This window comes from Bos javanicus, chromosome 7 (genome assembly GCF_032452875.1).
Source record: "Bos javanicus breed banteng chromosome 7, ARS-OSU_banteng_1.0, whole genome shotgun sequence".
NCBI classification, from domain to species: Eukaryota; Metazoa; Chordata; class Mammalia; order Artiodactyla; family Bovidae; genus Bos; species Bos javanicus.
In genome coordinates, this window is record NC_083874.1 from 1,461,732 (window position 1) to 1,709,532 (window position 247,801).

At 44.1% G+C, this 247,801-nt stretch overlaps 7 protein-coding genes and 3 pseudogenes across 17 annotated transcripts; 6 read left to right on the forward strand and 4 right to left on the reverse strand.

Annotated features, from left to right (window-relative positions):
• The first annotated feature begins 28,486 nt into the window (after nucleotides 1-28,486).
• LOC133250279 (small integral membrane protein 15-like) lies at nucleotides 28,487-29,373 on the forward strand. The gene has a single exon (XM_061421291.1). It carries the CDS (start codon nucleotides 28,950-28,952, stop codon nucleotides 29,289-29,291), a length of 342 nt encoding a protein of 113 aa, XP_061277275.1. The 5' UTR covers nucleotides 28,487-28,949; the 3' UTR covers nucleotides 29,292-29,373.
• A 30-nt stretch (nucleotides 29,374-29,403) lies between these two features.
• LOC133250278 (large ribosomal subunit protein eL31-like) lies at nucleotides 29,404-39,643 on the reverse strand (annotated as a pseudogene).
• Nucleotides 39,644-54,026: 14,383 nt separating this feature from the next.
• MGAT4B (alpha-1,3-mannosyl-glycoprotein 4-beta-N-acetylglucosaminyltransferase B) lies at nucleotides 54,027-64,443 on the forward strand. 2 transcript variants are annotated; one of them, XM_061421280.1, is made up of 15 exons: nucleotides 54,027-54,224; nucleotides 59,120-59,305; nucleotides 59,391-59,531; nucleotides 59,614-59,747; nucleotides 60,119-60,165; nucleotides 60,456-60,569; nucleotides 60,805-60,880; nucleotides 61,001-61,115; nucleotides 61,470-61,600; nucleotides 61,748-61,855; nucleotides 61,970-62,163; nucleotides 63,299-63,512; nucleotides 63,595-63,682; nucleotides 63,770-63,882; nucleotides 63,975-64,443. In XM_061421280.1, the coding sequence occupies exons 1-15, from the start codon at nucleotides 54,128-54,130 to the stop codon at nucleotides 63,996-63,998; spliced, it is 1,782 nt and encodes a 593-aa protein (XP_061277264.1). In that variant the 5' UTR covers nucleotides 54,027-54,127; the 3' UTR covers nucleotides 63,999-64,443. The 2 variants fall into 2 exon arrangements, with proteins under 2 accessions (XP_061277264.1, XP_061277265.1); XM_061421281.1 differs by having other exon boundaries at nucleotides 63,434-63,512.
• Nucleotides 64,444-65,719: 1,276 nt separating this feature from the next.
• LTC4S (leukotriene C4 synthase) lies at nucleotides 65,720-68,993 on the reverse strand. Of its 5 annotated transcripts, none has more exons than XM_061421286.1 (5): nucleotides 68,552-68,993; nucleotides 66,529-66,628; nucleotides 66,351-66,421; nucleotides 66,171-66,252; nucleotides 65,720-65,825 (listed from the first exon to the last, which is right to left on the reverse strand). In XM_061421286.1, exons 1-5 carry the CDS (start codon nucleotides 68,766-68,768, stop codon nucleotides 65,807-65,809), a joined length of 489 nt encoding a protein of 162 aa, XP_061277270.1. In that variant the 5' UTR covers nucleotides 68,769-68,993; the 3' UTR covers nucleotides 65,720-65,806. The 5 variants fall into 5 exon arrangements, with proteins under 5 accessions (XP_061277270.1, XP_061277269.1, XP_061277273.1 ...); XM_061421285.1 differs by having other exon boundaries at nucleotides 65,720-65,940; nucleotides 68,552-68,988; XM_061421289.1 differs by having other exon boundaries at nucleotides 65,720-65,940; nucleotides 66,529-66,611; nucleotides 68,552-68,649.
• Nucleotides 68,994-90,746: 21,753 nt separating this feature from the next.
• MAML1 (mastermind like transcriptional coactivator 1) lies at nucleotides 90,747-148,817 on the reverse strand. The gene is made up of 5 exons (XM_061421293.1): nucleotides 147,699-148,817; nucleotides 100,067-101,473; nucleotides 96,709-96,948; nucleotides 95,541-95,637; nucleotides 90,747-93,964 (listed from the first exon to the last, which is right to left on the reverse strand). The coding sequence occupies exons 1-5, from the start codon at nucleotides 148,017-148,019 to the stop codon at nucleotides 92,985-92,987; spliced, it is 3,045 nt and encodes a 1,014-aa protein (XP_061277277.1). The 5' UTR covers nucleotides 148,020-148,817; the 3' UTR covers nucleotides 90,747-92,984.
• A 774-nt stretch (nucleotides 148,818-149,591) lies between these two features.
• Nucleotides 149,592-182,603, reverse strand: CANX (calnexin). Its single transcript, XM_061421294.1, has 15 exons — nucleotides 182,391-182,603; nucleotides 166,411-166,587; nucleotides 166,076-166,149; nucleotides 165,588-165,646; nucleotides 164,969-165,110; nucleotides 163,524-163,605; nucleotides 162,870-163,062; nucleotides 161,046-161,235; nucleotides 158,511-158,624; nucleotides 157,828-157,984; nucleotides 156,521-156,736; nucleotides 155,496-155,615; nucleotides 154,491-154,617; nucleotides 154,229-154,308; nucleotides 149,592-152,334 (listed from the first exon to the last, which is right to left on the reverse strand). The coding sequence occupies exons 2-15, from the start codon at nucleotides 166,582-166,584 to the stop codon at nucleotides 152,281-152,283; spliced, it is 1,782 nt and encodes a 593-aa protein (XP_061277278.1). The 5' UTR covers nucleotides 166,585-166,587; nucleotides 182,391-182,603; the 3' UTR covers nucleotides 149,592-152,280.
• On the forward strand, nucleotides 172,733-172,823 carry LOC133252190 (U6 spliceosomal RNA; annotated as a pseudogene).
• A 21,243-nt stretch (nucleotides 182,604-203,846) lies between the features above and the next one.
• On the forward strand, nucleotides 203,847-211,617 carry CBY3 (chibby family member 3). 2 transcript variants are annotated; one of them, XM_061421296.1, is made up of 2 exons: nucleotides 203,847-203,921; nucleotides 205,138-211,617. In XM_061421296.1, the coding sequence occupies exons 1-2, from the start codon at nucleotides 203,872-203,874 to the stop codon at nucleotides 205,823-205,825; spliced, it is 738 nt and encodes a 245-aa protein (XP_061277280.1). In that variant the 5' UTR covers nucleotides 203,847-203,871; the 3' UTR covers nucleotides 205,826-211,617. The 2 variants fall into 2 exon arrangements, with proteins under 2 accessions (XP_061277280.1, XP_061277281.1); XM_061421297.1 differs by having other exon boundaries at nucleotides 205,141-211,617.
• A 22,366-nt stretch (nucleotides 211,618-233,983) lies between these two features.
• LOC133250288 (tubulin alpha-1B chain-like) lies at nucleotides 233,984-236,480 on the forward strand (annotated as a pseudogene).
• Nucleotides 236,481-236,705: 225 nt separating this feature from the next.
• On the forward strand, nucleotides 236,706-245,778 carry HNRNPH1 (heterogeneous nuclear ribonucleoprotein H1). Of its 5 annotated transcripts, XM_061421302.1 has the most exons (14): nucleotides 236,706-236,810; nucleotides 237,270-237,425; nucleotides 238,708-238,863; nucleotides 239,073-239,216; nucleotides 240,641-240,779; nucleotides 241,729-241,907; nucleotides 241,987-242,058; nucleotides 242,115-242,248; nucleotides 242,395-242,530; nucleotides 242,926-242,985; nucleotides 243,078-243,167; nucleotides 243,837-243,929; nucleotides 244,380-244,429; nucleotides 245,022-245,186. In XM_061421302.1, exons 2-13 carry the CDS (start codon nucleotides 237,329-237,331, stop codon nucleotides 244,427-244,429), a joined length of 1,350 nt encoding a protein of 449 aa, XP_061277286.1. In that variant the 5' UTR covers nucleotides 236,706-236,810; nucleotides 237,270-237,328; the 3' UTR covers nucleotides 245,022-245,186. The 5 variants fall into 5 exon arrangements, with proteins under 5 accessions (XP_061277286.1, XP_061277284.1, XP_061277287.1 ...); XM_061421300.1 differs by lacking the exon at nucleotides 244,380-244,429 and having other exon boundaries at nucleotides 245,022-245,778; XM_061421303.1 differs by lacking the exon at nucleotides 243,078-243,167 and having other exon boundaries at nucleotides 242,926-243,015.
• Nucleotides 245,779-247,801: the final 2,023 nt, after the last annotated feature.

The window sequence follows — 247,801 nt, forward strand, 5'->3', positions numbered from 1 at the left end:
CTTATGGGTGACTTCAGGTTTTCTTTTTGGTTCAGTGTTGAAGAATCTACCTGCCAAGCAGGAGCCACAGGTTTAATCCCTGGGTCAGGAAGATCCGCTAGAGAAGGAAATGGCAACCCACTCCCGTATTCTTGCCTTAAATCCCATGGACAGGGGAACCTGGTAGGCTACAGTCCTTGGGGTCACAAAGAGTTGGGCACGACTCAATGACTAAATGACATTGGGTTGGCCTGCACTTGCTCCATGGGAGTCTGCTGCCTGCTCCCAGCTTGAGCTGTAACTAGTTTGTCCTTACAAATACTGCCAGCTTAATAAAATGCTGTTTCAGCTACACTTGGTCCACCATTCCGAATCTCTGATAGAAGGAGACAAGAGCCAAAGGAGAGTACACCCACCCGACACTTAACATGGGATGAGGGTAGGAGAGGGTTGGTGGCTCCACCCTGGAAGGGTGGCTTAGCTGTCTGCCTACTCTGCTGCTCTCATGTGCAGGGATCATGTGATACCCAACTTTTGCTCCAGGCACCTCAGAAGCAACAGCTGGGTTTTGGCTTTTTTGTCTCCTGTTGCTCATAATTTGCCCCAATTGTGCATGCATGCAGTTACTTCCAGTCCCTTATCATTTCTTTGTAGTCTGTTGCTGAAGGAGATGTTGTAAAGGGTCCCAGGTCTCAGCCTATTTCACCCTCACCTGTTCAATTTCTGTCCCTTTTCTGGATGGAAATTTTCCTTTGAAGATTCATTTCTCCCCTATCATTGTGGATAGGGTGGAATATACATATTACCCAAGCTTAGCCAGATAGCGTCTGTAGCCCCCTGGGTCAGAGGTGGGCATGGAAATGCACACTGGCGTTCCCTGAAAGCAGGAGCCTGCCTGAAAGCTTCTGGGTCCCCGCAGGCCTAATGCTGGCTCAGGAAATGGCTTATACCAGTTGACGCTGGTCTTTTTTCTTCTCTTTAATTTTTGTCTGTGCTGGGACGTCCTTGCTTTGCGCGAGCTTTCTCTAGTGCAGTGCTCAGGTGTCTCGTTGCAGTGGCGTCTCTTGTCTCAGAGCACAGGCTCTCGGCAGGCAAACCGGTTGTTGCAGTGGTTGTAGCACATAGGTGCAGCAGCTGTGGCTCACAGGCTCTAGAGCACGGGCTCAGTAGTTGTGTGTGGGCTCAGTCACGCCTCAGCATTTAGCATCTTCCTGGGGAGCAAACCCGTGTCCCCTGCATCAGCAGGCAGATTCTTGCCCACGGTACCACCAGGTAAGTCCTGACTTCGGTCTTGGTCAGTGTATCCAAAAGTACAGAACCACCAACTCCCACTCCGTGCCTGTCGCAGGGTTCCCAGTGGCCGTGACGGTCCCCGCAGAGCAGACCAGAGGCGTGGAGGGTCGGCTGTGGCCGTGAGGGCGTGGCCACGTCCTGCTGACTGTGCTCCCGGAAAATAAAAGTAACAACACCCTCATAGTGCTCCTCTTACGCCAAGAAGCATTCTGAAGTGTTGTTTTTTTTTTTTGCCAGTTCTTTGCTTTCATGCTTTACTGAAAGTAAAATGAATCGAAGACTGGTTTTGGTAAGCAGATTATGTCTCTAAAAGAATTACTTTCCGTTCAGAGTAGAATGTTGGCCCATCCACTGTGATACAAATCCTGTTTGGACCAGTGCATTCAATATAAAACTCAGGCAAGGAAACAGAACTTTATTCTCTCCATGACTATAAATCTCATATGAAAACATGATTTACTGATACTGCTACTAAACTTTTTCAGTCTTTACTTGCCCCTTCTCTCCCACCACCCCCCTTAAATATAAAATTTGCAACATTTCCTTCAAGTCTAACGGCCTTCAGTACAATCTGCTTTATTTGACATCAGAATCATTTTGGGTCACTTTTGAATGGTTTTCTGCTTTTTGGAAGAGTCATGTAATGGTTTAATTCTTAAATCCACCTTTTCTTTAATGTCCTAACATGTCAAACTCCTCTTCTCTTCTGGCCATTTCTTAGTAGTCAGCAAGTGTTCAAAAATTTAATGTCCAAATAGACCAATACCTTTAGACCCTTCTTCTGGCATACACACTTGCATGACATCATCCCTTGCAACATAATCTGCAATTGGTCATCAGCCTTTCACAAAATGACAGCTGAATATTTTATATAGATTAACTCACCTGCTCCCTTGAGGTCAGACCTTGTGATTAGCTCTGGTCAAGAATCTGAGACAGAAGAGCCATGTACCTTACAGGCCAGAGCATTTCTTTATTTGCCAAAGCCAGAGTTTCTAAAACGCATTCCCTTTTCCAGAAAGCCTGCAGTGTTCAGGTGGTTATTCTTGGAGCCTCAGCAGGAACTACCACAAGCAGGTCAGACCATCAGGCTTTGAAAAATGTACCATTATTAAATCATAGAGTCTTGCAGTTATTGAGCAACATAGTGCACAGAAAGCATAAAGTAACTTGCCCAAGGTAAGACAGTTTGAGCCACGGTAGTAGAGCCAAGATTATGAACCCAGGCAGGCTGTCTCTCTAGGTTACGTTCTTGACCTCAATGATTAAAAATCTTCTAAAGAATGTCCTGAACCCATTTTACTTTTCATTGCCAGGACAGTCCCTCTCCTAGCTGCATATGTCAGGGCAGAAAACCTTTTTCTCTACCGTCTTAGATTCAGTACTTGGGGCCTGAATTAAACCAACAAGAGACAGATTAGCAAGAAAACGTTTTTATTCATGTACTAGACAGAATTTGAGGCTTATATACCAATTTAGTGGGGGAGCAAAGGAGAGACAGGGAGAAAGGTACTTACATGGAAAACACGTGACTTTTAAGAAAGATAAATGGATCTGATCTCAGAGGGAGAGCAGTGAACAGTCCTAAAGAGAGATCTTAAGTTTCCTGTCCAGGAATTAAACTTAAGTAGCCTGGATATTCATTGGAAGGACTAATGCTGAAGCTGAAGCTCCAATACTTTGGCCACCTGATGTAAAGAGCTGACTCATTGGAAAAGACCCTGATGCTGGGAAAGATTGAGGACAGGAGGAGAAGGGGACGACAGAGGATGAGATGGTTGGATGGCATCACTGACTCAATGGACATGGGTTGGGGTAAACTCCGGGAGTTGGTAATGGACAGGGAGGCCTGGCGTGCTGCAGTCCATGGGATCACAAAGAGTCAGACACGACTGAGCAACTGAACAACGACAACAAAGCCTGGATGAAAACTAGGAATCTTAGTCACTGGACCACCAGGGGACAGAGGCTAGAAGGAAAGTTCCCTGGCTCTTCCCTCTCATCTGAAAGCAAGGTTTCAAGGAGGCAAAAACTGTAAAAACAGATACAAAGTTTATTAGAGACACAGCACAATGTAGGAGACAGCACACAGAGAGACAGTTTAGTTACGAGAAGCAGGGCAGAAATACGCACCCAGAGAGACAGGATGTGGGTGTCCTCTCTAAGGGCCACAGTGTCAGCAGCTGGGCCGAGATAATGTATCCGGTGAAGAGGGTGGATGTCCTAAATGAGGAGCGCAGCAAAAAGGTGCTTCACTTAAACATAGGACAGTCCTTCCAGGCCTCTGTTTACCTTTGACCTTTATCATTTCTTTCTTCACACCTGACTGCCCTAAGACCTTCCCCCAAATATGTGCGCACTTTTTTCTAAGATGGATCCCACCACAGAGGCCGATGGGTGCATGCCTGTCCACACTTACTATGGAGTGAGGCCCCCTCCCTCTTTGACCCTCAAGAAGCCTTCCTGTGCGTGTGCGGACAGGGAAGTCTTCCTTGACCTCATGGCACCCCACTCCAGTACTCTTGCTTGGAAAATCCCATGGACGGCAGAGCCTGGTGGGTTGCAGTCCATGGCGTCGCTAAGAGTCGGACACGACTGAGCGACTTCACTTTCACTTTTCACTTTCATACATTGGAGAAGGAAATGGCAACCCACTCCAGTGTTCTTGCCTGGAGAATCCCAGGGACGGGGGAGCCTGATGGGCTGTGTCTATGGGGTCGCACAGAGTCGGACCCGACTGAAGTGACTTTACCTTTTTACTTTAGCAGAGCTCAGCTTTTGCCACTAGCTTTGTCCTTGGAGTGTCTGGGTGAGAACAAAGTGTCAGTTTTACTCCACTTGACAAACACCACCTGTCTGGCCCAGGGGCCCATCTGTCTTGGATCCTTAGGAGACTATTTGGAAGTTTTGTGACAATCTGTCTTTGGGTTATCAGGTGAAAAGAGTCAACCTGTTACTGAAGAGCAAGTTTGTGAGCCTGATGCAGTGAGGCCACACAAGCCAAAACATCGGAGTTTGCAGCCAGGAAAGGTTTATTGCAGCGTCACGTGAGGATAAAGGGCGGCTCATGCCCCTCAAACCTGGGACTCCCCAAAGGGTTGCAGCAAAGCATTTTTAAAGGCAAGATGAGGGAGGGGCATGGTTGGTTGTTGCAAACTTCTTGGTCCACATAAGCCAGATCACAGTGTTCCTGTAAAGCTCCAACAAGACAAATGTTACTCTGTTTGCGACTTTTTATATGAATGGAAAAGTGTTATATCCTTAAAGGTCAGAGCCTTGATAATGGGCTAGCCTGTATACAGGCTGTATTCAGGCTATCTGCAATATTTTAAACTCAAATAGAATACAAAGGTATTATTAATAGAATACCTTTGTATTCTATTTGAGTTATTAATAAAAAGATATTCTAAAAATATTCTAAAGGTAAAAGAAACAGATCTAATATGAAGTCAGATATGTTCTTCCCTATTACAAATCTTTCTCTCATTGATCCTAGGGAGGGGATTTAGGACACTGGAATTCTTTTGGGAGGCTCTGCTTTTAGACAAGGAGAAGGCAATGGCAACCCACTCCAGTACTCTTGCCTGGAAAATCCCATGGATGGAGGAGCCTGGTAGGCTGCAGTCCATGGGGTCGCACAGAGTCGGACATGACTGAAGCGACTTAGCAGCAACAGCTTTTAGACAGGTGAGGGAATTCCAGGGCAGGGGCCGGGGGGAAGCTTATTCTCCAATGTCTTCAGTTCAAAATTCTTGTGTGTCGCAGTGTCTCCCTGTACCAGTGCCTGGCTGGCCTTCCCACTTCCTCTCTTAGTCTCTTCAGTCCCTTCTCCATGTGCACCAAAGTGGTCATTTCAGAATGCAAATAAGACTGTCACTCCCACCACAGGCCCCATTCCGTTTCCCGCTTTGGACAGATCCCACAGTTTCAAGGGTACAAACACAAATCCCTGACAAACTGTGCTATATCCCAGTGTTGTGCCCTGCCCCCATCCGTCCCAGACTGCTGGGGACCAGCCCCAGCTGATCCAGGGTATTAGAAGGAGAGACGGCCTAGGCGACTATTTATATGCTAATTAGAGATATAAAGAATAATAGAATGAGGATAGCTCAGTAGGAAAATTCAGTGGAGAAAAGAAGCTGAGTAGCTTGGTTTACGCGGGAGACCAATAAAACTTCAAGACAAGAAGTTTGCACCACTTACGTAGGCCGCAGGCGCCCTCTCGAATAGCGGAAGGTGCCTCACCCTAGACACCTTCTCGAGTGGGTCTTAGAAGCCCAGGCATAATTAGTAAGCGTGGTAGGTTCCGCGCTCCAGATGGAGACTCAGCTGGAAGTTAAAGGGAAGAATGACATGGGGAAACCAAGCGCTGGTGAGCAAGGCCCGTAGCTTTATTTTCAACAGGGGCTTTTATACCTTAAGTTATACATAGAGGATAATAGGGGATGCAAAGTCAGCAGTTTTTGATCCTTATCAAAAACCAGGGTTTCTTTCCTGCAAATTTATCGTATACAAATGGTTTAGGTGATTTACATCATCTTCTGGCCAGAAGGCCTACTAACATTTTATGACTCTTGACAAGGACTTATCAACAAAGACTTATTTTCTCTAAGAGTAATTATTTTAAGGTTTGGCACCATCTTCCAAAGATAAAATTTCATTCCTATAGGGTGGATGTGTAATGGGTTTACAACAAAGGAAAGAATGTATTACCTTAAGGGTCTAAAGTTACTAACACCAAGGCCACTACTTATTTTTTCTACATACCAACTATTAATTAATACACATTCAAGGATACAATTCAGGGGATGTGAAAACTTGGCAACAAGCATTGACTCATCAATGAAATCCTTTACTAGTTTATTCTGACAGTTTTTAACTCTCTGAGAGGCTCTAAGCTATTTGAATATCTTAAGCTTCCCGTGCCTCTCGAGGCTGGGAGACTGTAAACAATCGTATGCATAGCTGTAGGAGTCCGGGTAAACTTGTCAGGCGAGTTAGAGAGCCATCTGAGGGGTTTGGATTTAAACACTCCTAATTGCCCAGGAACTTTATTAATTGGAGCTGTAAGTTAACTCCTTGACAGAGAGAGCGAGATGGTGGTAGGGGACAGCCCCCAGTAGAGTCAGAGGTGAGAGCACAAAGCAATAAAGTAGGCAGACTCTGGTTTTTGGGGGGAAAATGCTTGAGAATATCTGGGTGGACTCCTGAGGCTCGATCCCGCCTTTGCGTATGCCGAGCCTCCTTCCTCATGACCTTTGTCACGAGTGGAATGCCTCACCGGCTCCCGGCACCAGACCTCTCTCACTGAGCTCCACCAGACTGGCATTGATTGCTTACACTGATCAATCCTTTCCCAAGAACTCCTCCTCTCCCCTGGGTCATACGGTTAATCTCACTTTCCCAGGGAGGCGCTCTATCCTTCTGTGATCATTCCCCACATGATCAGCTCTCTGAGCCCCACAGGCCTTCCCCTCCCAGCACTGTGGCTGGGCAGGACTAGGTTGAAGCCAGTGCACAGCGCGTCTGTGTCGCCAGAAACTCGAGCAAGATCTGGCACGGGGTGGACGCTTAGAACATTTGCTATGAATGAATAAGGAAACGAGGTTGAGACAGGCTGGGACCTGAAACCAGGGACCCTTTGCTTCAGTGCTTGCCCCTGGACAGAGCAACAAAATACAAAGGAAACTATAAGAGACTAAAAGCAACCCAGCATGCATGGATAATTGGGCAAATCATGAACAAGATATAAAAAGACCAAAAACCCAACTGCCTCTTCTGAGGAGGCAGGAGCAAAAGCAGGGCACTGTGCATGCACCCTGCACATGGCACCATCAGGACGCTGGGCAGACCACCTGAGCCGCCCTTCAGGCCTGAGCCTTCACCCGCCCTACCCCCACCCCATAGAAGGATCCCGCTTATCCCTCTCTATCAGGGACCCAGCAGGGGAACCTCTTCCTTGTGTTTTCACCCTCCTGCTGCAACAGGAGTCCCAGCCTCGCCAACCTTTCTTGTCTGGCCTCTTACCAATTTCTATTAATTAAGGAGCCCAGGAACCTTTATCAGTAACATACTCTGCAAAGAGACACAGTCCCCTTCCTGGGAGAGGATCTGGGCCCCTCTGGGACCACCGAATGCAGCATCCTTTTGTGTGACAAGCAGCCTCCTGAACCTCTAGTTTCAGCATCACCACACTTGGTAAGTCAGCCTTCCCAGCCCCTGAGGGCCTCAGTACCCTCATTCAAGCAAACCTTTCTTCTGCCCTTTATCCCTTTACTCTCACTGCTTTCCCCTCCCCTTTGCCCCTTTTCTCCCCTGACATCTACTCCTCTCTCCATCCTCTCTGTCTTCTCCTGATTCTGCCCTACCCTTCTGAGGGAGTGGGCATCACACAGCCACAGTGTCGCTCCTCTCGGTTTGTAAGACCTGCTCCCTCTGGCCAGCAATGGCTCACCTTGATGGAAGACTGAGACGGGAGAGGCTTGCCTCACACCTTGCAGATCTTGGTCTAGCAGGCTGTCGTTGACCGGAGATTTATGAGAGCAACAGAGGTTCAAACCTCATATCCTGTAGTGGCCAGAAGTCTGATCATCCTAATATTCTCACCTTTATTTTCCTGATGCCAAGAAGTCTGGTTGGGATGGAACAGGCTAAATCAGCAGATTTCTCCTTTGCGACCCCATGGGCTTCAGCACGCCAGGCTTCCCTGTCCATCACCAACTCCTGGAGCTTACTCAAACTCATGTCCATCGAGTTGGTGATATCATCCAACTATTTCATCCTCTGTCGTCCCCTTCTCCTCCTGCCTTCAATCTTTCCCAGCGTCAGGGTCTTTTCCAATGAGTCAGTTCTTCACATTAGGTGGCTAAAGTATTGGAGTTTCACTTTCAGCATCAGTCCTTCCAGTAAATATTCAGGACTGATTTCCTTTAGGATTGACTGACTGGATCTCCTTGAGTCCAAGGGACTCTCAAGAGTCTTCTCCAATTAAGTTCAAAAGCATTCACAAAAGCATCAGTTCTTCCACACTCAGCTTTCTCTATAAGTCCAACTCTCACATCCATACATGCCTACTAGAAAAAGCATAGCTTTGACTAGACAGACCTTTGTTGGTAAAGTAATGTCTCTGTTTTTTAATATGCTATCTAGGTTGGTCATAACTTTCCTTCCAAGGAGCAAGTGTCTTTAATTTCATGGCTTCAGTCACCATCTGCAGTGATTCTGGAGCCCAAAAATAAAGTCTGTCACTGTTTCCATTGTTTCAGCATCTATTTGCCATGAAGTGATGGGACCAAATGCCAGTTCAGTTCAGTTCAGTTGCTCAATCATGTCCGACTGTTTGCAACCCCATGAACCGCAGAACGCCAGGCCTCCCCGTCCATCACCAACTCCTGGAGTTTACCCAAACTCATGTCCATTGAGTTGGTGAAGCCATCCAATCATCTCATCCTATGTCGTTCCCTTCTTCTCCTGCCCTCAATCCCTCCCAGCATCAGGGTCTTTTCAAATGAGTCAGCTCTTCACATCAGGTGGCCAAAGTATTGGAGTTTCAGCTTCAACATCAGTCCTTCCAATGAACACCCAGGGCTGATCTCCTTTAGGATGGACTGGTTGGATCTCCTTGCAATCCAAGAGACTCTCAAGAGTCTTCTCCAACACCACAATTCAAAAGCATCAATCCTTCAGTGCTCAGCTTTCTTTACAGTCCAACACTCACATCCATACATGACTACTGGAAAAACAATAGCCTTGACTAGATGGACCTTTGTTGGCAAAGTAATTTCTCTGCTTTTTAATATGCTGTCTAGGTTGTTCATAACTTTCCTTCCAAGGAGTAAGTGTCTTTTAATTTCATGGCTGCAGTCACCATCTGCAGTGATTTTGGAGCCCCCAAAAATAAAGTCAGCCACTGTTTTCAGTGTTTCCCCATCTATTTGCCATGAAGTGATGGGAATGATGCCATGATCTTAGTTTTCTGAATGTTGAACATTAAGCCAACTTTTTCACTCTCCTCTTTCACTTTCATCAAGAGGCTCTTTAGTTCTTCTTCATTTTCTGCCATAAGGGTGGTATCTGCATATCTGAGGTTATTGATATTTCTCCTGGCAATCTTGATTCCAACTTGTGCTCCATCTCATGATGTACTCTGCATATAAGTTAAATAAGCAGGGTGACAATATACAGCCTTGACATACTCCTTTTCCTATTTGGAACCAGTGTGTTGTTCCATGTCCAGTTCTAACTGTTGCTTCCTGACCTGCAAACAGATTTCTCAAGAGGCAGGCCAGGTGGCCTGATATTCCCATCTGTTTCAGAATTTTCCACAGTTTATTGTGATCCACACAGTCAAAGGCTTTGACATAGTCAATAAAGCAGAAATAGATGTTTTTCTGAAACTCTCTTGCTTTTTCGATGATCCAGCGGGTATTGGCAATTTGATCTCTGGTTCCTCTGCCTTTTCTAAAACCAGCTTGAACATCTGAAGTTCACCGTTCACATATTGCTGAAGCCTGGCTTGGAGAATTTTGAGCATTACTTCACTAGCGTGTGAGATGTGTGCAATTGTGTGGTAGTTTGAGCATTCTTTGGCATTGCCTTTCTTTGGGATTGGAATGAAAACTGACCTTTTCAGTCTCATGGCCACTGCTGAGTTTTACAAATTTGCTGGCATATTGAGTGCAGCACTTTCACAGCATCATCTTTTAGGATTTGAAATAGCTCAACTGGAATTCCATCCCCTTCACTAGCTTTGTTTGTAGTGATGCTTCCTAAGGCCTGCTTTACTTCACATTCCAGGATGTCTGGCTCTAGGTGAGTGACCACACCATCATGATTATCTGGGTCATGAAGATCTTTTTTGTACAGTTCTGTGTATTCTTGCCACCTCTTCTTAATATCTTCTGCTTCTGTTAGGTCCATACCATTTCTGTCCTTTATTGAGCTCATCTTTGCATGAAATATTCCCTTGGTATCTCTAATGTTCTTGAAGAGATATCTAGTCTTTCCCATTCTGTTGTTTTCCTCTATTTTTTTGCATTGATCACTGAGGAAGGCTTTCTTATCTCTCTTTGCTATTCTTTGGAACTCTGCATTCAAATGGGTATATCCTTCCTTTTCTCATTTGCATTTCACATCTTTTCTTTTCTCGGCTTTTTGTAAGGCCTCGTTGGACAGCATTTTTGCATTTATTTTTCTTGGGGATGGTCTTGATCTCTGCCTCCTATACAGTGTCACGAACCTCCGTCCATAGTTCTTCAGGCACTGTTTATCAGATCTAATTCCTTGAATCTATTTGTCACTTCCAGTGTATAATCATAAGGGATTTTATCTCTATATACTGATATATGTGCAGGTGAAGGTCCCATCTGGGTGTTGGAGTCCCACAGATGACTTACAATTGGCTGGTTTCAGGCCTGATGACCCTGGTGGGCAGTGGACAGGCTGTTAGCTCCTTCACTGGCCCATTCTGGAAGCACCAAGTCTGGTGCCTGAATAGACATCCACAGGAGGTGGGTTAGAACAGCAATCTCTTTCTCTTTTTCAGTCTTTTCAGCCCCGCCTCCCTTTACCTTTCCTTTGGTTCTCTTACCTACACTCCCATCATTTTCATCTTGGAGACTCCTTGTTGGCTCACCTTTTTCATGAGCCCCCATATACCGGGGTCCAGCCCTGGTTGGATCCAGGGATTCCCTCAGGATGATGGCATTGGCGATAAGGAAAGTACAAGGGGAGAGAAAGAGGCTTGATCTTCCTTGGTTTACACAGAAAGCCAATAAAGTTCCTGACACAGAACTTGCTCTGTTCACGGAGGCCACAGGCGCCCTCTCGGCTGGGTGAGGACGCAGGACACCCTTTCCCTGGTGAAGACACAGGGCGCCTTCCCGATCGGGTCTTAGAAGCCCAGGCAAAAAAGTGAACAGAGAGCCTTTGTGCTTCAAGTAGTCATCCTGAAAGAAGAACAGACAGATAAAAGGAGAGAAAGGAAAAAAAAGAATGACACGGGGAGACCAAGCTCTGATAAAGCCGGGTCTGTAGCTTTATTTTCAAAAGGAGCTTTTATACCCTGAGTTACACATTTCCAGAAGTGAAAGATACAGAGTCATGCAGAGTCAGCTCAACATTACATCAGTTTCACCTTTATCAAAACCAGGACATTTTCTGCATAGCTTTTCATAAACAAGGGTCTTATGTTGTGTACATCATCTTCTGACCCTGTGGCCTGTTAACATTTTGTAGCTCTTTCTTGATAAAGGTTGGTCACCCACAAAACCTGCTTTCCCTTTATCTTTCCAGTCTGCAGTCCCCCTCAGGAAACAGAGCTATATTCTTATGGAGCAAAGGTGCAGTGAGTTATAACAAAGAAAGAACTTACTGACTCAAGGGTTTTATGTTGCTAATGCCAAGGCTACTGCTTGTTTTTCTTGCATACCAACTATACTTGCTAATGCACTCCCAGGCGCACCTTGGGTAAAGGACAAGGAAACTCGGTAGCAAACATTGGCTCAACAATGCAGTATTATTCTAATAAAGCTTTTTTATCACTCGAAGGTTATGCTTGGGGTGTTGTGAACAATCATGTGCATTGGTTGCAGGAGTGTGGATAAACCTGCCAAGCAAGCTAAAATAGTAACAGAGGGGGTAAAGTAAAAATGCTCCTTTCAAGCCCAGGAAACTTATTAACTAGAGCCCTAAGTTGATTTTCTTCAGAGAAAGGTGGTCAGGGATAGCCCCCTGTAAATGTCAGAAGAGTTGGTGAAAGGCATAATATAATAAACAGTAGACAGACAGATTTTAGTTTTGGGGTAGATGCTCGAGCAGGTCCAGGGAATCCCTCGAGTCCTGTTCCGCCTTTGCCTGTCAGGTCCTCTCTGCATGACCTTTGTCATGGGTGGGATCTCCCGTGGTGGCTCCCGGCACCCATACTTTTCTGTTTTGTGTTCCAGCTGGCAGAAGGGCTAGTTGAGAAAGGAGCTGGACTGGACAATGTCCTCCAGAGGCCACCTTGCAATAATACCATGGCTTTGTTTCTTGTTTGTGCTTTTAAGTTTCTGTCATTGATACATGTTGACTCTCAGTCAGTGAATGTATCAGGATCTTTGTTTTATGTGCTTTTGTCTGTCCCATCACTCCTGCAAGTCTCCACCTCATTGTGTGTATGGGTTGAGCACTTTAAGCCTTAAAATACAAACACAGCCCATATTGCCTGAGACTCCAGCCTTAGGTTACTTCAGTTCAGTTCAGTTCAGTCGTTCAGTTGTGTCCAACTCTCTGCGATCCCATGAATCGCAGCACGCCAGGCCTCCCTGTCCATCACCAACTCCCAGAGTTCCCTCAGACTCACGTCCATCGAGTCAGTGATGCCATCCAGCCATCTCATCCTCTGTCGTCCCCTTCTCCTCCTGCCCCCAATCCCTCCCAGCATCAGAGTCTTTTCCAATGAGTCAACTCTTTGCATGAGGTGGCCAAAGTACTGGAGTTTCAGCTTTAGCATCATTCCTTCCAAAGAAATCCCAGGGCTCATCTCCTTCAGAATGGACTGGTTGGATCTCCTTGCAGTCCAAGGGACTCTCAAGAGTCTTCTCCAACACCACAGTTCAAAAGCATCAATTCTTCGGCATTCAGCTTTCTTCAAGGTCCAACTCTCACATCCATACATGACTACTGGGAAAACCATAGCCTTGACTAGACGGACCTTTGTTGGCAAAGTAATGTCTCTGCTTTTCAATATGCTATCTAGGTTGGTCATAACTTTCCTTCCAAGGAGTAAGCGTCTTTTAATTTCATCGCTGCAGTCACCATCTGCAGTGATTTTGGAGCCCCCAAAATAAAGTCTGACACTGTTTCCACTGTTTACCCATCTATTTCCCATGAAGTGATGGGACCAGATGCCATGATCTTCGTTTTCTGAATGTTGAGCCTTAAGCCAACTTTTTCACTCTCCACTTTCACTTGGACTTTAAAGAACAGGGAGCAGGGGGAAGGAGCTTGCATCTCTCTCTCCAGTCTTTAAAATGTAACTGTTCTGCCTGGGCTTTCAGGAACTATCTGATTCAAAATCTGTAGCCCCCAGACTGAGGAGGAAAAGAAAGAAGGCTTTTAAAACTCAAGCCAGAAAACTATATGGTCTTCAGTGCTGTGTCTCATTATGTAAAAATTAACTTGTAAACGTAAACACTGACTTGTAAATTTTTAAGTTAGAAATTAACTTGTAACTTTTACAAGTTAACTTTTTACAAGTTAACCTGTAAAAAATTAATTTATATTTATTTAACATGTTAGAAAATTAACATGTAAATGAGTATTTAATTAGCTTAAAGTAAATTAAGCATTTATATAGATTCTAAGCAATACAAAAGAAATTCACCAGAAATCATGTGACCTGGGAAACAGTCAATATTGAGTAAATATCTAGAATAAAGTTAGCTTAAGCTTGTAGGTTTAACTAATACAGACCTGTCTTTCGAGTCATCAACATTAAGTAAAATACTTTTATTGTTCCTAGAGTTACTGAAAGTAAGTGCACATTGTTTCTGTTATAAAAGCTGTCAATGAGGAAAATAACCTGATATAATTAAACTTTTAAGTAAATGTAACAGCGATAACAGCTTTTTGGTAAACTCTATAGGAATAACTGGGGCTTCCCAGGTGGTGCTAATGGTAAAGAACCCACCTGCCAATGCAGGAGATGCAAGAGACACAAGTTCGATCCAAGGGTCAGGAAGATCCCCTGGAGAAGGAAATGGCAACCCACTCCAGTATTCTTGCCTGGAGAATGGACAGAGGAGCCCGGCAGGCTACAGTCCATGGTGTCACAGAGAGTCAGACACAACTGAGCACAAACACACACGTAGGAATAATAAGTTTTGAAAATGTCCATCTAAAATAGTTTCTCTAAATCTTGGTAACTTGACACTGAATTAAGTTAAATGATAGGAACTCATTGAATATTCAGGGCATTTCAAATAAGATAAAATATTGGAATATTAATTGCTAAACAGGTCTAAATTTACCTATTTTTCTCTTACATGAGGGAAAGTACAGATGTTGTGTTTATTAGACACATATCTTGTACCATGTTGAGGAAAGAAATAATGCTTTGGGAAGATGCATGTTTCTAGAGGTTATGAGATACTCTGATCAGAAAATGCTGATATGAAAGTTTACAATTACTTGCTTCTTAGTTTTTGCTAGAGATTAATGCTCTAAGATTAAGAATTATGAGGAAAACATTTCAGTATGCAAGGAAAATAGGAAACATGTTTTTAGTAAATGAAGGTATAAGGATGGAAGTGCATTTTATTAAAAGATAAGAAGTGGTTTTGTCCTAGAGCTGGTTGTTTCTAAATGAAAAAGAAAATTAGGGACAGAATAATATAGGATACAGAAAGTTGGAGAAGTTTCTAGAAAAGGAACATTGGGAAAAGAGTTTTGCACATGGTCAGGATTTTCTTAAGATTGGATTCAATTTTAACTAGGTAAATGGATTAAGAGTAGATGGCATAGGACTGGATTTTGTTTCTTTCTCTAAGAGAACAAAGTTTTCTTGGAATCCTGCTTTTACTAACAGATTGTGCAGACTTCTTTGCTTTTAAATTTTAAGCTGTTACTTATTTGCCCTTTGAAATCTTTTATTGTCACTTTGGTTAAATGAATAAGTATTGTTTCACAGGGACTTGTGAGCCTATTTGACCAAGTGTGTTAAAATTTTTAGTATTTTTTTTACACCTTTCAAATATCAAATGCTAATTAAAGTTATTTTGACCTCCAGCTGAAGCATCCCAATGAGAGATCCTAAACTAACTGGGTTTATTTGGTATATTAAATTACATGGGAAGCATTGTCAAATGAGTAATAAACATTCTTAGGTTGCATAATATGGATAAATGTTATTGATATAGATACTCTAGAAATTATATGAAATTCTTAAAAATCTGGTATGTCCTGATAAAAATATCAGTCACAATTTCTAGTTACTATAACCAAATTTTTTTGTCAATTACATTGTTATTAGATGTTCAACTGTGCTTTTTAAATGTTTTGTCATTCATAGACAGTTAAGCTGATGCTTTGTAAAACTGCTTCATCTTCAAGAAGATTCACAGAAACAGCATTTTGACAAGTACAGGTTTCTTATAACTTTCATATCATACCACTAAATTGGGTAAACTTGATGACCTTATAAAACTGCTAAATAAGTGAACTGAAGGATACGGTTATAATATTTCAGTTTTGTCTGAGACATTACTGGCTTTTATTCAGTGTTTTCCAGATATAAGGAAACTCTTCCCATCAAGCTAATTATAATTTACAGCAATTTGGTAAGTTACACCCCTAAGTAGAACTGAAACATTCCCTCTACCTGATCCCTCCAGAAACTGGAAACTAAGGTTTCCAGCAGCTTTATCAGGTAAATAAGAAATGCCACTTCCTAACAGGTTAAGAATCTCAAGGTATTTTGAGGAGACTTCAAAAAGGGAGGGATTCACCCAAATCTGTACAGCAAAATCTGTGATAAGCCCTTGTCATCACTTTCCATAAGAGGGTACAGAAAAACCAAACAAACTTTTTGGCCAACCCAATAAAATAACCTATATAACCGTACATAAGTAACCAGGTCAATTTCTTGAAATCAGACTTAGTTTGCAATCAAATAAATTATAATTTGGCTATATTTAGTAAAAACGAGGGTAATTTTAGAGAGAAAAAGATTGTTTCAGTGTACATCAAATTCTGATTCTGTTTTGAGGTCTGTACTTACTAAGACTACTTCCCAGATAGTTCTTTGTTGTAAAGTTTAATTGTGTTATTAATAAAATGCTCTAAGCTTGTTTCTGAAGCCTATCACTGTCATCTGTCTTTAGGTGAGAATCAAATGCCCCATTGCCGGGAACCACCATGGGAGATCCCACCCATGACAAGGTCATGTGGAAGAGCCATGACAAGCAAGGCGGATCATGGCTCATACCCTCATACCCTCAGGATGACGGCTTAGGCGAAAGGATAGCAAAGCAAAGAGAGAGGCTTGATCTTCCTTGATTAACACAGAAAGCCAATAAAGCTCCTGTGTTCCAAGGAGTCATCCTGAGAGAAGAACAGAGAGAGAAAAGGAGAGAAAAGGAAAAAAAGAATGACACGGGGAGACCAAGCTTTGGTGAGCGAGGCCCATAACTTTATTTTCAGAAGGAACTTTTATACCTTGACTTGTACATAGAGGGAAATGAAAGATGCAAAGTCATACAGAGTCAGCCCAAACATTACACCTGTTTTGTCTTTATCGAAACCAGGATTTTTTCTGCATATCTTTCCCATAAACAATGTTGTGTACATTATCTTCTGGCCTTGGAGGCCATTTTATGACCCTTTTTTGATAAAGGCTGCTCAACCAGAAAACTTATTTTCCCTTGGAGTGTTTTTTCTTTATACTTCTAATCTATATCAGCCTCAGAAAGTGCTAAACAGAGTTACATTCTCACGGAGCAAAGGTGCAGTGAGTTACAACAAAGGAAGAACCAAGCAGCTCAAAGGTCTGATGTGGGTAATTCCAAGGCTGCTACTTGTTTTTTTTTTACATTCCAACCATGTTAACCAATGCACTCCCAGGTGCACAATGGATAAGAGATATGGGCACTTGGCAGCAAGCATTGGCCCAATAATGAAGCCCTTTACCAGTACTATCTATTCTAATAATTTTTCATCCCTCAAAGGGCTCTATGCTCATTAGGACTTTTAGAATGTTTTGGCTTCCCGTGCCTTTCAACGTTGGGGAGTTGTGAACAATCATGTGTGTTAATTGCAAGAGTATGAATAAACCTGTCAGGCAAGCTAGAATGCCAACAGAGGGGTTAAAATAGAAATATTCCTTTCATGCCCAGGAGACTTATTAACTAAAGCCCTAAGTTGACTTTTTCCAGAGAAAGGTGGTTGGGGATAGCCCCCTGTTAATGTCAGAAGAGTTGGTGAAAGGCACAAAATAGTAAAACAGACAGATTCTGGTTTGGGGTAGATCCTCTAGCAGATTCAGGGTGTCCCTCGAGCCATGATCCGCCTTGCTTGTCATGGCTCTTCCACATGACCTTGTCATGGGTGGGATCTCCCATGGTGGCTCCCAGCACCCCATGACCTGTGACCAGGCTCTGTCAAAAACTGGGAGCTGCTGTGTTAACTGTACAGTGGCCTTAGTACTTAGGAGAGCTGGAGAAATGTTACCTGCTAGAGATTCTTTCATAAAACATAAACACTTAGTTCTGACTCTTTCAATAATCTACTGTAGGAGCCATCAGAGGGATGGATCTTCTGTGAGCCATGGGGACAGCAAAGCGGGCAGAACTGCAAAGTGGGCAACTCGACTAAAGAGCCTGAGCAAGTTAGGCCCCTGGCATCTGTGCCCCTGGACTCCCTAGCTGTCCCTAGTATTCTCCACAGGAACAAGGAAAAGCTGAGAAATGGAGCTGTGAGAAAGCAAGCATAAACAGGGGAACAATGTTCCAATCTCTGAAGCCCAACAATAGAAACTTGCTAAGAGTTTACATGATGCCACCCACTATGGGAGGGATGCACTACAGGAGTTGACTGAAAGAGTTTTTCAGGGAAGGGACTCAAAAAACACAGTAAAACAAGTAACCCTTGCCTACGATTGGCCTAACCCGCAGGCCCATTCAATTCCTCCTTCATTATTCAGGCCAGTTCAACACACCTGGGGGAAGACTGGCAGTTAGGTATCACCCAAATGCCCCCACGGTCAGGATATAATATTTTCTTATGTTCATTGATACTTTCACAGTATGGGTTGATGCTTCCCCTACCCAGTCTGAAAAGGCTACTGAACTCTATAAATCCCTTTTAAAAGAAATAATTCCTGGGAATTCCCTGGTTGTCCAGCGGTTAGAACTCTCTATTTCCACTGCATGGGGCTTGGGTTCAATCCCTGTTCAGGGAACTAAGATCCCTCAAGTTGTATGGCATGGCAAAAATAAAAGACATAATTCCTCAGTGTGGACTTCCAAAGTCTCCCTGAGTGATTGTTATCCCTCTTTTATACCCAAAATCACACAGGGGCTCACAGCAGCCCTAGGGATAAACTACAAGTTACACTTATTGGCACCCCCAAGCTATGGGAGATGGTGAAGGACAGGAAAGCCTGGAGTGCTGCAGTCCTTGGGATCACAAAGAGTCAAGCACGACTGAGCAGCCGAACAACAATCTTCAGGGAAGGTAGAGAAAATGAACCATACTTTAAAGAAAACCTTAGGAAAAAAAAAACTGCCAAGAGACTCACATTGCACTCCTTAGGGTTCATGTACCCTCAGGAGTAATTTGAAATGACCCATGGGAAGGCTTTTCTTACTATTGACATTCTGCTAGATGAAGAAGTGAACAGACCCTGAAATATTATGAATCTAGGACAAGTTCAGAAGGCAATCCAGGACTATGACGACAAGGCACTGCCACCTCCACCAGAAATACAGTGGAAGGGGTAGTCCTTCACAAGGAAACTTAAAATCTGGAAAGAGGGGTTCCCTGAAGACCAATTATTACCAAAGTAGAAAGGCCCCTATAACAATTTTACCCACCCCCACTGCTGTCAAATTGTAAGGGATATCTAACTGGGTACATTTGTCCAGACTAAAGCTTTTACCTCCAAAAATCTCACAGGTCACAACAGAAGAACAATACACCTGTGAGCCAGTGGAAAACCTGAGATACCTATTCAGAAGACAGGCACCATTGACAGATAAGTAAAATGATGTGGTGAATTGGACTCCTACGTGCTGTTGTAACTCTTGTTTGCGTTCTACCAGTTGGCTTAGCCACCCCCGCCCAGGAAGTGGCTCTTTTGTCTGTGCTGGGTTTAAGGGAAACACTCCACCCCAGAAATGCTTCCCCTACTGACTCTGTCTGCTTTACCAGTCCCTGTAACTAAAGGACAATGGCAAGAAAACTCACTTATCAACATTTCCAGAATCATATCCAAAGGAGAACGTTTAAAAGATGCTGGATGTGCCATCAACACCCCCAGCTGGCCACTGGGCCTCCTCTTGCATTCTCGTGAAACTGCCAATTCCAATGGTAATTAACAATCTAAACCAGGGACAATTACCACCCACCCCAAACCTCTGCTGGGCACATGTGCACCTTCCAGGCTATTCCAGTTCTTTAACCCGAGTCCCCCATATGGACACACTATGTCAAAAATTGCACAAATGGCATTTCTTTCACATGTCTCAAGAACCCTCCAAGATATAAAGGCACCAGATATCCTGCCTCTGTTTTTTTTTTTTTTAATTTTTGGCTGGATCTTCATTGCTGTGCAGGCTTTTCTTTGGTTGCATCAAGCAGGGGTTATTCTGTAGTTGTGGTGTGCAGGCTTCTAATTGCTGTGGCTTCTCTTGTTGCAGAGCACAGGCTCTGGGGCACACAGGCTTCAGCAGTTGCGGCCCAAGGGCTCAATAGTTGCAGTTCTTGGGCTCTAAAGTACATGCTCAGTAGTTGTGATGCATGGGTTTAATTGCTCTGCAGCATGTGGGACCTTCTTGGACCATGGATTGAACTGTGTCTCCTGCTTTGGCGGGTGGGTTCTTTTTTATTTAAATTATTTTAATTAGAAGCTAATTACTTTACAATATTGTGGTGGGTTTTGCCATACCTCAACATGAATCAGCCACAGGTGCACATGCATCCCCCCATCCTGAACCCCCTACAACTTCCCTCCTTACCCCATCCCTCTGGGTTGTCCCAGAGCACCAGCTTTGAGTGCCCTGTTTCATGAATCAACCTGCACTGGTTATCTATTTCACATATGATAATATACATGTTTCTGTGCTATTCTCTCAAATCATCCCACCCTCACCTTCTCCCACAGAGTCCAAAAGTCTGTTCTTTACATCTGTGTCTCTTTTGCTGTCTTGCATATAAGGTCATCATTACTGACTTTCCAAACTCCATATATATGCATTAATATACTGTATTAGTGTTTCTCTTTCTGACTTACTTCACTCTGTATAATAGGCTCCAGTTTCATCCACCTCATTAGAATTGACTCAAATATGTTCTTTTTTTATAGCTGAGGAATATTCCACTGTGTATATGTACCACAGCTTTCTTATCCATTCATCTGCCGATGGACATCTAGGTGGCTTTCATGTCCTAGCTATTGTAAACAGTACTGCATTGGGGTACATGTGTCTCTTTCAATTCTGGTTTCCTCAGCGTGTATGCCCAGCAGTGGGATTTCCAGTTTTTTAGGGAATCTCCACACTGTTATCCATGCTGGCTGTACTAGTTTGCATTCCCACCAACAGTGTAAGAGGGTTCCCTTTTTCTCCATACCATCTCAAGCATTTATTGTTTGTAGACTTTTTGATAGCAGCCATTCTGACCAGTGTGAGATGGTACCTCATTGTGGTTTTGATTTGCACTTCTCTGATAATGAATGATATTGAGCATCTTTCCTTGTGTCTGTTAGCCATCTATAAGTCTTCTCTGGAGAAATGCCTGTTTAGTTCTTGGCCCACTTTTTGATTGGGTTGTTCATTTTTCTGGTATTGAGCTGCATGAGCTGCTTGTATATTTGGGGGATTAATTCTATGTCAGTTGTTTCATTTGCTATTATTTTCTCCTATCCTGAAGACTGCCTTTTCACCTTGCTTATAGTTTCCTTCATTGTGCAAAAGCTTTTAAGTTTAATCAGATCCCATTTGTTTATTTTTGCTTTTATTTCCATTAATCTGGGAGGTGGGTCATAGAGAATCTTGCTGTTATTTATGTCAGAGAATGTTCTGCCTATGTTTTCCTCTAAGAGTTTTATAGTTTCTGGTCTTACGTTTATATCTTTAATCCATTTTGAGTTTACTTTTGTGTATGGTGTTAGACAGTGTTCTAATTTCATTCTTTTACAGGTGGTTGACCAGTTTTCCCAGCACCACTTGTTAAAGAGATTGTCTTTTCTCCATTGTATATTTTTGTCTCCTTTGTCAAAGATAAGGTGTCCATAGGTGTGTGGATTTATCTCTGGGCTTTCTGTTTTGTTCCATTGATCTATATTTCTGTCTTTGTGTCAATACCATACTGTCTTGATGACCGTAGCTTTGTAGTATAGTCTCAAGTCAGGAAGGTTGATTCCTCCAGTTCCAGTCTTCTTTCTCAAGATTGCTTTGGCTATTTGAGGTTTTTTGTGTTTCCATACAAATTGTGAAATTATTTGTTCTAGTTCTGTGAAAAATACTCTTGGTAGCTTGATAGGGATTACGTTAAATCTACAGATTGCTTTGGGTAGTATACTCATTTTCACTATATTGATTCTTCCAATCCATGAACATGGTATATTTCTCCATCTATTTTTGTCATCTTTGATTTCTTTCACCAGTGTTTTCTAGTTTTCTATATTTAGGTCTTTTGTTTCTTTAGGTAAATTTATTCCTAAGTATTTTATTCTTTGTGTTGCAATGGTGAATGAGATTGTGTCCTTAATTTCTCTGTTTTTTCATTGTTAGTGTATAGGAATTCAAGGGATTTCTGTATGTTAATTTTATATCCTGCAACTTTACTATATTCATTGATTAGCTCTAGTAATTTTCTGGTGGAGTCTTTAGGGTTTTCTATATAGAGGATCATATCATCTGCAAACAGTGAGAGCTTTACTTCTTTTCCTATTGGGATTCCTTTTATTTCTTTTTCTTCTCTGATTGCTGTGGCTAAGACTTCCAAAACTACTTTGAATAGTGGTGAGAGTGGGCACCCTTGTCTTGTTCCTGACTTTAGAAGAAATGCTTTCAATTTTCACCCTTGAGGATGTTTGCTGTGGGTTTGTCATATATGGGTTTTATTATGTTGAGGTGTATTTCTTCTATGCCTGTTTTCTGGAGAGGTTTTATCATAAATGCGTGTTGAATGTTGTCAAGGCTTTCTCTGAATCTATTGAGATAATCATATGGTTTTTATCTTTCAATTTCAATTTTATCTTTCAATTTGTTAATACGGTGATTTGTGAATATTGAACAATCCTTCATCCCTGAGATAAAGCCTACTTGGTCATGATGTTAAAAAGATAACAATATCTTTTTAATATATTGTTGGATTCTGATTGCTAGACTTTTGTTAAGGATTTTTGCATCTATGTTCATCAGTGATACTTGCCTGTAGTTTTCTTTTTTTTTTTTTTTTGTGGCATCTTTGTCTGGTTTTGGGATTAGGGTGATGATGGCCTCTTAGACTCTGTTTGGGAGTTTACCTTCCTCTGCAATTTTCTGGAAGAGTTTGAATAGGACAGGTGTTAACTCTTTTCTAAATTTTTGGTAGAATTCACCTTTGAAGCCATCTGGTCCTGGGCTTTTGTTTTTTGAAAGATTTTTGATTACAGTTTTGATTTCCATGCTTGTGATGCATCTGTTAAGATTTTCTATTTCTTCCTGGTTCCGTCTTGGAAGGTCATATTTTTCTAAGAATGTGTCCATTTCTCCCAAGTTGTCCATTTTATTGGCATATAATTGCTCATAGTCTCTTATGATCCTTTGTATTTCTGTGTTGTCTGTTGTGATTTCTTCATTTTCATTTCTAATATTATTGATTTGATCCTTCTCCCTTTTTTTCTTAATGAATCTAACGGTTTGTCTATTTTATCTTCTCGAAGAACTAGCTTTTAGTTTTGTTGATCTTTGCTATAGTCTTTTTCATTTCTTTTTCATTTTTCTGCTCTGATTTTTACTTCTTTCTCACTTTCGACTAACTTTGTGGTTCTTCTGTTCTTATTTTTCTAGTTGCTTTAGGTGTAAAGTTAGGTTTTTTATTCGATGTCTGTCTTGTTTCTTGAGGTAGGCTTGTATTGCTATGAACCTCCCTCTTAGCACTGCTTTAACAGAATCCCACAGGTTTTGCGTTGTTGTGTCTTCATTTTCATTTGTTTCTGCATATTTTGATTTCCTTTTTTATTTCTTCTGTGATCTGTTGGTTATTCAGAAGCATGTTGTTTAGCCTTCATATGTTTGTGTTTTTAGTAGTTTTTTTCCCCTGTAGCTGACATCTAATCTTACTGCACTGTCATCAGAAAAGATGCTTGAAATGATTTCAATTTTTTTTTTTAATGTACCAAGACTAGATTTATGGCCCAGGATGTGATCTATCCTGGATAATGTTGTGTGTGCACTTGAGAAAAAGGTGAAATCCATTATTTTGGGGTGAAATGCTGTGTAGATTTCAATTAAGTCTAACCAGTCTATTGTAGCATTTAAAGCTTGTGTTTCCTTGCTAATTTTCTGTTTGGTTGTTCTATCCATAGGTGTCAGTAGGGTATGAAAGTCCCCCACTATTATTGTGTTACTGTTAATTTCCCCTTTCATACTTGTTAGCATTTGCCTTATGTATTGATGCATGTTGGTTGCATATATGTTTATAATTGTTATATCTTCTTCTAGGATTGATCCTTTGATCATTATGTAGTGTCCCTTGTCTCTTATCATGGTCTTTATTTCAAAGTCTATTTTATCTGATATGAGTATTGTATATTGCTACTCCTGTTTCTTTTGGTCTCCATTTGCATGAAATATCTTTTTCCAGCCCCTCACTTTCAGTCTCTATGTGTCCCTAGGTTTGAGGTGGGTCTCTTGTAGACAGCATATATATGGGTCTTGTTTTGTATCTATTTGGCCAGTCTTTGTCTTATGGTTGGAGCATTTAACCCACTTACATTTAAGGTAATTATTGATAAGTATGATCCCATTACTATTTACTTTGTTGTTTTGGGTTCATTTTTATAAACCTTTTCTGTGTTTCCTGTCTAAAGAAGATCCTTTAGCATTTGTTGAAGAGCTTGGTTGTTGAAGTTCAGTTTGGTGGTGCTGAATTTTCTCAGCTTTTGCTTGTCTGTAAAGCTTTTGATTTTTCCTTTATATCTAAATGAAATCCTTGCTGGGTAATCTCAGTTGTAGATTTTTCTCTTTCATCATTTCCCTTCTGGCCTGAAGAATTTCTATTGAAAAATCAGCTGTTATCCTAATAGGGATCCCCTTGTGTGTTATTTGTTGCTTTTCCCTTGCTGCTTTTAATACTTGCTCTTTGTGTTTAATTTTTGTTACTTTGATTAATATGTATGTTTGGGTGTTTCACCTTGGGTTTATCCTGTTTGGGACTCTCTGGGTTTCTTGGACTTGGGTGGCTATTTCCTTCCCCATTTTAGGGAAGTTTTCAACTGTTATCTCCTCAAGTATTTTCTCACACCCTTTCCTTTTGTCTTCTTTCGGGGAGTTTAACATTGTCCCAGAGGTCTCTGAGGTTGTCCTCATTTCTTTTAATTATTTTTTCCTCTCTGCTTCATTTATTCCATGATTCTATCTTCCACTTCACTTATCCTCTCTTCTGGCAGGTGGATTCTTTACCACTGGGCCACAGGGAAGCCCAGCCTCTTCCATAGGGATAAACTATAAGGATAAACAACCTTACCCACAAGTGCCCTGTTTCAAACTATGGCCCACACCCCTAAACAAAACAGAAGGGGAATATAAGTGGTGTGAACAAAATGTCCCATCCACCTGGTCAATCCAGTTCAACCCAACTGTGCAATCCTGGCCTATCAAGTGCCACCCTCTGATGGTATCAGCAGGATCGTACATGAACATCTTGTTTAAAATATCATAGAGCTTTATATGCTTAATTATCAACATAATGGTCCACTGTCCCCTAACTGTTCAAATACTAACAACAGTTATGTCCTTCAAGATTGTCCACTCTTAACAGTCATGAGACAGAAATTCAAGTTTGCCTCATTGCGGGTTTGTTTTCCTCTGTGGACACTCAAATCATTGTATTTTACAGAATTATGGCCAGGCCCTGTCCTTTTTCAACCAAGCTATGACCTATATATGCACTGATATGTCCATTTCAAAGGAGAGTGCACTATAGGGACTACAGAGGTAAAAGATTTTTTTAAATCTTTAACAGGACACTCTGGCTCACCACCAAACCCAGAGAGCACTAGGAATGATCTTAGCAAGGGCAGGGCTGACCATAGGATTGGTAGCTCCATGGGGAGGCTTTCCCCATCATAAAACAACTCTGAGAAATCTCACCAGACAGCTTGATTATATGATGAAACAGACAGGGCAAGGCTTAACAAGACTTAAAGCCTCTCTTGTTTCTTTGGCTAACTGTCTCTTTTTCTTTCCCTCTCTCTTTTTTGTTTAACTCTTGATTACCTTCTGGCAAAACAAGATGGATGGAGCTTGTATGATAACGAATACTTTCTGCTGCACCAGGATCAATGCAACAGTACAGGTAGAAGTTAATATTAAGGAAGTATACACTCAAGCAGAATGGCTTCACAGTTTTGTCAGGAGCAATATTGCCTCCACTGTCTGGTCAACAGTTAAGGAAGTCCTCCTAAATTTAACCTGGTTCCTTCCCTTTCAAGGCCCTTTAATGGCTATTGGTGTTCTTTTCCTTTTTGGCCCCCATTGGTATAACTTTTGGTTAAGTTTTTGTCTTCTGTGCTGTGCTAAGTCACTTCAGTCGTGTCCAACTCCATGTAACCCTATGGACTGTAGCCCAGCAGGCTCCTCTGTCCATGGGATTCTCCAGGCAAGAATACTGGAATGGGTTGCCATTTCCTTCTCCAGGGGATTTTCCCGACCCAGGGATTGAACTGGCATCTCTTACATCTAACTTGCATTAGTGGGCTGGTTCTTTCACTAGCGCCACCTGGGAAGCCCATTTTTGTCTTCTAGGCTTAACAATTTCAAGTAAAGCTCATGATGGCTCAAGGAATTCAACCCATTCCAGCAGAGGCCAGCCCAGACCCCAACAGGTCCTTGGAGAAAAGTCAGTGAGGGACTTATGCACCTCTAGGCTGGGCTAGGGTCTGTGGTCCCTGTACAGCAGGAAGAAGTTTTACAAGAGATCTTTGCCCTTAAAAGTAAGAAGTAGATGGGCCCCAGGCCAAGCAGCTGGTGCTTGTCAGGCTGAGCAAATAAGAGCGTGTCTCTTGCTGACAGATCAAGAAAAAGTTAACAGCAAGAGCAGAGAGAGACTAAGCTCTGCTGGTGTAAAAACAAAGATGACCACATCTTTCATTCTTGAAGCCAGGGAGACCTCCCCACCTGCACGTGCAGAGAAGTTCAGAGAAGAGAGAAGTTCCTCGAGAGCCAAAAAGGGAAGGGGGTACCACCCTGCAATATGTGTCACCAGCCTCCCAGAGGCCCTCATGCTGGGATCCATCTTGGTTAGAAGGCATCTGTGCACACTAGGGAGAGCCTTGAGTCAGACCAGTTATGGGCAATGAGCCAGGTGGCTGGCCAAAGGGTACAAAGAAAACTGACCCTATATAAATGATTAAACCACCCCTTTGGTGCACTCCTCATTAGCAAGGACATCCACACTCTTCTCTGAGTATGTAGCTCTGCTTTGTTCTGTCCTAAACAAACTGCTTCTTGTATGCTCTCTCATGCATATGAGGTGCTAATAAACTCAGTGCTTGTTTTATAACCTCAGTCTCTTTGCAAAATTCTTTTTTCAAAGGAGACAAGAACCAGGGCTCTACTTCTACCCACTAGTCCCTGGTGTCCTAGCAGTTAGGAGTCCTGGTTTTCACCCAGGTGGCCCAGGATTGAGTCTCCGATAGAGAACTATCTCACTTCAAGCCATCACACACTGTTGTCACCCCAATATCACCTTAACCTGTATAAATAAAGGGTGAAAAATTCCTCGGGGGAAATGACACAGGCTGGTACTTGAAACCTGAGACCTTTTGCTTCAGTGTTTGCACCTGGACAAACCTCCTCGGAACAATAAAATACAAAGAAACTGTAAGGGACTAAAAATAATTGCGTGTGCATGCAGAGTTGGAACAAATTATAAACAAGAACCCAACTGCCAATCCTGAGGAGCCAGGAGCAAAAACACAATATTGCACATGCACCCTGCACATGGCACCACCAAGATGGTAGGCAGATGACCCAAGACACCTCCACTCTCACGTCTTACAAGGAGCCCGCACGCTCCCCCACTCAGGGAACAAGGGAAACAAACTGTTACTCGTTTTTGCTCCCTCCTGCTGCAGCAGGATTCCCAATAAAGCCTCGCCTGACTCATTGGAAAAGACTCTGATGCTGGGAGGGATTGGGGGCAGGAGGAGAAGGGGACGACAGAGGAGGAGATGGCTGGATGGCATCACTGACTCGATGGACGTGAGTCTGAGTGAACTCCGGGAGTTGGTGATGGACAGGGAGGCCTGGCGTGCTGCGATTCATGGGGTCGCAAAGAGTCGGACACGGCTGAGTGACTGAACTGAACTGAAACAATATGCTAGTTAACAACTAATAGGTCCCTGAAGAAATCATAGAGGAAATAAAAAAATACCTAGAGACAAGCAAAAATGAAAGCACAATGATCCAAAATCTATGGGATGAATTTCCACATGTCACATGACATGGCCAGAAACAAACTAAAAAAAAAACCACACACAGAAAACCAATCAAACAAAACCTATGGGGTACAGAAAAGCAGTTGTAAGAGGGAAGCTTATAGCAATGCAATCTTCAGAAAACAAAAAAAATCTCAAATAGACAACCTAAGCTTATATCTAAAGCAACTAGAGAGATAACAAATAAAACCTAAAGTTAGTAGAAGGAAGAAATCATAGATTGGAGCAGAAAAAATGAAATAGAGATGAAATAAACAACAGAAAAGATCAATGAAATAACAGCTAGTTCTTCAAAAAAATAAAATTGATAAACCTTTAGCCAGATTCATTAAGAAAAAAGAGAGAGGGCTTCAAACAATAAAATTAGAAATGAAAAAAGAGAAGTTACAACTGACTCTACAGGGACAACCTGGAACAAATTGACACAATTTTTAGAAAGGTACAGTCTCCCAAGACTGAACCAGGAAGAAATAGAAAATATGAACAAACCAATCACAAGCACTGAAATTGAAACTATGATTAAAAACTCTCAACAAACCAGGGCCCGATGGCTTCACAGGCAAAGTCTATCAAACATTTTAGAGGAGAGCTAACACCTATCCTTCTACAACTGTTCCAAAAAACTGCAGAGGAAAGAAAACTCCTAAACTTATCCTATGAGGCCACCATTACCCTTATACCAAAACTAGACCAAGCAGTAAGCCGGGGTGGGGGTCCAAACCCACCAGGCCCGTGAGATGTAGTGGGGTGGGTGGAGGCCCTTGCGGCTGTTTAGCCCGGGTGCTCATCGGAGGTGGCCGCGGCGCAGCACCAGCAGCCCAGGGTGTGGTGGGGACGACCCCTGATCTCCGGGGATCGCTGGCTGTTCGAGCTCCGCCGGTGCTCGCCAGTGTGCAGGGTCAGGGCAGCGAGGCCACAGCGGTGCGGGTGAGGAAGGAAGAGTGAGCGAGGGGAAAATACAAGGAATGGAAAGTGCGGGTGGCTGCGAGGCGCCCTCAGCTTCAGGCGCCGTGCAAGTCTGGTCCGAAGATCAAGTCTGGTCAATTCTTTTCGGAAGGAAGAAGAATAATATTTATTCCTTGGTGTGGAGGGCGCTTGCACTTGGGGTCCAAAATTGAGGTGCATGGGAATATATAGAATTTAAGCCTTCTCTCAGAACTGTATTGGTAGAGTTGAAAAAGACAGCCAACCAAAGGTCATCTGAAATTGTGACTGGCTGCTAATCCCAGGACAAAATTAGAGATCACTACTCAAGCATAAGGCCTCCACAAAGATGTTTCATTTAAAGGCTTGGGCTGAGTATGTTGTGGAATGGGCTGCAAAGGACCCATATGGCTTCCTTACAACAGTTATTTTGGCTGTAACTCCACTGTTTCTAGCAAGTGCTGTGCGGTCTTGGAAATTGGCCAGGATGATTAAGGCCAGGGAAAAGGAGCAAAAGAAGAAACAAAAACGTCAAGAAAACATTGCAAAAGCTAAACGACTAAAAAAAGGATTGAATGAATGTACAGGCTGTGTGTCCAGAGGAAAATTGTTTGGAAAATTATGCATCTTTGAAAGGACCCATCAAGGTTTGTTTTTGGATCTTATGATGGTATTACTAAACGAAGTCTGAGTATATGGAGGAATCATGTTAGTTCTCACCTGTACTGTAGCAACTTTTTGGCTTCGGTATAGAAGTCTGTTGACAGTTACTGTAATTGGTATTTATTATGCTACAAATTCTTATAACTGATTTTCATTTGCCTTTTTGCAGCTTTTGTATACATACTAAAATGAAAATATCCTGTGGAGAAAAGGGGCTTTAGATTATGAACTCTATTCAAATAATGACTTCAAATGGGTCCTGTTCTAGACAAAGGAGATTAAGAATGTAAAAATCAAAATTGTTCTGAGCAGAAAAGCATGGTTTGGCTTAAAAGATATATGGTGTGTTACATCTCATCATTATTACTTATTTCTTGGAATAGAATCATTTCTGGTTTCCTCAAAGTGAAATATTATTCAATGAGTACTTCTATTTTCTGTATTTTTCTCATTTTTGCTTTTGAGATACTGGTAATTATCAGATATTCTGCATTTAAAAAAATCTAATTTTATAAAGACTTCTCTTGTTATCTTGACTATGTAGAATACCACCTACTGGATATAATAATTTTTGTACTTAAGAACACTGCCATTTTCTTAGAGATTACTTAAGTAGAGTAACACTATGATTTAAAGCTTAAGAGGAAAAATGCCAAACCTTGTAGTACCTTGGAACCAGTTTATTCTCACTTGTGCTAAGCACAAATGTGAAGCAGTTAAAATGTCTTATCAGATAATTTGCTGATTATATAGATACCACTTTTGTTTTTTATTCCATTATTTGTTTTAATTCATGTGGTAGTGATGTCCTTTACTTTTTGATTAGACAGGTTCACAGTGAAAATTAAAATTTCAAATTTCTTTTAAAGAACTTTTAAAGAGTTACAATTATGTCATATGTCATATATTGTAAAGTCTTAACATTTGGAAAAATTTTGTTTACACTGTATTAATTGGGTGAAAAAGGTGTAATTATGTCAAAATGAGAATGTTATAATTAGAAATAAAGAGGTAAAGGAGATTTCCTTTGGTTAAATAGTATAATTGGAACTTTTTACTCTTTAACATGGCTTTTTTAAATGCATGGTTGATAATTTTATTTGTTTTCAATAACTAATGGCTTATTAATGTTTTCCTCACCTGTAATAATGAATTTTAAATTGCAAAAAATTGTCCAATAATTTTAATTTTAAAATGAAACTAAATATTGAAATAGTTCTATACTTAAAACAAACCTAGACCAAGATACCACCAAAAAAAAGAAAGTTACAGGCCAATATCACTGATGAACATAGATACAAAAATCCTCAACAAAATACTAGCAACCTGAATCCAAAAATTCATTAAAAAGGATCATACACCATGATCATGTGGGATTTATCCTAGGGATGTATGGATTTCTCAGTATCCACAAATCAATCAGTGTGATACACCAAATCAACAAACTGAAGAGTTAAAAACCATAATAATCTCAATTGAGGCAGAAAAGGTTTTGACAAAATTCAACACCTATTTATAAGGAAAACTCTCCAGAAAGAGGGCATAGAGGGAACATATCTCAATATAATACAGGCCATATATGACAAACCTACAGCTAACATCATCCTCAACAGTGAAAAGCTGAAAGCATTTCCTTTAAGATCAGGAACAAGACAAAGATTTCCACTCTCACCACTTTTATTCAATATAGGTTTGGAAGCCCTGGCTATGGCAATCAGAAAAGAAAAAGAAATAAAATGAATCCAAATTGGAAAGGAAGTTAAACTGTCACTATTTGCAGATGACATGATACTTATACATAGAAAATCCTAAAGATACTATCAGAAAACTACTAGAACTCATCAATGAATTTGGCAAAGTTATAGATTACAAAATTAATACACAGAAGTCTATTGTTTTTCTATATCTATCAATGAAAGTTTAGAAAGAGAAATTAAAGAAACAATCCCATTTACCAACACATCACAAAGAATAAAATACCTAGGAATAAACCTACTGAAGGAGACAGAAGACCTGTACTTTGAAAACTATAAGACACTAATGAGACAAACTGAAGGAGACACAAATAGACAGGGAGATACACCATGTTCTTGGACTGGAAGAATCAACACTGTCGAAATGCCCGTACTCCCAAGGCAATCTATGATTCAATGCAATTCCTTTCAAATTACCAACAGCATTTTTCACAGAACTAGAATAACAAAAAAAAAAAAATTCTTAAAATTGGTATGGAGACACAAAAGACCCTGAAGAACCAAAGCAACCTCAGAAGAAGAACAGAGCTGGAGGAATCAGGCTCCCTGACTTCAGACTATACTACAAAGCTATAGTCATCAAAACAGAATGATACTGGCACCAAAACAGAAATATAGATCAATGGAACAAGATAGAAGACCCAGAAATAAACCCACACACCTATGGTCAAGCTGTGACACAGGGGACAAGACTCTACAATTGTGGAAAAACAGCTTCTTCAATAACTGGTACTCGGAAACTGGACAGCTACATGTAAAAAAAAAATAAATTACAATATTCTAAGTTCAAAATGAGATTAAAGACCTAAATGTGAGACCAGACCCTATAAAACTCTTAGAGGAAAACATAGGCAGAACACTCTCTGACATAAATTGCAGCAATATCTTTTTTGATCTGTCTCCCAGAGTAATGGAAATAAAAAAATAACAATAAACACATGGGACATAAACTCAAAAGCTTTTTCACACCAAAGGAAACCATAAACAAAATGAAAAGACAACCCACAGAATGAGAGAAAACGTTTGAAAGTTATGTGGCTGACAAAGAATTAGTCTCCAAAATTTACAAACAGCTCATGCAGCTCAATATCATCAAAACAAACAACTCAATCAAAAAATAGGCAGAAGATACAATACACATTTCTCCAGAGAAGACATACAGATGGCCAGGAAGAATATGAAAAGATGTTCAACATCACTAATTATTATAGAAATGTAGAAAAAAAACTACATTGAGATATTACCTCACACCAGTGAATATGGTTATTGTCAAAAAAATCCACAAATAAATGCTGGAGAGGGTGTGGACGGAAGGGAAAATTCTCCTACACCACTGATGGGAATGTAACTGGTACAGCCACTATGGAGAAAAGTATGGAGGTTCCTTAAAAAACTAAACACAGAGCTACCATATCATCCTGCAGTCCCATTCCTGGGCATATATCCAGCAACAAAAACCCAGCACAGCAAAAATAAAAATAAATACACAAATATTTTAAAAGAATGAAATGATGCTATTTGCAGCAACATGGATTGACCTAAAGCCTATCATACTGAGTGAAGTAAGTTAGAAAAGTGAAGTATCATATGATATTGCTTATATGTGGAATCTAAAAAAAAAAAATTATAAAAAAAAATTATACAAATGAACTTATTTACAAAACAGACTCATAGACTTAGAGAAGAAACTAGGGTGGGGGAAGAGGGGGAGAAGGGATAGTTAGGGAGTTTAGGAATGACATGTACACACTGCTACATTTTAAATGGTTCACCAACAAGGACCTACTGTATAGCACATAGAACTCTGCTCAATATTATACAACAACCTAAATGGGAAAGAATTTGAAAAGAAACAGATATGTGTATAATTGAATTACTTTGCTATACACCTGAAACTAACACATCATTATTAATTACCTATACTCCAATATAAAATGAAAGGTTAAGTAAACAAATAAAGGGAGGCCCAGAATAAGAGCTCAGGTGAGGGCCTGTTTGATATTACTAAAAGCCTCTTCTTGTTCCACAGTCCAAAGTAATGGCTCTGTATCTGGGCATTTAGTGGCTTCATATAGAGGCTTAGCCATTGGACCAAATCCTGGAATTTAAATTCCACAAAATTCTACCATGCCTAAGAAGGTACAAATATGTTTATCTTTGGGATGTTTAGGCCTAATATAGCTTGTTTTCTATCTGGAAATAACTATTTCCAGGGTTTATAACATATCCCAGATATTTAAACTGTTGCTTTGAGATTTGTGCCTTTATGTGGGAGACCCTTTAATCCCAGGCCTCAAGGAAACCAAGGACTTCAAGGGTATTCTGATCTGAGGTCTCCATTGTGGGCTACATATTAACATACCATCCACACTGTAGAATCATCCTTCTTTTAGGTGTATTTCCTTCCGTTCCTTTCCTAGGGCCTGGGAGAACAAGCGTGGGCTGTCCTGAAACCCCTGAGGCAATACTGTCCAGGTATATTCTTGCATTTGGCCTGAGTAAGGGTTAGTCCACTCAAAGGCAAAGAGACTGTGATGAGCAATGAACTGGGGTGAAAAAAGAAGGCGTTCTGAAGGTCAACCACAGTAAACCATTAGGCATCTCTAGGAATCTTGACTAATACAAGGATTGGCCAAGAGGTGATGTACAGGGACCACTACATCACTTCTTGCTCTAAAGTCTTGTTCCAGTTGATATTCCCCATTTGACTTAACAGCTGGCAGAATAGGGGTATTGCTGGGAGACGGACAGGGCACTAAGAGGCCATGTGTTAAGAATTTATCTATGAAGGCTGCAAATCCTTTTTGCTTCCAACTTTATGGAATACTGTCTCTTGTCAGAATAAGCGACTTCTGCCTTAAAGCTAATTTTTAAAGGTTGGGCATTTATAGCCTTCCCAGGGATTCCTTTGTCTCAAACTGTGGGGTTTACTGTGTGTAGAATACGGCTGGGAAAAAGCCCTTGTTCCTCTAGCTGATTTAGAGTCGAGAAAAGGGGCTGCCTGGTGCCTCCTAATCATAACATGGCTCTGAAGGAGCCCAGATGGTCTCTCCCCAGCAGTGGGGCAGGACTGCTGCTGTGTAGCCACTCAGTTGTGTCCAACTCTTCGTGACCTCATGGACTTTAGCCCACCAGGCTCCTCTGTCCATGGGATTCTCCACGCAAGAATACGGGAGTGGACTGCCATTTCCTTCTCCAAGGGGTAGGACACTTAGGCACAGCTAAAAAGGCATGTGAAGCCACTGTTCAAATTGGCAAGTGAAAAGGCCCAGTGAAGTAACGGGTGCAAGGCTTTCCACTGACATCACTCAGTGTATAGCTTTTAGAGGAGAGGCCCATTATGAGAGATTAGGACAGAGTGAGTAGCTTCTGTATCACGTAAAAAAAAAAAAAAAAGGATTTTCTCACCTGCTACATCAAAAACCACCCAGGGCTCCTCAGTGGAGATAGATATCTTATGTGGGAGGAAGGTACCAGGCTTCCTCGGTCACCCAGCATGGCCACCTCAGGAATGGGCATCCTCTTCCCCTTTGAACCAGGAAAGGTCCCACTTGCAATGACCTTGGAAGTGTGTCTGAAGACTGGGCATGGACCAGTCTGAGCATGGACCAGGGGACTCCTTTCCAGTATGTACAGGCCCAGTGGCCAGCTGACTTGCATTTGAAGCCCTTGCTGGGTTTTGTTTTTGTTTTACGGTTTAATAACTTTACTAGACAATAAGCCGGAGAAGGCAGTGGCACCCCACTCCAGTACTCTTGCCTGGAAAATCCCGTGGACAGAGGAGCCTAGTAGGCTGCAGTCCATGGGGTCACTAAGAGTCAGACACGACTGAGCGACTTCACTTTCACTTTTCACTTTCATGCATTGGAGAAGGAAATGGAAACCCACTCCAGCGTTCTTGCCTGGAGAATCCCAGGGACAGAGGAGCCTGGTGGGCTGCCGTCTCTGGGGTCACACAGAGTTGGACACGAATGAAGTGACGCAGCAGCAGCAGACAATGAGCAGTTAGTTCTCATCCACATTAACTGTAGATTTTTAAAGTGGTGACAGGCACATGGGTAACCAACATATAGAGCTTCTCTGGTGAATCTTCATTATATTTTCAGGACAACCACACACAGATACGATATGGGACACTTCTTATTCCTTTGGCCCAGGCAACTTTGTTGAACTTGGTGTCAATGCATACATCTGGGGTTCCCATCTCCTTCATGGCAACTTTCTGGATTTCTTTGAGTGCCTATGGGGCATGCTTTCAGAAACCCACTCCATGGATATGCTTGTGAATGTCAATAGTGTATTCTCTGGTCACTACCTTATTGATGGCAGACCAGCCCTTCTTGCTGTCCTTCTTTGCTAGTGCCATCCTGCCAAGCCAGGGTTGGAAAGGAAACCCCTTGCTGGTTTATCTCCAAATGAATGTTTAAACTTCCTTCGCTCCCTTGGGTAGCCCTGAGGTTGCAAGGTATGACTGACAGCAACGGCCATCAGTTAAGCATGAACCCTGGTCTGCCTATTTTCACACTGGTTCTTTCTTCCTCCTCAACTTGATCTTGATTATTAAATACCACAAAGGCTACCTACCTCTAGGGGTTTTGTGGGCATAATACCAGGGTTGGACTGGCTGATAAAATGTTGTAGAAGCAGGGGGTTGACACTCAGGAGTAGGAGAATCAATATTACTACATTTTCTAAAAGGTTCATAAGCTGTCCCTGAAAAAAAGCTGAATTTTCTTTTTCTTCTTGGTTCACTTCTTTAAACTTTTTATAATTAACTGGCCTTTTTTATATACTTTCTCATCTGTTCTAATACACATTGGGTCATGTGGTTCCTTGGCTTTTGCTCCCTCCAAGGAATTATATTCTCAAATGGGCTCCTAGCTTAGAAGAGGATCCTCCCATGTTGAGTAGACTGCAACTGGTAAAGAGCATTCCTAGAAATGAATTCGAGCATCCCAGAGACATTCACGGCGAGGCTTTTGCCAGAAGTGGGTTGGAGTGTCCTCCAAATTCCCTTCTTACCCAATGGGATTTTGAGCATCCTCTACTTTCCCAACTGGAGAGTCTCTGATTAACTGGACATCTAACTAGACACCACTGGTTGACTTGGCCTCTTTCACAAGGGTCATGGGCAGGGGGAGGTTTGTACTGGGGCACTGCCAGGACTCTCCCTGAGGGGCTCTGTGTATTTAGAGCTTATGTCCTATAGTAAGTTTCCTTATGCTGGGGTGTATTCCTCGAGACTGAGCATCTATAAAGTTTATAATGTGGGCTTCTGGGCAGCATCCACCTAAAAGGCTGTCCAGAGCAGTGTGTGGGCTGCCAAGGCCTGAAGTGAAGGAAGTGAAGTGAAGTCGCTCAGTCGTGTCCGACTCTTTGCGACCCCATAGACTGTAGCCCACCAGGCTCCTCCATCTGTGGGATTCTCCAGGCAAGAATACTGGAGTGGGTTGCCATTTCCTTCTCCAGGGGATCTTCCCGACCCAGGGATCGAACCCAGGTCTCCCGCATTGCAGGCAGACACTTTAACCTCTGAGCCACCAGGAGTGACTTGAAGTGAAGGGGGTCCTAGCAAAAAGGAGCAAAGGAAAATGCCACGGGGGTCAAGAACTGAATTCCTAGAGGTGGGAGTATCCCTACAGGGGATTTTTGGACAAAGAGTAAGGTAAGACATTAGACAGCAGAAGAACCCCAAACCCTCTCCCCTATTTCTTTGGTGGCTATCATAAAATTGAGAAGAGTCTGATGATTCCATCTAACATAGGCAACAATGAGTCTGGACAGTGTTTCCCATGTACTTTAACATACTAAATGAACCCAATTAGTTTAGGATCTCTCTTTGGGATGCTCTTGGGTCCCTTTGAAGCACCCCAAAGTCAGCTGAAGATCAAAAGAACTTTAATTGGAATTTCACATTTGGGAAGTCTGTCAAAAACTTCAAAAAGTTTTTATGGCTGCGCTGTGCAGTTTGTGAGATCTTACTTCTCTGATCAGGGATCAAATCCATGTCCCCTGCAGCACAAGCACAGAGCCCTCACCATGGGACTGTGAGGAACTTCCTTCAAAAAGTTTTAAAACACTTGGTTATATAGGATTAAAAGTTGTGAAACAATGAGGTAAGGTGAAAAAAATATTTCAAGAATAAAATAGAGATCATGTAAAGGCACCCACTCCAGTATTCTTGGGCTTTCCTGATGGCTCAGCTGGTAAAGAATCCGCCTGTAATGCAGGAGACCTGGATTCAATCCCCAGGTTGGGAAGATTCCCTAGAGAAGGGAAAGGCCACCCACTCCAGTATTCTGGCCTGGAGAATTCAAAGGACTCCGTCCATGGGGTCACAAAGGGTTGGACACGACTGAGCGACTTTCACTTCAGTTTAAAGGCACAGAAACTCACACGTTTTATCAAAAGCAGCATTCCAGGAAAACTGTTCTCTTGTGAGACAGAGAAGCAAATCCAGTTCTGCATCAGCCTACTATTAATAAAATCCATTTCCCTGATCAAATTTAATCCAACCTTAGAAAATCCTGACCAAATCCAAGAATTTTCAGAATGTTCCTTTTTCTGCAAACTTTTTGCAACTTTCTGTAGCCATGTTATTTTGTCACATTCTTTTTTTAAATTTATTTATTTTAGTTGAAAGATAATTGCTTTACAATATTGTGTTGGTTTCTGCCATACATCAACATGAATCAGCCATAGGTGTACGTATGTTTCCTCACTCCTGAATCTCCCTCCCACCTCCCACACCCTCTAGGTTGTCACAGATCCCCAGTTTGAGTTCCCTGAATCATAGAACAAATTCCCATTGGCTATCCACTGTAAGGAGATCCAGCCAGTCAATCCTAAAGGAAATCAGTCCTGAATATTCATTGGAAGGACTGATGCTGAAGCTGAAACTCCAAAACTCTGGCCACCTGATGCGAAGAACTGACTCATTGGAAAAGACCCTGATGCCGGGTAAGACTGAAGGCAGGAGAAGGGGACAACTGAGGATGAGATGGTTGCTTGGCATCACTGACTCGATGGACATGAGTTTGAGCAAGCTCTGGGAGTTGGTGATGGACAGGGAAGCCTGGCGTGCTGCAGTCCATGGTGTTGCAAAGAGTCGGACACGACTGAGCGACTGAACTGAATGGATCCACTTTACATACGGTAGTGTAATGCATTTCTGTGCTACTGTGTACATGTGTCCCACCCTCTCCGTCCCCTCTTCCCATGTCCATAAGTCTGTTCTCTATGTCCGCATCTCCACTGCTGACCTGTAAGGAGGTTCATCAGTACCATATTTCTAGATTGCATATATATGCATTAAAATGTTATCTTTTTCTCTTTCTGATTTACTTCACTCTGTATAATAGGCTCTAGGTTCATCCACCGTATTTTCACTGACTCAAATGTGTTCTTTTTTATGGCTGGGTAATATGGCTGGTACATATAATATTGTATATACATACACCACAGCTTCTTTATTCATTCGTCTGTCAGTGGACATCTAGGGTGCTTCCATGCGCTAGCTATGGTAAACAGTGCTGTAATGAACATTGGCATCCATGTTTTATTCAGTTATGGTTTTCTTAGGGTGTATGTCCAGTAATAGGACTGTTGGACCAAATGGCAGGGTTATTCCGTTTTTTAAGGAATCTCCACAGTGTCTTCCATAGTGGCTGTATCAATATACATTCCCACCAACAGTGCAAGAGGGCTCCCTTTTCTCCACACCCTCTCCAGCATTTACTGTTTGTAGACTTTTTGATGATGGACATTCTGATCAGTGTGAGAGGTAGTTCATTGTAGTTTTGATTTGCGTTTCTCTAATAATGACTGATGCTGAGCATATTTTCATGTGTTTATTAGCCATCTGTATGTCTTCTTTGGAGAAATGTCTGTTTAGATTTTTGCCCACTTTCTGATTGGGCTGTTTGATTTCTGGTATTGAGTTGCATGAGCTGCTTGTACATTTTAGAAATCAATCCTGTCAGTTGTTTCATTTTCTATTATTTTCCACTATTCTGAGGGTCGTCTTTTCACCTGACTTATAGTTTCTTTTGCTCTGCAAAGCCTCTGACTTTAATTAGGTCTCACTTGTTTATTTCCACCACTCTAGGGGGTGGGTCATAGAGAAGCTTGCTATGAGGTATGTCATAGTGTTCTGCCTATGTTTTCCTCCAAGAGTTTTATAGTCTTTGGCCTTACATTTAGGTCTTTAATCCATTTTTAGTTTATTTCTGTTTATGGTGTTAGGAAGTGTTCCAATTTCATTATTTGACATGTAGCTGTCCAGTTCTCCCTGCACCACTTATTGAAGAGGCTATCTTTGCCTCATTGTATATTCCTGCCTCCTTTGTAAAAAACAAAGTACCCATAGGTGTGTGGGTTCATCTCTGGGCTCCCTATCTTGTTCCATTGGGCTATATTTCTGTTTTTGTACCAGTACCATACTGTCATGATGACTATAGCTCTGTAGTATAGTCTGAAGTCAGGAAGGTTGATTCTTCAGCTCTGTTCTTTTTTTTCTTTTTTTTTAATTGGAGGCGAATTAATTTACAGTATTGTGGTGATTTGGGCCATACATTGACATGAATCAGCCATGGGTGCACATGTGTCCCCCCATCCTGAACCCCCTCCCACCTCCCTCCCCACCCAATCCCTTGGGTTGTCCCTGAGCACCGGCTTTGAGTGCCCTGCTTCATGCATCAAGCTTGCACTTGTCATCTATTTTACATATGATAATATACATGTTTCAATGCTATTCTCTCAAATCACCCCACCCTTGCCTTCTCCCACAGCATCCAAAAGTCTGTTCTTTACATCTGTGTCTCTTTTCTCCAGCTCCATTCTTCTTTCTCAAGATTACTTTGGCTATTCAGGGTCTCTTCTGTTTCCATATAAATTGTGAAATTTTTCTTTCTAGTTCTTTGAAAAATGCCACTGGTAATTTGATAGGGATTGCAGTGAATCTGTAGATTGCATTTGATAGTATAATCACAATACTGATTCTTCCAACTCAGGAACATGGAATATCTCTCCATCTGTTTATGTCTTCTTGATTTCTTTATCAATGTTTTATAGTTTTCTGCATACAGCTCTTTTGTTCCTTCAGTCAGTTCAGTTTAGTTCAGTCAGTCAGTCGTGTCCGACTCTTTGCAACCCCATGAATCTCAGCACACCAGGCCTCCCTGTCCATCACCAACACCCGGAGTTCACTCAGACTCAAGTCCATTGAGTCAGTGATGCCATCCAGCCATCTCATCCTCTGTCGTCCCCTTCTCCTCCTGCCCCTAATCCCTCCCAGCATCAGAGTCTTTTCCAATGAGTCAACTCTTCACATGAGGTGACCAAAGTACTGGAGTTTCAGCTTCAGTATCAGTCCTTCCAATGAACACCCAGGACTGATTGCCTTTACAACTGACTGGCTGATCTCCTTGCAGTCCAAGGGACTCTCAAGAGAGTTCTCCAACACCACAGTTCAAAAGCATCAATTCTTCGACACTCAGCTTTCCTCACAGTCCAACTCTCATATCCATACATGACCACTGGAAAAACCATAGCCTTGACTAGATGGACCTTTGTTGCAAAGTAATGTCTCTACTTTTGAATATGCTATCTAGGTTGGTCATAACTTTCCTTCCAAGGAGTAAGCGTCTTTTAATTTCATGGCTGCAGTCACTATCTGCAGTGATTTTGGAGCCCAAGAAAATAAAGTCTGACACTGTTTCCACTGTTTCCCCAACTATTTCCCATGAAGTGATGGGACCAGATGTCTTAGGTAGGTTTATTTCTAGATATTTTATTCTTTTTGTTGCAATGGTAAATGGGATTGGTTCCTTTATTTCTTTTTCTGAGTTTTCATTTTTAGTGTATAGGAACACAAGTGATCTATGTATTGATTTTGTATCCTGTGACTTTACTAAACTCACTGATTAGCTCTAGTAATTTTCTGATAATATCGTTAGGGTTTTCTATGTATAGTATCTTATCAACAAACAGTGAGAGTTTTACTTCTTTTCTGTTAAGTTTTACTTGTTCTCTTTTCTTTAATCCTGTTCTGGATTCCTTTTACTTCTTTTTCTTCTCTGATTGCCATAGTTAGGACTTGCAGAACTCTGTTGAGTAACAGTGGCAAGAGTGGGCACCCTTGTCTTGTTCCTGATCTTAGAAAGAATGCTTTCAGTTTCACACCACTGAGAATAATGTTTGCTGTAGGTTTATCATATATGGGTTTTATTATGTTGAGGTTGCTTCCTTTTTGCCCATTTTTGAAGTTTTTATCATAAATGGGTACTGAATTTTGTCAAAATCTTTTTCTGCACCTATTGAGATTATCATATGATTTTTATCTTTCAATTTGTAATATGGTGTATATCACATTGATTAATTTATGTATACGGAGGAATCCTTGCATCCCTGAGATAAACCGGACTTGACCATGGTGTATGATCTTTTTAATGTGCTGTTGAATTCTGTTTGCTAGAATTCTGTTACGGATTTTTGCATCTATGTTCATCAGTGATACTGGCCTGTATTTTCTTTTTTTGTGCTGTCTTTAATCTGGTTTTAGGATCAGGGTGATGGTGGCCTCATAGAATGTGAGTTTGGAAGTGTTCCTTCCTCTCTAATGTTTTGAAAGAGTTTAAGAAGGATAGGCCTTATCTCTTCTCTAAATATTTGATAGAATTCACCTGGGAAGTGATCCGGCCCTGTGCTTCTGTTTTGGGGGAGATTTTTTAATCACAGTTTTTATTTTTATGCTTCTAACTGACTTGTTCATAATTTCTATTTCTTCCTAATTCAGTCTTTGAAGCTTGAACTTTTCTAAAAATCTGTCCATTTCTTCCAAGTTGCCCATTTTGTTGGCATATAGTTGCTTGTAATAGTCCCTTATGTCTGTCATAACCTCTCCTTTTTCACTTCTGATTTTATTGATTTGATTCTTCTCTTTTTTTCTTGATGAGTCTGGCTAATGGTTTGTCAATTTTGTTCATCTTCTCGAAGAACCAGCTTTTCGTTTTATTAATCCTTACTACTGTTTCATTCATTTCTTTTTCATTTATCTCTGCTCTGATCTTTATGATTTCTTTCCTTCTACTAAGTTTGGGGAGGTTTTGTTCTTCTTTTTCCAGTTGTTTTAGATGTAAAGTTAGGCAGTCTATTTAATGTTTTTCTTGAGATAAGATTATATTGCTATGAACTTCCCTCTTAGAACTGCTCTTCCTGCATCCCATAGGTTTTGGGTCATCATGTTTCATCATTTGTTTCTAAGAATTTTTTTATTTCCCTTTTATTTCTTTAGTAACTTGTTCATTATTTAGAAACATATTATTTAGCCTCCATGTGTTTGGTTTTTTTACATTTTTTCCCCCTGTAATTGATATGAGTCTCACAGCATTGTGGTCAGAAAAGATGTTCGATACAATTTCAATTTTCTTAAATTTTCTGAGGCTTGACTTGTGACCCAAGATGTGGTCTATCCTGGAGAATGTTCCATGTGCATTTGAAAAGAAGGTGTATTCTTCAGCATTTGGATGGAATGTCCTGAAGATATCAACTATATCCATCTGGTCTAATGTGTCATTTAAGGCTTCTGTTTCTTTGTTAATTCTCTGTTTTGATGGTCTGTCCATTGGTGTGAGTGGGATGTTAAAGTCTCCTACTATTATTGTGTTACTGTCAGTTTTTCCTTTTATGTCTGTTAGTGTTTGTCTTATGTATTGAGATACTCCTATGTTGGGTGCATAAATATTTACAATTGTTATGTCTTCTTCATGGATTGACCCCTTGATCGTTATGTAGTGTCCTTCCATCTCTTGTAATGGTCTTTATTTTAAAGTCTATTTTATCTGATATAATTATTGCTACTCCCGCTTTCTTTTGATTTCTATTTGCATGGAATATCTTTTTTCATCCTCTCACTTTCAGTCTGTATGTGTCTCTAGGTCTAAAGTGGGTTTCTTATAGACAGCAATGTATGTGGGTCTTGTTTTTGTGTCCCTTCAGCCAGTCTGCATTTTTTGGCTAGTGCATTTAATCCACTTACATTTAAAGTAATCATTGATATATATCTGACAAGAATGCAGGAGACCAGGATTTAATCCCTAGGTTGGGAAGATCCCCAGGAGAAAAGAATGCCAATCCATTCCAGTATTCTTGCCTGGAAAATTCCATGGACAGAGGAGCCTGGTGGACTACAGTCCATGGGGTTGCAAAGAATCAGACACGACTGAGTGGCTAACACTTTCACTTTTCACTTACATTCCTAGGAGGGCCGACAGGAGCTACTCCACGTTCAAGGTCAGGAGGGGTGGCAGTGAGGAGATACCCCTCGTCCAAGGTAAGAGAAACCCAAGTAAGATGGTAGGTGTTGCGAGAGGGTATCAGAGGGCAGACACACCGAAACCATAATCACAGAAAACTAGTCAATCTGATCACACAGACCACAGCCTTGTCTAACTCAATGAAACTAAGCCATGCCCTGTGGGGCCACCCAAGACAGATGGGTCATGGTGGAGAGGTCTGATAGAATGTGGTCCACTGGAGAAGGGAATGGCAAACCACTTCAGTATTCTTGCCTTGAGAAACCCATGAACAGTATGAAAAGGCAAAATGATAGGATACTGAAAGAGGAACTCCCCAGGTCGGTAGGTGCCAATATGCTACTGGAGATCAGTGGAGAAATAACTCCAGAAAGGACGAAGGGATGGAGCCAAAGCAAAAACAATACCCAGTTGTGGATGTGACTGGTGATAGAAGCAAGGTCTAATATTATAAAGAACAATATTGCATAGAAATCTGGAATGTTAGGTCCATGAATCAAGGCAAATTGGAAGTGGTCAAACAGGAGATGGCAAGAGTGAACATCGACATTCTAGGAATCAGAGAACTAAAATGGACTGGAATGGGTGAATTTAACTCAGATGACCATTATATCTATTACTGTGGGCAGGAATCCCTTAGAAGAAAAGGAGTAGCCATAATGGTCAACAAAAGAGTCCGAAATGCAGTACTTGGATGCAATCTCAAAAACGACAGACAGTATGATACTGGTACTGTTCGTTTCCAAGGCAAACCATTCAATATCACAGTAATCCAAGCCTATGCCCCAACCAGTAACACTGAAGAAGCTGAAGTTGAACGGTTCTATGAAGACTTACAAGACCTTTTAGAACTAACACCCAAAAAAGAGGTCCTTTTCATTATAGGGGACTGGAATGCAAAAGTAGGAAGTCAAGAAACACCTGGAGTAACAGGCAAATTTGGCCTTGGAATATGGAATGAAGCAGGGCAAAGGCTAATAGAGTTTTGCCAAGAGAACGCACTGGTCATAGCAAACACTCTCTTCCAACAACACAAGAGAAGACTCTACGCATGGACATCACCAGATGGTCAACACTGAAATCAGACTGATTATATTCTTTGCAGCCAAAGATGGAGAAGCTCTATATAGTCAGCAAAAACAAGACTGGGAGCTGACTGTGGCTCAGATCATGAACTCCTTATTGCCAAATTCAGACTTAAATTGAAGAAAGTAGGGAAAACCACTAGACCATTCAGGTATGACCTAAATCAAATCCCTTATGATTATACAGTGGAAGTGAGAAATAGATTTAAGGGACTAGATCTGATAGATAGAGTGCCTGATGAACTATGGACGGAGGTTCGTGACATTGTACAGGAGACAGGAATCAAGACCATCCCCATAGAAAAGAAATGCAAAAAAGCAAAACAGCTATCTGAGGAGGCCTTACAAATAGCTGTGAAAAGAAGAGATGCAAAAGCAAAGGAGAAAAGGAAAGATATAAGCATCTGAATGCAGAGTTCCAAAGAATAGCAAGGAGAGATAAGACAGCCTTCCTCAGCAATGCAAAGAAATAGAGGAAAACAACAGAATGGGAAAGACTAGAGATCTCTTCAAGAAAATTAAAGATACCAAGGGAACATTTCATGCAAAAATGGGCTCAATAAAGGACAGAAATGGTATGGACCTAACAGAAGCAGAAGATATTAAGAAGAGGTGGCAAGAATACACAGAAGAACTATACAAAAAAGATTTTCATGACCAAAATAATCATGATGTTATGATCACTCACCTAGAGCCAGATATCCTGGAATGTGAAGTCACCTAGAACCAGACATCCTGGAATGTGAAGTCAATGCTTAGAAAGCATCAGTATGAACAAAGCTAGTGGAAGTAATGGAATTCCAGTGGAGCTATTTCAAATCCTGAAAGATGATGCTGTGAAAGTGCTGCACTCAATATGCCAGCAAATTTGGAAAACTCAGCAGTGGCCACAGGACTGGAAAAGGTCCGTTTTCATTCCAATCCCAAAGAAAGGCAATGCCAAAGAATGCTCAAACTACCACACAATTGCACTCATCTCACACGCTAGTAAAGTAATGCTCAAAATTCTCCAAACCAGGCTTCAGCAATACGTGAACCGTGAACTTCCAGATGTTCAAGCTAGTTTTAGAAAAGGCAGAGGAACCAGAGATCAAATTGCCAACATCCGCTGGATCATGGAAAAAGCAAGAGAGTCCCAGAAAAACATCTATTTCTGCTTTATTGACTATGCCAAAGCCTTTGACTGTGTGGATCACAATAAACTGTGGAAAATTCTGAAAGAGATGGGAATACCAGACCACCTGACCTGCCTCTTGAGAAACCTATATGCAGGTCAGAAGCAACAGTTAGAACTGGACATGGAACAACAGACTGGTTCCAAATAGGAAAAGGAGGATGTCAAGGCTGTATATTGTCACCCTGCTTATTTAACTTATATGCAGAGTACATCATGAGAAACGCTGGGCTGGAGGAAGCACAAGCTGGAATCAAGATTGCCAGGAGAAATATCAATAACCTCAGATATGCAGATGACACCACCCTTATGGCAGAAAGTGAAGAGGAACTAAAAAGCCTCTTGATGAAAGTCAAAGAGGAGAGTGAAAAAGTTGTCTTAAAGCTCAACATTCAGAAAACGAAGATCATGGCATCTGGTCCCATCACTTCATGGGAAATAGATGGGGAAACAGTGGAAGCAGTGTCAGACTTAATTTTGGGGGGCTCCAAAAATCACTGCAGATGGTGACTGCAGCCATGAAATTAAAAGACGCTTACTCCTTGGAAGGAAAGTTATGACCAACCCAGACAGCATATTCAAAAGTAGAGACATTACTTTGACAACAAAGGTCCATCTAGTTAAGGCTATGGTTTTTCCAGTGGTCATGTATGGATGTGAGAGTTGGACTGTGAAGAAAGCTGAGTGCCAAAGAACTGATGCTTTTGAACTGTGGTGTTGGAGAAGACTCCTGAGAGTCCCTTGGACTGCAAGGGGATCCAACGAGTCCATTCTAAAGGAGATCAGTCCTTAGTGTTCATTGGAAGGACTGATGCTGAAGCTGAATCTCCAGTACTTTGACCACCTCATGAGAAGAGTTGACCCATTGGAAAAGACTCTGATGCTGGGAGGGATTGAGGGCAGGAGGAGAAGGGGACGGCAGAGGATAAGATGGCTGGATGGCATTACCAACTCGATGGACATGAGTTTAGTGAATTCCGGGAGTTGGTGATGGACAGGGAGGCCTGGCGTGCTGCAATTCATGGGGTCGCAAAGAGTCTGATGTGACTGAGTGACTGAACTGAACTGACTAGAACAAATAAAGAATAAACAAACAGATGAACACAATCACTGAAATAAATACTATAAAAGGAATCTATAGTGGAATAACTGAGGCAGAAGAATGGATAAGTGAGTTGGAAGATAGAATTGTGGAAATAACTGCTGAAGAGCAGAATAAATAAAAAATAATGAAAAGAATTCAGGATAGTCTTAGAGACCTCTGGGACAATATTAAACACACCAACATTTGACTTAAAGGGGTCCCAGAAGAAGAAGAGAAAAAGAAAGTGTCTGAGAAAATTTTTGAAGAGAGTATAGTCAAAAACTTCACTTATGTGGGAAAGGAAATAGTCAATTAAGTCTAAGAAGTGAAGGGAGTCCTAAACAGGATAAACCGAAGGAGAAACATGCCAAGATACATACCAATCTATTCTTTGGAACTCTGTATTTAGATGCTTATATCTTTCCTTTTCTCCTTTGCTTTTCACTTCTCTTCTTTTCACAGCTATTTGTAAGGCTATATTTTATTTCTGTAAGGCTTTATTTCTTCTAAGTCCTTGTTAAATGTGTTAATTGATTCTTGCATTTTCTCTATTCTATTTTCAAGGTTTTAGATCATTTTTACTATTACTACTCTGAATTCTTTTTCAAGTAGTTTGCCTTATTTCCTCTCTGTTTATTTGGTCTTGTTAATTTCCACCTTGTTCCTTCATTTGTGCAATACTTCTGTCTTTTCATTTTTTTCCTAATTTACCGTGCTTGAGGCCTCCTTTGCCCAGGCTTTAGGGTCGTATCCTTCTTCCTTTTGGTGTCTGCCCTCAGTGGGTAAGCCTGGTCCACTGGTTTGTGTAGACTTTGTGTTGGGAGGGACTTGTGTCTGCATTCTTGTTGGAGGAGGTGAGTTTCTTTTCCCTCTGCTGGGCAGGGTTGTGCTAAGTGATATATATGTTTTGGGGTGTCTGTGGGAATCCTGTCTGTTGATGATTGAATTTGTGCTTTTGTCTTGCTTGTTGTTTGCATCTTGCACTGGGTGCTGCCAGCAGTTGGGTGATGCTGGGTCTTGTGTACAGGTGAAGACCTTTGTTTGAGTTTTCACTAATTAATACTTTCTGGGGTTAGGAGTTCTCTGGCAGTCCTGGATTCAGCACTTCCACTCCAAAGGCTCAGGCCCAAGACCGGTCAGGGAACTGAGATTCCACAAGTCGCTGTTATGGCATTAAAGGGAATTAAAACAAACACACGAAAACTAAAAACAAAACAAGAAACAAAAGACAAATCCCATATAAATGGTACAAAGTCAGACAAATAATAACAAAAACAATGGACCACGCACACACAAACAAAACCAAAAGAGTCCAAAGAAAAGAAAATACAAGAAAGTGACCCAGCAAGTAAAGGAAACCAAAAGTGTTATTTACCAAATAAAAACAAAACTAACTAAAAAAACTAACCAGGAAACAAAACCAAAGCAGAATGCCAACTGGGGGATAAAGCAAAAAAATAAAAAAATAAAACTAATAACTTGATGAAAAAAAGGAAAAAAAAGAAGAAAAAAAATAGAAAAGCAAAGTTAAATAGAAGTATGTAAAAAAGATTTATGTATATTAAAGAATAACTATAGCAGGATAAGAACAATAAGAAAAACATACAAAATAAAAAATTAATTAAAAAAAAATTTTTAAAGAAGAAAAAAGAAAACAAAAAAGCCCACAGACCTGCAAAAGGCGAATGTAGAGGTAGAAGTATATAAAGGAAATAAAAAGTGTGATTTAAAAAAAAAAATTCTCAAAAGCTTAAATCGAGTTAATAGTAATAATAAAATCAACAACCACAGTAACAGAGGGGGTAAAAAAAAGGAAGAAAAAAAAAAGTCCAGAACCAATCACAGAACCAATCAAAACATGAGTAATAATAAATGTTTTTCTCAGATCTCAGCTGTCAGCGTCCTTTCCCTTGTGAGTCACAGTCCACCTCCACTTCCCTAGGATGCTCTAACACTGGGCTGGTCTCCGGACCTGCTGTGGGGACAGCTCAGACTCTAATCTGGCGCTACTCCTGTGTATTCTTTTCTCCAGTGTCCACAGTTGCCAGAGCTACTGCGTTTACTTTTATGGGAACTCTCATTGTCCTTTTATATATTCCATAGATACAGAGTCCGCCTCGTTAACCATGTGGGTTTAATCTGCAGCTTGTACAGCTGGTAGGAAGATTTTTCATCCTCTTTCTTAGTCACACTGCCCCTGGGGTTCAATTGTGATATTACCTTCACCTCTGCATGTGGGTTGTCCACAGTAGTTTGCTCCAGAGGCTTCCCTGGAGGACTTGGGTGTGTCCCAGTGAGGACCAGATACAGAGATGGCGCAGCTGCTTGGATTGCAGGGACCCCCGCAGTGCCAGGGACGCAGGAGAGCTGGCAGCCAGGGGAGCAGGAAATATAAGCACTTAGGGCCTTCTGTAGCCTCTAGCAGCTCTACCTCAGAAGGGATAGAGCACGAAAATAGTGCAGCTGCTTGGATCAGGGGGTTTGTCCCTTATTCTTTCCCCATTCAGAAATAACAAGCTTAGAGAAGGAAATGGCAACCAACTCCAGTATTCTCGCTTGGAAAAGCCCACGAACAGAGGAACCTTGTGAGCTACAGTCCATGGGGTCGCAAAGAGTTGGACACAACTTAGCGACTAAACAACAACCACCTCAGATCATCAGGCATTAGATCCTGGCGGTTGGGTTTCCCTGCTATAGAGTACTGTTTTTGTGAAATCTCTGACTGCTTGCCTCTATCAAAATACTTAATAGGCATTACTATTTATAAAATAGATAATCAATAAGGACCTACTGTACAGCACAAGGAACTCTAAACTAAATACTCTAATGGCCTCTATGGGAAAAAAAATCTGAGAGTGGACACGTGTATGTGTATAACTGATTCACTTTTCTGCACACCTGGAACTAACACAGCATTGTACATCAACTATATTCCAATAAAATTAATTTAAAAAAGAAGAAATAACAAACTCCAGGACAAAATATTGGAGAAGGCAATGTCAACCCATTCCAGTACTCTTGCCTGGAAAATCCCATGGACAGAGGAGCCTGGTAGGCTGCAGTCCATGGGGTCGCTAAGAGTCGGACACGACTGAGTGACTTCACTTTCACTTTTCACTTTCATGCATTGGAGAAGGAGATGGCAACCCACTCCAGTGTTCTTGCCTGGAGAATCCCAGGGATGGGGGGCCCTGGTGGGCTGCCGTCTATGGGGTCGCACAGAGTCAGACACAACTGAAGCGACTTAGCAGCAGCAGCAGCAGGACAAAACATATTTCCATTCCACATACCTTCTTTTACGGAAAGCACACATCCTACTTTCCTTAAGCAACCATGACCGATCTTTTACATTAGCATTCCCTGATTGGACTATCCCATAACCTCTAGAAACATGCATCTTCCGAAAGAAAAACTTCTTTCCTTAATGTGGTCTGTGGTAAAAGATATGTGTCTGAGGGCACTCAGGGCTGTGCACTGGGACGACCCTGAGGGATGGGATAGGGAAGGAGGTGGGAGGGGGATTCAGGATGGGGGACACATGTACACCCAATGGCTGATTCATGTCAGTGTATGGCAAAACCACTACAATATTGTGAAGTAATGAGCCTCCAATTAAAATAAATTAATTTTTTTAAATAAGAAAAAAGCTATGTGTCTGATATACTCAAACATCTTTAGTTTCCCCCTCATAAGAAGACAGAAGTAGCAAAGGAGTAAATTTGGATCTGCTTAGCAATTAATGTTCCAATATTTCATCTTATTTGAAATGGCCTGGATCCTCAATGAATTCCTATTAACTTAATTTTGTTTCAAGTTATCAAAATGTGGAGAGACTATTTTAGATGGATATTTCCAAAACATGTAGCTCAGCTGGTAAAGAATTATTCCTATAGAGTTTACCAAAAAGCTCTTACCTCAGTAACCTTTACTTAAAAATGTAATCATATCAGGTTATTTTCCCTGTTGACAGATTTTATAACAATATGCACTTATTAACAATAATATGCACTTATTAACTTCCAGTAGGGTGTTCTTTGGAAGGAATGATGCTAAAGCTGAAACTCCAGTACTTAGGCCACCTCATGCAAAGAGTTGACTCATTGGAAAAGACTCTGATGCTGGGAGGGATTGGGCGCAGGAGAAGGGGACAATAGAGGATGAGATGGCTGGATGGCATCACTGACTTGATGGACGTGAGTTTGAGTGAACTCTGGGAGTTGGTGATGGACAGGGAGGCCTGGCGTGCTGCAATTCATGGGGTCGCAAAGAGTTGGACAGGACTGAGCGACTGAACTGAACTGAACCCTAAGTACAATAAAAGTATTACATTTAAAAAATATATATATTACATTTAATGTTCATGATTCTAAAGATAGGTCTATATTAATTAAGCCTACAAGCTTAAAACCAAGCTCTAATACCAAATATTAATTTAATATTATCTCCCAGATCATATGTATCTGGAATGTATTCTGGTGAGTTTTATATTTCTGAGTATGTATATAAGGACTCAGTTTCCTTTAAGCCAATTAAATACAGTTCATTTACAAGTTAATTTTTACATAAAGACAGACAACAGAATCAGAGATCTTTTAGTTTTCCTGCTTGAATTTTAAAAGGTCTCTTTTAATACAAAAATACTTATTCAAAAAGATAAATGCACCCCAAAGTTCATTACAGCATTATTTACAACAGTCAAGATATGGAAGTAAACTAAGTGTGCATCCATGGATAAATGGATAAAGAGATGTTCATCTTCTTCTCAGAAGATAAAAAAGAATGAAATCTTGCAATTTGTAACAACATGGATGGAACTTGAGGGTCTTAAGTGAAATAAGTAAGGAGAAAGACACATACTCTATGATTTCAATCATGTGGAATAAAAACAAACACAACAAACAAATAATATAATAGCAACAAACTCAGATTTGTTGAGACAAATCAGTTTGTTAACTCAGCAGAGAACTCATCAGTGGTTACCAGAGGGCAAGGGACTGGGTGAGGGGGGAGCTACATGGTGATGGATGCTGACTAAACTTACAGGGGTGCTCACTCTGTAGTATATACAGATGTGATTTTATAATGCTGTACACTTGCAGCTTACATCATCATGATCATCTTCACCATCATCCTAAATAAAAAAGAGGTGTAATTCTCCCAAAATAAAATGTCTCTTTTTCTTTTCCTCAGTCTGGGGGACTACAGATGGATCAGAAAGTTCCTGAGAGCCCAGGCAAAATAGTTACATTGCAGAGGCAGAGGTAGAGGAGGGGAAAATGCAAGTTCATCTCCCCCCTTTTTTTTCTCTTTAATGTCTAAGTAACCCAAGGCTGGAGTCTCAGGCAATGTGGGCTGTGTTTGAATTTCAAGGCTTAGTGTTCCATCATGCCCACAATTTTAGCAGAGACTTGCAAAACTGCATAAGATGAAGATCCTTATTTAACATGTACCAGTGACAGAGCTTGACACAAACAAGTTTTCAGGATAACAGGGATGCGAGCGCAGATATAAGGATCAAGGGAGAGGTACAGGGTGAAAGAGCAGAAAGACTGGGGAAAAAAAACAGCAGGAAAATAAAGGTGAGAATACTGGGAGGATAGGCCTTCCAGCCCCTACATGATACGTTTAAACCTCACTCACTATCCTAAATCTCCCGTCAGGGAGAGCCCACTGGACCGAGGTTTGCCGGGTGTTAGGCCACCTCTCCCACCTCTGCTTGTCACCTGTCAAGGTGAGCTGTTGCCAGCCACAGGCTGAGAGCAGTGGTTAGCTGCAGGAGGTCCACTCTCCCGGGAGGATACAACAGAGGAGTAGAACAGGAGAAAGAAGTAGAGAGATAACAAGGTGAAAGAGACAAAGAGGAAGGGTTAAGCTTTGCCTGAATGAGGCCCCCAGGTGGGACGAAGTGAGGTTCAGGTGATCACTTGTCACCAATGGTGATCCCTCAGGTGCCCAGATCTTCTCCTGGGAAGGGGACAACTGTCCCAAGCTGGGTGCCAAAAATCTGCTACTGATCTGGGTTCTTGGCCTTCCTTAATCAACAGAAATTGACGAGAGGGGAGACAAGAAATTCAGGTAAGGCTTTATTGCGGTCCTTGCTGCCGCAGCAGTGAGGGAGAGTAACCGGGTCCCTTGCTGGCTCCTGAGGGTTGTGGGGGGCGGGCAACCTGGTTCCTTACATGGGGTGAAGGTAGGGGTGTGTCTAGGGGTTAGTCAGGAGGGGTGGCTTAGACCGTTTGCCCATGCTTCAGGCCAAGTGCAAGGGGCATGCACAGTACTCTGTTTCTGCTCGTGGCTCTTCAGAAGTGGCAGTTGTGGTTTTGGGTCTTTCTATATCTTGTTCATAATTTGCCCCCACTGCCCACTCACACAGTAACTTTTAGTCCCTTGTAGCGTCTTTGTCAGAGAAGGCAATGGCACCCCACTCCAGTACTCTTGTCTGGAAAAATCCCATGGACAGAGGAGCCTGGTAGGCTGCAGTCCATGGGGTCGCTAAGAGTCGGGCACGACTGAGCGACTTCACTTTCACTTTTCACTTTTATGCATTGGAGAAGGAAATGGCAACCCACTCTAGTAACTTGCCTGGAGATTCCCAGGGACAGAGGAGCCTAGTGGGCTGCCGTCTATGGGGTCGCACAGAGTCGGACACGACTGAAGTTACTTAGCAGCAGCAGCAGCGTCTTTGTATTCTGTTGCTGGATAAGACCTTTGTGCAGGTGCAAGCACCGCAGCTAAGGGCTCCAGATCCCGGCCTGTCTCACTTCTGCCTAAACCCCTCAGACCTGGGACAGGGGCCTGAGGGTCGTCAGTTAACCCGACTGAGGTCCAAATATGGGTTGGAGAAGTTCATAAGGAAAACGTTATTGAGAAGGGGTTGGGGACTGACGCACGCCGCCACCACAGCGGACCGCACAGTCTGGCAGGTCCTTGCTTCGACCTACCTGAGCGCAGAGCCCAGGGCCAGCCACCCGCACCCCGCGAAGTCCAGGACGTCTAAGCCCGCACGCGGGGCCGGGGCCGCGGCCGCGAAGCGGACCGGCGCGATCCCGGGCGTTCGTCCCCCACCCCGCCCCTCGCGTACCGGTGTCGGCAGCGGGTGATGCGGCCCCTTTAAGTCCCGGCCGCCCCGCCCTTCGCAGTCAACTCCGCGGCGGCCCGGGATCCAGGCCGGGCCGCGGCTCTCGCCGCCCAGCCTAACCCAGCCCGGCCCGGCCCGGCCCGAGCGCCGAGCCTAGGCCGTCCGTTTCCCACAGCCTGGAGGAGCCGGCGGTGCGGCGCCCGGCCCGGTCCGCAGCCCGGCAGGCCGGCCCGCACCTCCGCCCGGCCCCGGGCTCGCAGCCCCTCCCCGCCCCGGGGCCGGGGCCCCTGCAGCCTCCCGGTCCCGGCGCTCCGGCCCCGGCCCCCCGGGCCATGCGGCCTCGGCCCCGCCGGCGCCCACCGCGTACCTGAGGAGATGAGGCTCCGCAATGGCGCCTTCCTGACGCTGCTGCTCTTCTGCCTGTGCGCCTTCTTCTCGCTCTCCTGGTACGCGGCGCTCAGCGGCCAGAAAGGTGAGCCCCTCCCCGCCGGCGCTGCCCCGCTCCCCTCCCGCCCCGGGCGCCGGCCTAGGCAGCGGGGCTCGGGCGCCCGCCGCGGAAGGCGGCCGGAAGCCGGCGCCGGCGCCCCCTCCCCGCCGGCCGGCGCGGGGGGACGCCCCTCCCTGCGCGCCCCCACTTGTTTGCTGCCGGAGAAACGAAATTCTCCGCGGCCCGGGGCTGGGCCTCGAGGCGGGGGCCGGGCGGGCGCTCGGGACTGGCCTCCGCGAGTTTTGCCCGCGCTGGGGCGGGTCGCCCCCTCTGGCGAGCGGGGGACCTCAGAGTTCTCAGAGAGGGGAGGGAGACACAGGGGCAGAGGCGGCTTCGCCGGCTCTGGGCACATGGATGCCCCGTTCCGGAGCGCCGCGTGAAGTGGCAACCGGCCGCGCAGGCGGCACTGTCACTTCCCACCACCGCTCCGCCCCGGCTCCTCCGGAGCCTCTGGCCCCAGGACTCCTCCACGGGGAAGCGGGCGCTGCGGAAGCCCTCCTCAGGCTGCTGGCCTGCGGGGTGCCTTGGGGGCCTCAGGAGCAGCCCACCTGGCTACCGGTTAACTTGCTTTATGTGGCCTCACGTGAAGTTTGCTCCAGCTAGCCAGTCCACCGCCGAGGACCCCCGAGTCTACTAGCACACTTCGGGCTGAGGGGGCAGACCGTAGCACTGGCTCCATGTTGGTTGGGATGGATGGGGCTGAGTGGAGCGTTTGCTGAGGGCACAAAGCTGAGGAGGCCCTCGCAGGCCTCTGTCGACCCAGCTTGCAGCACCAGAGGCAGCAGGAAAAGCTGCTTCCTTCCTGCCTTTAGCTTTCCCTGCAGGAGGCCTAGGCAGGCTCGGGCTGAGGCTGCTGACCTCAGCCTCGCCCCCACCTCCTGCTTCCCTGTCCCCAGCGGAGGCCTCAGGAGGAGCCTTTCTGACCCTCGACGTCCCCGTGTCCCCACCTGGCTCCTGCCCGCCCAGCTCAGCCCAGCCCTGTTTGGGTGGAGGCTTGGGCTGTCCTTGGGGCACCAGAAGGCCTGGAAGGAGAACCCTAGGACTTGGTACGTGGAGGCCACGGCTGGAGCAGAGTTCTCTGTAGGTCTCTGTATGTGGAGTGTTCGACCCAGGGAAGGGCATGGCTGGGGCAGAGTTCTGTGTAGGTGAGGTGTGTCACCTAGGGGAGGACACTTTGGACCCTCAGCAGAGTGGCCACGTAGGCAGACTGGCTTGGAGGCCAAGGTGGGGCCGTACCTCATGGGCTGGGGCACATTTGTTCAGTTGTGAGTGAAGTAATGAGCCCTTGCACCCTGCCCTGGGCGAAGCCACATTTCCTAGGTGCCTCTTGCAGCAGCCGCATGCTCTCAGCTGGATGTCAGGAATTGCAATGTCAGACCCCCACCTGTGCCAGGACTCCAGACTGTGAGTCTGACTAGCCACAGTGTCCAGGAGCGTGGGAGTGAGGGGGATACCCGTGGCTCCATTTAGGCCTACTCTCTCTAGGGGCTTCCCAGGTGGCCCTAGTGGTAAAGAACCTGCCTGCCAATGCAGGAGACTTAAGAGATGCGGGTTCGATCCCTGGGTCGGGAAGATCTCTTGGCATGGCAATCCACTCCAGTATTCTTGCCTGGAGAATCCCATGGACAGAGGAGCCTGGCAGACTACAGCCCATGGGGTTGCAAAGAGTCCGACACAACTGAAGCTTCTTAGCAGCAGCAGTAGCAGCTCCCTAAGGGAAGCATCCAGGAGCCTGGTCAAAGAAGTGGGGTTCAGATGCAGGGTCCTTGTCCCTGGGGCCTGAAAGCCCAGAATCCTGTGACATGTGACAAGAGGGTCACCTGGGCCTTCCCTACTGAGGGCTGCTACTCTTTTGGGGGGCCCAGTAGGATCTGGTCTTTGAAGGCCTGAAGGGAAGCCTGAGTCTGGGCTCTTACATGAACCTTTCTCATTTTTACATTCAGATGACTGTATTAAGCCTGTAGGGAAGCCAGACTAAGTCTGAGACCAGACTGGACCTTGGCTTCCAGTTTGTAGTGAATACAGAACTCAGGAGAGGGCTGGCCCCAGCAGGGATGCTTAGAGGAAAAGCAGAGGAACCCAGATCTGTAGGGAAGGGAAGAGGTGGGCAGGGAGCCAGAGAGAAAGGAAAGTAGGAGCAGGTGGCATCCTGGAAGCCAAGGGCCAGGAAGGACACATAAGCCTTGGCAAGACCCTGGATGCAGGTTTCAGGCTCACTTTCACATCCAGCCTTGACAAAATTTGTGCATCAGCTCCACTAATGCTCCGGTTATAGCCCTGCGAAAGGTCCCCAGGGAAGACAGCAGACTCTCCAGGGGGTTAGCCTGAGCCACACAGCCCTCCCCCTGTCTAGGCTGTCCCCTCTCTTAGACTTCAGCAATGATGGATGCCCGTCTTGACCTCTGGGAGAGTGGAAGCAAATCCTGGAGAGGAGGTGGCCACCTGCCCCCTTCTCCATGCTTCTGCCCCACTGCAGGTTAAGAGCAGACCTTCACTGGGCCCGGCACCTGTCTGTGCTTCTCTGAGCCTATTTTTCCATCCCTCAGTACAGGGCACAAGGTCTGTGCCCCTGCTTCAACCTTGAAATCTGTTTCTTTAATGAAGAGGGACCCAAAGGGAAGCTTGTGGTCTGTGGGCCTCAGATATCTTGATTATTTTGCCTTCTGGTAGAGGGAGGCGCAGGAAAGCCTCCAGTAGTGTGACCACAGCTGCCCCCAGGACTTGGAAAGAGGAAAGCTTCTGGCAAGAGGACCAGGGTAGGGAGCAGGCTATGCCCAGGCCTCAGTGGTCAGGGTGATTCAGGTCAGCAGAGCCCACCTCTGGGTCCACCTAGGACAGGCTAAGGTTGGACAGAGCTCAGCCTGCTTAAAAATCAGAGAAGGCCATGCGTGGGGGAGCAGGGGCAGCAGGCAGAGAGAGTGAGGCCTCCTTACACTCCCTCCACCTCACAGAGGGCCCCGCTGCAGGGGGCTTCCTTGGGTATAGCCAGTATCATTGGGGTGGGCATCAGGGACGGTAGGTAGGTAGGTGGAGACTGCAGGAGGGAGGCCACCTACCTGCTTGGGCAGCTCTGAACCACATCCTACTGGGCCTCAGCACTCCCCAGTTAAACTTCCTGTTGGCCGCTGGGCAGGGGAGTGATGGGGGTGGCCAGCTCCCTGTTTAAAGGGTCAGGTTTCTGGGGTAACCTGGCCTCAGAACCCAGAGCAGAGCCTCAAAGATCTGGTAACCTGACTCCTAACTCCCTCCCTAGTGGGGCTGTTCTGAGCACAGAAGCTTGAAGTGGCCTGGCCTTTGGCCCCAGGGGCAGCGTGTGGGGAGGGAGACTGGGGCAAGCTTCTGACTTTGGAGTGCCTTATCAAGGACCTGCTTGGCTCCCCTGCTCTCCCCCTCTCCCCCTCCCCGCTCAGGCCTCTCTGTCCTTCCTAGGAGCTGCTCCTTTCTCTTTTTCCAGAACTTAGCACTTAGGCCTCTGCCCTAGCTACAGAAGGGGGTGTCCTGGGATGACCGAATTTTGCCTTGGTCATGACCTTTGGAGTATCTGGTTGTGGCGAAGTGACACCATCCCAGGGCATTCTGGGGGTTGTGATCCCCCTGAGAGATCAAGGAATATAAGAGCTGCCTGAGGATGAGAGGGGAGAAATCTGGAAGGCTTCCAAGACTTGGAGAGTTTTGCACTGAAGCCTTGAAGGCTCCACGGGCTTTCATTAGGCCCAGAAGAGAAAAGGGAATCCCAGGCAGATGAAACAAGCATGTGTGAGAGCATAGACGTCAGACGAGGAAAAGGCAGTGTGTGTGATAGCAAAAAAGGAGGGCAAAAGCCAGATTCGAAGGGCCTTGAGAGTGAACAGCCTGGCAGGACCTGGCTGCCTCAGCAGCAGCAGCAGATAGCACTGTTGTTTTTGTCTCGTGCTTGATGGCTCGGCCCTGCCAGGCCAGTGGAGCCAGGTACTTGACACCCTAGGGCTCCCTGTCCACTGTCAGGCAGCCCCACCTCTGTGCTGCTTCAGGCCCATGTCCACCTCGGAGCCTGCAGATGGGACCCTGCTGGAGGTTCTGATTCAGGTCCCTCTGGGTGGCATGGTTCAGGCCTGGGACAGCTCTTCAGAGAAGCAGGCCTCAGGGCATTCAGAGCTTGTGTTCCCTCTCTGCTGTTGCCTTGCTGAGGGACCTGTGACTCGTTTTTCAACTTCTTTGGTTCCTCTGAGCACTGGGAGCTGTAACTGCAGTGGTCTCCCCACCCCCCCACTATGTGCGATTATGAATCCAGAGCTGGTGTCTAGTGTAGAATGACCGCCATGGGGACAGTGGTGAATGCGTATCCGGGGCTCCGTGCTACTTGGTGGATAGGAGGGGATGTTCAGGGAGGTTTTCTGTCCCCTAGGAGCCTTGGGGATGGGGCTGCCTGTGATCTCTGTGAAGTAGGGTGGGAAGCGAAGTGCAGAGGCTGAAAGAAGGAACAGGGGAAGGCTGGCCTCAACATAAGAACTGCTGGAGGAAGGCGGGTCTTGAATGGGTCCTTGGATGTCCTGCCTCCTGGAAGGAGGAGATGCTGCAAGGAGAAGCAGGAAGGGGCTGTGAGAGCTACTGGGAGGAGAGAATTCAGTCCTAGGCTTTTCCACCTCCAGCTTAGTTTGTCCCACCTGGGCCTGGAAGTGATCTTGCAGCCTGCACTAGAGAGGACTAATTCCCCCTGTGGAGGCTTTTCTTCTGCAGGTGTGAGTGTCACTGTGACTGCAGAGTGACTTTTATGTAAGCCCATGGGACTCACATGTAGCAGGCATGAGAACAGATGTGAACAGATGTGTGTGCTGACACACTCGGGGGGCAGCGGGTCAGCTCTAGGCTGCCCCCTGGTGACAGCGTGCACACCACTCAAGGTGATGTGGTGGACGTCTACCAGCGGGAGTTCCTGGCCCTGCGTGACCGCTTGCATGCAGCAGAGCAGGAGAGCCTCAAGCGCTCCAAGGAGCTCAACCTGGTGCTGGATGAGATCAAGAGGGCCATGTCCGAGAGACAGGCGCTGCGAGATGGAGACAGCAATCGCACCTGGGGCCGCCTACCTGGTGAGGCGCGGGAGCGGGACGCAGTGGGGGCGTGAAGCTGGTGGTTAAGCTCTTTGTCTGACCTGCCCCTTCCCGACCCACCCAGAGGATCCGCGCCTGAAGCCGTGGAACGTCTCGCACAAGCACGTGCTGCACCTGCCCACTGTCTTCCACCACCTGCCACACCTGCTGGCCAAGGAAAGCAGCCTGCAGCCGGCCGTGCGCGTGGGCCAGGGCCGCACCGGAGGTAGGGGGCCTGGGAGAGGCGAGAGGCGGGCGGCGGGGCGATCCCCACGTGTGCCCGGGGCTGACCCTCCGCGTCCCCACAGTGTCGGTGGTGATGGGCATCCCCAGCGTGCGGCGCGAGGTGCACTCCTACCTGACTGACACGCTGCACTCACTCATCTCGGAGCTGAGCCCGCAGGAGAAGGAGGACTCCGTCATCGTGGTGCTGATTGCAGAGGCGAGTGGGCGGGGCCAGGCCCGGGCGCTCAGTGCAGGGCGCGGCCTAAAGGAGCGGGGAGAGGAAAACTGCAGGGTTTCAGAGGAGGAGACTCAAAGTTCAGTTGGTTTCATTCACAAACTTGCCAAGGTAAAAAATTGAAAGAGACAGTTTACGTTCTCCTCCTGGGGATGTGAAGTTACCTAGTCCGCCCCACCCCTTGGCCCCACGTATCGAGAAGGGCTTTCTCTGAGGCACCTATGGCCCCTAGGCCCAGCCTTACTTAGCCTTTAGGATGGTGGGAGAAAGAGCTTTGTCCTTCCCCCAGCCTTTTCTTCCAGGCCATTTGGGGTGACAGCCTGACTCAGGGAGGGCACTTGGTCTTCCCACAGACTGACCCACAGTATACCTCGCTGGTGACAGAGAATATCAAGGCCTTGTGAGTACTGGCAGCCCAGCAAGGCTGGTGAAGGGAGGACTCTTTGTGAGGTGCTGGGCAGGCAGGAGCCTTCCATCTGTGGGAAAGGGTGCTTCCCTTCTTGGCTGTGGGGGTGGGTATGTAGAGATGACCCAACCCCTCTGAAGCCTCTGTGTGTCAGCAGGATGGGTGTGATATCGGGGGATGTCTGCCTGGTGGGCTTTAGGTAAAGGACGGGGTCTAGCTAGCTCAGCTCTGCCCCTGCTCTGGTCCTTGGAGTCTGCAAACTCACTGGGCCTTCCTGTCCCCAGGTTCCCTACGGAGATCCATTCTGGGCTCCTGGAAGTCATCTCCCCTTCCCCCCACTTCTACCCTGACTTCTCCCGCCTCCGAGAGTCCTTTGGGGACCCCAAGGAGAGAGTCAGGTACTAGTCCTATCCCTCTCCCTGTGCCCCCAGCCACCTGCCCCCCTGTGCCAAGGAACCTAGCCTGTGGGTGTCTTGAGTCCCGAGTCCTTTTCTGCACTGCCTCCATCATTCCATTGGAGGACCGCTGCATGGGGGGGGGGGGGGTGCCTGCTACCCACTCAGTGGCCTCTGTGGTGGCCACACTGGAGGTGGAGGGGTCTGAGCTCTTGAGGCCCCTTCCCCTGGTCCGCAGGTGGAGGACCAAACAGAACCTTGATTACTGCTTCCTCATGATGTATGCACAGTCCAAAGGCATCTACTACGTGCAGGTGAGCACTGATTCCCTGCTCTGGCCCCCTTTCCCCCTGCCCGGGCCTGAGTGGTGAGCCCTGCCCTCCCTGTGCCCATCCTGAGTCCTGGCCCCCTTCTACCTTCCCACCACTGTGCAGCTGGAAGACGACATCATAGCCAAGCCCAACTACCTGAGCACCATGAAGAACTTTGCACTCCAGCAGCCCTCGGAAGACTGGATGATCCTGGAGTTCTCCCAGCTGGGTTTCATTGGTGTGCCAGCCCCCTCCCTGCCCAACTGGCCTGACCAGAATATCTCTCTCCAGCCCACTTCTATCTCTGTCATCAGCTCTCAGCCCCCTGCCCTGTTCCCAAGCCCAGGTCAGGCTCTGAGTCTTTTCCTAGAGTGCCCGCTGTAGCCCCTCCTGGCCTATTCCTGCCTGCCCCTCTGCATCAAGATGTTTGGGCTCACCAGCCCATCCGCCCTCTTCTTACCCACACCTGCCTGCAGCCAGCCAGAGGTTTTGCTGTGGGACCCTCCCCAGAGTCCCCCACAGGGATTAAGAGGAAGAAGGTCAGGGCAGAGCTGCCTTCTCAGCACCCTTTTCCCCCTACTCCTACCCTCAGGGAAGATGTTCAAGTCGCTGGACCTGAGCGTCATTGTGGAGTTCATCCTTATGTTCTACCGGGACAAGCCCATTGACTGGCTCCTGGACCACATTCTTTGGGTGAAGGTCTGCAACCCTGAGAAGGATGCGGTGAGCAGGGCCTGCACAGAGGCGGGCGGGGCGATGGAGCCAGCAGCCTCCTTCAGGGACTGTTTGGTGATCGTGCGCCCGACAGGAGGAGACTGTTGCTGGCTGGAGGAGTTTGTCTTCAGCCCATGTGTCACCCTCCCTCCACAGAAGCACTGCGACCGGCAGAAGGCCAACCTGCGGATCCGCTTCAAGCCTTCCCTCTTCCAGCACGTGGGCACTCACTCCTCACTGGCGGGCAAGATTCAGAAACTGAAGGTGGGCGGTGCCGCCCTGGGGCGGGTCGAGCACAGCAGAGCCTGGGCCGAGCTCAGGCAAGGAGGCGGCGGGCAGCCCAGGGCCCACCGAGCACCTGTGTCCCTCCGCCACCAGGACAAGGACTTTGGGAAGCATGCGCTGCGGATGGAGCACGTGAACCCACCAGCAGAGGTGAGCACGAGCCTCAAGACGTACCAGCACTTCACCCTGGAGAAGGCCTACCTGCACGAGGATTTCTTCTGGGCCTTCACGCCCTCTGCAGGGGACTTCATCCGCTTCCGCTTCTTCCAGCCGCTGCGACTGGAGCGGTCAGTGCCAGCGCCCACAGACCCACTTTGGGGGAGGGGGAGGGTGGCTACCGCGGTTCAAGCCTCACCGCAACTTTCTGACCCTACAGATTCCCCTCTGTGACCCCCCAGCAGATTATTTAATGTTGTTAGGTTTTCTTATCTGAAAAGTGTAGCTCAGAACAGTAGCGACAGAATTCCCTGGTGGTCCAGTGGAAAGACTCAGGCTTTCACTGCTGTGGAACCGGGTTCAGGCCCTGGTTGGCGAAATAAGATCCATAAGCTGCATGTGGTGAGGACAAAACAAAAAGGAACAGTAGCTACTTCATAAAGGCAAGTCCAGCATCGCCCGCAGGAGCTTGGTGACATTGCCCGTCACCATCGGCCTTATGAGTAAGTTGCCTTGTACAGTCCAACAACTGCTTTGGGTGGTGCCCAACTTGGCCCAGTACCACAGGGCCCACTGAAAGGCTGTTGCTGAGCCGTGAAAGACTCCGGCATTCTTGGCCTCCAAAGGAGAGGATTTCAATCTGGGGCCAGAGATAAGGCTTGATCGCTCAGAGCTTTTGTATGATAAAGTTTTATTAAAGTATAAAAGAGATAAAGCTTCTGACATAGGCATCAGAAGAGGGCAGAAAGAGTTGCCCCCCTGCTAGCTTTTAGCAGTATGTTATATACCTATCAGCAGGTTGCTAAGAGAAAGGAGATGTCTCAAAACTCAGAGTGGCACCAGGCCCCTCACCCACAACATGCGTTTTGAGATAACATTGGCATCAGGTGAGTCATCCCTGGCCATAAAACGATTGACATGAATCATGAAGAAAGGCAGGTTTCCGAGTAAATACGTAGCTTCATTAACATAGATTAGGAGAACAATGTATGAGTAAAATATTCCGGTTTGTTGAGCCCCTACTGGTCTGAGTCTTAAGCAGAATCAACTTGAAGAAAGACACAGTCTAGGGTAAATACATAGTTCATTAACATGGCTTAAGAAAACCACTTCCATAAGAAAAACATTGATTAGCTCAAGGTTTGAGAAAAGTTAGGTTTGGGTGGAACCAGGTGGTGTCATGGCAACACAGAATTTTACCTCCTTTTAATTTTGTATAGAGAAGGAAAAAAATGTCTAACACTTGCCTGTTTCCTCCATTTGGAGAACCCTGGCCTTCCTTTCTGTTCCCCTCTCACCACCGACTGCCGTCCTGGCCCAGGCCTGGCCTTTTCTCTGCTGGGTGTCATGCCTAGGCAGTGCCCCACCCCTGCAGCAGCTCACAGGCCTGTCTGGCCGCAGGTTCTTCTTCCGTAGTGGCAACATCGAGCACCCAGAGGACAAGCTGTTCAACACGTCTGTGGAGGTGTTGCCCTTTGATGTGAGTGTGGTGGGGGGTGGGTGTGCACTGAGGCCTGCCCCTCCCACAGCCACTGGCTTCAGCCCCTTGATTTTGCCCCCAGAACCCCCAGTCAGACAAGGAGGCCCTGCAGGAGGGCCATTCGGTCACTCTGCAGTACCCTCGGAGCCCTGATGGCTACCTCCAGATAGGTGAGTGAGGGGCTACGGAGCAGAGGTGGGGGCGAGGCTCGATGAGCAGGGCTCTTGGGGCCACCTCTCACTGCTGCGCTCCCCCAGGCTCCTTCTACAAGGGCGTGGCACAGGGTGAAGTGGACCCTGCTTTCGGCCCCCTGGAAGCACTGCGCCTCTCCATCCAGACAGACTCACCTGTGTGGGTCATTCTGAGCGAGGTGACATGGGGCAGGGGATGGGGAGCTGTACCCAGCAGCTAAACCCCAGCGCTCCCTGAAACCCCAGCTGACACTGAGCCTGGTTCTTCCAGATTTTCCTGAAAAAGGCTGACTAAGCTGAGACTTATGAAGGTGCATTTCAGCTGGTCCTGAAGCCCGGGAGACCTGAGATGTCGCCGCTGCCCCCGGAGGGCCAGGCATGGCTGCCCCAGTCTGCTGGGTTGTGCCTGGGACCGCGCTCCGCAGGCCTGGGGTGGCCGCTGGCCCGGAGGCCCCAGGAACTGGTGCTGCCCCGCCCGCCGGCCGCGGGGAAGAGGCAGGCGGCGCCTACACTGTGCCTGAGGCCGGCGCGCCACCCGGAGCCGCTCCCTCCTGGCCCCCTTGGGCCAGGCCGTTTTAGAAGAGCCTTTTCCTGGACACCCACTGTCTCTGGCGCGAACACTGGAATGCATATACTACTTTATGTGCTGTGTTTTTTATTCTTGGATACATTTGATTTTTTCACGTTAAGTCCACATATACTTCTATAAGAGCGTTCCTTGTAATAAAGGGTTAATGACGTGTTCGCCTCTACTCTGGCTGTATCATCAGGCGCCCCTGCCTTGCAGCATGGCCCAGCACGACCTAGCCTCCATTTCCTGGGAGTGGCGGCTTGGTAACTAGGTAACTGATGGAGCTAGTGTGGAATCTGGGTCGACCCCCCGCCAACTTCCAAAATGACCTTCCTCAGAGCCCTCCCCCTAGCACCCATCATAGCTATGGAAGTGCCTGCACCCGCCTCTCAAACAAAGGCACACCCCTGTCTCCTCTCCCCACGCATTCGTGGGTCTCGCCCTGCTTTGACCCCCGTTTCCAAGGCCCTGCTCCAGTCCCTGGTCTCTGACCCATCTTAGGGTCTCTCAGCCAGCTCAGGGCCTTTGCTGTTACCTGGTTCCTCTCCTCTCCATTCTCGTTAAAAGCCACCTCTTTAGGGACTATTCCTGGTGGGCATTCCTTCGAGATCTGGGCCCCAAGACTCCCAAACGTTCATCGGAGAGCGCCTGTGCGTGCGTGCTAAGCTGCTTCAGTCCTGTCCGAGTTTTTGCAAACCCTTAAACTGTGGCCCACCAGGCTCCTCTGTCCTTGGGATTCTCCAGGCAAGAATATTGGAGCACGCCAATCAACCAAATTGGTTACATTCATCGTCTTTCCCAGCTCTACCGGCTGCAGCAGGTTGCCCGGAACACTTGTGCTCAGTCGCGCCCGACTCTGGTGACCCCATCCCACCACGCTCCTCTGTCCATGGAATTTTCAAGGCAAGAATAGTGGAGTGGATTGCCATTTCCTCCTCCAGGGAATCTTCCCTACCCAGGGATGGAACCCATGTTTACTGTGTCTCCTGCATCAGCAAGTGAATTCTTTACCACTGTGGCACCTAGGCATCTAGATGCTGGTAACCCAGTACCGATCCCAAAAAGTCCCTTGTGTTGGCTGTGAAGGCCAGGGTACACGGAATAGGGCGGCTGAGGGTCAGCGGAGAGGCAGGATTCATAGGAGAGGGACAGGCGAGGAAAGCACTGACCGCAGTGAGAAGCCCTGGGTGAGCATCGGCGGGAAGGGGCGCCTGCGCCCCGAGCGTGTGCCTCGGGGGTCTGGGAACTGGACAGGACCCAGGACCTGACTGAGCTCCCCCGGGGCGGGGCGAGGGGAAGGGGAGGGCGGTGGAGAGGGGCGGCCTCGTTCCTTTCGCAGCCCCGCTTCCGCCAGGCAGCCCACTCATCTGCTACGGGCTGAAGTTAGGCCCCTGCACGCTCTACAACCCGCATTGCGCGACACATTTCGACCGAGAGACTCGGGGTCCTGTCATGGACGCTTTAATGAGAAACTGGAGGAGGCTCCGGCTCAACTGCAGATCCGTCGTCCAGGGGTCCTCCGTCTCAGGACCTCAGCAGCAGTTTCCGGAGCTGTCCAAGGAGCGCGGCGCGCAGCTCGGCCGGGAGGAAGTGGGCGAGCAGGCCAAGGGCCGCCAGGGCCACGAGAAGCCAGAGCGCGCGCGCGCTCGCGTACAGCGGGGCCAGCCTGCGAGTGGGACTCAGCGGCGGCGGGGCAGGACGCCGAGCCCAGCCCGACCCCACCAGCCCGTCTCCACCGGGAGCCCGCCCACTGGACCCCAGAAGGGACCCGCCTCCAACCAGCTGCCCGGTCCCGCCCGCACTCCGCTGGCGGCCTCAGCCGCCACCGTCCTGCCCATCTACCACCTTTCCCCGCCCCGGCGGACCTCCGGGGAGCCGCCCCGCCCCGCTTCTCACCTCTGCTGCGCAGAGCGCGCGTAGCCCTGGAAGTAGCGTAGGCGTGCGAACAGGTAGACCAGACCACACAGTGCTGCTGCACCTGGGGCAGGGGAGGGGACGGCAGGGCAGGCTGAGGTGAGCCCGATGCTGCGGGGACCCCCAGGCTCCAGTGCACGCGCCCCTAGCCCGTGTCCAAACCTTCGTGAAAGAAGATGCCGGCCACCCAGAGCATGGCGAGGAACAGCGGGAAGTACTCGCTGCAGTTCACTCTGCGGTGCGGGCGGGGTTAGCATGAAGGCGCCGGCCTGCTTCCTCAGAGCCTGCCCGCCCGGGGGCTGCCTCGCTGCCCACCCCGCGCCCTCCCGCCGCGGCTCACTGGGCTCGGTAGATGCGCTCGAACTCCGGCGGGCCGGTGGTGAGCGGCGGCGACACGCGGAAGGCCCTGCGCGCCGAGATCACCTGCAGAGAGAAGTAGGCTGGGGACGGAGGTGTTGCAGGAGTCAGACTCCGCATCCTGACTCCCGGCCTGGCTGCGCATCTTCCCTGATCCCTGCTCCATGCCCTGCTCGTGGAGACTCCCCGTTAAAGCCCAACATAAGAGGACCACAGAACCCCGCTCGTCTCCGGTGTCCGTGACACTCAATAGGGAGGGCAGGGTGTGGGCCTGGGGCTCTGAGAGGTCCTGCCCAGCCCAATGAGTGTAGGAGGAAGGGATGACACCTCACAGGACACCTGCCCTCGAAAGGACTTTGCTCCTGAGTTAGTTTGACTTGCAAAATGCAAGCAGATACCCAATTCCCACCCTCTAGGCAGGGACTGTGGCCGACAGCCAAAGTGTTCGTTGCTCAGTCCTGTCTGACTCTTTGAGACCCCATGGACTGTAGCCCACCAAGCTCCTTTGTCCAAGGGATTTTCCAGGCAAGAATACTGGAGTGGGTTGCCGTTTGCTTCTCCAGGGGATCTTCCCGACCCAGGGGTCGAACCTGGGTCTCCTGTCTTGCAGGCAGGTTCTTTACCAACTGAGCCACAGTTGGCTGCATCCTTCCAGATTCAAGGGAGCACACACCTTGTGGCCATCGTCCCTGCTCCCCCACCCACAGAGTTCACCAGGAGGGGCCTCCTGGATTGCTGTGCCTGCAAACTGTGGCGTCCGGTCCTGCCTCGGTTTCTCTGTTCAGGCTCTCTGGACCCTGCCTCAGTCGGGGTCTAGATACCCTCTCCTCTGCCCCCAGGTGGTTAACAGCTGGGACTGTTCTAGTCCAACTCCAAACCACCGGCCTCTGCCCCTCTGCCTTCCGACACCCATGGGTACAGAGAGAGTGGGGGCTGACTCTTGAGAGCCTGAGTGCACAGGAACCCTTCTACTTGGTCGCAGGCCAGGTGCCCACCACACACACAGTTGCAGTACTGGGTGTCTCCAACTATCTTCCTGCAAGTTCTGTGGCTCTGATGCCCTTGGTGCCAGGCTTCATGTAGGGCTCAACCTGAGTGCCCTGTGAATACCAAGGGTGACCTTGCCAGCACCATGCAGGGCCACCTGATGGGTGGAGCTCACTGGTATGGCTGGAGATCAACTCAGTCTGTGTGCTCAGCGGCTCCAGGGCCCCTCCCTCAGGCTGTGTCTTGTCCTAGGGCATGTCTGTCCCAGGAATGTGTCATCTACGGCCAATCTGAAAAGAGCACTCAGCAGGCACCTTTGGGGGTTTCAACCCTGTCCAGCTTCCAGGATAAAAAGAGTGCCTTTGAAGGCAGGGCCAGGGGATGGGGTCCTCCCACTGGGACACCCAGAGAAGAGACAGTTGGAGAGGGCAGCGGGCATCTGGAGTAGGGCTGCCTCAGGCCCATGGCTGTCCCACTTCTATACCCAACACCAGAACATCCCTTCATACTGGCACCCTGCCCTCCTGCTCAGTCCAACATGGCTGGATGCCCCACTTTCTCACTGAAAGCCCTGCCCTCCTCCAGGGCTCTTTATGCTGCTCAGGGGACCACCCCCAGCCCCAAGCCAGGCATCCCGCATGCCTACCTCCCTCATCCCTCAGGAGCCTTTTCCATTTCCCTGCCCATCCCCTAGGTCAGGCACCTCTCAGCCGTGGTCCCTGCCCAGAGTTTCACAGTTTGCCCTGCAGACACCCCTCCAGGGCCTCTCCCCTTCCCACTTGGGGAAAGTGCCAGGCCTTCAGCCCTGGAGCATCCCTTCCTCTGGGGCCAGCAGAGCTCGAGTACTGGGAGTCTGGGCTGTCCCTCACCTAGGCCTGGCCTTTCCAGCACCCCTCCCCCCCGACCCTGCCCAGAGCCTGGAGGGAGGAAGGAGTCCGAGGCCCACCCACCTCCCGAGCAGGAGCCAGCCCACCTTGCAGCAGGACGCCCAGGAGGGTGACAGAGGCCAGAAGAGCTACCTCGTCCTTCATGGTGGTGACGGCTCTGGTGGGCCAGGCTGGCCTGTGAGCGGGTTATCTGCGGGGCTTTATCACCCTGTCTGCTGCTCCGAGGCTGGCCAGGGAGAGGAAGAGTGGCCCGCTCTCCCCGCCCCTCCTCAGTGGCCGAGGGTGGGAAGGGGCGTGGCCACAGCCTGGGACAGCCTGGGCAGCTGAGCAGGCGGAAACAGGACCACATGGAGCCTGGGCAGGAGAGAGTGTTTGCCTGGGGACAGCCCAGCCTCCTCCTCCCAGTCCTTTTGGCCCTTCTTGGCCTAGCCTTGCGCTGGCAGAACTCAAACTGTCCACCCTAGGCTTGCTTCAGCTGCCAGATCACCCGAGTGTCCCCAAAGGCCCCACAATAGCAGCAGATCCCACCTGGCCCTCCAGACCTTCTCTTGTCCAGGATCGGATCTCAGGAATTGAGATGCTCCTACTCGAACCACCCATCGCCACCATTTCCCAAGTCCCATTCATTCTCAAATCCACCCCCTGTGCCGCTTTCCAAGGCACCCTGCCCCAGTCACCTCTTGCTTGGCCACGGCACGGGCCCCTCATGCACTCCTGGCCCTGGCCCCCTATCAACCCACTCCTGTATCTCCCACTCCCCAGCTGGGGTTGTTTTATAACATGCAACTCCGACTACAAGGTACTCCAAGCACCCAACCCACACGGGCACAGCCAAGTCCTCGCTCCCTTCCAGAAAACCTGATGTCCACCAGTTCTACAGCTGCCTGGGCTCCATGCACGTGGGCCATCCCAAAGGCCACTGGGCTGGCCTGGTCAGCCCCCTTGGGATGTCTGAAGCTGTCCTCTCTGGGCCTCTGGCCCTGGTACCCACAGTCACCTGCCATTTCTGCCTGCCCAGCATCCCTCTTCGTGAAGCCTCAGCTCTGCCCACACTCAGCTTCTGAGCCCTGGACAGCCGCCTCCCACCCCCAGGCCTGCGGGACGGACACGTGGGCCAAAACTGCCTGTGGGGCCCAGGGCTGACCCAAGATGGTGAGCCGGAGTCCTGGCAACTTCCTTAGAACTTTGGGGAGGGGAACTCGGAATGGGAGGGAGATTCCTGAGGGCAACTTCCAGCCTCTCGTCATCCTGAGGAAGACAGAGCCAACCCAGGGGTAGGCTGTGAGAAGAGAGGCAGCTTACGTCCTGAAGCCCTGGGGCCACCTTGCCTGAGACAACCCCCTGACTGTTCAACTTTTCCATTTTGTAAAACGGTCACTTCTCCTTTTTGCTCAAGTTGGTTTGAAGTGGGTTTTGGTCAGTGGCAACAGAGTCCAGACTGGCAAGCGAGCACGAGCCATGCTGTGGGAGGGACAGAGCAGCTGGATTCTGGGGCCGCCTTTGCTGCACTGGCTGGTGGGCTGCCAGGACGCCCTGGCACCCCTTTGCCTGGTCCCACTGGAGAGTCTCCGTGTATCATGGTGCTGTGACCTGGGGACCTCCGCCCTCGCCACCCAAGCCTGGGTTCCAGCCTGAGGGCTTTGTTGCCTGTTAGGCTCCCCAAGAATTCCCTTTGGCCTCTCATCACCTGCTCAACACCCAGCGAATGCTCTTTGTCCATCATTGTCCCCTGAGAACCAGCTGCACACCAGCTGGGGTTGCTGGGAGCTCCTCAGGAGCAGGGGTGGGTCTCCGAGTCTGGGCTTGCTTTGGACAAGTCTTCCCGTAGCAGTTAGTAGGTGGTCTGTGATGTGGAAATGACTGAAACAGAGAGAGGAGTACCAGGGAGCAGATGCAGGATGCGTCCTCCAGCTCTCTCCACCAGTTCAGCCCCTACTAGGACCCCTGCTCTGATCTTTCCTCCAGCCCTAGACAGGCTCCCTGAAGGGTGGGACACATGCGCCACGGGTGGGCTGTGTGCCAGTGTTCACAGGAACCTGTGTGTCTCCATGCTGTGATCCCATGGGTCAAGGTGTTTACGATTATTTTGAAGCTCGTTCATGGGCCTCTGTGTGTCCATGCATCTCTGCACATGTTCACGCTGTCTTCTCTGACAAGCTCTCATTTCCTCTGAACCGAGACAGACTCTGTTCTGAGCTGGCAGCAGGAAGCTGAGGCCTAATTATCAGCAGCTTCTGAGGAAGTCCCTGGGCAGATGTCCAGGCAACAGCTGTGGGCTCAGCCCCTGAAACCCTCTCCAGATCTCTTGATCCACACCTCCCTCTCTCTGAGCTTCCGCAGTCTCTCAGGGTTGGACCTTGCTCAGGCTGACAGAGGTTGAGCCTAAGGCCTTCAATGCAGAAGCCACCCACTCACCCTCCTTAGCAGCCAGCCCTGGAAGTGCCAACATTGAAGGGCAGTGAAAAAGCCCCTCCCTAAACCCCTGAAGAAACCCTAAGATCATGGCATCTAGTCCCATCACTTCATGGCAAATAGATGGGGAATCAATGGAAACTGACAGACTATTTTCTTGGGCTTCATAATCACTGCATGTGGTGACTGCAGCCATGAAATGAAAAGACACTTGCTCCTTGGAAGAAAAGCTATGACCAACCTAGATAACATATATAAAGCAGGGACATTACTTTGCCAACAAAGGTCCGTCTAGTCAAGGCTATGGTTTTTCCAGTAGTCATATATGGATGTGAGAGTTGGACCATAAAGAAAGCTGAGCGCTGAAGAATTGATGCTTTTGAACTGTGGTGTTGGAGAAGACTCTTGACAGTCCCTTGGACTGCAAGATCAAACCAGTCCATTCTAAAGGAAATCAGTCCTGAATATTCGTTGGAAGGACTGATGCTGAGGCTGAAGCTTCAAGAGTTTGGCCACCTGATGCAAAGAAACAACTCATTAGAAAAGACCCTGTTGCTGGAAAAGATTGAAGGCAAGAGGAAAAGGAGATGACAGAGGATGAGATGGTTGGATGGCATCACCGATTCAATGGACATGAGATTGAGCAAGCTCCAGGAGTTGGTGATGGACAGGGAAGCCTGGCATGCTGCAGTCCATGCGGTTGCAAAGAATCAGACACGACTGAGCGATTTAACTGAACTGAAACCCCTGCAGGCCATGCCTCAGTAACTCAGGCCTATGCCCCTGTACTGCTGCTGCTGCAGCTAAGTCGCTTCAGTCGTGTCCAACTCTGTGTGACACCATAGACGGCAGCCCACCAGGCTCCCCCGTCCATGGGATTTTCCAGGCAAGAGTACTGGAGTGGGGTGCCATTGCCCCTGTACTAGCCCCTACTTTTCCCTGAAGAACATCCTGGAAACTGAGCTCACCAAGGATCTCTGGAAATGGAAAGGCCAGCCAAACCATTCTGTTGAAAAGAAACCACAGTCTCAGTACCATAGACAAGCATAAGCAGTGCACAGCTCAGACCCCAAGCTTAAGTTATAAAAAGATTTACTTTGAAATTATTTTACTTACCAAAAAAAGCACACATTTCCTATCACCCAGCTTCCTCTAATGTAAAAATCTTATATAATTATAATTCAATTATGTAAACTCAGAAATTAACATTGATACAATACTATCAGCCATTTACAAATCTTATTCAAGTTCCACCCAGTGTCCCACTAAAATATTAATAGTACAAAGACCTCTAAAACATGCAAAATTGTGGCAGACTCAAAACACACATCATTCAATTCTCTTTATATAAAATGTCCAGAAAAGGGAAATCAATGGAAACAGAAAACAGATCACTGGTGGCCTAGGGCTGGGACCATGACTGGGATGGTGGTGTTCAGTCTCTAAGTCCTCTCTGACTCTTTGCAACCCCATGGACTGCAGCATGTCAGGCTTCCCTGTCCTTCACTATCTCCTGGATAGTCAGTGATGCTATCTAACCATATCATCCTCTGCTGCCCTCTTCCACTTTTGTCCTCAATCTTTCCCAGGATCAGGGTCTTTTCCAGTGAGTCAGCTCTTCTCTTTGCATCAGGTGGCCAAAGTATTGGAGCTTCAGCATCAGTCCTTTAGGATAGACTGGTTTGATTTCCTTGCTGTCCGAGGGACTCTCAAGAGTCTTCTCCGACACCACAGTTCAAAAGCATCAATTCATCAGCGCACAGCCTTCTTTATAGTCCAACACTCACATCCGTACATGACTACTGGCAAAACCATAGCTTTGACTAGACAGAACTTTGTCAGCAAAGTGACGTCTCTGCTTTTGAATGTGCTGTCTAGGTTTGTCATAGCTCTTTTTCCAAGAAGCGAGCATCTTTTAACTTCATGGTTGCAGTCACCATCTGCAGTGATTTTGGAGTCCAAGGAAAGAAAAGTCTGTCACTGCTTCTACTTTTTCCTTTTCTATTTGCCATGAAGTTATGGGACCAGATGCCATGATCTTAGTTTTTTGGGTTGGTTTTTTTTTTTTTTTTTTTTTTTTTGAGCTTTAAGCAAGCTTTTTCTCTTTCCTCTTTCACCCTCATCAAGAGGCTCTTGGGTTCCTCTTTGCTTTCTGCCATTAGAGTGGTATCACCTGCATATATGAAGTTGTTGATATTTTTCCTAACAATCTTTATTCCAGCTTGTGATTCATCCAATCTGGCATTTTGCACAAAGTAATCTGGATAGAAGTTAAATAAGCAGGTTAACAATATACACCTGTGTCACACTCCTTTCCCACTTTTGAACCAGTCAGTTGTTCCATGTAGGGTTCTAACAGCTGCTTCCTGACTCACATACAAGAGACAGGTAAGGTGGTCTGGTGTTCTCATATCTTTAAGAATTTTCCACAGTTTGCTGTGATCCACACAGATGATGAAAATGTTCTAAAACTGAACTTGGTGAAGTCTGAAAAGTCGGTAAATTTGCCAAAAAGCATTGAATTTCACACTTAAGATGGGTGAATGTTATGGTATGTAAATTATACCTCACTAAAATTGCTTTTAAAAAACAGTACAAAGAGAGGAGCTTCCAGGTGGGCCAGTGGTTTAGATGCCACACTTCCGCCACAGGGGGTGCAGGTTCCATCCCTGGTGAAGGAACTAATACCCCACATGGTGCAGCTTGGCCAAAGCATTAAAAAAAAATAGTACAAAGGACGCTTGTAAACGCTTCCCCTAGCTTCTTCAAAAGTTAGCACATTACATAACAATGGTAATGTGGTTAAATCCAGGAGACTAACATTGATCTAGAACTGACAATTAATCTACAGACCTTATCCAAGTTTCAGCATGTCATTCCCTAACATCCTTCTTCTGGACCAGGACCATGTGTCCTCCAGTCTGAGCCAACGGGACGGGTCCTCAGTGTGTGTTCATCTTTTATCATGTCAGCACTGTTGTGGAATGTGAGTTCTTTTGTAGATGACCCTCAGTTTGGACTTTCTGATGTCTTCACATGATTAGACTGAGGTTATTCATTTGGGCAAGAATGCCACAGAAGTGATGTGTGTCCACAGTTCTTACCACATCCCTAAGCTTTACGCACAAAGAAATAACATTCAGGATGATGTCACGTCTTGCTCTTGACTTAACCCACTTGTTCCCAGCTCATGCTCTACACTGAGATTCGTGGCTCACAGTTCATGGCTATGAACTTGGCCCTTCTCAGCGTGAATCTGTTTGGGCACCTGGGGTCCCTTAGGCACCCCCAGGGTCTCTGTCACCCTTCCCTGGCAACCCTGTCCCTTTCTGTGTTCCTTGTTGGATTTCTGTCTCCGTATCCTTTCAGGAGTACCTGGGAGGAGATGACTCTCCTCTGCCTGGTCCCCAAGCCCTGTCCACGTGATGTAGATGCTCAGAGAAACATAACTAACTGTGAATGAGCAAGTGAGTGGCTATCCAGGTGGCCTGGCTGCCTTTCTGTTCTCCCCCTGGAATCCATGGAACTTTCCTCCATCTCTACAGTTTTACCATTTCCATGCCATGTGATTGGAATCACAGTAGCCTTTTCAGATGGGCTTCTCTCACTTAGTAGTATGCATTTAAAGCTCCTCCATGAAAGGAGGCAAGAACATACAGTGGAGAAAAGACAATCTCTTTAACAAGTGGTGCTGGGAAAACTGGTCAAGCACTTGTAAAAGAATGAAACAAGAACACTTTCTAACACCATACACAAAAATAAACTCAAAATGGATTAATGATCTAAACATAAGACCAGAAACTATAAAAGTCTTAGAGGAGAACATAGGCAAAACACTCTCCAACATACATCACAGCAGGATCCTCTATGACCCACCTCCCAGAATATTGGAAATAAAAGCAAAAATAAACAAATGGGATCTAATTAAAATTAAAAGCTTCTGCACAACAAAAAAAAACTATAAGCAAGGTGAAAAGACAGCCTTCAGAATGGGAGAAAATAATAGCAAATGAAGCAACTGACAAACAACTAATCTCAAAAATATACAAGCAACTCCTGCAGCTCAATTCCAGAAAAATAAACGACCCAATCAAAAAATGGGCCAAAGAACTAAATAGACATTTCTCCAAAGAAGAAATACAGATGGCTAACAAACACATGAAAAGATGCTCAACATCACTCATTATCAGAGAAATGCAAATCAAAACCACAATGAGGTATCATTTCATGCCAGTCAGAATGGCTGCGATCCAAAAGTCTACAAGCAATAAATGCTGGAGAGGGTGTGGAGAAAAGGGAACCTTCTTACACTGTTGGTGGGAATGCAAACTAGTACAGCCACTATGGAGAACAGTGTGGAGATTCCTTAAAAAACTGGAAATAGAACTGTCATACAACCCAGCAATCCCACTGCTGGGCATACACACTGAGGAAACCAGAATTGAAAGAGACACATGTACCCCAATGTTCATCGCAGCACTGTTTATAATAGCCAGGACATGGAAGCAGCCTAGATGTCCATCAGCAGACGAATGGATAAGAAAGCTGTGGTACATATACACAATGGAGTATTCAGATCAGATCAGATCAGATCAGTCGTTCAGTCGTGTCCGACTCTTTGCGACCCCATGAATTGCAGCACGCCAGGCCTCCCTGTCCATCACCAACTCCCGGAGTTCACTGAGACTCACGTCCATCGAGTCAGTGATGCCATCCAGCCATCTCATCCTCTGTCGTCCCCTTCTCCTCCTGCCCCCAATCCCTCCCAGCATCAGAGTCTTTTCCAATGAGTCAACTCTTCGCATGAGGTGGCCAAAAAGCCAAAGTTGGAGTTTCAGCTTTAGCATCATTCCTTCCAAAGAAATCCCAGGGCTGATCTCCTTCAGAATGGACTGGTTGGATCTCTGAGTATTGCTCAGCCATTAAAAAGAATACATTTGAGTCAGTTCTAATGAGGTGGATGAAACTGGAGCGTATTATGCAGAGTGAAGTAAGCCAGAAAGAAAAACACCAATACAGTATACTAATGCATATATATGGAATTTAGAAAGATGGTAATGACAACCCTGTATGTGAGACAGCAAAAGAGACACAGATGTATAGAACAGTCTTTTGGACTCTGTGTGAGAGAGAAGGGGGGATGATTTGGGAGAATGGCATTAAAACATGTATAATATCATAAAGAAACGAATTGCCAGTCCAGGTTCCATGCAGGATACAGGAAGCTTGGGGCTGGTGCACTGGGATGACCCAGAGGGATGGTATGGGGAGGGAGGTGGGAGGACGGTTCAGGATGGGGAACACGTGTGCACCCGTGGCGGATTCATGCTGATGTATGGCAAGACCAATACAAAAGTAAAAAAATTTTAAAAAGGAAAAAAAAATAAAGCTCCTCCATGTCTTTTCATGACTTAATAGCTCACTTATTTTCAGTGCTGAATTATATTCCATCATCTGGGTGTACCAGTTTATTTATCCACTCACTACTGAAGGACATCTTGGTCGTTTTCAGGTTTCAGCAGTTATGAATAAGGCTGCTGTAAACATCTATTCTATGTGCAGGTCTTTGCATAGATGTAAGTTTTCAGCTCATTTTGGTAAATACCAAAGACTGTGATTGCAGGATCGTATGGTAAGAGTCTATTTAGTTTAGTCAGAACCCCGCCAGCTGTTCTCACAGCGGCTGTACCGTTCTGCACGCCCATCACAACGGGCGAGAGCTCCTGTTGCTCCACAACTTGGCCGGTATTCAGTGGTGTCAGCACTCTGGACTTTGGCCATTCCAGAGGATCTGCAGCGGTGTCTTGTCATTTTGATTTGCATTCCCTGATGACATGTGATGTGGAACACCTCTTCATGTGCTTATTCTGTATGGGGCATACAGAGGGCCATCTGTATGCCCTCTGGTGAGGTGTGTATTAAGGTCTTTCGACCTTTTTTTAAAAAATTGAGTTGCTTTCTTACTGTTGCATTTTAAGTCCTTGGTATACTTTGGGGAATAGCCCTTTATCTGATGTGTCAGATGACCAGCCTTTTCCACAAATGCTGCTGGGACACAGGACATACAGAGGTGCATAAACAAACTTGCATTCATATCTCACACATATCTGAGAAGTAGATCAAAATGGGTCATATTCTTAATTGTAAAGCCTAAAGCAGTAAAAGTTTCTTGAAGAAAACACAGGGGAAAGAATTTGAGACCTTGGCTTAGGCAAAAGTTTCTTAGAACAAACACCAGTGATCCATTAGGGGAAAAGAATGAATTAAACTTCATCAAAATTTAAACATACTACTAGAATTAAAAGGTAATCCATAGACTCAGGGAAAATATTTGCAAACATATGTTTGATGAAGGGCCTGTAACCAGAATATACAAAGAACTCTCGTGGGATCGCATGTAATGTTTAAAGATATTGGATCACTATTGAATCACTATTAGTTATAGACACCCAAAACCAATATAATATTTTAAGTCAATTATACTTTTTAAAAAAACTTTCCCATCTTGATAGCAAGAATATTTACCTGGGTAAACTGCGTAGACCCCTTTCGGGAAGGATGGAGGAAACACTGGCCAGGCATTGCAGTTTTCACCAGGGGCCTGGCCTTGACTTCAGTCAGTAGGTTCTGGATCTGAGAAGTTAATTAAGGTCTGGAAATGGGATAAGGGATTATGAATTTTCCTGGGGCAGCTAACCTGGCTTTCTGCTTGTCCAACTTTCTTGGCTGCAGCTGTCAAGCAGCCCATCTCTCCTGTCACTAGGAACATTGTTCTGTGAGCTGCCCCTCCAGATCCCAGCATCCTGATCTTGCTGACCATCATGGTCATCAGTGACACATGGTTTCTGACAGTTCTGTGCTGCCATCTAACCTCTTTGATTTCTTTTTATTTCAACTAAGCATTTATTTTTAAATTTCCGAATTTCTAGCCTCTGGTATTTCTGACTCTTATAATTTCTGTCTTTCCCAAGGAACCCAGTTCTATAACGTCACCTCCTGTCCCCCACGCAGACTGCAGAAGATGGCTACTCCGGGCTTTTGAGTGATGCTTATGCCCCCATCACTAGCGCATCCATTGTTGCCTTGGTAAATGGCAGGCTCTAAGGAAAGGGGGATACATAGTCTTGGGTCTTTGAGGAGGGTGGGACACAGAGCTGATTTAACACTGACATCCAGGGACCTGAAGCACCATCACTGACTTCCTTCTTGGAGCAGGGGGGCAACCTAGGAGTCAGGTGACAATCCAAGCATACTCTGGCTTCCCAAATAGAGCCCCAGCCCGGGTCTTTTTCACATGAACCACTGGGTCCAAGACCCCTGAGTCAATTCCCTGGTTCCTGCATGCTTCATTAGTGTGGTCACATGAGGTGGTTGGCAGTGCGTGAGAAACAGCTAACAGTCCTGAGACTGATGTCCTTGCAACCTGCTTGCAAAGCATCTGGGAACTTAGATTTGGGAGGGTTCCACCACTGATAAAAATGGCTCACTGTGTCAAAATTGTTTGGGTTTATGTTGAACACCTGCTTTCTTTTTGGAGCCTGGAATCTTAGTACATGCCAGCAGAGGGCACCTGTGTGACCTGCTGCTAACAAAAACCTTGGTGCTGAGTCTCATGAGTTTCCCCAGGTGGCAGCTTTCCAAATGTGTTTGTCATCATTGCTGGGAAAATTAAGCGAATCCTGTTTGTCTCCACTGACAAGGGACTCTTGGCAGCTTGAGTCGTGAATCCTTATATTGATGACATGGTGTGAATTCACCTGGTGAGCAGGAAGTGTTAAGTACATCAAGGCTTTGGTAAGACGCAGGCACTCCGGAGCGTCAGGGGCTTGTCCCCTTGGTGAGGTCACCAGGCAGTGGCATCTCAGACATCCGCTTGGAGCTAAATACAGGCTATTGCACTTTGCACCTCCTATCGTGATGAAAGGAAGAGTAAACTTGGGTTTTGGAGGCGGCACACTCCATACCTGGGGACCCTGAAGAGACACATACGCCAGGTGGCACAGAAGGCTGTGAATAGGGCCATGGGAAGGAAAGGCCTTTGCAGCACGCAAGCAGATGCTGCTTGGCCCACAAGACTCAGCAGGTCCCCGGGACTACAGGATCTGCAGTGGACACAGAGATGTGACGTGTTTCTGGCGAGCCCCAGTAAAAGTCCTAGAGCGTAACCTCCAGCTGTTTAGTCACTAAGTCGTGTCCGACTCCTTTCAAACTCCATGAGCTGCAGCCTGCCATGCTCTCCTGTCTGTGGGATTCTCCAGGCAAGAGTACTGGAGTAGGTTGCCATTTCTTTCTCCGGGGGATCTTCCAGACCCAGGGATCTAACCCATGTCTCCTGCGTCAGCAGGAGGATTCTTTACCACTGAGCCACCAGGGAGGCCCATTCTCCTACCTTACCTTATTGTCAAAGTTTGATAACTTTCACACTGACATCTCTAATCCATTTGGAATTAAGTTGCTTTTTATGTCAGATTGGGGTTGCCTTTTTGCCCCAAAACTTTTTTTAACATAATTTTATACTTAAAGCTTAGAAAGAAGAATATAAAGAATTTCAGTATAGCCTTAACCCAGGTTTCTATTCTTTTACTATATTTATCTGTCTCTGGTCTCTCTCTCTTTGTATCCACAGACACATACATATTATCCTTCTGAGCCATTTGAGGATAATTTGCATACAAAATAGCCCTTTGTTCATCAATACCTCTGTGTGTATGAACATTCTCTTGTACAGCTAGAGTACAATGAGCAAAATCAGAAAATTAACATTAGGGCAGTCGGCTCCCTTGGTGGCTCAGGGGTAAAGAATCCACCTGTCTTTGCGGGAGATGCAGTTTTGATACCTGGTCCAGGAAGACCCCCTGGAGAGAAAATGGCAACCCACTTTAATATTCTTACCTGGAAATCCCCACATATAGAGGAGCCTGGCAGGCTATAGTCCAGGAGGTCACAAAAAGTTGGACACAATTTAGTGACCGAACAACAACAGCAACAGTTGTCAATACACACAAATATTGAATCGTTATGTTGTTACACTTGAAACTAATATAATGTTATGTCAATTATATCTCAGTTTTTAAAAGGTCAGTATCATTATCTAATCAATAACACCTTAACCAGATGTTGCCAATTGTCCCAATAGTGTTTTGTTTTTGTTTTGTTATTTCTGTATTTATTTGGCTGCCTCAGTCTCCGTTGAGGCATCTGGGATATCTTTGAACTTTATTGGAGCATGTGGGATCTAGTTCCCTAACAAAGCATTGAACCCAGGCCCCCAACATTGGGAGCATGCAATCTTAGCCACTGGAGTACAAGGGAAATCCCTCAGTACTGTTTTTATGGACTCCAGGATTACATGTTGGGTTCAGCTGTCAAAAGTCTTCAGTCTCTTTTTAGTATGAAACAGTTTATGAGTTCATGTATCTTTCTTGGTCTTGTGTGATCACAGGTCACTTATTTTGCAGAGACCTCCCTATTTGGGTTTATCTGAGGATTATAACTGATGACGAAGTTTGGACAGGAATGTCAGAGAAGTGGTGTCCTCAGCACCAGTGATGTCAGTCTGGTGATGCTTCCCTGTGCTGTTAGCATGGTGTCTGCTGGTTTCTCTCTGAGAACGGCAAGAACTCTCAGCCCACACGCCCTGGAGAAAACCCTTCCCCTAAAGGACTTTGCCCAAACTCAGCCTGAGGCTGTGCCTATCCCTGGGATGACCCCTTGAGGGCCACGAAAAGCTCTAGGCTGACACAAGAATTTGCCGTTTGTTCCAGCCAACACCTAAAGTTAGGCTCCTGATTTCCCTGTTCTTAGAGGATTTATTTTTAAAAATCTACAATTTGTAAGAACTTCCTCTTTCCCTTTAAGATGTGTTTGTATCTCTTACATCCCAGGAGTGTCTTTCTCAAGGAGTGTCATCCCCTTGAAACTTCATAATCAGGAAGACAGGGGCCTCTTCTACCAGTGTTTGGGAGAGAGAGAAAATCTAACTTCGGTAGTACCAGTTAGCATACATGAATGGCCTAATCACTTTGACATTGGCCGATTTTCTTACCCGCTTTTTGTAATTTTTCACTTTCTGAACACTGCTGGAGTCCTCGCTCCATTACCTCCCCTACTTGCTGTCTGACTTTGTTTATCTTTAACATTTTCTCCCCCATTGAGGTAAGTACTTTTGTAGAGCCAGATTTTGAGAATATGTAAAAACTCCTGTTTCTTCTCCAACTTTCACCCCCCTATTTTAACAAGTATTAGTGATTCTTGCCTGAAGATGGTGGTCAAATATGATTTTCTAATTCCATCATTCTTTTTACCTTTATTACTAAGAAAGAATTTCCTCTTCTTTTCTATTTATTTACTTATCTGAATCATTGGGAACTCAAATTCTTAAATTAAAAAAAATAATTTTACTTAATGGATTATAATATTTTATTGCCGTTATTTATTTTGATGTACATATTGTCCGAGATTTGGTCGGTGGGTATGCCTTCAAAGGGGCTTCCCAGGTGGCACTAGTGGTAAAGAGCCTGCCTGCCAAAGCAGGAGACTTAAGAGACCTGGATTTGATCCCTGGGTCGGGAAGATCCCCTGGAGAAGGAAGCGCAACCCACTCCAGTATTCTTGCCTGGACAATCCCATGGACAGAGGAGCCTGGAGGGCTACAGTCCACAGTGTCGCAAAGAGCCGGACACGACTGAAGCGACTTAGCATGCACGCACAGCACGTATGCCTTCAAACTGGCTTCTGTATCCTTTTGACTTGCACACATCTTCCTCTGAGCATGTCCTTGTTTTCTATCACAGTAAGATTCTCAGAATGCATCCAAGTATTTCCCTTGTTCCAGCACTGGAATCAGCCATTCCTCCAAGGACAAGAAGACTATTCTTTTTAGTGGACAATGGTATTTAGAAACCAAAGTCTGGGCGCAGGTGTGCTCACCGCAACTATGGTATCATTGTGTCCATGCCTTCTTGGGGGAAAAAAACTGGGAAAGAGATGTATGTATACACACATACACACACACAGGTTGTGTGTGTATGTATATGTATACACACATACACACACACACACAGGTTGTGTGTGTATGTATATGTAAATATATGCAATGTGTATATGTATATTTATGTGTGTGTATATATGTGTAAACACACACACACACATAGAGATGCATATCTTTACCTATATCTCTATGTTAAAAACCGTGAGTTTGCACTGACAGTTTTAAATCTTAAACCACAGGGTTCATTCTATCCTTCCTCCTTTCCATAACTCCAAGTTTCACCAACAGTAAAAAATCTAGCTCCCATCACCCAAAATGTTATTTACATACTTGCGCAGGCGAGAGTTCCAGAACTGCTAACTTTTGCCTCCAGAAACCTACAAGCTGGAGTTGCATATTTGTCTAGTTTTCTCTTCCTCTTCAGCCTGAGGGCATGTAGTCCAAACGATACATGTGTTTCTCATCCTTATTGACTTTATTTATTATCTCTTTTTCTTTTTGACTTTTGAGAATATAAATATAAGACATTCACAAATTTCCAAAAGTCTGCTCAGAGAAGGGTCTCTGCTGCCATCCCATTCCCACCCACACTCCCCTTCAGTTTCTGGTTCGTCTGCCCTGTGGTTTTCTTTCCTTCTTTCTTATTTTGCATATATGAGTAGACACATGCAAATTTTCTGATTTCTTCTTTTTTCTTATACAAAAGGTAACATACTAGATATACTCTTCTGCAGTTTGCCTTCTTTCCTAAAGAAATACAGCGAAACATCCTGGACAGCATGCTGAACCAGTTCATAGAGCTCTTCCTCATTCTTTCTTGCTGCTGTTGGTGACCCCATTGTGGGTGTTAGAGTTTATGCAATGATCCTGCTGCATGGGCAGTTAGGGTCACTCCAATATTTTGCATTTACCGCTGAAGCTTCAGTGAGTAAAAGTTTTCAATATAATGATTTTATAAAATTTAATTGGTGGCATGTGGGATCTTAGTTGCCCAACAAGGGATTGAACCTACATCCCCTGCATTGTAAGGCAGATTTTTTTTTTTTAAGATTTATTTACTTATTTTGGTTGCGATGGGTCTTTGCTGCTGTTCATGGGCTTTTCTCCAGCTGTGGCAAGCAGGGGCTACTCTTTGCACAGGCTTGAGGAGTGCAGCCATGAGAAGCTGTGGCACATGGGCTCAGTAGCTGTGGCATGCCAGCTCCAGGGCACTGGCTCAGTAGTTGTGGCCTGGGCTTAGCTGCTCTGAGACATGTAGGAACTTCCTAAACCAGGGATTGAAGCCACAGCCTCTGCACTGGCAGGCAGATTCTTAACCACTAGACCACCAGGGAAGTCCCCTTTGCACTATTAAAAAAAAAAAATTTATTGAGGTATATATACCAGAATATTCATCCATTTAAATTTACCCATTTGTGCAAGCATCATAATCTGATTTTAGAACATTTTCATCTCCCTGTAAAGATCGCAGCCCCAGGCCACCACTGATCTGTTTTCTGGACATTTCATATAAAGGGAACCAACCATACGATACGTGGTTTTTCAGGTGTGCCACAGCTTCGCAAAATGTTTTTAGGTCTTTGTATTGTTTTCACAGCTCTTTTTGTAACTCTGAAATGATTTGAAAATGAAAAGCAAGGGGGGCAAGGTGGGGGAAGAAGGAAAGAAAAGAAGAGGTGAATGTCTGCCCCTTTCCGGCATGGAAGGGGCCAACGTGCCACCAAGTGGCCGGCTGGTCTACTCGAGGGATGAGTTGCCTCACAGGCTTGGCCCTGGTCCCTGTCACTAGCAGGGTGGATATTCAGCCGTGTCAGAGCTAAACAAGCCTTGGTGAGTTAGGGCAATGCTGCTGGGATCATGCAGAGCCCCCCCCCACTGATCGTAATAGCTTGTTTATTCATAAGCCCCTTTTCTCAGCACCAGGGTGGCTGACAGCAGAAGCCGGCTGATGTTTGTTGCTGCTGACGTTTGAACTCAACTTGGCTGAGTTCACAGCAGTCCAAGTCTTCTGCCAGCGACTATTTGCTGTTTGTAGGGACTGCTGGATTAAATGAGCATATGTGAGGGAGACCAGTACCCCTGCATACACTCCATGGAATTCTCCAGTCAGAATACTGGAGTGGGTAGCCTTTCCCTTCTCCAAGGGATCCTCCAACCCAGGGATCGAACCCAGGACTCCTGCATTGAGGGCAGATTCTTTACCAGCTGAGCCACAAGTGAAGCCCAAGAATACTGGAGTGGGTAGCCTACCCCTTCTCCAACAGATCTTCCTGACCCACGAATCGAACTGGGGTCTCCTGCATTGCAGGCAGGTTCTTTACCAAGTGAGCCACCAGGGAAGCCATAAGGCTTTTAGGGTGGTACTAATCTCAACTTTTCCCTCCAGAATGCAGTATTACTTTTTATACTCTCTTTGCTGGGAGAAGCAATTTCCAAGGTTTTCACCAATGGGAGGGTTCTGTAATGATCAGGTGTGCCTGTTCTGATTGAACATCAGGGCTAGGGAAGCAGGGGGGTGGGTCTGTGGCCCCAGTGGTTCCATTGTGAGTTAGACCTGGGCTAGGACTCTGTTTCCTGTCTCCTCTTACTCCCCTAACCTAATGAGGGAGTCATGAAGACACTCAGCATCCCCAGGTGTCACTGTCAGCTCAGACCTCGTATACAAATGACCTAAAAACATTTAGGTATTAGCTATAACTCCCATTGGGAAGGACAGGGAGAATCATTGTATCATTCACAGTAACGGCTGCCTGTCTGGAAACTGGGCAACGTCTTGTGACTTTTGGGGCGGCTTCCCTCAGCCACCCAATCAATGGCCCATTGTCGAGTCCTTCTGCTTGTATAGAGGAAGCCAGCCCCTTGTCAGCTGCTTAGCTAGTCGTCCCTGGGTACACTACGATCCATTAACAGCTCCCTAGCTTTCTGTAGGTTGGGTCCTCCAACCCGGCTGCTCGTTCACTAGCTGTTCACATCTGGCTTCTGAAGGTCCGGGCTGCCACCTGGCCCTATTGCTTGGGACCCCCATGACGCCATTACTATCAGGGAGCCTGGTTCTATTATATCTCCTGCTCAGTCTCGGCCTCGGAGCGGTGGCCGTCCACCTTCTCATAGGGGCCACCCGGGTCCTCTCTTCTTGGTAAATGGGATGTCCTCTGGATCCTCTTGAAGAACATAACTAACTGGTAGATTTTGAGGCCCATCCCAAATACAGCCTGTCCACTCGAGCATACCTTTCACGGAGCACGTGGACCTCTACTCTGCTGATTGCTGCAGCAGCTACTGCATTTCTCCTTCCCTGAGCACGGGCCATGGCTTTCTCAAGGCCTCCGAGAGCCACGCCAGGGGCCTGTTAGCGTGGCTCCTGGGAGTGCAGCACCAGGGTAGGTCGTCCCGTGTTACAGCAGGGCCGTCCCACACGGAGGAAGCCTCCCTAGGCTGGTCTGCCATTAGCACCACCTTGCCCACACCCCACTCTTCTTGGTCCCACACACGCAGCTCCTGCCCATCCATCTTGGCAAGGTCCCCGAGTGCCTCTGACATATTGTCCCTTTCCTCTCTTGGCAGGCCCAGCTTTCCCAGCCAGGTTGTTGTTACATAACCCTCATCATTGGTCCAGCGGCCAGGAGGGGAAGTGGAAAGAGGCTTGTGCATGACTTTTAAGCGAGAGAAAGTACCAACCGTTAAGGGGGAGGAGCAGGCTGTGTTTGTGGGCCTCGAGGTTGCACGGGGACCTGGACTTCCAAGACTTTCTAGGGCATCAATCAGATGTTACCCCCCACCCCAAGTGTCAGGATCCCTCTTCTTCCTAACAATGACAGTAACCTTTGTGTAGCAGATTTGGTGGGCTGAAAGTTCAAGCTGCACTTTTAACCCCCAAGTCCTGCCCTGATCCCCTCAGTCTGTCCGCCCTTCTCAGAACCTGCCAAACAGGCCCTTTGGTTTCTTAAGTTGATGCTTAGTCATCCTTAGCTTGTCAGTCTTTCTTCACTGCATTGGTGATGGCCCCAGGAATAATCCCCTGACACCATAGTTCTTTTAAAATTTTTATTTTGATTAATAAGACTTAACATACCCTCTTAAAATTTTAAGCGTGTAATACAGTGTTCTTTATTCTTGTTATAGAGACCTCTAGAGTTTCTTCATCTTGCTTCGTTGAAACATTTCACCCATTGATTAGCATTTCCCCTCCTCCAGCCCCTAGCACCACCACTCAGCTCTGATTCTGTGAATTTAACTAAAATACCTCATGTAAGTGGTATTTTATATCTTGGGTTTCCCAGGTGGCACTAGAGGTAAAGACCCTGCCTGACAGTGCAGGAAACATGAGAGATGTGGGTTCGATCCCTGGGTCAGGAGGATCTGCTGGAGGAAGACATGGCAGCCCACTCCAGTGGCCTCTGTACCCCCATGTGGGCCAGGTTCCAGAGGTGGGCCACCCCTGAGCCACAGGCAAGGAAGGCAGCTCCCTTCCACTGAAGGTGGACACAGCTGAGAGCCAGCAGCAGCCAGCATTCCCGGCATTTGGTGAAAGGAGCCCCTCAGTCCTAAAGAGGCGGCTGGGCTCGCATCGTCTGTGGGAGCAGGACTGGGCTCAGACCGTCTTGCTCTCTTGTCCTAATATTCCTTTAACACCATGGCGGGGCTAAAACGATGGATGGCTGGAGAGAGGAGCCAACAGAGGAGGTTGGACAGGTTCAACAGGAGGAACGAGAGGCAGCAGCAGCGTTTAAGAAAAGCCATCTTTTACTGCACAAGCAAGGATCCAAAAGAAGAAATGGCACAGGGGGAGATACGGCTAATAAAGCAGATTTGGACTTTCTTACTACTTGGGGGCAAGGACCCCCTGGTCTCTACCTCCCATGGTAACATGACATAGTAGGAAGGACAGTAACATATGCAGCTCTTGATTTTGAAGATGACTGTATGTGGTCGGGCTCCACCCTGCGTTACACAAAAGAAGTGAGTACCTAAGACAGTATGCAACCAGTCTAGAGTCTTAAAACTCAAGGTGAGAGATGGTGGTGGTCAGCAGTGATAAGTTCAAAGGTAGAGCAGGGAGCACGCACCTCAGCTGCATCAAGTGGAGCTAGCTCCTTCACAGTTTAAGTACATGGAACCCCAGCTTTTCTTTCCATAACCTGGAAAAGTTCTGCTTTCCAGATACAAAGACAAACGGAGCCTTCTGCTTGGACTTCCGGTGCGGACCTGACAGCCCCCACGTGTGAGGCGCCCGTCGGCCAGGACCCACAGAGTCACCTGCAGCAGGGACTCTCCCCGCCGAGCCCCACCAGACAGAAGAGGGCTCTAGAGCTCCTCGCCAGCTCATCACGGCACATCACGGCACAGCCGCTGTTTGTTACCAGGTCTCTTTCGGCAGTGGATGGCCTCTCCTTCTCTGCGGGCTGCCTGAGTCTCTGCATTCCAGGACACCGGTATCAAGGCGGATCCGTGTGTCCTGTCCTTGCCCTGCTGGATTCCACTTTGAGTGAGGGTCTGAAGCCATTTCCCCCTCGAGTTTCATGAAATGGTCTGCATGTGCCAACTAGGGTCTGCAGCCCTGCTTACTGCAACCATTTAGAGGGCAAATTATCTGAAAAGTGGTGGATGCGCCATCAGCTTGAAGACCAAAAGGGAAATGTCCAGTAGGCAAACTGATCCCACGTGCAGATCCGTTTCTAAAACATCACCCACCATTCCCGTGTCAGTCCTGGAGGGCCCGGAGCTTTCAGCTGATTAGTCTTGGAGCAAGTTCACAGGCAACCATCATTTTGCTTCATTTAACAGCATTACAGCTACACTGCCATTTCCGTGCCCTCATCAGCTGACTGGCCTTAAGGCTGACTGATAAAACACTCGAATGATGGCAGAAGTCACCCGAGGGATGAGCACAGCACCCTATTGTAACTTCAGCATCTCCCTGGCTGGACTGGCAAAGACCCCAGAGTAGCACAGGCCTCCGGATGCTGCAGTGCTGGGGGCACCTGGAGAGGGGCAGTTTTTAATTGAACATTTTTCAGGCATCTGTTCATTTTGCTCTCTCAGCACTCCTTCTTTCCTGTTAACAGCACCCTCTTCCTTTGGGGACTGGCTTCCCAAGTAGCACTGGAGGTAAAGAACCCACCTGCCAATCCAGGAGACATAAGAGACATAGGTTTGATTCCTGGGTTGGGAAGATCCCCTGGAGGAGGGCATGGCAACCCAGTCCAGGATTCTTGCCTGGAGAATCCCATGGACAGAGGAGCCTAGAGGGCCACAGTCCATGGGGTTGCAGAGTTGGACACGACTGAAGCGACGTAGCACAGCGCCTTTGGGGAACTTCCTCTCCCATTCCATGTGGCTATGAAGTGCACTTCCCCAGGCCTCTCACTGGCTCCCGTCGGCAGCCGGCCTGTTAGTTATCTCTGTCCAGGGCCCACCACATCTCAAGCCTCTCAGGCCTCCCCCAACCCCCTCCCTCCCGGTAGCCCCAGCACAATCTTATCGCTGCTTCAGTCCCTTCCTGACATTTCATCATTTTGAAACCAGTCACGCATTTAGGACACCCCTTCCACATGCTACTAGAAGTCCCCGCAACAGGGCCCTGTTCTCCTGCACTGCAGCTGCACTCCCTGCTCCTGACACAATGCCTGGCCAGGCACAGCACACGCTCACAGCAGGTGAGTGAGCCTGCCTCCGCACAAGCCTGCCTGGTGACTCTCAACACACCAGAACTGCCTACCCTTGGCACTCCTGAGGCCTAGCTTGTTCAACATCTCCTTTGATTCTGGGAGTTACCTAGTAACCTAAAAAGCAGACTTGGGGCAGGGAATTTTCAGGGTTAGCCAGTTTTTCTGTTTGCACCCAACAGAAGCTTGATGAAACCAGCACTAAACGTTACTATGTTCAAATCCTTCCCAAATAGTGGGAGCAGCTGTTCAGCACAGGGAGGTCAACTTGGCACTTTGCCATGACTTGGGGTGGGGGTGGGATGAGGGGGCGATAGGGAGGCTCAAAAGGGAGGGAATTTATGTATACTTAGGGCTGATTTGGGGCTTCCCAGGTGGCTCAGTGGTTAAGAATCTGCCTGCCGAGCAGGAAACACGACTTTGATCCCTCGGCTGGAAAGATCCCCTGGAGAAGGAAATGGCAACTGCAGTAGTCTTGCTTGGAAAACCCCATGGACTGGTAGGCGACAGTCCATGGAGTTGCAAAGAGTCAGACGCAACTTAGTGACTGAACAGCAGCAGCAGCATAGCTGGTTCACGCTGTTTTACAACAGTAAACCAATCACCCTCCAATTAAAATTTTTTAAAAACCTTCTGAATATTAAAAAATATATATATATATATCTCATCAGGTGGAAGCACGGCAACTTACTTAACTAATCCCTTCTGACAAGTCTTTGTCCGATTCCCCTAGTTTTCTGCAGTTACAAACACCACTACCAGGAACACCACTGTCGTCAACTTTTTCTGCTCCTGGATTTATTTCCAAGGATGGCTTCTCAGAGTTGGAATTGCTGGGGTGGACAGATGGCATGAACACTTTAAAGGAGCTTACTACCTTTTTCAAAATCTCTTCCCACAGAGAACGTCGTACCGCAGCCTGCCTCATCACGCTGCAGCGGGCACTCTTAGCTCTGTTGCTCTGACCAGCACAACCGCCTCACTTTTGTTCTGTTTCGGACTTCTCTGACCACTAAGGAGAGCAAACCCCCTGCCCCCCGCACACGTTCTGTGCATTCTCAGCCAAGACTTCATGAGTCTGGTGTTCTTCCCTTCCCTGTGCCCTACATTCAGGGCTTCATCACAGTAATCATATCTTTAATTCCACCACGTGACAGGCTCCCTCCCTGAAGGCTGCTCTCTCCTGCTCTTCCGAGAGCTTCAGCTTCTCCAGGCCTGACCCTCTTCCAGCTTGTGCCTGAGGTGAGAGGTCACTGAGAAGACGCGTTTTCCAGGTTCCTGGTGTGTCTCCATTTGATGCCCTTGACAATGTGATACCAACAGGAGTGAGGGGGTGAACGTGCCAGAGCACACGTATTCTTACAATAAAAAAAGGAAACGAAACAAGACCCAGAGAACTGCATTGACAATAAACCCAAGGGTTTTAAGTGAAACATTTGAACTGCTAAGGACCTAAGGTATCCCTGAGTTATCTGGTCCAACTTTCCTCACGTTAGACTCAGGACATGGATGAGCCAGAGGGGAGAGACCGGCAGCCCTGGGCAAAGTCAGTGCTAATTTTCTATCTATCTATCAAAAGTAACGGAGAAGGCAATGGCACCCCACTCCAGTACTCTTGCCTGGAAAATCCCATGGATGGAGGAGCCTGGTAGGCTGCAGCCCATGGGGTCGCTAAGAGTCAGACACGACTGAGCGACTTCACTTTCACTTTTCACTTTCATGCATTGGAGAAGGAAATGGCAACCCACTCCAGTGTTCTTGCCTGGAGAATCCCAGGGACGGGGAGCCTGGTAGGCTTCCGTCCATGGGGTCGCACAGAGTCAGGCACTACTGAAGTGACTTAGCAGCATCAAAAGTAAAAGTCACTCTGAGGGAAACCAAACCCAACACCCCCACCACCAATGTCCGTTAAGAAAGCAGCCAAATCACACAACTACCAAGCAGAGCAGCTGCGTGCTGGTCCGCCTCCTGCCTTGCTGGCGTGGCCATGTGAAGTAAAATACGTGGGCAGTTTCCATACTAGCAAAATACTTTTATTATTTTATAGTGATAAAACAGGAAAGTAAAGACTTCTTTTTGGTGTATACCAGAGTTAAGGAAGTAAAAGAATAAGGGAATTAATAGAATTTTTATGTACTTTGATGACAGTAAAAAGTTAATACCAACTGTTTGTCATAAAACTTATAGCCCCCCAAAACACATATATAAAGGATCATAGTTTTTAAATCTATAAAAGTAAAAAATATACAGTCAGAAGCTCTAACGCTTATTCCATCTTTAATATAAAATTGTAAACATTTATTTACACAAAGCAAATGTGTATAACAAAAGTCCGAGCACCCTTTTCTTTTGAGTCATGGCTCCTGGAAGATGGGGATTTGCACTGAAGTGGAGTTGTCTCCTTCCCTGACTACCCAAAAACCAGATTCATAAATAAAGCCATTGGCAGCTCCCTGGGGGGACCCCAAGCATCACATTTATTGCTCTGACACTGCAGCAGGTGAGAAGCCTGCCGTCTGTCTAGGTGGCCCCAGAACTAAGGCAGGGGCAGCCCTCCCCAAAAGGGGGGGCAGAGGTGTGAGTGCCGAGGACAGAGGTGAGCGGCAGCCAGAGGGAGGCCGGGAGAGGAACAGGGACCCACCACCAGCCTCCAGCCCGCTATTTTTGGTAAAAAAAAAAACCCACTGAAGTCACCCTCTTCCCCTTCAGATTCGGGAACTCACTCAGAGGGTGGCGTCTTCACTGGCTTTATGATGCATCCCTTTCTCTGAGCTATATTCAGCCTCCGGGGAAGGCTGCGAGGGAGATAAAAGGGAAATGGCCCCAACGCCACTCACGGCGGCAAATGGCTACTAGAGAAGACCTGAGGGTCCAAGCACCCCCATGAAAGGCACTGCTGGTGCAAAGTAACGACCAATGTGTGCACAACCCTTCATCCCCTCAAAGCCACTCAAGCTGGCTGTGTGAGCATTTTTCTTGGCTCAATTCTTTATGTATGATACTCCTTGAATTATCCATTTTGAAACTCCAGGGAAATAAAAATGGGGTGGTGATTTTGCCAGAGATCATTCTGCATATAAGCCACTCTTTTCAGTGTACTATTTTCCCTCCAATATTCCATTTGAAAGAGTTCCACCCTATGCTTACCATTTTGCTTTTGCTATATTGAAGTGCTCTCTCCGTCTTCACTTTCCACAAACAGCCCACAGGTAATACTATGTGGACTCTTAGCTTAGTCAAGACCTAGACAGTCACAGACCTTAAAAGAGAAATCCACTTGAGTTTTTAGCAAGGACGTGTTAGTGTTACACAGCAATTCTCTCTAGAAAGTGCAAGTCGTCTGAAGAGGCAGCGGCAGCGGGAGCAGAGTGGAGCGGGGGCCCTTCCTCTGGCCTGTGTCCTTTTCCCTCCTTCCCCTGAACCTCTGCTTTCTGGGGAGGGGACACCCGCCTCCTTACAGCGCTAGGGTTCCCTGGGGAATTCTAATGACTCTTTTCCTCTCCAATCTAGTAAATTAGTGCCATAAGGAGGTTTTCCACTTGGGCTGGAGATATAAAGAACAGGAGGCAGAAAGAACGGTTATGGGAAATGAAGATAGGGTGAAAGAAAAGACATCTGTGCACAACTCAACAATGATCACCTTCCTAATACATTAAATACGAGTCTCCAGAGAAACTGCAAAAGGTGAGGAGTCACAACAAAAGAGACACAGGAACCCCAGTTTGTATTTCAGCCTTTAGCCTGGGGTCCTGCTCTGAAAACATTGGAGGAAGGGATTCCTCAGCCCAAGTCTTCCTAAATGCCAACCTGGAAGAACAGCATTCTGGGAGAACGCGGGGCTGCAGTAACGACTGCATCTCTGCCACTAGCTCTGCTTCTCACGGCATCCTGTTCCTTTTTGGCACATGCAATTTTCCAGTGAGCCTCTCTTTGTCCTGAAAGCTGACAAAGAGCAGGAATAAAAAAGGCTCTTAATCAAAAGGAAACCCTAAGTTTCCAATGCCACTTATAGATTTTAACCACCTACCCTAACCTCTTTTAAAACCTTAAAACCTTTAAAAAATCTTTTCTATGCTACAAATTGCAAATAGTTCCACTATAAAGTTTCAACAAAAATCTGTCCCAACACTGGGCCAAGTGGAGAAATCTTGGATTAGATCAAAATGATAGCACAGATTTTTATAAAGCTGGCATCGTGGGGTTTTACGGTTGGCTTTTTGGTCTTATGGATAGAAAAAACCCCCGTAGAACCCAGTCCTGCTGTCCCAACCCCATACAGTGACACCAGCAGATGGGGGGGCCAGCCCGACATCCCAACTGCTGGCTGGGAGCCGTGGGCCCCACGGTCCCGGGAGGACCAGGCCTCGGCTCTGCGGCTCTAGCTCTGCCTGCCCGGCTCCCTGGGCTGTGGGATTTGGTCCAAAGCAGTTACTCTTTCTTGAATCTGAGAACAAAACTACAGGCTGTGTGAACACTGAAAATACCACAAATCCTCCTGCTACTGAGGCCCGAGGAGGTCGTCCAGATCGCTCATCCACTCCTCGGAAGTCCTGTTCTTCAGCAGGGAGTCGATCAGGTCGGCGTCCCCAGCCATGCTGGCCAGCCCGCTGCTGCCCGGCTGCCCACTGTAGGCAAAGGGCAGCTCCTGGCCTGCGGTCCGCACGGGGTAGGCCTGGGCACAGTGCAGGCCTGGCCGGCCGCCCATGGCTGGGGCAGGGCTCTGGCTGAAGGCCCCCAGCTCAGGCCCCGCCGGGCTCAGGCCCGACAAGCCCTGCTGCGGGGCTCCCTGGGGAGGTGCTGGCACAGGGGCACTGGTCCTCTGCTGTGTGCTCACAGTGGGCAGCATGGACCCTGCCACAGCTGCTGAGCTCATGGGGGCCATGGGCCTGCTGGGCATCGCCTGAGAGAACTGTGGGCTGGACATTTTCAGGTGGGCCTGCTGCAGGTGGAAACTGGAGGCTGCAGTGAACGGGCTTACGGCGCTGTTTCCCGGGGGCTGGCCACTCAGGTTCGGCATTCCCTGATGTTGCCACGTGGAATTCTGGCCTCCCATGGCTGCTGATACCCGGGGGACCTGTGGCTTAGTTAAACCCGAGTTCAGGGTCCCCTTACTGTGCTGCTGGGAGAGACCAGAGTTCCCCAGCGAGTTCTGTCCATAGGCAGCTGAAACCGAGGTGTTCTGGCCCACGCTGGTCTGCCGTGGAATGTGGGCATGTCCATTGGTGGCCTGTGGCGGAGGCTGGGGAACTATCTGGGTTATGCTGGAAGTCATGCCGTAGAGGCTGCTCTGTGGCATGCTTTGGGAGCCAGTGAACTGAGCCACACCCCGGTCCTGCTGGCCTGAGTTTGAGGGAAGAGAAGAAACTGAAGTGTGTCCAGGGCCCATTGGCATCAGATTCCCAGCCTGAGGGAACACTCGGGGACAGCTGGAGTTAGATGGACCCAAGCTGTTCACGCCAGGCATGGCAGAAGAGGACCCTAGAAGACAGAGAAAGTGCTGTCAGCCAAGCTAGCGTTTCTTCATCACCACTATGGAGATACATCTAAGACCCACACAGCAACTGCTATCCTACAGGCATGAAAGGCAAAGTCAGTGTTCTGATACCTCACCAGATACCTCATGATCACTGCAACCTTAATGCATTAAGAGAGCCCTGGGGGCCAAAAGTTCCCCACAGGGTAGAATGGAGCCCGCAATAAGGAGATTAAGACAGGTACATTAAAAGAAAAAAAAAAAGGCACAGAGGAAGGGGAAAACTCTGTGGCTAGGATGTGGGGAGAGTGTCTGGGATAAAAGGAAGAGATAGTCTTGGCCAGATTCAGAGGAGCTGCAGCCCCCTTATGGGGACAGGGCTGTAGAGCCGCAGGGTAACTGGACTGTGGCTGGTTTAGACCTCACTGGCCGGGGACTGACAGGACCACTCGGATGAGGGCCCACACGATGTGGTACCGCAGGGTGTGGGAGGGGGGCCATCAGAAGACGTGTACTGAGCGCCTGCTCTGTGGCGCAGGCCGTGCTGGGGGGACAGAGGGCCTGTCCTCGGGGAACCTACCACCTGGGACTCTGTCTCAAGCAGTGACTGCGTGGTGACAGCACTGTGTGCGTAGGAGAGGGGCTGTTCAGGAGTTGGCCACAACTGGGTACACTTTGTTTCTCCTCTTCTGCTTTCCATTAGCACCTAACTAAAAACTGAGTTGAAAAAGAGAGAAATGCTGAAATAATCCACTTCTTTCCCAATGATAACACACAGCAACATTAAATGGGGTGAAGGCAGGAAAGCTGGCCAAGGCTCATCTTCTGAGCTGCCCACAGACTTCAGTCCCCTGGTCCTGTCAGCATAACATAAAACCCACTCAGCCTCCTCTGGAAGCACGGCTGTGGGCAACTTCATCAGGACATGTTATAGCAAGAGTCACTGACCAAGGAAAGCACAGGTTTTGAAGATAGTCCAAGAGCTAGAAAAGCAAGTATGGCCTGGACTTTTCTGCATCTATCAACTGAACTCTCTATTTCTAGAGCAACAGCCTGAGCAATGCTGGTCAGGTTCTCTCACATATCTGAGACATGACAGCTGAAACCTCAGAATGTTTCCTGCCCCCACCAGATCAACTGTCTGCTGCTAACACCAACATGAGTAGACAGAAAGAAGAAAAGAAGCAAAAGGCCACAAGTGCATGAAGTTTCTCCTTATCTGGAAAATAGGACAAGGTCATTTTTTAAAGAGACACATAACAGTAGAAGCAAAGAACTTTCTTAAGAATTACAGAAGCCACTTCCTATGGATAAGATATCTATCAACTAGAGATGATTTTGCCTTAAACGACTATACAGCCAGGGACCCAGCCAAAGCAGCCTGCTTCTGTCCTTCTCTGGCTGACCTACAGGGCACCCAGAGAGCCAGGCTCCTTACGCAGACTGAAGCTACAGGAGCATGTGAGTCCATTTGGCACCTATACTGCAAAGCTGAGCAGGCAGCAGAAAGTCAGCACAAGGGGAACGTCTGTTCAGCGCCTGCCTTGCCCTGCCCCACATCATCGTCTCAACACTCCTCACCTGTGAACTGTCCAACCTGTTGTGGGAAGGTGCTCTGTGTTGGGTCTTGATACTGGGGGGGCGGTCGGGTCAGATGGCGTTGAAACTGCTGCTTCTCCTAGAAAATGCCAAGATCAACAGAAAACAAGACCCACATAAAACAAAAACAAAGCGATCAGAGAAAAGTAAATTGTCCAAGTGGACAATTTTTTATCTGTGGAGATAATGTTCATAATCTCATTTGGGGGATTCTTAATAAACAGTATGACACAGAATGATGGGTCAGATCTAAGGAGCCACAGAAAGGAACGGAGTTCTGATACACAGACAGTACGGCTGAATCTCGAACGCTTTATATGAAATGTCCCAAACAGGCAAATCTACAGGGAGAAAAAGCAGACAGTGGTTGCCTAGGCTTAGGAAGATGAAGGAATAACTTTTTAATGGGTACAGGGTTTCTTTTAGGTAATGTTCTAAAACTGGTTATGGTGATGGTGCGTAACTCTGACTAAACTGGAAACCATTTGAATTGTATACTTTAAATGGGTGAATTGTATGTCATGTGAATTATATCCCCAAAAGCTGTTATTTAATACATGGTGAAACTGAGGCAGTAATATGAGTTTTAAAGTCATCCTCAATCAACTTTATCCTCTGGGTAACTAGTTCTCTTCTGTCTTAAGGATGTAATTTAAAGTCCTGAGAATTCCTGTAACCTTGGAATCTGCGTAGGACAATCTGATGACCGAGGGGGCAAACAAACTGCAGGACTAGGAGGGGGTTGTCAGTCCCTGACAACCTGGGGTTCTTGAATCCCAGGACCTCAGGGATATCTTCATTTCCCTACTTTATGTTCTGCCTTATAGCAAACTACAACAAAGCAGGATCTCACAGAAAATTGGTGGATCAGTGAGCTCAGTGCTTTGGTAGCTGCTGGAAAAATGGTTCTAATACATTGCGATTCCACTTTCATTAATCCCCACTAAGTGACATAAAGCTGCTCTGACACAGGCTACCACTGTTTGAGAAATAGCACACTCTTGTTTCCCAGAGTACTCTAAAACCAGACATACAAATAAGCACAAATCCACACACATACATACCGAAGCTTGCAGCCACCGCAGTGACCTGGGAGGCAGGCAAACACGGGGAGGGGTGGGGGTCGGGTTTTCCCCGCCTTTCTCTTTACCTGTTCTGCCAGAAGGTGCTGTTGCCTTTGCAAAAACTGTTGTTGCTGCAAATGTTTTTGTTGCTGCTCCCTCTGTTTCTGTTGGTCCAAAAGCAACTGATGCTGCTTCATCACCGCTGCCTGCTGCTGGTTACTGAGATAGGAGGTGCTACTGTGCGTGCTGGCCACGGAAACAGCGGGCGGCTGAGTCCCCACACTGGCAGCCTGGGTTGGTACAGGGACATTGGGAGGGTTCTGGTCCTGTCAACAGAGACAAGGGGGTCTCAAGTCAGGTGGGACACACTGGGGACTATAAGCCCTGATCAGAGCGGACGAGCTCTGCCTAGTGAAAGCCTGGCTCCAGGCTCTCCTTTGAGGCCGCTGCTCTTTCGGCACGTGACTCCAGAGCAACCACACTGCAAGGCAGGGCTGAGACCAAAAGCACTGACACCTGAGTGCCCGGGCACGGCAACGAACAGTTAGTAGCTGAGTGTTAGCTTTGTTTCCTACAATTCACCAGTGGCTTAAACTTAAACTTGTATACCTGCATACCCAGTTCCAAAAGCAACTGCAGCTTCTAAATGCTCCCTTACTGGAATGCATGGGCACAGACAGGCCCCCAGAGAAGAAGTTTCTGAGGGACACTGGTTGATGGAGAGGCTACACCGAGTGTGCAAACCTTGGGCCCCTGGAGGCAGGGCTGTCCCTGAAGCAACAGGACTTAACGGTTTGTCCACCTACGAATAGCATTTTCCTGGGAACAGACTGCTTGGCTTCTGTCAGATGTGGTGTTGTTGTTTAGTCACTGAGTCGTGTCCATGGACTGTAGCCCACCAGGCTCTTCTGTCCATGTGACAATATAGTGGCTGAAATAAGTAGAAGGATGGACATTACACACACATTCTTCTACTGAGAGATGCTTACACTGCTTTCAGTTTTTGGCTATTAGAAATAATCATGCAATGAACATCTTGTACATAACATTCTTCTTTTTCTTTTTTTGGTATTATTTCTTGCAGGGGTATAATGTGTCAATGTTTACAAACATTTTTATGGCTTATGAAAACTATATAATGTCAAATTACTTTCTGAAAGCACTGTGCCTATTTACACATCCTTACTATGATCTGAAACATGTCAATTTCCTCAGATATTACTAGCATCGAGTTTTTCTGTTTTTAAAATGTTCAGTTCAGTAGCTCAGTTGCATCCAACTCTTTGCGACCCCACGGACTGCAGCACGCCAGGCTTCCCTGTTCATCACCAACTCCCGAAGCTTGCTCAAACTCTCGTCCATCGAGTCAGTGATGCCATCCAACCATCTCATCCTCTGTCATCCCCTTCTCCTGCTTTCAATCCTTCCCAGGACCAGGGTCTTTTACAATGAATCAGTTCTTCACATCAGGTGGCCAAAGTATTGGAGTTTCAGCTTCAGCATCAGTTCTTCCAACAAATATTCAGGACTGATTTCTTTTAGGATTGATTGGTTTGATCTCTTGCAGTCCAAGGGACTCTCAAGAGTCTTCTCCAACACCACAGTTCAAAAGCATCAATTCTTCAGTGCTCAGCTTTCTTTATGGTCCAACTCTCACGTCCATATATGACCACTGGAAAAACCATACCTTTGACTAGGCAGACCTTTGTTGGCAAAGCAATGTCTCTGCTTTTTAATATGCTGTCTAGGTTGGTCATAGCTTTCCTTCCAAGGAGCAAGTGTCTTTTAATTTCATGGCTGTAGTCACCATCTGCAGTGATTGTGGAGCTCCCAAAAAAGTTTGTCACTGTTTCCACTGTTTCTTCATCTATTTCCCATGAAGTGATGGGACCAGATGCCATGATCTTAGTTTTCTGAATGTTGAGTTTTAAGCCAACTCTTTAACTCTCATCAAGAGGTTCTTTAGTTCTTCTTCACTTTCTGCCATAAGTTTTGTGTCATCTGCGTATGTGAGGTTATTGATATTTCTCCCAGCAATCTTGATTCCAGCTTCCACCAGCCTGGCATTTCTCATGATGTACTCTGCATATAAGTTAAATAAGCAGGGTGACAATATACAGCCTTGACGTACTCCTTTCCCTATTTGGAACCACTCTGTTGTTCCATGTCCAATTCTAACTGTTGCTTCTTGACCTGCATAAAGATTTCTCAGGAGGCAGATAAGGTGGCCTGGTACTCCCATCTCTTGAAGAATTTCCCACAGTTTGTTGTGATCTACACAGTCAAAGGCTTTGGTGTAAGTCAATAAAGCAGAAGTAGATATTTTTCTGGAACTCTCTTGCTTTTTTGATGATCCAACGGATGTTGGCAATTTGATCTCTGGTTGCTCTGCCTTCTGTAAATCCAGCTTGAACATCTGGAAGTTCTTGGTTCACGTACTCTTGAAGCCTGCCTTGGAGAATTTTGAGCATTACTTTGCTAGTGTGTGAGATGAGTGCAATTGTGCAGTAGTTTGAACATTCTTTGGCACTGCATTTCTTTGGGACTGGAATGAAAACTGACGTTTTCCAGTCCTGTGGCCACTGATGAGTTTATTTATTTTTGGAAATAATTTTAATTTATCTAGCAATATCTGTACAGGAAATCTGATGAGTTTAAAATGTTAGTGTTACAAATACACAAAGGTTCATTCACTGCAGCCTTTTACTTACAGCAGCGAAAGGAAGGAGATACCTCACTGCACCGTGACAAAACAACTGTCATACAACTGTTATAAAGTCACATGACTGTCAGCTCAGTGTCAGTGGGTCCCTCTATGTGGACAGTGTGGAGGGCAGTGCAGGACACACCGCAGTGGACAGAAGCCAGCGCTAGCTCTGAGAAAGGCTGGGAATGCTGTTTGTTTACTCTTCCGGGGCTGGGGGACACTTTAGAACGTGAATGTGAGTAGAAATGCAGACAATGATCGTGATAAAACGGTTCTCGACCATCCTCCACCCTTCAGACCCAGTGATTCTGCCAGGCTTGAGAGCCTTAAGTAAATAACCATGTAATTGAGACCTGTTAGAAAGCAGCATTCACCTAAATGCTATAAGCTTACTAAAACTTAGGGCATTTTGGACATACATATCTGAAAGTTTGTTTAAAAAAGAAAAAAAACAGAGCCTCTAAGGACATTAAACATGATCTTTACCTTTAAAACACGGCCACGAATGATTTAAGTTGTGTGGCATGAGAGAGACATCAGGCCAAGTGCAAGGGGTTCTATCCTATTCTACTGAGAGTCAATCCTGGTTTGCTTGATTGATTTTCATTCCCAAGGGAGCTGGAAGTCAAAAAGTAGCTGCTCACTTACTCCCTTTGTTCCCCAACTATCTGGGACCTGAAAAACCACTCGGTGGGTGGATGTGAATGCAGAGTATCAGAGCAAAGACCCGTGCTCACCTGGCTAGGTGCAACCAGTGATCGGAAGGGCATATTTCCTGGCTTTGGTTTTATCAGAAATAAGGAGCTCTGCTCACTGCTAAGATGAGGCAGCTGCTGGGGAAGATAAGCCATCAGGGCCGGCTTGCTCTGGCCAGCCCCAGGGCCGCCTTGTCCACAGTCTGCTTTGTAGTGAGAAAGGGGCTTGGTGTTGCCATAGTCCAGCACCGAGCCTTGGCTAGCCACGGGGTTTTGATTCAAGTTACTTGGCGGCTGGTGGAGGCTCACATGGCTGGGCTGGAGGTAGGGGCCTCCAGGTCGAGGGGAGCTCTTGTTGACACTGGGCATCATGAGCAGTTTGGAAGTGGTGAAGTCTGGCTTGTAACCAGGAGGGCTGGCTGGCTTTTCCACGGGGTAAGGGGCGTTTAAGGGACTGTGTGCGGGGCCTGTCTGCTGCCACGTGGACATCTGGCCTGGAGCGGGTGCTGGGGCAGCCTGCTGCGGGTTCTGGAGCATCTGCTCACGCTTCTGCTTGGCAGCGATCTGCTGGAGTTGGTGGGCAGAGGACAGCTCTGAGCCTCCGCCTGGGCCCTGGCTAGGCAGCACCACACTGGAGAGGGCTCTCTGTGCATTCTGAGCCTGGGCTGATGCCGGCATCAGGCTGGGACTGGGGCTATCCACTCCAGGCTGACCAGCGGTGAGGAAGAGGGGCTGGGAGCCCCCGAGGCTGGGTGAATCTGTGGTCACAGGGCCAGATGAAGGCCCCATAAAGGTCTGTCCTGCAGACCCAGCCCTCACTTGTGGAGAGCCTAACTGTTCCTGTTCAAAGGCCGCTGGAGAGAATTCCGTCTTAATATTAATGTCCTGTGCCAAGGGGGTCTGTGTGGCAGAACCAGAAGACTCTGGGTCCTTCTTCTCTTCAAAGTCCTCATTGAACAGATCCTTCATGTCTTCATCAGGAACTGACCTGTTCAGCTCGTCGATGAGCTCCTTCCACTCCTGCTCATTGAGGTTGAGGTCAGGCATGAGGTTGCCTTGAGAGATGGAGCCTCCGGCCCCTGCGATCATGCAAGGCAGGTCATCCATGGGCTCCTGTTTCAGTTCTTTATTCAGGCTCAGGGGAAATGACTCACTAGTGTTGCTGCCTCCGTTCAGGTGGAGGCTCGAGTCTGCCAGACACTTCTTGCTGATGGAGTCCAGCCCCAGTGCATGCTTCCCAGTGGCCTGCAGGGCTTCAGGGCCAGGCTTGTCGGGCTGGCCAAGCGGGGAAGCCGGGGGCAGGCCGTTGGAAGAGACGGCGGCTCCCAGAGAGGCCTCTCGGCGCGTCTTCTTGTGCCCAGGAAAGAAATCTCCGTAGCCATTCTGCTGATCACCATTTTGAGGGGATGTGGCACTGTCGAGATTCCTCTTTACCGTATCATGGAGATGCTGAAAAACATGAAAAAGAGTGACTCACATATACAGCACCACGTATGTGATCCCTCTGCTTCTGAGGGTGACTTAGACCAGGGTCTGTACCCCTTAGAACGCTCTCCTGCCGATTCTGCTTGCCTAGTTTACACTCTCCACTTCCAGGAACACACTCCCATTTCCCTTCCAGGGCTGTCTTCCCCTTCTCCTTTCCTGTGGCCTTGCCTGAATCAGGACTAGCTCAGCTGTGGCTAAGCAACACAGCTGCAGTCAGTGAGTCATTCCCTGGACATATGCAGGTCTTTTTGTAGGACACAAGTCTGATGCAGCCCAGAGTCATCTAACCTGAGGGTGTGCCTGATAATGGAGCCAATGATAAAGAGCCACAGAATATATATACATTCTTGAGAACATCATTTGAGTCCTGGGATCTAGGTTATGCCTAAGACCAGCCATCCCCCTCGACTTTTCACTCACAGGAACCAATGAATTCCTCCTTATGTTTAAGCTGGTTTAACTTGGATTTCTGCTGCTCACAGCTGAAGGAGACCTGGCTGGCGTAGGTTGGACCCTGTCGGGGGCTGACCATGTGCTCCAGGCTCCTTCTCAGAGCACAGCACTCCCATGCCCTCCCCAGTCTTTTCAGGTGGCCTGGCTGCTTCCTCACACGCCTCATAGGTCCTCTGCCTTTTGTCCTACTCTCCTCCCCACCAACCCTGAGCACGTTCCACCCCCTGAACCCAGTCACCAGCCCTCACAGACCCCACCGCTTCTGAACAGGACCGCTAATTCCAATACAGTCCTATCTTCCTGGCATTGTTCCTTACCTCTCATCTTCTCCTCAACTGCATTTGTTCACCTAACCTCATTAAGAGTCTACCATGTGTCAGGGACAAGTGCTGTGGGGATATCAAGACAAATGAGGCGGTCCCATGGGCTTCCAATCTTCTAGGACATAGCTACAGAATAAGATGAACACTCCATGCAAGCAGTAGAGCAGTGAGCACCCTGAGAGTTCAGGGACAGGCGCTTCACAGAGAGAGCACGGCAGTGGAGGTGGGGAAGACAAGCGGTGTCATCTCCCCACATCTCCCAGCTGTGCTTCCAGCTGCCAGGACTCAACTCCTCCACTCACAGAGGCACCAACACGCAACCTCTAAACGTGGCTGCTCCTTGCCGATGCTTCCTTCTGTTACATCTTTTATCCTTTATCCCCCATTCTCAATTCCACAGCCCCCACTAGCCCTAAGCATCTATACAGTGCTATTTACAAAGTTCCAAATGACAGCTTTCAATATTATCATTAAGTAGAGTTCAGAGAACAGCACAGGACACTCTGCGCCGCTGTCTTCTGCTGCAGAGAAGGACCACAAAGACCCACCCCACCCCCTCCATGGGGCTGAATGCAGAAGTACCTGACCCCCAGGTGGGAGTGGGGTGCAAAGGGAGCCAAGGGCACCAGCTCTCAGCAAGAAACTACCTGTAGACACACATGTGCAATGAGCAAGAAAATAAGGAGGGTAATTTTATCAATCTCTGAGTTTCAATGTTCCATTCCCTCTCCTTCAAGATTTACTGTTAAAGCTGACTGCACAGTGTTCTATAAATTCTGGCTAAGTACTTCTTTAAAAAGATATTTGGATACTTAAGTTAGCTCAGAAAAAGTTAGAAATGCTGAATAAATGGAACTGTAGGTCAGAGGTATAAGCAAAACATGATCCTAGGACCCAACTCAAGAACACAGCCCCTGTGTATAAAGGACACATATCTCAAGATAATAAATTTATGACAAATCCACAGCCAATATAATATTCAATGGTAAAAAGCTGAAAGCCTTCCCACTAATTCTGGAATAAGACAAGGATGCTCACTCTCACCTCTTCTATTCAACACAGTACTGGAAGTCCTAGCCACAGAAATTAGGCAGGAAAAAGAAATAAAAGGTATCCAGATTGGAAGAGAAAAGATACAATTATCATTATATGCAGATGATAATACATATAGAAAACCCTAAATACTTCACACAGAACTACTAGAACTGATAAATCGAGCAGGGTAGCAGGATATAAGATTAACATACAGAATCAACTGCATGTCTTTATACCAACAGTGAAACATCAGAAAGGGAATGGAAAAAAAAACCACCACCACCTTCTAAAATGTGTGCTCAGTCACTCAGTTGTGCTGGACTCTTTGTGACCCCATGGACTTAAAGCCCGCCAAGCTCCTCTGTCCACGGAATGTTTCCCAGCAAGAATACTAGAGTGGGTTGCCATTTCCTTCTCCAGGGGATCTTCCCGACTCATGGATCAAACCCGTGTCTCCTGAGTCTCCTGCGGGCGGACTCTTTACCATTAAGCCACCTGGGAAGCCCCAAAAAGTCATAACAGAAAAGGAATGTTTAAAAAACAAACAAAAACTTTTAAAAAAGTAAACCCCAAAATAAAACACTTAGGGATAACCCTGACCAAGGAGGTGAAAGACTTACATGCTGGAAATTATAAAACATTAAAAAAGGAAACTGAAGATGACTGAAAGACATGTCAAGTAATCCCACGCCCTTGGACTGGAAGAATTCACACAGTTCAAATGGCCATATGACCCAAAGTAATCTACAGATTTAATGCAATCCCTACCAAATTACCCATGACATTTCTCAAAGAACTACAACAAATAATCCTAAAATTCATATGGAACCATAAAAGACCCAGAATTGTCAAAGCAGTCCTGAGGAAAAAGAGTAAAGCTGGAAGCATAACCCTTCCAGACTTCAGATGATACTACAAAGCTATAGTAATCAAAGTGTGATATTGGCACAACAGACTTATGGATCAATAAAACAGAACCAAAGACCAGAAGTTAAACCACACACCTGTGATCGATTAATCTTCGACAAAGGACACAAGACTATACAAGGGGAAAAAGACAGCTTCTTTAGAAAGTAATGTTGGGAAAATTGGATAGCTGCATGTAAATCAATGAAGTTAGAACAAATCCTCTCACCATACACAAAAATAAACTCAAAATGGTTTACAGACTTAAACATAAGACATGACAGCATAAAACTCTCAGAACAGATCATAGGCAAAACATTCCTTGCTCTAAATTGTACCAATGCTTCCTTAGATCTTCCAAGGCAAAAGAAATATAAACCAAAACACAAAGCAAAAAACCTCAAATAGGACCTAATGAAAGTTAATGGTTTTACACAGCAAAGGAAACCATCGACAAAATGAAAAGACAATCTATAGAATGGGAGAAAATATTTGCAAATGATGCCACCCTCAAGGACTTAATTTCCAAAATATACAAACAGCTCATACAACTCAACAACAAAGAAACTGAAACAACTCAATCAAAAAATGGGCAGACCTACAAATATTTCTCCAAAATAGACCTACAGATGGCCAACAGGCACATGAAAAGATGCTCAACATGGCTAATTATTAGACAAATGCAAATCAAAACTACAATGAGGTAGCACCGCACAGTGATCAAAATGGCCATCATTTAAAAGCCTACAAATAACAAATGCTGTTGTTGTTGTCCTACACTGGTGGTGGGAATGTAAGCTGGTGCAGCAACCGTGGAGAACAGTATGGAGGTGCCTCAAAAAATTAAAAACAGAATGACCATACGATCCAGCAGTCGCACTCCTGGCCATCTATCAGACGAAACTGTAGTTCAAAACGATGCGTGCACCCCTATGTTCACTGCAGCACGTTCACAACAGCGAAGTCCTGGAGACAGCATAAATGTCCATCGATGGTGAATGGATACAGATGATGGGGGGCGTGTACGCGGTGGAATACTGCTCAGCCTCAGAGGAGTCCTGGAGACAACGTAAATGTCCATCGACGGTGAATGGATACAGACGATGGGGGGCGTGTACGCGGTGGAACACTGCTCAGCCACAGAGGAGGAGGAAACAGTGCCACCTGCAGCAACACGGCTGAGATGATCACACTAAACAAAGTCTGTCAGAAGGGGAGACGAACGCCACGTGCTGTCATTTATATGTGGGACCTAACGACCCCCCCCTGGAGAAGACGGCAATGGCAGCCCGCTGCAGAGACCCTGCCTGGGAAACCCCATGGACAGAGGAGCCTGGCAGGCTAGAGTCCATGCGGTTGCGGAGAGGTGGACACGACTGAGAGACTAAACAACAACAGCGGCAAATATGACACAAATGAACCTGTCTGCGAAACAGCAACAGTCAGACTGACGCTTGCCAAGAGGGGAGGGCGGGAAGAGGGCTGACAGGGAGGCGGGGGCCCGCACCTGTAAGTTCTTATATACAGAAGGAACAAACAAGGCCCTACTGTACAGCAGAGAACTATACTTAATATCCTATGATAAGCCATAATAGGGAAGAATACAAAAAAGAAGTGTGCACAGACATATACATATAACTGAATCACTTTGCTGTATAGCAGTAATTAACACAACATTGTAAACCAACTATACTTCAATTATAAAAAAAGGACTAAGAATACAGTCCCTGCAACACAAGGACATGTGCTTTATTTTCATGTAGGTTTTTCTGCTTCTTGCTGCCACCTAGCGGTAAGAGGGGGAAAAAGGAACCATGATCCTAAAATGGACCCTGCATAAGATCCATTGTTTTAAAAGTTTCCTTTTGGGGAAAGTAAAATTTATACCCATTTAATTAGTCAGAAGGAAATCAAAATGAATTGCTAATATTGAACGGATTTTTTTAAATTTATTTTTTATTGAAGGATAACTGTTTTACAGAATTTTGCTGTTGTCTGTTAAAACTCAACCAGAATCAGCCATCCAGTTTCAGTTCAGTCGCTCAGCCGTGTCTGACTCTTTGCAACCCCATAAACCAGAGCACACCAGGCCTCCTTGTCCATCATCAACTTCCAGAGTTTACTCAAACTCATGTCCCCATTGGGTCAGTGATGCCCTCCAACCATCTCATCCTCTGTCGTCCCCTTCTCCCGTCCTCAATCTTTCCCAGTGTCAGGGTCTTTTCTAATGAGTCCGTTCTTTGCATCAGGTGACCCAAGTATTGGAGTTTCAGCTTCAGTATCAGTCCTTCCAATGAACACCCAGGATTGATTGCCTTTACAACTGACTGGTTGATCTCCTTGCAGTCCAAGGGACTCTCAAGAGTCTTCTCCAACACCACAGCTCAAAAGCATCAATTCTTCGGCGCTCAGCCTTCTTCACAGTCCAACTCTCACATCCATACATGACCACAGGAAAAACCATAGCCTTGACTAGACGAACCTTTGTTGGCAAAATAATGTCTCTGCTTTTGAATATGCTATCTAGGTTGGTCATAACTTTCCTTCCAAGGAGTAAGTGTCTTTTAATTTCATGGCTGCAGTCACCATCTGCTGTGATTTTGGAGCCCCCCAAAAATAAAGTCTGACACTGTTTCCACTGTTTCCCCATCTATTTCCCATGAAGTGATGGGACCAGATGCCATGATCTTCGTTTTCTGAATGTTGAATTTTAAGCCAACTCTTTCACTCTCCTCTTTCACTTTCATCAAGAGGCTCTTTAGTTCCTCTTCACTTTCTGCCATAAGGGTGGTGTCATCTGCATATCTGAGGTTATTGATATTTCTTCCGGCAATCTTGATTCCAGCTTGTGCTTCCTCCAGCCCAGTGTTTCTCATGATGTACTCTGCATGTAAGTTAAATAAGCAGGGTGACAATATACAGCCTTGATGTACTCCTTTTCCTATTTGGAACCAGTCTGTTGTTCCATGTCCAGTTCTAACTGTTGCTTCCTGACCTGCATACAAATTTCTCAGGAGGCAAGTCAGGTGGTCTAGTATTCCCATCTCTTTCCAGTTTGTTGTGATCCATGCAGTCAAAGGCTTTGGCGTAGTCAATAAAGCAGAAGTAGATGTTTTTCTGGAACTCTCTTGCTTTTTCGATGTTCTAACGTATGTTGGCAATTTGATCTCTGGTTCCTGTGCCTTCTGTAAATCCAGCTTGAACATCTGGAAGTTCATGGTTCATGTATTGCTGAAGCCTGGCTTGGAGGATTTTGAGCATTACTTTGCTAGTGTGTGAGATGAGTGCAATTGTGCAGTAGTTTGGACATTCTTTGGCATTGCCTTTCTTTGGGATTGGAATGAAAACTAACCTTTTCCAGTCCTGTGGCCACTGCTGAGTTTTCCAAATTTGCTGGCATATTGATGATGCAGCACTTTCACAGCATCATCTTTTAGGATTTGAAATAGCTCAACTGGAATTCCATCACCTCCACTAGCTTTGTTCATAGTGATGCTTCCTAAGGCCCACCTGACTTCCCATTCCAGGACACCTGGCGCTAGGTGAGTGACCACACCACCGTGAGTTTCTCAGCCCACACAGCAAATTCCCGTTGGCTATCTATTTTGCATATGGTAATGTAAGTTTCCATGTTACTCTTTCCATACATCCCACTCTCTCCTCTCCTCTCCCCATGTCCATAAATCTATTCTCTATGTCTGTTTCTCCATTGTTGCCCTGTAAATAAATTCTTCAGTACCATTTTTCTAGATTCCGTATATATGCATTAGAATACGATATTAATCTTTCTCTTTCTAACTTACTTCACTCTGTATAATAGGTTCTAGGTTCATCCACCTCATCAGAACTGGCTCAAAGGCGTTTCTTTTTATGACTGGGTAATATTGTGTATACACTGTGAATATGTACGACAACTTCTTTATCCGTTCATCTTGATGGACATCTAGTTTGCTTCCATGTTCTAGCTACTGTAAATAGTGTTTCAACGAACAACGGGATACATGTGTCTTTTTCAACCCTGGTTTCCTCAGGGTATATGCCTAGGAGTGGGACTGCTGAGTCACATGGTGGTTTTATTCCTAGTTTTTAAAGTAATCTCCACACCGTCTTCCATAGTGGCTGTATTGATTTACATTCCCACCAGGGATTTTTAATTTTATTATATTCTTTCTGGAAAATCATGTGTTCCTCAGTGTCAGGTTTGGGCTGTTTGTAAACCTGGGAGCTAAGCTGAGTTTTCTATTTTCCTAAGCGGGGGAGATGGACACCTAAAAGGTCAACGCACTTGACGGTTGTCTCAGATTAGGAAAAGAATCCTTCTTTGCCCTGCTGCTGCTGCTGCTAAGTCGCTTCAGTTGTGTCCAACTCTGTGCGACCCCATACACAGAAGCCCACCAGGCTTCCCTGTCTCTGGGATTCTCCAGGCAAGAACACTGGAATGGGTTGCCATTTCCTTCTCCGATGCAGGAAAGTGAAGAGTGAAAGTGAAGTCGCTCAGTCGTGTCGGACTCTCAGCGACCCCATGGACTACAGCCTACCAGGCTCCTCCGTCCATGGGATTTTCCAGGCAAGAGTACTGGAGTGGGGTGCCATTGCCTTCTCCGTTCTTTGCCCTAACAGTTATAAAAGCTACCACTCCCTCTTTCAATATCCACATGCAAACAATTGCAAACAAGTTAAATTTGCAATACCAATTGCTTTTAGCCAAAGGAAACACCTGGTCGTTTTCTCAACTGCTCACAAAATTTAGCTGGAGTGCTGTAGGCAGGTTTGGGAAGTGTGGAATGTGGTGGCTCTGGCAGACCTTTACATCTTGAGCATTTGCAGGAGTGCAGGGCATTGCAGAGGAAAGCAACGAGATGGGGAAATGGTCTGAAGAGATTTTACATTATTAAGAGCAATCATGCTAAGAGCTGTAAAGCATATGCAACTGGCTTGCCCTCAGCTGTCTGGTGCTCCTGGGCAGTCCGCTCAGAGGGTCCTAGTGTAACTACCAAACAGTCTCCCCATGAGCAGGGTCTCTGGGGGTTCAGTTCTGGCATAATGTGATCTGGAGCTCGCTTCCTTCACACAGAGGTTTTGTTGAATACTGCATGTTTTGACGGTAAACTGGAGGCCCTGCAATGCTCACCCAGCCAGTCATGACCCCTACCCTCGCCTGTGCCACCCATCATCTTCTATTTGGGAGAGGGGCTCCCAGATTATCAACGCTGAGTCAAGCTGGAGCTGCCATGCCTTATGAACAACAGATCAGTGTCCTGTGTCCCCCCGCTAGCCTCACAGGAGAGTCCCTCTCCTCGTCCCTGCTTCCTCCCACTCCCACCACCTACCAATGGAATTTCAGCTGCTCTGTGGTACAACTCTTCCAAGTGAGAGCTCTTCCGCTCCAAGTTCACCAGCAGCTGTGGCTATTAAGATGGGGTGTGGCTCCTATCAATGTTCAGTAGGCACTGCCAGTCACCCGGGGCAGCCACCAGCGCTTCCTGCCTCTTCTCACTGGACATTGGCTTTCCTCCCCCTCCCTCTTCCATCACCCTTTTATCAGCCCAACACCACCACCTCCATCCCTGAGAGCCAGACGGCGCTTTGGTTCACCACCCGGAAGTGACTCAGTGTTGGATGGGAGGACTGCTTTCTCAGAGACTGGCGATGGCCTTCAAGCTATCAAACACAGTCTAACACTGTGTCTCTTCCTTCCCTGCACTCTCGCTCTTCTATCATCTGCCACATAATGACTCCCTTCATTCACTCATTCGTTTGGTTGCACCGAGAACTATGTGGGATCTTAGTTCCCTGAACAGGGATGGAACCCTCATCCCCTGCATTGGAAGGCAGAGTCTTAAACCACTGGACCACCGAGGAAGTTTCTATTCCCTCCATCTGTTTGGGGAAACACACTGACTGAAACTGCCCACCCTGGCCAGGCACCAAAGTAACTATTTGCATGAGTTATTTCACAACAGGTCTTAGTAAGGAACCGGAAACTAACCAGCCACCACCAACCAGAAGAGTTTGGGAAAGGTCAAAAGGAGATGCCACTGGTCCTACAGCCTCCCAGAATCCTTCCTGCTGGCTGGCTTCCGTCTTGGCTGAGCAATGCATGTGCCACCAGGAAGGACCTCGAGTCAAGAGAGGTTGGCCAAAGAAATCCCATCACCATAAAACCTGAGAGTGCAAGCCACGTTGCACAACAGTTCCCCTGGATTCCCTGACTCTGCTCTCCGCCTGGGCGCCCCTGTCAGTGAAGTCTCTTGCTTCGTCAGCTCATACGTCTCTTTGGACAATCCATTTCTGAGTGTTAGACAAAAGCCCACTCTTGGATCCTGGAAGGGATTCCCCTTCCTGCAATGAAGGGTGACTCTGGTGGACTGTTCTTTGCTGCGACTGACATCCTAACCATTCGGGGTACTGAGGGACCAACCCGCTTCCTCACTGATGGACCAGACCCAGCGGCCGCAACTCGGACCCTTTTGTCTCTGGTCTTCTCCCGACGTGGACAACTGGCCAGAGTGCCCTGACCCGGTAAAGAACAAGAGACTTCACTGACCTCTTTCCCCTTCCTTCTCTCTCTCCTCTCCTTAACCCTTCCTATCCTACCCTGTTTTTTAAGTCCCCCAGTCCTGGACGCAGGAGTCTGGTCAAAGGGCCTCAGTCTGAGCTGAGGGTTGGAGCTTGATCATCTCTGGTTGGCAGAGAGAGAACTAGAATTCTGCTTCTGTTCTGGTCTGGTTTCTGGTAGGGCCGAGTTCCAGTCCTCCCATCCCTGGAACCTCAGGGTAAAGTCCGTGATGCCTGGGTGTGTGCAGGTAGCAAGAGACATCTGTAAGGTCATCCCTTTAGTCCCCCTTCCCCAGCCTCCTTCCGTCTCTTCTTTCAACCTGGCCTCCTTTCCTCCCTTTGAAATCTCTGAAGACCTGAGATATTCCCATTTACTCTGTTGGTACTTGTCCCCGTAGGAGGTTTGCTGAGCACCTGTACTCTTGTATTTAAGGGAGTGTCTGACTAGGCCTACCGGGCCTGTGTGTCTTATACTTTGTGTTCTGCGCTGTGATTTGTGACAGCCATTTTGTTTAGACCTCAGAGAAAGCTGGTTTAGGTAAAAGTGTGAAAAACTGGTTCCAAAGTTGGTTTGTTTTACATAAACAGTAAGAGCAAGCTTGGTTAAAAGACCTTTCAGAATTTTGAGCCAGAGGGGAACAAGTTCTAGTAGAGCTGACTGTCTCTCCCTGTTCCCTGAAACCAGGCTCTCAGGAACACTAGACCTAGATGATCTCTAACTCCTGAGACTGGGGGGAGACAGGAAGAAGCCTTTAAAAGTCTATTTATTCCAACTGTCATTTATAAACTAGTGAATCTGATATAACAACATCTGATTCATAACTAAGCTTAGAAAATGAAGTTAGATTTCACATTCTGTCTAGATATATGTATGTCTCTCTGTATGTGTTTTTGGTTAATATTGTTGAGATTAACTTGTAAATGAGCTCTGCTTAATTGGTTTAAGGAAAAGTAAGCATTTACAAATCAAACAATTCTAAATTAAGCTAAATAAATTCAAGGTCCTTATGAACTGGGAAACAGCTAGTATTAAATTAATACCTGGTAATACAGACATGCCTTTAGAACCATCAATAAGCAAAACACTTCCATTGTACCGAGCTTTACTAAGGTCAAATACGACCGTATTCTATCTGTTACAAATTTGTCAACAACAAAAGGAACTTAATGTGGAAAAACGTCTAAGAAAAATAAATGTGTTTTCAGTAAAAGAAGGTGTGAGAAATGAAGAAGTACTGAAACGAGTAAGCTATGCATGATCAGGATTTTCTAAAACTGGATTACAATTAGTTGGGTAAAGGATTTTGTTAGGAATGACGTGGTCATAGAACCAACTAGGTCCAAGATGGCAGAGTGCACTTTTACTAGACCTGAGCCGCAGTGCACACCCACTGTGACAGATCAGTAAGCTGAGCGACACGCCCACCAGCATCGGCTGAATCCGAGTGTTCTCAACTCTTTTGATTTTTTTTGACAAAACATCCTAAATCAAATTCTACTGAAGTTCTTTTGACCTTTCTTACCTTTAAGATGCTTCAAAGGGGCCCCGAAACATCCCAAAGAGAGATATTAAACTAATTATGTTCATTTGGTTGGTTACATTATATGGAAATATTATCAAATGAGTAATAAATGCTCTCAGGATACACTGTATGATAAATATTACTAATACAGATATTCTAGAGGTTATATGGAGTTCTTAAAAATCTGATATATCCTGGTAAAATGTTATCAGTCATAATTCTTTGAAGCAGTATCTCCAACCCGCATGAAAGGACCCTTGTCAGGGCCCCTGCAATGGACTGGTCTATCGTGAAGATGGCTGCCCTCAAAATCATCTTAAAATGACTCTCAAAGGCAGAACTATACTCACACCAGGATGAGAAGGTGACGACGTCAGAGAGAAACAGTTTGCCCAAGGTCCTCGATGTGACTCATACGATCATTTATGTTTTCCTGATGTCTTGGACCTTTGTGTGTGAATCCATTTTTTTTTCTATTGTAGGCATGATCCAATGTTACTTTTAGAAATCAATCCAATTGTTGGCTTTATGGCCAATTACCTGTATCAAGTAGTTCCAGGTTACCTTGGTGGATCTCTCCCCTCCAAGCCTTGAACTGGATGACCTTTAGCAAAGTTCAGCTCTGTTCTGTCTGCTCCTGACATTACTAGATGGGATCCCCTCACCTGGTCAATTAACAATGCCTGCTCTGATCCTGGCCATAAATATGAGTTTTCTTCTATTACTCAAGCTTAATCAGAGCAACAAGCAAAGCTTCAGCCAAGGAATAAAATCTCCCACAATTATGGGATGGATTTATAAAGATAACACCAGGCTATGGTAATTTAAGTTTAAAGTCTCCTCTATGTTGGGAACAATTCAATCATACTAAGGAATCAGTATAGTAACACCAGGAAACTGGGCTATGTGCCTTATAGACAGTGAAGTGAAAGGAAAAGGAGAAAAGGAAAGCTATACCCATTTGAATGCAGAGTTCCAAAGAATAGCAAGGAAAGATAAGAAAGCCTTCCTCAGTGATCAATGGAAAGAAAATAGAAGAAAACAATAGAAAGGGAAAGACTAGAGATCTCTTCAAGAAAATTAGAGATACCAAGGGAACATTTCATGCAAAATGGGAACAATAAAGGACAGAAATGGTATGGACCTAATAGAAGTAGAAAAGATTAAGAAAAGGTGGCAAGAATACACAGAAGAACTATACAAAAAAGATCATCATGACCCAGATAACCACGATGGTGTGATCACTCATCTAGAGCCAGACATCCTGGAATGTGAAGTCAAGTGGGCCTTAGGAAGCATCACTACGAACAAAGCTAGTGGAGGGGATAGAATTCCAGCTGAGCTATTTCAAATCCTAAAAGATGATGCTGTGAAAGTGCTGCACTCAACATGTCAGCAAATTTGGAAAACTCAGCAGTGGCCACAGAACTAGAAAAGGTTAGAAGGTCAGTTTTCATTCCAATCCCAAAGAAGGGCAATGCCAAAGAATGTTCAAACTACTGCACAATTGCACTCATCTCACATGCCAGCAAAATAATGCTCAAAATTCTCCAAGCCAGGCTTCAACAGTGCATGAATCGTGAACTTCTAGATGTTCAAGCTGGATTTACAGAAAGCAGAGGAACCAGAGATCAAATTGCCAACATCCACGGATCATCAAAAAATCAAGAGTTCCAGAAAAACATTTACTTCTGCTTTACTGACTGCGCCAAAGCCTTTGTGTGGATCACAACAAACTGGGGGAAATTCTTAAAGAGATGGGAATACCAGGCCATCTCACCTGCCTCCTGAGAAATCTGTATGCAGGTCAAGAGGTAACAGTTTGAACCGGACATGGAACAACATACTGGTTCCAAATTGGGAAAGGAGTATGTCAAGGCTGTATATTGTCACCCTGCTTATTTAACTTATACACAGAGTACATCATGAGAAACGCTGGGCTGGATGAACCACAAGCTGGAATCAAGATTGCTGGGAGAAATATCAATAACCTCACATACACAGATGACCCCACCCTTAAGGCAGAAAGCGAAGAAGAACTAAAGAGCCTCATGATAAAAGTGAAAGAGAAGTGTGAAGAAAAGGTTGGCTTAAAACTCAACATTCAAAAAACAAAGATCATGGCATCTGGTCCCATCACTTCATGGCAAATAGATGGGGAAACTGTGCAAACAGTGTCAGACTATTTTTTGGGGCTCCAAAATCACAGCAGATGGTGACTGCAGCCATGAAGTTAAAAGACACCTGCTCCTTGGGAGGAAAGTTATGACCAACCTAGACATCATATTAAAAAGCAGAGACAAAAAAAAAAAGCAGAGACATTACTCTGCCAACAAAGGTCCATCTAGTCAAAGCTACAGTTTTTCTAGTAGTCATATATGGATGTGACATATATCACAACCTAAGATATGCAGATGATACCACTCTAATGGCAGAAAGCAGAGAGGAACTACAGAACCTCTTGATGAGGGTGAAAGAGGAGAGTGAAAAAGCTGGCTTAAAGCTCAGCATTAAAAAAACTAAGATCATGGCATCCAGTCCCATCACTTCATGGCAAATAAGGAAAAAGTAGAAGCAGTGACAGATTTTTTTTTCTTGGGCTCCAAAATCACTGCAGACAGTGACTGCAGCCATGAAATTAAAAGACACTTGCTCCTTGGAAGGAAAGCTGTGACAAACCTAGACAGAACATTAAAAAGCAAAGACATCACTTTGCAGACAAAGGTCTGTCTAGTCGAAGCTATGGTTCTTCCAGTGGTCATGTACAGATGTGAGTGCTGGACCACAAAGAAGGTTGAGCATCAAAGAGCTGATGCTTTGAACTGTGGTGTTGGAGAAGACTCTTGAGAATCCCTTGGACAGCAAAGAGATCAGAGCAGTCAATCCTAAAGTAATCGACTATTCATTGGAGGACTGATGCTGAAGCCCCAATACTTTGGCCACCTGATGCAAGAGCCAACTCATTGGAAAGACCGTGAAGCTGGGAAAGGTTGAAGGCAAAAGGAAAAGGGGGTGGCACAAGTTGAGGTTAGATAGCATCATCAACTCAAAGGATACGAATCTGAGCAAACTCCAAGAGACAGTGAAGGACAGGGGAGCCCGGCATGCTGCAGCAGATGGGATGGCAAAGAGCTGGACACAACTCAGTGACTGAACAACAATCATGACAACTACTAAAAGTATAAACACCATGATCATTCCATCTGTGGGGAAATTCTGACTTAATTAGGAGCTCAGGACTTCCCTGGTGGCCTAGTGGTTGAGAATCCGCCTGCCAATGCAGGGGACATGGGTTCTATCCCTGGTCCGGGAAGATTCAACGTGCCGAAGAGCAACTAAGCCTGTACACCACAACTATGAGCCCAAGCTGTAGAGCCCGTGTCTGCAACAAGAGAAGGCACCACAATGAAAAGCCTGGTCACCGCAACCGGACAGCAGCCGGGCGAAGCAGCAAAGACCCAGAACAGCCAACAATAAATAAATAAACTTAGAACAATTAAAAAAATAAACCAACCAAATAAGGCTATGACCTTAGCCAAGCCCTCCACCTGCATTCTCACCCTATTTGGCCTTTCAATGAGATCTTGGCTCATTCAATTACCATCTTACTGTCTATTTGCTATTCATTTCCCTCCTTACCAGTTCCTTCCTCCCCTAAGCACTGACAAATGCTCAGCACCTCCAATCTTTTAAACTCCATCCTACTCTACACACCATTGAGCACAGTGTTAAGCACACAGGGAGGCTGAGCTTGAACCCTGGTTCGGCTGCTTAACTGCTGTATGCCCACAGGCAAACTATCAAACATCCAGAGAAGCTTTGGTTTCTTGTAAAAAACAAGGGCGGGGGCGGGGCGGTGAGTACTGAGAAGAGCCACTTCTGGAGGGTGGGAGGAGGGACTGTGAGGCGCACCACTGCCTCTTATTGAGCTTCTTCAAAGACCAGACTCTATTTTGTCATACCAAGGTGACCTCCTGGTTCTCAAATCCAAGCAACACTTTTCAAACTGTATTTACTTGACCTTTTTGAGGCACTGAGCTCCAAGCGTCGCTAAACTTCTTCCTTCCTTAAGGCCCATGCAACCACTCTGGACCTGCTCCTGTCTCCAAGGCCACTCTTTGCAGGCTGCTGCAGCTCATGCCTGCTCCTTCAGGGATGACAGCGCAGGACGTGCGTCCCTCTTCACTGTTCTCATCTCCCCAGGCAAGCCCATCCACAGCGTGACATCCTGGCACAGAGCAGGCACTCAAATATTTACTGAGTGAACATTTCCCAAACCATCATCTTTGCGACCAGCCCTCTGTCCTGTGCCCCGGGTAACTGGAGACTGGTAATGTCCACATGGAGATTAGATAGGCCACCCTCCAAGTTCAACTCTTTGCCTTCTCCCCAACTCAGCCCCTTCCCTTCTTGCCCCCTGACTCGGTGCATGACTGAAATCTTGACCTATCAGATGATTAGGGCTTGATTTCTGTTGACTGTATCTTTTTAATCACTCTCTAGTGAGATTCCTCCATGCCACCTCCATCTTAGTTCTTTTATTTTCCCCCCTAGATTACTGAAGTAACTTCATGCTGATCTCTTTCTATTCTCCTTCTGTTCTAACCCACTCTTTATACTTTCAACATGATCTCTAAAAAACACATATTTTAACCATTTAAAATTAGTTACTTCCCTATCACTTACACATGACGCTCCAATTCCTTAAGTTAGCATGTACAGGCCTGTTTGATCTGATCACAGTAACCTTCTCTGCTTCATCTCCTGCTAATACTTTGAAGCCTGGACTTAAACTGAACTCCTTTCAGGACTGAGAATGTATCTCTGGCCTGGGAACCTCCTACTATTAACATTTAGCTCAAACATCAACTCCCCTGCAGTACTTTTTCTCTGGCCACTTCCCCCAAACTGGGCCAAGCTCCTTATGCTGCCCCCTAGCGCCCTGACAGAACTCTGTACTTACACTCCACCACCAGTCACACTGTACACTCACTGATCTGTCTCTGTGAAAGAGCCCTGCCCCTTTCATCTCCAGTGCCGGACCCAATGCTCAAAGTTATAGGTACCCCATGAACATTTCCAGAAGGAACCCGCCCACCTTCCCCATCACTTCCGTTCACAGTCTGACTCTACTGGTTCTTCAGCCCCATGGATGTCTGTCCTTCAGTTTCATGGGCTCTGCCCAATAATGGACGGTACCAGTTCTGCAGTACGAGCTCACTTAATCTCCACAACTACCTATGTCATGGACTTAGTGCTAATGGAAAGTGAGTGCTGAACCAGGATTTAAACACAGATCTATCTGATTTAAAATTTAACCTCAAAACTTAACGTACACCCATGGCTGATTCATGTCAATGAATGGCAAAACCACTACGATACTGTGAAGTAATCAGCCTCCAATTAAAAAAGAAAAAACTTAATGTCTTTACTTATCAATGCTCTTCTTTCCCGCTCCTCTTAGAGGGAAACATCTCACCTTGCAAAGATTAACTTCCTTCAGCTGCACCTTCTTATTTTCTCTGAACCTGCCTCATCTGAGACTTTCTTCCTTCAAATTCTTCCCCTTTCCATCTCAGGAAAAATTTATTTATTTTTTTTAGGAAAAATTTAATGTTGTTGTTTAGTTGCTAAGTCTTGTCTGATTCTTTTGCAGCCCTGTGGACTATCCTATGCAGCCTCTGTCCATGGGATCTCTCAGGCAAGAATATAGAGTGGGTTGCCATTTCCTTCTCCAGGGCATCTTTCCCACCCAGGGATCAACCCCGTGTATCCGGAATTGTCAGGCGATCCTTACCACTGAGCCTAGAGCAGTGGTTCTCAGCGCAGTCCCAGATCAGCAGTGTCACCTGGGGACCTGTCAGATGCAAACTCTGAGGCACTGACTTGGGTTAATGAGACCTACTGAATGAGAAGTGTGGGTGTGGGCTCAGGAAACAATTCTAACAAGGCCGCCAAGTGTAATCACATGAAAACAAGCAGGTGAAACTAATTTTAACATCTTATTTATTAACTCACTATATTGCTATTTCAAGTGTAATATTTAAAAGATTTTGCAGAGAACAAGATGGCAGAGGAGCAGGTGGGCATGGAGTACATCTCTCTCCACAGATACATCAGGAATACACCTTCAGACACAGAAGTGCATGCAGAACACCAGCTGAGAACGGACAGGAATACCTGACTAGTGGAAAAGAATATATAGACCCACGCAAAACTCGGTAGGAGGAAGGAACTAGGGGGAAACACATGAGTGTTAGCAGGACTGGACCTGCCCTTGGCAGGTGGGGGAACTGAAGCAGGGGTCCAACCCCACATGGGGCAAACGTCTGAGTCAGAGCAGAAACATTTAAGGCTGGGAGTGAAACAGCTCATCTGTGGCAGCCTAAATGGGATGAGAATCAGAACTTGCTGCAGCCATACATACCCCGGACAGGGACGCAGGTCCCCTGGAAGTCTCAGCGGCTGGAAGTTGGAATTTAGGGACTGTGGAGCAATCCCAGGGGCAGGGCTGCTGTTGACTACGGAGAGACGGACCGAGGGGATGTGAGGGAGGAGATTATGGTGGGAAATGCCTGTGGAGGAAAGCAGGGCAGCCACAGCAGCAAGGTGACACTGCTGAGTCACGCGGAGGGGGTGGGGCCCTCACCAGAGTCTCTCCTCACACACACCAGCACTGGCAGCTGAACAAGAGAGAGGCTGGCCCATCAACGCCTGATGCACTGAACTACAGAGTAGGCCCCATCCAGGGGCTCCTTTAAGTGGCTGATGTGCCAAACTACAGAGTAGGACCCCACCCAGGGTGCCCCTTTAAGTGCCTGACACGCTGATCTACAGAGCAGGACCCTTGAAAAATAGAGAGGCTGGACCATCAAATGCCTGGCACACAGAAAAACAGAGAAGGACCCCAGGCAAGGGAGCCCTCTAAGTGCCTGAATGGGAGGAGGTATGGAGAAAGACTGGCCAAAGAGGCCTTCTGACCGCCAGCTACAAGAGGCTCAAAAAAAAGACTCTGACAGGGCCATAATTCCTGGGGCAGAGGCAGTCCGTGTCCCTGCACACTTTGTGCCACCAGGGTTCCTGCAAGCCAAGCAGCGGTACCCTACTATTGATACCCTAGGCGGTATCAAATAGTGAGAACCCACACAAAGGAAACCACTGGAATACAAGACCCAGCATCACCCAACCACCAGTAGCACCCTGTGCAGGACGCCTCATCTAAACAACAAACAAAACAAAAATACAACCTAATCATTAGCAGATTAGATTACCAACTCACTCTGCCTTGCCCATCAGAGGAAAAACAAAAAACTCAGCAGAAATCTCAACCTATATGAAGCTTACACCAACCACTGGATCAACCTTAGGAGGGCAGAAACCAAAAGGAAGAAAGAATTCAACCTTCAAGCCTGGGAAAAGGAGACCTCAAACACAATAAGTTAAAAAAAAACATAATGAAAGGCAGAGAAATATTACACAAATGAAGGAACAAATCAGAAACACAGAAGTCCAAATAGTTGAAGAAGATACAGGCAAACAACCTGAAAAAGAACTCAGAATAATAATAGTAAAGATGATCAAAAACCTTGAAAACAAAATGAAGAAAATGCAAGAATCAATCAACAAAGACCTAGAAGAATTAAAGAATAAACATACAGAGACAACACAATTACTGAACTTAAAAACACTCTGGAAGAATCAATAGCAGGATATCTGAAGCAGAAGAACAACGAATCAGTGAGCTGGAAGATAAAATGGTGGAAATAACTTCTGAAGAGCAGAATAAAGTAAAAAGAAACTGAGGACAGTCACAGAGACCTCTGGACAATATCAAACACACCAACATTTGAGTTTCAGGGGTCCCAGTTAAGAAGAGAAGAAAAAGAAAGGGTATGACAAAATCTTTGAAGAGATTGTAGTTGAAAATTTCCCCAACACGGCGAAGGAAATTACCAATCAAGTCCAAGAGGCAGAAAGAGTCCCATACAGGATAAACCCAAGGAGAAACATGCCAAGACACATTCTAATCAAACTAACAAAGACTAAATATAAAGAAAGAATATTAAAAGCAGCAAGGGAGAAGCAACAAGTAACATACAAGGGAAACCCCATATGCTTAACAGCTGATCTTTCAGGAGAAACTCTGCAGGCCAGAAGGGAATGGCAGGATACATTCTAAGTACTGAAAGGGAAAAATCTACAACCAAGATTACTGTACCCAGCAAGGATCTCATTCAAAACTGATGGAGAAATAAAGAGCTTTTCAGACAAGCAAAAGTTAAGAGAATTCAGTACCACCAAACCAGCCTTACAACAAATGTTAAAGGGACTTATATGGTCAAGAAATACAAGAGAAGGAAAAAGACCCACAAAATCAACTGTAAACAATTAAGAAAATGGCGATAGGAACATATATATCAATAATTACTTTAAATGTAAATGGATTAAATGTCCAACCAAAAGACAGACTGGCTGAATGAATACAAAAACAAGACCCATATATATGCTGTCTACAAGAAACCCACTTCAGACCTAAAGACACATATAGACTGAAAGTGAAAAGATGGAAAAATGTATTCCATGCAAATGGGAAGCAAAAGAAATCTAAGCAGCAATCCTTGTATCAGACAAAATAGACCTTAAAATAAAGAAGATTACAAGAGATAAGGAAGGACACTACATAATGATCAAGGGATCAATCCAAGAGGAAGACATACAATTGTAACTATCTATGCACCCAACATAGGAGCACCTCAATATACAAGACAAACACTGCTGCTGCTGCTGCTGCTAAGTCGCTTCAGTCGTGTCTGACTCTGTGCGACCCCAGAGGCGGCAGCCCACCAGGCTCTCCCATCCCTGAGATTCTCCAGGCAAGAACACTGGAGTGGGTTGCCATTTCCTTCTCCAATGCATGAAAGTGAAAAGTGAAAGTGAAGTCACTCGGTCGTGTCCGACTCTCAGCGACCCCATGGACTGCAGCCCACCAGGCTCCTCCATCCATGGGATTCTCCAGGCAAGAGTACTGGAGTGGGGTGCCATTGCCTTCTCCAAGACAAACACTAACAGACATAAAAGGAGACATAAAAGGAGAAAAAGCTGACAGTAACACAGTAACAGTAGGAGACTTTAACACCTCACTCACACCAATGGACAAATCATCAAAACAGAAAATTAATAAGGAAACGCAAGTCTTAAAAGATACACTAGATGAAATGGATCTCATTGATATCTTCAGGACATTCCATCCAAATGCAGAATACACCTTCAAGCGCACATGGAACATTCTTCAGAATAGACCCCATCCTGGGTCACAAATCAAACCTCAGTAAATTTAAGAAAACTGTAATCATATCAAGCATCTTCTCCGAACACAAACTATAAGATGAGATCTCAATTACAAGAAAAACAGTAAGAAACACAAACACATGGAGACTAAACAATATGTTCAAAAGGGGAATTAAAAAATTTCAAGAAACAAACAACAATGAAAAACACAACTCAAAACCTATGGGTCAGGATGGGGAACACATGTATACCTGTGGCAGATTCATTTCCATATTTGGCAAAACTAATATAATTTTGTAAAGTTTAAAAACAAAATAAAATTTAAAAAAAGAAAAAAACCTATGGGATGCAGCTCTAAGTTCTAAGAGGGAAGTTTATAGCAATACAATCCTACCTCAAGAAACCAGAAGAACATCGAATAGACAATCTAACTTTACACCTAAAACAACTGGAAAAAGAAGAACAAAAAACCCCAAAATTAGTAGAAGGAAAGAAATCATAGAGATTCAAGCAGAAATAAATGAAAAAGAAATGAAAGAAATAATGGTAAAAAAAATAATAAAACTAAAAGCTGGTTCTAGCAATCCCACTGCTGGGCATACACACCGAGGAAACCAGAAGGGAAAGAGACACGTGTACCCCAATGTTCATCGCAGCACTGTTTATAATAGCCAGGACATGGAAGCAACCTAGATGTCCATCAGCAGATGAATGGATAAGAAAGCTGTGGTACATATACACAATGGAGTATTACTCAGCCATTAAAAAGAATACATTTGAATCAGTTCTAATGAGGTGGATGAAACTGGAGCCTATTATACAGAGTGAAGTAAGCCAGAAGGACAAACACCAATACAGTATACTAACACATATATATGGAATTTAGAAATATGGTAACGATAACCCTGTATACGAGACAGCAAAAGAGACACTGATGTATAGAACAGGCTTATGGACTCTGTGGGAGAGGGAGAGGGTGGCAAGATTTGGGAGAATGGCATTGAAACATATGAAATGTCATGTATGAAACGAGATGCCAGTCCAGGTTCAATGCACGATGCTGGATGCTTGGGACTGGTGCACTGGGACGACCCAGAGGGATGGTATGGGGAGGGAGGAGGGAGGAGGGTTCAGGATGGATTTTCTTTTAAAAATTTAGAATTAAAATTTAAATAAATAAATAAATAAATAAAAGCTGGTTCTTTTAAGAAGATAAACAAAATTGACAAACCTTTCACCAGACTCATCAAGAAAAAAAGAGAGAAGAATCAAATCAACAAAATTAGAAATGAAAAAGGAGAGGTTACAACAGACAATGCAGAAATACAAAGGATTATAAGAGACTATTAGGAACAACTATATGGCAATAAAATGGATAACCTGGAAGAGATGTACAGATTCTTAGAAAAGCTCAATGTTCCAAGACTGAGCCAAGAAGAAATAGGAATTATGAACAACCCAATTACAAGCACTGAAATTGAAGCTGTGATCAAAAATCTCCCAAAACACAAAAGCCCAGGACGAGATGGCTTCACAGGAGAATTCTATCAAACATTTAGAGAAGGGCTAAGGCCTATCCTTCTAAAACTCTCCAAAAATTGCAGAGGAAGGAACACTTCCAAACTCATTCTACGAGGCCACCATCACCCTGATACCAAAACCAGACAAAGACAACACACAAAAAGAAAACTACAGGCCAATATCACTGATGAAGATAGATGCAAAAATCCTCAACAAAATTTTAGCAAACAGAATTCAGCAACACATCAAAAAGCTCATATACCATGATCAAGTTGGGTTTATTCCAAGAATGCAAGGATTTTTCAATATACGCAAATCAATGTGATACACCATATTAACAAATTGAAAGATAAAAACCACATGATAATCTCAATAGAAGCAGAAAAAGCCTATGGCAAAATTCAGCATCCATTTATGATTAAAACTCTTCAAAAAATGGGCACAGAAGGAACCTACCTCAACACAGTAAGGGCCATATATGCTAAGCCTACAGCAAACATTATTATCAATGGTGAAAACCTGAAAGCATTCCCCATAAGATCAGGAATCAAGACAAGGCTGTCCACTTTCATCACTATTATTCAACATAGTTCCAGAAGTCCTAGCTACAGCAATCAGAGAAGAAAAAGAAATAAAAGGAATCCATATCAGAAAAGAAGAAGTAAAGCTCTCACTGTTTGTACATGACATGATACTGTACATACAGAACCCTAAAGATAGTATCAGAAAATTACTAGAGCTAATCAGTGAATTTAGCAAAGTTGCAGGATACAAAATCAATACACAGAAATCACTTGCATTTCTATATACTAACAATGAAAAACCAGAAAGAGCAATTAAGGAATCAATCCCATTCACCACTGCAACAAAAAGAATTAAATATCTAGGAATAAACTTACCTAAGGAGACAAAAGAACTGTATACAGAAAATTATGACACCGATGAAAGAAATAAAAGATGACATAAACAGATGGAGAGATATTCCATGTTCTTGGGTAGGCAGAATCAATATTGTAAAAATGACTATACTACCAAATGCAATCTACAGAGTCAATGTGATCCCTATCAAATTAGCAATGGCATCTTTCACAGAACTAGAACAAAAAATTTCACAATCATATGGAAACACAAAAGACCCTGAAAAGCCAAAGCAATCTTGAGAAAGAAGAATGGAGCTGGAGAAATCAAGCTTCCTGACTTCAGATTATACTACAAAGCTACAGTCATCAAGACAGTATGGTACTGGCACAAAAACAGAAATATAGACCAATGGAACAAGATAGAAAGCCCAGAAATAAACCCACGCACCTATGGGTACCTTATTTTTGACAAAGGAGGCAAGAATATACAATGGGGCAAAGACAGCCTCTTCAACAAATGGTGCTGGGAAAACTGGACAGCTACATGTACAAGAATGACATCAGAATCCTTCCTAACACCATTCACAAAGATAGACTCAAAATGGATTAAAGACCTAATGTAGGACCCAAAACTATAAAACTCTTAGAGGAAAACATGGGCAGGACACTCGATGACTTAAATCAAATGAAGATCCTCTATGACCCACCTCCTAGAGTAACGGAAATAAAAACAAAAGTAAACAAGTGGGACCTGATTAAACTTAACAGCTTTTGCACAGCAAAGGAAACACTAAGCAAGGTGAAAACAACCCTCAGAATGGGAGAAAATAAAAGCAAATGACACAACTGACAAAGGATTAATTTCCAAAATATACAGGCAGCTCATACAACTCAGTACCAGCAAAACAAACAACCCAGTCAAAGAGTGGGAAAAAGACCTAAACAGACATTTCACCAAAGAAGTCAAACAGATGGCCAACAAACACATGAAAAGATGCTCAACATCGCTCATTATTAGAGAAATGCAAATCGAAACTACAATAAGGTATCACCTCACTCCAATCAGAATGGCCATCATCAAAAAGAGCGTGTGGAGAAAAGGGAACGCTCTTGCACTGTCGGTGGGAATGTAAACTGATACAGCCACTATGGAAGACAGTATGCAGATTCCTTAAAAAACTAGGACTAAAATCACCATATGACCAAGCAATCCCACCCCTAGGCATATACCCTGAGGTAACCAAAATTGAAAAAGACACATGTATCCCACTGTTCATTGCAACAGTATTTACAGTAGCTAGAACATGGAAGCAACTAGATGTCCATCAACACATGAACAGATAAAGAAGTTGTGGTACATATACACAATGAAATATTACTCAACCATAAAAAGGAACGCCTTTGAGTCAGTTCTAATGAGGTGGATGAACCTAGAACCTATTATACAGAGTGAATGAAGTAAGTCAGAAAAAGAAAGATAAATTCTAACGCATACATATGGAATCTAGAAAAATGGTCCTGAAGAATTTACTTAAGGGCAGTAATGGAGAAACAGACATCGAGAACAGACTTGTAGACATGGGGAAAGGGGAGGAGAGGGTGAGACGCATGAAAAGAGTTAACAGGGAAACTTACATTACCATATGTAAAATAGATAGCCAATAAGAATCTGCTGTATGGCTCAGAAAATTCAAACAGGGCTCTGTATCAACCTAGACGGATGGGATGGGAAGGGAGATGGGAGGGAGGTTCAAAAGGGAGGGGCTAGCTGTATACCTATGACTGATTCATGTTGAGGTTTGACAGAAAACAACAAAATTCTGTCAAGCAATTATCCTTCACTGAAAAATAAATTAAAAAAAAAAATTTGTGCGACTTCCCGGGTGGTCCAGTGGCTAGGAATCTGCTTGCAATGCAGGGGACTTGGGTTCGACCCCTGGTCCAGGAGGATACCACATGACGAGGGGCAACTAAGCCCAGGTGCCACAACTCCTGAAGCCTGTGAGCCTAGACCCTGAGCTCCACAGTAAGACTAGGCCCCACTCGCCACAACTGGAGAAAGCCCATGGGCATTGGTGACGACCCAGTGATGTCAAAAATAAATAAAAATTATTTTTAGAAAACATTTTGCATTTTTTTTTGGTAATCAGTTTTCAAAATCCAGTTATGAATTTTATAGTTTTGGCAAATTTTAATTTGGACTAGACACACAGTCAGTAAAGAATCTGCCTGTAATGCAGTTCAATCCCTCGGTCAGGAAGATCCCCTGGAGAAGGATATGGCAATCCATTCTTGTTAAATGTTAAAGTGCTGCATTCAATACGCCAGCAAATCTGGAAAACTCAGCAGTGGCCACAGGACTGGAAAAGGTCAATTTTCATTCCAATACCAAAGAAGGGCAATGCCAAAGAATGCTCAAACCACCACACAATTGCACTCAACTCACACGCTAGTAAAGTCATGCTCAAAATTCTCCAAGCCAGGCTTCAGCAGTACATGAACCATAAACTTCCAGATGTTCAAGCTGGTTTTAGAAAAGGCAGAGGAACCAGAGATCAAATTGCCAACATCCACTGGATCGTCAAAAAGGCAAGACAGTTCCAGACAAACATCTACTTCTGCTTTACTGATTATATACCAAAGGCTTTGACTCTGTGGATCACAACAAACTGTGGAAAATTCTTCAAGAGATGGGAATACCAGACCACCTTACCACCTTACCTGTCTCTTGAGAAATCTGTAAGCAGGTCAAAAAGCAACAGTTAGAACCGGACAAGGAACAACAGACTGGTTCCAAATTGATAAAAGGAATATGTCAAGGCTGTATATTGTCCCTCTGCTTATTTAACTTACATGCAGAGTACACCATGCAAAATGTCAGGCTGGATGAAGCACAAGCTGGAATCAAGACTGCCAGGAAAAATATCAATAACCTCACATACACAGATGACACCACCCTTATGGCAGAAAGTAAAGAGGAACTAAAGAGCCTCTTGATGAAAGTGAAAGAGGAGAGTGAAAAAGTTGGCTTAAAACTCAACATTCAGAAAACGAAGATCATGGCATCTGGTCCCATCACTTCATGACAAATAGATGGGGAAACAGTGGAAACAGTGAGAGACTTTATTTTCTTGGGCTCCAAAATCCCTGCAGATGGTGACTGCAGCCATGAAATTAAAAGACACTTGATCCTTGGAAGAAAAGCTAAGACCAACCTCAGTTCAGTTCAGTCGCTCAGTCATGTCTGACTCTTTGCCACCCCATGAATCGCAGCACGCCAGGCCTCCCTGTCCATCATCAACTCCCGGAGTTCACTTAGACTCACGTCCATCGAGTCAGTGATGCCATCCAGCCATCTCATCCTCTGTCGTCCCCTTCTCCTCCTGCCCCGAATCCCTCCCAGCATCAGTCTTTTCCAGTGAGTCAACTCTTCACATGAGGTGGCCAAAGTACTGGAGTTTCAGCTTTAGCATCATTCCTTCCAAAGAAATCCCAGGGCTGATCTCCTTCAGAATGGACTGGTTGGATCTCCTTGCAGTCCAAGGGACTCTCAAGAGTCTTCTCCAACACCACAGTTCAAAAGCATCAATTCTTCGGTGCTCAGCCTTCTTCACAGTCCAACTCTCACATCCATACATGACCACAGGAAAAACCATAGCCTTGACTAGACAGACCTTTGTTGGCAAAGTAATGTCTCTGCTTTTGAATATGCTATCTAGGTTGGTCATAACTTTCCTTCCAAGGAGTAAGCGTCTTTTAATCTCATGGCTGCAGTCACCATCTGCAGTGATTCTGGAGCCCCAAAAAATAAAGTTAGCCACTGTTTCCACTGTTTCCCCATCTATTTCCCATGAAGTGATAGGACCAGATGCCATGATCTTCATTTTCTGAATGTTGAGCTTTAAGCCAAACTTTTTACTCTCCACTTTCACTTTCATCAAGAGGCTTTTTAGTTCCTCTTCACTTTCTGCCAAAAGGGTGGTGTCATCTGCATATCTGAGGTTATTGATTCTCCCGGCAATCTTGATTCCAGCTTGTGCTTCTTCCAGTCCAGCGTTTCTCATGATGTACTCTGCATATAAAGACCAACCTGCTGCTGCTACTGCTGCTAAGTCGCTTCAGTCGTGTCCAACTCTGTGCGACCCCACAGACGGCAGCCCACCAGGCTCCCCATCCCTGGGATTCTCCAGGCAAGAACACTGTAGTGGGTTGCCATTTCCTTCTCCAATGCATGAAAGTGGAAAGTAAAAGTGAAGTCTCTCAGCTGTGTCCGACTCTTAGCGACCCCATGGACTGCAGCCTACCAGGCTCCTCCACCCATGGGATTTTCCAGGCAAGAGTACTGGAGTGGGGTGCCATTGCCTTCTCCGAAGACCAACCTAGACAGCATATTAAAAAGCAAAGACATTATTTTGCTGACAAAAGTCCATCTAGTCAGAGCTATGGTTTTTCCAGTAGTCATGTATCGATGTGAGAGTTGGACCATAAAGAAAGCTGAGCACCAAAGAATTGATGCTTTTGAACTGTAGTGTTGGAGAAGACTCTGGAGAGTCCCTTGGACTGCAAGGAGATCCAGCCAGTCCATCCTAAAGGAAATCAGTCCTGAATATTCATTGGAAGGACTGATGCTGAAGCTGAAATTCCAATACTTTGGCCACCTGAGTGAAGAGCTGACTCATTGGAAAAGACCCCAATGCTGGGAAAGATTGAAGGCAGGAGGAGAAGGGGACAACAGAGGATGAGATGGTTGGATGGTATCACTGATTTGATGGACATAGTTTGAGGAAACACTGGAAGCTGGTGATGGACAGGGAAGCCTGGCATGTTGCAGTCCATGGGGTTGCAGAGAGTCAGACACGACTAAGCGACTGAACTGAAGTGATGATTCTTGCCTGGAAAATCCCATGGACGGAGGCGCGTGGTGGGCTACAGTCCATGAGGTTGCAAGAATCTGACACGACTTACCGACTAAACCACCAGACAAACTTCAAAGATTTAACAGTCCTCCATGGCTGGTGGCTATGGAGGCACAGCAGGACGGCACAGCTCTAGAAACCAGCGCTGAAGCTAAGTTTCCAGGACAACGCTAAGACAAGGGAGGGCTCCTAAACCTGCTGCCTCTTTCTGCCAGCAGGCCCCTTGCTGCACACAAGGCTCCTTCTCACAGCCTGCCTTCCTGTGTCAGGCAAGCTGAACTTCAACACACCAGGCCCTGTAATGACTCTGCATGGGCAGCTACCTGGCTAGGAAGCCTCAACCTTGCCCCTTCTCGGTTTCTCCCAACTTCCTTCTCGTCTCATTCAGAGTATTCAACCAGAATCTACTGAGCCCTTGCCAAGCCAGCCACTGCCTGGGCCTTGGCGATATAGGAGGGAACAAAACAAGACAAATCCCTTGCTTTCCTAGAGTCGAAATTTTAATCAACTTGTACTCCCAAGGAAATAAAGCATAGAAAGGGAGTTTATGTGGGGCTTATGATTTTTTAAGTCTGCTCAGTAAAGGCCTCACTGAGTGTTGAGAATTCTGAACTAGAATCTGTGAGAGATGAGTGAGTGAGCAGTGCCATCTCCTGGAAGAGTGATTCAGAGGCTGAGTGGGAGTGTGCCTAGTGGTGGTGATGGGGAGCATGGAGAGATGGTGCCAGAAAGGATCGAGGAGGAGTAGGGGGCAAGAAGGACAGGGGTACCACACTGCACAGGGTCTGTGGGCTCTGGTTAAAGGCTGGCGAGATGGAAAACCTGTGGCAGGGTCCAGCAGGAAAACAAAATTGTGCTGGCTGCTGGACAGAGACCACAGGAAGAACAGGGAAACAGGAAGAATGGTCCGGAGGCCATGATCCAGGTAAAAGGAACAATGGACCAGGGGCGGACCAGTAGTAAAGAATCCCTGTGCCAATGCAGGAGACATGGGTTTAATCCCTGGTCCAGGAAGATCCCACATGCCACGGAGCAACTCAGGTTGTGAGCCACAGCTCTGGAGCCCGAGCCCTGAAACCCAAAGGCTGCAACTGCTGAGCCCATGCCCTAGAGCCCATGCTCTGCACACAAGCAGCCGCTGCACTGAGAAGCCCACAGGCCGCAACTTGAGCAGCCCCCTCACGCCAAAACTGGAAAAAAGCCTGCGCAGCAGCGGAGAGGCAGCACAGCCGAAACAATACTTTTTTCTTCTAAAGAAAGAAACAGTGGCCTAGATCGGGGTGACAGTAGCAGAAGTGGAGAGCTGTGGCCAATTCTGGACGTATGTTGAAGGTGGAACTAGCAGGTTTGCTGATAGGGTTTTGCCCAAAGGTCTTTGGGAAAAGTGTGTACCTGGCAGGCTCGTGTGTGGGTAGAGCAGAGTAAGAAATGACGGTGGCAGCAGAGAGGTCAGGTTCAGTGGCGCTGTTCTGAGGGACTCCCAGGCCTGTGATGGGGAGAGGCCATGAGTCCTAAGGATGGAGGTGAGCAGGCAGAGAAGTGGATGTCCCAGGAACACAGGGAGCTATGTGGGCACCCCTCGGCACTCCACAGTAAAGAGCACCCAGTGCCCACATTAAAGTCTTCCTCAATTCCCAGAGGCGACTGCAGAGTTTTCCACTGGCTTTTCATGTTATCCTCCAATGTGGCACATGTAACACAGCACAGGGATGGCCCGTCTCTGTTAGCCCCAAAGGAAGGGTCACTCCCTCATTCAACTCTGTCTTTTCAGCACTAGATTGGGACTTGAGTCATTAACGCTCATCAGTAAACAGATCTCTAAATTCTGCCTGGTGGTTCAGATTGCCAAGTTTGCCAAACCAGTTCATACTTCATTTGATGAACAAAGGTCAGCAGGAGATCAAAAACAACAAAATAAAAACAAACATTTAAAAAGAAATCCCCTGGACTTCCCTGGTGGTCCTGTGATTAAGAATCCACCTGCCGATGCAGGAGACACTGGTCTGGGAAGATCCCACACACCTCAGGGCACCTAAGCCTGTGTGCCCGAACTACTGAGCCCATGTACCGCAACTACTGAGCCCTCGCACCTACAGCCTGTGCTTGGCAACAAGAGAAGCCACTGCAATGAGAAGCCTGTGCCCCCAACTAGAGAGCAGCCCCCCCACCCCACTGCAGCTAGAGAAAACCTGAGCACAGCAACAAAGACCCAGCACAGCCAGGAATAAGTGAAAAATTTTTTAAATATAAATATGAAAAGAAATCTCGTAAAGCAGGAACAGTTATCATTTATTAAGTATATATTCTATGCTAGGCAGAGTAACTCTGCAAAGCAGCTGTTATCACCATTTTACACGGAAGGAAACTAAGGCTCAGAAAGGGTAAAGACAGCGAGAGGAAGATCAGAGGTAATTGTAACTCAAAAGCAATGGCAGAAGAGTGTGTGTGTGGAATGACCACGGGAGTGATAGCTGCTCACATCGTAACTGCTCACGTCTAGAAGACACAATAGAGAACACTGAGAAACGAGCCGCAAACACCCACCTGCAGCGTCACAGCTCCCTGCTACAGGCTGGGCCCGCACAGGCACAGAACACGCGTAAATTCCCAACTCTCCACATAACAGACTGCACACGTGCTCAAGCTACACCTCAGAATCCAACCTAGGACTAGACTTTCTAATAAAAACATTTAGGACAACAGTGTAAACGGTTACACTCTTTTTCTGTGGTTTTCCACACATTTGTCCACCGGATTCTGTGCCAGTGCTCCAGGTGTCTCTTGAGATATGCATTTCATCTCCATCTTGAGACACTCCATCTCTTCAGCTTCTTGGGGACCTGTTGGTGTTCCTGACAAGCTCTTGTGCAGACTGACTACTGTCATTCTGAGGCCCCTCTCCACTGGGGCCTCGAACCCCAGCTCTTCACGGAGCTGTGCAACTATAGCACTGGTTCTCCTGGGTCTTCAGCTTGGCAACCGCAGATCTTGGGACTTGTCCGCCTCTGTCACTGTGTGAGCCAATTCATTACAATAAAACCAATCATTGCCCCCCTCCCCGGCCCCATATATGTGTCTCCTAATGGCACTGTTTCTCTGGTGAACCCTAATATAATAACGTAGTCAAGGCTTTTATAATTTGACATGTTTTACATCTCCAGGATTTTTGCTCAATACATCCTTCTTCTATTACATTTTTCCTTTGCAATTAAAATCTTTTTGTTGTGAAAGATATCACAATATATGCATATATGAAGAGTAATAATAAAATGAACACTGTGTATCAACTGCTCAAGCTAAGAAACAAGAGTCCAGCACTTTAGAAAGCTGGCACTCAAAGTATTGTCCCACAAAAGAATGAGCATCACCTGGAAGGTTTAAAAAGCGCTGAATCTCAGCTTCCTCCTCTGCCTTATAATCTGCGTTTTAACAGGATCTCCAAGTGATTCATATGCACATTAAGTTGGAGAAGTTCTCCTTAGAAGCCCATTTCTCTTCCCTTCAACACTTGCCACAAATCATTAATACCCTGATTTTGTGTTGACCGCTTTTAATAATAGCTCTACCACCCTCATGTAATCCATCCCCACTCCACATAGCGCCTCGTCTTGGAAACGGAGGGCCAGCGAACACCAGCCACACGAGGAGGGGGCAGCACTGATCTCACTGGACGGAGGCTCCAGGAGGAGGAGAGCAGAGCAGTCTCAGGCCACGGTCTGACTTCTGCTTCCACGGAAGTTGACAAGGCCCCCTCTGAGGAAGATGCAAGCAAGGTCACAAGCCAGTCCTGGGAAACACAGTGCTTTCCACAGTTGGGAGCCCGGCAAGACAAGCAGCGTGCGGGCCAGGCGCTGGACATGCCGCAGAAGTCTGGTCTGTGAGAGTGGGCTGATCTGCACTTCGGCTTCTGAGTCCAAGGTGGCCTACCCCCTGCTCTCAGGGAAAAGTTTTAACGTCCATGAGTGTCCTTGGCAAAGCCTGGATAGAAGACATGATCAAGATGAGCCAGGCACCGCTGAGGGTCTGGGCCAGGTTCTCTCGGCATTCTGCCCTCAGTACACACACTGGCTCACGCTGCAGCCGCCTGGCTCGGCTGCCTGTCACGTCTGATGCAGAGCTACCATGCTGGCATCACTTTTCTTCCTCCTCCAAGTGAAACCTTGCCATTTTTTTCTGTTGGGTCTCTTATTTTCTGTGTCTCATGTTTCATTCTTCCTTGATTTATTCTTTCAATTTTGATGGAGTATTTCTTACAGTAACTTCTTAAGAAAAGGTATGTGACAGTTAAAATTTTTTAGATACCTGATTTCTGCAAATGACTATTCTATACTCATTCTTGCTGTATACTTTGGCTAGCTATGTAATTCTAGGTTGGTAATCGTTTTACTTCAGAATGTCAGCACCGTACTATTGCCTTCTTGATGCCTATGTTGCTGCCAAGAAGTCCAAAGATACCCTTGATTCTTGAGAGGTGAGCTGGTACCCTCCCCATGCTGGAAGTCTGTTCTCCTCTTTAAACTCATGTTGAGAAACTGTATGACTGCCACGGGTCTGTTTTCTTCCCCAGTGCTGAGCACAATGTGCCCCTTTACTCTGGCCGCTCACGCCCTCAAATTCTCAAGTTAAATCATTTCTTTCTTCCAGTCATTTCTATTTTTCTGATGTTCAATCTCCTACACTCATCCTCAAATTTTCTTCTCGATTTTTAGCTTTTTCTCTTTTTTTTCTTTAAATTTTGGGAAAATTACTCATACTTCATATGTACAATTCACACATATATTTCACATTTTATAATATTTCTCAGCTTTTGTTTTCTGAATTAAAAAAAAACACTGTTTCATAACATCTCATTGGCCAAAGTAATTCATAAGTCCAAGCTCCAAATTAAGGCATGGGGGTGTATACTCTGCCTGTTCTGAAGCTATGGCAAGGATGCAGGTGTATAATATGACCCAAAGAGTGAAAAACTGAAACCAAACATTTAAGCTATCCCCACACAACTAAGGGATATGACACAGTCCCATCAATAAGAGTGACTCATTGGAGCAGTGATAAGGGATGAAAGTCAAGGGAGAGGTGGAAGAGGGAGGGTACCTGCAGACAAAAAAGATACACAGGTAAACATGCCCCAAGTGCTGCGTGGGGCGCCACCCTCGGTGGATGCTGAGGCCGTGAAGGTGCTGAACTCTGGCCCGTCCCACTGGAGGAAGCACTTCACACCTCCTCTTTGGCAGCTCTGGATTTCCTGCATCACTACTCTTCTGTTTTGGGACCATTGTTGAGTAAAATGAGAGTCAGATGAACACATACACTTAAATACCAGGACAATCAATCTGATAACCCAGATGGCTAAGTGACTACAGGGTGTGTCTACACACAGCATAGACATGTGAGACAAAGGGGTGATTCATACCCCCAGGCAGCAGAGCGAGGCAGCACAAGATTTCACACACTGCTCAGAATGGCACATGATTGAAAACTTATGACTTATTTCTAGAATCTTCCATTTAATATTTTCAGACAATAGTTGACCTCAGGTAACTCAAACAGTCAAAAGCAAAAGTGCAGTTAAGTGGGGACCACTGTAATTCTGATATACATGACCCTCTGCCAGAGTATCTTTGAAAAATCATTGTTCTACACTAAATATTATCGAATTTAAAAAAAAAAATCTAATTTTTATGAAACTCTTTCTCATGCAGGATCTCATCTGCAGAAGCCAAATGGCACAGTAGAAGGATAAAGAGTTTTGGTACTGGAGTTTGGTCTGAATTTCTGGTCCTACCACTGAGCTGGCAATCCTGGCAAGTTAATCTATGAGTCTTAAGTTTCCTGACACGTAAAACTGGATATAATATCTATCCTATGAGACTCCAAGAGGACTAAATGACGATAAATTTAAAAGAGTCTGGTTCTTTCAAAATTCTCTTGACATGAACAGCTAGGTCACCTATATCAGAGCAGACCTGACTGGACGCCATGATCCCAAAGCAGGCACCTTGTGTATAAGCAGCAGAGGTGGCTGAGGGCAGAGTCCAAGACAGCGGGCCCCTTCCACAGCAGGCCGTCTGCAGCCAGCCTGTGGCTTCCGTAGTGGAAAGGCCCTGGGATCATTAGCCAATCAGCAACTCTCAGAGACTCTGCTTTCCCAATGAGGGAGAAGATGGTTCGTGGTCTTCTGGTTTTAAAAAGATCATCCAATTTTTCCTCCCCTGAACCACTCACATCCATGCCTTGGAGCCTAGACTGTGCTAGACTAGTTTCCCTCCTTTGGAGGTAAAATTTTTCTACTCATTTTACAATTTCTGGTCTCTTAGAGTATTTCCTTAATACCTTTGAAAGGTAAAAAAGTTGGAGCAGAAAGTAAGCGCCATGCCTAAAATCACACAATTGTTGTTCAGTTGCTAAGCCATCTCTGACTCTGCCACTCCATGGGCTGCAGCACACCACGCTCCCCTGTCCTTCACTAACTTCTGGAGTTTGCTCAAACTCATGTCCATTGAGTCAGTGATGCCATCCAACCATCTCATTTCTCTGTCGCTCCCTTCTCCTCCTGCCCTCAATCTTTCCCAGCATCACAGTCTTTTTCAGTAAGTCGGCTCTTTGCATCAGGTGGCCAAAGCATTGAAGCTTCGGCATCAGTTTGTCCAGTGAATATTGAGGATTGATTTCCTTTAGGACTGACTGGTTTGATCTCCTTCCTGTGCAAGAGACTCTCAAGAGTCTTCGCCAGTACCACAATTATCAATGCTCTGGTGCTTATAATTCTTATGGTCCAAATCTCACACCCACAAAAGACTACTGAAAAACTCATAGCTTTGACTATACCGACTTCTGTTGGCAAAGTGATGTCTCTGCTTTTTAATATTCTGTCTAGCTTGTCATAGCTTTCCTTCCATGGAACAAGTGTTGTTGTTTTTTTTAATTTCATGGCTGCAGTCAGTGTCCGCAATGATTTTGGAATCCAAGAAAAGAAAATCTGTCACTGTTTCCACTTTTACCCCATCTATTTACCATGCAGTGGTGGGACCAGATGCCATGGTATTAGCTTTTTGAATGCTGAGTTTAAGCCTGCTTTTTCACTCTCCTCTTTCACTTCATCAAGAGGCTCTTTCATTCCTCTTTACCTTCTGCCATTATATTGATATCATCTGTATATTTGAGGTTGCTGATATTTCTCCTGGCAATCTTGATTCTAGCTTGTGATTCATTCAGCCCAGATTTTGCATGACATCTTCTGCACAGAAGTAAGCAGGGTGACAATATGCATACTTGATGAACTCCTTTCTCAATTTTGAACCAGTCTGTTGTTCTTTGTCCAGTTCTAATTGCTGCTTCTTGATCCGCATACAGGTTTCTCAGGAGAGAGGTAAGGTGGTCTGGTATTCCCATCTCTTTAAGAATTTTCCACAGTTTGTTATGACCCACACAGTTAAATGCTTTAGCAAAGTCAATGAAGCAGGTGTTTTTCTGGAATTCCTTTGCTTTTTCTATGTTGGCAATTTGATCTCTGGTTCCTCTGCCTTTTCTAAACCCAACTTGTACATCTGGAAGTTCTCAGTTCATGTACTGCTGAAGCCTAGCTTGAAGGATTTTGAGCATTACCTTGCTGGCATGTGAAATGAGCACAATTGTATGGTAGCTTGAACATTCTTTGGTATTGCCCTTCTTTGGGACTGGAATGAAAACTGACCTTTTCTAGTCCTGTGGCCACTGCTGAATTTTCCAAATTTGCTGACATGTTGAGTGCAGCACTTTAACAGCATCATCTTTTAGGAACTGAAATAGCTCAGCTGGCATTCCATATCTCTGCTACCTTTGTTTGTACAGTAATGCTACCTAAGGCCTACTTGACTTCACACTCTAGGATGTCCAGTGCTAGTTGAGTGACCACACCAACGTGGCTATCCAGTTCCTTAAGATCTTTTTTGTACAGTTCTTCTGTGTATTCCTGCCACCTTTTCTTAATCTCTTCTGCTTATGTTAGGTCCTTGCCATTTCTGTCCTTTATTGTGCCCATCTTTGCATGGTATGTTCCTTTGGTATCTCCAATTTTCTTGAAGTGATCTCTAGTCTTTCTCATTCTATTGTTTTCCTCTGTTTCTTTGCACTGTTCACATAAGGCTCACTGTTCACATAAGGCTTTCTTATCTCGCCTTTCTGTTCTCTGGAACTCTACATTCAGTTGTGTATAACTTCTTCTTTCTCCTCTCTTCTTTTCTCAGCTATTAGTAAGGCCTTCTCAGACAACCATTTTGCCTTCTTGCACTTTTCTTTGGGATGGTTTCAGTCACCGCCTCCTGTACAGTGTTACTTATCTCTGTCCATAGTTCTTCAGGCACTCTATCAGATCTAATCTCTTGAATCTATTTGTCACTTCCACTAAATAATCATAAGGGATTTCATTTAGGTCATACCTGAATTGCCTACTGGTTTTCCCTACTTTCTTCAATTTAAGTCTGAATTTGGCATTAAGAAGTTCATGATCTGAGCTACAGTCAGCTTCAAGTCTTGTTTTTGCTGACTGTATAGAGCTTCTCCATCTCTGACTGCAAATAATATAATCGATCTGATTTCAGTACTGACCACGTGGTGATGTCCATGTAGAGTTGTCTCTTGTGTTGTTGGAAGAAGGTGTTTGCTATGACCAGTGCGTTCTCTTGGCAAAATTCTGTGAGCCTTTGCCCTGCTTCATTTTGTACTCCAAGGCCAAACTTGCCTGTTACTTCAGGTATCTCTTGACTTCCTACTTTCGCATTCCAGTCCCCTGGGATGAAAAGGATGTCTTTTTGGGTGTTCTATAAGGTCTATAGGTCTTATAGTTCTGTAAGGTCTTATAGATTTTCACAGAACCCTTTCAACTTCAGCTTCTTTGGCATTACTGGTTGGGGCATGGATAACTGCGATGTTGAATGGTTTGCCTTGCAAACAAACTGAGATTATTTTGTTGTTTTTGAGATTGCACCCAACTACTGCATTTTGAGCTCTTTGGTTGACTATGAGGGCTACTCCATTTCTTCTAAGGGATTCCTGCCCACAGTTGTAGATATACTGGCCACCTGAATTAAATGTCTGTTCTCGTCCATTTTAGTTCACTGATTCCTAAAATGGTGATGTTCATTCTTGCCGTCTCCTGCTTGACCATGTCCAATTTTACCTCGATTCATGGACCTAACATTCTAGGTTCCTATGCAATACTGTTCTTTACAGCATTAGCTGTAAGTGCCATGCCTAAAATCACAAGATTACTTTAGGCCAAAATTTTCACTGCATGCAGGTTTTTTGACTCCTGGCCCATAAACAGCTTTATCTCGCCTGCATGCATTGTGCTCATTAACAGCATCAACCTTTATTTTTGTTTAGATTAACAGACTTTATTCATATATGGTAATAAAGATATGATATAGGACTAGAGATACATACATATGAGGTTCTTCCTTGTACTATATTTAGGCAGAAAATCTTAGCATCTATCATATCTTTCTTTATTAATGTTTATTAACACTTAAAATGACTCTGGTCTTTCTAGCACCATTGACAAGCCTTATCCTTTCTTTCGGCTGCACCAGGTCTTAGTCGTGGCATGAAGGCTCTTAGTTGGAGCATGCGGGATCCAGTCCACCTGCCTGTCCAGTGGTAGGACTCCACACTCCCCATGCAGGAGGCTCAGGTTCATCCCTGGTCACAGAGCTAAGATCCCACATGTCACATGGCGTGCCCAATAAATAAAACCCTTATAACTGCTAAAAATTTTCCAGGCATATGACTTAGAAAATTATAGTTTTTGTTTTGTAGTTAATATACAAAATACTGTGTATATTATACTTTTTAAATATTGTGGTCACAAATGAACCTATCTATGAAATGAAAACAGAATCAGGGGCACAGACAATAGACTTGTGGTTCCCAAGGCAGTGAGGAATGGGAGAAGGCTGGACTGGGAGTTTGGGATTAGCAGATGCAAACTGGTAATATACAAAATGGATAGACAGGGTCCTGCTACATAGCACAGGTAGCTGCACTCCATGTCCTGTGATAAACCATAATGGAAAAGAATATGAAAAAGTGTGTGTATGTAAAACTGAGTCACCTCGCTATACAGCAACAAGTAACACAGCACTGCAACTCAACTATACTTAGGAAAAAAAGGTGGCCAAAAGCCTTATGATAAACATTTCCATCCTGAGCTGTTTTACGTGTACAGTGCAGTAGCAGTGATAACTGTATGCACACTGCTGTGCAACAAATCTCTGGTGCTCTTCATCTTGCAAAACTGAAACTGCACATCCATTAAATAATTCTCCCCTTCCCTCCAGCCCCTGGCAACTACCATTTTATACTTTCTAAGAGTTCAACTATTTTAGATATCTCAGATATCTGTGATATCTGAATATTGTGGGTTTATTTCATTTAGCACAATGTCCTTAAGATTCATCCGTTTCAACATATGACAAGATTCCCCTCTTTTTTAAGGCTGAATAATAGTCCACTGTATGTATATGTCACATTCTCTTCATCCATTCATCTGCTGATGGAAACTTAAGATTGCTCCCACCTCTCGGCTATTATGAACAAGGCCACGATGAACATGGCAGTATAAATCAGGGGCTACGGTCACCTCTGTTAAGTCCACCTCTGACATGACTCCAGCCTAAAAACATACAGCTTCTGACTCCCAATTCACAGCTCCTTCCACAATCTCATTAACATTTATTCAACAAATGCTTGCTGACTGCCAAGTATGTAGCAGGTATGTGCTACGTTATTGGTCTTGCTCTCAGGTTGCTCAGTCTAATGGAGAGCAGCAAACACACCAATTAAAGTACAGTGTGGTTGTTCTGGCAGAGGTTAATTACCCAGCCTGGCTAGAGAAAGGCCTCAGAGAAGAGGTCCTAGAGGAGATGACACATGAGCAGAGTTCTGAATGGTGAGCAGGTGTCAGGCATTATGTGACTAAGGAAGGGCATACATGTAAAGACATCTAGAGAAATTAGGTTATTTTAAAAGAACTGCAATCCAAGCATTTTAGGGATCTTGGAGTGCTGCATATGGGCTTCATTTCCATGGTGCCAATTGCTGTAATACCTCAATGACAGGCTGCTCCACCAGGCCGGCAACACGGATGCTGCTCCAAAGTTCACTGAATACCACAGCGTCTTACACTGCTCTGCTAGGCACAGTAGTTCTTCACTAACTTAAGGGCCTTGAGTACTTAACTTGCCAAAGTTCAGCCTGTGAGTTGGGACGCTCTCAATTAGACTGCGCAGAGTGGGCCGCCAGAGTGCTGATATTTTTCATCATAGAAACATCATTCTTCCATCCTCAACTCACCAATAACATACAGCGCTTCAAAAGAATGCTTAATATGAGTAAGACACATGCAGGCAATGCACAGTGTCTGATGGGACAATAAAACTCACAACAAGGCTCCACACTGTTCAACTCTCTCCCTTAGAATTCAGAAGTGAGATGGTACTCATGGGATGTATGGTATTATGTGTATTTGAAAAATGAAGTCAAACCTTTTCTGACAGGAAGCTGATTAACCAGACAATGAAGACTGATTCTGCCAACTGGGTTACCTGGTAGGCACTGGCAAACAGTGAACAAGCGACAGTCACAGTTCTAAGGTTTTGATGAAAACATACCTGAAGTGGATAAAAGTATTTATCAAAAACTACTGCCAAAGGTGTACTGAAGTGAATAATATTTTTATTTTCCCAATCAATTTTGAGTAATTACGTTATACAAGATCCTTCTAAATGAAAGAATAACAGGTATAATCGACAATCAATTGATAAGATTTGGTAAAGCCTCTGTTACATTTCTTGGTGAGAAAGTGAATGACTGATGATGAGATTATCCTTTTATAAGTCAGATGGTCTCTAATTTTCTGCTTTCATTAAAACTGACAGTGTACCTAACCAAGTTGTTGTCTAATTAACAAATTAATTTTTGATGATACATATCACTATGTGATTTCGGGCATACAATTCAAATTTCAAAAACTTGAACATGACTAGAATTAAATTTCCTCCTTTCTTTTATGCTTAGGCAAACAAGGATTTCTGGAACTTAAATTTGTAAAGACAAAAAAATAGGAATAGAATTAAAAACTGTCATTTTGTCAATAAGTAATATTCAGCCACAGTTATGTGAACAAATTTAGGCGGAAAAGCCTCCTCCACCTCACTGAGAGGCAAGTCTAATAAACCTGTACTTTTTTTTTTCTTCAGGGGAAAACGTGAACACAGTCCCCTACTACCACAAATTATGCAGGCGAACTTCCCACGTCTGGGGAATTGCAGGAGTCAGCACATGTGGAGTGCGAAGGACTGACCTGGGAAAACCACCTTGGTGATCGCCAGGTAAGTATAATAAACCTGTACTTTTCTGCATAAGTTATTTATAAAAATGTATAATGCATGTTGTTTGTTGTATACTAATTTACTATAATAACTTATTAAAATATCAAATATATATAACACATATAATCTTATAAATGCTACTATATTCTTTTGTATCAATCAACTTTTTTTTTTGGATGCACCATGGGGTTTGTGGGATTTTTTCCTCTACCAGGGATCGAACCTGGGTCCTCTGAAGTGAAACAGCAGAGTCCCAATCACTAGACCACCAGGGAATTCCTTATAAATTGACTTTAATAAGAGCAGAAAGGGAATTCACTGCATAGTTTTAATAACCTATAAGGAAAAAAGAATCTGAGAAAAAATAGATACACATGTGTGTATGGCTGAATTACTCTGCTATGTGCCTGAAACTAGCACAACATTGTAAATCACCTATACTTCAATAAAGACAAAGAAAAAAGAAATGCAAGTTTCAAGAGAAAAATGTCCGGGACGTCCTTGGTGATCCAGTGGTCAAGAATCCACCTGCCAATCAGGGGACACAGGTTTGATCCCTTGTCTGGGAAGATCCCACGTCTCAGAGCAACTGGGCCCACGCGCCATGACTACCGAGCCTGCACACCCTATCTAGCCTGTGCTCCACAGCAAGAGGTCACGGCAACGAGGGGAAGCCTGCGCACCACAACTAGAGAAAGCCCACGTGCAGCAAAAGACCCAGTGCAGCCAGGAAAAATCAATTAATTGAAAAATGAAATTTCTGTTATAGAAAAGCATTCTTTAAGTGGCTGACAAAAGTACATCACTAAAGTTTTCAGATTCCACTAGACATTTTTTAAAAGTGATGTAATCATTTTATTTTAAAATGTTAACATTTATGATTCTCTGGAAGTTATATCCTCTGCCGCTATAAATAGCATTTTTGCCCTTTTCTCTTTTTAAAACAGCTGATTCACATTAAACATACGTAGTACTTCATGTGTTACATAAATGTTCTTAGTTCATATATTTCATTTAAATTGAGTTATGGTAATTTAGTATACTATTGATCAACACGACATATGCATTATAATTCTGATAAGCTTAAAATGTCAACAAAAATCTGTCAGGGAGGTTCACAATGTTTCAAAATTATTTAGTCCATACACCCAGTATCAAACATAAAGCTTTTTGTGATATGACTCCTCCCTTTCCAGTTTTATCTTCCAGCCTCTGGCACTTAAAGTCTTAAATTCAAAGAATTAGTCACTGTAACGGTTTTGTGCTTTTGCCTAGTTTTCCAAAGGGATCAAAATCCTATTAGATGTTCCCTGCTCTTATGAGTGCAAGCCCACATGCATATTAAGCTATTAAATGCTTGGAAACCTCCTCAATAAAGGAAACTGTTTAAATTTGTTTATTCCAGTATCACCCAAATCTGTGCAACTCTAGAACTTTTAATAGCCCATGAAATTAGTGCTTCATGTTAACACCCTTTGGGAAAACATCTGGCAAAATATTAAGACCCACTTTAGAAGTAATACTTTCCAAACTTCACCCAAGGGTGAAACTTCACCTCTCCTAGTATTCCCATAGGTTTTACAGCCTTCAACAGGGCTTTGCGATGACTACATGACATAGGTCTGGCACCACAATTCCTGGTTCCCAGCAGGAGTTCAATGTTGGGTGAACAAATGACCAACTGAAAGATGGAAATAGGGACTACCCTGATGGTACATGGCCAAGACTCCGTGCTCCCAATGCACGGGTTCGCTCGCTGGTTGTGGAACTAAGATCTCACATGCTGCAGGACAGAGCCAAAACAAAAAGATGGAAATGAAGAAAAGGGGTGGATAATTCCCAAGCCCCTACTTTGGTTGACTGGACAAGGGAAAATACTCTGAAGAAACGTAAGACTGGCAAGAAAAGCAGAGAGTCCCTTTTGGATAACGTGGGAATCAAAGTGGAAATGTGCAGTACACAGCTGCATTTGACCCTGGGTAGAGATGTGAAGAATCTATTATAGGTGATAGATGCATGAAAGAATCAATGACATTAACCCTAGAAAAGAAAACTGAGTGAAAAAAACTAGGGAACATGACTATTTTAAAAGTGTCCAAAGAACATTTCTCAAGCCAAAAAACTTGGAATTCCCTTCAACTCCCTCCATGTGCCTCCAATCCAATCCATTTAGCCCCTCACCGCCCTCTGTCACCTCTGCCTTCGGAAGCTATCCAGAACTCACCTCCCCTCCATCTGCACTACCACGAACGGCTCCAGCCTAAACCACTGCAAAAGCCCGAACTGCGCCCACTCATGCCCAGACCGATCCCACCCTCCCTCCAGCATCAGAGTGGCCTTTAAAAAATGTCAGATTATGTGATGTTTTCCCTTCAAATCCTGCACTTGATCTGACCCTCGCTTACCCAGCTCTCACACCAGCCGACTGCCGGCTGCTCTGCCCATACTGTCGCTCCTTTCTGTCCTTCATGCAAGCTCAGAAGGTTCTTGCCTCAGAAACTTTCTGGTGGTAGTTCTAACTGGAATGTTCTTTTCTGAAACTTTCAGCTGACTCATTACCTTCTGTCATTCAGCCCAAATTAAGACAGAGCTGCTACTATCATATCTAAAACTGCTACTATAAATCACTCAGAATCACATCACTTTACATTTTTTCTTAGCATTTATTATAACTTAAAATTAGTTTTAAAAATTATTGATCGCTCTCCATGAGAGCAGAGTTTCAGTCTGTCTTGTTCACTGCTGTATCCCTAGCAACCAAAAACTGTTCTGACCTACAGTGGGCACTCAAATATTTTTTGCATGAATTAATAAAGGAAAGCAGGAGGAAAAGTCAGAAAGCTGGAAAGAAAATCAGAAGAGAGTAGAAGCTAACAGAAGAGTCTTAGGAAGGAGGAAGTCAAAAAGAATGATGACTAAGAAACCACTGAATTTGGCAAGTCCATCTTTGGTGTCCTTTAAGGGGCAGCTTCGGAAAAGTAGAAGAGGCAGAAGGCAGATTACAATGGGGAAATGAGCAAATGGGAAGTGCGGTGGAAAGGGCAAAGGGAAGGAAGGAGCTAGGACACTATTTTGAGGGTGAGAAAAGACAAAAGAAAGGAGAAGATCTGCTCATGCTTCAAGCTAAAGGCAAGGACCCAGTGGAAAAGGGGATACTGATAAAAAAGGAAAGATGCTAGGGCAAGGTCATGAACGTTCTAGGAAGAAATGCAATCCTGAAGCCATGTTACTCATCTTTTCTCTAAAATTATCCCACAATGTCTGTCATGTTCAGAAATACCTACTCTCTGAAAATAATTTATTATTTATATAATTCTTACATAGGCTCAGTCTACAAAATAATTATTAAAATTCTGCACATCTTTAACTCTTAGAAGGTACACACTGAGGTGTTTGGGGTAGAGAGGTGTGCAGTGTCCTCACAGATGGTTCAGAGAACAGAACTTTTAGGGAGACAGAAAGGTAGAGAGGACAGAAAGAGTATGTGTGACACGATAAAGCAAATAAGGAACGATGACGACAACGGGCAGAATCTAAGTAAAGGTAAGCAGATGTTCTTCGCACTATTTGTGTAGTTATGTATAGATAAAAGTTAAAAAGAGAGTGACAGAAATATTATTTCCTAAACAATTAACAATGTGTTGGTAATTCTTTCCTAACAAACAATATAATTTCCTAAACTAAGCAGGAAAGGCAACTTCCATGAATGGCTGACATGGAACTGTCAAATTTCTTGGTAACTATTACAACAACTTAAGAAGCAAGCAGCAAAAGTATGACAACGCTGTCCAAGGGGGCCAGGCATAAACCTTTGTAACATTTTACCAAAAGAAAATGTTGAAGCTATTGTAGAAGGCTATTTTCATGACAGAATTAATGTTTGTATAAAGTGAGTGGTAATTCTCTATTATTTGGCATCCCTAATAAAAAGAAGTCAATCCTGTCACTAGAAAATTACTGTTTGGTTTTCAATGAGCACACGCAGTACAAACAAAACCTAATAAGGTCATTCCTTGACAACTAGAGTAGAAAAAGTCTGAAGCACAGTTTCTGATTCATCTGTAACAGTATTTACCGTAAATAGATATTGGTCAAGATTTTGCTGTAGTGGAATATCCTAAGAAGGGGGAAAAAACAAGCAGAGAGTGGACTCTACTAGTAAATTTGATTTGATCCATTTTCACTTGTACAAACGGTTTGCTGATGGTAACTTTGCTAGGAAACGGATGCCTAAGAGTACTACAGGACTTTTGGAAAAAATAAGAATAATATTCCTTATGTAAGGAGTATTGGGCTTCCCTGGTGGCTCAGGTGGCAAAGAATTCACCTGCAATGTGGGAGACCTGGGTTCGATCCCTGGGTTGGCAAGATCCCTTGGAGAAGGGAAAGGCTACCCATTCCAGTATTCTGGCCTGGAGAATGCCATGGACTGTATAGTCCGTGGGGTTGCAAAGAGACAGAAATGACTTTCACTAAAGAATATTAATTAGATCAAATACATACACAGAATTGTCAAAAAACAATAATCACTTTCTCCCCTCCATCTCTGTGGGCAAAGCTGTGCTTTCTCTCAAGGCCAAAAGGCAAGAACTCTGCCTCTCTCTGAACTGAAGGAGCCACTAAAACGGGTTCTACTAGACACTCATCTTCCATTCCTAAAACTTCACTCCAAAGCCAAAGAGCTCACCTAGAACCGTGTGGAGACTGAAGTTAACAGGGTCCCTCTTCCTAGCAGGGAGGCAGTAGAGCAATTCCATTCTAAAGTTTAACTCAGGAAACCCACGGGTCAAGGTTTAATGTGATAAGACACCAACATAACACGACACACCTGATCACCCAAAGGAGTAGCTAACAGGCCAGGCTCAAGTTCTAACACACTCAGGACTCATTTCTCTTCAAACAGCATGTCCAACTTCTCTCTAGTAGTTTAGGGCTAAAAATATCATAGAGGATCTAAATTCTTACTCTTGTTAAACAAACTGAATCACTACTAATGTATATTCTAGCGGGTGTTCAAGGCAACTATTTTTGTGTAAAACTGAGATTTTTTTTTTAATGGGCTTTCACTATTTACTTAAATGGAATGACCACCCAAAATCTGAAGTCTTTCCTTTGAGCTGCACCCCTCCGTGTCTCCTAGGGCTTACAGTCTAGTTTTCAAGACACTTCTAAGGTAGCATGCAATGATGTGCTTAAAATATTTAAAACAGCACAGGCAATGCATTTGCTTAATGTTCTGACAAAGGAGATTCGAATTGCTGTGGAGCAGGGTAAAAACTGGTTTTAAAGAGGAAGACGAACTGGACCTGAAGAATGTCAAGATTCTGAGAGGTGACGGGGTGGGTCTTACAGGCAGCCTTCCATTTATGAAGTATTTTCACCTTGACACTCATTTTTTTTGAATCTTACAAGAATCCCAGAGGAAGTCAGACACATCTTCAATTTACAGAGAAGAAAAGTGAGGACGAGGAGTCCTGACTATATAAGAATTGATAACAATAAGCAATGAGATGTCCAGCCGTCCTGACTGGTGTGGGAGAGAATAGGAAAAATAATACAAATCGAGCATAGGGCCTGTGAGGGTCATAGCATTTAAAGGGTTAAGACTAAATACCTGAAAACTAATTAGGGAAGAGTACCCCAACAGCCCGGTGAGACCGAATAAAGGCGTGAATTATAAAAATACACAGAAATTAAATTGGTAGCGTTTGTTCTAAACTTTAAATTACCAAGAAAACAATAGCAACGAACCTTCTAAGTAGTTTCAGGAAGGAAAACCTCTAAGCAACAAACTTCCCTAGCACTACTGAGAGCCCAAAAGGGTGTAATAATTTACCAACAAACTCTAATATCATCAGAGGTTTTACACAGGCTTCTAATTAAAACTGGAACTGCCAAAAATACTGCTGTAATCACAAATCCACAAATTTCAGAGCTGCCTAAACAAAGAATTCTTTTGTACATCTATGTCTTTACGAAGATTTCCAAAGATTCTTGACTTTCCATTCAGAACAGTTTCATTTGGTCAATTGAAGTCCGTCTTATTTCCATATTTAAGCCCTGACTCTGCAAAGAGCAAGGACTCAAAGAACAGCTGCAGAATAAATGAGGCCATTATCACAGGCAACTTTAATGCCAGTCTGTTCCAAAACAGAGTTCTCAGAATTTCGAAATCAAGTCTGGAAGAAGACTGTTTCACCGCCCGTTCACCAGCCTTCCCTGCCGGGGCCTTAAGGTCGGTCCTCAGGATCCTGTTTTCCCAAGGCAACGCCACAGTGCCATTTCCCGCAGATGACAACCGCTCAGTCCCAGCCATGTTAGCCTCCCCGGAGCGAGACCCAAGGGGCTGCGGGCACTGGGGCAGGCTCAAAGGGCCCTGGGCGGCGTGAGGGGCAGCATCTCCAGAGAAGGGGCTGCTCCCCGGGTCCTACTCACCGCGACTGGGAGGCCGTGCTCAGGGCCGTCGGCAGCATCGAGGCGCGGGGCCGCCGCTGGCGCCGGGGCCGGAGCTGGCGCCGGGGCGGGCGGCTGCCGGTGCTTGCCGGCGCGCTTGGCCTTGGCCTGGATGCAGCGCTGGTGAAGGGCGAAGGTGTGCTGGCGCTCGAGCTCCAGGCGTTCGGGCGATACGGCCTCATAGCGGGCCTCACAGGTGCTGTGGTGGCGCCGGCACAGCTCGATGCGCCGGCGGAGGCGCTCCATGACCGCGCTGTGCCGCGGCAGCGCGAACTCCGCCATGGGGCAGGTGGGCAGCACCATGGGCCGCGGGCTGCACGGGCCAGGCCCGAGGCGGGCCTCTCGGGCCGGCTGGCACTGCACGCCCCGCTCTCCGCCGGCTGCCCGGCTGCCTCAGGGCCACGCCATGGTCCCGCGAGCTGCGGAACGGGCTCGCGCGCGGCGGGGGTCTTCCTCTGGCCCCGCTCGGCCCAACCCGGGCAGGCGCTTGCTGCCCACCTCAGGCCTCGGCCTGTCCCCGCCGGCCCGGCCCCATTGTTTTCCGCGCCGCCGCCGCCGCCATCTTAAAATTGTTTTCGGGGCTCTCGGAAGAGGGCGGGGCTCCGGCAGCCGACCCTGCCGTCACAGCTGATGAACAGACACTGCGGCCAATTAGAGAAGGAAGAGCGGGCCGCCCGAGGGGCGGGGCCGCGCACACTAGAGGCCCGCTGGGCTGTTCCCTTGCGGAGTTTAAAAGGAACTCTCAAAGTCAGGCGGAGGGAAGCAGCTGGGCGGGCTTCGGTCCTCAACTCTCAGCTGAGTGTGACCGACAGAAGCTGGCTCTAGACGCCGCCTCACGCAAACAGGCCTTTCCGGGTCCGCCGCGGAAAGAGGGGCAGTAGGCGCGGCGTAACCCGCCAGACCCAATGCTGGTCTGGCACCATAGCGAGTCACCATTTTCATACCGCTTCTTAAATTCGGGTTTGATAAGCTCAACAGTAGCCACGCTTTTTCAGTGTCATCGGTTTTTCTTCGACCTCACTTCTCACATTCAGCCTCACAGGTGCTAAGAATCGTACTCGAGCTGAAGGTTTCTTCATGCGCTGTTCTGAATCGAGAGTATCTGCCCTTATATCAAAGTATTTCAAAAATTACAACTACTAAAAGAAAAAAAGCCGACATGAAAAGGATATGAAGTCTCCTGGGGGAGGGGGTGGGCACAGTAGAACTGCAAAGGATGATGCCTTAGTAAACAAACAAAAAAAAACACGGGGAGCCTGGCCTGCAAGTTTTACGTTTAAAAGATGGTCTGTTAGGTAAAACTGAATCAGACGACAAAATCCAACTAAAAACAATTACACTCTAGTATTATACCTAGTAGGCAAAGGAAGTGGGAGACGGGGTAAAAACAGGAGCAATCAAACATGACAGTCTGTTGGGTCAAGAGAAACTAGGGTGCCAATACCTGTTGGCACCCTAACTGCTAAAGACAAACAGGAGGTGCCAAAAGGCTACAAAATGAGACACCATCGACAGCTCAAACATTTGGTACAGTAACTTCTTACTAGGCCAATGAAAATGTTTTAAAAGCAGCAGAAAAAATCAAGTCTTTATTCAAATAGTACTTGTTTTTATACAAATGCTGTAAAAAATACAAGTGACCCACCAAAGCAAAAGTGCTTAGGGCTCATGAACACCGTAACAGTCCTGCTTTTACCATTCTTCAAACATAAATTTTACACCAGACTTAAAGTTCCTTTCTAATGGGAAAGATAATTGTAACTAGGAGCACTACATTTTGTGTACTCTTCAGAAAGCAATTCAAAAGCCTAATACTACATAAAGTTTTGACCTAATGTTCTAAAATATCCCTAAATAGGAATATAAAAGATGGAGTCTGATCCCAAAAGTCATTTATTTTTGAGTAAAAATTTTGAAGTTAAATGGTTTCCATAATCTACAAGAATATTATCTACAAATCACCACTCTTCTTCTGAGGTGCTAGTCATCCTATACAACTGAAATTACTGAACCCCAATCCAACAGGAAAAAGATGCAAAGCCTACTTTGAATTATATTCACCTTCATGTGGTAAGATGAAGTAATAACTATTTTACTATTCATAACAGTTTGTGTATTAGCAAACTTTCCTGTAGTAGCCAATTAATGGAAGATTAACCCACTCCTGAAACAGTAAAACAAATTGAAGGTTATTTGTGAAGTTCAGTCAAAAGCAGATGCTTAACACAGGACTTTAATGGAACACCATTTAGTAAAGCCAACAATCTGAGAAAAGTGGAGTGTGTTATGGTTAAGAGAAATTGAGGAACACATCTGATGCAGTGGGCATTTTATATCAATGGGGCAGATAACCAGCATATAAAATAAGTGCCTTTTAAAGAGATGAATACTGCTGCTGTTCGTTCATTAATGTCAGACTTCTAATTAGGAGGCTGCATCTTCAACAAAGTGGAATACAGAACCAAGAAAAGACTTTTTATTTAGCTTTGTTTTTTCGTGGGTTCCCCCCAGACCAAGGACTAGGGGGGAGGGTAGACAAACATTGCTGAATTACCCTGGATATGATAAATTATCTTGCAAATGAACAGTCTACTGATTTATAATCATTATTCCACAACTCAGCTGGAAGAAACCGTAAGGGAAGCATGACATACAATGTCAATTCAGGGTGAAGGCGGCAGACTTTTAGAATGCAACGATCCCACACGCTTACTTCAAGGAGAAACCTGCAGACATATTTTCAGGTCTTGCTAAGTAACTGTTTATTTGCACTCAATACATTTGGGAAAGTCTGCTACATAGCTAAGGTCACTGTGACCACAGAACGACAGATGAAAAAGGATAAAGCACTGAACAGCAAGAAAATGCATCCCACCCTCATAAGAATTTAAGTGAACAAGTAAAAAATTGAAGATAAACAGATACAGCCTTCATCTTTTATGAATATACTTCCTCCCCAATATCTCCCCAATATAAACACTCTGGAGTGTTTATATATTCAGTGCAAGAAACAGTATCATCGGTACATTTGCAACACCTCTGAAGAAACAATAAAGCTAAAAAATAAAAAAAATCTAGTTCTGAATACATTTCAGTGTGGTGTAATAATGATATTATTACACTATAGTGATGGGGGAGAGGCTCTGATAGCACCCATCTGCATTCCACATGAAAAAACAGACCTAAGCTCATTTATTAAAAATTCTACAAGCCACATTAAAAAAAAAATTGAACAGGACTGCTTTATCATGTAATTTAAGACAACTGTTACATGAACTGCAAATAAAGATTTAAAAGGTTAGCAGCTACAAAAATCAGAAAACTCATGCTAAAAGTCACTCCCCCCATAAATACTTTTAGCCTGTGTTCAATTACAGTCAATTCTGAATTGGCTCAACTCTGGATTAGACTTCTGAAGTCTTTAAACGGAGTAAAAGAAATGGTAAAGATGAAGGATAGCACTCTATCCTGTATTTTGACCTGGAAAGGTGTGGGTCTGCTTAACAAAGGAAGAAGAAACATACACATAACCACAATAAAGCTTAACACTATGCAGAGCTTATAATCATCTTTAGCAAGGGACTGCAAGCTGCGCTGTGAAGACAAAATGCATAGCAGAGGAGAAAGCTCTCGGGAATTTGGGGAACTTGAGAAGGTAAGACAGTGTCAACAACGTGGAAGATGTGATGAAAACATCTGCACCTACTCTGGAGCTCACACACGGTGGTAGCTCCTTGAGAAGCCACCTGCGTGAGAAGGCTGGAGCCCAGACGCTCCTGGCGTGTGAAGGATGGCATGATGCCTGAGTGCCATATATGCCACCTCTTCCACTAACTGCAAAGCTGTGTGGGAACTGAGCTGTTCCAAGGGCAAGAGAACACACATACTTTATAGTCTAACCAACAAGTGAAATGCTTTTTCTTTTTGTATGTCTATTTTTAATATAACTTAAACAATCTCTACTTAAATTTGGGCTTCCATCCAATCACTCTCACTTTCCTTAGGAGGCATTGAATAATGGAAGCAAGCAAAACAAGATTATAACCACAAATGACTACATTTTAAACATGATTATCAATTAGGGGACAAAGACACTTAAATGTTTCATAATACCAAACTTAAAATCAGTTACAATTCACCAACTTCAAATTCATTCCCCTAACATTTTTAAAGGTTGGTTTTATTTCTGCACGGACAGATTAATATATTAAATTAAGCCAAGATTTTTAAAGACTGGCAAAGTTCTATCACTCTATTTTAAAAAAACAAACATGTTTAAAAACAAAAAAAAATTACAAGTTAGTTGCTTCATGTTACATTTCACAACAATTATGTTAAGCTTTTCTCTCTACAGAAACAGGGTCCTTTATGTCACAACTCCAATTATTTACTGCTAGATGTTTAAAATTACACGGGCGAGTGTTCAGCTGGGACCTGCTGATGGTGGTGCATCGGAAGGTTTTTTGAGTTTCAACCCAAGGTGTGCCAGGTCCTTTCCTAGGACCCACACTTGCAGGGGGAGGGGAGGGAGAGAAAAATCACAGGTCAAGTTCTTAAGATTGTTTCACTCTCTTCTCGGCTTTCTGTTTCTTGGTGATCTGTTCAAAATTTCATCCTCCTGTTGGTTGAAAAAACAAGAAATTCACTATAATTAGCATTTTTTTTTAAAGTAAAAATTCACCAAGTTTTCAGGATCAACCAGCTGAGTATAATTCATTTGAGGAAAAACAAACAAATGATTAGAAAAAAATGCACCAAAAACAATGATTGGGTCAGTGGTGGTAGAACTGTGCATGTGTTATTATTCAGTCTTTGTTTTCCATAAATGTGCACTTTTCTAAACCTAACCCATCAATATTTTCTTTAAAAAGGACCAAACACCAGGCTATCATGTGTTATCCTGCTTAATCCTGAATAATCCACTGGTCTATGGACATATTAGTCCCACTTTGAGGCTGAGAAAGCACAGATTCATAAGGACTAAAGGCTATCCAAGCCCAAGCAGAGTTCATATAATATTCAAGACTACAAGCCCAGGGACTTCCCTGGCAGTCCAGTGGTTAAGACTCCATGCTGCCAGTGCAGGGAGCACAGGTTGGAACCCTAGCTGAGGAAATAAGATCCCACATGCTGCATGGCACAGCCTAAAAGAAATAAGACTACAAATCCAGTGCTTTCTACGCTACGCCCACTTATTGTGTGAGGAATTTGGGGGAATATGAAAATAGACTGGCCCCTACCTGAAAGAATTCTGCATTCTAGTTGAGACAGAATATATCCATTGAAAATATAAACAGCATTGACCTTTATCAATAGAAGGGCAGAGTTGTGGTAGCTGGAAATGAAAACTGGGTAGTTTCCAGAAAGGATCAGAATGAAAGAGAAGTGCTGAGAAAAGGGACCGTGGTGAGAATGACATGGACTATTTTCCTTCCCTCATACCTCATATCCAATCCACCTGATTGGATCAGATCCAATCTGTCCAATCCGATCAGAAATCCAGATCAGAAACTCATGTCCTTCTCTATCACCCTGCTCAGAGCCACCATATCTTGCCTGGATTAGTACAGTAATCTAACTAGGCTCCTTGATTCTCCCTGGTCTGCAGAAAACATCAAAGCCAGAGTAATCAGATCCCATCGGTCCTTTGCCCCGTAGACTATGATGCCTGCCTATTTCACTAGCAGGAAAAGCCAAGTCCCATACAACAGCCTCAGAGGCCTCCCCCAACCTGGAGCCCTCCCCATGTTCTTCTTCTCCATCCTCGTAATCTACTGGCCATGCTGGCCTTCTAGACTACCATTTCAGGTCCTTTTAGTGGTGGTTTGCTCTTCCAAGAATTCTCTTCCCATGGACATCTCCACGGCAAAGCCTCTTACCTCTTTCAAGTTTTTGCTATGGTGAGGCCTATCATCTTTAAAATTATGTACAACTCACTCTGCCCCCAGTACTTCCAAAACCTTTTTCTGTCTCCTTTTTATTTTTCATAGCTCATTGCTTTTTATCATACTGTTCATTTACTTCCTTAAAATGCCCATTGCTTACTGTTTCCTTCCACTAGAATTAAGCTCCTCAAAGGTAGAGTATTTTTGTCTTGTTCACTAACAATTACTCCAGACATATTTACTGAATGAATGAACAAATGAGTTCATCAGCAAGAGGGACAAAAATTTTAGAATGCAGTGATCTGTCCAAGAAATAGTTTTAAGGGCACAGTGAGGAGAAACAGTTGATGAAACAGAACTGTAAACAACTCGAAGCTACCATTACTAGAAAGCACTTTATTAGTCTTCCTTGCCTTCTCCTTATTACAGAAAACCATTTTCAGCACAGAAAGTATTTTTGAGATTCAGATATAATTTAAAATTAAAAAATTGAATTTTTTAATACTAAGAATCCCACTTTTACAAAATTGGCTATAACAGAATCTTTACTGTCGTAGCCACTGAAAACTATCTTATGAAAACACTCTCCGTACGTGCGCCTTCCCCTGAGCTGCCACTTTCCATTACCTCTGCTTTAGGCTTCCTGTCGTCCTCCTCTTGACTGACAGTGTCACCATCTTCTTCAACATCACTTTTCTGCTTCTCTTCTAAGAAGTCAAAGTAAAACAACTAAGCAAAATCTTACACTTATTTTTTGGTAACTAGAAAATTAGCATTAGAACACGCTTCTAGAGTCTAAAACAATCCTGACAGTAACGTGCGTATAAGAGTTTGAAGCAACATCTTAGGGTGCTGGCTCAGAGCAGATATTTTGGGGTCTACTTCTTACCAAGTTTCTCTTCACCGTCCTCCTCTTCATCTCCCTTTTCCTTCTCCTCTTCCTTTTCTTCTTCATCTTCCTTCACATCTGGCTGAGGAGCATCAGTCTTTTTGTATTCCACAGGGCTGGCCTGTTTCTGAAATATTCCCCCAAAGCACAACAGGTTTGTTCATATTTTATGTATTATATTACCATGTAATTATTGAATGCCTATGAGCAAAGTTCTGTACAAGTGGTATGCTGGAGCAGGTACAAAGAAATGTGTAAGAAGGAATTCCTGCCTGAGAGCTTCCTCTCCAGTGAGCATGTGTGGTTCAAGTAGAAGGAACAGTAGAAGCAAAGGGGTCAGGCAGGAATGTGTAAGTCTAGCTAGTCAAAGGTGACTGAGCTAACAAATATGCAGAATAGTGGCAGAGGATAAAGCTGGAAAAGAAGATTGGGGATCAGGTTACAAAACGTCTTAAATGCAGTATGAAGCACAAGTCTTCTTAAGCAGAAGTAGAGGGCCTAAACAAAATTTTCTTCTTCTTTTTTTAATTCCATGTAACAAAGACTAAACAAGAAAAACTCCAATCAAGGCTGTATTACTCCTGTATGTGGTGTTTGGGGGAAAGGGGGAATATTGAAAAGAGAAATGGATAATGAGAAATCAAAGATTGAATTATGAAGTATATGAACAGAAACAGGTATGCCAGCAGGAAAATCTAGTTTGTGCCCAGATGGGTCAGTTTCATATCTAAGTTTTTTTTCCCCCTTCTTTTCTTTCAGAAAGCTGCTGCCAAATACGAAGGAGAGCAATACACTAGACCAGCAACTGAGGGGCTAACAATCCTACTTCCATCTGGGCACAAAAATGGCCACTGAAAATAACAGGGTTTCAGAAGTCAGCACCAAATGTGGCCCAGTCATTACTGAGCTGCTACGAAGAAAAACCTCTGCCAATATATCTTGGTTATTTTTAACATGGTAAGAGTGAATCAAAATAAAACAAAACAAAGCAATGGCAACTCATACCTTTCCAGAACAGCAGAAGAGGATGACAAGAAACACGGGCAGAGCCACAGTCAAAATGTAGACCACCCAGAGCCACGGGCGCTCCTCAGCTGCCTCAATCATCTGCCCCACTACACCTGGCTGGAAAACAAGACAGCACTCATTTCAGGGTCGGCTTCTGACACTAAATATAGGCAGTACTGTCCCACTGTTAAATTTCTGCATGGCACTGCTCAGACACCATTTTCTCAGGATTCAAGCCTAGATGTCCACACAGTGTAAAAAGGAAATAAAAGTCTCAGTTTTCCTGCTGTCTTTATCAACAAGGGTATTTCTCTTTCCTAGGTGTGAAAGCTGGCTCCCCAATTACCTGCAAAGTTTCTTAACCTCAGGGATCAGTGAATGAAGAATTTCTTTTTCTTAGTGTGTCTCCAATTTTCAATTTGGCCTTATGACCAATTATTTGAAAACTCCACTTATTTAATAAACCAAGATTCAATATTTAAGAGTGCATTAAAATAGATCCTAAATGGAAAACTTTGTTAAATCTTTTTTTTACACTGTTTAAATTGGAGAATAGTTGATTTACGATGTGCTAGTTTCTGCTGTACAGCAAAGTGAGTTAGTTATACATATATCTCCTCTTCTAGATTCTATTCCCATATAGGTCATTAAAGAGTGTTGAATAGAGTTCCCTGTGCAGTACAATAGGTTCTTATTAGTTATCTATTTTATATATAGTAGTATATATGTCAATCCCTGTTAACTGTATTTTAACACAATTTTAAAAGAAATACCATGCAAAAAAAAAAAAAGAAAGAAATACCATGCATATAACACAAATATAGACTCTAAAATCTTTGTATTAACCTAATGAAATCATGTCCAAAACCCCAGTATTTTGTCTTCAGTCAACACAGGTCACACTTTCTATGACAACATTCCCAAATAGGGAAAAGACAAATCTTAGAAGATCGCTCTTCACAACAGTAGCAATTAGTTACCTATAAAAGAGATAAATGCACAAGAAACAAGGAAGCACAAACCTCAGAAGCCCCATCTGCAGCTTTCTTCAGACCCCATCCATCATTGGCCCAATCGTCAACTACTCTTCGATCACCACAAACAATAAAGTTGTCAAAAAAAATGTCCGAAGTCATAGACCACAGTTCTAAACCAATAGCACTAAAAGGAGTCATTTTGAAAGGCTCTAGATCTTCAAAGAAATCTGGATTTGGTATTTTCCGTGGTTTCCAGATTCCCTAGAGAAAGTATTTAAAAAAATCATTTCAGTAATGATCAACACAAATTTATAGTGAACCTAAATAAGATGAATTCTGCATTATCTGTGAAGTAAGTGCTGACCGTGTGAAACTTAACAGGAGGAAAACAATAAACGCTACTAATGCCTCTAAGAGGGCTGAACTCCAACTACCTCCAATTTCTACTTTCAGTTTCACCCATGACCTTGATTCAGACCTACACCTTGCTCTACCTGGCACATTCCAAGAGCTTTCAGTCTTATCAACTAACTGCTGGTAGGCGTGGGAGCATAAATCAGAACACACTTCTTCAACCAGATATTTCACCTCAGACAACTACCTAGAGAAACAGTTACCACATATACTCAGACAAGTACAAGGAAAATTACTGTAGCAAGGATTCTAAAAGCAAATATGGAAATTCACCTAAATGGCCGTCAACAAAACAGCTAAGGGGCAACTTTTCTTATTGCCTGCACAACTTAAAATACACTTAAAACAGAAAAGTATACACAGTCTATATGTAGAGATACAACTTACATTTCGAAGTAAGCTGTAAAGTAGAAATTAATGATTTTAAATAATCTGACTGGAATAGAAACAGAAGTGAGACCAGGGTCGGAACTGTTACAGAGCCACGGTAAACCTGAAGCTTTAAGGTATCACCACCGGTATGATCATCTCATTTGAGCTTCAGCATTCGTAGCTGAAGATACCGAGGTCAAACAACGGGCTAACTCATGGTCAGGACCAACTTTCACCACAGTCCCCTATCCACGCTACCAGAGACTGCCAGTGTGGACATTTACGCTGGAGCACCCCGCCACATGGCAGCAGGGCGTCCAAACCACACATCTTCCCTTTTGTTTGTTTTTAAGTTATAATGCAATTATGAAAGCTCGTCTTTCCACTTTTTAGGTTCATCTTTTCAATACAACACATAAGTTCTCTCGTAATTCTGAAGTTTACTTTGGTTTTAATTCAATTGTTTGCATATAGAGGATCAATCTGTGGCAGCCTCACTACACACTCGAGAACTATCTGAACACTAAGAGCTCAATGAAGCAGCTCAACCATCAGGAGGTACCAACCTGGTAGTTAGGGTTGTCAATCATGGGGGGCTTCCATCTGCCCTTATAATTAGGGTTGTCAATCATGGGTCGCTGCCAGACACCGCACCCAGGGGCCGACTCACACTTAGGGTTGGCAATCTGAGGAGCCTCCCATTCTCCGTCCATATCTTCATCCCTGTGGAGACAGAAACAAACTACAGGTGGATTCTGTGAAGCAGGACTATGAAAAGCTACCCTAGGGCTTCCCTAAAATCCTGTAGGAATATTCAGCGGCATACTACAAAGCATCATTTTGTTTCTGCATTTCCAGTAACAAAGGATTTTCTGTGATAGATACATTAAAAAGAGAGATGAAAATGTAATCAATTTAGTTTGTTGAGCTCTACACTTAAGTTTGAGCAGTTGAATACTGGAGTGGGTTGCCATTTCCTTCTCCAGGAAATCTTCCTGACCCAGGGACTGAACCCGGGTCTCCCGCGTTGCAGGCAGGTGCTTCACTGTCTGAGCCACCAGAGAAGCCCTGGCTGCATTCAGCACTGACTTTCACTTCAGTAAAAAAGCAGGCGATGCTAAAGTGAGCCAGCGCCTCCTACAGGCAGGCGCTTTACCGTCTGAGCCCCCGGGGAAGCCCTGGCTGCATTCAGCACTGACTTTCCCTTCAGTAAGAAGCAGGCAATGTTAAAGTTAACCAGTGCTCATACCAGTCCTCCGGCCTCTCTGCGTCTGGGTCAGGCACATACTCAGGCTCATCATCTAACCAGCCTTCGGGCTTCGTAGCTTCTTCATCTGGAATCTTAGCAGGGGCATCTTCATCCCTTAGCACAAAAGAAAAAGACAATTAATGACAACACTGGCCACAGAACTACAATGATGACAGTGTGGTCCCACTCTGTGAAATAGCTCCTCCTAAAAATAGCTAAAATCATATGCAAGGGCCTAGTATGCAGAACTGGAGAAGGCAGTGGCACCCCACTCCACTACTCTTGCCTGGAAAATCCCAGGGACGGAGGAGCCTGGTAGGCTGCAGTCCATGGGGTTGCTAAGAGTCAGACACGACTGAGCAACTTCACTTTGACTTTTCACTTTCATGCATTGGAGAAGGAAATGGCAACCCACTCCAGTGTTCTTGCCTAGAGAATCCCAGGGATGGGGGAGCCTGGTGGGCTGCCGTCTATGGGGTCACACAGAGTCGGACACGACTGAAGCAACTTAGTTAGCAGCAGCAGCAGCAGAGGATTTGAATAAACATTTCTTCAGATATACAAATGCCCAAAAAGCACATGAGAATATGTTCTACATCACTAGTCATCATTTTGAAATGCAAATCAAAACCACAATAAGATACCACTTCATAACCAGGAGGATGACCATAATGAAAAAGGACTGATAGTTTAAGTATTGGCAAGGATATGGAAAAAAATGAAACCCTCATACACTGCTTCTAAGAAAGCAAAATGGTGCAGCTACCTTGGAAAACAGTTTGGCAGTCCCTCACAAAGTTAAACATAGTTACCATGTGACCTAACAATTCCACTCCTAGGAATACACCCAAAAGAAATGAAAATGTATATTCACCCCAAAACCATTCATCTGAATGTTCATAGCAGCGTTATTCACAACCATAGCCCAAAAAGGGAAACAACTTAAATGTCAATTAAACAAGGAACGGGTAAATAAAATGTGGTATCACCCACAGGATGGAATATTATTCAGTCACAAAAAGAAAGTATCAATTCAAGGTTCCACATGGATGAGTCTTAAAATTATTATGCTAAGCCAAAGAAGCTAGACACCAAAGACCACATATCTTATTAATCCTATATCCAGAATAGTCAAATCCGTAAGAAAGTAGATTAGTGGTTGCCAAAGGCTGGTGGAAGAGAGAAACGGAGGAAGTAACTGCTTCGTGGGTATAGGCCTCTTTTTGGGTGATAAAAATGTTTTGGAATTAGTGGTAATCGCCGCACAACACTGTGAATATACTAAACCAGTAAACTGTACATTTTAAAAGGGTGGATTTCAGCGTGTCAATTATGACTTTACAGTCACCCTTCTAAGTTTATCAAGAAGTACCTAATTTCAAAGCTTCATGCAGTTACTGTAAGACAGTGCCACTTTAGCTGGTAAGCAAGGACATCTATTCTTGGTCAGGGTTATGCTTGTTTTAGAACTATGCTAGTTTAAAATTGTGTTAGGACTAAAACTTGTCTATCATTCAGCTGACCTTTTAAGCTGAACATTTACTTCTCCTCCCCCACAACAAAACAGCTAGTTAAGGAATACAATACTGAACAAGGGGAGCCCAAATCTAAACTCACCCTTTACACCAGTGCAGCACCTAAGTATCAACTAGAATTTCACTATGAAACCTAAGAGGATGGTTTTATAAATGGAAGGTCAGTTTTATCATTTCTCTTTGTTCACTTTCTAACATTTCCACAAGTCACCATACCAAGAGTTCAAACAGGGTCATATACAAGAGGACAACCCACCTGTTTTCATTTCTTACCACTCTTCAATTTGCATCCTACATAAAAGACCGCTCAATTTCCCTCATGTGTGTTAAGCTTGCTCCCGTTCCTCTACTTCTGCACATGATATTCTCCTTCAACCAGAAATACCATTTCCCATCTTTACCAGTTAGTTATCTCTTGCCCGCTTTCAATTCTCAATTTAAGAATACTGAAGTTTGGTATAGTTGGTGCTCTGGTCACCATGGAAACACATATTAGATCATTCACCATAAGCGTGCCAACTTCAGTTGCCTGTCTCACAACTACGGTGAGAGCTGTGCAGGCAGCTATGTGCCTGTGGCTTTGTATTCCAGTGCCCAACAGAGAGCAGAGATCTCCTGAGTACAGTTTAATAGGAGAAAGGTTATTTTTCAAATTAAAATTTTAGGACTCCAGCTTTAAATTGAATTGCAGAAGCATGGGAAAGGCCAGGCCAAAAGATGTGAAGTTTTGCCACAAACCAACTGCGTTGCCACAGGCAATCCCTATCATTAGTTTCAGCATCTAGTAGCCTGTAAAATGGTGTGAGGCAGTCCAGATGACCTCGGCAGCCCTGCTGATCACCATATGGTCACTTCTATTTTCAGCTATAGTAGTCTGCATTTTTCCTAACATTTAGACTGCATCACAGATTATACAAATTATCACATTTCAACCATCATAAGACTGCTTAAGCCACATGAAATATATGAAATGCTCCATTGCATTCAAAAACAGACTCACCAGTCATCTGGTTTGACAGCATCAGGATCTGGTATTTTTGGTCTTTCATCCCAATCTTCAGGCTTCCGGTCTTCTGGGTCCTCAATTTCACGTGAAGGATTTACAGGAGGAGTCATGTCATTTAACAGATTCCCACTGTTAACAACAGATTGGTCCACTAATATTTCAAAACTATTATCTGGATTCAGGACTGAAAAAAATTAAATGCAATTTTAAAAAGTTAATTAGCCACTCATTCCCAAGTTTTCTTTACCACAAAGGATCATATTTCTAACAGAAGGCAGAAGCATGGAGTAATGACTTTGGGTATTAAGAGTCGGAACATGGTCATGGAGGCTCAGGCAAGTTTGTAGTCTTTTCCTTATCTGTAAATCATAAACATTAGTTCTTCAGGCTTTTAGAAATTAAACAACAGGTAAAATTTTAAAACAACAAAATATTCCATGAACATGGAATATGAACAGAAAAACATCAAAAACCCAAAGATATGCAAAGTAACTGCGATACTGGTTTGTCACAAATGGGTACACACAGGTCAACAGGCAAATAAGTTTTCTTATTATAACCGTCCCCCAGTAGAAAAGGCCCATTTCCTCATCTTCTGAGTCGGTATCAGTTCCAATCACACAAACCTTTTATTTATTAAACCACAAATCTACTCAGGTTGTACTTTTGGACTCCAGTGAAGAATGCAAATATAACTTTAAATCTATAAAGGTATCTTAAGTGGAATTATGCTAAAGCCTGGATCCTACAACTAAATGTCTAATAGGCAAGTGGCTAGATCACAGCACATCCAGAATACTGTGGAAGATAACACAGTACTATCCTGCTATCCTAAACGATAATGAAGGTGATCAACATTATCAATGAAATATTCTCATAGAAAATTCTCACACTTTTGTGAAGAGAAGAAATAAAACATACTTGCTACTGCTAAGTCGCTTCAGTCGTGTCCGAATCTGTGCAACCCCAGCGACGGCAGCCCACCAAGCTCCCCCATCCCTGGGATTCTCCAGGCAAGAACACTGGAGTGGGTTGCCATTTCCTTCTCCAATGCATGAAAGTGAAAAGTGAAAGTGAAGTAGCTCAGTCGTGTCTGACTTAGCGACCCGGTGGACGGTAGCCTACCAGGCTCCTCTGTCCATGGGATTTTCCAGGCAAGAGTACTGGAGTGGGGTGCCACTGCCTTCTCTGTTAATATAAAATTATATGTGTTTACACATATATACATATGTATTCACATATGGCCAAATACATATCACAATGTTGATATTTCAGATACTTTAAATGTCTTCTTTTTTCCTTTCAAATTTCTATGCTGAATATGTATACTTTTGTTATAAAGAAAAAAAGTTATTGCATTCTTTAGGAAAAGAGGCATGACTATATGTGATCTCAAAGCAGCAGAAAAAGCCTTATGAATATAAAAACCCCACTCCAATGTCTGAATTACTATTCTCAACTGTCTAGGTGTTGGAACATCCAAACAAGTTCAACTAGAAGACACTGAGAAAAACTGTACACGCATTTCTATTGTATGTCCTGTTACTTAATGTTCTATCAACAAGAAAATAAACAAAGGCAGGAGATGAGTGGAAACCAAGCAAAGAATCTCTATACAGGACATACAAGCTTTTCTTAAAACCTGTTTCTCAATTCAACCTAAGGAAGAAACATTTCTTTTAGTGCTGAGAAATTAAGTTCTTCTCACCACTAAGATTTTAAGTCAATAGAGATTGTTATTTGCAGGTTTATAACTTTAGAAGGATGATAAATGGGTAGTGCCAAAAAACCCCCAAATTAATTAACAGTTTTTCTTACTTAATGTATAAAGATGTGTTTTCTTATCAGTAAAATAGGTCTTCAGATCTGCATCCGGCCTCTTAGCATGCTTTTCTTCATAAACACCCGTTTTGGGGTTTTTGTGGCGGAAAATGAAGTGCAATTTATAGTCCTCTCCACATTTATCTGGACCAAACATAATCGTATAGGGGGTCTTGTCGTGGAACTGATCCTTCAGAAACAAAAATGAATTAAATAACTCAAAGTGTTGAAAAGCAACTTTTCAAAAACTATGATATATCCTCTTACAAAATCCCAAATAGTGTCCTATTTATTCATTTATGAGATTTGTACAGATACCAGTGAAAATAACCAGAAATTACCAGAAATTTTACTGAGACTGTATGAAAGTGATTAAAAACATAAAATAATGCATTTATCTAGAGAGTTATACTTCTTTTATAAAGTTTGCTAAAACTAAAAATTACATAGGATAGAAACTAAGAAACAGCTTCAAAATTTACATTTCAAATAAAAAGCAAAGAAATGTCAAAGTCGATATTTTCAACTTCCAAGATATTTCAACAGCAGGAAAGAAGACCTTTATTTTCACAGGTCTTAGAAAATTTTCTTTCGTTTTCTCTGAAATTCTTAAAAGGTAATTGGGTGGCCACATAAACAGAAAGTACTTACCAGATTGAGCTCTGGGGTTTTGGAAAGTAGTTTCACATAGGCACCACCACATTCTATCCCATTTTGGAAATTAACCTCATACCTAATTTTAGGGGGAAAAAAAAAAGCAGAAACCATATGGCATTAATTTATTTCCCCTTTCCCTCATTTTGATCACGTTTTATACAGTTCAGTTGCTCAGGCGTGTCCGACTCTTTGCGACCCCGTGAACTGCAGCACGCCAGGCCTCCCTGTCCATCACCAACTCCCAGAATTCACTCAGACTCATGTCCATTGAATCAGTGATGCCATCCAACCATCTCATCCTCTGTTGTCCCCTTCTCCTCCTGTCCCCAATCCCTTCCAGCATCAGAGTCTTTTCCAATGAGTCAATTCTTCCCATGAGGTGACCAAAGTACTGGAGTTTCAGCTTTAGCATCATTCCTTCCAAAGAAATCCCAGGGCTGATCTCCTTCAGAATGGACTGGTTGGATCTCCTTGCAGTCCAAGGGACTCTTTCAAGAGTCTTCTCCAACACCACAGTTCAAAAGCATCAATTCTTCGACACTCAGCCTTCTTCACAGCCCAACTCTCACATCCATACATGACCACAGGAAAAACCATAGCCTTGACTAGACGGACCTTTATTGGCAAAGTAATGTCTCTGCTTTTGAATATGCTATCTAGGTTGGTCATAACTTTCCTTCCAAGGAGTAAGTGTCTTTTAATTTCATGGCTGCAGTCACCATCTGCAGTGATTTTGGAGCCCCAAAAATAAAGCCTGACACTGTTTCCCCATCTATTTCCCATGAAGCGATGGGACCGGATGCCATGATTTTCATTTTCTGAATGTTGAGCTTTAGGCCAACTTTTTCACTCTCCACTTGCACTTTCATCAAGAGGCTTTTTAGTTCCTCTTCACTTTCTGCCATAAGGGTGGTGTCATCTGCATATCTGAGGTGATTGGTATTTCTCCCAGCAATCTTGATTCCAGCTTGTGCTTCTTCCAGTCCAGCGTTTCTCATGATGTACTCTGCATATAAGTTAAATAAGCAGGGTGACAATATACAGCCTTGACGTACTCCTTTTCCTATTTGGAACCAGTCTGTTGTTTCATGTCCAGTTCTAACTGTTGCTTCCTGACCTGCATACAGATTTCTCAAGAGGCAGGTCAGGTGGTCTTCTATTGTTATGTCCACCCAATCCTCCAAAATTAAATAAGTAAAAAAAAAACCGAAAAAACCCGCAAAATCCAGAAGTTCATTTCGTATCAGGAGGAAAAATGGCTGCTTTATTTCAAAATAATTTATTGGGCATGAAAAAAAAATGTTACAAGATGCTGAAACACATCCTAAAACTTCTACTGCAACATGTAATTATTCTCATTATTTTTTACATAGAGTAACAGTTTTAAACATGTTATCATTCTTCCAAGAAAGCTTCTATCAAGCAAGTGTTTTACTCACTGAACAATGAGAGGCTTGGTATCGAAGATGAAGGGCTTGTTCAGTTTAGTAGAGATAGCATGGTGTTTGGCCCGAGACATCAACACAAGTCCTTTATCGCCTGGAAGTTTCGATTCCTTCATTTCATCTACCTCCCACTTTCCTGCAAGACAACAAAAAAAAGTTCCATTTCACTCCCTAACTACACCTCTGAAGATCTTTAAATGGTAATAAATAAAACTCCGAGTTGTATAAATTCATCACACGGACAAATGTTTAACATGTTTCATTTACCTCTAAGAGCCGGCCTATTAATATAAAACACACATAACTGATAAATATTAGGATATAGTTTTTAAAAACCCATAGCACATGCATTGTACCAATGCCTAGAAAAGACCTTCCATGTCCAAAATACAGTACCATGGGTAATAAATTATCTTTCCACTTTATAGTATAAAAATTAAAATTAAACAGGTCTAACCCTATAAAATATAATGGGACATGCAAAAATAGCAAACTTCCAAGGAATAACCTTAAAATGTATACATACATACTCCTTTTAAACTAGTCTTGAGATACTATGGAAACATACCGTATCTCAATCTGCTATTGTATCTAAATCAAATGCAACTCTCACCATCATATTTGGCAATTTCGTCATCAGTGTCATCTTTCTTGGCTCTGGATAAAATCCACCTGTAATGAAGATATCCCCCCAAATTAAGATTCAAAGTATAGTTGGCCTATAAAAAGAAACAATGTAAATAATAATAAAAACAGGGACAATTCAGCTCTTCTTAGCCCACCTAATCACTCTATTTTCAACTTTTATTAAATATGTCTTTCAAGTAGTGATAATATACTCAAATCAAAAATCTGTAACAAAAAGTACCAAATACATGAAATAATTTCACTTTTTAAGACTCAAAAGAAAAAAAAAGTTTTTCTCAAAGAAGAAAAGACAAGGTGAAGGGAAAAGAAATGGAAGCAAGAACCACATGTTCTAAAAGATTTTTCCTAAATGGGACTAAAAATATAAAATGCTATCTAAAAAGGAATCTACTATTCTATCTTATTTACATGATGTTTGCCTCTAAGATTTTTTCCCCCCTATGAAACACTTACCCTGATAGAGTTCCTCTGTCAAAGGAATCAGCAAAATACACTTCCCCGGTTGGAACTGGAGCTTTGTAGGTGACCTGTGTTAAATATAAAAATGAATTAAGAATTAAAATATTCTCAGTAGGATCTATTCTTTTGGTTTGCTTTCAAACTTGCATAACTGGCCCTCAAATTCAACCCATATAATTTATCTTTGGGACAACATAACAAAGGTTGACAGAGAGAGCAGTAAGTATTTTAGCAAGTTTTGCTTTCCCTGTGGTAAGGATCCAAAATGTACCTTCATCTTTTGATTATCTCAAGAGGCAAAATGAACAGATTCAAAGATCACGTCAAACCTTTGGCGATGGCGGACTGCTGGCATCTGGCTTCGATTTTGAGTCTTCTACCTCTTCAATGACGTCATCAAGGTCATCCTCAATGTCAATCACATCATCATCATGTCCATCATGAGCTTGAACAAGAGCAGTTCCAAGGACCAGTAACATACACAGCAACCACTTTCCTTCCATGATCTAAGTATTTGAAAAAAAAAGTAGTTAAATATATCACCTCCTTTCAAAAATTTTGAACCCCTCTTATTTAAAATTAAGGCTTTCAAATCAGAGCTGAAAGGAACTTTACTGTATTTCACTTTATAGATAAAGAAAGTGAACTCAGAATAACAGGTTTTCCTAAAATCAGTTAGTTAAAAGATCCAATTTTAAGAAAAAATTCAAAATATAACTCAAACATAAACAATTGTCCCCATATAGAATATCATGTTGGCTACACAGACCTAGGGTGTTCAAATACAATTTCAAAATAACTTCTTGCATTTGTAAAGAGCTTTACAATAGACAAAGCCCCTTTTACAGAATAGTTTAAATGAGTTAAAACATTACAATGAAATAACAGAGGAGTTAACTTGCCTCACATTAAAGACTCAATTTAGATTAGATGCTGCTGTTTTTGTCCAAAGATCAACAAGCATAGGTATGGTTTTTAATTAGTATTTTAAGGGACTTCCAGGGAACCCCGTGCAAAGCAGGGGACTTGAGTTTGATCCATGGCTGGGGAACTAAGATCCTACATGCCACAGAGTAACTAAGCCCACAGGCCACAATTAGAGACTCCATGCTCAACAAGATTCTGCATTAAAAAAAAAAAAAAAAAGATCCTGCATGATGCAATGAAGATCCCACCTGTCAGCAACTAAGACCCAATAAGCCAAATAAATAAATAATAAATCAGTTTTAAGATTCAAGAAAAAAATATATTAAACCACAGACCAACTATTTTTATCTCTTTTTTCTAAGCCTTCAAGTGTCATATATATTATATTAGACTGTCATGGATGGTAGTCAATCCTCTCTCCAAAACCACAGATCTAAAGATATAAAAACTGAGCTACATGGATGCACAAAATGATTTGGTAGCAGGTAGTACAGAATTCTAATTCTGCAAGACAAAAGATTTCTGGAGATGGATGGAGGTGAAAGCTGTACAACAATGTGAACGTACTCAATGCCACTGAACTTGATGGTTAAGATGGTAAATCTTACAAGTATTTTCACTACAATAAAAATAAAGAAAATAGCTTAATTTTTGTGGTCACTTGTAAATCAACTTATTCTAATGCTGAATTTAACGCCTAATTCCTTATAAATGCTATAATCCTTTAAAGTGGGTAACTATATAGAACTAGATTTTCATGTATCATCTGGTGGTATTTCTTTTATTTATAAATCGTGGATACTGTTTTCACAAAATGAAAGAAAGTAAAGCTCACTGGACTCCTAGGCAGCACAGAAAATAAAGAAATAAAAGATTTAAAAAAAAAAAAAAAAGTCACTCATAATCCTTCCTAAGACTGGTTTAGGAGTTTCCTAGGAGTTAGGAAAAACTCTCAATGTTAACATTCTGCTATGGCTTCTTCTATACCAAGAAATGCCAGTAATTTGAATTTTTCACTGGTAAGGCTTCTATTCTCTACCACCAAAATATACAATGGCATAGCAATATTGCTTTGATTTACAACTACACTGGATTCTCTGAAACTAAACAGACTGATTCAACACTTTTATCTAAATCAACTGTATACAACCTAACAAGTCCTCACAGAAATAATGCTATAAATGGTAGTTGGGTTCCCAGGGATAAACTATAAATCAAATTAGTCCACAAAACAGTTAAATCAAAAAGGCAAAATATGATAAGCCTAGTAGCAATTAAATGAATCACAAAACCAAAGAATTAATAAGGACTATGTACTGATGTTAAAACACTGCTGCTCAAGGAAAAGCTAATCAGGGAGATGAACTAACTACTCATCTTTCAAAAATGGGATTCAGGTAGGGTTTAGTGAGGGAGAAAACAACTGCAGAACAGGAAGATTGATTTTTTTCTCTGTAATTGTTAATTTGTTGATGCACTATTGCTATGATATGGGCTTCCAGGTGGCTCAGTGGTAAAGAATTGGTCTGCCAATGAAGGAGATGCCCGTTTCGGGAAGATCCACTGGGGAAGGAAATGGTAACCCACTCCAGTATTCTCACCTGGGAAATCCTATGGAGGAACCTGGCAGGCTACAGTCCATGGGGTTGTAAAAGATTTGCACACAGTGAGCAACTGAGCATACACACATACAACATATACTGCTGTTACAGGCTTAACTGTGCCTCCCACCTCACATCTGTATGTTGAAACTCGAACTCCCAACATAACTAGATAGGACCTTTAAGGAAGTAATTAAGGTTAAAAGCGGTCATAAAGTTGGGGCCCTAACCGATAGGCCTGGTGTCTATAATGAGAGGAAGAGAACCAGGAATCCATGTGCACAGACGTTAAGTCCAACGAGGACACAAGACGGTGGCCCTCCGCAAGCTGAGGAGAAAGGCCACACCAGAAGCCAACTCTGCCAACGCCTTGATCATGGACTTCCAGACTGTAAGAAAAAACTTTTCTGTTGCTTAAGCCACCCGGCCTGTGGTACTGTCATGGCAGTCCAAGCAGCCTAATACAACTCTCCTTAGGTTAAGCATAGTCACAAGGCAGCTCTTCTCTAACTTGAGCATGCATCAGGGGGCTTTTTAAAACACACTGCTGATTCAGTGTGCGTGCTGGGCCCTTACCTTTCTATCAGGTTCCAGGGGATGCAAAGGTTGCTACCTTGAGAACCACTGATTAGGGTTTATGAACAATCAACTTGTGCTTTGTTTTCCAGTTTATAAAAGCAGTTCATTATTTTGTAAACCTCCCTTGAGGTATTACTAAGATGTAGTGAAATGAAAACAACCCAATCATTTACTCAATATCACAACCAATAAGTGAGAGTCAAAGAATTCAAATGTCCTATTTCTATGACACTAGACAAAATGTAGCTCATCCCGAACATGTGTGATAGAGACAGGATAGAAAGACTAGTCAGGAAGGGTCCTGAAGGGAGTGGTCTGGAATGGAGGATTCAGGCAGGGTTTAGAAGAGTGTGACTGCGGAACAGGTTGCTGGACCAAGGAACCCAGGAAAGATGGCATCTGTGTGGGGGAGGCAGAATAAAAGTAAAAGCTGTCCGGTAGCATAAGGCTACCATCCCAGTCAGGAACAACAGGAAATGCACTTCTCTCCACCACCATTTCCCCTACACCCTGAGTTTCAGGACCTGGTTTTTCAGGTTTGAGAAGTCTCAGGCACATATCTGTTAACTTTCACATCATCTAGAGGGTTGTTAAAGCCGTGGAGGAACCACCACTGCCAAACCATGACAAATCAATTCTCACAGCTGTGTGTTTATAAGCCTAAGCCACTGCTAGTTTTACATACGCTACTTCAATACTTGCCAAAGTAATTTGCCAATACTCCCAAGAAAATGCTACAGTAAACAGGTCTAGTTTCAAGAGCCACTATTAAGCCAGCCCAAACATTCCAAATTTTGTTAAAGACTTGGTCACACTTAGAAATAATTCAACACTATATTTTAAGGTGATCTTAATTCTCCACTTCATTAATAAAAATCCAATATTATCAAGAAACAAAACCCACCCTCATTTCAGTCCTCCTACCCACATTCCTTGTATCAAAAAGGATGTTGCACTATTACGATTTCTATAAGAAAACATAGGAGAAATTTTAAACATTCTTGGGTTTGACAAAGAGTTTCCAATACATCAAAAGCTAGAAACACAGAAGAAAAAAATTGGTTGAACTTACTTTAACTCCATGAAAGAAACTTGAGAATTAAAAAACAAATCAAGCTAGGAGAAAATATTTGCAAAATAAATATCTAATAAAGAAATGGTTTCCAAAATGTGCAAAGAACACAAACTCAACCAGTAAGAAAACAAACCACCGAATTACAAAATGGGCAAAACATCTAAACTCACCAAACAAGATATTTAGATGGCATATGAGAAGATCAAACATCATCTGCCATTGCTAAGTCGCTTCAGTCGTGTCCGACTCTTTGCAACCCCATGGACTATAGCCCACTGGGCTCCTCTGTCCGTGGGATTCTCCAGGCAAGAATACTGGAGTGGGTTGCCATGTCCTTCTCCAGGGGATCTTCCTGACCCAGGGATAGAACCTAGGTCTCCTGTAGCTCCTGCACTGCAAGCAGATTCTTTACCGCTGAGCCACCGGGGAAGCGCTTTCATCTGCCATTAGGTAACTGCAAACAATGAGATACTACAATACACCTATTAGAACGGCTAAGATCCAAAACACTAGCAAGGATGTGAAGTAACAGGAACTCATTTCAGTGCTGGTGAAAATCTAAAATTTCAGGCACTCTGGAACATATCTGGCAACTTCTTACAAAGCTAACCATAGACTTACTATATGATTTGTCAATCATGTTCCCAAGTTCTTGCCCAACTGATCTGAAGGCTTACGACTTGACAAAACCTGCCACACAAATGTTTATAGCAGCTTTATCCATAATAACTCACAACTTGAAGAAACCAAAACGCTCTGCAGTAGGGGAATGAGTAAACAAACTGTAGTATGCCCATTCGATGAAATATTGTTCCGAATTACAAGACTAGCTCCTAAGCTGAATCACCTTGCTGTACAGCAGACATTATCATAACACTGTAAACAAACTATAAACTATACTTCAATTAAAAAAAAAAAAAAGAGCTGTTAAGCCAAAAAAAGACTTGAATCTTTAGTGGATACTGCTGAGAGAAGGCTGAGTCTGAAAAGGCCAATGCTATATAATTCCAATTAGAGTACATTCTGAAAAAGGCCAAACCCTAGATATCAAAAGAAAAAAAAGAAAAATCAGAGGTTTAGAGGTGGCGGTCGGGTTGAATAGGTAAGCACAGGGGGCTCTTTTAGGCAGAGAAACTATTCTGTATACTCTTGTAATTATGGATACATGGTACTACATATTTTTCAAATCCCATAAAACTTAACAGCACAGAGAATGAATCTTGATGTATGGAAATTATAAAACATCATTTAAGAGGTTGAGTGATCCAGGATACACACAGGATGTGACAAAACAACCCAACTGTATTATAAATGTATGAAACCACCTCACTCAAAGAGGTGGCGGGAAAAGACGTTAACCTAAGTAGCTCTGGAAATCAGTCAAGTCTGCAAAACCACACTATACAAAAGCGCTATTCAAGTTACGCTGATTCACACGAGTATGCTGCTGCCGCCAAGTCGCTTCAGCCGTGTCAGACTCTGTGCGACCCCATAGACAGCAGCCCACCAGGCTCTGCCGTCCCTGGGATTCTCCAGGCAAGAACACTGGAGTGGCTTGCCATTGCCTTCTCCGTCACATGAGTATACAGGTTAACAATTGGGATACTGCTATACATATATATCAGAATTGAACAATTAAGTAAATGGATGGTGTATGGTAGGAGCCACTTTCAATGCTGAGCGTGGGAACTTTACGGACAAGCAAGGGAAAGAGGCTAAGATAATCCACATGGTAATGGGCACGAGTTAAGAGACTACAATATGAACTCACGTTTATCTTAATATACAGAGGGTTACATACGAAATATTTATAGATATGTGCATATAAACCACTTAGTATACACACATATATTTTCTTGCTCTATCAGTTAAGAGGGCATACAAGAAACTACACCTCAGTAGCAATACAATAAATACCCTAGTACCAAGGATTTTGGTTTCCAATATCATCTCCAATAAAAAGGAAACAGGGTTCCTTGGCTGATTCTAGGATTAGGGCAGCAAACATATAAGACAAGCCTGGAACATCTTGTACTGCCAGAAAGTGACGAAGTGTTCAAAACAAAAGCACCCACAATGATGGGGGGCTACATCAAAGGAACAAAAGAAGAGCAATGGCCAAAGCTGGAAAACACGAGCAGTTAATTAAGTGCTAGTGGATTATATTCCAAAGCACAAAATAAATGCCCATGAATCTACGCATTACATTACTGAATAAATAAATGAGATTAAACAAATAAGAGGCAAATTTCCCAGGCAGAAATATTCCACGTAACAGATACAGACAGTCCACTGTCAAGGAGGAGAAACGTAACTCCCTACCCTTACAAGTGGGCTCCACAGAGCGCTATCTTTCCTGTATGGGAACAGGAAAAGCAGGAATTTACAGGGGAGAAACCCAGCAAACACTACTTCAGCCAGGTGCTCAAGGTAAAGACCAAAAGTGATGTCATTGAAAACGGTACTTCAGCGCTCACTTCGGCAGCACATATACTAAAATTGGAATGATAAAGAGAAGATTAGCATGGCCCCGCTAATTCGTGAAGCATTCTATATTTTTTGAATGGATAAGAAAGCTGTGGTACATATACATAATGGAGTATTACTCACCCATTAAAAAGAATACATTTGAATCAGTCCTAATGAGGTAGATGAAATTGGAGCCTATTACACAGAGTGAAGTAAGCCAGAAAGAAAAACACCAATACAGTATACTAACGCATATATATGGAATTTAGAAAGATGGTAACGATAACCCTGTATGAGAGACAGCAAAAGAGACACAGATTATAGAACAGTCTTTTGGACTCTGTGGGAGAGGGAGAGGGGTGGGATGATTTGTGAGAATGGCATTGAGAAACATGTATAATATCATATGTGAAACCAATCACCAGCCCAGGTTCGATGCATGATACAGGATGCTTGGAGCTGGTGCACTGGGATGACCCAAAGGGATGGTATGGGGAGGGAGGTGGGAGCGGGGTTCAGGATGGGGAACACGTGTACACCCGTGGCGGATTCATATTGATGTACGGCAAAACCAATACAATATTGTAATTAGCCTCCAATTAAAATAAATAAATTTATATTAAAAAAAACACAGTACTTTAACCTCTGTGGTCTTCCTCCCCAAAATCCATATTCCCTCTAATCATGAGAAAAACATCAAGGAAATCCCAACAGAGGGACTGCTGTCCTGACCAGTAGTCCTCAAATTGTTCAAGGACATCAAAAACAAAGAAAATCTTAAAAACTGTCACAGTCAAGAGGAGTTTAAGGAGACATGATGGCTAAATGTAACACGGTACCATGGAATAAGAGCAGCAAATAAAAACAAAGGAAATCTGAATTAAATATGGACTTTGGTAATTACCATTACCCGTTCATTATTTATAATAAATGTACTATACTAATGTTAATCATGGCAGAAATGATTCTATAGATTTAAAAACGATTCTGTAAAAAATTCATTTTTTAAAAAAAGGATGTTCCACTATTATGCATCAAATATTTGTCTCCTATCCCAATGGCAACCCACTCTAGTACTCTTGCCTGGAAAATCCCATGGACAGAGGAGCCTGGTAGGCTGCAGTCCATGGGGTCGCTAAGAGTCAGATACCACTGAGCGACTTCACTTTCACTTTTCACTTTCTTGCATTGGAGAAGGAAATGGCAACCCACTCCAGTGTTCTTGCCTGGAGAATCCCAGGGACGGGGGAGCCTGATGGGCTGCCGTCTCTGGGGTCGCAGAGAGTTGGACACGACTGAAGCAACTTAGCAGCAGCAGCAGCAGCCTCCAAAAAAAAATTCCAGGGCTGAAATATATACTATTGGAATCTAGTCTAAATCTCTTTTCAGAGAAGAAACTGAGGTCCAACAGACTGACTTGCCAAAAACGGTTATTGGCAAATGAGGGGCAGAGGCCAAGTCTCCTGTCTCCCAATACTTTACTTGATAATTTTATACCACTTTTGTCTTATACACAAAATGATTTTTTCGCTTATATTAATGTTCAAGAAGACATCTAAGCAGCAGCTTTTTTCTCCCTTTAGAACTCTTCAAGGACTTCTCTGGTGGGCCAGTGGCTGAGAGTTCATGCTTCCAACACAGGGGAGCCGGGTTTGATCCCTGTTTAGAGACCTAGATCCTTCACGCCCTCTCCCACAACGAAGACCCACTGCAGCCTAATTAATTAATTACTTTGGGAAAATAAATAAATAGAACTCATGTGTCTTAACACTTAGAAACTCCTAAGCAGAGAGTGTAAGGGTTTCCCAGGTAGCTCAGTGGTAAAGAATCTGCCTGCAATGCAGAAGATGTGGGTTCAATCCCTGGGTCGGGAAAATCCCAACCTGGAGAAGGAAATGGCAACCCACTCCCAGTATCCTTGACTAGGAAATCCCATGGACAGAGAAGCCAGGCGGGCTACAGTCCATGGGGTCGCAAAAGAGTGGGACATGACTTAGCAACTAAACAACAAAGCAGACAGCATATTTCTCTGTTGTCACTATTTTTAAGATTATTAACAGGAAATATGTAACAAGAAGCTCAATAACAAAGCAATAATGCTTTAAAAAAATAAACCGCACATTTTCCCCACTCCCCCACTTCCCCAAAGTCCCAGAGCAAATGACTCCTAGATCTAAAATATTTAAGAATAAAAGTAAAGAAATTATGTGCCTGTAAACCAAGTTAACACTTTCCAGCAGTAAAGAAACATTAGCATTTTCTAAGTCTCTTCACAGTTCATGCTCACTAAGCTACATTACCTCTTCCAGTGCAAGATTTCTCCTATTCCTGAATGCCATTATAGCAGTTTCTCTCATACTTTCTGCTTGAAAGCCATCATTTTCTTGGAGTACTTCATTTCCTGATTTTCCTCTAAGAGCCATTTTTATTTTTATTCTTAATCACCGAAAGGCTATTACCTTAAACTCTACCGCAGTGCCCCTTTGAGCTTGGGCACAAATGCTAGGTGGATGTCTAATTCATGACTAAACTGCTTAGTGCCACCAGCTGTCTCTCAGCGCGCCCGTTTAAAGTCCTGTCTTGGCCAAATTACAAATCACTTACAGACCTCCAGGAGACTTGCAATTAAAAATCAAAACCACAAACAAGAAAATCTTTTAACATTTATGAGTCTACCAAAGTGAACTTTTCTTAAAAATACCCTTAAATTATATGTAAATATAGTTTTGTGTGGCTTTATCGTACAGTATCCCTTAACTAGAGCAAAAGTGAAGTCAATAAAACCAACAATATGAGGGCCAAGACTATACAGGCCAAGTTCTGATTTCTGTTGATTCAGAACTTGATCTGGAAATAAAACTTACAATTTCTAGGTTCCAGAGAAGTGAACAGACTGCACTTCCTTCAAATACTCATTAAATATTTCTCAGCTAGATTTTTTTCCCCCTTTGGCCGTGCCGCATAGCTTGAGACATCAGGGATCAAACCCAGGCCCCAACAGTGAAAATGCCTAGCCGTGAGACTGCCAGGAAATTCCCTCAGATGGACTTTCAATAAATACTGGGTGGCAGGGCTCAAGACTGTTTCCTGGCAGTCACAAGACTGAAGTGTGAGAATTCTGTATTACAAAGGGTTAAAGGAGAAAATGGGTCTAATGCCCAGCAGCAAACCTGGCACATATTAAACACTAAATGAATGTTTGCTGATAGTGTTCAATTCCATGAGGGCCAACTAGTTATCAAATATTAAAAAAAAAACAACAAAAAAACTCTGACCTTCAGGATCAATAAAGGGTGTCCTTAAAGTCTGGAAACATAAAATGTATTTGCCCATGTTTTCAGAGTTCATGAATATTCTGTACCATTAGTTCTACCAATCAAGTTTCAGGGGAGTTGGAGGTGGATAACATAAACTCATAACCTTTTATCTAACTAGGAAAAAACATGCAGAGAGCTGTTAGTACTACTTAAGACTCCAGCCTGAATATTTTGTCTATAAAAAACACCAAAAGGCAAAAACGTTAACTATCAACTAGTGTCATGATAAAACTGTACGTAACTATGTACACCCAAGGGCAGGTAAAACCTGGAGAAATCCAAATATGGTCTGTAGATTGTACCAATGCAATTTTTTCCTAGTTCTGATATTTTACTATAGTTATCTACCTATACTGTTATTTGGGGAAGCTGGGTATTGGGTACAAGAGATCTCTCTGTACTATTTTGCAACTTTTGTAGGTCTGTAATTATTTCAAACCTGAAAGCTTCTCTTAAAAAATGTATTACTGGATCAGTATGGTTGGTTCGTTAAGACTTGATCAAAGTTGTATAGAAACCAGCTTTCAATCGACCCAGTCTTTCAAAGCACAGAAGTACAGAGAAAGACCCAGAAGTGTGAGTTGGATCAGAAATCTGAACATCTTGCCCCCTTCCTTCCAGTTAATAAGTGTTTTGCTTTTAATAATCAAATATAATTATCAGCCTATATCCAAGGCAAAGAATCTCTACCACTGGGATCCCATGGACAAATGTACACAAAGCCAAGAAATGTACACAAAGCCAAGAAAATACATGCATATTTGTAATATACATTTATAAATAATATAAATGATTTCCAACTTGCATCTCAATTTTCCAAGGACAGAACAAAAAGCCCAGTTCTCAAAATCTCAGGGTCAGAAGGATTCAAGAGACCTTAATCTATTCACTTTTTAACTTTTAAGAGTGAATTTACCTTTTATTCTAGAAATGGAAGCATTCTATTTTAAAACTGACGATTCAGAAAATTAAGGCCTTATGCAAAAGGCAGTACAGTGTATGTGATGGTGTAAACTGTCATGTCAGAGAAATCTGGGCTCAAGGCTTTCTTGACCCTCTTTGTAGCCTTGGTCAGCTTATTGAACTTACAGGAGTCTTTCTTCCCTATTTTATAAATGTAGCTAGTAGTACTACTAGCTCAAAGGCTTGCTGTGAAAATACAAAAAGATAATACACAGTCTATCAGAGTCCAGTACTTCATAAGTACACAAATGGTTTGTTCTTTTGATACACAATTAGTACAACCACATCTTCAATTCCCAGACTGCCTACACCTCCTACATATTTCAACAAAGGTGAATGATTTTATGTAACAAGAAGAACTAGCTTTCTTCTCATTATATTCTATGATTTTTTTTCTTTAACTCTTCCTTGCAATGGTGTATATACAACTGTAGCATTTGGACAGGGAAATATCCCTGTTTATCTGTGACTTTCTTATTTTCTGCTCTGCCACCAATTTCATGAATTCCTCCAAATTTATTTTTGGTTAATGGTAACTCTGTTCTCAGGACACATTCTAAAGAGTCCTATTATTTTACTATACATGAGACTTCAACTGAACACAAAATATTCTATTAGAAACATACACATTCTGCATTGAATTTCAACAAATCAAAAGTTGATTTAGAGCAACTTTAGGAACTGGCAAACACTAATGAAATATTAAATTTGTCACCTCTCATAGGCAGTATCTTTATGCTCACAAAGGGGCCATTCAAAAAAAAAAAGATTTTTAAAACAAATGGAGTCTCAAATTATTTTAAAATTAAAGTTTGATATTTTCAAGATAGTCTATTTTGCATCTATTTTCATAAAGATATTAGTCTGTGGCTTTCTTGTAAAGTCTTTGTCTAGTTTTGCTATCAGGGTAATACTGGCCTCATAGAACGTATTGGAAACTATTCTCCTCTCTTCTATTTTTGGAAGAGTTTGTGAGGGATTAGTGTTAATTCTTCCCTAAGCATTTGGTAGAATTCACCAGTGAACCCATTTGGTTCTGGGCTTTTTAAGATTTTGTTTCTTAAAAGTAGTTAGGGGGACTTCCCTGGTGGTCCAACGGCTAGGACTCTGTGCTCCCAATGCACGTGGCCCCAGATGGTCAGGGAACTGGATCTAAGCAACTAAAACCCAGGACAGCCAAATAAATCATTTTTTTAAGTAGTTAGGAAATTTCACCTCTAATTACTTTAACCCATGAGAAATTAGAAAGGAACAACAAATCCCACAAAAGGAATTTCTCTCTTAGGAGGGTCAACAAAGTTCCCTTATATTCCTAGTCTGTTAAGTGCTTCTGTCATGAAAGGGTGCTGCACTTTATCAAACTGAGATGATCGTGTAGGTTTTTTGTCCTTTATTAATGCAATATATTACATTCTTTATTGTATGGTAAACCAACCTTACATTTTTGGGTTAAATCCCATTTGGCTGTGGTGTATAATTCTTTTTTATATGTTGCTTGATCCCACTTACTAGCATTTTGAGGACTTTTCATTTATTTGCTTAAGGGATATTGTTCTATGGTTTTCTTGTGAAGTCTTTCATTTTGTTATCATGGTAATACTGGCCTTAAAGGATGAGTTAGAAGTGTTTTCCTTTCTTCTATTTTTTAGAAAAGTTTGTGAAGGATTGGTATTAATTCTTCCCTAAGTATCTGGTAGAATTCACTAGTGAAATCATTCAGTTCTGAAGCTTTTCTTTTTGGAATTTTATCTCTTAAAAGTAGTTAGGAAATGTCACCTCTAATTCCTTTAACCCATGAGAAATCAGAAAAAAGAACAGAAGTGACCTAGCTGGCAGAATTGGTTATTTTTTTTTTTTAAGTGATTTTTTTTCCTTTTGGCTGCGCAGCTTGCTGGATGTTAGTTGCCCAACCAGGGATTGAACTCGTGCCCCCTGCAATGGAATAGCCAAGTCCTAACCACTGGCCCACCAGGGAATTCCACAAAGTGATTTTTTTCCAAAGGCTGAATGTAATTAAAAAACGAGGCAGTCTTTCCTTCATGTAGGCTATCCATTTATCTACCCTTTTAAAATGTTATGTCTCACTGATTTTAGACACCTTTAGATTGTCTAATTTAATCTTCATAAGATCCCCAGGAGCTTCTATCATCCATGTGACACATGAGGAAACTAAAGCTAAACTGTCCAAGGTCACAGTTAAAAGTACGGTTAATGAGCAGGACTGGCTTCTCATGTGGTTCAACGGTGAAGAATCCACTGGCGAAGCAGGAGACGCGGTTTGATCGCTGGGTTGGGAAGATTTCCTGGAAGAGGGCGTGGCAACCCACTCTAGTATTCTTGCCTGGTAAATCCCAAGGACAGAGGAGCCTGGCGGGCTACAGTCCACAATGTCACAAGAGTCAGACACAACTTTTGTTCCTGTACAACAAGGAGCAGGAACTCAGAAGTCACAATCCCTAATCTTCTACTTAATAACTTGGCATATTGGGTGAATTACTAACTTCAGGGCCTCAGTTTCTTCATCTCTAAAACAACAACACTGTGTACTTTTTAAAGTGAAAGTGAAGTCGCTCAGTGTCCGACTCTTTGGGACCCCATGGACTGTAGCCTACCAGGCTCCTCAGTCCACGGAATTTTCCAGGCAAGAGTACTGGAGTGGGTTGCCATTTCCTTCTCCAGGGGATCTTCCCATCCCAGGGATCGAACTCGGGTCTCCTGCATTGCAGGCGGATGCTTTACCATCTGAGCCATTTACACTGGGATACATTTACACTGTGTACACCTTAGGATAGCTATATAAACAAAATGCATGCAATGTGTTCATATCAGTACCTGGCTTACAGTAATGTGCAACATTATCAGTGATTTCTATTATTACTAGGTATTGCCCAGCGACACCGTTTAAGCTTTGATGGTCCTAAAACACTGAATTTTAACAGCGATAAGAAACTTGAAGTCTTAGATTGAAAAGGAACCACTTAAAAGGAATTTGATTCCAGTCACAGATAACTATTTTACTACTACTTTTCATTCCTCTTGATTACATCTAGTCGAAACATCAAAGCACTTAATAGTGGGAGGGAAGTACATAAAATTCAAAGTGGTCCTTACTGTAAATGCTCATCCACTAAAAAAATAGATGTACACTGCCTAGTTCAGTTCTGAATTCTGCTTTTGATTGACAGGAACATTAAAATGTATCTTTCCATAGCACTTTCCTTTTTCGTATAAACTAAGTCGATTTAAAATGTGGATTCCAAAAACATTGCTAAAGATTCTAAGTTACTTAAAAAAATAAAATTCTTCAAATAATTTTCACAGTTAAGCTTAATTTAAAAATCATCTGTTATAGTTTACAAAGCATTCAGCCCGCACTTTTCTGACAAAGCTCTACAGTAAGCTGTACAGGTTGTAACTATGTTCAGGCACTGTTATTTCCTAGGAGTTGTTATGAGCTGCCAATTCTTCTACTTGCATAGTTCATTACGCCATTCAAAGCGGTTTCATGTTCCCCATCTTATTTGTCTCTCCTAAAAGATCCCTAATGGTAAGGTATCCTTGGCACTCCTCATTCTGTTCTAAGATGTGGAAACTAATGTTGTTCATTAAGCTAGTTACCTCGCTGGGCCTGGAATTCAAGTCTCTCCAGCCTGCATTTGTGCTTACCAATTGTCACTTCATCCCCTTAAGCTATCTCTCAGGGCAAAGTGAACTCTGTAACTGAAAGGACGCAAGAGCATGATTGCCAAAACTGCAGCAACAACTTCTGTCAAAACGTTTACCCCTCAAGGTCCTTGGAAGATAATGTGCTAGTTGAAACTGTTGAGTCAAGATAGTCAGGTAGGGAGTTGCTGACATTCATTATCAGACAGGTTAGGAAATGCATTTGCTGTGCAGCACATTTACTCCAATACACCGTTCATTCTAGCTATCTCATAATCCAGTTCCCTGACTTGTTTGCTTGTGCTGGGGCACAGGAGAACGCCCACACAATTCTCTACCTCTGCTCTTACTACAGCAAATGGACAACTCAGCAGTGATTCTAGTCATGGCACTTAAACATGGCTGTTAAAAGACTGACATACAGAATGATTTTAAAGATCAATACAGTTCCTCCCTTTAAAAAAAAACCCTGAAACAAAACAAATCCTCCCGCCCACTAATTCTTATTAAAAAATTTAGCAAAATGTTCCATTTCCTAACTCAGGTAAAGAAACCTAACCGTGGCTCACCTTTGTCCTCCCAAGCTTTTAATATTCAGCTCAGTTTAACTTCCTCCAGCCAGCATTCACTTGTGTCATACCCAGCAGTTAATCCACTAAGTCCAGTTTCTTCCTCCTATATCCATAAACGTGACTTCAGGTCCCAGAACTTAACCAACTCAAAAAGGAGGATGTTGATGTAGGGGACCAACATCATTCAGGCCTTAATTTATTTAAATCATTTATCAAGTAGTCAAAGTGCCTCCTGTCCTTTTTTATACACAGTTTAGTTCTAACAACACCACCATCAGATTTTATATCCACTATTTGGAGAAAAATGGAGTACAGAGGAGAAGTAAATTGCCTAAGTTCATATAGCAACAAATGACAGATTAACGACTTGAACCAGGGCCTTAGCCTTAACCACTACATCAAAACTGCCTCAACTAAAACTCCAACGTGATCATAAAATTAATCCTATGACCTTGAGCCAATCATTTCAGAGCTCTGGGCCTCAAGTTTCCTCCACTATAAAATGACTTGCCCAGAGAGCTTTTGGGTGCTTTCCTGCCAGTCTTTGTGAATTTACAAACCAGATTACTTACTCCTCATCCATGAAGAGATATAATTAAATGTCAGGGCTTAAGTTTTCCAGCCACTGCGTGTTCTAGCACATTCTCCATACTCCACTCTTCACTCTGTGATTTTAATTTTCAAATACTGAACCTCTAATGCTAAATATTCTCTCGACCCACTATCAACTCTTCCCCACTACAAGGGACATCGACTAGGCCCGATCCTATTCCAGACCTTTACCCAGTTACTCCAGGCCACTTCCCAGCTTCACAGGTAGCCAGCAATAGGCTTAAGAAAACCCTAGAAGCAAAGCCAGAAGGAGAAGTTAGCTTTCTCAGAGGTCAAAAGAGGTTCTAAGGCACCTGCCACGCCTCCCGACCCCGGTGGTGCGGCCTGGGCCTGGCTCCCTAACTCAAGCGGCCCAGGTCCCGGCCTCACACCACACGGCTGGAGCGCCAGCCTGGGCCTGAGCTTTCGAAACCCAACCGGACCCCACTGCCCCGGCCACGCCCGACTCTTCGGGCCCCCGGTCGCGGCGCCGTGTATCCAGGCCCCCAAGGGTCCTCGCAGGCCCGAACACAAGCAGGCCTCCCGTCTCACCTCCAGCCTCAGCGGGACGGCCGGTGGCGCCCGCGCCTGCTCCCACCCGCACAACTGGCCCCGCGCCGCAGAGAATACAGCGGCTGAGGCAGCACAGCAGCTGAAGAAGCACGACCGTCACGTGCCGCAGAACCAAGAGGCCTTGACTCCCGCTGCCGCCGCGCGAGCTAGCCCCAGCGCACGAAGCCCGGCCCTGAGCCCGCCCCTCGCTCCTGAGTAGCTACGTCTAGGGCCAAGGCCAGCCCCCCCGCGCCAGCTTCTGAATTCAGTTGGTCAATGCGACCATCGCTCTGAGGACTTTCCCATACGCCCCCTAGGGCTATTCTTCGTGGAGCGTGGGGATTGGCTGGGAGTGAGGCAGGAAGTGGCCGTTGGTTGGGCGGTAGGGAAGGGGGCGGGCTGGGGCGGAAAGGAATACTCCCGGGCGCGCGCGCCCTGAGGCGGGACCAGCCGTTCAGGAGTTCCCGCGCGCGGTTGCGTTGATTCCTTAGTGGGCGCGCTTCCAGGAGTTGCCTCCCTGTGGTTCCCACACCTTCTGTGCCTAGACCCGGGCCTCGGAATCTGGCATTCCGTTCCCTTCTTTGGGGGTCAGATGTCACCTGGCAAGAAGGGATGGGAACTCTGGTGAACCATCGGGAAGGGCCTTGCCCCCGATGCAGAGAGTGCGCAGCGCTAACGGCTCCCTCGGTCCGGCCTAAAGTCGACTGCACTGCGCTGTGTGAGCAGGCGCCACGGTTCCTGCAGTGTCATTGCTCTAGGCCCGGCAGCCTGAGGCCACCTTGTTACCCAAGCTCAAATACAGTCCACAGTATTACACTCCAGGTTTACTTCAATTTTCAATGTTTTCTTCAGTAAAATTAGACATAAAGGGCACAGAGACACACTGACAACAATACTGAGAAAAAAGATGGTGCAATGGAAAGATTTCAAACACACCACAACTTTTGTAACTCACTTTTAGCATATCTTCAGTTTTCAATATGCTGAGAACCTCAGAAAATGGAAGTGGTGTGTGGTTTTTTTAGACCTTTGTATGTCCTGGTTTCTGTCATCCATTTGTTTGGATACCCAAAGGCTGAATGGTAGGGTGAAAAAAAACTGTATTTGGTAAATGTAGCAACAACCATGGGCTTCCCAGGTGGTGCTAGCAATAAAGAACCAGCCTGCCAGTGCAGGAGAGGTAACAGACCAGGGTTTCATCCCTGGGTCCAGAAGATAGGCCGGAAAAGGGCATGGCAACTCACTTCAGTATCCTTGCCTGGAGAATCCCATGGACAGAGTAGCCTGGCAGGCTACACTCCATTGCACAAAGTTGGACAGATCTGAAGCAATTTAGCGAGCGCGCGCGCAGGCACACACACACACACATACACACACACACACACACACCCCCCCCAGCTTCTCCAGTTCAGTTCAGTTGCTCAATCCTGTCCAACCCTGTGACGCCATGGACTGCAGCACATCAGGCTTCCCTGTCCATTACCAACTCCCTGACCTTGCTCAAAATCATGTCCACTGAGTTGGTGATGCCATCCAACCATCTCATCCTCTGTCATCCCCTTCTCTTCCCACCTTTAATCTTTCCCAGAATCAGGGTCTTTTCAAGTGAGTCAGTTCTTCGCGTCAGATGGCCAAAGTATCGGAGTTTCAGCTTCAGCATCAGTCCTTCCAATGAATATTCAGGACTGATTTCCTTTAGGATGGACTGGCTGGATCTCCTTGCAGTCCAAGGAACTCTTAAGAGTCTTCTCCAATGCCACAGTTCAAAAGCATCAATTCTTCGGCGCTCAGCTTTCTTTATAGTCTAGCTCTCACAACCATACATGACTACTGGAAAAACCATAGCTTTGACTAGACGGACCTTTGTTGGCAAAGTAATGTCTCTGATTTTTAATATGCTGTCTAGGTTGGTCATAAATTCTCTTCCAAGGAGCAAGCATCTTTTAATTTCATGGCTGCAGTCACCATCTGCCATGATTTTGGAGCCCAAGAAAATAAAGTCTGTCACTGTTTCCATTGCTTCCCCATCTATTTGCCATGAAGTGGTGGGACCAGAGGCCATGATCTTAGTTTTCTGAATGTTGAGTTTTAAGCCAACTTTTTCACTCTCCTCTTTCACTTGCATCAAGAGGCTCTTTAGTTCTTCTTTGCTTTCTGCCATAAGGGTGGTGTCATCTGCATATCTGAGGTTATTGATATTTCTCCCCGCAATCTTGATTCCAGCTTGTGCTTCATCCAGCCCGGCATTTCTCATGATGTACTCTGCATATAAGTTAAATAAACAGGGTGACAATATACAGCCTTGACATACTCCTTTCCCTATTTGGAACCAGTCTGTTGTTCCATGTCCAGTTCAAACTGTTGCTGCTTGACCTGTATACAGATTTCTCAGGAGGCAGGTAAGGTGTTATGCTATTCCCATCTCTATAAGAATTTTCCACAGTTTGTTGTGATCCACACAGTCAAAGGCTTTGCCGTAGTCAATAAAGCAGAAGTAGACGTTTTTCTGGAATTCTCTTGCTTTTTCTATGATCCAACAGATGTTGGCAATTTGACCTCTGGTTCCTCTGCCTTTTCTAAATCTAGCTTGAACATCTCGAAGTTCACGTACTGTTGAAACGTGGCTTGGAGAATTTTGACCATTACTTTGCTAGCATGTAAGATGAGTGCAATTGTGTGGTAGTTTGAACATTCTTTGGTATTGCCTTTCTTTGAGATTGGAATGAAAACTGACCTTTTCCAGTCCTGTGGCCACTGCTGAGTTTTCCAAATTTGCTGGCATACTGATTGCAGCAATTTCACAGCATCATCTTTTAGGATTTGAAATAGCTCAACTGCAGTTCCATCACCTCCACCAACTTTGTTCGTAGTGATGCTTCCTGAGGCCCACTTGACTTCACATTCCAGGATGTCTGGCTCTAGGTGAGGAGCCAGCTTTATTCCCTCCTGCCATCTTGGAAGGGAAAATGAGAAGGTAAATGTTAAAAGATGGCAGTACTAAAGGGAATTTAAGGGGATTGGGAAGGACTGCTTTCATCTAGAATGGACAGGGAAATATGTGACTTGAACTGGATAAGGTAGGATATGCAGGTTTTCTGTAGTTGGAGAGTTGGAGAAAGGCTCCTTTAAATATGAAAAAGCATACGAAAAGGCAGGAAAATGGGTATCATATATTTGGGGACATCATGTATTTTGGCTGGAGAAAGGTACGTGTTCATTAAAGTAATGGGAGCTTGCTCAGCTCGAGAGTTGGGTTAAGACCTAGTCAATGAGTCTTTACGGAGATAGGTTAAATTTTAAATTTCAGTTATGATTTAGATATTTAGGGAAGCATTATAATTATTATTTGTTAATTTGGATATAGCATATGGCATGCAGGATCCTAGTTTCCCAACCAGAAATCAAACCCGGCCCTGACAGTGAAAAAGCCAAGTCCTGACCACTGGACCAACAGGAAATTCCCTAGGGAAGCTTTATTTTAATATTATTCCAGGGAGTCTAAAAGAGAGAGAGACTACCAGCTATGAGTCTGGTTAGGAAACTACTTCTTGAAGTTGATTAAAGGGCAGAATTAGGGAATGACAGGATGTCTAGAAACAAAGCATTAAATGTTGATGCTGAAGACTGCACCACAGGACTCAGAAATCTAGGAAAAGAAGAACCAAAGGCAACAGTGAAAGTGTGAGTCCAGATGACTGGTGGTAAAGTACAGAGCCCTAAAAGAGGGGGACTTCAACCTTAGCTGATCCTGGGAATCCTGAGTCTGGGCCCAAGACAGAACAGGACTGTTGGTCCTGCTAGGGACTTTTCTGCTAAAGCATAATGTTCTTAAAAAGTTGAGGACAAATCCCTGCAGGCTGGCCATTCCAGAAGATATTTCTAAGATTAATGGCCGTTTTTCTTTACCTCCTCACTTCTCTGTTCTATAAAATAAACTGGCATCCAAACCCAGATAAGATGGTAATTTTGAGACATAAGTCTGCCATCTTCTAGGTCTATAAGGCTTAACACCTCATTTTGTGGACTTACTGGTGTGTCTTGTGGGCCAAGCAGAGTGAGCTTGGACTTGGTAACAAGTTCAATTCAGTTTTGATGCTAACTACCCAGTTAATCACAGACACCACAGGTTTAAAGGCTAAGACTGCCCCCACATCAGATGCTCAGCTGCAGATGAGGTACACAGGCTATCCACAGGTCACCTTGACCAGCTACAAATTTGGGGGTTCCCATGACCACCTCTTCAGGTTCAGAGAACAACACACAGAACCAGGAAAATACTTTACTTGCTATCACAGGTTTACTAAAGTAAAAAGCTACCACTAAGGAACAGCCAAATGGAAAAATGCATAGGGCAAGTTATGGGTGTATATGTGTGTGAATGGGTAGAGCTTCTAGACCCACTCCAGGCATGCCAACCTCCCAGCACCTGCATGTGTTGAACAAGCTAGAAGCTCTCCAAACACCATTACTTAGGGGGTTTTATGGAAGGAGAATTACAGAAGCACAATTGCACTCATCTCACTTGCTAGCAAAGAAATGCTCAAAATTCTCCAACCTAGGCTTCAGTAGTGAAGAAGGCAATGCAACCCACTCCAGTATTCTTGCCTGGAGAATCCCAGGGACAGAGGAGCCTGTTGGGCTGCCATCTATGGGGTCGCACAGAGTCAGACCCGACTGACGCGACTTAGCAGCAGCAGCAGGCTTCAACAGTACATTAATTGAAAATTTCCAGATGTTCAAACTGGATGTAAAAAGGCAGAGGAACCAGAGGTCAAATTGCCAACATCTGTTGAATCATAGAAAAGGAAAGAATTCCAGAAGAACATCTACTTCTGCTTTGACTATGCCAAAGCCTTTGACTGTATGGATCACAACAAACTGTGGAAAATTCTTATAGAGATGGGAATAACAGACCACCTTACCTGCCTCCTGAGAAATCTGTATACAGGTCAAGCAGCAGCAGTTCGAACCGGACATGGGAAACAGACTGGTTCCAAATAGGGAAAGGAGTACGTCAAGGCTGTATATTGTCAACTAGCTTATTTAACTTATACGCAGAATACATCATGAGAAGTGCCGGGCTGGATGAAGCACAAGCTGGAATCAAGATTGCCGGGAGAAATATCAATAACCTCAGATATGCAGATGATACCACCCTTATGGCAGAAATTGAAGAGGAACTAAAGAGCCTCTTGATGAAAGTGAAAGAGGAGAGTGAAAAAGTTGGCTTAAAACTCAACATTCATTTGTAGACTTTTGGATCGCAGCCATTCTGACTGGGGTGAAATGGTACCTCATAGTGGTTTTGATTTGCATTTCTCTGATAATGAGTGATGTTGAGCATCTTTTCATGTGTTTGTTAGCCATCTGTATGTCTTCTTTGGAGAAATGTCTATTTAGTTCTTTGGGCCATTTTTTGATTGGGTCATTTATTTTTCTGGAGTTGAGCTGTAGGGCTGGAGAGGGTGTGGAGAAAAGGGAACCCTCTTACATTGTTGGTGGGAATGCAAACTAGTACAGCCACTATGGAGAACAGTGTGGAGATTCGTTAAAAAACTGGAAATAGAACTGCCTTATGATCCAGCAATCCCACTGCTAGGCATACACACTGAGGAAACCAGAAGGGAAAGAGACACGTGTACCCCAATGTTCATCGCAGCACTGTTTATAATAGCCAGGACATGGAAGCAACCTAGATGCCCATCAGCAGATGAATGGATAAAGAAAGCTGTGGTACATATACACAATGGAGTATTACTCAGCCATTAAAAAGAATACATTTGAATCAGTTCTAATGAGGTGGATGAAACTGGAGCCTATTATACAGAGTGAAGTAAGCCAGAAGGAAAAACACCAATACAGTATACTAACGCATATATATGGAATTTAGAAAGATGGTAACAATAACCCTGTGAACGAGACAGCAAAAGAGACAGTGATGTATAGAACAGTCTTATGGATTCTGTGGGAGAGGGAGAGGGTGGGAAGATTTGGGAGAATGGCATTGAAACATGTAAAATATCATGTATGAAATGAGATGCCAGTCCAGGTTCGATGCACGGTACTGGACGCTTGGGGCTAGTGCACGGGGACAACCCAGAGGGATGGTATGGGGAGGGAGGAGGGAGAAGGGTTCAGGATGGGGAACACATGTATACCTGTGGTGGATTCATTTTGATATTTGGCAAAACTAATACAATTATGTAAAGTTTAAAAATTAAATAAAATTAAATTAAAAAAAAAACTCAACATTCAGAAAACTAAGATCATGGCCTCTGGTCCCACCACTTCATGGCAAATAGATGGGGAAGCAATGGAAACAGTGACAGACTTTATTTTCTTGGGCTCCAAAATCACGGCAGATGGGAACTGCAGCCATGAAATTAAAAGATGCTTGCTCCTTGGAAGAAAAGTTATGGCTAACCTAGATAGCATATTGAAAAGCAGAGACATTACTTTGCCAACAAAGGTCCATCTAGTCAAGGCTATGGTTTTTCCAGTGGTCATGTATGGATATGAGAGTTGGACTGTGAAGAAGGCTGAGCGCCAAAGAATTGATGCTTTTGAGCTGTGGTGTTGGAGAAGACTCTTGAGAGTCCCTTGGACTGCAAGGAGATCCAACCAGTCCATTCTGAAGGAGATCAGCCCTGGGATTTCTTTGGAAGGAATGATGCTAAAGCTGAAACTCCAGTACTTTGGCCACCTCATGCAAAGAGTTGACCCATTGGAAAAGACCCTGATGCTAGGAGGGATTGGGGGCAGGAGGAGAAGGGGACGACAGAGGATGAGATGGCTGGATGGCATCACTGACTCGATGGACGTGAGTCTGAGTGAACTCTGTGAGTTGGTGATGGACAAGGAGGCCTGGCGTGCTGCGATTCATGGGGTTGCAAAGAGTCAGAGATGACTGAGCGACTGAACTGAACTGAACTGAATTGCTGAGTAGTGGTGTTTTATACAAGTATGCCACAGTTTCTTTATATATTAACCAGGTAATAGACACCTGGACTGTTCCCAATTTCTGGCTATATGATATAAAACTACTATGGACATGGTGTACCACTCTTTGTATAAACATATGTTTTATTTTCCCCTTAAAACGCAACATCTTCACTTTTTCTTGGTTTACTGCCTCAATTGATAGTTACATCCATCCAAAGAAAGTGTAGTAATTGTTTTGAAATCTTGCACATCTAAAAGTATTTTTACTCTATTCTCACATAGTTTAACTTTATTGAAATATAGTTAACATACTATAAAGTTTGCGCACTGTAAGTGAATGATTCATTGATTTTTAGTAAATTTATGGAAGTTACCAAAATCCAATTTTAGAGTAACTCCATCATCAAAATTTTTTTGTTCCCCATTTGTAGTTAATTCCCAGCTAACCAAGGCAACCATGAAACTGCTTTCTCCCTTTTCTAGATATTTCATGTTAATGGAATCATATCTGACTTCTGTCACTTAGCATAATGTTTCTGCACTTAATTTATGTTGTAGCATGTATCAAGGATTGATTCTTTTTTATTATTGAATATTACATTGCATATGTTGAAAAAAAATTTCACAGTGTGAGAGTTACAAGGTAAGTTTTATTTGGGGGAAAATGAGGACTACACCCCAGGAGAAAACATTTCAGATAGCTCTGAGAAACTGCTTCAAGGAGGCAAGGGGAGGAGCTAGGATATATAGGAGTTTAGCAGCAAAGGCCGGGTAGTCTGGGTACATCAAAAGATTACTCTTAATTAAAGAAACCAGCTATGTCAAGTTAAGGAACTTAGCACTTTTCTATGTATGGAAAGATGCAAGAGTCTGGACTCACTGAATCATTCCTTTGATATGTTCTTCAGCTATCTGGGACTAGTATCGTATGTTTTCACACCCTGAGTTTCCTCGGGGCGCACCATGTGGAGGGGCTGCAGTCTGATGGCGATTAGATGACAGGTTTTCTTTTCTTTCCTGAGTTTCCTCGGGGTTCACCGGCTCACTCTGGAGGGCTGCAATTGCTGATGACATCCTTGTTTATTGAACAAATCTGTATATGGACATGTTCTTTTGGGTAGCACATAGGAATTGAATTGCTGGCTTGAATGCTAAGTTTATGATTAACTGTTTAAGAAACTATCAAATTGTTTTCCAAGTTGGCTGCTCATTTTACATTCCCATGTTGGAGGGTTTCAGTTTCTCTACATCATCACCAACACCAGCTATCCCCTGTCTTTTTGATTACAGCCATTTCAGTGGATGTAGAGTGGTATCTCACTGTGATTTATTTCAGATTCAGTGAGCTCCCTCAGGCAGTGAAGCTGCTGATTTGTACAGTCTCCCCAGTTCTGAAGACAGAGAACTTGAGAAGGAAATGGCAACCCACTCCAGTATTCTTGCCTGGAGAATCCCATGGACAGAGGAGCCTGGTGGGCTACAGTCCCTGGGGTCACAAGAGTCGGACACGACCACCGCCACCCAGTTTTGGGACAGCTACTGTCACTCCCAAGCTATGGGAATGTGAGCAGCCCCAGGCAAGAATGCCACAGATGCTCACTGTTCTAACCAGATTTCAGAAGTTTTTCATGGATAAATAAATGCTTCTCAATTTCTCAATGACTTTTGGTCAATTTCCAGAACCTGAAATCTTTCAAAAAAAATTTCCCTCCCATTCTCATAGTTATTTTCTGGGGAGAGAATCTGCTGATCTCCTCACTGCAGCAGACCACTTTTTAATCAACAACTGTTTTCTCTATGTGTTTTCTCTCAGCTTTTTTCGTTTTCCATGCTTTGGTCTCTATGTTTTACATTTTAAGATTTTTGCTTTGTTTTTTGTTTTTTGCCTTGGCTGCACACTGGAAGTACCTGGAAAGCTTTTTATTATTTAATTATTTTGGCCATGTTGTGAGGCATGTGGGATCATAGTTCCCCAAGTAGGGGTCGAACCTGTGTCCTCTGCATTGGAAGCACCTAGTCTCAACTGATGGACTGCCAGGGAAGTCCCCTAGAAAGCTTTTAAAATCCTAGTGCCCAAGCTATACCTCTTGAACATTATATCAGAATCTCTGGGGGAGGGCCCAGCCATCTGAGAATCAAAATAAATAAGCTATAAACCACTGAAAAAGAGAACTGTACTTCCCTGGTGGCTCAGACAGTAAAGCGTCTTGTCTATAATGTGGGAGACCCAGCGGATCTTCTTGCCTGGGTCAGAAAGATCCTCTGGAGAAGGAAATGGCAATCCACTCCAGTACTATTGCCTGGAAAATCCCATGGACGGCAGAGCCTGGTAGGCTACAGTCCATGGGGTCGTTAAGAGTCAGACACGACTGAGCGACTTCACTTACTTAGCACATTTTTAAAAAGGAAAAGAAAAATATAAATTAATAAGTCCATAAAAAGTGTTAGTCTTGTCCATCTCTTTGAGACATGGACTGTAGCCCACCAAGCTCCTCTGTCCATGGACTTCTCCAGGCAAGAATACTGAGTGGGTAGCTGATGCCGAGCAGGACCCTGTGGGACTCCAGGGCACGGAGACCTTTTTGTCCCTGATTTCTTATAGGGAAGACTCCAGCCTTCATGACCTCTCAGTTCCAAAAGGGCAGAACAGTTGCTAATCAAAGGAGGAATAGCAATGAAACCACCTGAGGCAAGGTTAAAGGATCTGAGAGGCTCATCAAGATTGAAAAACTAGACCACCTAAGACCCTGCACACACCCTAACTTGACAGCAACCCTGTGGTTTTGAAACTTTGCAGAAGAAAGAATGAAATGTTACTGCCTTGATCCTTAATCACATACTCCTGCCTGACTATATAACCTTTCCCTATTCAGCAGAGAGGGGGCTTCCCTTGTGGCTCAGCTGGTAAAGAATCCGGCTGCAATGCGGGAGACCTGGGTTTGATTCCTGGATTAGAAAGATCCCCTGGAGAAGGGAAAGGCTACCCACTCCAGTATTCTGGCCTGGAGAATTCCATGGACGGTACAGTCCATGGGGTCGCAAAGACTCAGACAGGACTGAGCGACTTTTACTCACTCAGCAGACAGAGGGGCACAACTCTTGAGGTGGTAGCCTGCCGTCTTCCCCCTTTGCCTGGCAAAATAATAAAGCTAGTCTTTCTCCTCCATAACTCTGTCTCCATATTTCTGTTTGGCATTGGTGCAGAGAGCCAAGATTTTGGCAACATAGCCATTCCCTTCTTCAGGGCATCTTCTGGACTGAGGGATCAAACCTGGGTCTCCTGCATTGCAAGCAGATTCTTTACCATGTGAGCCACCAGGGAAGTCTTAATAGGTCTATATCTATAAATAAAAAATTAGACTCCTCCTGTGTTTCTTCTTTAATGTCACACTACCAACACATTCACAATACTTCCTGCACCAGATGTGTAGGAATTTTCCCCATGCCAAGCAATTCTGTGACACCAACTGGGTCCTACCAGGTAACTCAATTCTGACACTATCCACCTGAAGATAGCGAGTGTCAGATCCTACAGGTTAAGGACTTAGTTCCATAAGACTGACTCCACTTCAGATGCTAATCGAAAGTAGTGAATCCTCAAGTGAAGTAGCTCAGTCGTGTCCGACCCTCAGCGACCCCATGGACTGCAGCCTTCCAGGCTCCTTTATCCATGGGATTTTCCAGGTAGGGAGTACTGGAGTGGGGTGCCATTGCCTTCTCCATCACAAAACCTAGCTAGGCCTAATACCATGGCCCCAGCCCAAGTTACCCACAATTTCTAATTTGTCTATAAATTTGAGGTATCCATGACTTCCTCCCCTTGGATTTGATTATTTACTAGAACAGCTCACAGAATGCAGAAACACTTACTTACATCTATCAGCTTATTAAAGGATATGATAAAGGACACTGATGAACAGTCAGATGAGATAAGCAGGGTGAGGTATGGGAGGGTCTGGAGCACCAAGTTTTGTCCCTGTCACCCTCCCAGAACATGGATGTGTTCACCCACCTGGAAACTTTCTGAACCCAGTACTTAAGGGATTTTTATGGCAGCATGATCAATCACTAATTCATTTCCAGCCCCTCTCCTCTCTGGAGAATGATGGAGGGGAGGAGGGGCTGAAAGTTCATGGCTCGGTCTTTCTGGTAAACAGCTCCCATCTAGGAGTGCACCATGACTCACTTCACTAGTCCAAAAGACACTGCTGTAACTCAAGAAATTCCAAGGGGTTTAGAAACTGTGTCAGGAACAGGGGTCAAAGACCAAATATTAAAACAAAAGATATGCCTAATGCTCTTAACACTTAGGAAATTACAAGGGTTTTAGGAACTCTGTGCCAGAAATTGGGGGCAGAGACTGACATATATATTTTCTATTATCTCGCAATACCAACAGAGGAGAGGGAAGAACTCTTGCTTACAGTAGAACGCTGAGGGCCAATTTATAAGTATGAAGTGAATGCTAGTGTTGGAAAAGCATAATTTGGCAATTATAAAGGTAAAGATGGGATCACATAAGAGTCACCAAAGGATGCTAACTTTAGGGGGAATTTTGAGGAACAGCATATTTAAATGGTCTTAAAAGTACCCACAGTAGGCAAGGTTCCTTTGCAACATTTAAATGCAATGCCTGTCCCTAGACAGGATCCTGTTCTAGAAGGAAAAAATGCCATAAAGGACATTATTAGTAAACTGACAAAATTGAAATATGGATGGTTGATTATAAAGTAGTATATCAACATAAATTTATAAGGTTGGTAACTGTATTGTGGTTATAACTGTGTATCATGGTTCTGTAAGAGAATACACACAGAAGTATTTAGGTGCAAAGGGCCATGATGCATATAAAAGGTTCAGAAATGACAAAGGAAATAGGGTAAAATGTTGAGTGTAGGAGAATCTAGATAAAGCATATATTGTTCTCTGCACAAGTTATCTTGAAAAAATTTTTTTTCCTTGCACGATTTTACGTATTATTTATTTTTGGCTGTACTCAGGCTTTTTCTAGTTTTGGCCAGTATAGGTTTTTCACTGCATTTGTTTCTCTTGTTGGGCACAGGCTCTAGGCATGTGAGGCTTCAGGAGCTGCAGCACGTGGGCTCTATAGTTGTGACTTGTGACACAAGGGCTTAGTCACTCCACGGCATGTGGAATCTTCCTAGAACGGGGTTCAGACCTGTGTCCCCTGCATTGGCCGGCAGATTCCTATCTGCTGTGCCACCAGGGAAGTCCTCCTTGCACAATTTTTAAATTTAAATAACGTTAAAAAAAAAAAAAAGGCCAGGGGCGCTCCCTGGTGGTCTAGTGGTTAGGATTTGGTACTTTCACTGCTGTGACCAGGTTCAATCCCTGGTTGGGGAACTGAACTGAGATCCCACAATCCCCACAGCATGGCAAAAAAAAAAAAAAAGCCAGGATCTCACAATTCAAGACGATTATTAGAGTTATTCATAGCCCATAGAGCCTATTTTGAAAGTTAGAAGCCCCCAAATAATTCTGTTTTCTGCAGAAAGCCTCAGATTTTCATTTAAATGGTAATGCTGCTGCTGCTGCTAAGTCGCTTCAGTCGGGTCCAACTCTGCGCGACCCCATAGATGGCAGCCCATCAGGCTCCCCTGTCCCTGGGATTCTCCAGGCAAGAACACTGGAGTGGGTTGCCATTTCCTTCTCCAGTGCATGAAAGTGAAAAGTGAAAGTGAAGTCACTCAGTCGTGTCTGACTCTAGCAGCTCCATGGACTGCAGCCTACCAGGCTCCTCCGTCCATGGGATTTTCCAGGCAAAAGTACTGGAGTGGGGTGCCATTGCCTTCTCTGTTTAAATGGTAATAGGTCTGTGTAAAAAGGAATATTCAGGACAACTATGTATGGGCTAATCAAAATATTAACCCACCACACATTCTTGTTTAAATGCCTAAAAACATAAATGTACCATACATTTATTTACAGCTGTTACACAAATATAAAACCATGATTTATAAATTACCTATAAAACATTCAAATTAATACTTATATAGGACAACAAAAAATGTTTTTCTGCTGGAAATAAGTGCTATTTGACTTGCCATCTGCTCCCAATGACCTGAGGCAGATGTTTTCAAGTTCAGCTGGTACACGCTTCATGCTGTGCCATGATGCACATTCTCAGTCCACTTTCCACTCTTCAGAAGACCTTAAAGTCTTCCATTCGTAGGGAAATTCAGTGCTCTCATGCCTATCTGCTTGCCTTCCCCTCTGGTTAGCCGCCACCACTCAAACCCAGGTGAAAACTCTCAGGTTCTGGGGCACTTCCTGGTGGTTATGTAGAGCAGACAGAACATTATCAACACTTTTTTCAGTTATTTTTAAATTTTATTTTATTTTTAGAAGTATTCATTTTTATTTTATTTATTTTTAATTTATTTAATTGGAGGCTAATTACAATATTGTAGTGGTTTTTGCCATACATTGACATGAATCCGCCATGAGTGTACATTGTCCCCCATTCTGAACCCCTCCCACCTCCTTCCCCATCCCATCCCTCTGGGTCATCCCAGTGCACCAGCCCTGAGCACCCTGTCTCATGCATTGAACCAGGACTGGCGATCTGTTTCACATATGATAATATACATGTTTCAATGTTATTCTCCCAAATCATCCCACCCTCGCCCTCTCCCACCGAGTCCAAAAGACTGTTCTATACATCTGTGTCTCTTTTGCTGTCTCGCATACAGGGTTATTGTTACCATCTTTCTAAACTCCATATATAGGCGTTAGTATACTGTATTGGTGTTTTTCTTTCTGGCTTACTTCACTCTGTATAATAGGCTCCAGTTTCATCAACCTCATTAGAACTGACTCAAATGCATTCTTTTTATAGCTGAGTAATATTCCATTGTGTATATGTACCACAACTTCCTTGTCCAGTCATCTGGTGATGGACATCTAGGTTGCTTCCATGTCCTGGCTATTGTAAACAGTGCTACAATGAACATTAGGGTACACGTGTCTCTTTCAATTCTGGTTTCCTCAGTGTGTATGCCCAGCAGTGGGAACAAAATAGAAAGCCCAGAGATAAATCCACACACCTGTGGACACCTTATCTTTGACAAAGGAGGCAAGAATATACAATGGAGAAAAGACAATCTCTTTAACAAGTGGTGCTAGGAAAACTGGTCAAACACCTGTAAAGGAATGAAACTAGAACACTTTCTAACACCATACACAAAAATAAACTCAAAATGGATTAAACATCTAAACATTAAGACCAGAAACTATAAAACTCCTAGAGGAGAACATAGGCAAAACACTCTCTGACATAAATCACAGCAGGATCCTCTATGACCCACCTCCCAGAGTAATGGAAATAAAAGCAAAAATAAACAAATGGGACCTAATTAAACTTAAAAGCTTTTGCACAATGAATGAAACTATAAGCAAGGTGAAAAGACAGCCTTCAGAATGGGAGAAAATAATAGAAAACAAAGCAATGGACAAAGAATTAATCTCAAAAACATACAAGCAACTCCTATAGCTCAATTCCAGAAAAATAAATGACCCAATCAAAAAATGGGCCAAAAAAAAAAAAAATGGGCCAAAGAACTAAACAGACATTTCTCCAAAGAAGACATACAGATGGCTAACAAACACATGAAAAGATGCTCAACATCACTCATTATCAGAGAAATGCAAATCAAAACCACAATGAGGTACCATTTCACACCAGTCAGAATGGCTGCAATCCAAAAGTCTACAAGCAATAAATGCTGGAGAGGGTGTGGAGAAAAGGGAACCCTCTTACAGTGTTGGTGGGAATGCAAACTGGTACAGCTACTATGGAGAACAGTGTGGAGATTCCTTAAAAAACTGGAAATAGAACTGCCATATGACTCAGCTATTTTTTTAAAACAGAAAATCTAAACATTTTCCACAGAGTATTCCAGATTCCAAAGAACGTGGAGGTAACTAATTTTAAGGCAGCATAGGTATGAGAGAGGAAATAATAGCAACCCCTCGATCACCACCACAGCCCCCCCTTGTACTGCATCTCAGCCCTGCTGAAATCACCAAGCCCAAGAGAAAGGCTGAAGGAGAAGCTAAAGAAGAAAAAGCCCAAGGGAAGTGTGAACCAAATAGGGGATGGGCATTCTTTCCTGCTAATGTTGTTCTTTCTAAAAAGGAACCTTGCAGAAAATGGAGGTACAAGGTGAAGCATGTGTATTTGGGGTTTTACTTTTATTTGCATTAATTTTTTGTGGCATTTATTCCTGGCATTTGTATCTTCAGTTTCTTCTGGGATATCTTTTTGTTCTGTGCAATCTCCTCTTCTGGTTTAGAAAAAAATCTGTTCTTTTTCAGTAAGGGTCACCTCCATGTGGCAAGGAGAGCTCATGTATGGGTTGATCCGACCATGAGCTCTGCAAGTCCTACGGGCTTTGTTCACCTGGATGTGCTCAATGACCAGAGAATCTACATCTAAGCCCTCAAGTTCAGCATTACTCTCTGCATTTTTGAGCATGTGTAGTAACCTCCACACTCTTTTTGGGCCACGACCCTGCGTCCAGCCCCACTGTTTGGCCTGTGCACACCTACCAACTCCACCATTGTAATGATGGAATGGTATACATTGCTTCTTTAAAGTGACCTCCTTCAGATACTTGGTGGCTTTTTGGATATGCACACCCTTAATGGCCTGGGCAGTTTGATGAATGTTCTTAAAGTGAACACAAAGATCTGAACCTCTTGATCTGCATGATTTTGTGAGGTTTTCTGGGTCAAGTAAAGAGTATATCATTTTTAGAGGTCACTTCAGGCAACTGATTGGAAAATGAAAGCATGTGTATTTTGTATGTTTTCCTCTTGAATTACTGTTTCTATCAGATTTAATATGAATGCAGATATTTATGTTTTTAAAAGCTACTATTAGCACAAACAACCCTTCATTGTTTCAGGGAAGGGTAAATATTACTAACAGATTATCTTAGAAATTGGGTTGAAATGATCATGAGGGTGAACAAGATTTTGCTTTCATGGCTTTATAAGTACTCTTGGTTGCTAAGAGAAGGGATCCACTGATATTTATAGCTATTAATAGCTGTGAAGAAAAGAAAATTCTTTTTTAGGACCTCCTTCCTTTTCTCTGTGCCATCAGAATGACCTTTATGTCCTTAAACTCAGGCCTGTCAAGATCTGATTTCCTTACTCCTTTCCTCACATGCTCCAAGTCTGGTCTTTTCAGTGACTTGGAGACCAAGTCCCTCAAATAAGCCAGGGACCATTCTTATTGATTGTGGATCCTTAAATTCTATAGTTTACAGGACTTCCCTTGCAGTTCAGTGGTTGGGGCGCCACACTTCCACTTTTGGGGGGAAGGATGGGTTTGATCCCAGGTTGGAGAACTGTGATCTTGCATGTAGCACTGTGTGGCCAAAAAAAAAAAAAAAGAAAAATTTATATTTTTCATTAAATTTCCTCAAACGTAAGGTCTGCTTGTGAAAGGAGTTAACATGTTAAGTCGGAATTATTCCTCCTCTAAACTTCTTCTGTTCAGACCATCAGAAAAGACTTCTTTGGGTTTTGCAGCTTTTCCTTTTTTGCAGACCATGGGAATAAGGGAAATTGAAAGTTGCTGTATACCATTCGTGATGACCACTCAGGATCTTCCTGAAATGTCATGAGTATAAATGAAAATTAGCTTTAATAACATAGACACAACTAGGGAGGAGCAGAAGAGGGACTGAGGAAGAGAAGGGGAAAATGTGATTGGCTGGATTAAAATATTCCTGGGCTCTGATTCCATGTCTATTAGACAACCTTCTGAGGGCTGATTCAAGCTTATCCTGATGATAAGAGAGAACTCTGAACAGTGAGCATAAGGATTTATTTGTGGAAACTGACATTTTAATTCTAAAATTGGGACAGAAATTCAATTATGTGGAATTAAAATTACATGAAAATTCCAAGGACCTAGAAAACCAAAGCAATCTTTAAAAAAAAGTTTGAAGATTTAACATTCCCAAATAAAGATTTTCTGTAAACAATAATAAAGAAAATATGGTATTGGTACAAGAATAGAAAGATCAATAGAAGAGCACACAGAGCCCAGAAACAGTCATACATACACAGTCACATGATGGACAAAAAAGACATAACAGCAAATAGTGAGGGAAGGCTAATCTTCTATAAATGGTGCTGAGTCAACTTGTCATCCATATGAAAAACACTATCAACAAAAATTAACTGAAAATGGGACACAAAATGTAAAGTTAAAAAGTGAAATTTCTAGTATGGCAAAGCATTCTTAAATATTACGTGAAAAGCATGACTCTCAAAAGTAAAACTTGATATACTGGACTTTATTCAAATTAAAAACTTTTGCTTTAATAGGCAAGTCAGAGACTGAGAGAAAATACCTGCAAAACATATCTGACAGACTTTTTCCAGCATTAAAGAACTTATACTCAATGAAACAATCCAGTTTAAAAAAAAAGGGCAACAAGATAAGAACAAAGTCCAGTTTATCAATTTTTACTTTTGAGAGTCATTCTTTTTGTGTAATATTTAAGAATGCTTTGTGAAGCTAGACATTTCACCATTTAACTTTACATTTTGTGTTCCATTTTCAGTTAATTTTTGTTGATAGTGTTTTTTCATACGGATGACAAGTTGACTCAGCACCATTTATAAAAGACTAGCCTTCCCTCTGGAGAAGGCAATGGCACCCGACTCCAGTACTCTTGCCTGGAAAATCCCATGGGCGGAGGAGCCTGGTAGGCTGCAGTCCATGGGGTCGCTAAGAGTCGGACACGACTGAGTGACTTCCCTTTCACTTTCCACTTTCACGCATTGGAGAAGGAAATGGCAACCCACTCCAGTGTTCTTGCTTGGAGAATCCCAGGGACGGGGGAACCTGGTGGGCTGCCGTCTATGGGGTTGCACAGAGTCGGACATGACTGAGGTGACTTAGCAGCAGCCTTCCCTCACTATTTGCAGGTATGTCTTTATTGTTCGGAATTCGAAGTCAAGTGGTCCTTAAGAAGCATCACTACGAACAATGCTAGTGAAGATAATGGAATTCCAGTTAAGCTATTTTAAATCCTAAATGATGGTGCTGTGAAAGTACTGCACTCAACATGCTAGCAAACTGGGAAAACTCAACAGTGGTCACAGGACTGGAAAATGTCAGTTTTCATTCCAATATCAAAGAGAGGCAATGCCAAAGAATGTTCAAACTACTGCACAATTGTACTCATCTCACATGCTAGCAGAGTAATGCTCAAAATTCTCCAAGCCAGGCTTCAATAGTATGTGAACTGTGAACTTCCAGATGTTCAAGCTGGATTTAGAAAAGGCAGAGGAACAAGAGATCAAATTGCCAACATCCGCTGGATCGTCAAAAAAGCAAGAGAGTTCCAGAAAAACATCTATTTCTGCTTTATTGACTATGCCAAAGCCTTTGACTGTGTGGATCACAACAAACTGTGGAAAATTCTTCAAGAGATGGGAATACCAGACCACCTTACCTGACTCCTGAAATCTGTATGCAGGTCAAGAAGCAATAGTTAGAACCAGACATGGAACAACAGACTGGTTCCAAATAGGGAAAGGAGTATGTCAGGGCTGTATACTGTTACCCTGCTTATTTAACTTATATGCAGAGTACATCATGAGAAATGCTGGACTGGATGAAGCACAAGCTGGAATCAAGACTGCAGGGGGAAATATCAATAACCTCAGATATGCAGATGACACCACCCTTATGGCAGAAAGCAAAGAAGAACTAAAGAGCCTCTTGATGAAAGTGAAAGAGGAGAGTGAAATAGTTGGCTTAAAACTCAACATTCAGAAAACTAAGATCATGGCATCTGGTCCCATCACTTCATGGCCAATAGATGGAGAAACAAAGGAAACAGTGAGAGACTTTATTTTGTTGGGCTCCAAAACCACTGCAGATGGTGAAATTAACAGATGCTTGCTCCTTGGAAGAAAAGTTATGACTAACTTAGACAACATATTAAAAAGCAGAGACATTACTTCGCCAACAAAGGTCCGTCTAGTCAAAGCTTTGGTTTTTCCAGTAGTCATGTATGGATGTGAGAGTTGACTGTAAAGAAAGATGAGCGCCAAAGAATTGATGCTTTTAAACTGTGGTGGTGCAGAAGACTCTTGAGAGTCCCTTGGACTGCAAGGAGATCCAACCAGTCCATTATAAAGGAAATCAGTCCTGAATATTCATTGGGAGGACTGATACTGAAACTAAAGCTCCAAAACTGGCCACATGATGCGAAGAACTGACTCATTAGAGAAGACCCTGATGCTGGGAACGATTGAAGGTGGGAGGAGAAGGGGATGACAGAGCATGAGATGGTTGGATGGCATCACCAACCCGATGGACATGATTTTGAGCAAGCTCAGGAAGTTGGTGATGGACAGGGAAGCCTGGCGTGCTGTAGTCCTTGGGGTCGCAGAGTTGGACAGGACTAGGCCACCGACCTGAACTTTATTGTTCATCATGTAACTGATGAACAGCAAGGTGGGTAACAAATAAACACATGAAAAGACACTCAACATTATCAGCCAATACAGAAAAGAAATCAGAATCACAATTTAGACACACCCTCTAGAATAACTAAAATTAAAAGGACTTACCATACTAACTGTAGGCAAGTATGTGGAAGAACAGGAAGAGAAACTTTTTCACAGCTGGTGGGGATATGGTACAACCATTTTGGGAAAACTGGTAACTTCATAAAAAGGCAAACATACACCTCATATTACCTAGCCATCCTATTCCTAGGTATTTACTCAATAAAAACTGAAGCATATGGCCACACGAAGACGTTATACAGATATTTATAGCAGCTGTATAGCCCCTCAGATGGCAACAACCCGAACTTCCATCAACAGGTAGATGGAAAAACAAACTGTGGTATTTCCAAGTAATGGATTACTACTCACTAAAAAATGAATGAATGAATTTCAACCTAAAATAATTATGCTGCAGAAATAAAGTACATACTAAATAATTCTATTTATATAAAATTCTAGAAAATACAAACTAATCTCTACAGTCAAGGGAGCAGAGGAGACTTCTGAAAGTAATGGATATCTTCATTATCTTGATTTTGGTGATGATTTCTTACATCAAATTATCCAAACATATCAAAGAATACATTATAAATATATGTAGTTTATTGTGTCAATCATACCTGTTCAAGAAAAAAGTTTTCTGGGAGATGGCAATACCACTTGGTTCTGCTACACTGTGAGCTCCTCTGGAGCTTGGGTGACTCCTTCTAGAGCCATCAGGACACTGGACACCCCTGGGGTAAGGAAAGTTAAGTAGCTGCCGCTGCTGCTGCTAAGTCGCTTCAGTCATGTCCAACTCTGTGCGACCCCATAGACGGCAGCCCACCAGGCTCCCCCATCCCTGGGATTCTCCAGGCAAGAACACTGGAGTGGGTTGCCATTTCCCTCTCCAATGCATGTAAGTAAAAAGTGAAAGTGAAGTCGCTTAGTTGTGTCCGACTCTTAGCAACCCCATGGACTGCAGCCTACCAGGCTCCTCTGTCCATGGGGTTTTCCAGGCAAGAGTACTGGAGTGGGGTGCCATTGCCTTCTCCCAAAGTTAAATAGAGGTGATGGCAATTGACTGAGCATGTTTGGAGAACAGGGCTGACATTATTTCCTTCCACTGCTCAACACAGCACTTCTCCTTCAGATAAGCCTAGCTCCTTTGAACCTCTAGCCCCCTCTCATCATTCACGTCTAGGTATGAATATCAAGTGCCTTCACTGAGTGCCAATTCTAAATTGCTTCCTATCCCTCATTTTGTCCTAGAGGCACTTCCTGTATTTCTCTTTTCTTCATGGCATGTATCACAATCAGAAATTATTAATGTAGTTATTTCAATTATCTATTTGCTTCCTCCCTCTTTTATGCTGCTGACATCCCACAGATCCCTTTACAGGAGGTGCACGTACCCTGTAGGTGCCTTAACTGTTGGTTGACAACTCACAGCTGCCCCTGTGAATGACTGACTGAAATGAGAGGTGGGTGGGGGAAGAAGGGCACAAAAGATTGGCTCCTTGGCAGTAAGGAGCCCTAACTCTGTGGCACAATTGTGTACAGTTCCCTGAGATCTGAATAGAGCTAGTCTCCACCTGAGGCCACGTTCTTGCTTAGCTTTACCTTTTTTCCCTGCCCTGTCCTGCTTTCATCACTTCCCTAATAAACCCCTCAAAAAATTCTCATCTCAGGCTCTGCTTCTGGGAAATCTGACCCATGACACCCTTGGTTAGCTTCATGAGGGACTATTTTGCTATCCCTCTGGAACATATTCTTTTCTTAGGTTCTGCTTATGACCTTCTCCCCATCTAAGAATAATGAAGGAATATCTTTGTCCCACCCTAAGAACAGCGCCTGGAACACAGTAGGCCCTTAGTAATTGTGTGCTGAATGAATACAGGGGCGTGCACTGGGGTCTGTTTTATAGCTTAGCTGATCTGGCCTAGAGGCATTGTGAGTCATAGCTGGTAAAAAGCAACTGAGTGGTTCAGAGATGGGGCCAGGCCTAGGACAGCAGCTTGGCATCTTCGACACATCCTCCAGGTGAGGCACGACATGTGAGGATTTATGGGGGAAGGGTCCTCTGGAAAGATGCAACCTCAAGGGTGGGCCTGGCTCTATCCTAAGGCCCTATGTGGTCTTCCAGAGACATGTCCCTGAACCACATCAAGGGGACAGTACTGCCCAGGTTTGTGTGAAAAATAAGCGTGTGTTGAATTAATGGAGACCTAACAGAGGGAACCCTGCCCCAGGGTTCTTTTCACTCTCCATGGAGCAAAGAGGAATTTAAAAGAAAACATAGTCCTCTTTCTCACATAACAGAATCAGCACTTATAGGAGTGAGGAAAGGGAGTATGGGACATGTCTGTTACCTGGACTTTAGTTTCCTTGAGCATGTAGTCTGCTTGGGATAAAAGTCATGCCCAGTCTGCACAACCACTGTTGGCTCAGGTCCTAAGCATATATCGGTCCTAGCCCATGGCACATGCCTCCACTGAACTGACTACAAGGGACTGTGATCTAAACACACACATCAGGCTTCCCAGATGGACCAGGAATATCTTGAGGGCAGGCATAGGCTATGCTTGGGACCCTCTACCCAAACCACAGCCTGGCACAAAGCAGATGTCAGTTCAAAGTTGTAAAATGAGGGACTGATAAGGGCAGTAACGCTGCTGGGTATGCTAGACGTCCACCAGATACTTTTCAGAATGTAGACCTAGCACTGCCTTTGTAGTCCTTCAGTAGCGCCCTCTAACCCACAGAAGGAAGCCTAAACTTTGGAGACTGCCTGTACAGCACCCTCACAGAGCGCCCTGGTCTCCCTTTCCAGCTTTCTACCCCAAGCTCTTCCTCACATGCACAACACTGGCAGCCCTTCATTCTGCCTAGAGGCTCTCCCTTATCCACCCCCAACGTACCTGTCAAAATTCCTGTGCATCTTTACTTGTCTCTGCTATCATTCCCTCCTTCCCTAAGGGCCTATTAACCCCTTCCAGCAGCCACTCAGCACTCAAGAGAGCAGGGGTGCTTAATCAGCCTATCTAGCCCCAAGACCCGAAAGTGGTCTTTGGAGATGTCTCCGGGAAGACTGCTGCTAGGCGAGTGGGCAGGGATGGACTCCTCAGTGGCCAGCAGCTTGTTAGCCCTGAGCACCGTCGCAGGCCTGAGCCCTGTCCACCAGGCCTCATGGTTTTAGGGAACAGGGGCTGGAACAGCTCGCCTGAGCAGGCTGCTCACCCATACTCTTGCTCCCCAGCAGTGCCCCTGGCTCGCCTTTATCATTCTGGACATCGGGGCTTGAGAAGCAAGGGCGCAGCCCGAGTCACCCGGGTCCTCGTGGCTACGCTCCGGGCATCCGTGCGCCTGACAAGGTCCGCCCGGCCCACGCCCTGGAGGCCTTTGGATGCCTGGGCTGGGGCTACACCAGCCGCCTGTGGGAGCAGCTGCGGCAGTTCTGGACCGACCACTGCTCGCGGCGCTTCTCACCGCGACGCCCGCCGCTGCGCCGCATCTCCTCCATGTCCACCTTCTACCTGTTGGACCACCAGACGCGCCAGGCGGAGCTGGGCCTCAGCTACGGCTCGCCCCGCACGCGCCTCAACGACGAGGCCTTCGTGTTCCGCGGCGGACGGTGGACCTCCGAAGGCCAGCCAGTGTGGTCGCGGCCGCAGCTGCCCTCGCAAACCATCGCGGGCTGGAAGGCACAGGTGCAACGAGTCAAGAGCCAAGTGCTGCTGGAGGAGAACAACTACCTGAAGCTGCAGCAGGAACTGCTTATGGACATGCTGACGGAGACCACAGCCCGAATGCACCTGCTGGAGAAGAAGCTCGACCACGAGGCAGGCCCAGGGGCCGCGCCGTGCTCCTGGCAGAGGAAGATGCGCAAGCGCGAAGGCGCGAGCAGCCTGCCCAGGCTCGAGCCGCGGGCTCTGGAGTCGCGGTGACGCAATAAAACCCGTGCGGCGCATGCGCACCTCGGTCATCACCTCAGGCGCGTCGCTCGGGACCTGGCGAGCATTGCGCACGCTGCGTGCGTTTAGGGAAGATCACTTCCGGCTTGTGGTGGACCGGGAACTCACCCACAGCCGGTCTCGGGAGAATGCGATAGGGCTGTGTAGGAAGATGTTTGCAGCCCGCTGGGAACGCGCAGTGGGAGCCAGGCTGGCAACAGGCAGTGTCTAGGGGGCGAGGATGGCAGGCGGTGAAAAGCAGTGACAGCGAAGGCTTTCTTGGCCTAAGGGACGGAGGACAAAGTCCGGGAGGCGGGGAAACCCGGACTCAGGCACGGAGGGTGCGGTTGGGCGGGCGGGTCAAGGACCTTGCGCTTGGCCCTTCCGTCCTTGAGGCGCTCCCTGGAGGGGTTTCAGCCCGAGTTCAGGATAGGAGTGTATTTTACGACCTGGAAACTGTTTTGAGACAGAAGCCTCTTGAAACTTTGGCTTCTGCCTCCCCATCCTGGCTGTATGGCTTTTGGTGAGACACTTTACCGGCTTCTTTCTAAAATGACTGGTCGGAGGTACAAATAAGCGCTCTCTGGAGCCAGCCATAGGATTTGCTCAATTCACTTTTTTACAGTTTTGCGTGAGTTGCCAACACGTACGAATCTGGAGATTTTGCATTAAAAATACAGATTTTCTGTGTTCTCCCGAAAACCCAGGAAATTAGCCATCACGGACCTTGGTTTTGCCCAACAGCAATCGCCTGACTTGTGGCTGTCGTCACCTGGTCAGCTTCACTCGTTATCCTCCTATAGGTGTCCGATTTTTGAACTGCTTCTAGATCCGTTCCAGATGGGTGTTCTCTCTCCGAATACGGGGGCCCCCTCTCGGTGCCCAGGGTAGCATATCAGGTGCCTTTCGTGAGTGTGTCGTACTTGTGAGTGATGTGGCTGCACAAGGAGCTGATGACACTGATCTTTGGTATCTGCAACCTTTCCCCGGAATACAGACAGGCGATGTCAGCATCCAGTAAGTACAGTAAGATTCCAAAACATTTCCCTAGAGCCACGTGAAATCTGTGAGAGAAGTGGGTGTCCTGCCTTACCCTAACTTGCTTTCAGGAGAAAGACTAGGGGTTACTAAACCATTACTTTGTACAAAATGGGGCCCAAACAACACAGAATATGTCAGTAGACATTAAGCTTAAAAATATTTCTTTTGAGTAGTACTCTTGTATTTTAATAATTCTGTATTTATATAGTTGTTCAGTCACCCAGTTGTGTCCAGCCCTTTGTGACTGCATGGACTGTAGCACACCAGGCCTCTCTGTCCCTCACTATCTCCTAAAGTTTGCCCAAGTTCATGTCCATTGCATCAGTGATGCCATCCAGCCATCTCATCTTCTGATGCCCTCTTTTCCTTCTGCCCTCAATCTTTCCCAGCATCAATGACTTTTCCAATGAGTGGGCTGTTTACATCAGATGACCAAAATACTGGAGCTTCAGTTTCAGCATCAGTCCTACCAGCGTATTCAGGGTTGATTTCCCTTAAGATTGACTGGTTTTATCTCCATGCTGTCCAAGGGACTCTCAGGAATCTTCTCCAGCACCATAGTTCCAAGGCATCAATTCTTTAGCGCTCTGCCTTCTTTCTGATTCAACCCTACATGAACACTGGGAAGACCATAGCCTTGATCATATGGACTTTGTCAGCAATGTCTGTGCTTTTCAACACACTGTCTAGGTTTGTCATAGCTTTCCTATCAAGAAGCAAATGTCTTCTGATTTCATGGCTGCAGTCACCATCCGTGGTGGTTTTAGAGCCCAAGAAAAGGAAATCTGTTACTACTTCCACCTTTTCCCTCTCTATTTGCCATAAAGTAATGGGGCCAGATGCCATGAACTTAGTTTTTTTTAATATTTAGTTTTAAGCCAGCATTAATATTTTATATCAACATGGGTTAAAATATTTTGAATAGTTGTAGTGGTGACTTAAGATTTTCTTTGAGAATAACTTAGAAAATAAAAAATATGCAGAAAAGGAAATGAGAAGGGAGTCAAAACAATGCCCAAAGAGGGGGAAAACACAATATAAGGCACTGATGGAGAAACTAAGTGGAAGAGGCCAGATACACAGGACCACATGTATGATTTTGTTTATATAAAATATCCAGAAGAGGCAAATGCATAGCTGGTGGGGCGAGGGGAGTGGGAAGGAGGAAGTGGCTGCTTAACAGGAGCAGGCTTTCCTTTTGAGTTGAAGAAAAATATTTTCGAGGTGTAATGGTTGTACAACATTGTAAATGTGGCACATTCTAAGATGTTGTACATTCTAAAAGCCACTGAATTGTACGTTAGTGACTTGTGTGAATTTTACTGCCATAAATTGTTTTTAAGGAGAAAAGTACGTTAAAACCTGAGATAAAAACTATTCAGTATGGGGAAATAGGAAAAATCATGAAGGTGATCTGAGAGTGCCTGAAGGAATGTTGCTTTGGTCAGAGCACTTGAAAACAAATAGTTGATTCTCTAGAACAGAGAAAAGTATCTGCCCTGACAGAGCAGCAACAGACGGAGAGCCCTATGTTTAGGGAAGGGCATCCAAGTGGATAAAGGACCCAGATCAAATGGGGAGGATGATATTTTGAGATATCCGCCTTTGTTCTTTCTGCTCTGAAGTTTCAGCCCTTGACTGAGGCAGCAAGCTCGTTGCCCCAGGCAATGTGACAGAACTGAAAGTAGGAACAAAGGACTTTTTGTGGCTTTCTTCTTCTACAGCTCACTTGTGTCTGACTCTTTGCAAGTCCATGGAATTCTCCAGGCCAGAATACTGGAGTGGGTAGCCTTTCCCTTCTCCAGGGGATCTTCCCAACCCAGGGATCAAACCCAGGTCTCCCACATTGCAAGCAGACTATTTACCTACTTTCCTTTCCTTTCTCCTACAGCTCAGAACTCTGGGGAACAGCTTTGCAAAAATATTTTATGGGCTTGAGGAAAGAGGTGGAAAAGGCTGTACATTTGTCTACAGCAAGAGGAAAGATGAAGGGAAGTGGAAGTAGAGATCCTGGGAGGTCTTCCATCATGGAAAAAAGTCCTTCCTTGATCCTACATTACCTTCCAGCTCCTGCCCCATTTCTCTGCTTTCCTTGTTACTAAACTCCCCAAAGTTGTTTACGTTCACTGTCTTCAATTCCTCCCCTTCCTCTTTGCTCTTAGTTCCCCTCAGCTTTGAATCCCACCTCCAATGCTTCCCAGCCCACTCTTGTCGGGATAACGCTGACTCCAGTCCTGGTAAGGCCTCTGGCCAGTTCTCCTTCCTCATCTAGGCCCGTCAGCAGCATTTCTTACAGTGGACTCCTTGTCTTCCCTAGGCTTCTAGGGCACTACCCTCTTCTGATTTCTCTCCTACCTCACAGTCGCTCCTTCTCAGTGTTTTGCTGATTTTACTCACTTCCTTCAGGTGTCTACTTAAATGTCACCTTTTCAGTGAAGTTTTCCCTAACGACATTATTTTAAAAGAATGTACATTCTCCCCACACCCAACAAAACCAGCACTGCTCACCCTCCTTTCTTGCTTTGTTTTCTAGCCTTTGTCACCACTTAACATGCTATATATTATATTTTGTCAATCTCCCTCCACCCGCTCTGCCCCAACTGGAGTAAGTTTCACGTGTGCATGCTTGTGTATGCGTGCGTCCTCAGTCACTCAGTCATGTCCTTTGTTTCCCTGTGGACTGTAGCCCACCAGGCTCTGTCCATGGGATTTCCCAGGCAAGAATACCGGAGTAGATTGCAATTTCCTTCTCCAGGGGATCTTTCGAGTGCGGGGATCAAATCCATGTCTCCCGTGGCTACTGCATTGGGTAGGCAGTTTCTTTACCATTGAGCCAAAGGTTTTTTCCTGTATTTTTCCTTTGTATCTTAGTGTAGTAAGTGCCTTTCTGCTTCCAGGCTTTCTCCTAAGCCTCAGCAGCTCTCTCAACCCACAAATGTAGCCTGAGAATGTAGGAGACTTAATACCTTCTGGGGCAACCTCCAGTAGAAGGCAGATACCAAAACACACTTTATTGAACTTTCCTTCTATTTTCCTCACTCCTTCTCTCTCAGTTCCTGGGATCATCTACCAAATAAACTGCACCCAAGTTCTAAGCTTAGGTTTTGCTTTTATGGAGATTGAAGCTAAGACAATTAGTAGGAAGTAGCACTAGAAGGACTCCAGTACTCTTGCTTGGAAAATCCCATGGACGGAGGAGCCTGTTAGGCTGCAATCCATGGGGTCGCTAAGAGTCGGACACGACTGAGCGACTTCATTTTCACTTTTCACTTTCATGCATTGGAGAAGGAAATGGCAACCCACTCTGGTGTTCTTGCCTGGAGAATCCCAGGGACGGGGGGAGCCTGGTGGGCTGCTGTCTATGGGGTCGCACAGAGTCGGACAGGACAGAAGTGACTTAGCATAGCATAACACTAGAAGGCAGGCCATATGGAAAGGAATCTACAACTAGATCACCCACCATTCAAAAGGCAACAGAGACCTCTCACCACTGTTGGTGAGTAGGATGCTAGTAACCCCTGGCATAAGACTCTTTGGTAGACTGGAAGAAGATAGAAGTTGAAGGGAAAGTTTGGCTTATATAGTTAGTAGCTTGGGCACTTGAAAGATATAAAGGCAGCTGTAATTACAAGGATTATGAAGGTGGTTAACTTTTCCAAATTGCCTTAGAAGATTTGAAGAAAAAATGAAAGGCTCTTAGCCCACTCCACTCAGGGCATGATGTGAAAGCCAGAAAGTCTCCCAAGGCAACCTGTAATGAAATGCTCACTTCTGTGGCCAGGAAGTAAGTGTGATGAAAACAAGGCTCAAGGCTTAATCAAGGGCAACAGAGCTGCAGAGGAGACCTGTGCATCCTTAACAGCTTTCCTGTACTAAATTCAAGCCTTTTAAAGAGAAGGAATGGGACCCTAAGGCCTGGCATGGGGATATTTGGGTGGATATATCAAAGAACCTTGAACCCTCAGAGCTCCTAAACCCTTTGGCTAGCATCAGCTACTCTTTTGCTTGATAGAAAAGAACAGCCTTATTTTTCCTGGAGACGGTACAACAATCTCACCAAGGTAGACGAGGTAGACATCTTATAAAACAATGCTAATCCTTATGAAGCTCCACCTCTCATTGCCTCTAGACCAGTAGCTAGTATTGAGTCTCAGCATACCCAAGCCATGAAGCACAGTCCCTACTTGATTACCCAAAAGGTTGCAGGACATGTCTAACCACAGGACCTCTGGGGTAACGGACAAGGGAGGGGATCTTGAGGGTAACTGATGGGGGTGAGAAGGTATATAAGACTGGGTAGGAAGTTGATTGGAGAAGGCAATGGCAACCCACTCCAGTGTTCTTGCCTGGAGTATCCCAGGGACAGAGGAGCCTGGTGGGCTGCTGTCTATGGGGTCGCACAGAGTCGGACACGACCGAAGAGACTTAGCAGCAGTAGCAGGAAGTTGATTGCAATGGAAGCATTTCCCATGACTCAAGATGTAATGTTCTGCCAAGAACACCCAGAACTCATTCTAATGTGCTGCTGATGACTCTGGTAACTTGGACATGATGGTAGTCTAAGGTCAGTGAAGTGGAGATGCCAGAATTGCCTTGGCTGAGCTCTTTAAATGGGTCTGAAGGCTACAGGGAAGTGGAAATATCAGAATGAGTTTATTACATGAGACCAGAAGATTCACCGTTTGACTGTCCTCTGGGAGCTTCCCAGAGGATGCTCCTTTGGCTAAGGCAGAAGAAATATGACAGTGGTTGGGCAGGGGGGTTGGTGGGGGTGGGGGGTGGGCATTGCTTCATTTAGAAGGTGTTGATGGCTGTCCCCAGTAGGCCTGGTTTGAAAGCAGGAAATGCTGCTGTGGAACTGGGCTCCTTAGTGTCACTGGGGATGATGGGATTCAGGAATGGCATTTAACCATTCCAGACAGTGACTTTTACCAATCAGAAGCCAGGGGGGCATTTTAATCATACTTTGCACAAGATTGGAGTGGTAACTTGGGGGCCCTTGCTTCTACAAGATCTGTGGTAATGATGGTAATCGGGACAGTGTTCTTGGGTGCAAAATAAATGGGCAGCCAGTGGAGGTAGAGAATAAGTGATAGAAAGTGTGGGGAACAAGGATGAGAAGTGCCAGCAGAGATCTGACAGTCTTGCTATTAAAAAAGCCTCACTTAATATTAGATCAGTATTTAGATACATCCTAGGAAAGGTGGGTAAGAAATGCTCCAAATAGACAAGTTTTTCCATCACTGCAGTAGAGTGGCAGGTTTGACATACAAATTGAGTTATTGAAAAACACTTAAAAACCAGATATCTTCCATACCCAAGAACATGGAGCAAGATCTGTGCTGGGAGCCTTCATATTGCATATTGAGTGCATATTGCATATTGCATATTGCATATTGAGTGCAGCACTTTCCACAGCATCATCTTTCAGGATCTGGAATAGCTCAACTAGAGTTCTATCACTGCTGGGAGCCAGAGTGAGGAACTCCGCCCATGGCAAAGGTCATGAGGAAGGAGGCTCGGCATACGCAAAGGCAGGATCGAGTCTCGGGAGTCCCCCTGGAAATTCTCGAGCATGTACCCCCAAAACCAGAGTCTGCCTACTTTCTGCTTTGTGCTCTCACCTACACCTCTGACTTTACGGGGGGCTGTCCCCCACTACCTCTCTCTGAAAAAAAGTTAACTTACAGCTCCAGTTAATAATTCCTGGGTGTGACAGTGTTTCAACCTACAAACTCCTTTGGAAATCCTCTAGCCTGCCTGAATAGGTTTTTCCGGCCACATGTGATTGCTCAGAGCCTCCCAACTGTGAGAGGCATGAGATGTTCTGAACTGTCTGAATACAGATTCCTTTGAGCAGTTAAAAGATTGATTAGAAATTGTATTGGTGAAGGGTTTTTCACTTGTTGGGCCAATGTTTGCTGCTAAGTTTCCATATCCCTTACCTGCTGTGTCCCTGGCAGTGTATTGATTAATACAATTGGTGTAAGTAGTAGCTTTAATGTTTGTAATCTTGGGCCCTTGAGTTAATTCTTTTTCTTGTTACAGCCCACCACACCTTTGCCCTATAGGAATGCAACTTTAATGCTTTTGGAGGGTGGCGCCTGACTAGTCACCTTTAGAGAAAAATAAGTTTTCTGAAGAAAGGGTCTTAAAATGTTAACAGGCCTCTGGGCCAGAAGATGATGCAAATCACCTAAACTTTTGCATATGATAAGTGTTCAGGAAGAAAGCCTGGCTTACTGCATGACTCTACCCCTTCCCCCATTATCCTCTATGCATAACTTAAGGTATAAAAACTACTTTGGAAAATAAAGTGTGGGCCTTGTTCACGGAAACTTGGTCTCCCCATGTTGTTCTTTCTCTCACCTTCTGGCTGAATTATTCAGCCTCTTTTCTCCCCTGAATTTCCTCACTGAGCTATCCTTATTTCAGCCTCTTTTCTCCACTGAATTTCCTCATTGAGCTATCCTTATTCTATTACTCTTTATATCCTTAATTAACGTTTAATTAAGCAGTTGTTTCCTGATCCTCGCCGACACCGTCCCCGCTTCGAATTCCCTGGATCCACCAGGGCTGGACCCCGGCAGATCGGTACCAACCACAGATATCAACAAAGAGACTGGACAGTGTGAGATGCTGATGTATGCCATGCAGAGAAATAAATGTGACAGTGACTAACCAAATTCAGACCTTCTGTGGATGTCTTAGTTCAGGCTGCTATAACAAAATTTCATAGACTGCGGGGAGGGGCTTATAAACAACCAAAATTAGTTTCTCATAGCTCTAGAGGGTAGATATCTTAGATCAGGGTGCCAGCATGATTAAGTGGGGCCCTCTTGCAGATAGCCAACTTCTTGTATCCTCACATGGCAGAGAGCAGAGTTGGGAAGCTAGCTCTCTTGTGACCCTCATAAAGGCCCTAATCCCATCATGTGGGCTCCATGTCATGATTTCATCTAATCTGAACCATCTCCTAAGGCCCCATTTCCTAATTCCATCATATTGCAGGGTAGGGTTTTGACATATGCTATGGACACGTTCAGTCCTCAACAGGAGGCAAATCCCAGAACTGGAATCAAGCCCAGCAGGCAGCAGTGATGAGACCAGCACCTCTACCTGCAGCCACAGTGCTCTCCACTTAACCCACCCCATCAGTCCAGGTGATAAATGGCAGCTGGGCTAGGTAAAAATGTCAGTGGTTTCGCTTTTACAAGATGAAGAGTTATGAGGATGGATGGTGGTGACGACTGTACAACAATGTGAATATGTATGTTTAATACCACCAAACAGAACTCTGAAGAATGATTAAGATAGTAAATTTTTTGTCATGTGTATTTTATCATAATAAAAAAAATTGTGGTGACTGTGTAGAGATTGGGGGCTGGAATAGAATATTAGCTAAAGGAGCATAAGAAGCAAGCAAAACAGCTCTTAAGAAGAAAAGCAATCTGAAAAAGAGTATGTGACCACAAAACAACCTGCAAATCCCAGGATAGAAGTGCTTTCTAGAATACATGTAGGATAAAAGGAGGGAGGAGCAGAATGTGACTTCCAAGCAGGTGTAGAAAATGGTCATGTGTTTGGGACAGCCAAGGCATTGGCCTTGCATTGGTTAGGTTGGGGCTATGCCCTCTTGCCTTTTGGGACCCAGCTGACCTGTTGGGCCTCCCTGATAGTTCAGTTGGTAAAGAATCCGCCTTCAATGCAGGAGACCCTGGTTCAATTGCTGGGTTAGGAAGATCCACTGGAGAAAGGGATAAGCTACCCACCCCAGTATTCTTGGGCTTCCCTTGGGGCTCAACTGGTAAAGAATCCACCTGCAATGCGGGAGACCCGGGTTCGATCCCTGGGTTGGGAAGATCCCCTGGAGAAGGGAAAGGCTACCCTCTCCAGTATTCTGGCTTGGAGAATTCCATGGATTGTGTAGTCCTTGGGGTCACACAGAGGCGGACACGACTAAACAACGACTTCACAGTTCATCTAGGGTGTTCCCCAGAAAACCACCCGTTTCCCCTGTGTCTGGCTTTCTCTGCTTTTCCTGTTCCCATCTAGCTTAGCTCTGAACAGCCTCCTGTTGTCACTTACCATTGCTCCTGCCTCCCCCACCAGTTTCACGTGTCTCCTACCTCGTACTCCTGGGGCCACTCCTACCAAGACTGCTCTCCTCTAGTCAGTCTGTGCATGGCCTTGCCTGCCTTTGATTTTCAGACATGTCTAGGACATGGAGCAGATCACTCAGAAGCCGGTGCCCACGGGTGTTCTGGGTACATCTGCACATGTGTGGGTGGGATTACCACAGAAGTCCGTGGCAACCAGAGGGGTTGGGCAGGGACCAAAGGCCCACAGAGCATGCTTGGTCACTAGGAATGGTGCTGACAGAGAGGGAGGTGGCCTTGCATGGGACCAGGAGCAGGAGTGGGCTAGGGCAGGAATCAGTACCAGCTGTCTCTGGAGCACAGTTTAGGAACCTTGGTTCCTGCCTGCTTGGGAGGTACCACTGGTGGTGTGTCTGCTGCTTTCTGTCCTCTCCTAATATACTGCACCTGCTGCTGCTGCTGCTAAGTCGCTTCAGTTGTGTCCGACTCTGTGCGACCCCATAGATGGCAGCCCACCAGGTTCCCCCGTCCCTGGGATTCTCTAGGCAAGAACACTGGAGTGGGTTGCCATTTCCTTCTCCAATGCATGAAAGTGAAAAGTCAAAGTGAAGTCGCTCAGTCGTGTCTGACCCTTCTCGACCCCATGGACTGCAGCCCACCAGGCTCCTCTGTCCATGGGATTTTCCAGGCAAGAGTGGAGTGCCATCGCCTTCTCCGAAGAGAAGAAACTTCTACAGAAGTTTAACAATACTGTAGTATCATCAGTCTGTTTTCACCTGATCCATGTCCGATCTAGCTCTAATCATCCAGGGCTGGCTTGAAGTAAGGGAAACAGGCTCATGGGACTTCTGTGTATTCAACAGGGACTAGGGGTGGGTTTGGAACTTTGAGATCCATGTCCTGGGGTCATAGCAATGGTCCCACAACTCTCCAGAGAGAAAGTAAAGGCAAGTCAATGGCTTGGGGTGCAGCCTCTGTGTAGCATAAAAAGTGAAAGGCAGATAGGGGAGTGGGGCCTAACCCTTGAGCCATAAGCAGATCTATAAACATATCAGCTAGTTACAATGAATGGACATTATTTGGTTCCTGACTTCAAGCAAACAAAACAACAAAAAAACCCACTACCAAAACAAGGAATGCAAAACAATAAGGGAAGGATTAAAAACAGACTGAATATTTGATAATATTACAGAATTGCTAGGAAATTGCCTGGTGGTCCAGTGGTTGAGACTCAGCATTTCCACTGTTGGGCACCTGCATTTGATCTCTGGCTAGGGAACTAAGATCTCACAGGCTACACGGTATGACCAAAAAAAAAAAAAAGAATTGCTGAATTTTTGTAGGTGTGATATATAAGCATTAGATTATTTTTAAAAATCTTCTTTAAGAACAATTTACTGGCGTATTTACAGATTAAAAAGATAAGATGTCTGGAATTGTTTCCAAAGTCTTGGAGTGAGTAGGTATAGTGGGTAAATATATAGATGAAAAAGATTTGGTCTTAAGTGTTATGCAAGCTGGGTGATGGGTACATGAGGGTTCATCAGACTGTTCTCTAATTTTGTGTATAACTGATATTTTCTGTAATAAATTTCTTTTCAAAGGAATGAAAAAGGAAGCCTTAATTTTCCTTGTAACCATTACGGAGGTTTAATTAGAAATTAGAAATCTCCTCACAAGAAAAATACCAAGCCCGGATGTCTGCATAGGCAGGCTCCACCAAACTGTCAAGGAACGGATCATTCCAACCGTAAAAGAACAAACTTATCTGGGGAACAGAAAGAGAACATTCCTCAGCTTTGAGGTCAAAACCAGCCAAGGACTGTATGCAAAAGAAAACCACAGGCCATTCTCACCAGAAGACAGAACCAGTTAAACTAGAAGTTATAAATAAAAGATAAATGCAAAGTTTCCCAAGAATTAACAAATTCATCAGTGCATTCAAATTACAATGTCATTATTAAACTTAATTTATCCCAGGTATACAAAGATGAATTAATGTTAGAAAATCTATAAATGGAATATACCATATAAACAAATTAAAGGAGAAAAAGTGTAGGATAATCTCAATAGATGCCAAAAATGTATTTGATAAATACTTTGCGCTCATGTGTGCTCAGTCGCTCGGTTTTATCCAGTTCTTTGCAACCATGTAGACTGTAGCCTGCCAGGGTCTTCTGTCCATGGAATTTTCCAGACAAGAATACTGGAGTGGGTTGCCATTTTTTACTCCAGGGGATCAGACTGGAGTCTTCTGTGTCTCCTGCATTGGCAGGCAGATTCTTTATCACTATCTCATCATAAACTAAAAACAGAAATAAATTTCTAATTTGATGCAATATATCCTCCAAATTCTTACAACATTCATTGTTTTTAAAATTTTAAGTATTATTTATTATCTCATCTACTTTTTGTAAACAACTGCATATATTTAAAGTATATAATCAGATGAGTTTGGCTTATGTATATACCCGTGAAACCAACAGTACAATCAAGTCATGAATATATTCATTACCCCCAAACTTCTTTGTGTTCCTCAGTAATTCTTCCGTCCTACCCCTCCCCCAGGACACTACTACTCTACTTTTCGTCACATATAGATTATTAATAGTTTTTATTTTTAAGAAATTTCTGCAAATGGGTTTATTCAATATGTACTAAAAAAAAAAAAAAACCCTCTCTACTTTCTGTACACCAGCATTCCTTTTTACAGTGAGTGATATTCCATTGTATGGAAATACCACAATTTGCTTATCTATTCACCTATCGGTAGAAATTTGGGTTTTCCCTAGTTTTGGGCTATTAAAAAAAAAAAGCTGCCAAGAACATTTGTGTACAAGCCTTTCTGTGGACGTGCTTTTTTCTTTTTTTTAAAAAAAATTTATTTTGCTTTGGTGTATAGCTGCTGATAGTTTCAGGTGAAGAACAAAGGGACGGTACATATATCTATTCTCCCCTAAGCTCCCCTGCCATCTGAGGACATGTATTTTCATTTCTCTTGAGTATGCTAATTCTGTGTCTAAATTTTTGAGGAAGTCAGGCTATTTTCCAAAGCAGTCATTTTACATTCCTACCAGTAATGTATGAAAATTCCAGTTTCTCCACATTCTCATCAATACTTGTTATTTTCTGTTTTTTTAATCAGTGGACGAAATCTCAAAAAATCACTATCCATACTCCTCTGAGGCTATGGCTGTGCTTACTAAGGCTGCAGAGAAATCAATCCGACTAATTCTATACTGATTAAATTAAAAATTGTGTGCACATTTATATGTTTCCAGAGACAGAACTGTGAAGCAAGGTATGTACATATATGTCTAGTATACCCCTGTCCCTTCTACCGTGATCCTTCCTCCCCATCTAGGTAAATGTTTATATTAAAGTTTAAATATACTTCTGTTGTTTCTATTTGAAAATACAAGCATATATACTTGCATTTCTTTTCTTTCTTGGATACTGCAGCATATGGTAAAATCCTGTAAAGCCTGTTTGTAAAGTCAGGCCACTCAAAATGGCTGTTCTTTTGCCCTCTGTACATTCCCTGCTTGACCAGTCCTTGCTTCACATACCCCCTACTCACCTGACTATCCATTCCTCTTAATCATAGGGCTTGGTTAGTAGCGGCCTGCGTGCTTGTTGCCTGCCCCAGTCACTGCTTTCCCTGGTCACTGATGAACCAACCTAACGTCAATTCCCCCTGATCTACAGTATTCTCCTTCTCCCCTCAGAAGTGAAGACTGCTATTCCTGTCTTTCTTCCCTCTGCTGCACACAGTGGGATGTTGCTCCAGGACTTTGCTTGAGACTTTTAAGATTCCCTACCCAATAAATGGTTGATGTTTCTGTCACTGTCGCTGGGCTCTTTCTTTAGGCTTATGGCTGGGCAATTACAAGACTTGTAGGCCTGTGGGTTACAGCCCAACACCTTTACTTTTTTCACTGAATGACCTATCCTGCAGGTAATGCCTCAGCAATACATAGATACTCCTTTTTCCCTTTCATAGCTGCAGTGATATTCTATTGGATAAAAGTGAAAGTTGCTCAGTCGTCTCCAACTCTTTGCAACCCCATGGACTGTACAGTCCATGGAATTCTCTAGGCAAGAATACTGGGGTGGGTAGCCTTTCCCTTCTCCAGGTGATCTTCCCAACCCAGGGATCGAACCTAGGTCTCCCACATTGAGGGCAGATTCTTTACCAGCTGAGCCACAAGGGAAGCCCAAGAATACTGGAGTGGGTAGCCTGTCCCTTCTCCAGGGGATCTTCCTGACCCAGGAATCGAACCGGGGTCTCCTGCATTGCAGGCAGATTCTTTACCAACTGAGCTATCAGGGAAGCCCATTCTATTGGGTAAGGGTTCCATAATCTATTTCACTACATATTTAATGTTTAGGCTTTTCTTGTCTCTTTTAAAATTGTGATGAAATACGTGTAAAATTTACCATCTTAACTTTTAAAAATGTATAGTTCAGTGGCGTGAAGTACATTCATCTTCTTGTGCAACTGTAACCACCATCTATTTCGAGAACTCTTTTCATATCGCAAAGCTGAAATTCTGGGACTTCCTTGATGATTCAGTGGTTAAGAATCCACCTACCAATGCAGGGGACACTGGTTCAATCCCTGTTCTGGGAAGATTCCACATGCCGCAGGACAATTAAGCCCAGGTGCCACAGCTACTGAGCCTGTGCCCCACAACTAGTGAAGTCCACTCACCCTAGAGCCTGTGCTCTGCAACAAAAGAAGCTGGTGCACTTCAGCTGGAGAGCAGCCCTTGCTTGCTGCGACTAGAGAAAGCCCACGCGCAGCAACAAAGACACAAGCACAGCCAATAAATTAAATAGATAAAATTATGTAAAAAAAAAAAAACCCTGAAATTCTGTAGCCATTAGACAATAACTTTCCATTTCTCCCTCCTCCTCCCAGCCCTTGGTAACTATCATTCTATTGATACTTTCTGTTTCTATGAATTTGTCTAAGTACCTTATGTAAGTGGAATCATACAGTATTTATCCTTTTGTGACCGGCTTATTTCACTTATCACAATGTCCTCAAGAGTCATCCATGTTGCAGCATGTGTAAGAATTTCCTTGCTTTTTAAGGTTCAGTAATGGTCTGTTGTGGAGAAGGCAATGGCAACCCACTCCAGTACTCTTGCCTGGAAAATCCCATGGACGGAGGAGCCTAGTAGGCTGCAGTCCATGGGGTCGCTAAGAGTTGGGCATGACTGAGAGACTTCATTTTCACTTTTCACTTTCACGCATTGGAGAAGGAAATGGCAACCCACTCCAGTGTTCTTGCCTGGAGAATCCCAGGGATGGGGGAGCCTGGTGGGCTGCCGTCTATGGGGTTGAACAGAGTCAGACACGACTGAAGCAACTTAGCAGCAGCAGCAGCAATGGTCTGTTGTATGGCCACACCACATTTTGTTTATCCATTCATCTGGTTGTGTGGGTTGCTCCCACCTTTTGGCTATTGTGACTAATGCTGCATGACTATGGGTGTGCAAATATCTCTTTGAAACTCTGCTTCCAATTCTTTAGGGTAGACACACCCAGTTGAAATGCTGGGTCATAAAGTAATCCTATGCCATTTTTTTTAAGGAACCACTATTTTCCATAGTGGTTGTATCATTTTACATTCCCACCAACACTGCACAAGGGCTCCAACTTCTCCACATCTTCACCAATGCTTGTTATTTTCTGTTTTTGTTTTAATAGTTGTTATCCTAATGGGTGTGAAGCAGTGTCTCTCATTGTAGTTTTGTATTTCTTGTAATTAGCTAATATAGTTAATATTGCAATGAAGGGCCTGCGTGTGTGCGTGCTAAGTAGCTTCAGTTGTGTCCGACTCTTTGTGACACGTTGGACTGTATCCCACCAGAAACCTCTGTCCATGGGGATTCTCCAGGCAAGAAAACACTGGAGTCGGTTGCCATGCCCTCCTCCAGGGGATCCTCCCAACCCAGGAGATGAACCCGCACCTCTTATGTCTCCTGCATTGGCAGGCAGGTTCTTTACCACTAGCATCACCTGGGAGGCCCAGTGAAAAGCCTGCTGCTGCTGCTAAGTCGCTTCAGTCGTGTCCGACTCTGTGCGACCCCATGGACGGCAGCCCACCAGGCTCCCCCGTCCCTGGGATTCTCCAGGCAAGAACACTGGAATGGGTTGCCATTTCCTTCTCCAATGCATGAAAGTGAAAAGTGAAAGTGAAGTCGCTGAGTCGTGTCTGACTCTTCTCGACCCCATGGACTGTGGCCCACAGGCTCCTCCGTCCATGGGATTTTCCAGGCAAGAGTACTGGAGTGGGGTGCCATCGCCTTCTCCGAATGAAAAGCCCAGTGCCATGAAAATTCTTGTGCACAAGTTGGGTGCTCAATTTTGCTCATAACAGAAATACAAAATGAAAGTGTCCTAAGATGTCATCTCTCACCTGCAAGATCAGCAAAAATCCAAGTTTTTGCAACACACTTCATTGGCAAGGCTGTGAGGAGGCTGGCACATAAATTGTTGGGGAAAATACAAAATGGTACAACCTTCTGAGCATGAAGATTTGACATGTAGTATTGATAAAACTGCATGCGCCTTTACCCTTTAACCAGGCAATCCCACTTTCCAGAATCTATCCCAAACACATACCAACTTTCCCTAGTATAAATGGCCCTGATGTGAAGAGCTTGGTAGTAATTGTGTTTCCTTAGGGTCCTCTTGCTTCCTTCAGGTCCCTTTCTCAGGAGGGGTTCTGAGCTCATGTGCACCTCTTCAGACTCTCCTAGCCTCGCTCATCTTTATTCTAGCCCTCCCTGGGAGACCATCCTAAGCAGGTTTTGCGCAGGTACAACTGGACAGAAGCTCCCTTTGGGCTTGTGCTGGAAGAAGGGGTCAGGAGCCAATGAATAAATTCCTTTGGTCTGGATTTTCCTGGTGGTCCAGTGGTTAAGAATCCACCTGCCAATGCAGGGGACACAAATTCGATCCCTGGTCTGAGAAGACTCCACATACCACAGAGCAATTAAGCCTGTGCATCACAACCACTCACCCTGTGAGCTGCAACTCCTGAAGCCCGTTCTCTGCAACAACAGAAGCTACCACGATGAGAAGCCTGTGCACCACAGCTCAGAGTAGTCTCTGCTCGCCCACTTCAACTAGAGAAAGCCCAGTGCAGCAACAAAGACCAAAAATAAATAAATTATATATATAAATTTCTTCTCTCCTCCCCAGCAGGATGGTTTGGAGACATTTCATGATGAGCCCCAGAATGACCTAGGGGACTGAATGCAAAGACGACCAGTTTGGTGACCAGGGGTTACGTTGGTTGTCTCTCTACTGCTCACTCTCCTCATGGTCACCTGCTCAACCAACATCCCATAGGCTCTGCTTTCAGGGGAATCCAGGCCAAGTCAGATACAGAACATAAACTCTATCAAAATGATGTGTTAGTCACTTACTTGTGTCCAACTCTTTGCAACCCCATGGACTGTAGCCATCTGGGCTCCTCTGTCCATGGGATTCTCCAGGTAAGAATACTGGAGTGGGTTGCCATTTCCTTCTCCTTGTATCAAAATGATACAAGTTTATACATGTGTAAAACAGTATGTTTAGTGTTTAAAGAGCAGGGGTCCTTATCCTGCCCCAGTGCAATTCCACGATGGTAACCAACAGCAATGGTTTCCAACCATTTTCAATGCACTAACAAGGAAAGGACTTCCCGGGCTAAATCAAGTCCCCAGGCCCAGCCTACCTTCAGGGTTCATGTGGGAGTGTAGGGCTGGGGCACCCCATGCTGGGTACATGGAGTCTGGAGTGGCTTGTGCCCCTTGGAGGGGCAGCACATATCTGGGTCTGGGTAGGACTCTGGGTTGGTTTGCATGCTCCTGCTCCTGAGACTTCTTTGAGCTTCTGGGCGACTCCTCTTCCTGGGGTCAGCCAGAAGCCCAAGACTTCTCCCTCACAACAGTCCTGGAGTGTAGTTCTACCTTCTTTGCTGGAGGTTGCAACTCATTTAGTGTTCCTTTTGGCCAGACGCCCTTGGTTCTCCCACTGGCTAGAGTGGAGGAAGGGGTATGAGTTTTGGACATGGCCTGGAGTCTAGTTCCACTATGCCCACTCGTTGGATCTCTGACCACGCACACCTTTGAGCCCGTTTCTTGGAGATGTGGGCTTGTTGAAAGGCCCCATTGAGACAGGGATGGTGAAGCACCCAGAAATGAGGTTTGGCCCTGAAACAGTCATTGAACCCAACTGCTTGAACTTTTATAACCCCCTTGTACTCTTTCCCAACCCTGGTCCCCTGGCTTGTGACTATTCCCCGAACATTGGCTCATCTAGTCAAGGGGAAACCCCAACCCAGTGCCAATATCACTCCAAGTGACTGCCTAACCACGCGCCTCGCTTTTCTTTTATACTAGCCCAGGCACATAGGGAAGTCTTAGATTTCTCAGACTCATGTGACTTAGTAATATGAGTAATATGAGACTCTAAAATAACTATTTGTCAAATCCTAGGACAAAAACACTGGGGTATTATCAGTTGGCAGATTTAGCCCTGAAAGGGAAAAACCCAGGGATGGAGGATGCGAAAAGTGAGACGTGCCAGTGCTTTAGTGCAGCGTGGGTTATGATTTTCTGGCTGTGCCAGGTTGTAGCTGCTGTGCAGACTTCTCTCTGGCTGTGGAGAGCAGGGCTGCTCTCCAGTTGTGGTGCAACTCTCACCTCTTCTCGTTGCTGAGGACAGGCTGTAGGTGCGAGGGCTTCAGCAGTTGTGGCTCACTGGCTGTCGAGCACAGGCGTAACAGTTGAGGCACATAGGCCTGGTTGCTGCACAGCACGCGGGGTCCTCCCAGATCAGGGACGGAACCCTGTGTCTCCTGCATCGGCAGGCGGATTCCTCACCACTGCGCTGGTAGGTAAGCCCCCACAGTGGGTGTTATTGAATGGGCTGTGCTCTCTGGGGATGCCACTTTGTCTCCTGACTGATTGGGACAGAATACTGGCTATGAGGTGAATCGTTCAAAGGCTAAGTGAAGCTTAGTAGAGCCACCAAGAGAGTGCTTGGCGTTTCCTCTTCCATATGTGCTTATAAATACAGACACCCGACCTAGAGGTCATACTTATTGTTCACTTGATGTTTCTGGTTCTTCTCTTTCCAGGCGCGTGAGATTTCATTCCGGTGTCAAGTGGGAAAATAACAACAGAAACACAACGTACAAACTGAGTTTCAGTTTTATTCAGGGGCCCTTACTGAGGACTATAGCCTAGGAGACAGCCTCTCAGATACCTCTGAGCAACTCAGAAGTAGGGGAGGAACTAGTGCATATATGAATTTTCTGACTGAGAAATACAGTCATGCATACATCTTGGTAAAACATTACTGCTAATCATAGAGGACAGACATCTCAAGGTAATAATTTTAGTGATTTTCTATGTATGGAAAGATGCAAGAATCTGGGGTCATTGAAATTCTTTCTTTTCTTTTTGAAATCCTTCTTTAGATATGCATCTTAACTATGTAGGAGCCACATATCTAAAACAGAGACTTCTTCATCCTGCAGTTGTGGGTTGTTGACTTAATTTTTACAAGTGGATGAAGAGCAAGACTCTTTGTTCTTTTATGTTTACATTGGCCTCCCGAGGAAAGGTTTGACCATGTGACTTATTTGGTTAGTGAACTGTTAGTAGAAATATACGTGTCATTGCTAGACAGAAGCCTCTAAGGGCCAGAGTGGTGGTTCTGGATGGTGGAGCCTCCGTCAGCCTAAGTCCTTGAAAGAAGCAAGATGGAGCAGAACCCTGTAAAACTAAGATGAATGTGTAGTATGAGCAATGAGAAATCAACTTTTCTGTGTTGAGCTACTGAGATTTGGGGTTGTTATTGCAGGATAATGTAGCACATCTTGACTAATGGATGCTAAATCCTTTCTAAAGCTGCAATACTTTGGCCACATGATTCGAAGAAGTGATGACTCATTGGAAAAGACCCTAATGCTGGGAAAGATTGAAGGCAGGAGGAGAAGGGAATGACAGATGATGAGATGGTTAGATGGCATCACTGACTCAATGGACATTTTGAGCAAACTCTGGGAGTTGATGATGGATCCCTGTCATGCTGGGATGCTGCAGTCCACGGGGTCGCAAAGAGTTGGACACAACTGAGTGACTGAACTAAACTGAACTGAAATCCTTTCTGAGACAAAACAGTACAAACAAGCAAGCAGGCAGATTATTTCCCTTGAGACTCTGAGCCCTGAGAATCTAGAATTCCTTCTTGAACGATGGATGACAGGTCAAAGTATCCTCAAATTCAAGCATATCCTGTTCTGATCCCCATTTCTACTGAAGGGAAACCAAGCTAACCTGCTCTTTAATGGTGACAGTCTCTCTGGATTTAGTCTTTGAGGGGATAATTCCTCAGTCGTTCCATTTTTCTTCCTTTCGTCCTTCTCATTCTGTAGCAGACTGGGTTGCCTGTATTATCTCTATTCTCTGCTTCTTTGCCTACAGAATTGTGACTGTTTGGGTTCCATCTTTGGAGAAGGTGCCCCTTATCCTGGTTCAGGGATAAATCCTGACTTGTCTAAGGCAATCACGGCAGAACCATCTCCCTGCCCTTGGCTGGCTGGGGCTGAGAACACGACAAGGTTCTGACTGTGGAGACAGTGTGGGGTGGGGAGGTATTTGCCTTCAGGCTTTTTTTTTTTTTTTTCCCCAAAAAAACACAAAACAACAAAAACACAGGTTAAGAAATTGATTTTGTTATCCAAACATTCTCCCAAAGAAAAATCCAGGCTCAGATGATTTCACTGGTCAATTTTATTAAGGTAGAAATAAACAACAATCTCATACAAACACTTGCAGAAAACAGAGGAATGAGGAACGCTAAAGAAACCTGTTCTGAGGCCACCATTACCTATGAAGTCATTACAAAAAGAAAATTGCAGACCAATAGCCCTCATGAATACAGACTTAAATATCCCTATAAAACATTAGCAAATCAAATCCAACATTCCATAAAATGTAACACATTTATGACCAAGTAGGATTATCCCAGGGATGCAATGTTGTTTTAATACTTGAAAATCAGTCAATATATACTTCTCTCATTGACTGCATCCTTGTCAGCTCTGGAAATTACAGATCTATAAACTCTTATTCAAAATCCTTATGTTTCAGAAAACAGAATTTTCTGGATTTAAGGAAATTCTGACACTCCTAGCAGGCTCTGAGTAGCATTTCCTAATCAAACACATTAATTAATGGTTCTGTCGCAAGATATAAGAAATATTCTCACCAAACAAGTTACGTGAAGACTGCAAAGAGCCTCATAGTAGCTCAGGTTAAGTCTTGCTGCTTAATGAACTGGCCTCAAATCTAACAAAGCCAAAACATTTTTCAGGTTTCCAGGACTTTATGAATTTTGGATTGGGAATAAATAAGGGCTTGTGGACACAAATTGCTCTTAAATTTTAGCCAATCCTGCTAAAGGTAGCCATTTCTCTACTTGTTAGGTTGAACCCCTATTCATAAACTTTATGAGCAAAGTTCATAAGCCCCTATTCATAAAATATTTACATATCCTGTTTTTTTTTTTTTTTGATCTGTTAAGAATTGTAGTATAATCACATATTAGGGGTTTTAACTTTTTGTCTTTCACATATTTTATAACTATTTTCTCATTTTCTTATGTATTTTATTTTCTACTAGAAAAACTCAAAATTTATGTGCAGTCAAAAAAAAAAAAAAACATATATATAAGAAGAGAGAGGCTTCATGGTTTCCAGACTTTGGGAGGACTTTCCACCCCAAAGTTATACATTCTTTTTTTCCCCCCTGCTATCTTGTTTTATATTTAAATATTTATTATGAAACCTTTAATACATCAGAAAAGTATTTTGGTGTTTTGTGTTATTTCAGAGCAAGTTTCCTAAACCATAGTACTACTGACATTTGGAGTTAGATAACTGTTTGTTGTGGGGGCTGTCCCGTGCGTTGTAGGTGTTTAGCAGCATGCCTGGCGTTTACTCACTACATGCCAATAGCAGGCCCCAGTTGTGACAACCAAAATGTCACCAGACACTGCCAGATGTCCTTTGGGGGTAAAGCCCCCCTAGTTGAGAACTGCTGGGTTACAGCCCAGCCTGGCTTTTCTTTCTTTTTCCTGTAATCATGGTCTATAATGTCTACATCATTTATCAGGTTAATCATCTTTCCACTCAACAGTAATGACATCTTAGCCACATATTAATTTCCAAAGTCCATCTGCAGCTATTTCTGAATTCTTGTCCTTCTCTTGGCCAGTTCTACTCCACTACCAGTCTTCTGTTCCCAGTGCTCTAGGATCTACTCGGGCATTTGTTCTTCCTGTTGATTAGTTTACTTACTTATTTTGGCTGTTCTAGGTCTCTGTTCCTGTGCGAGGGCTCTCTCGTTTCTGGGGCAGGATCTGCCCGCCTTGCAGTGTGGTGGCTTCTTCTTGCTGTGGAGCTCGGACTCCAGGCGCGTGGGCCTCGGTAGTTGCTCTGGAGCGCAGGCCCCACCGTCGTGCTGCTCGGGCTTAGTCGCTCTGCGACATGTGGGATCCTCCTGGACCAAGGACGGAACCTGTGTCTCTTGTCCTGGCAGGTGGATTTTTTACCGCTGAACCACTGGGGAAGCCCTCCAGTTGGACTCTGAGATCACTTAAACCAGCTCTAATTGCATGGTCTAGCTAGACCCTCCAACACAATTTTAAGAAGTAGTGGACGTACTTGTCTTGATCTGAATTTTAGTGGAAACAACTTTGAGACTTTTATTTAGTTTGCTTTATACTTTTGAGTTTGGGTAAAAAGTCTTTTTTGTACTTTAGTATTTTACTTCCTATTCCTATTTATGATTTTATTAGGGATAGAGATCTATCCATCAATCCTATTTATTGTTTATGTATATACATAATCATATGATTTTGTGAGAAAATTAATGATTCCTGGAATAAACCTTGTATTAGTTTCCTGATACTGCTGTAGCAAATTACCACAAATTCAGTGGCTTACATCAACATATGTTTATTATATTAGATTCTAAGAAGACTGGTATTACATATGCCCTCCCTTAATCTTCTCTGCATTTCTAGTCTGGCTTCCAGTCTTTCTGCTCCACCTAAACTGCTCTTGCAAAGGCACCAGAGACATATATTTTGGGACTTTGTTTCCTGTATCTTCTGAGTCCTCTCACCATAATTTTATGCTGTTAACCACACTGTTTCACCTGAAACCCTGTCCTCTGTTTCTGTTACCCTAATGCTTCCCAGGCTTTGCCCATCTTTCTGGAGACTCCCTTTCAGCCTCTTTTGCTATTTTCTTCCACTGATTCACTCATTCTTTCATTGACACAGACTCCCAATCTGTAATGTCTGTGATACCTGGTGACGGAATCCCTAAGAGCCACTTCTCAAAGGTTAGCCCCTTAATTCATTCCTAAGATTTAAAATATCATCTATATCCTGTGACATCCACATTTTATATCCCATCTAGATTGCTCTTTTTAGCTTTAAACTCGTAAAATGTCAGCTAAGCTAGGACATCTCCACTTGGATATCTTGGAGGTATTTCAAATTTAACATGTTCAAAATGGATCTACTGACTTGCCCCTTCCGTCTGCCTCCAGTTTTCCCCATCTTCATCTACCTCAGTGTACTGACTTTCACATGTCCTTCTCCCTCCTTTCCTTAATTCATCTCTCAGCCAACAATTACTTGTTCATGCCTAATACATACCAGGCACTCCCTCTGGTGTTAGCAATGGAACCAACATTCTAGTGTGGGGAACAGGCAATAAAAAGTAATTACATAAATAAATGAGATAATCACAGAGTGCAGAAGCACTATGAAGGAAATGAATAGAGGAATTTGATAGAGAAAAGCCTGAAGAAGGAGTTAGTGAGGATGAGCGTTTGGGGAGAGTGCTCCAGGGAAAGGAAATACCATTTGCAAAGGCCTGTGGGTAGAAAAGAGCAGAAAGGAGGTCAGTGTAGCTGGGGTATAGAAAAGGTGGTAGAAAAGTAATGGGGTTATGGAGAGGCCCACAGCATCACATCATGCAGGACCCTGAGGACCATGGCAAAGAAACAGTCCTCTTAAGTGCAGTGGGGGCCACTGAGGATATAAAGCAGGGGAGCTATGTGATATGATTTGCAGTTTTGAAAGATGACTCTGGATAATGGGCATGGAGTTTCTTTATGGGGTGATGAAAATGTTCTAAACTTAGAATGTGATGGCTGGACGACTCTGTGAATATATTTTTTAAAAAATTGTGGACTTCCCAGGTGATCCAGTAGTTGGGAGTGTGCCTGCTAATGCAGGGAACATGGGTTTGATCCCTGGTTTGGGAGGATTCCACATGCTGCAGGACAACGAAGCCCATGCACCAGAACTACTGAAGCCCACGAACCCTGGCTTTGCAACAAGAGAAGCCACCACATTGCAACTGGACGGTAACCCTTGCATGCTACAATTGCACGCTACAAAGCCTGTGGGAAGCAATGAAGACTCAGGGCAGCCAAAAATTAAAAAAAAAAAAAGTGGTATGGCATGTGAATTGTATCTCAGAAAAACTATTGGCAGGGAGAAAAAAAAATTATTCTTCCTGTGGTGAGAATGACCAGACAAAGGCCAAGAGTGCAGCCAGGGAGATCACTTGTATTCATCAGATGACTAGGTGACATCAGATGACCAAAGTGATGCCTATGGATGTAAGGCAGGATGTGGTGAGTGTCGGGTGAGGTAGGGGAGGAAAGAGGACTCCTTGTGAAATTATTCCCAGCATAGAAGTAAGACTAATCTTGGAAGTATATAAATTGGACTGTGTCACCGTACACCTAGAGCCTTCAGTGGTTTCCCTCTGAAGGTAGAAGGAACCCCTCCCCGCTCATCTGGCCTTGGGGCTGCCACTCCTGCTTTGGAGTCTCCCACCCTCAAAGTCTCCCCTTTGCCAAATCACCCTCTTCTAACTAGGCCTGATCACCTGTCAAATCCCAGTTTGAGTGCCACTTTCTCAGCAACTTTCTTATCCCTCAAATTACATGAGGGGCTCTTCCCATGACGCACAGCACTTGGCACAATCTGTAGTCATGGACTGAATTGCATATTTATTAATTTTTGCTTGTCTCCCCACTCTAGACAGGGAGTTCCTAGGGCAGGGATATTTTCTCCTGTGATCATGCCTCTAGGGCTCATCCAAAAGCATGGCACAGGAACTGTACTGGAACATTTGTTGCGTGAATAAATTCACGAATAGAATCCATATGTGAAAGCTAGTAGGCAGTGTGTGAAGAAAACTTTCAAAGGGACAATGAAATTAAAAAGACTCAAAAATGTAAGGGGCAAACCATAGAATGAAAGAAAATATTTGCAAATCATTATCTGACAGGGGATTAATATCCAGAATATATAAAGAACCCTTAAAACTCAACAATAGAAAAACCAAACAACCCAATTCAAACATGGACAAAGGACATGAATAGACATTTATCCAAAGGAGATATACAAATGGCCAATAAGCACAGTAAAAAAATGCTCAATGTCGCTAAACATTAGGGAAATACAAATCGAAACCACAGTGAAATACTACTTCACACTCTTTAGGACGGTTACTGTCAGAAAACAAAAATAAACTCAGAAAATAGCAAGTGTTGGTGAAAATAAAGAGAGACTTCGAAGCCCCATATATGGCTGAGAGGGATGTCCAATAGTTCAATCTAGGAATGGAATTGCTGAATCATATGGTAATTTTTTTTCATATGGTAATTTTATGTTTAACTTTTTGAAGAACTGCCAAACTGTTTTTCATACAGACTGAAAGACTAGAAAGCAGAAAATCAAAAAGATAGTTGTACACCAAAGTTCAAAGCAGCACTATTTACAACAGCTAAAAGGTGGAGCCAACACTGGAGTGAATTGATGGATAAGCAACATGTAGTGTATACATATGTAGTACATATATATGCATCGCTCTTGCTATTGCTATTGCTAAGTCACTTCAGTCGTGTTCGACTCTGTGCGACCCCATAGACGGCAGCCCACTAGGTTTCCCCGTCCCTGGGATTCTCCAGGCAAGAACACTGGAGTGGGTTGCCATTTCCTTCTTCAACGCATGAAAGTGAAAAGTGAAAGTGAACTCACTCAGTCGTGTCCCACTCCTAGTGACCCCATGGACTGCAGCCCACCAGGCTCCTCTGTCCATGGGATTTTCCAGGCAAGAGTACTGGAGTGGGGTGCCATCGCCTTCTCTGATATATATGCATATAATATATATATACACAACAGAATGTTATTCAGCTTTAAGGAAGAAAACTCTTGAGGACATGGATAGGCCTTCCAGTGTTAAGTGAAATAAACCATACACAAAAGGACAATTACTGTATGATTCCACTTATATTAGGTACTGTAATAGGCAAATTCCTGGAGACAGACAGTAGAACAGAGGTTACCAAGGGCTGAGGAGTAAAGCCTGTAAATGGTACAGAATTTCAGTGGAGAAGATGAAAAAGTTCTACAGATGGAGAGTGGAAATATTTGCACAACATTGAAAATGTACTGAATACCTCTGAATTGTACATTTAAAATGGTAACTTTCATGTTATGTATATTTTATTATAATAAAACATTTTAAAAGTAAGTAATGTTATTAGTTGGGCTCAGCTCAGTGGTAAAGAATCTGCCTGCAATGCAGGGGACTTGCAGGAGACAAGTTTGATCCCTGGACTGGGGAAGATCCCTTGGAATAGAAAATGGCAACCCACTCAGTATCCTTGCCTGGAGAATTCCAAGGACAGAGGAGCCTGGTGGGCTATAGTCTATGGGGTTACAGAGTCGGACACGACTGAGAGACTAAACAATAACAACAAAGAGACTAGTCATCAGTACATTTTGAATTCCTGGTTGAAGGATTCAGTGTCCTTCAGGACACAGTGAGTGTCCTGGCTGAAGCCGTGGGAAGCTTCAATATTCAGTATTCAGTAATCAGAATACTCTCAATATTCAGGGCCAATACCTTGAATGTTCAAAACCAATGGCAGTCACATTCTGCCCAAAGGAGACATGCTGAGTGAACTGAGGAGAGGATGTCAAGATCCCCTTTCCAGGTGGCCCCAGAAGCTGACTGTACTCCATCAAGAGCGCCAGCCCCTCCCCTTGGCCAGGATGCTGGGCCTCCCTGTGGGGACCCCTTTGTTTTTCTGTGGCATGCAGAAAAAGCAAATGTATCAGAATACACAGAGTGGTTTAGATGGTTTCAAAGCCCGCACCAGGTGTTGGAGGAGCTCTTATTTAAGACAACTATGATTACGCTGATGAAAGGGTTGAGCCACGTTGCACCAGGTTGGAGCGGGCTTGAGACTCTGTACCTAGGTTCTCACAGCTGAACCACAGTCCCTATCTTTACAGTTTCCAGCTTCAAAGTGGGGTTGCCTGGTCCCCATCACATTCTGAAGCAGCTGATGCTACGGCACTAGGAGAATGGAGGAAACACATCCTAACATTCTCAATCCTTCCCACTCAGAAAATGGTCAAGTTTTAAAGCTACAAGTAATGTGTTTAGTATTGGCAACTGAAAAGCAGAGAAGAGGGACTTCTCTGGAGGTCCAGGGGTTAAGAATCCCCACTCCCACTGCAGGGTGCATGGGCCCAATCCCTGGTTGGGGAGCTAAGAGTCTGTGCACAGATCTGTGCATGGCCAAAAAAAAAAGAGAGAGAGAGAGAGAGAAAATACATAGAAGAAGAAAAAACTTACCCATGCTCCTATCACCTAAAGTCCCTGTAAACACTTGATTATATCTTTTCCATATATGTATAGTTTCTTTCCTATGCATGTGCATAATTATATTTCCAGGATGTTAAGCCATACTGCATTATTGCTTCATAAGTGAAGTCTCTCAGTCATGTCAGACTCTTTGCGACCCCATGGACTGTAGACTACCAGGCTCCTCCATCCATGGGATTTTCCAGGCAGGAGTACTGGAGTGGGTTGCCATTTCCTTCTCCAGAGCATGTTCCTGACCCAGGGATCGAACCCAGGTCTCCCACATTGTAGGCAGATGCTTTACCATCTGAGCCACCAGGGAAATCTTAACAATGCATAATAATGTTTCATTGGTCTTTTCCACTCAACAAATATTGTAAATGTCTTTCCAAAAACATACTTCTAGTCACCATTTTTAATAACTGCAAAGTATTCTACTACATACATCAGTTTTTCTCAACTTTTTTTTCTTCCCGACATGAAATATTAATAGCATAGGTATACTGTACCTCTTGTTTAGGTACTGTGGCCAAAAACCATTGTAATAGCTTAGTTGTATTCTCTCCTCCTCACACTCAGGAATCAATTTTTCCCCTGGTGATGATGCATGATAAAGTTGTACCATAATTTATTCAATACACCATTTGACATTTAGGTTGCCTCTAAAATTTACCTGTTTCATGCTGTGATGAACATTCTCGTAAATTTAAAACTGTGCAAAAGTGGAAACGGAATGTTTGGGTCAAATGGGATGTACATATTTTTTCAAACTTTTAAACTTTTTATTTTGTATTAGGGTATACCTGATTAACAATGTGTGGTAGTTTCAGATGAACAGTGGAGGGACTTAGCTATATGTGTATCCATTCTCCTCCAAAACCCCCTCCCAAAGATGTGTATTTTTTAAAGACTTTGAATATATATTGCCAATAGCCCTCCTGTGTACCAGTCCAATGTGCATGGAATCCCACATCTTGGTGACTTCAGCCAAAATGCCCTCTATTCTCCTCTAGCTCCATTTGCAATTGAGGGCAAGCAGCATCATTCACCATGCTTGTCCATCTGAGTCCTCTTCACACCCAGTAATAATTTTCCTTTTCAAACAAGTCCTATTGTGCCCTGATGAAGACCTGCCAAAGCCTTCTGCGTTTGGAGTTATCACCATTGTCAAGGCCTAAATGGCCTTTCAGGATTGGGCCTTGCCTACCGCTGTGACCTTATCTTGGATTACCATCTTCCTCTATTCCATTTCCTCTTCAGTTTTCTAACCCATTAAAACTGGAAAACGGAGTGTGTTACTTACCTTGACTCTTAGCTTGTTGGGGATGGTAGCCAAGACCAGCGTCTACTTCTGTTGCCTGCGTCTGCTAATCCGTAGCCCCCAAGTGTGAGTGCGTCTCCATCCGCGTTGGCCAGGCTGGTGTCCAGATCTGCAATGCCTGCTGGGAGCTCTACTGCCTGGAACATGGCATCCAGCCTGATGGCCAGATGCCAAGTGACAAGACTGCTAGGGGAGAGGACTCCTTCAACACTTTCTTCAGCAAGACAGGTGCTGGCAAGCATGTGCCCAGAGCAGTGTTTGTAGACTTGGAACCAAGTCATTGATGAGGTTCGCACTGGCACCTACCACCAGGTCTTCCACCCTGAGCAGCTCATCACAGGCAAAGAAGATGCTGCCAATAGCTATGCCCGAGGTTACTACACCACTGGCAGGGAAATCATTGACCTTGTCTTGGACCGAATTCGGAAACTGGCTGACCAGTGCACAGGTCTTCAGGGCTTCTTGGTTTTCCACAGCTTTGGTGGAGGAACTGGTTTTGGGTTCACCTCCCTGCTGATGGAACGTCTCTCTGTCAATTATGGCAAGAAGTCCAAGATGGAGTTCTCCATTTACCCAGCCCCCCAGGTTTCCACAGCTGCACGTGAGCCCTGCAACTCCATCCTCACCACCCACACCATCCTGGAGCACTCTGATTGTGCCTTCATGGGAGACAATGAGGCCATCCATGATATCTGTCATAGAAATCTTGATACTGAGCGCCAACCTACATGAATCTTAAGCTCCTTCTTAGCCAGATAGTGTCCTCCATCACTGCTTCCCTGAGGTTTGATGGAGCCCTGAGTGTGGATCAGACAGAGTTCCAGACCAACCTGGTGCCCTATCCCCGCATCCACTTCCCTCTGGCCACATCTGTCATCTCTGCTGTCATCTCTGCTGAGAAAGCCTACCATGAACAGCTTTCTGTAGCAGAGATCACCAATGCTTGCTTTGAGCCAGATGGTGAAATGCAACCCCCGCCATGGTAAATACATGGCTTGCTCCTCCTGTGCTACTGTGGTGATGTTGTTCCCAAAGATGTTAATGCTGCCACTGACACCATCAAGACCAAGCATAGCATCCAGTTTGTGGATTGGTGCTCCACTGGCTTCAAGGTTGGCATTAATTACCAGCCTCCCACTGTGGTACCTGGTGGAGACCTGGACAAAATAAAGCAAGCTGTGAGCATGCTGAGCAACACCACAGCCATCGCTGAGACCTGGGCTCGCCTGGACCACAAGTTTGACCTGATGCATGCCAAGCATGTTTTAGTTCAATGGTATGTGGGTGAGGGTATGGAGGAAGGAGTTTTCTGAGGCCCGTGAGGACATGGCTGCCCTCGAGAAGGATTATGAGGTTGTGTGGATTCTGTTGAAGGCGAGGCAGAGGAAGGAGAGGAATACTAGTTACCATTCCTTTGAGGCCTGCAGCATGTCATACTCAGAGCTTCAGCATTAGCTAGCTGACAGGCATAAAAACTGACTACATTGTCTTCGCTTTTAACTGTGATCATGGATTGCTTTTCCATGTGTATCTGTAAGACTCCTGTCCTGTCTCAAAACTAAAGATTTTAAGGGGGAAAAAAAAAAACAAAACCAACACAAAACCCCCAAAACTGGATGTGGCTTCTACACCATTGCAGGGGTGAAAACACGTTTCACTTGTATCTACCCATGGTGGTACTCAAGACAGACCTGTGCTGTGTTACCCCTGGCTTGAGGACAACTGGGATCAGACAAGGGGAGGACTGGGAGGCAACAGAAGTGGTCCCAGTTTCTGCAGTGCTGCAGGAAATCTGGGATTATTCACTAGTCTCGAACATCACTAGTGTCTTATGAGCACACGGGGTGACCCACCTGGGGGGAAGCCGTAACAGTTGTCTGCTTAGCTTTGGGAGAATTAAGCGGGAACCTGCTCGAGAGAGGGGAGTCGGGCGCGCACCGGCGGCTCAACCTGCACTCACGAGGCGCGGCCGGACGCGGCATCCGGCGCCCCACTCTCGTGCGAGCGCCCCGCCGGCTGACCCGAGGCGAGGAAGCGGGGGTCGCAGGGTGGGAGTTCGTTAGGGCAAAAGCGGGGTACGGGACTGAGGCACGGGCACGGAGACCCTGCGTGGGTCCAAGCCCCAGGCCCAACGGCGGCAGGTAAGGGGCAGTGGCGGGGCGAAGGCCTTGGATGCGCTCCGGGTACCGCGGAGGTGGCTTCGGGCGCACAAGTATGCCGTTCCGCAGCGCCCGGTTGGTCACGGACTGGCTCTAGGGAGAAGAGGAGTACTGGCGGCGCAAGGGCGGGGAGCCTCTGTACCTTCAGGTTGGGCAGGACTGCGGATAACACGCTAGGGACACCTCATCACAACCCAGAGCCCGAAACTCTCATACAGTTCCTATAAAGAACTGGCCGCCGCCATTCCCCTCCCCCTTCTGAAGGGTAAGTTTGAAGAGCAGTTTGAAGGAAGACGCATGCGCGAGAAACTAAAACCGCTAAGGCGCGCTAATCGCGGTAAGGCGCAGGCGCAAAACAGCCTAGTGGGTTTAAGGAGGTGGGTGGGGCTGAACCAAATACGCATGCGAATAATAATTAGCGGGCTGGAGTGGGCCGGCTCGTAAAACTACGCATGCGTCCGAGCTCTGTGTGACGCAAGAGGGCGGTGCGAGCACCTGGCTGCGCGTGCGCAGAGCTTGTTCAAAGGGCCTTATTTAGGTTGCGCAGGCGCCCACTAGCCATTTCGTCTCAGCCGCGCCGAAGTTGTGTTTGCAGGTGAGTGTTTGTTGTTCGGTGTTTACCATCCAGCGTCCCCCGAGGCTGTCAGTTTTGCGAGGATTGCTTGCCCCTGGGTCTGTGTAGAGCGTCAGGGTCTTTGGCAAGGTGAGAGCTGCCGTTAGGAGCCAGGAATGGTTCGCCGAGTTGCGGCAGGGCCGCTGAGGCCTGCAGGCCGCGACGACTCTATTGTGTGAGATGTCGGAGGAGGCGGAGCGGAAGCGACCGCCGCCATTTCCTAGCCTCCACGCTGGCGCTAGGCCGGGTTCCCCCTCGGCTTGGGGCCACGATACCTGGTGCACAGAGCGGCTTCGGGCGTCTGGCTGCTGGCAAGTGGGGCACTCGTTGTTATATTCGCTGGGGTCGGAACGTCCTCACGGGGTCGACCCATCCTGAGGCTCCGCGGGCAGGCGGGCCGTCTCGAGAGCGGAGGGCTGTTTCATTTTAACGTTCTTCCAGGTCTGACTGCCGACCCGGGTCTTGCAGTCCGATTCGACGCCAGCACCCACTAGGAGACCATGATGTTGGGCACCGAAGGCGGTGAGGGGTTCGTGGTGAAGGTCCGGGGCTTGCCTTGGTCTTGCTCTGCAGACGAAGTGCAGCGGTTTTTTTCTGGTGAGTCTGAAACGGAGGCTGGAATTAAGCACCTGGGGCCGCAGGGCGGGCGAGCGAGGAGGCGACAGCGACGACGGCGGGGCCGAGCCCGTGGCGCCCCCTACTGGGGCGCGGGCGGCAGCTGTTCCCGCTGTCGAGCGCGCCCAGCAGGCTGCGGTTACGCAATGGAAATTGCGAAAGCCCCACCCGCCCGGCGCTCCTGGGGGGAATGCGGCCTCTGGTGGAATTTTTGTTTATCTTTTTAAGTATTTATCTGTGTATGTCTTTTCTCACAAAGGATAAATGGGAATAGACCAGATTTTCCCCGCAATCTTGGGAAAATTTGCCGAGTAGCTCAGCAAATACCTTACAAATTTAAATTGCTAACACTTTTCAAATTTGGGTGTTGATTTGAAAAGGGGCATTCTGTTTTGGAAAAAGAAAATATCGCTTCTTAATTTAAGACAGTTTTCCTAATCGGGATTTGGTAATTGAAGAGTTCGTGGTCTGGCTCGGTTTACAGTTGAGGGCACTGAAACCCGGAAAAGTTTTCTTGCCTGGGTAGCTTTTTTCCAGTATGTAGGTTTCCTTGAATGTCTGCCAAATGCCCGTGTTCTCATTATTAGTGTAAGATTAGACTGAAACATGATATTTGGTAGAAATTTACAGGTTGGAAGGATATTTGTAGTATTGACTTACTATCTGAATTCAGTGTATGTAACGGAAAACGAAAACAAGAAGCAAATACATGGGAAGCCACCTTGCAGTGAGCAAGACTGGGTTTGGCTTCAGCTGTGCGTTTGGAGCATTTTAGCTTGGTAACATTGATCCCCTTTCAGGTGAGTATTGGCCCTGCAGTTCGGATTTGAGCAAGAAACTGTGATGTTGCTTCTAGTAAGGTAAAACTGTCAAATACCCCGAATCAAAAGTCCAAACCAAGTGTATTCAGAAAAGACCATAAAAATCACAAAGTCCAGATTGAAAAATTTGCTGAGGAGTTATTATTAAAAGTATGTTTAATGGACACACATGAGTAATGAGTTGGAGATAAGTTCGGTAAGAAACTGCTTTGAATATTGGATTTTCTTGATGGATCGGGAATGTATTCAGGGGAATAAGAAAGTTTGGTCATGAGAGGAAAACTGCTTAATTACTAAGACACCTTAGGAGATAGTAATGTTGCTCATTCTAGGTTTTGCAAATGATTTCCTTTGTAGTGGGGGTATGTATAGGCATTTTATCTGTATCACCCAGAGGTGGTTTTTAGTTTTAAATTCTGTATTAACGGTTGTTTTCTTTCCAGACTGCAAAATTCAAAATGGGGCTCAAGGTATTCGTTTCATCTACACCAGAGAAGGCAGACCGAGTGGCGAGGCTTTTGTTGAACTTGAATCAGAAGATGAAGTCAAATTGGCCCTGAAAAAAGACAGAGAAACTATGGGACACAGATATGTTGAAGGTTTGATTTACGTTGCCCTAGTAACAGTAAATAAAACATTAAACAAATAGAAATCTATCTTACCCCTTCTGAATTTTAGGTATTTGACCGCATGGAAATGGTCATCTAAGAGTTTATGGCAGCTCTTCCTAGATTATCTAAAGACCCAGGAAGTCTGAACATTGTTCTGTAACTTTCCGAAGTTGACTAATTCTAAGCACCTCTTTCAGTATTCAAGTCAAACAACGTTGAAATGGATTGGGTGTTGAAGCATACTGGTCCAAATAGTCCTGACACGGCCAATGATGGCTTTGTACGGCTTAGAGGACTCCCATTTGGATGTAGCAAGGAAGAAATTGTTCAGTTCTTCTCAGGTATGTAGTCGTGTTTGTTATTGAGCAGTGAGTTCTGGCTAGCAGCTGGCAACATGTGATTGAATAGACTTAAAAGTTGAGAAGCTTAGATATTTAAATAGGTTGTGAGTATATGCAGATGTTTTCTTCTTCCTGGAGACCGTCAAATAATTTAAGCCCATCTTAAAGGTGGATTAATTATTTCCAAAATGCTAACTTTGCTTATATTTAGTATTGTAGTTCAGAGTAGATCTTTGAGGATTGTCCTCAACAACTTAACTACTTTCCTCACATTGCTGTTCAGCAAAATACTTCACGTTAAAGGTAAGATCCCTTAACATTAGATTAGTATGTTAGGCTGTTGTAATTTATGGCAGGTGTCTATATTGTAAGACACAGTAGGTACTGGGGTCAGAAATGTCTCTAATGATCTCATTCTGTTTATGCAAGAAAAAATAGGGAAAGGAAGTGTAGGTTGAATGTAGTCTTAGTATCTGAAGTACAGAAACTGTTTTGAAATTGTTTTGGGCCTAAAGTATTTGAATGTTTAGCAGAATGTTAGAGCATATATTTTAAATATTGTTGCTTAATATTCATGATGTTATAAATTGGAATTAACAAATCCTTTCATGGTTTAGTATAGTATGTATTAAAATTTTGACTATTAGATATGTATCAAGTCCTAATGTTTTGCCAGAATTTTTGAAATCAAGTCTATTTTTACTGTTTTTGTCTAAATTGGTGAGAATTGAATGCTATCTGTCAACATCGTTAAATATGAACATAATTTCATATCTTCTAGGAAAGTGCTTTAAGTCCTTTTTGTAAGCTTGGGAATGTATCCACGGAAAGGATTTTTCATAGACGGAATTTCCAGAAGTGAATCATACTACTGTTAGAGAATAAGAGTGCATGATTGTGCTGTGTTAGATCAGTTGTTTGTTGAAAGCTTAGATTGTATGTTTGTCAATTGTATGACTAAGCAATGTTTCAATTTGTATATGAAATGTTTAAATATGTAATTTTTAAAAACTGAAGTTCCACTAACTTTAAAACATTGAAAAATATGAAATGAGGTAGAAGGTGTATCTTTGAATTTAGCAAAACTATTGTATTTAATGCTTGAAAATGTGTGTAATTCTTGTATAATTCAACATTAAGTTGCATAGATAAATAAGTGTTCTTAATTGTTGAATTCTTAATGCATCCTGTGTTCAAAGTGTTTTCTTGTATACCATGTCATGGGATGTGTTAAGAATTGAGTTATAGTCTGTAATAATGGAACTTCATATTACTGCAATGCTTTTTTAAAGAGTACTTGTTGAAAGCATACCATTCACCTAAAGTTAAAATTCTGGTTTATTTAAAGCTATAAGAAGAATCATTTCTGGGCTTGTGATGTTAATATTGCCCCCCTACTGGGGTTATTTGTCCTTGGGTTGAAGGGTTGGAAATCGTGCCAAATGGGATAACATTGCCGGTGGACTTCCAGGGGAGGAGTACGGGGGAGGCCTTCGTGCAGTTTGCTTCACAGGAAATAGCTGAAAAGGCTCTAAAGAAACACAAGGAAAGAATAGGGCACAGGTGGGGATGGATGGTTGGTTGGATTTGTCACTTTTCTTATGGTAAACTATTAAATCCATATTCTCTCTGCTTAGAATCAAGGGAAAAAAAATCTGATTTCATAGTCTATTTGATATTTTGCCACAATTTTCAAACTTTTCCAGTGTCAAAAGTCCGATAGTACTTTCAGATTAAATTTTAGATTTTAAAATTGTCCCCAGTTAATTTGATCTACTTCACAATTTTGTAAGAGTCCTAATTAACCCCAGTCAGTGGAGTTGAGAGACTATGGTTTTAAAAATGTTAATGCAAACCTGGCTTTAGCTGTAATAACACCCACCTAGTAAATTAATATTACCATAAGAAAATGTGATACTTTCTGATCTTGTTTTTAAAGTTGAAATGCAACAAACTTTTTCTTGCTGTATAAATATTCTGCATATGTATTAATAAGCATAGCTTTCAAGAAATTGTCACAAAAGGTTTTATTCTCTTTGCTTGTGACTATTTTTCATTGAAGCATGCGCTTACCTATGCTGATTCCTACTAAAAGCATAGGCTGGGGAATTTATTGGCGGAAGGAGATGTGTAGTGTGGGCTAGACTGTTGGTGGAGGCTGGCTTTTTAGCCCACTTGCTATACATGATGCCAATGGATTTAAGACATGAAATGTTGAAAGTTGAGTGGAATTCTTTCCCTCCTAAGACATTTACAGTACTCCTCTCTACCCCTAAGGTTGGGCACTCTGCCTCAGAGGAGGATGTTTTTCTCCTATAAAGTTTACATTAAATCTTAAAATTGAGTGAATTTCTGGTCATTGCCTATGCAAATATAAGAAATCTGGCTTTAAATATTAGTCAGTTTCATGGCTATGACTTCATTGTTTTCTTGTGTAACTAAATACCTGTATGAAATGAACTAATGTTTTCTCTCCCTTCCCCGCCCCCCTTCCTCATGAACAATGCTTTAGGTATATCGAAATCTTTAAGAGCAGTCGAGCTGAAGTTAGAACTCACTATGATCCACCACGAAAACTTATGGCCATGCAGCGACCAGGTCCCTATGACAGACCTGGGGCTGGCAGAGGGTATAACAGCATTGGAAGAGGAGCTGGCTTTGAAAGGATGAGGCGTGGTGCTTATGGTGGAGGTATGTAGACTGTGCAAGTGTCATGAGGTCTGTTCTTTGTGAGTGTTTTCATGTAGTGATAGTACTTTTTGTCTTTCAGGTTATGGAGGCTATGATGATTATAATGGCTATAATGATGGCTATGGATTTGGGTCAGATAGATTCGGAAGAGGTAAGGTAAGAATTGAATTTCTCTTCTGAGGGATACTTACACTCTTGTTCATCTAGACCTCAATTACTGTTTTTCAGGAATGTCAGATCACAGATACGGGGATGGTGGCTCTACTTTCCAGAGCACAACAGGACACTGTGTTCACATGCGGGGATTACCTTACAGAGCTACTGAGAATGACATTTATAATGTAAGTGGAGGATAGATTGATAAATTGTCTATTTCAGTATAGCAGTACAAACATGGTGGTGGTTCTACTTAAGTGAAGCAGCATGTTAAAATTTTGTTTCTTGTAACAAGGTTTGATTTTGATTCTTTGAAATACCTTGTATTTAGTTTTTTTCACCACTCAACCCTGTGAGAGTACATATTGAAATTGGTCCTGATGGCAGAGTAACTGGTGAAGCAGATGTCGAGTTTGCAACTCATGAAGATGCTGTGGCAGCTATGTCAAAAGACAAAGCAAATATGCGTAAGTGTGATTTAAGGATTTTGGGGTCTCTTTACAGATAGTTGTGTGACTAATGATTATAATAGAGGAATACTGAGGATGTGAAAATTTTTTAATCTAGTGGTAGGGTTCTGTGGATCTTTAAAAAGTTCTATGACTAAAATGAATTTGATAAGTTAATTTGATAACAACACTGACTGAAGGTATATGCTTGATTGACAGACTTAAGCGATTTAGATGAATGCTTGACTGCTTTTTAAAACCTGCATGAAGTAAATCACCTGAGAACAAGCAGCTAGAATTTTTTTTTTTTTACTAAAAGTAATAATAAGTTCACAGATCTACTTAAAAGAACTTAAAAGAGTTTATCTTCTGTCACCAACATACATTTTCGAACTTTTTTTTTCTCATTTCAGAACACAGATATGTAGAACTCTTCTTGAATTCTACAGCAGGAGCAAGCGGTGGTGCTTACGGTAGCCAAATGCTAGGAGGCATGGGTTTGTGTAAATATCACTTTAGTGTCTTTTTTTTAAGCTAACCTTGTATGCCTTTTCTCTCATTTCAGAACACAGATATGTAGAACTCTTCTTGAATTCTACAGCAGGAGCAAGCGGTGGTGCTTATGGTAGCCAAATGATGGGAGGCATGGGCTTGTGTAAATATCGTTAGTTTTTTTAAAAACCAAAACATTTATATAAGTCAATTTATATAAGTTAAGTTAATTTATATATAAGGGGTTTAGCAAAATTTAGGCAAATAAAAGTTTTTATTTGAATAGTATGCATTAAATGTGAGTTATATAAAATGTTTAGAATAGATAAGTTGGTTTGAAGTACTTTTGGGGGAGGGGACTGTAGAAAGAAATTAGTTGAATTGTTTAAGTATGAAGTATAAGCCTAAAATATTTAGCAAAAAAGCACAGGATCAGAATAAATTGTTGGGCATAATTAGGTGTTCAGTGATACCTGTGTATTGAAATACCCTTATTATATGGAATCATGGGGGGAAATCCCATTAAATCCAATTAAGCAGTTTCATAAGGTGTTGTCAAAATGCCTCTACTTAAGGAAACGTGGATTCAGTCCTGCTGATGTGTATACTTTTGGCCTTGTGGTTTTTAAGTGTTTGACTAGCTCATACGATGGATAGAAAGGTAGTCTGGTCCTAGGCAATAGGCAGAAGGTGGTACAGTGGGCTCTAGTGATACTAAGATCAAGACTGGAAATTTAGAATTTAGAAATTTAGATTTAGAATTACAAGCCGGGTACCACCAGGTACCACATTATATAAGAAACAAGGTTCTAATGTTGTCTTAACTTAACAGCAAACCAGTCCAGTTACGGGGGCCCGGCCAGCCAGCAGCTGAGTGGTGGTTATGGAGGCGGCTATGGTGGCCAGAGCAGCATGAGTGGATACGGTAAGTGTTTTTTTAATATACTTAGAATAAGTTTCAGGCAGGTTTCTTTAGTTGGGAATGTTCAGGCTCCTTTTTTGGTAAAATTGGGTTATTAAATGTATGTTCTTGATCCTAATATAAATATTCAAATAGTTTAATTTTCAGAATCAATCATTGGGAGGGGGAAGTATTCTATGAATTCAAAATAGTCGATATTGCAACTTTGAATAATGTCGAGCCAGAAAACATCTGCCTCCGTTTGTTAAAACATTAAAGTCGTTCTCTTTTTCTGTCTTTTTGTTAGCAGTTAATCCATGTTAGATGGAGGGAGAATTTAGAATGGTGGTTGGGTTCAAGACCGTATTTACTAGTCAGTTAACCTAGGATTGGTTTTATTAATTAATTTTTTCAGTTGGTCTAAAGAATGGTGATTTTGGTATTATAGTCTTACCCTACAAAATCCTTTTGCAGACCAAGTTTTACAGGAAAACTCCAGTGATTTTCAATCAAACATTGCATAGGTAAATATTTTCTCAAAAAATATAATTTAAATTCCCAATAGCAAATATTGATATGTTGTAATGACACTTTCTATAGCAGTCAATGGCTCTTATTTAACTCCATGGAGGCTGCCATCTTGGGCACAGTGAGTTGCCTTTAGTCCAACTTCATTGTCTCACTTCCTGCCCACCATGAATAGGAAAAGCAAGAGATTGCCCCTGTGCTCCCTATTCATACATGCCATTCAATGGACACATTGTGAATGTTTACGGTAAATTTTTTTTAAAATGCTTTGTTTAGCTTTAAAAACAACATGAAGTAATTTTGCAATTTTTGAAAAACACTAGTTTTCCTTTAAACTTTTTTCAACGTTGATCCTGAAGCATCCAAATAAATGGTAGCACAAGAGTCTGGCAAGTTGGTACTGCAGAGAAAAGGGGTTTATTGAGACTTGTTTGGAGTCGGGAGTCCCTTTTCCCAAACATGCTTCTCGCCACTTGGACAGCAGCCATTTGTACTCGTATACTTTTTAAACTTTTTTTTGGAATGCTATATTTTAGTTGACTGCTAATCTGATACTTATCCTGACTTGTCAAATTGATCTCTTTGCAGGCAGCCAAGGAGCAGTGAACAGCAGCTACTACAGTAGCGGAAGCCGAACATCTATGGGAGTGAACGGAATGGGAGGGATGTCTAGCATGTCCAGTATGAGTGGTGGATGGGGAATGTAATTGATCCTGATCACTGACTCTTGGTCAACATTTTTTAAAAGAAAAACTTAAGTTTTAACAGTTTTGCAATACAAGCTTGTGATTTATGCTTACTCTAAGTGGAAATCAGGATTGTTTTAAAGACTTAAGGTTCAGTATTTTTGAACACGTTCATCTAGGATGTAACAACTAGGTTGAGTAAACTATTCCTGTTAAATAATTTTCAGCTTTTCTCAAGTTAGTTCTCTTGTAGGATGTACTTAAGCAGTAAGTGTATTTAGGTTAAAGCAGTTGAATTATGTTAAATGTTGCTCTTACATCACATTACATTGAACACTGTCTGGATGCATGTTGAAAGACATGCTTTTTTTGTAAAACTCAATATAGGAGCTGTGTCTACAATTAAAAGTGAAACATTTGGCATGTTTGTTAATTCTAGTTTCATTTAATAACCTCTATGGCACGTAAGTTGAAGCTTTTTTTTTTTAAGTTAATGGGGGAAATTTGACACGCAATACCAATACTTTAGGATTTTGGTCTTGGTGTTTGTATGAAATTCTGAGGCCTTGATTTAAATTTTTCATTGTATTGTGGTTTTCCTTTTAGGTGTATTGCGCTAAGTGAAACTTGTCGAATAAATCTTCCTTTTAGAAACTGCACTTTGTCTGGTCTGTGCTTCGGTGTCACGTGGACTGTTTGTTGGTGCTTCCTTGCTGTCTGGGGCGTAGGTGAACAGTGGCCCGCATCTCTGGCTGTGGCAGACAGGCTTGGCAGTTGTGGCTGTTGTGTAGATGTCTTCAGACTTTTCCTTCCAGTACAACTGAAGGTAAATTAAGCTTTGGGGTCCTGTGGAAGGTCTGTATGTTTGGCCTGGCTGCACAGGATGTGATCTGAATTGGCTTTGACTTGCTAAGCACTTGCACAAGGCCAAGGGGGAGGCAGAAGTGTCCTCTGTTACGCTCTGCATGTCTGTGGAAGCCTTTGAGCATGGCTGAGGAAGTGCCAGCAGCAATCTTGTGGCATCTTTTGAATTTTGCTTCTATGAGGTACCTTCTAGAAGGAGCTAGTTCATAGAGGACTTTGAAATGAGATTCAGTCTTTTATTTTTGCTTTGCTTCTCAAGATCAAGTCTACTTAGCAAAATTACTTTATAAAGTAATTTATAAAGTATAAAGCTATCAAGTACTTCTGAGAACAAATGATTAGTTTTAACTCTAATTGAAATCTTTATTGTAGGTAAAACTCAATGGCATTTGCTAGGAAAGTAGTAAGCAATACAGGTATAGTTCTAGAATTACCTTCAGACATTTAACACTGGTAATTTGGGAATTACCACTCATTCATCATCCCTCTAAATTAAGTTTGCTGCATTGAGGTTAGAATTCAGAATTGGAGCTGTGAACATAGGCTTGTGCTGTTCAAAGCTATTTTTATTTGCTGACAGTGCTGAAGGGGTGTGGTTAGTATGGTGAATGTAGAAAAACTGCTTAGAATGATAGCACTTCTTGAAGATTGCAGTTGGCAGCACTACACGAAGATGTACTGACGGACTCTGAATCCTCTTGCCCTTCCATGTGTTCTGAAAACTGGGTGCATACCTTCAGTTGGGTTGGGGATACAGAAGTATTCTAATGTTCTATAAATTGTCTTCTGCAGGCTTGGAGAGAATTTTCTGGGGATGCACTGTTCTAAACCTAGTAATGCCCTTGAGATCTTTCCTTGGTCTGTGTCAGGGGAAATCAGGCACAAGGAGAGTGTCCCTTCATCTTCCCTAGTCCTTTAGTTTTTGGTTTTTTAACAGGGAACATCTTTGTTGAAGAAACTTGAAAAAATACCTAGAAACATTGTGTTTCTTTCGAACACTGTACTCCATGGACCGGCATCTTCACCTGGGAGTTTGTTAGGAACAGTCAGAGTCTCCAGACTTGGTGTCATTTATCATGACCCTTAGCCCTCCACAGTCTGTATTTAAGCTGGAGAAACACTGCCTTTTATCTGTCCCTCCTTGTTTGCCCAAGTAAGGGGAAGTTTGCCAAACCAGAAACTGAGGGTTCCAAAGTTCAGGTACATAATGGATGTCTTAAATTCTTTTCCGCAGCTAGATACTTAGTATCCAGCACAAGAATTCTTTGTGAATAGTGCTTGGGGCATGGGGCAGGGGCAGGTTTTAGAAGAAATCAGGATGATAAAGGGAAGAGCACTTAGTGTGGTAGTGGTGGGAACTGTCAGAACTGTCTTGAAGCAGGAAGGTATCCTGCTCCCCTTCTGTGTGCAGATGAGACAGGCTGAGGAGTGACTTAACCTAAGGCTCCCCAGCAAGTTGGAGTAAAAACTGGGCACGCTGCAAACAAGGTACAGATCTAATGCTAGACCATGTGGGGGAAGTGTGGTATGTAAACGCTGGGAAAAGTTGGGCCCTGAATGAGGTTAAGAAAGCTCAGATTAGGTTAGGGAAGAGGACAAAGTCCCTTTTTGCTGCCATGTGCTTCCTTAAATAGGACTCAAAAATCTGCACTTCGGAATGAATGTAGCTTTGAAGCAGGGCACACAGTTTTGGAGGCTGGTCACACAGATCTGGGACCTAATGTCGTTGAACCTTCCATGTTTCCCATCCGTAACGGTGTGTTTAGGTGAGCAGATGTGGAATCAGCTAGGCTGTGGGTGTGCCTTGTGCTAGGACAG

What these genes read in the sequence shown, in the direction of transcription:
- CANX (XM_061421294.1), bottom strand. Translation starts at nt 166,584, where the DNA reads ATGGAAGGAAAGTGGTTGCTGTGTATGTTACTGGTCCTTGGAACTGCT. An exon ending in AACACATCTTTATACATTAA is followed by an intron (nt 161,236 to 162,869) that starts GTAAGAAAAACT and finishes AATTTTTTTCAG; the next exon opens with TCCTGAATCCAGATAATAGT. An exon ending in TCTTCTGCTGTTCTGGAAAG is followed by an intron (nt 154,618 to 155,495) that starts GTATGAGTTGCC and finishes GGAATATTTCAG; the next exon opens with AAACAGGCCAGCCCTGTGGA.
- MGAT4B (XM_061421280.1), top strand. Translation starts at nt 54,128, where the DNA reads ATGAGGCTCCGCAATGGCGCCTTCCTGACGCTGCTGCTCTTCTGCCTG. An exon ending in GGCGCTCAGCGGCCAGAAAG is followed by an intron (nt 54,225 to 59,119) that starts GTGAGCCCCTCC and finishes ACACCACTCAAG; the next exon opens with GTGATGTGGTGGACGTCTAC. An exon ending in CAGCCGCTGCGACTGGAGCG is followed by an intron (nt 62,164 to 63,298) that starts GTCAGTGCCAGC and finishes CTCCATTTGGAG; the next exon opens with AACCCTGGCCTTCCTTTCTG.
- MAML1 (XM_061421293.1), bottom strand. Translation starts at nt 148,019, where the DNA reads ATGGTGCTGCCCACCTGCCCCATGGCGGAGTTCGCGCTGCCGCGGCAC. An exon ending in AGCACGGCCTCCCAGTCGCG is followed by an intron (nt 101,474 to 147,698) that starts GTGAGTAGGACC and finishes CATGTTTTTCAG; the next exon opens with CATCTCCATGATACGGTAAA. An exon ending in AGCACCTTCTGGCAGAACAG is followed by an intron (nt 95,638 to 96,708) that starts GTAAAGAGAAAG and finishes GGCATTTTCTAG; the next exon opens with GAGAAGCAGCAGTTTCAACG.
- LOC133250279 (XM_061421291.1), top strand. Translation starts at nt 28,950, where the DNA reads ATGTTTCATTTAAAGGCTTGGGCTGAGTATGTTGTGGAATGGGCTGCA.
- LTC4S (XM_061421285.1), bottom strand. Translation starts at nt 68,768, where the DNA reads ATGTGGTCCTGTTTCCGCCTGCTCAGCTGCCCAGGCTGTCCCAGGCTG. An exon ending in TCACCACCATGAAGGACGAG is followed by an intron (nt 66,629 to 68,551) that starts GTAGCTCTTCTG and finishes CTCCGTCCCCAG; the next exon opens with CCTACTTCTCTCTGCAGGTG. An exon ending in GAGCGCATCTACCGAGCCCA is followed by an intron (nt 66,422 to 66,528) that starts GTGAGCCGCGGC and finishes CCCGCACCGCAG; the next exon opens with AGTGAACTGCAGCGAGTACT.
- CBY3 (XM_061421296.1), top strand. Translation starts at nt 203,872, where the DNA reads ATGGGGCCAGGCCTAGGACAGCAGCTTGGCATCTTCGACACATCCTCC. An exon ending in ATCTTCGACACATCCTCCAG is followed by an intron (nt 203,922 to 205,137) that starts GTGAGGCACGAC and finishes CTTGCTCCCCAG; the next exon opens with CAGTGCCCCTGGCTCGCCTT.
- HNRNPH1 (XM_061421300.1), top strand. Translation starts at nt 237,329, where the DNA reads ATGATGTTGGGCACCGAAGGCGGTGAGGGGTTCGTGGTGAAGGTCCGG. An exon ending in AGTGCAGCGGTTTTTTTCTG is followed by an intron (nt 237,426 to 238,707) that starts GTGAGTCTGAAA and finishes TTTTCTTTCCAG; the next exon opens with ACTGCAAAATTCAAAATGGG. An exon ending in GTCAGATAGATTCGGAAGAG is followed by an intron (nt 242,059 to 242,114) that starts GTAAGGTAAGAA and finishes TTGTTCATCTAG; the next exon opens with ACCTCAATTACTGTTTTTCA.